This window comes from Tamandua tetradactyla, chromosome 17, assembly GCF_023851605.1.
Source record: "Tamandua tetradactyla isolate mTamTet1 chromosome 17, mTamTet1.pri, whole genome shotgun sequence".
In the NCBI taxonomy this organism is placed as follows: domain Eukaryota; kingdom Metazoa; phylum Chordata; class Mammalia; order Pilosa; family Myrmecophagidae; genus Tamandua; species Tamandua tetradactyla.
Window position 1 is genome coordinate 57682288 of NC_135343.1, and position 288358 is coordinate 57970645.

The window sequence follows — 288358 nt, forward strand, 5'->3', positions numbered from 1 at the left end:
CTTGAAAGTAGTGGTGAGGACATCTGGGTTGATATAACTGAGAACCTTGAGATTTATATGAATCCTTCACCCACTCCCTCCTGTTAAAAATGAGAGTTCCACCATTACTTGAAGTCAAGAAGCATACATATGGCTCAGCATAAAATCACAATTGTTGTCTCCTGCTCACCAGCTTGGTACTTAGACTTGGCAACCACACAACCAGCTGGGCCTGCTGAGGACTGTAGGAGATTCTACCCTGAAGGAACCACCAGTCCTGATCACCATAAATCTGATTGGGATGAGGTCCAGTGATGATGGGTCAGGAGGAGGTAGAACATGAAGTTGGTTAGTGAGAGATTTTTATATGAGAGTATTATCTCATATGTAAATACATCCAGAAAGTTGGTTCCCTTCCAAATAAATTTGATTATTGGTTTTTCCATTTCTACAAAGTAGATTGTTGGGATTTTAATTGATATAGCATTGAATTGATTAATCAATTTGGGTAGTGTTCTAGTTTGCTAGCTGCTGGAATGCAACATACCAGAAACCGAGTGGTTTTTAAAAAGGGGAATTTAATAAGTTGCTAGCTTACAGTTCTAAGGCCGAGAAAATGTCCCAATTACAACAAGTCTATGGAAAATGTCCAATCAAAGGCATCCAGGAAAAGATATTTTGGTTCAAGAAGACCAATGAAGTTCAGGGTTTCTCTCTCAAGTGAGAAGGCACATGACAAACACAATCAGAGTTTCTCTGTCATCTGGAAGGGCACATGGCAAACACAGCATCATCTACTAGCTTCCTCTCCTGGCTTCCTGTTTCATGAAGCTCCCCAGAAGAGATTTTCCTTCTTCATCTCCAAAGGTCAGTGGCTAGTCTACTGTGTTTCTCATAGCTATGTCATTCTGCTCTGCTCTCTCTGACTCTTTCATTCTCCAAAATGTTTCTTCTTTTATAGGACTTCAGAACTAATCAAGACCCACTTATATGGGACACGCCTATACCTAATCTAGTTTAACAACCACTCTTGATTAAATCGCACCTCCAGGGAGATGATCAAATTACAATTTCAAACATAAAATACTGAAAAGGGATTAGAAGAAATGGCTGCCTTTACAAAATGGGTCTACAATTAAAGCATGACTTTTCTAGGGTGCATATATCATTTCAAACCAGCACAGGTAGAATTGACATCCTAACTATATTTAGTCTTCAAATACATGGCACAGTTTGTCCATCCATTTGTTTAGCTATTCCTTGATTTCTTTTAGCAATGTTTTGTATTTTTCATTATATAGGACTTTAATATCCTTGGTTAGATTTATTCTTAAATAGTTGATTCTTTTTTTTTTTTTTTTTGCTATTGCAAATGGAATTTTTTCTTGATTTCCTCCTCAAATTGCTCATTATTAATGTATAAAAACACTACTGATTTGTGAGTGTTGATCTTGTATCCTGCCACTTTGCTTTATTCATTTATTAGCTCTAGTAGCTTTCCGGTAGATATTTCACATGTCTACATATAGCATCATAGTATCTGCAAACAATGAGAGTTTTACTTCTTCCTTTCTAATTTGAATGCCTTTTATTTATTTTTGTTCCCTAATTGCCCTAGCTAGAACTTCTAGTACAATGTTGAATAACAGTGGTAACAATAGGCATACTTCTCTTGTTCCTGATCTCAGAGGGAAGTCTTTCGGTATTTTCCCATTGAGTATGATGTTGGTGGGTTTTTTCCATATATTTTCTTTATCATGGTGAGGAACTTTCCTTCTACCCCTATCCTCTGAAGTGTCTTCACCAACAAAGGATGCTGAATGTTGTCAAATGCCTTTTCCACACCAAACAATGATCAAATGGTTTTTCAAAGGTGAAAAACCTTTGCCTTGCTTACCTGGAATAAAATCCACTTGGTTATGTTGTGCAATTTTTTTTTAATGTGCTGCTGGATTTGATTTGTAAGTATTTTGGGTGAGGATTTTTGCATCTATATTCATTAAAGTGATTTGACCGTAATTTTTTTTTCTTGTAATATGTTTGTCTGGCTTTGTTATTAACATAATGTTGGCTTCATACAATGAGTTAAGTAACTTTTCCTCTCCTTCAATTGAAGAGTTGAAGTAGGACTAGTACTATTTCTTTCTTGAATGCTTGGTAGAATTCACATGTGAAGTCATCTGGTCCTGGACTTTTCTTTTTAGGGGTATTTTGATGACTGATTCCGTCTTTTGACATGTGCTTGGTTTGTTAAGGTTTTCTATTTTTTCTCAAGTCAATATTGGTTACTCATACTTTTCTAAGTCGTCCATTTAGTCTAAGTTGTCTAGTTTGTTAGCATAAAGTTGCTTGTAGTATCCTCTCAATCGCTCCTTTATTTCTGTGGGCTCAGTAGTTATTTCCCCTTTCCCATTTCTGATTTTATTTATTTGAATCCTCTCTCATATTTTCTTTTTCAACCTAGCAAAGGATCCATCAATTTTATTGATTTTCTCAAAGAACCAACTTCTGGTTATGTTGATTCTCTCTATTGTTTTCGTGGTCTCACTTTTATTTATTTGGGGTCTTCCTTTTTTATGGAAATAAATTTCCCTCTTAACATCGCCTTTGTTGCATCTCATAAGATTGGATATTTTCTGTTCTCATTTTCATTAGCCTCGAATATTAATTGATTTCTCTTATAATCTCTTCCCTGACCCACTGGTTGTTTAGGAGTTTGTTGTTTAGCCTCCATATATATTTGTGAATTTTCCAGGCTTCTACCTGTTATTGATATTCAACTTCATCCCATAATGATCCAAGAAAGCATTTTGTATAATTTCAAACTATTTTAATTTACTGAGACTTGCTTTGTGACCCAGCATGTGGTCTATCCTGGAGAATGATCCATGAGGACTTAAGAAAAATATGTATCCTGCTGTTGGGGAGTGTAATGTTCTGTAAATGTCTAAGTCTAGTTCATTTATCATATTGTTTAAAATCTTTACTTCCAACTGTTACTGTAGAGGTGTCTACTTCCCCCTTCAATATTGTCAATGTTGTTTCATGTATTTGGGATACATTGTCTTGATGCACAGGTATTTATGACTGTTATAACTTCTTGATGGATTGTCCCTTTTATTAATACATGATGTCCTTCTTTGTATCTTTTAATTGTTTTACAATTTAAATATAATTTGTCTGATATTAATATAACTACCCCTACTCTTTTCTAGTTTTTGTTTGCACGAAATGTCTCTTTCCAACATTTAACCTTCAACCTATTTTTATCCTTGGGTTTAATGAGTCTCCTGTAGACAGCATATAGATGGATCCTGTTTTGTTTTGTTTTTAATTCCATTTGCTAATCTATGTATTTAGATTGGGGGATTTATTCCACTAACATTTAATGTCATTACTCTAAAGGCACTTTCCTCAACCACTTTGTCTTTGAATTTTGTATGTCATGTCTTAAATTTTCTCTCTTGTTTTACTCTTTTAGTTATCCTTACTGATAATCCTCATTTCTAAACTCTCTTCCATATCTTTCTCTTCTATTTTTTATATCTGCCTCTAGTGTTCCTTTTAGTATTTCTTGTAGACTAGGTCTCTTGCTTAAAAACTCTCTTAATGTCTGTTTATCTGTAAATATTTTGAATTCCCCCTCATTTCTGAAGGACACTTTTGCTGGATATAGAATTCTTGGTTGGCAGATTTCCTCTTTCAGTTTCTTAAACATATCATACCACTGTCTTCTTGCCTCCATAGTTTCTGCACAGAAATCCACATTTAGTCTTATTAAGCATTCTTTGTATGCAATGTAACACTTCTTATTTGCTGGTTTCAGAATTCTTTATTTGTCTTTGGCATTTGACAATCTGAGTAGTAAGTATCTAGGTCTACTTGGATCTATTCTGTTTGGGGTACACTGTGCTTCTTGGATCTGCAATTTTACATCTCTCATAAGACTTGGAAAATATTCAGTGATTATTACTTCCACTATTCTTTCTGATCCTTTTCCCTTCTCTTCTCTTTCTGAGATACTCATATTCATGTACTTCATGTTGTTATTCAATTCTCTCATATACTTCATGTTGTTATTCAATTCTCTGAGACTGTTCTCATATTTTTACATTCTTTTACATTTCTGTTGTTTAGTGTATAGACTTTTAGATGTTCTGTCCTCTAGTTCACTAATCCTTTATTCTGCCTCTTCAAACTTCTGTCTCCATTGTGTTTTTCATCTCTTCTATTGTGCCTTTCATTTCCATAATTTCTGCCTTTTGTTTTCACAAGCTTTCAATTTCTTCTATATAGTCATTCAGTGTCTTCTTTATATTCTTCAACTCCCACATTTTCCTTCAACTGGTTGAATTCACTTACAAAAATTTGAATAAACATCTTTAACTAGTTTCAACCCCTGTATCTTATTTAAAGTAGTAGTTTATTCTTTACTCTGGCCCATATTTTCATGCTTCCTAATAAGACTCATGATTTTTTGTAGGGCTCAAGTATCTGATTTTCTTGATTAATTTATTTCTGAGGTTGTCTTCTCTCTGTTGCCCAGTTTTACTGTTGTCTGGCTTTGTTCTCTATCTGTTCTTTGACATTCAGTTCAACTTATTCTAGACCTCTGGCATAACTTCTAGTTAACTGATCAGAATTTTTCAGCTCTTGTTGTTCTAGGTCTTGCACTGCCAATACGGAAGTTTTTTGAGATTGCCTTTTGTGCGTGTGTGTGTGTGTGTGTGTGTGTGTGTGTGTGTACAGTTGCTTTACCCCAGGGGTGAGCTCTCTGGTCTCTTTCCTCCTGAGGACTTTGCTTTGTTCTGTTTTGTTTTGCCTCTGTTTTTTTTTTTTAACTATAATTTCATTACCTCTAGTAACTTTTTGCTTGAAGGTATGGCTCTGGGAGGTGGATCTCCCAAGATAGGATTCACCCAAATCAGATTTTCCAGATAAGACAGGCCCAGTATTCACAAGCAATGGTGTAAGCAGTATAAGGATCCCAGAGGATGAGGGCCAGAAAGTTGTCAGGCTTTCCTGTGAAGCCTCTTAATTCTGTGTTTTTCCTGTCCTGCCCAGAAGATGGTACTTGTCAGCCCACTGGTCCCACTGGGGTAAATTTAATTCTCGGCAGCCCCTCTCCCTGCCAGGTGTGTGGTTGAGAAGGTGGGGCTGATGAAAGCAGAAAGGCAGAACCTTTTAGGGGTTGGCTGAGCTCAGAATACTAAAAAAAGGCTGTGACTCAAGTAAAGGGGCATATAGAGCCAGGTAACAATTCTGGCTCTTGATTGGTGAATCTGGAGGGCTGGGGACTGCAGTTGAAAATGATTTTTTTTTTTTAACTTTTTAACAGACCTTAAATAAAACAGCAAATATTATTAGTTTTCAGCCTTCCCCAAGGCAAGGCTGAAGGCTGAAGGCTGAAGGCAAAGCTGTTTCTGTTTTCCAGTCCCTGGGGTGTGAATTCTCTAAATAACTGTCATTCTGGAACTTCCCTCCATTGTTTTAGTTTGTTTGTTGTTTGTTTGTTCATTTGTTTGTTTTTATGGGGAGGGATGAAAGCCGCTCTTCACTTCACTGTTTCCTAAAATCTGGAAAAGTTACATGCCTCTTAAGCAGCCTGACTATCCCAGCTGCCAGAAAGTGTTTGAGACAGGTTGGGCTCTGTTTTTGTAGGTTGAAACTATTCCATGTTTGAGACAGGCTAGTGTCTGCTTTGGTTAGGTTGAAACTGCTGCTGATATCCCATCCTACTGGGTCTTAATTCTTAAAATGAGAACCACCACTTGCACTAGGCCATGCCCCCACCCTTTTCCTAGGGAAGATATGTCCTTCAGGTAATTATCTCCTACATTTGATTAGTTACTTTGTCTCCCAGCCATTCTTTAACTCCCTCTTGCCTTGGGGAAGGCTGAAAACTGATAATATTTGCTGTTTTATTTAAGGTCTGTTAAAAAGTTAAAAAAAAAATCATTTTCAACTGCAGTCCCCAGCCCTCCAGAGTCACCAATCAAGACCCGGAATTGTTACCTGGCTTTATATGCCCCTTTAATTGAGTCACAGCCTTTTTTTTAGTATTCTGAGCTCAGCCAACCTCCAAAAGGCTCTGCCTTTCTGCTTTCATCAGCCCCACTTCCTCATTGCTAGACGGTGGCCGCCTGGCTCTTCTCATATTTGGCATGTAGATTCCTCTGTGCTTGGAGCTTGTAATCAGCAGCCTGAATTTGTTAATCAAATCCACAATTGGAACTTGGTTGAATTCTCTTTTCCTTGATCATAGTAGAGAGTGTTCTTTTTCCCACCAGGATGAGACTCTAAAAGAACCTGCCATGAGAGTGGAGGAGAGTCACCAGCCTCCACAGCATGAATCAATTTACTTACAGTTCTGTGCTGTGATCTCGGCCATTCCACCCATTCCAGACTGGTTTACAGTGTGCATCTGATCAAGAACTCCCCCAAACCATTGTTCCAGACAATTCTAGGCTATTTGCTAGGTGCCTTAGAGGATGAACTAAATCCCACACCTGCCTGCACTACCATCTTGCTCCACTTCCTAGGTGGTTTTAATAATCCTTCTTTTTATTAAGTGCTTTTTGGTGGATGTACATTTTCTCATTGTGAAATATATCATATAATCAAAAAGGCAATAAATTTCAATAAGCACGCCACAATTGGCTATAGAACAACTTTTAGAGCTTGGTATGGGTAGAGTTCCACCATTTTAGGTTTTTCCTTCTAACTGCTCCAAAACACTGGAAACCAAAACAAATATCAGTGTAATGATTCAGGATTCATACTTATTCATTAAATCCTAACGTCTGCATTATATCTTCTGAAGTAATAATGCCACTTTTTCCTTTGATCTTTCTCCTAATTTTTAGATTTGGGCTATGCCCATTCTAATTCTTTCATGTTGGAAAAGGTTATCAATAATATGTGATTGGGTGATGGAATTAGTGTATATTCTGGAGAGGCTGGCCCCTCTTAAATTTGGGGTTTATCTGTCCTAGGAATCCATCTGAAGATTGTAAGCTTCTGGAAAATAATAATTGTGCATAGAACATTTGTAGAGTCTCAGGTTGAGCCCTCGGTATTCTTAGGGTTGGCACGAATGGTTTTGGTTGGGGGTTGGTAAACCATGGTAAATAATACCTAGCTGAAGCTTACATGATACCGTCCTCTAGAATAGCCTCTCAACTGTATTTGAACTCTCTCAGCCACTGACATCTTATTTTGTTACACTTCATTTCCCCGTTTTGGTCAGGAAGACATTGTCAATTCCACAGTGCCATGGCCAGGCTCATTCCTGGGAGTCATATTCCACATTGATAAGGAGACTTTCACCCCTGATGTCATATCCCATGTAAAGGGGTGGGTAATGATTTTACTTGCACAGTTTGGCTAAGAGAGATAGAGGCCACATCTGAGCAACAAAAGAGGTCCTCTGGAAGTAAGTCTTAAGCATCAATATATGTAGGCTAAGCTTCTCTGCTATATAAATCAGTTTCACAAGAGCAAGCCTCAAGATCAAGGGCTTGACCTATTGACTTAAGGAGTCCCTAATGTTTGAAACAGTATCAGGGTTCTCCCCAGTGATAAAGTGTAAAAGTCCCATATTTTTTCTACCATCCCTCAAGAGTCATTCCCAACATTTTTAATTATCAACTCAACATACTCTGGGATGTATCCAGGCATTAGATTAAGCTATGTAGAATTACAAGCTCTCATTCCCATTGTGGGCTCCATGTGTTTGGGTTGTTCCAATGATCTATCCAGACAGGTTCATTTAGATTACGTGCTACAGAAAATTTAGGTTTGGGACAAAATAAACCTCTCTTCCTTTGGTCTCATAGCATAGGTGAAGTTCTAAAATACAGGCAATGTCTTCCTTATTCCTTTACTCTGATTTAACTTACTCCCAACCTGATCAGCTTCATTCTTATCTCAAATTGAAGCTTATCACTTTTTCAATTTCATTAACAGTTGCTGTATGTGACAGTGCTGCCTTTGAGACCTGCAGACCTCCTACTCTGAGTCTTAGGTGTCACACAGGTCCCCTAAGTTCCATGAAATACCAAGTTATACATATATAGCACAGCTTCACAAAATCTAAAAGAAGCTTTTACAGCTCCAGACTAAATGTGACTTCTGTAAGAGTTTGCACTCTAGGCCCCAATTTCTTTTAAATTTTTCTAAGCACTACCATACAATATTTGCTCTTTTGTTTCTGGCTTATTTTGCATTACATAATGCCCATCCCACCCCCACCCCCAAGTTCATTCACATCCTTGCATGCCTCACGACTTCACTCCTTTCTGTAGCAGTGCAATACTTGATCATATGTATACTCCACAGTTTGTCATTCTTCACAATCAGTGCATCCTTCAGCCACCTCCATCCATTGGGCCTTATAATGTTCAAAGTCAACAATCTATATCATACATTATCCTCATTTAGTTGTGTAATCATAAACACTCTCAAGTTTAGATAGTTTTCATTGCTCCCAAAGGAAAAATAATTCAACACACCCTCATCAATGAGAAAATCTAAAACCTTCCCTGAACTATTGTCCTCCCTACCCAATTATTATTATTGCTATGGTACTATTGATGTCCTCTTGTTAAACATATCACATAACATGCAATAATAGTTTTCCCCCATGCCTCTCTATTATTGACTCGTTGTACAAGATTGATACTTTTGAAGTAGTTCTTGCAAGAACCTACTTATATTTGCAGTGCTAATAAGTGGGATATATGACTCTATTAGCTCCTTTCAGTCTCGTTCATCTTCAATATGGTATATTACTTATAAACCCACTAATGAACTGCCTTCACTTACATCCGTTCTCTTACATTTAAGTTCAACCTCATTAGCTAACTGCTCACTCATTTCTAGTTTCTGTGTATCTCTAGGTCTAACACATCTTGTATTATAAGCCTCTGGGTTTACCTTTACCAAGGTCATAAAAGTGAAATCATACCATATCTATCCTTTTGTGTCTGGCTTATTTCACTCAGCTTTATGTCCTCAAGTTTCATCCATGTTGTCATATGCTTCAGGAGGACATTCTGTCTTACTGCTGCATAGTATTCCTTTGTACATCTAGACCACATTTTGTTTATCCACTCATCTGTTGATGGGTACTTGGATTATGCCCATCTTTTGTCATTTGTGAATAATGCTGCTAGGAACATCAGTGTACATATGTATGTTTGTTTCACTGCTTTTAGCTCTTCATGGTATATACTGAGTAGTGGTATTGCTGGGTCATACAGCAACTTAATATGTAGTTTTCTAAGTAACTGCCAAACTCTTCTATAGAAGCTATACCTTTATACATTCCCACAAACAGTATCCCAATTTCTCCACATCCTCTCCAATATTTGTAGTTTCCTGTTTGTTTAATAACAGCCACTCTTACAGGTATAAAGTGGTATCTCATTGATGTCTGGATCTGCATTTCCCTTATAGCTAATGAAAATGAGCATCCGTTCATGTACTTTTTTAGCCATCTGTATTTGCTCTTCAGAATAACATCTATTCATATTTTTAGCCCATTTTATAATTTGTTTGTTCTTTTGTTATTGAGTTGTATGATTTCTTTATGTATATAGGATATCAAACCTTTATTCAGTACATGATTTCTAAATGTTTTCCCCCACTGAGTTGGCTGCCTTTTCACCTTTTTGACAGTCTTTTGAGGTGCAAAAGCATTTGATTTTGAGGAGTTCCCATTTATCTATTTTTTTTTCTTTTGTTGCTTGTGCTTTGAGGGTAACATTTAGGAAACTGCATCCTATTACAAGGTTTTGAAGCTATTTCCCTATATTTTCTTCTAGGATCTTTATGGTACTGGCTCTTAAGACTTTGGTCCACTTAAAGTTAAGTTTTGTATATGATGTAAGGTCAGGGTTCACTTTCATTTTCTGGGTATTGATATCCAATTTTCCCGTACTCATTTATTGAAAACTTTGTTTTTTCCCAGTTCACTGGATTTGGGGACCTTGTTGAAGATCAGTTGACCATAGATTTGGTGGTCTATCTCTGCACTTTCAATTCAATTTCATTGATCAATGCATCTATCTTTGCACCAGTACCAGGCTGTTTTGTCCACTGTGGCTTCATAATAAGCTTTAAAATCAGAAAGTGTTCATTCTCACACTTTGTTTAGGATATTTTTAGCTATTTGGGGTCTCTTTTCCTCCCAAATGAATTTGATAATCAGCATTTCCAAGTCTTCAAAGTAGGTTGTAGGAATTTTGATTGGTATTGCATTAAATCTGTAGATCAATTTAGGTAGAATTGACATCTTAACTACATTTAACCTTTGTAGTTAAAGACATTGAGCAGGCAATGTCTTTCCACTTATTTAGAGCTTTGAATTCTTTTAGAAATGTTATTTCATTTTCTGTGTATAGGTCATTTACATCCCTGGTAAAGTTTATTCCTGGATATTTGATTCTTTTAATGCTATTTTGAATGAAATTTTTTCCTTAGTTGTCTCCTCAGTTAGGTCACTGCTTGTGTATACAAACATTACTGATTTTTGCAAATTAATCTTATATCCTGCCACTTTGCTGAATATGCTTTTTTGGGGGGAGAGGGGTGCATGATCCAGGAATCAAACCCAGATCTCCCACATGGAAAGCAAGCATTCTACCTCTGAACCATGCATGCACACAAACAATCAGTTTTGTTTTGTTTTGTTTTTTGGTGAATTTGGTTTTTAGCTCAAGAAAGTTTGTCATAGATTTCTCAGGATTTTTCAAGTATTGTATATCATGTCATCTACAAATAATGAAAGTTTTACTTCTTCCTTTCCAATTTGGATACCTTTTATTTCTTTTTCTTGTGTGATTGCTCTAGCTAGAACTTCTATACAATTCTGAATAGTAGTGGTGACAGAGAAGATCCCTTGTTTCATTCCCAATCTTAGGGGGAGAGCTTTCTGTCTCTCATCATTGAGTAAGATGCTGGCTGTGAGTTTTTAATATGTGCTGTTCATCATATTGAGGAAGTTACCTTTGATCCCTACTGTTTTAAATGTTTTAATTGGGAAAAGATACTGAATTTTGGTGAATGGTTTTCCAGTATCAATCAAGATGATATGTGATTTTTCTCCTTTTAATTTGTTAACATTCCTCATTACAGTGATTGATTTCTTTTGTTGAACCACTCCTTGCATTCCTGGTATAAACCCAACTTGGTCATGGTATATAAATCTATTAATGAGACTTGATTTGATTTACTCCATATTCCTAGGGAAGTTGGCCTGTAGATTTTCTTTGTTATAGCATCTTTACCCACTTTTGGTATGAGAATGATTTTAGGTTCATAAAATAAGTTGGGTAATGTTCCTTTTTCCTTAATTTTTTGGAAGAGTTTAAGCAGGGTTAATGTTAGTTCTTTTTGGAATGTTTGATGAAATTCTCCCATGAAACCATTTGACCATGGGTTTTTCTTTGTAGGAAGGTTTTCAATGACTGAGTGAATGTCCTTACATGTGTTTGGTTTGTTGATGTCTTCTAATTTTTCTTCAGTAAATGTAGCTTGCTCATGTGTTTCTAGGAATTTTTCCATTTCATCTAAGTTGTCTGGCTTTTTAGTGTATAGTTGATAATTGTATCATCTTATGAGGTTCTTTTTTTCCTTCAGGTTCCATGGTAATGTGCCCCCTTTCATTTCTGATTGTATGTGCATCTTATATCTTTTTTTCTGTATCAGCTTAGGTAGAGGGTCCATCAATTTTATTGATTTTCTCAAAGACACAACTTTTGGTTTTATTGATTCTTTCCATTGCTCTTTTGTTCTCCAATTCATTTAATTTTGCTTTAATCTTTGTTATTTCTTTTCTTCTCTTGTTTTGGGGTTAGTTTGCTGTACTTTCTCTAGTTTCCCCAGTGAGCAGTTAAGTCCTCAATTTTGTCTTTCTCTTCTTTTTTAATATTGGCATGTAAGGCAATAAATTTACCTCACAGCACTGCCTTTTCCACATCCCATGTGTTCTGATGTGTTGTATTCTCTTTTTCATTCATCTCCAGATAGTTACCGATTTTACTAGCAATTTCTTCTTTGACCCGTTTGTTGTTTAAGAGTGAGTTATTTAATCTCCATATATTTGTGAAAGTTCTGATTCTTTGGTGGTCATTGATTTCCAGCTTCATTCCATTGTGATTAGAGAAAATGCTTTGAATAATTTCACTTTTTGAATTTATAAAGGCCTTTTTTGTGTACCCCAGCATATGAACTATCCTGGAGAATATTCTATGAACACTAGAGAAGAATGTATATCCTTGTGTTTTGGTATGAACAATCTGTATATGTCTGTTAAGTCTAATTCATTTATCAAACTCTTTATGTTCTCTTTTTCTTTGTTGATTCTTGTTGGATTGTACTATCTATAGTGGAGAGTGGTGTATTTAAGTCTTCCACTATTATTGCTGAAATGTTTATTGCTCTGTTCAGTTTTGCCAATGTTTGCCTTATGTACTTTCGCACTCCTTGATTGAGAGCATAAATATTTATGATTGTTATTTCTTCTTGGTGAATTGCCCTTTTTATTAATATGTACTGTCCTTCTTTGTTTCTTATGACTTCTTTACATTTAAAGTCCATTCTGTCTGATATTAGTATAGCTACTCCTGCTTCCTTTTAGTCACAGCTTGCAAGGAACATCTTTTTCTATCCTTCCACCTTCGTGTCTGTTTGTATCTATGTTAGTTTACTAACTGCAGGAATGTGATATACCAGAACTGGAATACTTTTAAAAAGGGAAATTCAATATGTTACACATTTACAGTTCTAAGGAAATGAAAGTGTCCAAACTAAGCACCAACAAGAGGTTATCTTCACTCAAAATAGGCTGATGGGTCAGGAACACCTCTGTCAGCTGGGTAGCCACATGGCTAGCATCTATAGGTCGCCTGCTCCTGAGTTTTGTTGTTTTAAGATCTCTCTCCTGTGGAAGTTCCTCACTTTAATACTCCAGGGCTGACTTTCATCTCGTGGCTTCTCTTGGCTTCTCTTGGCTGTCTCCAGGTTCTGACTTGCTTAACATCTCATGGCAATGTCTGCTGGGCTTGGAGGATCTCCAAACATCCATGTCTCTGTTCTTTACATAATCGCATCTGTGTCAGCTCTGCTGTGAAGGTTCTGTCAGCTCTGAGGTTTCTGCCATTTCTTTTAGCTGTGAAATTTCACTCCAAAATGTTTCCTCTTTTAAAGGATTCTAGTAAACCAATCAAAACCCACTTGGAATGGGTAGAGTCACATCTCCATGTAATCAAAAGATCACTACCCACAATTGGGTGTGCCACACTTCCACCAAGATTATCTAAACAAAAAATTCCAACCTACATAATTGAATCAAGATTAAAAGAAATGATTGCCCTCACAAGATTGGATCATGATTAAAATATGGCTTTTCTGGGTTACATAATATTTTCAAACTGGCGCAGTATCCTTGGGTCTAAGATGAGTCTCATGAGTCTCATGTAAGCAGCATAGATGGATCATATTTCTTAATCCAGTCTGCCTATCTGTATATTTTAATTTGTAAGTTTAATACATTAACATTCAAAGTTATTACCATAAAGGCTTTTCTTGAATCTGCCATCTTATCCTTTGGATTTTTTTTTTCACATGGGCAGGCACTGGGAATTGAACCCAGGTCTCCGGCATGGCAGGCATTGGTCACTGTAGACCAAATAAAAACTATACTAGAAACGCAACAGCAGATTTGGAGAGGTAGAAGAAAGAATAAATGAACTAGAGGACAGGATGACTGATTTCAAATGCACAAAAGAACAAATGGCAAAAAAGATGGAAAAATTCGAATTTTGGATCTCAAGAAAATAAACAACAGATGACATGAAGCACACAAATATAAGACTCATTAGTGTCCCAGAAGGTGAAAAGAAAAGTAAAGGGTTTTGGATTTCATTTGTCAGATCTATCTATTATTTTCCTTTCTCTCTCTATCTTTTAAGTTACCTTTACTGATATGCTTCAGTTCTGTGCCCTCCTCCAGGCTACCCGCTCCTGTTTTTTTTTTTAGCCAGCAAAACTCCCTTTAGTTTTTCTTCTAAGTCTAGTCTCTTGTTGACAAATTCTCTCAGTCTTTTTCTGCCTGTAAAAATTTTAATATCACCCTCATTTTTCAAGGACAATTTACTGGGTACAGAATTCTTGGTTGGAAGTCTTCTTTTAAGGATCTTAAATGTACCATACCACTCTCTTTTTGCCTCCATGATGCCTGTTGAGTAGCCAAACTCAGTCTTAGGTAGTGTTACTTGTATGTAGATTGCTTTCCTCTTGATAATTTCGGGATTTTTTTGCTTCTTTTCAACATTTGACAGACTGATTAGTATGTTTCTTGGAGTAGGTCTGTTTGGATTTCTTCTATATGGAGTTCATTTGGGCTTCTCTGATTTGCACATTTATGTCTTTTATAAGGGTTGGGAAGTTTTCTCCCATTATCTCCTCAACTAATCTTCCTAACCCTTTACTTTTCTCTTCACCTTCTGGGACACTAATGAGTCTTATATTTGTGTGCTTCATGTCATCTATTGTTTATTTTCTTGAGATCCAAAATTCAAATTTTTCCATCTTTTTTGCCATTTGTCCTTTTGTGCATTTGAAATCAGTCATCCTGTCCTCTAGTTCATTTATTCTTTCTTCTACCTCTCCAAATCTGCTGTTGTGTTTCTAGTATAGTTTTTATTTGGTCTACAGTGACCAATTATCATCTCTGTGATATCGATTTTTTATTTGTTCTTCCACCTTCTTCTTTCTGCTCTCCTAGTGTCTTCTTGATCTCATTTATGTCATTTGCCAATTCAGTGAATTTATTTAATAGAGTGGTATGAACATCTTTGATTAGTTTTTCCAAAGTCTATTTCTCTTCTTGTCTTTTAATTTGGTCACTAGGTTTGGCTATATCTGTCTGCATCTTCAAATGCCTTGTGACTTGGAAGCATTCAATTATTTTAGTAGGGTTACTTTGGAAGTTGATTTCCCTCAATTATCTAAGGTTTTGTATTGATGAGACAGGCATGTGGCAGGATGTTATTCATGAGGTGGAGTGCAGCGGCAGGGTGGTGAGGCATGACACAAGTCTAGGTCCAGGGTGGCGGTGCTATACTAGTGCTATACAAGAGAATAGGACAGTGGGGGTTATAGCATGGGGACGATGGTTTTGGGGTGCAGATCAGGCAAGCCTTTGAGTGTAGGAGCAGTTAATGAAAGAAGGCAGGTCACAGAGGCTATGCAGGACATAAGGTATGGATATGGGGGGTGGAATGTGGTGAGTGGGAAGGCAGAGGGTGAATGCACATGGGTGTATAAGTCACAGAGTTCATGGTATCACGGAATGGGGATGGGATGCAGGGTGGCTGTGCATGAGAAGGTAGGAGTGGGCACATACACGGGCAGGAGGTGGGGGTGCTGGAGTTGGGTGTTGAGGCGTGAGAATGGGAAGGGGACTGGTTGTAGGTTGCAATTAAACTATTCCTTCTCTTTCTAATATCATCTTTAATTGCTAATTTCCTATTGTCCTTTTTTTCTTATGGCACTGTTCCTTTAGATTCAACAAATACTTGAGTACCTGCCACATGCCAGTAAATGCACTCAATATTTTGTATGCATTATGATATTTATTATCCTGAATAATCCTATGACATAGAGAAAATTATCCTTATTTACAGATGAGAAAAATAAGGTTCCGAGAAGTTATGCAGATTGTATTTGCATTTGGTGCTGCAAATAGTAAGTCACATGGCCAGAATCCAAACCACAGGATATCTGAATCCAGATTTCATGCAACTCCATGTCAAACAATTCTACTGAAACATGTAACTTTTCTTTCTTTTCATGAGGGCTGAATACATAAAAGTCATGGGCACCTAATAAAATTTAAGACTAATACCTTCACATACATGAACCATGAAATTCGGATCAATTGAACTGTGATAGGTGAAATCAAAGATTCAGCCCTCATATTCAATCCAACTTCTTCTTAAATTTATTTTTTCTTTTCAGATATTCCACAGAAACTACCTTCAAGGTCATGTGGAATCATTATGGAATCAGGTCGATGATGAAACTTGCAAACCAAATTAGCTCACCCAAGTTGTCAAATATCCCTGAATAATGAAAGGTTGACATTTTAGGGGGCTGCGTAAAATCTGTCACTGTACAGAGTTTTCAATTATTTGCAAATTTCTTATTCTAGGAGGAAGTCTCTAGTTTATGGAACTCTTAAAAGCACTCACCCTTACAGCTTATGAATAAATATTAATCATAATTATAAATAGTTATTGAAACTATAGAAGTTAGAGTTCAGGGAAATCTTGAAAGTACATATCCTTAAGTCTTATGAATAGCTTTTTAATCCATGATTATAAATATCAATCATGTATGCTTTTATTCTTACAAATGCTTTTGAATCCATTTCTCTTATTAGTTTTCTTTTTAAAATACAGAAAACTGAAGCCTGGAGTGAGTGTCATATCAATGGTGTCAGAAATAATAACAGAATAGTTGAAGTACACTCAAATTTTCCAACTTTGTGGACATTCTCTACCTAACGTCATGGGATGGACATCATTTAAAGGGATGAAAAAGATGTGACTGGTTTGTGCTATCAGTTGAAGGTAATTAAATTGTATTCTTATCTTTCTCAATATCAATAAAATGTTATATGATTTCAGACTTCCTAATATTTGATTCATTCCAACATTACATCAACACTAAAAATTTAAAGCATATACAACAGGAACAGTGCTTGAGATTTGAGGGGAGAAAAAGGCAGAGGCACAGTGATTCTTCAGACAAGCCAGTGATGAGGAGCAAAGTATCCTAGACTCTTCTTTCAGCAGAGAAGGCTGTTTCCTTCCTTGTGAAACCATTCTTCTGTCCACACAGAATTGCTCAGGGCATAGCATTTGACCTATGAAATATGAGGTAACTTGAAGTGAAAGCTTAGCCCAATAGATAAGAGAGCTGTTAAATCAATCAAAATAGCTTCTTTATCTTCAAGTGTTTAAATGTAATTGCCATATGTTCTCGTTTTCTAGCTGCCGGAATGCAACACACCAGAGACGGATTGGCTTTTAATGAAAGAGGATTTATTTTGTTGGTTCTTCAGAGGAAAGGCAGCTAACTTTCCACTGAGGTTCTTTCTTATGTGGAAGGCACAAGATGGTCTCTGCTGGTCTTCTCTCCAGGCCCCTGGGTTCCAACAACTTTCCCCGGGGTGACTTCTTTCTGCATCTCCAAAGGCCTGGGCTGAGCTGCAAGAGCTGAGATGAGGAATGCCAAGCTGCTTAGGCTGTGCTACATTGCGTTCTCTCATTTAAGCACCAGCCAATTAAGTCAAATGTCACTCACTGCAGCAGACACGCCTCCTAGTTGACTGCAGATGTAATTAGCAACAGATGAGGTTCACGTACCTTTGGCTTATGTCCACAGCAACAAGACTAGGTATGCTCACCTGGCCCAGTTGACAACTGAATCTAAGTAACACACCATACAAAGAATCAATTGTCTCAATAGTATCTCTTAACAACCATCTCCCACATTTCAGCAGCTTAAAAATAACAAGCATTTGTTTCCTCTTCATGAGACAGTGGGTTGGCTGGAGCAGTTTGTTGATCTTGGCTGGGCTCTGCTAGGCCTGGCTCCACGCCACAGATTTACTACAGGTCTGCTCTGTGTGTCTCTCATTCTTTGAGGACCTGAAGTAAACCTGGAGCATATTCTTCTTATGGTTATTGCAGAAGTTCAAAAGCACAGAAGGCTAGGCCCAATGTATTTGAAATGTATTCGAAGATGCTGCTCACATCATGTCTGCTAGCATCTCATTGGCCAAAGAAAGTCACATGGCCAAATGCAAAGTCAGAGGGTAGGAAAGGGTAATTCTGGTGGGAAGAATTGCTAAGTCACATGAAGAAGGATGGGGACACAGGGACTGTAAGGAATCAATCTACCAAGGATAGCAAAGAAGGAAGGGAAAGGGAGAGAGATTGGAGACAGAGTCAGTGATTGGTAAAAGGATAAGGGCATGAGTATGAAGATGAAGAAATTATCAGGTGGTATTCATGCAGAACCACTTACCAAGGGATTTCAGAGTCTGATATGAGAAGACAAAGTAATGTCCTCCCCTAGACACTTTATAACCTGCACGAGTCTTCAAATCTGGTCTTTATGATACTTGTTGTTATATTTTCTGGGTAGTCTGAAGAGTGGTCTCTAGCACAAGGTTTCCATTTCTATATTTCCAAATGCATGCTCAGATTCTTCATTTGAACCAGAATTTCCAGTCCCTCTTTTGAGTGAAAAGGTTAATGGAATAGAAAAACTTCCATTTCTGCATCACTTCTTTCTGTCCTTTCTTTGCATTTACCCATCATTACTCTCTCTACTCTTGTTAATTAACTTTGCAAGTCTCCCTTACTTCTCCTTCCTATGACTTTCTTCCCTTTTTATTTCAACCCTTCCTTATGCTTCTTACAATTTCTTCCTCTCATTACTGCAGGTCATTCTTCCCCTTTTTCTCTATCTTGGCCTATGTCCTCATTCCTACACCTGTTCTGTTCGAGCTCACCTCCCACGTTTTCTTTTCAAGTCCCAATTATTCTACCTTACTTTTTTCCCTTTCCGCTGTCTCAGATTCCTCTCAAAAAGGGCTCCTAGAAAGATAGGTTAATGGGAGAAAATCATTCTAATTTCCTTTAGTTTTGCTCTTTTGGTCTTTATAAATGCTTAAAGGGGAGAGAAGGTCTTTTTGGTGGGGCCTGGTAGAAGTTCCCTGATCCTCACCAAACAATGGATGGAATATCAATTTTCTACCTAACTCTAACCACCCACTTATTGTCAAGAGAAATGAATGCCTGCAAGTGTTACCTGAACAGATTGCAGGTCTTTGGACTGTAATTACCAGAGGGAACCTTTAAATCACAACAAACTTTGAAATATTTGGCTGTGGAGAAAGGTTCAAAACAATCCTAATTTCCCAGGTGAGTTTTCGCACCATAGAAAAGGGATCGAACAAAAGTGATTATGACTTGAATCGGTCTTCAGGGCCAGGTTGGAGAATCAACATAGCTTCAGAAAAACTTTAACCCTTGCTGCCATCATGTATTTTCTAGAGAGAAAGTATCTTCCTGCTACTAGCTGCCCTAGCAGAAAGGACAAGGTTTTATTATTCTCTTGGACAAAAGACCTTTCATATTCAATCTCACAGACAAGTAACAGCTCTTTCAGCTAAAACAGAGCACTTAATTACTGTTATTAATCTTAAAATCATGGGCTCTAATTTCAAAGACTTTTGTAACTTGAACATCTTTCAAAACATAATGGGTCAAAAAATTAATAGCCCTTTCCAATTGGTGTCTTTGGTTGGTAAATGCCAGATGAAGAAGGATATAAACATTTTCCCCAAACAGGTACTATAAACTGGGAATGACACAGCATCAGACATAAACGTGTCTTTGCCATAGCCTTGCTTAAAAATGTCCTCACTCACAACCTTGAGAGAAGCAATTCAAATTGTTTTTCAAAAAGAAAATCAATAAACCTGCAGGAAATCCCTTGACCAGAAAAGTTTGAGCCACATCTGTTGTATTTACCAATGACATTCCGTTCCTTCCTTTATCTCTCCCACTTCTTTTCAGTCACTGCTCAATCACTGGGATGAGGCAAGCACTCCATCGTACCCATTAACATAAAGCAGTCCTCCTATGAAGACAAACAAACCGTTTTTCTTAAGTATTTTGCTCCAGTTTGCCAGCCTGTTCTGTTCTGTGTAAAGGTATTGAAGTCTTTTACATATACATATATGTATGCACGTGTGAGTGTGTATGTGTGTATAATGTACTCAAGAAGGGAAAAGGCAAATACATTCTAGAAACAGAAAGATGTTAGGCTACTAACATCATAATCTATCTTGGTAAATGTACTCATTTAATTAGTAATTTTACAGAACAGGATTGCTAAGGAAATAGAACAGATAGCAGATAAACATTTGGGGTGGGGGAGGCAAGGAAGATCTCTGGAACAAGGGAAATCCTGACATGGAAAGAAAGGTTAACACTGGAACACTTTAGGGAATGCTAGCTCAGCCATATGCCCCATATTCTTTTCTCTTTTCCTTGGCTCCCTGAGTTATTACCCTGTGTGCCTTGTCCTGTGATAACAGTAAGCTCCTTTCTGCTTTAACTGACTGACTTGGATGTGGTTACAGTCAATATAAGTTGAGCATATTGTATTTCAGAATCTTCTGCTTTCTGCATTCTGGGCAGGTCACTTCTACAGCTTTTATCCCACAACATTAGGCAGGCTTCTCCTGGCTGGCAGCTTTCACACTGGCCTGACTGTGTGCATGCCCACCTGGAATCAATAATGCATGGTGAAGAGGCATTAGGGAACAGTTTAATAGGAGTTTAACAAAGAAGTGGTCAATTAAATATATTTATGTGGCAGAGATTGAATGTAGATCCCAAAGAATTATTTATGCTTGCAACAAGAAAGTCCTGTCTCATCAATATTAAGGACTAACATAGTTGGAGAACACATGGGATACATTTCATTTGAGTCCCTTCATGACCCTCAAAGGTGGGAAAGGTGATGAGAGGGAATGTCTGATATCAGGGCTGGAATCCTTCAGGAACCTGTCTACCCACAGCATGTGGCCCTGCCAGACCCTAATTGTGACTGGGGCCTTGTCGTTGAGAACTCTTGAAACCCAGAGATACTGGCCAGGAAGGGAGAACAGGAATGATCTAAGGGACATACATTGCTGTTGTGTGAACCCGAATCAGTCTTGAAACACCATCAGTGTAAACATTGCTGCAAACATCTCCTGACTATTAAGATAGCTGGGTTCTGGGACCTTTATTTTATATATATATAAAAAATATATATATATATGTATTTTAACCCTAGTCCTTATTACTGTTCTGTATACTTACTAGAGCAATCTCTGACATTTGGGCCAAGATTGGGCCTGATTACTCCTACTTTTGTGTCTTTAAGTGACTAACGAACTCTGAATATATGCCTTGTCCATGGTCTTTACTCTTAAAGCAGATACATTTGGCTGTGTTTGGCTTAATTCCTGAAATGCGTTTGTGGAATGAATGATCATATCCTCTCCACTTACTTGCTTGAATCCATGCAAGGCACTGTCATCCTAGAAACTGGAAGTAGAAGTCCTACACAGCTAAGAAATCCCTTAGATGCATAGGACCTTGTGTGCCAAGTGCTTGTCAACCAACAAATGAACATGTACATGGTGTTTTGTGTAAATTCAAGTGTATATGCATATCTACTTATGTATACATTAGAAGTATGGATGACATCATTTTCTGCACCTGGATTCTGCTTACCCTAAGAAATTTGGACAAGGGATCTGGTAACCACAATTGGCATATAATAAGCATAATGCTAAAAATTCACCATGGAAATAAAACAATTAGGCAGCAGAGACATACCCCACCCTAAGGACACAAAAATTCTATCATTTTTGTCCTTGAACAAGAGTCTAGGGGTACAAGAGTTACTCTACTAAGAGCATGAGGAAGAGATATTTTTCACTGAATTATAGTTTTACATAGTTAAATCCACAAATCTTAATTGTGCAGCTTAACCAGTTCTGATCAATGCTCACACCTACATAACCAATACACTGATAAAAAGAAAAAGTAATTGTATTTTCCAAGAATGCCCTTTCCCAGTTTATCCTCTTCCCCCTAGAAGTAGCCAATATTCTAATTTCTATCCTCATAGAGTAGTTGTTTTTATTCTTACCCCCATATGAATAGGATCATATAGTACGTATTCTTGTCATTCAAGTCTTTGAAAAGAATATAAGGGTCTTGAGATTAGATTGTGCAGATGGTAAGACCCCAGCTGAGAGGAAGCCACAAAAGATCGTTTCAGTGGAAGGCAATCTATTTAGAAGATTATTTTGGTGGTGGGGAGGCATCTTTTAATCTAGAGGTAATAATGATCCAGAGAAGTAGAATTAGAGTTTGATGCTAAGAGATATAAGCTCTAAGAAAAAAGAGGCAATGCAGCTATTTAGTCAAGGGTATCCAATGATAACTCTCCAGATTGGAATAAGTAGAAAATCATGATAGAAAACCTTTGCAGCAACACACAATAGATTGGAATATTCCAATATCTTATATTTCTCTGTAATCTGAATGTGTGTGTGGGGGGCGGGTAATGGTAATAAGAGAAGAAGGGGATATTGTCCTCCTTCCACCACATGCTGCAACAGTTCTATTAGGCAACGTGGTAAGATCTCCATAGGAAACTGGACTCACTGATTCTGTTAGAAATGTCACTAAATGGACAGACAGGAAAAGTTCAATTCTGGCAGCCAGAACAAAGCAGATGATTAATTTAACTATCACAGTGTAACTGGAGAGAATAAGAGATAAAGCAGAAATACTGGCCAGCTTCAAGGGCAGAATAGCCAGGAATAAAAGGGTCCAGGCTTGGTCCGTAACCCACTTATGTTCACAGTCATTTGAAGCATGCCCATCCTGGACAATAGTGGGAGCAAGTTTAGGGACTGTAGAGGTGGCAAAGAACAAAGATTTGGATTTAGAGAGAGTAAAATGTTAAATGGATAACTAAGATACCAATTCAGGAGCAGGGGTAAAAGCACGTCTTCAAAACCGATCCAGAAATCTTTGACAGTGAAATGGAAAGATGAGGCATGATGCTGAGCCTCAGAGTGTCGGGCTGGAGTATCTTTGGTGCATGTCACCCTCAGGGTGGAAAAAGTCCTAGACATTGTGGCTGAGACAGCCTTAACACTCATGTCAAAGGATTTTTGTTTGTGGAGACCTTAATAGATTTTGGGAATTAGGGTATGTGTTAGTTAGATTCAGTTGTCAACTTGGCCAGGTGAGCATACCTAGTTTTGTTGCTGCAGACATAAGCCAATGGTACGTGAACCTCATCTGTTGCTAATTACATCTGCAGTCGGCTAGGAGGTGTGTCTGCTGCAATGAGTGACATTTGACTTAATTGGCTGGTGCTTAAATGAGAGATTGCAACGTAGCATTGCTAAGCAGCTCGGCATTCCTCATCTCAGCACTTGCAGCTCAGCCGAGGCCTTTGGAGATGCAGAAAGAAGTCACCCCAGGGAAAGTTGTTGGAACCAGGGGCCTGGAGAGAAGACCAGCAGAGACCATCCTGTGCCTTCCATGTAAGAAAGAACCCCAGTGGAAAGTTAGCTGCCTTTCCTCTGAAGAACCAACAAAATAAATCCCCTTTTATTAAAAGCCAATCCATCTCTGCTGTGTTGCATTCCGGCAGCTAGCAAACTAGAACAGGGTACAAATGAAGACCAAAATATAGACCAATTAAGGCTGCAAACAATGAAAATGAAAGAAGGAAAGAAGGGAACGAAAGGATGTAGGAAGGAAAAGGAAGGCAGACTTTTTGTTTTAACATTTTTAAACATTTTGATTTGAAGCACTTTCGAACATACAGGATAATTTCAAAAATAATATGACCTTATGGAGAGAACTCCAACATATCCCTTATGCCCAGATACTGAGACCACCAACTTTAATGTTTTTGCCACATTTGCCATTCTCTCCTTCTTTCCTTTCTCCTTCCCTCCTTCCCTTTCTCCCTCCCTTCCTTCATTCTGATCTATCTACCTACCTGCCATTATCTATTCATCTCTATCTATCTATCTATCTATCTATCTATCTATCTATCTATCTACCTATCTATCTATATTTATCTATCTTCTGAACTTTTTATTGTAGTTTGTATAAATCATGCTTCTTGAACACCTGATACAGTCATATACATTTCCTAAAATCAAGGATATTCACATAGGTACCCACCTTAAGTATAATAAACAAATTCAAGAAATTTAACTTTGATATAAAGTTTCCAATTTTTTAAGTGCCCCAATATAGCCCCTTTGAAGATTTTGTCCTCTCTTGCTAAATCCCTTCCAAGATCATGCACAGAAATACTGTATCCATTATGTATTAGATCTCTATGCTCCCTGAGTGCAGCCCCAGGCACCTATACTCTAATTTCTGTCTCTATGAGCTTGGATATTCTCCAATATTTTCTTTACACTTATGATAGGCTTAAATTTAACATCAGAAATCTGTAATTCTCGTTTGCTTTAATACCAACTTAACGTCAATAGTATACACAAACTATGTTTCTATACCCTTCTGTCCCAACATCCTTAGGTAATTGTTGTCACAAATTAAATGTTTATACATTGAGTCTTAAGCCATTGATTTACCATTATATTTTATGCATTTATCTTTTACATTCTGTAAGAAGTAAACAGTGGAGTCACAAACAAAAAACAGAAATATTCTGACATTTATGTTTACTGATGTCCTTACCTTCACCAGAAATCATTATTTCTTCATGTGACTTTGATTTCTTATCTATTTTCTTTTCCTTTCAATCTTCAGTCTCTTTAGCATCTCTTGTAGGACCAGTCTAGTGATCATGACTTCCTCAGTTTCATTAATCTGGAAATGCTTTTAATCATTTTTGCAAGACAGTTCCACCAGATATAGGTTATTATTTGGTAATATTTTACTGTCAACACATTAAGTATGCTATCTCACTGCCTTCTTGCCTCCATGATTTCTGGTGAGAAATTGGAACTTCATCTTATTGAGGCTCCCTTGTTTATGACACATGGCTTCTCTCTTGAAAAGTTAAGAATTATCTCTTTTACCTTTAGCATTTGACAGTTTATAATATACCTTGATGTGGATATATTTGGGTTTATTCAATTCAGAGTTTGTTGAGTGTCTTGGGTGTGTATATTCAAGTATGTCATTAAATTTGGGAAATTTCCAGCCATCATTTCTTTGAATATTATCTCTGCCCCTTTCTTCTCCTTTTTGATCTCCCACAGAGCATGTATTGGTATTCTTTATGGAAAGCCACAGGCTCCTCAGGCTATGTTTACTTCATACTTTCATTTCTCTTAGTTCTTCAGACTGAATGATTTCAATTGTTTTGTCTTCCAGCTTGCTGATTCTTCTTCCAACTCCAATCTTCTGTTGAATTCTCTAGGGAATTTTAAATATCTGTTACTATTGTCTTTAGCTCTGTTTGTTTCATTTTTATAATTTCCATCTCTATTGGTACTCTTTTTGTGTTCATCTATAATTTTCCTGATTTCTTTTAGCTCTTTGTCCTTGTTTTCCTTGAGTTCCTTAAGCATATTTAAGACCCAATTTTTAAAAGTCTCTGGTGTATCTCAGGTCTGGTCCTCCACACTGATCATTTCTAATGCTTCATCTTCAACTTTGCCTGGGCCACTACTTCCTGTTCCTTTGTATTTTTTTAACCTTTCATTGACACCTGCACATTTTGATATTTCACATGTTATTGCTAGGCTTTAGACTCTAAGGCTTCTGCTCGATTAGCTTGTGCCCAACTAGTGTATGACAGAGTTTTTCTTGAATGCTGGGAGCTAACAAATAAAGACAAAGGAAAACAAGAAAATACCTATCCCAACCTTTTTAGACTGACCTGCACAAGTGCTCTCCTTTATGGATTATATACACAGTGAGTTTGGAGAATAGCTTCAGTCCAAAGTGTAGGAGATTCCCTGATCCTTTGTGCACATGCATATTATCTTCGGCATATACGTGTGGCGCTAAAAGTTCCTTCACTTACACAGATGCAAATATCCCCTTTCTGAGGAAGCAGTTTCCTCGTGGTTCCAGGCACTTAATTGTATGCCGTAGAGCCAACAAATCTTTTGTGTCAGGAAGTGTGACTTGACTGCTTTCCCACAGCATTCTGTAGGAGAGCTCTATGAACTGATTTATACATGCAGGATAAGTTCTGAGAAGGCAAGTCCTTCAGGCCATCATCAGACACATTGGGCCAGACACACATGCTCCTAGTATGTGCATAAAGGTTACTCTGCTCCCTTTGGATCTGGGACCCAGGATCCATACTAGGAATGTGAACCAATTCTATTCTGAGTGGGTGAGGATTAAGGGAAGGAGCAGTCAGTGTATCACAAGATTCTGCTGTTTTTAGGTAATCTTTTTCTTGAGCCAGTGCTTGCTCTGTTACTGCAGTCCTTTAACTGTTTTCTGGAGCTTTGAGAAAGATGATTCTGTCAGATCTTGGTGGTTGTTCAAAGCTTCTGTGAAGGAAAGGCGCCTCGCATCTCATTCTGCCATCTTGATAGAAACAGGTAACCATTCTTTTTTTTAAATTTTTTTTAATAGAATAGTATAAACATATATACAAAGTAAAGGAATAAAAAAGCAATAGTTTTCAAAGCACTCTTCAACACGTGTTTACAGGACAGATCCCGGAGTTTGTCATGGGTTACCATTTGAGTCTCTCATATTTTTCCTTCAAGCTGCTCCAGAATATAGGAGGTTAGAGGGTTTAAATACTTTTTTTATCATCACAATCTACTTTTTTTCCTCCTTTTTTGTCATAAATAACATATGTACAAAAAAGCTATAAATTTCCAAGCACAGCACCATAAGGAGTTATAGAACATATTTCAGATTTTGACATGGGTTTCAATTTCACAATTTTAGGTTTTTACTTTTAGCTGCTCTAAAATACTGGAGACTAAAAGGGCATTTTAATGATTCAGCATTCATATTCACTTAAGTCCTATCTTCTATGTATAATTCCACCATCACCTTTGATCTTTCCAAACCTCTCAGTGGGGTTGTTTGCAATTCTAAATTTTTCATATTGGAAGGATCTGTCACTAATATGGGGTAGGGAGATGGAACCACCTGATGTTCTGGAGAGGCTGGGCTAGATTTCAGGACTTATCTGGAACAGGGACCCATCTGGAGGTTGTAAGTTTCTGGAAAGTTACTGTAGTGCCTGGAACCCTTGTGGAATCTTATATATTGCCCTAAGTGTTTTTTAGGATTGGCTGGAATGGTCCTGGTTGGGGGTTGGTAGGTTATGATAGGTTGCAGGGTCTACCTGAAGCTTGTGTAAGAGCAACCTCCAGAGTAGCCTCTAGACTCTATTTGAACTCTCTCTGCCACTAATACTTTATTAATTACACTTCTTCTACCCCATTTGGTCAGGATGTAATTATTGATCCCACAGTGCCAGGTCTGGATTCATCCCTGGGAATCCTCTCCCACGTCACCAGGGAGACTTTCACCACTGGATGTCATGTCCCAGGGGAGAAGGCAATGATTTCACTTGCAGAGTTGGGCTTAGAGAGACTGAGGCCACATCTGAGCAACAGAGGTCTGCCAGTAGTAATCTTAGGCATGCCTATAGGTAGTCTAAGCTTTTATGCTACCTAAATAAGCTTCACAAGAGTAAGCCTCATGATCAAGGGCATGGCCTATTGATTTGGGTGTCTCTAAAGTTTGACACAGTATCAGGGGATTCCCTGATGGTAAGGTTTAGTAGTTCCATAGTCTTTCTCCCCACCCTCAGGGGACTTTGCCAATACTTTTTGATTGTCTGCTTAATATACTCTAGGATGCTTCCAGGCATTACAATAATCTATACAGGATTAAAGGACCTCTTTCTCATTCTGTGCTCCCTGTGTTTCACTGTTAAATGAGCTATACAGATAGGTTGAATTAGATTATGCACTATAGAAAATTTCAGCTCCAGCTCAAATAAACCTTTCTTTCATTGGTTTCAAACAGTATGTGTGGTTCTAAAATATAGACACTGTCTTCCTTACCTTTATGTTCTGAATTACTTTAACCCCAACCTGTTCAGCCTCATTCTTATCTCTAAATATCAGGTTATATATATAAAACAGCCTCTCAAAATCCAGAATTAATAATCACCACTCTGAACTTTATGTGTCTGCTCTAAGAGCTTACAATCTAGGCCACTGTTTTCTTATAAGCATTTTCTAAAGGTGACCATACCATTGTTGTTTTTTTGTTTCTGGCTAATTTTGTCTCATCAAATGTCCTACGTATTCATTCACATCATTGCAAGCCTCACGACATTGTTCCTTTTCAAAGCAGCACAACCTTTGCTCATAAGTATACATTATCATTTCCCAATCTACTTCTCCATTAGTGCATCCTTCAGCCATTCATTTTTACTTAAGGTAAATTACCTCCACAGAGCTCTTACCAAAGTTTGTTCCCTGAACTCCAGATTCTTGAGACACTACTGGATAGTAAATGAAAAATGCTCCTATGGTCAAATGAATCTGGGAACTAATGTTAACATTTAATTTATCATAGAACTTCACAGAAACTTGACCACTATGAAAACCTAATAGGATGTGGAAAGGAGGAGCCAAACTCGTTTGACCCAGGAACTCTTTTCAAGGATCATCTCATCAGCAATCTTGAAGCTGGTGTGATAATGGAAGTATTTGAGCACATAGCCCTAGGCAATGCTTTCAAAACGTTTCACCTTGAACTTTTGTTGAGGAAATGAAAGAAAAACAATTCATCCAATGTTCAGTGTAGAGTAAGGTGACATTTAAAAAACTATATAACTATGCATGTTACATAACTATTTCATTTTCCCCATAACTATGCATATTACACAACTATTTCATTTTCTCCACAACAATAGGGAAAAAATGTATTATTGTCCCAAATGTACTGATTTTAAAAAATGGTATTTAGGGCATTTAGGCATGTTCTGAAGGCCACAGAAACTGCACTTGTTGACTTTACTGCCCTGGGGAATGATAAAATGCAGAAACACTCAGTCCACTGTATGTATGAGTGGTGGAGTTTGGAACAGAGGCAGGGGATTGGAAAATCAGATCAGCTTGTGGGGAATTATGTGGACACCTTGAGATTTTAAACTCTTCCAAAATCCCCAAGAACGAATATACATGAATTAATATTTGTAATGACTTAATACTGACAGACTTAAATCATTGCCTGGTTCTTAGCAAGAACCACATCAGGGCTTGTTTAACAATGTATCTCTTACTGGAACCAACGCAAACACTGGTACCAATATAGGTGCAAACATTTACAGTACCCACCATTGATAGGAAAAAGGAATGGATATATGTAAAACCCAAGAATGTGCCATGAACCAGCTAGGAGTTTATAATTTGATAAAGAATGGTAGCTAATTATTCAATTATAAGGGTAAATTTTGGTTTATATCAGTAAGTAATGGATTGACATATACTAAGAAATGGAATTATGTATGTTTTTGGGAAACATTTTCTCACAGAATACATAGGAACAAAATATGATGAACAGTTTTGTGAATGGAGAAAGTTTAATGATACTTTGGAGTCATTTTGTTTGTATTCTGGAAAATAGGTATTAGATTTAGTATGGATTTGTCTGATTTTATTTTCCATCTGCAACAAATCTTAGATAACTATTTATCTTTGCATTCATACTCTGGTTAATATTAGAATTCTCATGTATAAACTCAAACATTGAATTTGCCCACCTCATTTCCATTTCTTTTTCTTTCTTCTCATTCAATTTGGTTCAAGGATATTTTCTTTTCTCCTTTTAACCGTGTAGCTGATAGTAACATAGAATTTTTACTTCCCTTTTTATCTGTGGATCAATGCCATCTTTTTCTATCTCTATCAATTAAACATCTCACTTTTTCTCTTACAATTTAAGTAGCTTTCCTTTTTGCTATAAATTTCATCTGAATTTGTCAAGAGCTTAAACAACATTGTTTATTCAAATTTTTCTTCTTTTTATATCCCTAGAAGAAATGAGCATAGGAGAATAATAAGGTAGATAAAACACAGGTTTTGATTTCTGATTAACTCTGAGTCTGAGTTCTACTTTTACTGAGTGTGTGATCTTAGATATTTACACCTTTGTGTTTCTTTTTAATAGCATCTGTCAGTTTGAAAATATTTAATGCTTATACTCCCAAGATCACAGGATTTGTAACCAATAAGATAATGATGTGAAAATCCATTATGCTCACTCAGTGCAGTATCACTGACAAATACTCAATCAACTATCAGCTATAGATTTCTAATTTTCAAAGAATTTCAATGAACGTATATATATATATATATATAGCTAAAAGCAATTCAACTTTGTTAACTCAGAAGGCACTTAAGGATCTCATTTTTATTACCAATGTGATCACCAATTGTCAGCATGTTGAATATATTCAAAATCAAATTTGTTTTCCAACAAAATAATTTTCCATTCAAAGGGATCTGTGGTTAATACAGTCATGGAACATAACGTTTTTCAAGGATGTAAGATTACATAGAGTTTAAGCCTTAGTTTTGTAGGAAGTGATAAAACTAAAACCCACAGATGCCAAAGTTTGTGTCCCAATTTTATTTTTAAAAAGAGTCTCTAATGAAGGGAAAATTACTTAAATGACAAGTAAATAAGAAATCAATTATCAAATGCAATTAGAGAAGTACCCTAAAAGAATTATTATTTTAGGACAGCATCTAGTCAGATGCTGCAGTTTAGCCAATATAAGCAGCAAATAATACCTGTAAATGTTTACTGTTGATTCAGGTCATGAAACTTGCCGAGAAAATCCTGAAGGTGTTATTTGAATTCTGAAGTGTTAGGTCGGGGGAATGGGGAAAGGCACTGCAGCTGGAGCTGCAGAGGCTGTGTCACCCTTCCCAACCTGACTTCCGGAACTAATGAACCGCCCCTTCCGGATGTTACCTGACCCCCATCCTTAAAAGCTGCCCGCACTGAAGCCCACGTGCGTACTCACCTCCCACCATCTTGGGTTCGGTGAGTTCTGCCCGGGAGCGCAGAAATACCCCCCCACACACACTTTAAATTTCCTGGTGTACCTTTCCTCTTTCTCACCCTTTCGCCTCCTAAACCTTTCACGAAGTATTTGAGTAGACTTGAATCCTAACCATAGACTAATTCTTTTATAATTTAATGGTTATTAATATAAACATAAAAGAGAAAATTTCATTAAAAAAGCATAACAAACATAGTGTATGGATCGTGTATTAATTATCAGAAGTACTGAAATGCCCTTAGCCCATACAGACAAATGTGTTATTTGTAGTAACAAATTCATATACAAAACTTTCTTTTGCATTATCAGCATGAAATACGTTGTCATCCCCATTGTGACAGTGGCCTATGCATCACGCTGAACCACATCATACTGGTTTATTGAACACTTATTAAATATTTGTTAAATGAATGCACTAGAGAGTGAATGGATAAGAAAATGGGAGGGAGAGAGGGGACGGGAGGGAAGGGAAAGGAAAGTCCTGACTGTCAATACGGAGGAAATGAACATAAAAGAAAATAAGCCAAGATATTATTAGAAAGCCCATCATGACACATATGGGGTGGCCAATCCTAAGTAGGCAGATGAGGGTGGCAAGTTTTTTCATTCAGTGAGTTTCCTGTGAAATTGAGGTGGTAAAACCTGAGCCAAGTTGTACTCTGTTTTCATCAACTTACAGCTACTGTTCAACTCTATTCCTCAGCAGACAATCTTTCATTCATGGGCTGTCCATGACCTTTATGTTTTAAATTAAATCTCTGTGTAGCTTTTTCTGGCTTAAAGTACCATTCAGTTTTAGTAAGCTGAAAAAATTTAAAATAGTGACTTTCATTCTGCAAGCAACTATAAGCCCATCGTTGACTAACTCACCAATCTCATGGCATTCTCTTCTCATATAAGCAAGAATTTATTTTGATATATTAATGAGTATAAATCTTATACCTTACTAATGGCTATTAGAAAAAAAAATCTCATATACAGAAAAATGGGCTATTTTTCAGACCCTAGAGGAATCACCATATAAATGAAACAAATCACTGGTTTCATTTAAATCCATTGATTCAGTTTTAAAACACCGTTTGAGATCTTGCATAAGTTATCCCACTTATTCAGTCTTGATTCTTAAAAGTGCACTGCTGAGTTTGGTAAAATGCTGAAATTTACTTTTCATATTGATAAATATTGAGATTGCAATTCTCAGAGTTTGAAATAAAAATAACGTTACGATTCTGCTATGGTTGTTTGAGCTCCTCCTCCTCAAATTTTCTGTGTACACCATGCTGAGAATTCATACTCAGATTTTATGGGGGAATCAATATGTAAAGGAAGGTTTTTATTTCACACAGATGAACTAATTTCGTTTAAAATGAATGTATTAGAAAATTTGCTCAGAAAATATTGAAATCCATTGTATTATAAAAATAATGTGTTAAATCTTTCCACTGGGTGACACAGAAAATTTTTAACATTTGAATTCATGACCCTCTTTTAATAATAATACTATTTGAAAAATACTTTTATTACAAGTAAATTTTACAGTGTACTGGCAGTGAATCAGCGACTTTCCAGACCTCATGGGATTTTTCATTATAATGGCTGCTTTAGGTTCAAACAATCTACTAAAGCAATTATATTTTGGCATAGAAGGATTTTTTGTTGCTGCTTTGTCCTTTTTTTTTTTTTTTTGAAAAAAGCAAGTATCGTTAAAATGCATGCGGCAGTATAAAAACATATAAATATTTATAAAACCAAAACAACGTGGGGGATTTTAAAATTAACAGCCACTGAAATACAAATAAGCAAGCAGAGAAACCAAAGTAGTTGTTTATTTAAAATTTAGTGACTATAATTAAATCAGCAAATTTTATTGTAGGCATAAATACTATTTTCCTGCAAGCAAAACTACAATTGAAAAAAAAATCCTTCCCTAAGAGGAACACAAGATCTTCAGCTTTTCAATACTAGCTGAGTTGCTTTGGGTAACCATTGAGTATTCATGTTCTTTGAACTAGAGACTATAAACTGATTGAAGGTAGGGACATATATATATATTTTCTTGTAGACTCCATGGTAATTAGTAAAGATTTGAATACATAGAAGGATTGACTAGGCCAAGTGTAATGTTACAACTAGAAATGCTAACATCTGTGGAATCTTTCCCCAAAATTTTGGTTATAGTCTTCAGGTTACTTGGCATCCTTTTACCTTCCTGTATGATCACATAAAAACATAATAAACTAAAACTCTGGTTTCATATCAGTGAGTTGAGTTCAAACACTAGCTCTGCTCTTTTCTGCTTCTGTGATCTTAAGCAAGTCACTTAGCCCTGCAGTTGACAAATCACACAGGGGCTTCCTGGTGAACTCAGAGGGGTACTGTGAGATATTTTTAATTCCTGAGGGAAACTTGGTGACACTCCACATCCAGGCATTAGCTAGCTTAAGGAAGTTCACTGTTTTAACATTAGATCACACTGCATTTCTTTCTACGGCATACCTGTTCCAAAGCTGGGCTCTCTGTGTACATGGTGATTCAAGGAAAAAACAAAGAAACATACAACAAATAATCAAGTTCAAAGTGAAAATCAATGAAGAACATGAAGTGAACTTGGTGTGTCCAATCTGATTCCAAGTTTTGATATGTTGTGCCCAAAAGTGCATCCAACTCCTTAATAGTAGGTGTGATTATTTAGGACGAAATTAAGTTCAGAAAACTCTTCCTATCTATGGTAGCTTTATTCCATAAAAGTTTTGAACACTGAATTAGTAAATCCTGAGTCATTGCTTATGGGAAATACAGAACTGGCTTTCTGAGAACCTCGGGCCATATTATTTATGTCAACCAATTAATACATAACCTCAATTCATTGGTTTCTGCTTAAAAACGTCATATTTCGTATATATTGTTGATTCATTGCCACTGAACTCATGGCCAACTGTGCTGTTTGCTCATGCCAGAATGAACTTATCTAACCCAGGAATTTTCTCCATGAGTTACATTGTCACCTTCTTGTGCTTGGGAACACCAGACAGCATTTCAGCAGTGTTAGTTGGGGGCCACAAAAATAGCTAAATCACCATCAAAAAGCACAAAATGCAAAAAAGAAAAAACATGGCACTAATTATACTGTGAAAAGGATGCTTGTTTACTGTTAAAGAATTGAAAACAAGATGTAGTGCCTCCCCTGCTTCGGTCGCAGCTGCGATACATATGTTGGCTGATACACTTTTCACCACTTTGTGCATGTCAATGAGTGCCTGGGAAAGCACTGTCAAATTTCAATTTGGTGGTTACAAATACATTTTAGCAATTGGGCCAATTCATAAATATGGAATCTGCAAATAATGAGGGCAACTGTATATTAATTTTTCTTTCAATTTATATCTTTATTAATATATTTATACTCAAGTAGCTCATAAGACATTAGAACACAAAAACTTATTTGGACCTTTAATTACTTAGTAAATGAAGCTGTTAGGCTTTTTTTTTTTTTTTTTTAACCTAGCAGCCTTGAAAAAATAATGACACTAAAGACGCTGTGAAAACGCAAAGTTTGGAAACCTCTGACTTCAAACCTTAGTTTCCTTATCTCAAAGACAGACAGTATTGTTTTTTGTTTCTTTGTTTTTTTGTGTGTTCAATGGCAGGGTCACATACTCCATGTGAGTGCCCCGTTATTGCAGCACCATTTGTTGAATTTTTTGTTTGCTTGCTTGTTTGTTTGTTTTTTGAGGAAGTGCATGGACCAGGAGTCAAACCTGGGTCTCCCCCATGGCAGGTGAGAATTCTACCACTAAACTACCCTGAAAGGTAGTTGCACCCCCTGAAAGACAATGTTGATTTTAAAGATTATTGTGAGACTTAAATTAGTGAATTTTTCTACAAAGCATGGAATATACTAAGAAATCAGGAAATAAGGCATCTTCCATTTGTGTTATTATTTTAAACTCAAAGGACTGTGGAGGTAATTTTGTTCCTCTTTTATTAGACAGTTGTTACCCTATAAGTCCTCAGTGTTTTTTGACTTTTCAACCATTATATAGGAAATTAGCAATAGAACCAGAGCTAGCAATGAGATATGCCTACCTTAAACCTCAAGTACACAAACAAATCTAATTTAATTTTAATGAAAAATATTCTGTCATCAGAACTTGGATTTTAACAAATAGAAGCAAATCCCAGGAAACTAAAAAGAAAACCCTTTTTCATCGCAGATGTTTGGAATACAATCCACTTTAAACTCAGCTCTGATGTATATGCCACTGGCCATGAACCCAGGAAAAAAGAATGCAGAGAATAGGGACAAAAAGAGCTATTCATGGTTTCAACTGGGAAAAATTAGATTATGTTCAGCCGGTCACAATAGAAGAAATATGGAGTATGGGTTGTGGGAAACATTTTCTACAGTAGGGGTTGGAGTAAGGTGGGTTATCCTTAATTTTTATTTAACTAAGAATTCAATTCATTGAAGCCCACCTATTCACTAAGATTCCTAAAATAGTTTCATCCTAATGAGGTTTCTTCATCTCCATTTCTGTCCCTCATCCTCCTTCTATCTTTATTCAAATATGTGTTCAAGCCTGATGATATGGAAGTGAGTGAGAATATAGCACAACCTTTACCTTCAAGGACTCACCATGCTGTACCTAGTTTTAAGAAATGAATTGACCAATATGAACAGACCTAAGACTCCCAGGAAGATGAATTCTGAAAGCTATTTTCTCATCTCATTCAATCACTTTTATTGCACCACGTGCAAGAGCTTATGACATTCCTTGAATTATAAGTGGCTTCGATTGACTAGATCATATAGAAGAGGAAGTAAAAAAGGATGAAGAGAACAGATTTAAAAGGGATGTGTTTGGATTTTATCCTCTCAGTTATAAAAAGCCAGCAAAAGAATTTAATAAGGGAATTGATATGATCAAAATTTGGCTTTAGAAATATCATGCGGGCATGGTATGGGTACTGGTTGCGAAAGTGAGGTTTTGAAGCAAGGAGACCAGCACAGAGTTATTTCAATAGCTCAAACAAGAATAAAAGACTAGTAGTGAGAATAGTTGAGATGCAGGTGTTTTATGCTCCAGGCACAAAGTCTCAGCTCCCCATTGTCGAGTAGATGGTTCCCCTGGTGTGTGTGTTTTTGTGTCACAGCATTTTCCAGTTCATAGATCCCATGAGGGCCTGGCTGGGAAAGCCCTGTTCTAACTGCTGCTCAAAAGCCCCATGTAATGAGCTATTTCTAATTCCATCAGGTTAATATGGGACGTAATGGATGGGTAAGGGGAATGAACAAGGCTGTCTACAGCCATATTTGTGGTCATCTCCTATAATGACAATATTCCTGCCACTTTGAGTCACAGAGTTGTCATTTTACAATTTGAAAGCCCAGTCCTATGTAGTAATCCCACACCAAAATTCCATTTGTGCTAAATAATTTCCTTTTTCCCAGCTGTGGAAGGGCCAGAGATGGGTGAAAACTGTTTTCTTTCTGATTCATTTTTCCCACTACTCCTCCAGCACACTTAAGGAGGTGATTGACCCCTTCAGAGAAGACTCAAGAGAGAAAGATGTCTTCATGGTAGATTCCATCATCATCATCATGACTTTCCCTGAGTTGGGTGCTCTCATGGGTTTTTCATAGAACTCTCCACTAGAAAGCTTCTATCTTTCAGTCCATTGACTTGGGCAAATGCAACCTTGTCCAGGGGCCACTTAGCACCCCAGAACCCAGACAAGTCTGGGATCCACCAACATCCCCTCCCATGAAAGCCTAAAAGCATGTTCTAAGACAAGTTCATAACTGCTTTGTTTGCATGCAGCTCATTTCTAGTCCATGAGAAATATCATTCTTTGCCCCACTATAAATGGGAATCTAATTATATCTCAAATACTGTAACCCTCCATCCATCTTTCCTCCCACCTTGGCTACAGCTTGCTTTAACATGGAGTTTACCTGTCCACAATGTCTCTCACCTGTTGGGAACCGACATAGAAAATTTCTCTTGCCTTGGAATGAAAGAGAAAACATCAGCCATCTCAGCCCTCTCATTCAAGACAGAGGGAAAAAATCCTGCACAGATCTGCACATCCTCTCTTCTGTCTTTGCTCTGTTAGTGTCTTAAAGTGCATAAAGATTTTCAAGAGTTTGTAAAACAAATTTTCCGCTATCTCCCTTATAAATTTATCTCAGGCCCACATTCCAATTTTTAACCTTTTTGTGGAAAGTTTTAAATATAGACAAATGTGCACTGAATAATTTTCATGACCCATCAAGTCATCACCAGATATCAACCCATCGGGTCTTCACCAATTATCAACTCGTATATCATCTTTCATATATCCCCACCCTCATTCTCCCACCACCACTACTGGATTATTTGACATAAGTCAAGTAATCACATCATTTCATCCACAAATTATCAGTATGTTCTTACTAGTTTTCCATTGCTGCATAACAAATTACTACAAACTTAGTATCTTCAGCCAATGCTTATTTATTATTTCACAGCTTTGTAGGTCAGAATTCCAAGTGGACTGGACAATGTTTCTTGATCTGGGTTTTCCAAGACTGAAATCAACTTATCAGTCAGGTTGGGTTGTTATATGAAAGCTTGCGGGATAGAAATCACTTCCAAGATGATTCAGGTGGTTTGCACAACCCAGTTCCTTGAAGCAATAAATCTGAGAACCCCATTTTCTTGTTTACTCTCAGCCAAGATCTTTGCTCTTAGAGGCTGCAGGTCCTTTCTGATGTGGACCCCACCACTTTCAAGCCAGCAATAGTCCTTTAAATCTTTCTGACTTCCCCTATATTATCCCGTTCTGCATACCAGATGAGAAAGCCCTCTGGTTTTAAAAGCATATGTGATTACATTGAATCTATCCGGATAATACAGTTTAATCTCCTTAGTCCATGGTCAACTGATAAGTAACTTTAACCATATGACAAAGGCCCATGTTCCATGTAAGTTAACATATTCACGGTGATAGATCATCCTTATCACTGGTGCTGGAAATGAGGACAAGCTATCTTTGGGGGACCATTTTAGAAATTCCGACTGCCACAATTTTTCCATTTCTTTTTCACACACACCTTTCACATACACATAGCCACATCATGTGGATGACTCAGCTCAGGCAGGGAACGTCCACTTCAACATTTTGTTTCATTAAAAATGAGAAATTTAGCTAAATAAAAAGATATTTATAGCTCACAGAGTCATATTATGGTGCTTTTATCATTCTTTTAATCCTTTTTCATTCTCTTTATCTTCCTCACTACTTTTGTCTGCCATTTTCTAAAGTGGTCAAGCAAATGCTCAACTCCCACAAAAACTCAGAAGTAAATTCAGTTAATTCTGTGCTAAGGCAGAGAAAAGATTCAGTAGTACTGAAATATAGGGCAAGGTGAAGATAAATTTATTGGATCTCAGAAAGCCCAATGAAACTAAAAAACATGGTGCTAGTTCCAAAGATGCTCTCTTTCTCCCCAAATCTGGCACCCTCAAACCAAGCAAACAAAAAGCAATGTTGGCCATGAGTCAGCATCACTGAACAAGAAGTCAGCAAAACCTCTGTACTGCACTTTTCTCCTCCTCCCGAGATTCCAACAAGCTCACCCACACATTTGAAAAAATATATTCTGCAATTGATGAAAATATATAGAGATGAACACATTCATGGAATCATATACATTTTAAAAGAAAGAATGTTTTTGAGATAGTGTGAACTTTGATCCGGGGTGGGAGGGTTATTAGACTAAGAGAAAAAAGTGACACTCTGTTATCACCATCTCATGAAGAGAACAACTGTGCCCACAGACTTGCAACCCATACTTCTCCCACTCCAACACTGACTTTAGATACTTGATGCCTGTGGCCTTAGCTCTAGCTCCCAAGTAGATTTAAAATAATTGTGTTGAGTATCCAATGATGAAAGAAGCTTACCACCAGCCCTTGGAGAGAAAATATATTTTTCTGTGTCTCTGCATTGATGCTTCTTGAGGACCTTAGCATACTGGTTTTCCCATTTCTGTAATTCTTTCCCATAGCCCAGCAAAGTGATCTGTAATAGTGGGTTTTCAAATAATCAGTCACACCATTGAACTGAGCTATCTGTGATGAGTGCTCTTCACAACTGTGAACTGTGTGGTTTGGCCTTTTCCATCTCTCTCTTTTTTTCAACAACTACTTTCTTGCATTGGAATGATCATAAACCACTTTCTCTCAGGGGAAATAAGGAACAATGATTTCCTTGTGCCCTTTTCCTCATCATTCAACTAATTTTCTCTTGGTGCGTCTGATATTCTGATTCATGTACATTCCACATATAAACATCATCAGGAACACAGTGATGCCTTAATTCAGAGCTAAAATTAAGCAATAATGTTTAGTCTAGAATATTCAATAGTGGACATTCTAGAAGGTGTTGCTGGAAATGTATTGAGGCAGGGGCAGGGGCTTTACCTTCTCCATTCTTACATTAAGTCATGTCTATTTGAAAATGCCAAATGTTAATCTGAAAATATTATTGTTTACCATTGTATCTACCTGTATGTCTTCTTTCATTTTTTTAAAAATAAGTGCTTTATATGATCCAGACACTCTGTAGTTAACAGGCAATCAAAGAAAATTAAACTTAAGTCTGTAGACCAAGGAATTCAAAGTTTAGTAAAAAGAAAATGGATCATTCTAAGACAGGTTGGAAAAAAGATTTAGAAAATAAAAGCCTCATTCCTTGTTTGAACAAAACTTTCAGAAAAAAGGTTGTTAAATTCTCCAGTTTTCTGACCTGAAATGAATAAGGAACAAATAGTTTTCCTCAGTTCACAGTTCTAGTCATGTTGAAAGAAAAAAATTTATTCATTTATTCTCTTTTGACATATTGCCAAGTTTTGTACTATTGAATTGATTATGTCCAATGTTTGAGAACTCCAAAATATATTTTTTAAAGGGGGTGAAGTAAATTATAGGTGATTTAAATTCCAATGGATTTTGTTTCAGTTTGCTTAAAGTTGTCAGAATGCAATATACCAGAATGCAGTGGCTTTTTCAAAGGAAATTTATTAGGGTAAAAATTTAAAGTTTCAAGGCCATAAAAATGTCCAAACTAAGGCATCAGCAAGAGGATACTTCAACTGAGGAAAGACTGATGGTGTCTAGGATTCCTCTGTCACATGGAAGCTACATGATGACATCTGCTGAGTTTCTCTCCTGGATTTATTTCAAACTGGCCCTCTCACCTCCTGTGGGTCCTTCTGGCTTCTCCTGGGGACATTTTCTTAATCTTTTAGCTGCTCTCAGCTCTGAGCTCTCTACAAAATATCTCACCCTTAAAGGACTCCAATAAGTTGATTAAGACCTACATTGAATGGGCAGGGTCACATCTCCATGGAAACAGCCTAATCAAAAGGTCCCACCCAACAGTAGGTTTGCCCCTACAAGATTGGATTAAAAGAATTTAGGCTTTTCTGGGGTACATAACAGATTCAAACCAGCACAATTTCCCTTCACTTTCTGTCTTCCATTTTCATTTGAGGCTGAATTCGAACTTCTTTGATTACTGTGTTTAGAATTCTCAAATAATATCTCCTAGTGACTTTGATTTCCTTCTTAGTTTTTAGACTGACTTTGTTGGTACATTTTTCATGGATACATCCTGAGAGACATATCGACCCTGTTGTTTTCACAGACACGTTTTGAAATGTTCATGACAATCTCTGGACATGTAGTCCCTTAAGAAAATAATACATAAAGCTCTCTCTTTTATCATCTCCAGTTCATGTGCTATATGAAAAACCTTGTCTCCTAACTGCTTTCTACTCTTCAGTGTCTCCAAATCAATGTCAATAAGTTGTTATTCATCACTGAGAAGATGCCCAACAGGCATCAGCCTCTACCAGATAGAGGAAAGAAAAAGAGTTTCAGCCTTTTTTTAAAATACCCTAAGTCTTGCTGAAGTGAAGGAAAACACACATACAAACACACATACTCATAAGATATATTTATATATATATGAAAGAATGAATTTAATCAAATGTTGATTGTTTGACTCTAACAGCAAATGGGTGCGAGGAGGTGAGAAGAGAGAGAAGTGTTGATGCAAAGTCTTCAGATGGACCTGGAAGAAAGGAGGTGGGTATAATCTGTGCAAGAGCAGAAAGGTATCATCAGAGCAGGAGTTGGACAGGGTAACTGAAAGATAATTTTCTTACCTGGGACAGTGTGTAAATCAAGAAACCTGTAGGAACACTTACTATGTACCAGATGCTGTGCAAAGCACCAGGCCTCTAAGATATTAGATAGTAAATACATAAATTCTCACTTGAAAGTGTGTCATGTGTCATGAAAGACCCCAAGATTCAAAGGGACTGTGTTCAAGGGACTGGGTGAAGGCTGGTTTGCCTGAAAGGTGGAGTGGGATGGGGATATGTAACAGACATGCGATTACCAGGTAATTTGGAATTATTATAGGGCTAAGATCAATCTTTTTGGGAATTAAACTCAGCCAGAACCTTATTATATTTGTGTAATATGGGAGATGAAGGTAGAATGCTGTTCTTTTTTTTTTTTTTTTTAACATGGGCAGGCACTAGGAAATGAACCCAGGTCTCTAGCATGGCAGGTGAGAATTCTACCTGCTGAACTACCATTGCATTGCTGAAGTTAGACGAGTTTATTCCAGTTATACAAGCCTCCCTTGCTGTGCTGGTTTGAAATGATGTACGGACCCTAGAAAAGCCATGTTTTAATCAAAATTCCATTTCATAAAATGTCAGAATAATCTCTGTTCAATGCTGTGTGTTTGAATCTGTAATTAGATCATCTCTCTGGAGATGTCTCCCAATCGAGAGTGGCTGTTAAACTGGATTGGGGGGACATGTCTCCACCCATTTCGGAGGGTCCTGATTAGTTTCTGAAGTCCTATAAAAGAGGAAACATTTTGGAGAAGGAGAGATTCAGAGAGAGCAGAAAATGTTGCAGCACACCAAAGCAGAGAGTCCACCAGTCAGCAACCTTTGGAGATGAAGAAATAAAATGCCTCCCAGGGAGCTTCATGAAACAGAAATCCAGGAGAGAAAGCTAGCAGATGATGCTGTGTTCACCATGTGCCCTTCCAGCTGAAAGAGAAGCCCTGACTGTGTTCGCCATGTGCCTTCTCACTTGAGAGAGAAAACTTGAACTTCATGAGCCTTCTTGAACCAAGGTATCTTTCTCTGAATGTCTTTGTTTGGACATTTCGACAGACTTGCTTTAATTGGGACATTGTCTTGGCCTTGGAACTGTAAACTAGCAACTTATTAAATTCCCCTTTTTAAAAGCCATTCTGTTTCTGGCATATTGCATTCTGGCAGCTAGCAAACTAGAACACTTGCTATTCACTAACTGTGTTACTTAGTCTTGGTCTCATCATTTGTAAAATGGAGGAAATGTTTAGTTCAGATGAGATAATGCAAGTGAAAGTGAATTATAAAGTGACATTAGCTATGACACATGGGGGGCTATCGCTTGCCTATTCTTTCATCTAGCCGCATATTATCAGCTGCCAAGAACCTGACTGGATCATCACACATGACCCAATAAATGCTTTTGTATTTAATATATAGTGGCATGTATACACACAGACACACACACATACCCAAGAAACCCAAGCTTCAGAATCTCACTCTCCTCCAGTTGACTTAGGAGAGTAACGTTTTGTGTCTCATCCACTCCTGGCTCATTCTCTGCTGGACACAATACCACGTAGTCACTGTTGAAAAAATATCCAGAAAACATTCTCTTTCTTTTCCTACTGCTGCCATCAAATCCCAGTAGGCGGAGATTGCTACACTGGATACAGAAAACTCCCTTGCATGGGTCCTCAAAGCAACAATTTGCATAGTATAAGCTTTCTCCCTCAGCCATTATTTCAAAGCACTTCTGCCAATTCCAGCTGGCTGGTTCTATATAGAGCTTCCAGTCTCAGTTATGCTCTGTTCCAAAACCAGCCACTGCCCAAAAACCGCCTGGCTTTAATCTCAAAATTCTGTTACCGATCCCTTTTGCAGGTCTCCAAGGTCCTTTTCTGCAAGTTAACCTCAACCACCTTGCAAAAGTTCTAATAACATTGAAAATCAAAAGGGAAGAAGTTCAGAGTTCAATTAACCTCACTGAGTTTCCTTGGACTTGATGACAAGATATCCACCTTCATCCCAGATGCTAACTCTGCAAAGAAGGTGATATTGGGAGGCAGAATCTTGGTCAAATCACAAAAGGTCCTCCTATCCCTATCTGCCAGTAGAAATGTGTGTGTGTGTGTGTGTGTGTGTGTGTGTGTGTGTGTGTGTGTGGAGAGAGGGTAGGGCTGTATGTAACAGGGAGGGAAAGAAAAGGCATTGCTAGAGGCAGTCAAAAAAAAAAAGAAACACAATTACCTGCTGTTCAAGCGCAGTTTAATCAAGGCAAAGCTAACTGACATGTGAAATAAAAAGCACTTCCTGGGGTTTTATATCATGCATTTCTGACAACCATGGTGTGCTGTTTATCCACAGTCGGCCAAGAATTTCCACTTAGAAATGTAAGAAATAGATATTTCTCCCGAAATTGGGGGCTTAGCAGGAGGATTTAGGGAAATGAAGATATCCGGGAGATCGGTGGTTTCAGATTGCAACAGGAATATGTTAGGACGGTGGCACCTGCTCTCCCATCCCTTACCTGGAAGAACTCTCTCACTGGGAGGTTTGGATGTTACAGCAGAGTATTGGTTTCTTTCCCTGGTGTTACCATAAGTGGAATAAGAATGATTTACTTTCAGATCGAAAGAGATTATAAGAATAAAGCTGACCCAGGATTGCAAGAGAAGCAAGAATTGCTGTTAGGTAGGAGGTTAAGGTACTGCGCATTTAATTCTATCCATTTTATTACTATTCAGAATGCTGTTAACTGAAAATCAGGAAGGTGGAACAGATTATCACTGTTTTCAGCTAATTAAGTACCTTGAAATCAAATAGTTTCTGTATTTTTTCATCCGTCATCGTCACTATTCCAGACAACATTAGGTACTGGACAGCTAAAAATATGGTTCGACCATTTGTTTTTCAAGATAATTTTCATAACTAAATTGTGTTTGGGTTCTGGGAGCTGAAACCAATTTGCTTTCCTCTTCCGGTGCTAGCAATTCTGGAACAAAGCATGACTTTCTGTTTTTGTGCTGAACAATGCTGGATGGGGAAGAAAATAGCTACTTGTTTCAGAAACTACCTGTTCCTGGAAAGACCACAAATGTTATTTGCATCTTCTCTCTTTCTTCCCTTGGTCAGCTTAGATAAAGTTTTGTAAATTTTGCTGATCTTTTACAAAGAATCAACTTTTGGGTGTTTTGAGTTTTTTTATTGGCCTTCTTGTTTTTCCACTGTCTATTTTCTCTTTGTTTAAGCTTCTTTCTGCTATTATTGGGTTTAATTTACTCTTCATTTTTTTTTAGTTCCTGAAGGTGGAAGATTACGTTATTGGTTTGATTTTTTTCTTCTTTTTAAATATAGAGATTTGCAGCTCTAAATTCCCTTTGAACACTGTGTTTGTTACATCATATAAGTTTTGGTATTCTATGTTTTCATTTTTATTCATCATAAAGTATATTATAATTTCCTTTGTGATGTATTCTTTGATCCATTGGTTGTTTAAAATGTGATTTTTATTTTCTACATTCTTTGTGCATTTTCCAGATTTCCTTCCATAATTGATCTATCATTCCTGTGTGATTAATGAAGTTACTTTGTGTCATTGAAATCTTTTCAATTGTACTGAAACTAATTTTGTGGCGTAACATATTGTCTGTCCTTGAAAATGTTCCACATGTACTTGAGAAGAAATTGTACTCTGCTGCTGTTGGAGAGTGTACTCCGAGTGTGTCTGCGAGGTACGGTGGTTGGTAGTGTCGTACAAGTCTCACATTCGGGGGTGTGCTCCGAGTGTGTCTGCGAGGTGCGGTGGTTGGTAGTGTCGTACAAGTCTCACATTCGGGGGTGTGCTCCGAGTGTGTCTGCGAGGTGCGGTGGTTGGTAGTGTCGTACAAGTCTCACATTCGGGGGTGTGCTCCGAGTGTGTCTGCGAGGTGCGGTGGTTGGTAGTGTCGTACAAGTCTCACATTCGGGGGTGTGCTCCGAGTGTGTCTGCGAGGTGCGGTGGTTGGTAGTGTCGTACAAGTCTCACATTCGGGGGTGTGCTCCGAGTGTGTCTGCGAGGTGCGGTGGTTGGTAGTGTTGTACAAGTCTCACATTCCCTCGTTTATCTACTTTGGTTTTGTTCCACCCATCATTGAAAGTCAGGTGTTGATGTCTCCAACTGTTATTGTTGAACAGTCTATTCTTCCCTTCATTTCTCTTAGCTTTGGATTCATATATTTCGGGGCTCTCTTCTTAGCTGCGGGTATTTTTTATGTTTTCCTTTTTTAGGTATTCCTATTGAGCAGAGAATTCTCCCATGCCTGAACACCAGAATGGAGAGAAAGCGCTGGAGAGATACCAAGTATTAATATACATCTCTACATGAATCAGGAGTCAGGACCTTTGAGTGTTTTTTTGTTTTTGAAATCCTACCTTTAATTTTATACAATGGAATATTGTACAGTAAAGAAAAAGAACTGTAAGTCATACTATGGAGAAATATCACAAATGTAATGAATGAAAAATGTCAGACACAAAGAGTACCTACTATATGATTACATTTATAGAAATGTCAAAAAGAGAAAAAACTAATCCATGGTGTTAGCAGCCAAGATAGAGTTCGTTATGATGGAAGAGTAATGGACAGGCCCTCTGGGGACTGGCAATGTTCCTCGTTTTTAATTTGAATTAAGGTTACCTGTGAATAGTAACTTTTTTTATCAAGTTCCTTGAGATATAAACCTATGTGCCCTTTTCCTTTTATATTATACTTCCGAAAAAGAGCATAGTGAATGTCGCCCTTTAAGAAACTACATAAAATTAATTTACATGTGTATAAATTATTGAAAAAATTTGGAGCCTTCCAGAGGATGTAGCTTGGAGTTAATCAATTGGTTTCAAGGCACTGTATATAGACAGCAGTTGGGAGGTCAGTGATGAGTCCTTAAGGGAAGGATTTACAGTCTGATTTCCCTAGAATCATGCCAACATCTCCCTCACTTAAAACCTTGTCTAAATTAAAACTCACATCTGATTTTCACTGTTTTGATGTATCATTTTTACCATGTTTTCAGATATTTGGGAAAAATTAGATGTAAAATTATCCATTCCCATCATGTTTTAAAGGATGGGGTGCACATGGGGGGGGCTATACAAGAGAATCACCTTGAAAACCCCCAAGTCTGAGAAGGTCTGGAGTCTGGTTGCCCGTGGGCCTGAGGGGCTCCCATTGCACTTCTGAGGCTGGAACCTGGGCAGCTGCCTGGAGGAAATGTCTGCTGACAAGAGGCACAGCTATGTAGGAATACAATGGAAAATCACACACTAATGTCTTGTGTAGAAGGGACAGGCCTTCTTCTCTGGAATAACTTGAAGTACTTTGGATGTTCTTTTTTCCTTTTCTTTTAGAATTCAATCGCAGCTTGTGCTATTCCTCTCCTGTCAGAAGCACAGAAAACTGACTGCCTTATTCTCCTTTCCCTGGCTCCTGAAGCAAGAAACAGACCCTTTCTCAGAGGTCTGTGGAAAATCCCAGGGAGGAAAAGCCCTCACTTCAGGCCTGGCACACACAGGTGAACTGTTTCTGAATGAGGGACTTCAAGATATCCACACTATGATCTGACTTTTCTCTCATCATCCCCAACAATAGACCCATCTTACTCCCCTTTGTTCTGGTTTGCTAGCTGCCAGAATGCAACACATCAGAGATGGATTGGCTTTTAATAAAAGGGGATTTATTTCATTAGTTCTTCAGAGGAAAGGTAGCTAATTTTCAACTGAGGTTCTTTCTTATGTGGGAAGGCACAAGGTGATCTCTGCTGGCCTTCTCTCTGGGTTCCTATAACTTTCCCCAGGGTGATTTCTTTCTGCATCTCCAAAAGGGCACATAGGTTTATATCTAATTTATATTGGGCTGAGCTGCGAGTGCTGAGATGAGGTATGCTGAGCTGCTTGGGCTGTGCTAGGTTGAGCTCTCTCATTTAAGCACCAGCCAATTAAATCAAACATCACTCATTACAGCAGGCACGCCTCCTAGCCGACAGCAGATGTAATCGGCAACAATGAGGTTCACGTGCCATTGGCTCCTGTCCACAGCAATAGATCTAGGCACCTTCACCTGGCCAAGTTGACACCTGACTCTAACTACCACAGGAGGGGTGCCTGAGGAAAATATCCTCACAGTCTCACATACCACGCAATTTTTGTCAGGGTAAGTTAATACATTTTTACCATCAAGAAGCGTGGTCAGGTGTTGAGAGAAATGACTAATGACCTTTGGGAGGTAATTGGAGAAACCGCTGGGGAGTCACTTCAGCAGTTTCTGAATTATCATTCCCTCTCGCCACATAAAGTCATTCCCAATGACTCCCTGATGCCAAAAAATCCAGCATTAGAAATAAATCCCTTTGGACTATGGATGAGCCTTTGAAAATCAGAGTCCTTGGAAAGGGAGAACACCACATTCTTTATTATCCATCAGTCTTGAGGAAGACATTGCTCATCAGTTTATTTTCTCACAAAGAAGATTTGGCGTGAAAGTTGAGTGAAAACCTTTTTGAAAAATTTGCAGCATTTGGAGGAATGGTGAACACAAGGCCTTGGCCAAGATGAAAAGAAAACAACATGGAGAAGGGAAGCACTGATGTCACTAAAGAGAAATTTTAACCATTTTTATATTTTTGTCAAGAACAGTAGTTTGGCAGGGCTTAAAGAGATGGAAATATCATCATCACTCTTCATTTTCACATCTTCTCCTTTATCTGCAAAGTATTCTTAAGAAAGAGATATTATTTTTATCCTCACTGTCACTTACCAGATGTGAATACTAAGGCCCATGGAAAGGCTTGGCAATGGTGTGCTTTGCAAAGTCTTTGCCTGGCAGCTCTGGTCAGTATCAGCCTTAGACCTTCAGAAGGGGCCCTGACCCCAAACCTCACATATGACAGGTAATAAACAAAATTATACAGGTGTTATTAAATATCAATTAATTAATATGCACAAGTATAATCATTAGAGGATGCAAGGATGCCTCAGGATGGGCAAAGTATCATCTGTGATCCAAGACATCGGCTCATAACTAATGGCTAGGACCCTTGGGTCTAATTCTTGCATCCCTTGCTGTGGAGGGCTGAGGGTCTATGCTGCTTTCAGCTCTAGATATATCCATTGCTTATGAGTGAAACAAAGTTTTGAGAGGTGTATACCCTTGGTAAGACAGTAGACTACTTTCCCAATCATTTTTCTCACTATGAAAGCAATAGGATTTTGTATAAAGAAGAATTGCTTCCTAGCTCAGTATTCATTTTGTTTCATCTCTCCCTGTTTTTCATCCTGGCCCCGGCCCTGCCCCTGAGTCAGTAACGCCCCACCGGCTCCCGCTGGGGCCCCGCGCCCCTCCCCGGCCCCTGACCCTGCCCCTGCGGCCCTCCGGGGCCAGGCCCCACCCCGACCCCACCGCCTGCGTCTCGTCGGCTCCCCTGGGGCCCCTCCGGCCACACTGCCCGGCTGGGGGGGGGGCCGACCTCTCCCCCTCAGCCCTGCGCTCGCCGCCTCCCCCCGCAGGAGGCCCGGCTGCCGGGTCTAAGCAGGCCCAGGACCCGGCGGGCCCAAAGGGGACCAGATGCCGGGCGGGCCCCGGTCGTGGCCGGGCCAAAGCTCTCCTGGAGGCCCCGGGAGCCGCAAGCTGGGGGACTGGGGAGACGGATGGTGACCCCCTGCACTCAGTGCTGCAGAGCCACACAGAGCCCGCCTTACACCTCGCCCTCCGGCAACCAGCCTCTAGTTCAATTGTCCGGGATCTTGGACTCCATCCTAGGTCTGCCATTGTATCATTTGGCTAATTGAGCAGCAGTAGGCAAGTTATTCACGTGTTTGGGTTTTTTTTCTTACAGAGATGAGGGACAGAGCTCAGAGCCACAGAGACTTCAAACAAGAAGGTCACTAGGGACACTCTCTTGAGAAAAACGCTTCTTGAGATAGCTTCATGCGTGGTAGACTACGTCCAAAATATTCAATCACTTTCTCAAAAGATCATCACATCGTTGCATTTGCATCATAATGATCATTTTTAGAATCTTTGCATTACTCCACAAAAATAAAAAGACAAAGGGATAAACCCATACATACCATACCCCTTACCCTTCCCTCATTGATCATTAGTGTTGCCATCTACACAATTTTTGTTTACCCTAGTCCCCTATATCATTTATTTAGGTTTTTGAAATGTGCTTTTACTCATATGTTCATATCCTGCATAAAAGGAGCAACAGACACAGGTTTTCATAATCCCACAAGGATGCTCTGTTCTTGACCATCTCTACAAATGCGGATCCCAGGACCAGGAGACAACGTGAATCATCCAAACTCACACGGGCTGCATGCCAACTCCGCTCAAAGGCACCGGCCATTCTGACCCCTGCATTCCCAAGGCCCAGACTCCCACGGAGCATTTGCTCTTTAAACCAAAGACTAGTTCAAGGGCCCTCAGACCTCAGAAAAACACCAGGCAGGAGCCACTTAGTTTGCACTAAGAAAGCCAAGAAGTAAAAGCTGAGCAAAACCATGAATTCACAGTTGACCAGAAGCACTGAACAGAGCAGCATGACTAAGTATTTATCAAAGGTATCACAGTTATTGGTGCTTTTTCCAGAGCCTGGTCTGGGTGGGAGATTGAAGAATTTAAACACACATGAAGTTCTTTATTTGGTCAGTTATACTTGCACATGTCATGTTAAAGCAGAGTACAGGGGACAACACAGGCATATGCTAAGATGGTGTGGACTTGAGGTACTTTCAAGCTTCTAGTTGGAGGTAATGGAGCAGCGAATAGTGAAAATTGGGAAAGAATGGAAGCAACAAAGAGCAAAGGTAGGGCATGTGGTGGGTAGGGCAGGAACCAAATGATTCATTTAAATGCATGAAAAAGACATCATCCTGTAAAGATGAGACCCTGGGTTCTGCAGGACAGCCAGCAGCCAAGGAGTCTGAAGAAGTGGCAGCCCCAGCAAGGCAGGCAACAGAGAAAGATGATTCAGAGGAGCAGGAATGTTGCTTTCACATCTTGCCCCTCCCACTTGTAGTAGCAGGATATGCAGGTGGAGGCAGCAGAGGATTAGGTATGAAGAACTGGAACCTGGGAGAACATTCAAGGCTGGAGATATTTAGGAGTCACTGGCATAGGGGTTATCATTGCAGTTGTACAAGTAGGTGAGTCAAAGAGTATAGAAATAGCCTGAAGAAACCATCAGACACACGGAGAATAAAGAGCTTCTATGAAATAGCCGGCCTGGGCTTCTTAAAACAAGTGTCATGAGAAAAAAATTCTGAGGGGACTTTGCTAGATTCAAAGATGATTTCTAACCAAGAGTAGGAATCTTGGTTTAGTGCAGGTGAAGAGTATATATGGGTAGTTTATTGTACTAGCCTTCCAGCGTTTCCTGGGTGCTTTAACATTTTCAATATAAAAAAACTAGAGAAATGAAGCCTGAAGAGAGATTTTTGGTTATGAGTCTATATCAGGAAGAGGAATTGTTGAAGCAAAAGCAAATTCCTACTGCCCATGGAGGAATTTTAAGGTGGGAGAGATTGAGCAAAATGAAGACTGAAAAGAAAACATCATATTCAGTGATTGGAAGATGGTAGTGGCTCCTTAAGAGCCCACTGTAGAGAAGAAATCTGATCATAAAGGAAAGAAGTAAGTAGAGTGGGGAGAAAATGTAGATGACTCGAGTCTTATGTGATGTTCAGTTGGAAGCACCAGGCAGGGAGAAGTTTTTCAGTATATTGATATTTACTGAAGAAGAGTCTGGAAAAAGTGGAAGCGTCAGACAGAGGAAAGAAGGGAAAAGTAATGGAGTAAACACCCACTAAAGGAGGAAGAGGAGTGAGATGAAAACATGAGGGGAAGAGATGGGCTTGACTGAGAGGGACACTTTCTGCTCTGACCCAGAAGTGAAGATGTGAAGTCCCGTGGGGAAGGAACTGTTCTTCCAATGGACAAGGGGTTGACGTCTTGTGTTGTCAGTAAGGGGGCAGGAGGGGGGAAGCAACAAAAGGGGCAAATTTACAACAGCTGCCATAAGGTCTGAAAGGGGAAGAGGGTGGCTGAGGTGACATAGGGCGAACCTGCTATTGGGTGGGCAGTTTGGGGCTTGGAAGGTGTGGTCGCGAGTGAACTCAGGGGCTCTCCAGGACTTCACTGGGAGAGCAAGAACGGAAGCAGGCACTAGAGCTGATGAAAGTACAGGGCAGCAATAGAAGCTAATAGTCCTCTTTACAAAAGTTGACGATGGGCAAAGATTATGCAACAGAAAATGAGAAAAAAAAATTTTTTTTTTCAGTAAACTCCCAGTCTCAAGCTTTGTCCTCATTTCCATGCACCTTCCATCCATAGTTAACCTAGCTGGTGTACAGATGTGTGCTAGCAGTCTGATGTGTAAAGAAGTTTCTGCCCTTAAGTCATAAGGTAAAATACAAGGTCCCGGGCGCTGATGGCCATTGGCTCATCTGATGGGGTTCTTCAGGGCTGCTGGAGTTCTTACCTCCATGCAGCTGCACCCTTGACCTGTAAATGCAACACCCAAGGAGGCGGCTGGGGCGTGCCCCATACACACTGGTAAGCCCAGAGAGGAAATGATTTTTGAGCTCTGCCCTGGTTTCCCGGAGTGCTTCTCACACTTAAGCAAGCATCGGCAGGCCTGGAGGGCCCCACATTGGGAGACTCTGATCCAGTAGGGCTGCGGTGGGGCCGGAGAGGCCGCTCCAAACATGCCGATCCGGGAGCCACAGTTTGGGTGGCGCTGTCGCGGGTGGTGAAAGGAACCAAAACCCTACAGGAGGAGCTTGGTTATTACGCAGCCGTCCCTCTCCGCCTCTGTCCCTCTTTCAGTGGAGTCTTCGGCGTGGCTGCACCAGGCCCACGGCGCTTTCCCAGCGCTCACTTCCCGGAGCCGCGCCTGCAGCGCCCGCCGCGCCTGCCCGGGGGAAGGCGCGCTCCTCCTCCCGCCGCGCCCTCCGCCTCCGCTCCAGGGCGCGCTCTCCCTCCTCCACCCGCGCCTCGCCCCGCCCCAGCTCCGGCTCCCGCCGGCCTGCGCGGACGGCCAGCGCGCCCGTCTGCTCCAGCAGGAGCGCCCAGTCGCCCCCGGAGGCCGCCGCGGGGACGGAGGGCGGCGACGGGGAGCGGGCGGAGGGCGGCTTGCGGCGGGCGCTGCCCTTCTCCAGCTCCCGCCAGTGCGCGCCCTTCCAGGGCTTCCCTAGCGCAGGCCCCGCGTGGAAGCCAGGGCCGCGGCTCACCTGCTCCCGGCAAAGTGGCAGGAGCCCCAGGGGCCCAGGGGTGTCCCTGAAGCGCCGGGGCCAGGTGAAAGTACCCCCGGGCCTCGGAGTATGGCCCCTTTAGGCGGCCGGGAGCCGACGCCGCCAGGCCGGGACCCAGGCAGGCCGCCCTGCACCACAGCGTCCTCCAGCCCGCGGGTCTCCTCCCTGCTGACCATGGGCTCTTCAAACTTCCCGTCCTTCTACACGTCTTTCAGTTCGGTGGCAGGCCATATTCCCCGGACTGCACTGACTCAGGGATTCTGGCCGACCGAGCTCACTGCGTCGAAACGCTGCAGCAACACTCCTAAGCTCAGTGCTGTGAGCCTCTTGTGTTCATTCTTTCTGCGCCTAATTACAGGTGCCGCAGTCATCAAATAAAATTACTTGCCTTTATAGCTCATCCCAACTACATGGCTCCTTCCCTGTATAAGCATTCACTTCCTCCACTTTTTCATTCAAAGGCTGGTTGTGCATCTGCTCAGGGCCACGCAAGTACTGGTGCTGATTCCGATAAGAAGGGGACACCACAAAGTCCCAGCTGCAGGACGCTCAGGGACCCATCACTCCCAGGCTGGGCGCACTGGATGCAGGCTGGCGGGCTGGGATGGAGGGCCCGGCCACTATCCCCGCAGATATTTTGTCAATGCAATCCTTTATATATGAGTCAGGGGCCCAGTTTGTCCATGTGTCTTGATACAGGGGCAGTGTGAGCTACACTGCATTTGTATATCAAAAGCTCTCTTTGTGGCTTATTTTGTATTCCCTGGGATTTCCACCCATGAATTTATGGATTTCTGCACGTGGGCATATCACACAGTCTGTCACAGATCTGAAATATGTCTGTAAAGCCCAAGGCAGGAAGTATTCTAGACTTTGTGGACCGTGTGGCTTTAGTCATGAACTCTCCTTTCTACAGTTGTGGCAGAAATGCTACTCTAGATCACTTAAAGAAAGGAAAGGAGTGTCTGTTGTTCCAAATTAAACAGTATCTACAGAAACAAACAGCAGAGCAGGTTGGACCTCAGGGTAGAAGTTTGCCCATCTCTGCTTAATCCAGCACATCGAGAATGTAGTTTGTTATTCTCACCTTCCACTCCCCAATTTCACACATTTCATTGGCTCTGATGATGATGGCATCAGCATGTGAGAAATACCAATAAACCTGTACCATGATCACTTCCTATGGTATTGCAGAAAGCGTTAAGCTTTCATGCTCAAATGTGGAATCACAAAGGGTGACACAACCATGAACAAATCTAATGAACAATTGTGACAGCAAAGAAGAAGCAGATCTGTGGGTCAGTGGACTTACTGGCCCAAATAACAGAAAACCCCTATGAGAAAACCTCCATCTACAGGAAGATTTGGGATCTCCCTTCAAAAGGACTCTGGTTGCAATAGAGCTGTTCTCAGGTACATTGACTCACAACCTAAATAATTTCCTTCAGGTCTCAAGCACCTCCCCATTTTCACTTTCCCATTCAACCTGCATTCTTCCTCCTGGGGTTGGATTCAGGAACTTCTCTAGAGTCAGTCTTCTCAGAAGGGAGAAGCATCTTTCCGAGATCCCCAGAAGATCTTATTTTCCAAGCCTTGGAGAGGTCTTGGTTAAGAAACCTCATCATTCCGAGAAGGGCTCCAGCAGGCATCAAGGAGGTTAGTTTCTAGCTTTGGGGTAGGCAACAGAACTAGTCTCTGTGAATATTTGCACTCATTCTTTACACAAGTCTGTGTGAAATGAAGTAATTTTCAGACCACGTAATCTACTCTGCTGGCTGCAACCAATCTTCCATCAGTGGAAGTTGTCATCTGAGAAGAACAATTTGAGCCTTTGCCCAGAACCTTGAAGGACTGTGGGCGGTCATGTTTAGGATCTCTTCTTGGAGAAGCTGGTGGACCCGTGGTGACATGAACTAGAGTGCAAGGCCCACTCAGTCCTCTCCAAACCCGTCCAGCCACCAGGCTTCTACCCCAACGTCTTGCTTTCCCTGGTTTGCACTGAGCCTCTGGCATTTCGCCACAACAGGATGTCCTCAATCAGGCCCCAGCACTGCAACATCAGTAGTCGCCCTGTGTTCTTCCCAGAGTAGCTGTGTGTGTGTGTGTGTGTGTGTGTGTGTGTGTGTGTGTGTGTGAGAGAGAGAGAGAGAGAGAGAAATCGAGAGAGGAGAGAGAATAACTTTGGATGTGGGAATCAGTATCCTCAATTGGCTCTCTCTCCTAATAAGCTAATTAAGGAAGCATCTATAACTCATTGATAGCCCGGTTCCATTATTTTGGATATTCGCCATGTGTGTCCTCCTTACTGCACAATAGTATTGCCATTTGCAGAAAGGGACAATGAGTCACAGAAAAAAATAAATAAGGAACATGGACATTATCCTTCTTTAATTCTTCATTTCAAACCCATATCTCTTTTGCTGTTACTTGAGTGAGATTTTGAATCCCACAGAGCCAGTTTCCTCCAGGTCGCATGGGACCACATCTTCCATACAAGACCGAGAGAGCAAGAAGAAGGACACACATTCAGTGCCCAGCTCCGAGCTGGTCATCAGAAAAAATGTGCCATTTGGTCACTCATTTTATTATAGTGTCACTGAACGAAATAAGACATAGCAAGGGTGGATGTCCAATGGATCAGAAACATGGATAACTAGGCACCATGAATTGAGAACATGACATTGCAAGGCTCATTACAAGTGTAAAAATGATGGCTTTGCCAGCCTCTCCAGAAGATCAACTAGTTCCATCCCCCTATCCCCTATTACCGACAGCCCCTTCCAACATGAAAAAAGCCCAAAAACCCCCAAAAGACTCAGAGAAAGGTCAGAGTGGATGGTGGAGTTATCCAGAAAAGGTAGGGTTAACAAACAACTATGATTGCTGAATTGCTAAAATGATATTTCTTTTAGTCTCCAGTATCTTAGAGCAGGGAGAAGTAAAAGTGTAAAATTCTGTACTTTTAACCCATATCAAAGTCTGAAATTTGTTCTACAACTAATTGTTGTGATGTGGTTTAAATCATTGCTTTTTTGTATACATGTGATTTTTCACAAAAAGAAAACCAGTCGATTGTGATTATAAATAAAATAAAATTAAAAAAAGGAGATGGCCTTGAAAAGAAGAGATGTAAGCTCCATTTCTCAGTGGTGGTGCCGAGGGACAAGGGAATGGGGGTGGGTACTGGCTGCAAAGAGCCATGATGTTTCAACTCTCGATGGGGTTGGTGGTTCATGGGCAAGGAAGCCATTTCAAAGTGTACTGCTGTGAACTGGTGAAGGCTATGGCCTGAAAGCATGTCAAGTAAATGTCTTTAGAGTGGACATAAAAAAATAGAAGTCCAAAGAATAATCCTAGAAACAATAAATTTATTTTCACATATCAATCAAAGAACCCATGGTTTTAATTTTATCGCTCAAACAACTACTTCATCCCCCAGTCAATAGTGTTTAAATCCTGCGAATGAAAGGCTGGATTCAGTGTAGGTCTAAGGGTGCATCTAGACAAACTGCAGTCTCAATTCAAACCCTCAAACAGTCACCGTTCTATTAGTGAATGGCAGAACAATAATCCTTTGCAAGGTTTGTTTTAGGAGATAAAACATTTAGACACCCATGAGTGAGTGTTCCCATCAATGAAAGCGAAAAGAACCTTTGGGACCCTTTGTGTGACTGCAGCCCTAGGTCTGACCAGATTAGATTGGGTTATCCTTCTCCCCATGCTCCCTAGAACGGTTCTATACATAGTTAGGAACCATTTTCATGCATGCGGCTAAATACGAATGTAATGTGATCTGCTGCATGTGCAGTTCACATTGTGATATAATATGCTTCTGTGGGTGTTTCCAGGGCCTTCCTATCCACTTAAGAATTGCTGCCCTTCTGTGTGTACATCTGTACCTACTGTGTGCCAGGGATCACCAACATTTCTGTGATACCCACGATATAAATGGTATAGACACTGTGGGCCCTGTACCTTCTGTCAAACTTATTAGACCCTGCTTCTGTGGGAGATACGCAGCCATAGTCCACGAAAAACAAACGAGTGGCAGTTGCTGCAAAAGAAACATTATGTAAAGAAACAAGTAGCGGAGCACGTTCTGGACCTGACGGCTGTAGTTTGCTGACACCTTCTGAATCCAACAACTTTGGGGATCTAATGCACTTTTCTTTTTATCTCTGTCTCTGTCTGTGTGCACATGTCTGTGTGTGTGTGTGTGTGTGTGTACGTGTCTCTGTGTGTGTGTACGTGTCTCTGTGTGTGTGTGTCTACCCCCTTTCTCTCTCACTTACTTACATCCTCCTCAACTGCCTGCCCAGCATTGGCCTCTGGCAGATGACATCCAAGAAAAGACTCTCCTGGTAGGAAGGCACCCGTATCCTCATGATGGTCCTGCCTGACTCCTTATTTCTGATCCCTGGAACCTTGGTGTGGTGTGGATGCTGCCGCTCCCCACTGCACTGCTGAAATCTGATGACACCCACGGGCGAGCAAGGTGCAGAGTGGGCATAGTGGATGTGGCTAGAGAGCAGGCTTGGGACTCAGGGAAGAAAAAAAATGTGCATTGAGGAGCCCTGAGTGCCTGGTCATGTTGGCAAACCCTGCTCTGTGACCACATCGGGACACTTCCTCTTCTGCCCCTTGATTTCCACTGGTCATGCTGAAGGGATGATTTCTGCCCTGAATCTTGTATAGCGTTATGGAGGCAGAGAGAATATTAGATGAGAATGGGCTTTACAAATTCTTAAAGCACCATACGGTGCCAATCTTTCTATCGAAGAATTAATCACAGTTGTTAAATATTTGCATTTTCTAAACATTACAAGGAAATATTTATTTTTAAAGGCCACAAAGAAATATGTCCCACATGGATCCCTTGTTTGTTATCTCAGAGTTCGTGTTCATTATGGTTTTTGTATCCTTCCAGAAATTTTCTATGCACAGTGCGAATAAGTGTGTGTGTGTGTTCATGGTAGCACAGTCTACACCAGAGCTTCCAGAGAAATATGAGGAGAGCCACATATATATTTTATATTTTCTAAGTCTAGTAAAAAAATATTCAAAAATAGCAAAATTTCATCATGATGTATTTATTTCAATATATTTGAAAATATATTTAAAATGTATTATAAATATCAACAAATACTGACATATTTTATTATGTTTATTTCATACTAACACCTTGCAATCTGCCGATCGCAATTCCTGCAACTCTAAATTGACACACGTGGCTGGTGGCGAAACTTGGTCCCCAGTTGGGAGGTCCGCTTACGCAGGACGAAGTTAAAATTCCCCGAAGGGTCCATCCCATAGAATACATTAGCTTGCAGTGGAATGTTCAGTCCTGGTGGAGAGGGGCAAAGGGGCGGTCAGCTGTGCTCATGTGGGCCCCAAACGGCTCCACAGCCTGTGTACTACACAAGGTTTGCCTGTGCCAGAGATGTGAGTCTCCCAGTCCATGCCTAGTACCAGCAAAGACTCCTTGGAATGACCCCTGCCCAAAGGCAAAACTCAAAAAGCTCTGAACCCGACAAATCTTATTAGGAGTGGCACTGAATCCATCCCTGGCAACCTCATCTTAGAGGTATCACAGGGTCCTCCCATCTGCACATCCCGCTCCCCTGCCCCAGGTGCCTTCACTGATGGGGATCTCAGGGCTCAAGAAGTTTTCTAGAATGCAGACATCTCCTATGAATCAAGCACTGCTCAGGACAAGGCCTCTGACAACCAAGGAAAGACAGGCAAAGCCCAGGCCTCCTAACAGGACCCAGGGAAGTCTCTCCACTCTAGGGTCCCTCAACCTAGCACTGACTTCCTCTCTCATCCTACTTTCCACCTGACTGTCCTGGCCTAGAGCTTGCTGTTATGCAATGCTGGACCATGCTTCCTGCTTCTGCCTCAATTGTGTGGCTCCGTCTCTAGGTCCTCATTCTCACAAGGTCTCAGTCTTCCTTCTCTGAAAGACGGACTCACCCCTACCCTGCCCATCTCAGCCAGTGGTGCTGGAAGATAAGAGAGGATTTAGACAAAAACCTCCAGGGACCGAAAACTGTTTGCCTGGGCTATAAGTGTTAAGATGAGATCAGCTCACCCAAAACAAAAACAGTTGTCATAAATGGTGTACGGTCAGGGTATGTGCATTCACACGAAGTGGTTTCCTCTACCTTCTGGGATAAGAAGTGGCCATAGACGGCTTAAGTAACTGCTGCACGGACCCAGCCACTAGGCTGCTCGACTCTATGACAGTGCTCAGTGCTGTCTATATGGAATTGCCTCGCTAGAGGTTCCCAAGGGGATCAGCAAGAACTTGTTTTCTTTCTGCACCCTAGAACATGGATTTTAAGATTTCTTATGGGTGCCCCGAAACTCATGATCATTTAGCATGCTCAGCTCATCCCATCCTAGCTAGGGATGGCCTGTTACTGAGGACCATCAGCTAGCATTCATGTCCATCGGGCCAGAAAAAGAGACCTTTGACTAGGATCTCAATCATGTCAGCTGCGTACTATGACCCACTGCCTAGGCGACACCCAAGGAAGACATATGACCAGGAGATGGTCATGGCAGGGGATATTTCCTGTGGGCATGGAGGGCAATGAGATGCTGATCTCCATGATTTCTGGATGTTTCTGCAGCACACAGCCTCCGTCCTGGAGACTAGGAGCATGCTGCTGACATTGCCCCCTCACAGAGGCCTCTTTGATGAGCCCCTTACTTACTTCGATGTCTGGAAATCATCTGTACCAGCTCGTAGTCCTATGCTGCTTCCTCCTCCAGGTGGTACTTGGCCAGGGCTTTGCGGATCACTGCTGGGGCCCTGTCATCACAGGTCACCTGGATATGTCGGGGGACGGCTCATCAGGGCATGGGTCCTGCAGCTGGCTCCCACCAGGGCAGGGGCTGGGGCCCTTCAGGACTTGTCTCAGCTGGGTGCACAGAGCTCTCACATCCTAGTTCAGCCTGGGTCTACAGGGGCCCTGTGGTCATTTTGTGCTCCCCTGGGAGACCACCATGGAATGAGGGGGGGGGATCTTTCCAATCATTCCTTCCCCATTTCCTACCAGACCTACAAGCCTTCTTATTGCTCACTCCCCTAGGACAGGGCCGCTACTCTCTAGCTCATCAGCCGGCTCAGCACCTATGAGCTAGTACAGTCCCTGGGAAAGAAGTCTCCATGCAGGTGGGTACTGCAAATGGATGGGTCCAGTCTCTGCCAGCACTTCCCACCACAGCTCAGGCATCCCTAAGACCCCAGGATATCTGTCCTCCTGAACATTCTCCTCAGGTGAACGATAGGAGGATTCCCGAGGAGTCCAAACCTGGATGTCAGTGAGGAGAAGAAGACAGACACCCCTGGCTTACTCCATGCCAGGCCTGTGCTGAGTCATGGGAGACACCCCAGCTGTATCACCCCAAATGCCTGGGCATGGGCAAAGCTCACAGAAAGGTGATCCAAGTGACAGCTTAGGTTCAACCACACAACTCCTGGCATTAAGTCAAGTTCAGAAGAGGGCAGGGGGGTAACATGGCACCTCCAGCAGCCAGGGTGCAGGCGGGGACAGATCTGGCTCCACTGGCTGATCTATCCCGAATCTGGTCACTTCAGAGCCACTTCCCTGAGTGAGTGCCTACACACCTGCCTGGGTGGCAGCAGCAGACTCTAACTGGCTGCCCTGGGTCTACCCCAACAAGGATGAGATGTGACCCAGTCCCTGAGGCCCCTCTCACCTCACTCATGCCCCCTGCCCCTTTGCTTGTGATGTCCCGACTGCTCCTCAGGTGGGGCCAGGCACACATCAAGCTTGGGGCTTTCCATGTTGTCCCCTCTCTCCCTCCTCCCAGGGACTGCCTGAGGGAGGTCATTCCAGGCTGTGCAAACTCCAGAGGGCAGCCTTTAATCCATGCCCACTGTCCTAAACCGTGATTGCCGTCACACACCAGCCTGTGCTCCTCCCCAGTGTGCTTGAGTGTCTGACCTCTCCCACCACCAGCCTGAGGGCTCCAGGAGCCAGGGAGGGAACAGGCCAATCATTCCGCATTCGCTGTCTGACCTGAGAGGGCCCCGGGGACGGCTGCCCGCCCAGCTCACCAGGATGCTCTTGTACACGGTGCTGCTGTCTCCATCCAGGCTGACACGGATGATGCAGCGGTCGCCCACCTTCTGGTTGTACAGCGGCTGTGGGTCTGAGGCTCTTTGGGGCCTCACAGGGGCCACGTGTGCTGGGTGGGCCGAGGAGGAAGTAGCATCGCTGGAGGCTGCAGTGACAGCGGACGACTCCAGGCACAATGGCGAGGTCGGCTCTCCATACTGCTGGGAGAGAGCGAGATCAGGTTCCACCCCAGAGTCTGCGGGACGCCTCCGGCCGACCACGGGATTCAGAGGTTCGTGGAGCTCCACTTAAGAGTCTGGACCGCCACCCTGTTTTGTGGGTGTGGAGAGGGGAACACGGGCCTTTGAAGGGAGGCAGGGACAGACCTTCTGGGAGCAGGGATGGACAAGCACCTGCTTCTCCTGTCCACCAGGCCCTGCAGTGACCGGGTCCATGTGGATCTGCAGGTCAGGCTGGGAAGTGCAGGTCACATGTCCTGGGATCGAGGCAGTTGTGTCCCCAGTGCTCAGGCTGCGGTCACACTGTAGCTGGTCACTAGACAGGGAGGTGCCACTGATGCTGGGTTCAGCAATGGGTTCCTGGGGGCTGGATGGAAGGGGGAACTCACCTGGGGTGGGTGCCAAGGACACAGTCCACACCCTCATATGCCCCCTACCCAGAGGGGATATGCCTCCAAGCACCAAAGTGCTCACTGAGCATCTCCTATTTCTTTCGAGAGTCACCAGGTCCAGAACGATGGGGCAATTGACATCATCACAGGACTCGTCAGGAGTGGGAGGTGGGGAATCCCAACGCGAAATTGTGGACGCCCGGAGCCCATGCATAACCCAAAGAAAATGAGCCCTGGGCAGCCACACTGCCCTGTCCTGAATCGGGAACGTACTCGGTGCTCTGAGGCTGGAGAACATCTGGCAGTCTTGGGGCCTGGAGTGTGTTGCTGGCCGACAGGGATGGGGGCTCCCGCTCACAGGACAGGTGGTAGCTACAGGGCAGATGGCTGCAGTGAGGTTCCCTGAACCACAGCTCAGGGCTTCCTCCCAGAGTCTATTAAGAAGAAAGTGGCCGGGAGCCCCAGCAGTCAGACCTCAGGTGTGAGGGATCCCCAGAGCCATGGCCACAGGCTTTCAGGGCCTGGGCTGGAGGGAGGAGGGCCCCTGCTGCTTTCCACTTTCTGTCATGGTCTTACCGCTCTGACTCGGTGAGCTGCTCTACGGTACCAAACCAGGCCCCAAATTGCTCCAGGGGCCTCAACTGGATGGAGGTCCATCCCAACTGGAAGAGCTGGATCTTCAGAATGAGCTGGTAATCCTGGTGCAGAGAGAAGGGGAGGGTTGAGGGGGGCCCAGCTGGGCCTGCTGGATGGGACAGGGGCTGCTGTCGGGTTCGGGTCTTTACTCGCAAGGGTTTTCTTCCTCCCGGGCCCTCTCCTTCCAAATGTCCCTGTCCTCAGCAGAGGATACTCAGAGCCCCTCCCCCAGGAAAATGTCCTCGATGCCACCTCCTCCCTGCTCCCCACAGGGCAGGTCAACTTCATCTCTGAGAATCAAACTCCCCCCATAAAAAAATGAAAGTGGGTAAAAGCCCCCCTCACATCTGCACCCACCCTGCAGGGATGCCCCGAGCTCCTCACCTTCAGCGCTATCTCGTAATTGATCAGTCTCCCCTGTAAGACAGACAGCCCATGCCCATGAGATGAGGTCCTCCAGGTTCTGACAAAATCCCCTCACCCAGCTCCTGCTGCACTACTGTGAGCGTTCACCAGGGGCAGGCCATCACCCAAAGTGCTCAGACATGCTCAGGGACCTTGCCCCAAACAGGGAACCCGGGGCAGAGGCATCCAGAACTTTTGGCCTGACCGTCTGTGATGACACATGGAGAGACTGTGGGGACAGGCTGGAAAGAACTCACCAGACTTTCACGAACCTTCCCCTCACAGAGCAGCTGACTTCATGCTACCCACATGGTAATGCTTGAGGGAGAAGCCATGTCCAGTTCAGACTCCACCTCATGTAGCTGTGAGGTCAGGAACGGATGCACAAAGGAGATGTGGGATATGGCTTCTGCCCGCCCTCTGCATTCCTTGTCTGGAAGTGGATATGACGCCACAGCTCCCAGGGTTGTGAGATGCTCCTATGGATGAGCTGGTCCCAGGGCTGACAGCTTGGGGCTCAGGGAGGGAATCTCTCCCCCAAGCCTCATGGCCCCCACATCCCCCTTCCCTGGACCCCGGTACTACTCACTTCCTGAGTATCCTGGTGAGCTGGAGTGTCGCAGATTCTCTCTGACAGGAGCATCCACAGGTGGGGAACGGTGGCCTGGATGAGAAACACCGGCATCAGATGTAGCATGAGGATCCCTGACTCTCTGCGGCCCACCCTTGCCCCTGCACTGAAGTCTCAGTCTCAGACTCGGGACCACCCACTGCACACATCTGGGACACTCAGCAACTTTCCACTGAGCAACCCTCCAACCCCATGAACCACAATAGTCCTGCTAGTCACCTCCAAAGGATAGCTTTTGGCAAATTGCAAATCTTATTGGTCGCTGGACCCTCCGACCCAAAAATCCATCTTGAACTGGGGTCTCCCAAGGCCATCCTTTGACTGGCTACAACAGGGCCTCCTATGTATGAGCTGAGCAAACCACTGTCCTCAGGGTCCAAAAGAGGTCACAGCTCATAGAGGCCTTGCAGGCATAGTAGCACCAGGAGGCAGTCATACAAGGAGGAGGGACCCCTATGCAGTCCTGGATGCAAGTGCTGCCCTGCCTCTCCTTGGCCTCAGGAAAACTTACCCACTCACACAGTGGCCTCTTCTGTACTCTTTTTGGTTTCATTTCCCCAGTCAAATCCACCGAGGTCCCTTCCTACAAGGGTGGAGAGCCAAGTCACTGAGGTCATCCTCCTCTCACCGCATAGTCTCTTCTCATGACTGGGGCCTTCAATACCTTGCCCGCATCAGCTGGCAGAAATGCTGCTGCTACCAGATGTGAGCTGAGATTTAGGATGGGAATCACAGCTGCAACACACACTAGGGGGGACCTTGAACAAGTGTCCTGACCAATCTGAGCCTCTTATCTCATCTCCAAAGCGCAGATGAGAGCTGTGTCCCACAGACCTCAGTGTTACTTTCTCTATGGGGTGCTCTCTCTAGCACCTTCTCCTCCTTGGCACCACAGGAGAGAGTGCCCATAGTCTTGTCTTCCCTTGAATCTCCTACTACATCATGAGGAAGACAAGACAGTGTGTCCTCGTTTCATTACCAGTAGAGGAAACAGGGAACGCAGAGGGAAACAACTTATTCCTGGCTCTGCTGGGAGTTAGGAGTCACAAGCTCTGCCTAGCTCAGTCTGTTATGAAAGCACCTCAACCCTCAGCACATATGCCCAGAGTTATCCTGCCCTCATGCTGTGTGGTGAGTAATGCAGCCAGACATGTCACCAGGGAAGGGAACAGAGGGCTCTGGAGGCCTGATTGAGCAGCTTCTGCCTGCCCAAGCCCACTGGAGACTCTGTCCCACAGTCTCTGCCAAAGTTCATGCCAATGATCCCCCCTCCCCAACAAGCCTCTCAGGAAGTTCCCTCTGCCAAGAACTCTCTGTATATCTATCCAGGAAGGGGCCACTTGATGGGTCAGCTCCAATTGGCCAGGTAGAAAGAGCCTCCGCAAGTACTGGGCATTGACATTTTCCTTCCTCTTTTTTGTGGTTTCTAATTAAGGTCCAGAATGAACTGCCCCCATTTTTTAAAAAATTATTAATGAAAAAGAAATTTAACAACAAACGAACAAAAACATTAACATATGATCATTCCGTTCTACATATAGAATCAGTAATTCTCAATATCATCACATAGTTGCGTAGTCATCATTTCTTAGAACATCTGCATCAATTCACAAAAAGACAACAGAAAAAGAAATAAAACGAAAACAGAAAAAAAAAAGATTATACATACCATACCCCTTACCCCTCACTATCATTGATCACTAGCATTTCAAACTAAATTTATCTTAACATTTGTTCCCCCTATTATTTATTTTTATTCCATATGTTCCACTCGTCTGTTGACAAGGTAGATAAAAGGAGCATCAGACACAAGGTGTTCACAATCACACAGTCACATTGTGAGAGCTATATCATCACACAATCATCTTCAAGAAACAGGGCTACTGGAACACAGCTCTACATTTTCAGGCAAACTGCCCCAATTTTATAAGTCCTCCAAACAGTACTCATAAATACCTGGGACATATGAAACTGCTGACGCAGCCCCAGGAGTAGACTCGTACCACACGGAAGGAGACCTGCTAAACCTTCACACTCACTGTGTGTTCCTGAAACTGCTGCCTCACTACACCTGAGGACCAGGGCTTCCTCCCTCCATCTGCTCCCAGGCTGTGTCCAGCCAACCAAATCCCTCTTCATCTTAGATCACACAAAGACCATACTGGAATTTTGCATTGAAACTTGGAAAATTGTCTTCAATCCAAGAGAACAATAGCCCACCCTGTTGGTGCCACCTGCCCCAAATTTACCTGGATTGGGAGGTCCCAATTCAAGGTTTGCCTCATTTCTTCCAATAGGCAGGAGCTACCCCTTTAGGCAGGAGAAAGAACAGAAAATTGGGGTGATGGTGTGAATGCAAATCCATAGGATTTTATACTCAAGGGAACCCAAAGGACTGCATGAATGCTTTTGAAACTGAGTGACTATAAACTTTCCATGGCCAGATGGGATCCCCACGCCACATCAACAGTGCCACTTGCTTTTCCTAGTTGATTTCAATTGGACAGAGAGCTGTGCTGCCTTGCCGGAATCCCTGGGAGGTCTCCCCTCTGGCTCAGCTCTGCACCTGACAGGTCAGGCACCCTCTCCTCACCGGAATAACTGCCCTCAGGGAACATGGAGACTCTGATCCCCACCCATACCACCCTCGGCAACAGGATGCACTGCCTTTCAGCAGGGTCAGCCACTGAGGGGACAATGCCCAGACTCGGGTGAGGCCCCAGGTCCCCCCTGGAGTTTCTCTGGAGATAGGGAGACCCACCTGGAGACTTCCTCCCACGTCTGCTTCATGCGTTCAATGGTGTTACTCTGCAGGGCAGACAGGATCGCATTCAGGGAGGAAAAATTCTTCAGGTCTTGGCACTCCTGCAGAAGGAAAAAGGAATGAGTCAAGAAAGGGCAACTAAGCTGGCATCTCTCCTTCTAGAAGAGGCAGACACCCAACAGAGATCCTGAGCATGCCCCTTGTGCCCAGAGTGTGAAACTATTCAGGGAGGAGGGCTTTAGCCCAAGTCAGGAAGGAGACCAGGTAAGAAGTGAGTGCTCTGCTCCAGGGACAGGCAAGGTAAGTGCAGAGGCACCAAACATTGAAGGCCAAGGGTCTGTGGAGGGACCTAGACGATGCATCAAAACCTGAGTGTGACCAAAGTAAAGAGTAAAATCCAGGAACCAGGAGGATAGAGGATGCAGCTTGCCACAGCATACCTTAGCCACCTGAATCCAATGCTCCACCACCCTGGCCCTGTCCGAGGCCTTCATCCTCTGGTTCCCGAGGCACGTTGTGATGACACTGCTGCTAACACATTGGAACTGGCTGATGGTGGCTTGGATGGTGGATGCCAGATGTTCTTCACCCAGCTTCGCCCGCTGCGACCAGATGGCATGCAAACAGTGGAAAGCCTGGACTTTCCTGAACAGCTCCTGGGGAGGTTGGGAGTGTCACCCTGCCATTGTCCACCTCAACACTGACTCCACCATCCCCAGACAACGGTCCAGTGTTCCAAGCTGCAGCTTTGCAAATGGAGGGTGTGGCTTCAGCCTTGAGGGGGTCTCTGGTTTGGGGTCTCGGCCCCTGAGATTGCCCAGCACTTGCAAGACCCAGGACCCAATGTTGCCAGGCAGAAGAAAACTGCATTTTCCTTAAGTCCTTCCTCAGCAGCAACAATCACAGGATAGCATCTCCTGCAACCCATGCCTAGAAGCAGCTTCTGTACCTCCCCATAGCTATTCGCCTCCCTCGAATGTTGTGCAGATACACATTCCCTGTCAGTGCTATGTTCTGGATACACTGGTGTCTCATCCATGTAGAAGCTGTGGAGGCCTCCTGGAGAGAACGGCTTGAGCCCTGGAACAGGCTGTGCATATATATGCGTGATCATCTTGGCTGCTCAGCTGGCCAGGACGAGAAAGATCTCATTGGTTCTAACACACTGAAACTCTGGAGTCCCTTGCTATCGCACATGTGGTCAGTGTCCTGTGACCTCCCCTCCAGCTGGGAAAGTGAGACACTAGGAATTAGAAAATTGCCTAGGCCCCCAGGCTAGAAAATGGTGGAGCTGGGATTTGGACCAAGATGCTTGGACTCCAGATGAGGGAATGGCAAGTCACAGGCAGCACATGCCAGAAAAGTTCCCCTCAATTCCACCCTACCAAGCCCAGCTGCTCACCACTTCTATCCTTGTTAGCTGCTCTGCCATCTGCCTGGGATGGAATGCCAGGAGTGGAGACTTCACCTCCCTTAGCCCATAATCTGGACTCTCAGCTGACAAGGAAGGCTCTTCTGATGGCATGAGAGGTGGTGCTGATTGCACCTCCACAGGTGTCACTGGAGGTGGCACCAGTACAGCCTCCTGCTCTGCAGCTGGTGCTATAGCTGGTGACGTAGCACGCACTCGATCCAGAGATGGCACTGCTGCTGGTTCTGAAAGTGACAGTAGTGGTGACTGGTGAGCCACCTCCTACTGTGGAACTGATGCTAGTGCTGCTGAAATAACTGCCTCCAGCTCCAGCGTTGGCAAGGACACCACCTCTGGATGTGGCAGTGTAGCTGCTGCCAGCTCTGGAGATGGTACTTCGAATGGTGAAGTGGATGACTCCAGATCAGAAGTAGTAAATGACTGAACCTCTGGAGGTGGCAGGACCAACAGTATGGGAGTCACCACCAACTGTAGCTGATGCTACAACAGGTGAGTCATCCAGCTCTGGTTCTAAAGAGTAATAACCTTGGAGCTTGCACCAGAATTGCCTTCAGCTCTGGAACTGCAGTAAAAGATGTAGGAGGTGGCTGGAGCTCTACAAACTACAGTGGCTCCATCTCTGCTCATGGAACTGGAAGTTGTGCTTGAGGTGCCTCCAGATCTAGGGCTGAAACAATGTCTGGAGCCAGTGATGGAACTGGCTCTGGAGGGGCACTTCAGTGGTTTACAACTCTAGTTCTGACATGATGGCTGGAAAGGAGGACAACACAACAACACAGCTGGCTTTCCAGACCCTTTTCCAGATGCCGAAATGACTGCACTGCCAGGATGTGCAGCTCCCTCAAGCAGGCAAACCACAGAAAGTCTTCCCAGACTGCAATCCCCCTCCTTACTTCTGGCCCACAGGCAAACTCAGGAGTTTCCTCCTTGTGAGGCCTGGCCTCCTCCTCCCCCCACCCTGTCCCTGATGCTCCTCACCCTCTGTCTTGGTCTCAGAGAATTCTGAGCTTCTCTGCTGCAGCTCAGAGAAGAGGGCATGAGCTCGTCTCTCCAGGACAGACCCAGGCAGGACAACCTGCGCAAGGTCCACCAGCTGCCTGAGGCAAGGAAAGTCTGGAGGCTGATCAAAATCATCTGGATAGTCAACAAGCCAGGTGAGCAGGAGGCAGAAGATGATGCTGCGATGGACAGGTAGGCAGCAGAGTGAGAGGAATGGCCATTCCTTCCACACTGACCTTTGATGACCACCCACCCAGGGGCAGGGCTCCTGGGTCAAGCAAGCCAGACAGACCTATCCATCTGTCTCTCCTTGGCCCCCTCCCACTGGGACAGACTCTTCAGGAAAACATGGAGGGGTTGTGCTGGCTCAAACATTGCCATGGAACTGGCAAACAGGAGGAGGTCATAACTCTTTGTATGATGAGGGAACAGAGTCTGTCCTCCAGCCTCAGCCTGCCCTGTTCCCTTGGGCCATAGGTCTGGAGGTCAGGCCCTGAGAAGTGCCTTCTTCGGCTCGCTGTCACTCCTGTCCTCCTTCAGGTGATGCAGCCCTAGCCTCTGCTGTCCAGTGGCAAGCATGAGAGGGATTCAGGGCTCTGAGTAGCCTCTTCTGCCACCAGCTCCCACACCCCATTCTGAACTTTGAGGAAGGTGTCCCTCTCTCCTCACACAGAGCTCACTCACTTTTTGAAGCATTCCTGGCCGACTTCTCCATTCCCGTCACCAAAGCTGCAGATATCTCCATAACTAGAAGGGACATGAGACTGTCATATGTAACCCCCTGGGTGCACCTCCTAGTAATAATGCCTGATGCTTCCATCTGACCCCTACCAGCAAGCAAGCCCAGGAGCACAGGGACTTTGGCAGCTTTCTTCAATGACGTAGGCTAAGTGCATTAAAAAGTGCCTGCACGTGTTCGACTCTTCATGTTTGTCTGATGAATGAATAATCACTGAGCCGAACTTTCTCAGATAAGGGTTAGGGCCTGGGGCTCCTCTGCCAGTCCCCACCTTACTCAGCTCAGGCTACAGTAAGACCAGCGTCCACAGAAATGGAAACTCAAACCTCCCTGGAATGAGTAGACAGGTTTCCAGAGTTCATGGCAGGGTCTCTTCAGGTACAGAGGCAATTTCTAAGTGCTGACAATCCTCCCCACTGATCCCTCTTTTGTGGAGCCTGGCAAAGGGAAGCGCTCTCCATGTTCTGCTCATTCAGTGCTGACTGACCTCAGGCAGTAGACCCTGTTCCTACCCTACTTGTGAGAGGAGGAAACTGAGGCTCGAGGCTGCAATGGCCTTCCCCAGTCATAGAGCGTGGGCTTGGCAGAGCCATCATGGGAAGGAGGAGGGGCAGGCACTCACCTACGGGACACCTGGTCCAGGACGTCTCTGATGGAATGCGAGTACCGGTAAATGCACAGGAGGATGTGTATGCTCACGTCGTCACCCTCTTGAACAGCCTGCTCCAGTTGTTTGAAGAGCTGCTCCCAAGCACGCCTGTACTTGATGCACGTCGGGTCATTTTGTGTCCCTTTCAAAGCCGATGCTCTTCCATGCTACGATGGGGCAAAGCAGGAGAAGGAGATTTACCACTGCAGTGGGAACCCAGTAGCAAAGGCAGGGTGTATAGACTTGCCTTTCCCAGACCTTCCGTGACTTCAGCCAAGAAGTGGGACAAGAGTGCATCTACCAGAAAGAGGTCTCAGATTCCAAAGCAGAACTAAGGTGAGGGAATAATGAAGTGCTGAGATCCTTGCCATCATCTGAGAGCTGAGTAACAGTTGAACCTCCCCGCATTATTGCCTGGGAAGTGCATTAATCCCATGAGAACTCACAAGCTACTCCCAATCATGAGATGAGGGAATCTTAAAGGTCAATTCAGGATTGTGGGGGTCAGAAGCCACAACCACTGATGCATGGGCTTTGTGATATTGCTTTCATAGTGTGGGAAGCAGGGACTGCTCAAGACATGGAGGGAGAGGTTGCTCCTATATTTCCTTCCTCACTTACGAGGCAGTTTCTACAACTTAGGGACATAGGAACTTTAGGAACTTAGGCCACAGTTCCTGGCATTCTGTGATGTGGACATTTGACACCAGAATTGATGGCATAGAGTGAGCTTCTTTTCTTTACAGCCCAAACCACCTTCATGAGTGTGTCTATAACCTTGGAGAAAGTGTGGAAGGACAATCCAGCCACCTACTCCAGGGGACAGCAGTGTTCAGCAAGTAAAAAGAAAAAGTGCAGCACAATGTAAAGGAGCTCACGGCTTGACCTGAACTGAAAACAATACCGTCATCCCTTCTCAGATGCTACAAGTGTAAATAACGACTTTCTACATGGCCGAGAACAAGTCTGCACAGACTGGTAGAGTGGGTACAAGTTCGCGTTGCCACTGACAATTTTGGCAAAACAGAGGGCAAAGTTGTGGGGTGGGCACTGGCAGAAGTCACCTTTGTAGGATCTGCAACATCTGGCCCACCCCAGAAGCTCAGGGCACTGGGTTGGAGAAACGGCAGGGTCTGCTCTTATCTGCACAAAAGGCTGGCGCAGGTCTAGAGCCTGCCTGAACCTGGTCTCAGAGGAGACCCTACGCTATTTACGCAACCTTGATGAGGCACAAAAGGGGGATTCTGCACACAACCCCATTCCACTTCCAAAGAGATGACAACTTCTGTGACCAGGATTAATAGAGGGAATCGTGGCTCCTTACCATTACCACCTGGTTTCCCACCAGCCACCCTGATCTGATGTGACAACACAGAGTCCATCAGGTCTCCCAACCCTGCCACAGTGATCAAATTCCTCATGCCTCCTGCACACTGAAATGAGGAGGGATATGGGGCCGCACAGGCTGGGTGACAAAGCTGTCCTTTCCTGAAGTGTCTGAACTTGGGCCACCTTGACTCACATTTCGGTAACCCCTGCCCAAGCTACGTCGTGTGGCAGGGTTCAGCCAATGTCTACGTCTAGACGAAAATGTCTCTTTCCCCTCTCGCTTAGAGCCAGATGCTCGAAATCGAGGAAAACACCACGAGAACATACTCATCCTTCAAGCGTCTCTGGCAAAGTGAGCCAGGTCGGAGGCTGCTTTCAAATCTAGGTGCCTGGTTACCAGGGTTCCAAGTTCTGTGGACTCTATGTCCAAGGAAGTGAGGTCATCTTAACTGAAATTTCTTAACTGACAGGACCTCCACGAAGGTCCCTCCAGATGCCTGACATCTCATCCCCCTCAACCAATTCATCCCATTAACTGGTCCCAACTCCCATAACACATCCCTCCCCACTGTTTCTTGGGAAGGCCAGGTACAGAGAGGGCCCCAGGCATGAGCAAAGAGAACTCAGTTCACACACAACTAATCCCTCTTTTGAATTTTGTCACCCTGATGTGTGCACTGTTACCCTTATTGTGGTGTCTCCTAATTTCTCCACAACTACACAATGGGCTATTTCCACCATCTACTTCCTGGGTCATCAAGTGGTTATGAGATAATAAGTACGCAAGCCACGGCTGATTGCAGGGGAGCTCATACACTCACAGAGATGAAAGTATTGTAAGAAGTGGTACTCCATCACATGGAATACCACTCAAAAGAATGCCGAGTTCTGCCTATCAGATCCTGGGAAAGTCAGATTCACCCCTGGCCTCATCTCTGGATGGACAACATGATGAGTTTAAACTTAAATGTACTGCAGATATGATTGCTCTTTGGCGTGAAATCTTCTAATGGCTTCCCATTCTAATCAGAATCAGAACCAAGTGGCTCAAACAGGCCAATGCTGTGGATAGTCTAGGTCAAGCTGAACCCAAATTAACTTCCTAAAAGTCTCCAAAAGGGTGTTCTATGGGCACAGTCTCAAACACAAGTCAATAAGGAGTGTGGGCTAAGGGAATAGACATGACAGCCATGGAGGAAGTGGCTTGTACATGGAGAAATGCTTGGCCTGTACCCAGAGTGAAGAGAGCTCCTACTACAGGGTTGAGGGAACATGAACAGGAGTGTCTTATGATAAGAACTATAAGAATATCCTGCAGCTGATTAAGCACTAAGCACACTGGGAGTGAAAAAGGTGATCACTGGGACACAGGCAAGGCTGTCTCATCACACGGGTAGCAATTCAGAGCAGGAGGAAGCCAAGTTGACACATGTCCACCCCACCCAAGCCCAGACCCTTAAGCTTCACCCATGGAAAAGGAGGTTTGCCTAAATGTCTTCATTTGTACAATGCCGGTATAATGGTGGCCATCTGCCTTCTTAATGTGTGAGAATGGTGGCTCAAAGTTGCAGAGTTGACTACTTGTCAAAGTAGTTCTTCAGGAAATGTCATACCTGATATGTCTGATTAATCTAATGTCACTTAATCCTCACCACTGGGTTAAAATGGATAGAGTGAACTGCTCAATGTCCAAAATCTCAGAGATCAGTTTGGAAACACCTAAGGCTCTTTCACCTGTCTCACATTCATGCAGTTATTCAACTAAAATCCTGAAAGCACCATCTCTGTGTCCAGCAAATGGCAAAGACTGGGGCATCGTCCATGACTTCTTGAAACTTACAGCTGGGAGGGTGAAGAGGTGGCATGTCCACATGAGGAATAATGACTTAGAGTTGATAGGAGCTCTTCAGAGGATGCACATAAACCTCCTCTCCAGACAGTGTAAAAATCCAAGCAGGCTTCCTGGAGGTGATTATAGAAAGGAGTCACTGGGAATTGTCCAGGTTATGTGACATACATGGTGGAAAGAGCATTCCTGATGGGTGGGGAGCATCAGCAAACATGTTCTGCATCAGAGCTTAGAGGTTGGGTGACGATGTTAGACTACAAAGAGGGAAGGGAGACAACTGAGCCTAAAGAAATGACATGAAGCTTAGATGCAGGGATGCAACTACAGGACAAAGGTGCAGGATGACTACAGGGATAATCTTCTATTATATTCATTAAAGTGGTATTTCCCAAAAGATGAAGGCTTCAGAGAGCAGAAAACATTGACCTGCCCAGGTAAGACTGACAATTGTGTTTTATGAACTTCTAACCTGATCTAACCTGCAGCAAGGTTTGGGTCTCCCAGCTTGCATTCTGCTCCATTCACTCCCAACCAACTGCAAGCATCTTCTTTTTGGCCCCTAAGCCCAAGGCAAGTTCCTTAATATGTTTGCAGTGACCAGTATGTCAAACTGGTGAGAACTGAGCCAAGTTGTCAAAATATGTGATTAAGTCATCAGCTTAAAATGAAAATAAGAGTCAAGTCTTGAAGTGTATTCTGCAAGCCAGAGCTTAAACAGAAAAAGCCCTGATTCCACTCCTGCTTCCTTTTCCCCAGTGGACAGGGTTTGGTGGGGTCAAATAGACCAATGCAGGGGAAGGGATTCTCACAGCAGATGTGTGTCTAAACAAAAGGCTTCTGTCAATTAATGGACTAGGGAGGGAAAGGGGGAAAGAAAGGCACGTACAAGGAATGGGTACTGATTTCCTCAACTGAGTGCAGTTTAGAAGATGTGCTTCCACATGTCTCCTCTGCCCCACCTCCTCTATATTAGCTTTCAAATCCACCTGGAGGGGTTGACCAGCAAGTGGCCTCACAGGGCTGAGTTAACCCCCACGTACATTCAGTATGCACTCAGGGAGAAAGAGACCAAAGCCCACAGGGCTCTTCAGCTAGTGTTTTCTGTTCCCTTTCACTTAGGAAAGGGAAGGATAGTCCTTCCACTTCACCCAGTCCCCCTGGAAGACAGCCACCAATACTCTAGGTTACTGTTGATCTCAGGACAGTGGAATAATCATATCCTCAGTCTGCTGAAGGATGGTGTGTGTGCTGGGTTGAAGCTGATGTACCCCAGAAAAGGCCATGTTCTTTTAATCCATTCTTTTGTGTATAGATGTATTCTAAGTGGGACCTTTGATTAGGTTGTTTCAACTGAGATGGGACCAAGACCACTCAAGGTACATCTTAATCCTTTACTAGAGTACATTATGGGAGCATAAAAAGCAATAACACCCACAGAGTTGGGAGACAAATTCCCCAGTGATACTAAGAGAGATCTCAAAAGCATGCAAAGAGTAAGCCACTGGAATCGCAAGCTGAAAGCATTGGAACCCAGAAGATAAGAACCAGCAGACACCGGACATATGACAGAGGAACCTCAGATGTAAGTGGCCATTCCACTGAGAATGTATCTTCCTAATGATGCTTTCATTGGAACATTTTCATAACCTTAAAGCTGTAAATTTGTAAACTAATAAATCCTTACTGCAAAAGCCAATGCATTTCGGGCGGGCCATGGTGGCTCAGCAGGTAAGAATGCTAGCCTGCCATTCCTGGTGCCTGCCCCTGTAAAAAAAAATAATAATAAAAAAAATAAAAAAGAAAAAGAAAAAGCCACTGCATTTCTAGTATAGTGCGTTCAGACACATTTAGCAAAATAAACATTGTGTTTGAAAGCTAGAATGTCCTAGCACTGATCAAAGAAGATGCTTCAATGGGAGGTGGATAAAACCTTGGTTAGGATCCTAGCACATGAACCCTTACGGAAACGTGCCTGAGATGCCCATTCAAAGGCAGTGGCTAGTGCAAGGGGTATGGCTTCACATGGGCAAATGGGCAAGGCTTAGACCCTGGGTAAGTCCAATCATACCTTTTTTTTTTTTTCACATGGGCAGGCACCGGGAATCGAACCCAGGTCCTCTGGCATGGCAGGCAAGCATTCTTGCCTGCTGAGCCACCATGGCCCACCCCCAACCATACCACTTTCAATGGTGATTCTTGGACCCTTGGGAAAAAGTTGGGCACTTGTTGCCTGGGGCCTCACTGTTCTCTGAAACTCTCTAATCAGAGAAAGTTAACTAGACACCTTTCATATTTGCATATTAGAGTTCCCCTCTGCTGTGAGGGCCATATGCAACAAGAGGGGGTACTGAAGTGGAATTTCAAGCACTTTGAGGACTAGTGGAGACTGCCCCAAAGCTCCCAGCTTCAAGTGAAGGCCCCTCTGCCCTGGGAAGACTGTTCTGGCCTACGAGCTTTAATCTCTTAGCTTTATCCTCTTCTTACCTGACATTTTTTTTGGCCTCATCACTGTGGGGCCCTTATTCTCCTCCTGTGTGCACAGCCTTTTAGAGTTTATAAAGACCTCATCCATCCTGGGTTGGACTCTCCTGACACATTCAGTGGTTGGCAGGCCAGGGCCATACCCCACCCCACCTGAGGCTTGGAGAACTGACTCCCTGGATCACTGGGGTATCCTGCCTGCAGGTCTCTGGTTCCAGGTACAGGTAGCCCATGATCTGCCATCGGCTGCTTAGGAAGTAGGCATTCCAGACCTCTGCACAAAAGTCCATCAGATTCAGGTAGGGTGACCCTGGCCTTGTTCCCCACAGGGGTCCTTGCAGACAGTACTATGGAGGCTTGTGGGTGATGAAGTAGAGGTTCAGGTGGCTCTCTTTCTATCAGGGAATCATCAACTGATGGCTTCTCCTGCCCATATGGCCAGGTGACAGACCCTGCTTAACTTGTACATTCTGCCCACCAGCAACCAAGATCACCGCACCATAATAACAGTTCTGCTTTCCCAACTGTCTGATGCAAAGGTGATGGAAACACATGCGAGCTCATGGGGGAACTGCTGACAGGACACAGCAGAGCAGCCTAGAAGAAAGGCTGCTACCTGGTTTTCCGAGGTCTCCACTTCCATGTAGTTCCAGAAGACCCCATCCACATCAAAGTAGAAGAGACAGTCTCCTTCCTGGAGATATAAGTATGCAAATACAAGATGACCAATAAACTTCAAAGCCATATAAATCCTATTAAACACACCTCAAGACACATACTAATCAGACTGCTAAATGTCAAAGATAAGGAGAAAATTGTGAATGAATTTAGAGAAAAGCAACTCACCACATACAACAGAAGCCAAAGAACACTAAGTCCTGATTTCTTCTCTGACATGATGGAGGTGAGGAGACAGTGGCACGCTATCCATAAGATAATGAAAGAGAGCATCTGCCAGCCAAGATTTCTCTATCCAGCTAAGGTGTTCTTCAAAAATGAGGGGGAGATTTAAAATATTCACAGGAAAATAGAAGCTGAGAGACTTCGTTAATTACAGAACATCCCTACAAGAACAACTAAAGGGAGCTCTACTGGCTGAAAGGAAAAGACAGGAGAGAGAAGCCTGGAGGGAGTACAGAAGTAAAAAGAGTTAGGAAGGGTAGCTAAAGGATAAAAAAGAGAGATGAAAAGACATCTGTCAAATAACAGTCAAAGGATAAAATGGTTGAGATAATTACTGTCTTCACAGTATAATATTGAATGTTTAGACCCAAAGATAGAAATAGGTTGAAAGTGAAAGAATAGAAAAAGATATTCCATGGCAGCAATAACAAAAACAAACAAAAAAATAAGGTAGCAATACCAATATCAGACAGATAGACTTTAATTACACAATGTTATAAGTGAAAGAAGGAAATCATATATTAATAAAATCAGACAAAGCATTTTCTCTGATAATGGAATGAAGTTGGAAATGAATAAATTATAAATATATGGAGGTTAAACAACACATGCTTAAATAATCAGTGAGTTGAAGAGGTAAATGCAAGAGAAATCAGAAAATCTTTTGAGATGAAGGAAAATGAGAACACAGCAGTTCATAATTATGGGGTGCAGTGAAGACAGTGATGAGGGGAAAGTTTATAGCCCTAAATGCCTACATCAAATATGAAGAAGTAAAGCCAATGTCCAAATGGAACAACTGTTTCTTCCCTGGAGAACCTAGAGAAAGAGCAGCAAATTAACCCCAAAGGAAGAAGATTAAAAAAATAACAAAGATTAGAGTAGACAATAATAAAATAGAGAGTAAAAACTAGAATCAATAGCAGTAAAACTTTTTTCTTGAGAAGATCCAAAAACCAAAAAGCATTTAGCTAGACTGGCAAAGACTAAAAGAGAGAAGATGCAGATATATAAAATCAGAACTAGGAAGGAGATCATTACTGCAGACTCCAAAGGCGTAAAAAAGTCCATAGGAGGTTACTATGAACAAATGTACACCAACAAACTAGACAATTAAGATGAAATGCGCAATGTCCAAGAAACACGCAAACAACATGTACTCACTCAAAAAACAAACAGATGAGTTCAACAAACCAATCGCAAGTAAAGGTTTGAATCAGACATCAGAAAACTCCAAGCAAAGACAAGACAAGATGGAGTCACAGGCAAATTTAATCAAATACTCCAAGAAGAATTAATACCAATCATGCTCAAACTCTTCCAAAAATGGAAGAAGAGGAAACACTCACTCATTCAATGAAGGTGGCACCAGCATGCACCAAAGCCTCATAAAGATATATAAGAAAAGAAAACTATACACCAATCTCTCTAATGAATACAGATGTAAAAATGCCTAATCAAATATTTGAAAATTGAATTTAGGAACACATTAAAAAGAATTATATCCCATGAACATGAGGTTTATTTCCAGGTATCCAAGCGTTGTTCGATGCAAGAAAATCCGTTCATGTAATACCCCACATGTATTAGTTTATAAGCTGCTGGAATGTGATATACTACTAATGAAACGGCTTCTAAAAAGGGAATTTAATACGTTACAATTTTTCAATTCTAAGCCTATGAAAATGTTCAAATTAAGGCAAGCCTATTAAAATGTCCAAACTAAGGCATCCATATTAGATAACCTGGCTCAAGAGGCTGATGACATTCAGGTGTTCTCTTTCAGCTGGAAAGGCACATGGGGACATCTCCTAGTTTATTCTCCACTCATATTTAACAGCTTGCCTGAGGCATTTTCTTATCTATCTCCAAAAACCTATGACTGTGTCACCTCAGTTGCTTCTGAGTTTTCTCCAAAACGCTTCCCCCTTTAAAAACTTTAGTGAACGAAACAAAACTTGGGTACATAATACTTTCAAACTGGCACATCACATTAACACATCAAAAGGAAAAAACAAGATTGTCATCTCAATTGATGCAGGATAGGTTTTCACAAAATTCAACATCATATCTTGATAAAAACATTTTGAATGGCAGGGATCAAAGGAAAGTTCTTCCACATCTTAAAGTGCATACATAAAAGTACACTGCTAACATCATACTCAATGGTGAGAGACTCACATCTTTCTCCCTAAGATGGCCAGCAAGACAAGCATGCCCATAGTCACCATTGTAATTCATTGATTATGCTAATAATTCTAGCTAGAACAATAAGGCAAGAGAAAGGAATAAAAGGCATCCAAATTGGAAAGGAAGAACTAAATGTTCCACTATTTGCAGACTACACAATCCTAAATTTGGTCAATACCCACCTCACCTCCAAAAGTAATGACAAAGCTACTTAAGCTAATAAACAAGTGCAGAAAAATGGCAGGATACAAGATAAACACACGAAAACCAGTGGGGCCTCTATACACTAGCAATGAGCTATCCAAGGAGGTAATCAAGAACAAATATTTCACTTACAATACTAAGTAAAAGAATCAAATATCTAGGACTAAACTTAACCACAGAAAACTGCAAAACATTGCTAAAAGAAATCCAAGAAAATCGAAGAAATGAGGAGACATTCTGGGTTCATGGATGGGAAAGCTAACTGTCATTCAGATGTCAATTCTACCCAAATTGACCAACAGAGTCAATGCAATACCAATCAGATTGCAACAGTCTACTTTGCAGAAATGGAAAAGATAATTATTAAATTTATTTCACATTTAAGAGGCCTAAAATAGCCAAAAACATCATGAAGAATGATCAAAAGTGACGTTGCATGCTTCCTGAATGGAAAGCATATTAAAAACAAACAATGATCAAAACAGCAAAAAGATAGATATATCAATCAATCAATGGAATTTAATTGACAATTCAGAAATAGACCCTCAAATCTATGCTAAACTGGTTTCTGAGAAGGCTCCCAAGTCCACTCAACTGGGACAGAAGAGTATTTTCACTAAATGGTTCTTGGAGGACTGGATATCCATACCCCCCCCCCCCCAAAAAAATGAAAGAGAACTGCTATCTCAAACCCTAGACAAAAATTAACTCAAATGATCAATAATCTAAGTATAAGAACCAGTACCAGAAGACTTCCAGAAAATGTGAGGAAATCTTAAAACTCTTGTGATAGGAGGTAGTTTCTTAAACTTTATATCCAAAACAGAAGCAATGAAAGAAAATTAGGTAAGTGGGACTTCCTCAGAACTGATTACTTCTGTGTTTCAGAGGACCTTGTCATAAGGGTGAAAAGGCAGCTGACACAATGAGAGAAATTATTTGGAGATCACATAGCTGAAAAGGGTTTGATATCCAGAATATATAAAGAGATTGTATAACTCAAAAATATACAAACAGACCAATTAAAAAAATGGGAAAATATATGAAGAGACATTTTTCCAAAGAAGAAATACAAATGTCCAAAGAGCATATGAAAAGATGCCCAGCTTCTCTGAGTATTACAGAAATGCAAGTGAAAAGCACAAGGAGATGTCACTTCATACCTACTAGAATGGCCACTTTTAAACAAACAGGGCACTACAAGTGTTGGAAAGGATGCGAAGATACAGGAACACTTATACACAGTTGCTGGGAATGTCAAATGCTACAGCTGCTATCGAGGACAGTTTGGCAGTTCTGAAAGAACTGAAGTATAGAATTGCCCTATGACCTGACAACGCTGCTACTCAGTACATACCCAGAAGATATGAAAGTACGCAAAGGAACTGACATTTGTACAATAATGCTCATAGCCACATTATTCATAATTGCCAAAAGGTGAGAACAATCCAAATGTCCATCAGTTGAAGAATGGATCAACAAAACATGGTATATACATGTGATGGAATACTATTCAGCAGTAAGCACAAATGGATTTCTGAAACATGTGAAGCATAGATGAAACTTGAGGACATTCTCTTCAGTGAAACATCAGGCACAAAAAGATAAATCTTCTCTGATTACATTAATAGGAACTAATTATAATTAACGTAAACTCATAGATAGAAAAACTAGGATCTACGTTGGCAGGAGACAGAATGAGGCTAGAGAATGTGGAATCATTGCTGAGCATGGCCAGAGTGTTTAAGTGGGTTGAACGTAAACATTTCAATATGTATAGAGATGGTGGCAGCATGTTATTGTAAAAAGGGAAGTTTATTATTTTCTTCCTCATCCAGAAACGTTTTTTAATTTGTACATGTAGTCACTATCATTGTACACTCCAGGCATTCCTAGACTACCCCATCTCACTCTTTACCACCTATCTTGCCTTCTGATTTCATTTGTGCCCCCAGCCCTCCTCACTGTATCATTCTCACATTCGGCTTCATTCCATGTACTACCACTCTTGCATTACAGTTAGGTAGTTTTGTGCTATCCATTTCTGAATATTTCTCATCAGTCATGTTGCACAATCGGTATCCCTTCAGCTCCAATTAGCCAAGATCTACCCTATTTCTAGACCCTGATGGTCTCTGTTCTTAGCTGAAATTCTCCAAGTTCATTCACTAATGTTAGTTCATATCAGTGAGACCATACAGCAGTTGTCAAAAGGGAAGTTTAGAGTCATGTATGTCTACAGAAGGAAAGCTGGAGGTTAAAATATAGGAATGCATTAAACAGTGAATATTGTGGTGTTGATGATTGTTGCTAACTGTACAAATATATTTTTAAAAAAGGTTCTTTTATGAAGCAGAGCAAATAAATGACACTATTATAAGGAGTTCAATATAGAGTTACACATAGGAAAAATCATAACTAATGCAAACTGTTAATTAAGGCACCAACCACAGGTCACCTTCATTCAACAAAGGCCAATGAAATTCAGGGTTTCTCTCTTAACTGGAAAGGCACATGGTGAATATGGCAATGTTTCCTCTCTTTCTCTCCAGGCTTCCTGCTTCATGAAGCTCCCCTGGGGGTATATTCCTTCTTAATCTCCAAAAGCATTTGGATGCATGGGTTCTCTGCTTCATGGCTCTCTCATGATTCTTGTGTCTCTAAAATAAGGGCTAACTCTCCAAAATGTTTCCTCTTTTAAAGGATTCCAGCAAACTAATCTAGATCCACATGGAATGGGTAGAGTCACATCTAACTCTAATCAAAAGCTAATACCCACAATCAGGTGAGTCACATCTCCATGGGAACAATCAAAAATCTCTCAGTCAGCAAGACTGAATGAGGATTAAAGACCATGGCTTTTCTTGGGTCCACCACACATTCAAACTAGCACACCTGTATTCTAGGAAAACTCTTCTGTACCTCCATTATGCAGTTGAGTCCATTTCTCCTTGATGGTCAGGATCAATCACCCCGGACAGAATAGTAATCCCCTTCCATGCCTGTTGATTCTGTGGCAGGAGAAATGCAAAGTGGCCAGGTGGCAGTCTTAATTTCCAGTTCAATGGAATCATTCTTGTGTCTCCTAGAAGGATAATCCTCCTTTTAGACTAAGACCTGTACAGCAGCAGAGCTTAACTTTTCAGGGACAGGAAGCAGAAGTTTTCCTAGTGGATCACAAGGGGTGGTAGGGAGTAGAAACACTCCCATTTCCACCCCTTGATTACTGGACACATGAATCCTGGCTATGGGAGAAACAGTGCCATAGAACAGATGCTAATTCACAGCACATACCACCTCCTGGAGAACAGTACCCCAGCCCCACAAGATATTACTACCTAGATGGCATCATAATTGGGTCTTCAAAAGGCCATTCCACTGTTCTGTCAACCCAGCTGTATCTGGATGATGGGGAACATGCTAAGACCAGAGGATTCCATGAGCATGTGTCCATTCCCACACTTCATTTGCAGTGAAGTGGGTTACAGGACCAGAAGCAATGTTGTGTGCAATATCATGATAATAGATAACACATTCTGTAACTCCATGTATGGTACTGTTTGTAGAAGCACAGCATACAGGGAATGCAAACCCCTATCTGTAGTGTATATCTATTACAGTTAGAACAAATCGCTGCCCTTCCCGTGATAGAAGTGATCCAATGTAATCAACCTGGAACCAGGTAGCAGGCTGATCACCTTGGGGAATGGTGCCATATCGGGGACTGAGAGTGGGTCTCTGCTGCTGGCAGATTGGGTGCTTAGCAGTGGTCAGAGCCAGGTCAGCCTTGGTGAGTAGAAGTCCATGTTGCTGAACCTGTGCATAACCTCCATCCCTTTCACCAAGCTCACATTTTTCATGAGCCCATTGAGCAATGTCAGTTGTGGATGAGGAAAGATGACCTGTATCCACAGGATAGGTCATCTTCTCCACTTGATTATTAAAACTTTCCTCTGCTGAAGTCAGCCTCTGGTGAGCATTCACATGGGACCCAAATATCTTCAAGTTCTTTGCCCACTCAGATATGTCTATCCACATACCTCTCCCCAGACCTCTCTGTTACCAAGTTTCCAATCATGCTTTTTCCAAGGCCCTGACCATCCAGCCAAACCATTAGCAACAGCCCGTGAGTCAGTGTTCAAACACACCTCTGGCCAGTTCTCCTTGCATGCAAAATGAGCAACCAGATGCACTATTCGAAGCTCTGCCCAATCAGAGTATTACTCCTCACAACTGTCCTTTAAGGACATCCCAGAATGGGGTTGCAGTGCTGCAGCTGTCCACTACTGGCAGGGCCATGCATTTTGTATAAAACCATCTGTAAACCAGACCCAAGTTTTCTCTTCCTTAGTCAACTGACTATAAGGAATTCCCCAAGAGGCCATAGCTCTGGTCTGGTAAAGAGAATGTAATGTGGCAGAACTGGGAGCCATTGGTATTTGGCCCACTTCATCATGAAACTTACTTGTGCCTTCAGAACCTGCCTGAGCCTTATCTCTTATATACGATTTTCATTTTATGATGGAGTCGTGCTCTTCACTCCCAACTTTCCAGCTTGGTGGGTCAGACAACACCCAGTTCGTGATAGGCAACTCAGGTCTCACGGACACTTGGTGGGCCATGGTTAAGTGTTCAGTCTCTACTAAGGCCCAGTAGTAGGCTAAAAACTGTTTCTCCAAAGGAGAGAAGTCATCTGCAGAGGATGGTAAGGCATCACTCCAAAATCGTTAGGGTCTGCATTGTGATTCTCCTATAGAGGCCTGCCAAAAGCTTCAGACGGTATTCCTATTTGCCGCTGACATTTCCAGCAACATTGGATCTGATGGATCATATGGGCCAAGTGGCAGAGAAGCTTGCACAGTAGCTTGGACCTATCACAGAACCTTCTCTTGTTCCGGTCCCAACTCAAAACTATCAGCTTTTCTGGTCACTCAGTAAATGCACTGGAGTAGCACATCTGAATGAGAAATATGTTGCCTCTAAAACCTAAAGAGGCTAACTAGGCATTGTGCCTCTTTTTTTGGTTGTAGGAGGGGCCAGATGCAACAACTTATGCTTCATCTTAGAATGGATAACTTGACATGTACCACACCACCAGACACCTAGAAATTCCACTGAGGTGGAAGACCCCTGCATTTTTGTTGGATTTATCTCCCATCCCCTGACATGCAACGCCTTACCAATAAGTCTAGAATAGTTGCCACTTCTTGCTAACTAGGTTCAATCAGTGTTTTAGTTTGCTAGCTGCTGGAATGCAATATACCTGAAACAGAATGGTTTTTAAAAGGGGGAATTAAATAAGTTGCTAATTTACAATTCCAAGGCTGAGAAAATGTCTCAATTAAAGCAAGTCTATAGAAATGTCCAATCTAAGGTATCCAGGTAAAGATACCTTGATTCAAGAAGGCCGATGAAGTCCAGGGTCTCTCACTCTTAAGTGAGAAGGCACATGGAGAACACAGTCAGGGTTTCTATCTCATCTGGAAGGGCACATGGCGAACATGGCATTATCTGCTAGCTTTCTCTCCTGGCTTCCTGTTTCATGAAGCTCCCTGACCTTCTTCATCTCCAAAGGACACTGGCTGGTGGACTCTGCTTCGTGGTGCTACAGCAATCCCTGCTCTCTCCAAATCTCTCATTCTCCATTATGTTTTCTCTTTTATAGGACTTCAGAAACTAATCAAGACCCACCCAAATGGGTGGAGACACATCTCCCCTAATCCAGGTTAACAACCACTCTTGACTAGGCTACATCTCCAGGGATATGATCTAATTACAAACAGTATCAAATAGGGATTATTCTGTCTCTATGAAATGGGATTTTGATTGATACATGCCTTTTCTAGGGTACATACATCCTTTCAAACCAGCACAATCAGCATGATATCAACAATATAATAGACCAGTGTGCTGTCTTGTGGGAGGGAAAAATGATCACGCTCCTACAGATAGGATTGTGACACAGGGCTGGAGAGTTTATATACCCCTGAGGCAGGACAGTGAAGGTATATGTCCTTGCCAGCTGAGTCAAACTGTTTCTGGTGGTCCTTACCAGCTGAGTCAAACTGTTTCTGGTGGTCCATACTGACAGCTATTGAGGAAAAGGCATTTGCCAGAACAATTCAGAGAACCAATGTGAGGATTCTGCCAGTTGCTGTGTATGTCAATCCCAATGATGCATTCTGGAACTGGGAAAATTACCACAGAAGGGGTCTGGGGACCCACTGGACCCACTGTGAGACAGACCTAAGTTCAAACTCCATCAATCACCTGATCTCCATAGAGTCACGTTTTGGGTCCCCTGGAATTAGTGACACTACTGAGTCAGTGTTTAATAATAATTATCAGCCAGTGTCTAATAATTATCTGATAGTAATATCTGATCTTTTCCTTTTCCCCAGTGCACAGTCACCCTGGTAAAATGCCATAGGTTTCCTTGGGGAAGACTGGGAGGAAGGTTAACAGGCTAAATTTTGGACAGTATAAAAGCATCCTTCCCCATATTATGGACCTACAGTGGTCAAAGCAGCATGGTTCTGGTTTAAAGATAGATGTATTGACCAATGGAATCAAGTAGAATGTTCAGATATAGACCCTCTCATCTATGGACAATCAATCTTTGAAAAGGCAGTCAAGTCAACTCACTTGGGATAGAACAGTCTCTTCAATAATTGGTGATTGGAGAAATGGATATCCATGTGCAAAAGAATGAAAGAGGATCCATACCTCACACCTTATAAAAAATTAACTCAAAATGGATCAAAGACCTAAACAGTAGACCTAAGACCATAAACTGTTAGAGGAAAATGTAGGGAAATATCTTATAAAACTTGTAATAGGTGGTGGTTTCCTAGATCTCACAAGCAAAGCATGAGGATTGAAGAAAGAAATAGATAAATGGGAACTCCTCAAAATTAAACACTGTTTTGAATCAAAGAACCTTGTCAAGAAATTAAAAAGGCAGCCTACACAATGCAAGACAATATTTGGAAATGACATATCAGATAAGGGTCTAGTATCCAAAATATAGAAAGAGATTGTTCAACTTGATTAAAAAAAAAAAAAGATAAACATCCAATTACAAGATGGGCAAAAAACATGAACAGACACTTCTCACAAGAGGAAATACAAACGGATAAAAGGCACATGAAAAGACGCGTAACTTCCCTGGGTATTAGGGAAATGCAAATCAAAACCACAATGAGATATCATCTCACACCCACCATAATGGCTATTATCAGAAAAAAATAATCAGAAAACAAGTGCTTGAAAGGATGTGGAGAAAGAGGCATTGTTGGTGGGAATGTAAAATGGCACAACCTCTGTGGACGGCAGTTTAGCAGTTCCTCTCGGAGCTAAGTATAGAATTGCCATATGATCCAGCAATACCATTACTAGGTATCTATTCAGAGGACATGAGGGCAAGGACACAAATTGACATTTGCATATCAATGTTTATAGCCGCATTGTTTACAATTGCCAAGAGATGGAAACAGACCAAATGTCCATCAACAGATGAGTGCCTAAAAAGCTGTGGTATATACATATGATGGAATATTGTGCAGTTGTAAGTCAGAATAAACTGATGATGCATGTAACAACGTGGATGGTTCTGGCTGAGTGAGACTGCCAGAAACAAAAAGACAAATACTGTATGTTCTCACTGATATGAACTAACATTAATAAGTAAACTTGGAGAATTTAGGTTAAGAACAGGGATTATTAGGAGATAGAAATCAGGTAGAGATTGGGTAATTGGAGCTGATGCAATACAGATTGTGCAACAGGACTGACTATAAAAATTCAGAAATGGATAGCACAACAGTACATGATTCTGAAAGTATACTGAATGAAGTTGAATGTGAGAATGACAGAAGGAGGAGGGCTGGGGGCACATATGAAACCAGAAGGAAAGAGAAGTGATAAAGACTGAGATGGCATAATCTAGGAATTCCTAGAGTGTACAGTGATAGTGACTAAATGTAAAAGTTGAAAAGTGTTTTTGTTTGAGGAGGAACAAAGGAAAGTCAAGATTGCAGGATGTCGAAAATAGATGGCCATTTATATTTTAGAACTTCAAATTCTGTGTGAGACTAAAGCAAGAAATGTTTATTTGGTACAAAATTTATATTTTGACTAGTGCATTTCCTAATTTAACTTATATGGACGGTTTAATTGAACATCACAAGTACTCGGAACCTTGAATAAGGCATGAGATTTTGTAGGTTTGTCCAGGTTAGAGTGGTGCCCTGATAAATCTCAGAGTGTTTTGAACAATGAATAAAGTAGTATTTGCAAAGTCCCCTTGGGGGAATGGGGAGAAAGGGGAAAAATTCAACTTCCCCATTTGGAGAATTCCTGAAATTCTTGCTAGCAGTGGGGACAACCAAATCAATAGGGTGAGCCCTCAATCTTGGGGTTTCTTCCTTTGAAACTTAACCCCACAAAGGAGAGGTTAAACCTACTTAAAATGAGGCCTAAGAGTCACCCACAGAGAACCTCTTTTGTGCTCTGATGCAGCCTCTCTCTTTCTCTCTGGCAACATGGAAAGCAAACTCACTGGCCTCACCCTCTCTATGTGGGACATGACTCCCAGAGGTGTAAACCTCCTTGGCAACACTGGACAGAAATCCTAGAATGAGCTAGGACTCAGCAACAAGGGCTTGAGAAAACCTTCTCAAACGAAAGCTGGAAGAGAGAAATGAGACAAAATAAAGTGTCAGTGGCTGAGAGATTTCAAACAGAGTCGAGAGGTTATCCTAGAGGTTACTCTTGTATATTATACAGAAATCTCCTTTTTAGCTTATGGTATATGAGAGAGGCTAGAGGGAAGTGTCTGAAACTGTTGAGCTGTGTTCCAGTAGCCATGTTTCTTTAAGATGATTGTATAATGATATAGCTTTCACGATGTGACTGTATGATTGTGAAATCCTAGTTTCCGATGCTCCTTTCATCTACAGTATGGCAGATGAGTAAGAAATATGGATGAAAATATAAATAAATATTAAGGGGAAGAAAGGTTAAAATAAATTGAGTAGATTGAAATACTAGTGTTCAATGAAAGGGAATGGTAAGGGGTATGGCATGAATGAGCTTCTTCTTTTCCCATTTGTTTTGTGGGAGAGATGCAAATGTGCAAAAAAAAAAGATCATGGTGATGAATACACAACTATGGGGTGATATTGTGAATCCTTGCTTGTAACCATGTCAAGAATGTTTGTATGGCAAGAATGTCTGTATGTCTGTTTCTTGTTTGTAATAAAAATATTTTTTTAAAAAAGGGTTTTTCCCCAAGAGTACCCATCACTCCCCTCATTTGAGGGGCTCTAAGTCTGTAAACTGTCTCTAATCTGGGACTTGAGTAAGGGGCCATGACTCTCTGGCTTTGTTAAGAGAGGTAGGTAGACTGATGTTCACTTGACCTAGAATTCTACTGCTTATCTGGCTCAAAGAAGAATTTAGTAGACTGCCCATCTATTTTACTTATAGGTACCCCATGAACTACTAGACAATACCACAAATCTCTGTGAGCCAGATTATTTGACTGCTGCTATGAGTCCATTATGGTGGCTGTACCCGCCCTATCCATAGTGAGGAACGGTTGCCACATATCTTCTGCCAACTCAGGATCCCATGATATCTATTGTGTTTAAGAATTCCTGCTCAGTGTCAGCACTTCTTAGAGCAATATCTGACCTACAAGAACAGCAACTCCACAGCTCTACAGGGATGATGGAGCTAGACTCATGAATTCATTTCTCACGATTCTGGTGAAGGATTTGTTATCTGGACATTGCTGGCGTGTGTGAACAGGTCTTCCATGAAAAACCCCCTCTAACATTTTCACATGTCCAAGCCACTGGATCCCCTCATATACATTATACCAGGAAAATTCTGGCATTTTGACCTCAGTAATGTTGGCCACCTTTTGATCTATGTTTCAGCCAACCATCCAAGCACAAAGTTAATGCCCTTTCTAACTCCTCAAGCTACAACATTGAATGCAGTATCTCTGCTTAGTGGAGCACATCAATAAATTCACCTTGATTCAACTTTATATTCCTTCCACCATTACCCCACACCAGTAATATCCATCCTCACACATATTACCCTGATTTCTATCTTTATAGATTGGAAAACTCATGCAATTCTTTTGGAGTATAGCATACCTCCTATGGGCCACACGTTGTTCCTAACCTTTCAGGGCCTGTTGAGACTTTAGTTGAGCTACAGGTCATGAAGAAAAGAGGGGAGATGTGGGTGCATCATGAAAAGAAACAGAGATGTCTTTCAAGCCAATTACTCCCGGGCATTCATTGAAGTTTCATCTGGTGAAACAGGATTAGTCACTCCAGAAGAGTGAGAACTGTTCCCCCAGGAGTTAGCAGACAATGAAGGGTTAATCTCATTAAATGGAATTGGGTGGTAGACTTATTTGAGGAGACTGGAGGCCAGGGAGCTATTTTCTCAAGGCAGCCCATTACAGATGTGTCTAGCAAGGATCCTTATGAGGGAAAGAGAGGGGCAGCAGGTGCAGAGACATGGTGACTGAAGCAGAGAGCAGAATGATGTGATTGCTCCCTGGGACTACAGACCAAGAAATGTGGATATTCTAGAAGTCTTAAGAAGCTGGGAAAGGCAAGGAAACAGGCTCCAGAAGGAACAGAGCTCTGCTGACACCTTGGTCTTAGCCCTGTGACACCCACTTTGGACTCTGATCTCTAGAACTCTAAGATAATGAATTTGTGTTAAGACACGAAGTTTGTCTTGTTGCAGCAACAATAGGGAACAGATGCACTTCCTCATGACATCCATGAAACTGCAGCCCTTTGCCTGGACCAAACTGTTCTCAGAGCTAAAGGCTAGAGCTGATAAATCAGGACCAAGTCCATGACAGGGTTTTTTTATATGAAAATTAACCCCACAAAGGATAGGCTAAGTCTACTTCAAATTAGGCCCAAAAGTCACCCCCAGAGAACCTCTTTTATTGCTCACTTGTGGCCTCTCTCAATCAACACGACAAGCAAATTCACTGCCCTCCCCCATCTACGTGCGACATGACTCCCAGGGGTGCAGACCTTCCTGGCAACGTGGGACAGAAATCCTAGAGTGAGCTGGGACTCAGCATCAAGGGATTGAGAAAACCTTCTTGACCAAAAGGGGGAAGAGCAAAAGGAGACAAAACAAAGTGTCAATGGCTGAGAGATTCCAAACAGAGTAGAGAGGTTATCCTGCAGGTTATTCTTACACATTACACAGTTATCACCTTTTTAGTTAAGGCGTAATGGAGAGGCTGGAAATGTAGAGCTGTGTTCCAGTAGCCACGTTTCTTGAAGATGACTGCATAATGATATAGCTTTCACAATGTGTCTATATGATTGTGACAACTTTGTGTCTGATGCTCCTTTTATCTACCTTTAACAGATGAATAAAACACATGTATTAAAAATAAATAAATGATAGGGGGAACAAATGTTAAAATAAATTTAGTAGATCAAAATACAGTGATCCATGAGGGGGAGGGGGAGGGGGATTGGTATGTATGAGTTTATTTCTTTTTATTTCTTTTTCTAGGGATTGATACACATGTTCTGAGAGGTGACTGTGGTGATGAATATACAACTATGGGATGATATTGCGAGTTACTGTATATATACCAAGAATGGAATGATCATATGGTAAGAATCTTCACGTTTGTAGGTTGTTGACGGATGTTTAAAAAAAAAAATGATGCCGGTGATGGATACACAACTATGTGATGACATTGTGAGCCACTGATTATACACTATGTATGAAATGTTTGTAGAATGAGCTGGGACTCAGCATCAAGGGATTGAGAAAACCTTCTTGACCAAAAGGGGGAAGAGCAAAAATGAGACAAAACAAAGTGTCAATGGCTGAGAGATTCCAAACAGAGCAGAGAGATTATCCTGGAGGTTATTCTTACATGGGAGGTTATTCAACGTGGGATTTCTGTCTCATGTTGCCAGGAAGGTCCGACCCCTGGGAGTCATGTCACACGAAGATGGGGGAGGGCAGTGAGTTTGCTTGTCATATTGGTTGAGAGAATGTTTGTGTTTCTATGTTGTTGTTTTTTAACTTTTTGAATGTATAATATATATTCTATGTTGTTATAGCAATAAAATATTTTTTAAAAAGTGGGGAATTTATTAAGTGGCAAATTGACAGGTCGAACGCTGTGAAAATGTTCAAATTAAGGCATCAAGAAGAAGTTATATTCACTCCAGAAAAACTGAGGAAGTTTGGAGTTTTTCTATCTCAGCTGGGAGGGCACATGGCAATATCTGCTAGCTTTCTCTCCTGGCTTCCTATTTCATGAAGTTCTCCCAGGGGCATTTTCTTCCATCTCCAGAGTTCTCTTAACTATATGGACTCTGTTGATTCTGGTTGCTTTGTCAGTTCTTGTGGCTCTCATAGCTCTAAAACTTGTTCCAAAGTGGTCACCTCTTATAGGCTACAGTAATCAATCCCACCTTGAATGGGTGAGAGACATCTCCATGGAAAATACCTTATCAAAATTTACCACCCACAAGTGGGTAGGTAACATCTCCATGGAAACAACCAAAAAGGTCCCACTCAACAATACTGAATGAGGATTAAAGGACATGGCTTTTCTTGGGTACACAATAGTTTCAAACTGGCACAGAGAGGCCTACAGTAAGTCGACCAAATAGGCCAGGTGAGCTTGGACAAAGAGCTGCATGGTTCCCCCATGCATGGAAGTCTCGACCAGGAAAGACCAGAGGAGCTTCCCAGAAGGAAGCCACAACCATCATACAATGGGGGGGGGGGGGGCAGGGGGAGATCTTTGGCAACTGTGCTCCTGTGGTTCAGAAACTCACCTGACTCCTTCAACAAGTGCTGCTGCTTGCTCCAACAGGTGCCCCAACTGCATTCATTCCCTTCTGGAGGAATCAGCTCTGAGTGAGTCAACAAGGCAATAGCTATGTCTGGCCTTTAATGTGTATATTCATCAACATGGTGGTGGTGGAGCAGGGCAGCTTGCTTAGACTGATGGGTAGAAATCAGAGACATTAGGTTTGGGTGATAGTTGATGGGAGAGGTTACAGGATGCAGAGTTCACCCCAGCTTGGGTGACGACGTGTTTAGTGGCCTATCTAACTATCCTTTCTGCTGCTTCCATGTAGCAAAACATCATTATAGGTTGAAGACAACAAATTAAATGCCTTCTACAATTAAGTCAGTGTCTGTGCTCTAAATATTCCCTTTGTGACCTACTTCAAGCTGTTGGCTCTAGTGAGCTGAAAAGAACTGGCTCCAGCACATCACTGCTTGCCACTACCTTTAAACTTCACCTTCTAGCTGGGAGAAGGGACATCCCAACAAAAGCATAATTGGAATGCTGAAAAATTAATAAAAGCTAGCACTCAGGGAGCCCTTGCAATGGACTACTCACTATTCTAAGGGCTTTCCATTTAAGAAATTTAATCTTCTCAGCAACCTACATGGTAGGTAGAAACTTACATGGTAGAAGGAGAATGTGGCATGGGTAAAATAACAAGCCCAAGGCTACACAGCTAATATAAGGACAGCTGAGGTATAGTGACAATTACTTTAAAGTAATTGAAGTTAAATAAAAAATTCTACCTCTCAGTCGTAGTACCCACATTTCAAGGGCTCAATATTCTTTGCTAGTGGACAACATGGATGAAAAGCACTTTTCCTCAATCACAAAAGTTATGTCAACAGCACTGCTCTCAAAAGGTGGTCAGAAACAAAGCCTATTTGTTTTGAAGCATAGGGAGTTTAAAGGTCTCTGCTGACTTCTGTAACATAAATCCTCAAAACTACATTTTCTTAGCTTTTTTTAATTATTTATCCATTCATTTACTCAACTTACATTTACTGCATGCCTAGTATGTGTCAGGACCTGTGCCAGACTCTGGGAATAGAAAGTCAGGTAAAGCACTTACAGTTCCTGCCCTAGAGGACCCCAGATGTCAGTGGAGCAAGCAGACCAATACAAAGGCAATAACAATACTATGGCAAGCATTTCCTGATAGGAGAATTAAGGTGCCATGAGAGACTCAGGCAGGGCAGCCACTGAGCCTGCATATTCAGGGAAGTTTGCACAGACAAGGTGATTCTCAAATTGGGTTTTGAAAGAAGAATAGGAAATGTCCAGTTTTCAGATACTTTAGATGGAACATTTGAAACTTCAAAGTGAGGCACTGGGAATTGGGGCTCCTTCAGGAACCCAGGGTTCATCTGAAGTCAAGGGTGCAAAAGGGGATTGGGAATTGAGTACAACAGAGGAGTCAGGTCTCAATCATGGTGTTAGGGGTGATGTATGAAGGAGAAATAGACAGGAGCAGATAGCAGAGGGGAGAAAAGAAAGAGACAGCTTCATTTTGGACACCCTGATGTGAATGCGGAAGGTCTGAGAGGGTGTGTGGGTTTGAAATCAAGAGCAAGCTCAGGGAATACAGTTTTGAGAATCACAAGCATGAAGGTAATCATTAAACAAAGGGCCTGGCCATGCTCATCCAAGGAATGTGTGTGTTGCATAAGATGAGAGTGCACTCGAGGACATAATAAAGTCCAGGAGACTGATTGACCACATCAGAGGATGATCACCAGACTGTGGTGTCACCAAGACAAGGTCTGGGACTGTCAGTTGAAGCAGGCTGGGGTCAACATCCATCAGAAACACCCTCTTGGTGGAGCAAGAAACAGAGGGGCAAGGGGCTCTGATTCTACTGGTCCTGGATGGAAGGGAGGAAGGATGAATACATATGCAGGCTTACGTGAATGTGGGAATGTGGGAAAAGGAAATTGATGGAATCTTGTCCTCTGGACCCCATCTTCTCCTTGAAGTTTGAGATGAGGTTCTGCAGAAAACAGAGGACTCAACAGCAGTAGAGAAGGATTGAAATAGATATTAGGAGAAATAATAGGGATGAGGGAGTTACTCTGGGGCACATACAAGTTTCCTCACCTGTACCAATGGTCGAGGTAAAATTTGAGGAGTTTGTAGAGGCACCTGTGCTCAGAGGTGCTGTTTTCCCTTCCTGTACTCATCTCCACATGCAGCAGAGGAAAAATCAGGCACTTGAATAAATCCAGGATTTGGCCTCTACCAAGCAGAAGGGGACGATGTGTATGGAAGAAAGAGGATTGAGGGTAAAAGAGGGGTTAAAGTGAAGAATTGGCTTCTCTGGAAGAACTGAAGATACTAGAGGGACACTTGAGTTCATAGAGGAATTTCGGTGAAGAAAAGAGAGAGAGAGAGGTGAAAAGATGGGAGGCAATGACCAGAGAGTGGTACACATTTAAGATGTCACAAATGCAGAAATTAAGGTGATGACTGTGGCCAGGTTGTGGTAAGGAGTGGGTGTGGCAAGGAGCAAAGGGAAATACACCTGGAATTGAGGTAGTCAAGAATCAGTGATTGGTAAGATGAACATTTAAGTCAACAAATTTAAGAGGAAAAAAGACCATGAATACAAGGAACAACCACATGGTTAGCAGATGTCAGTGACCAAGAAGGGAAGAGGGCTCCTCACTGGTAGGGAGTTCCTGCATAAATTTGCAATCTGGGGAGAGACACAGAGTCCACAATGAGTGCTGCCCCTGGGAACATGCTCAATTTGCATCATGAGACTATCAAACACCCATTCCTTTATGACTGCAGAAATTGCTGCCAGAGTTGAGAACACACAAGATGTGATCAGAATAACAGAATGGCCCTAAGATGAAGGGATGTGAGTCGCAAAAGTGGGGAAGACATGGTTGGTGTGGCAGAGGGATGAGGTAGCAGGGAGCAGAGAAAATCATACACAGTCACTCATGATTATTGGTACGTTCCATGTCTGGAAATTTTCCCGCATCGTATAATTTAACTGTACCTGCAAAAACCAATACTCCCACTGCCTTCATGGTCATTTTTAAGCATTCATGAATATAAACCAAGAAGCAATCAATTTGACTTGCCCAATGGGCTCGTCTCAGCCAAAATCAAATGTGGCAGTACTCTGACTCCTTGTTTCAGATCTCACATGGTAAACAAGTATCCTTTCTGAGGTATTTTCAGACCACATCTTTTGTTGGTGAATTCACTCTTCAAAATGGCCCTCAGCATAGTGCTGAAGGGCTGTCTCATGTTCCCAAGCACAAGAGGTGGCAATCTGCTTTCAGAGAAAATACCTATGTTAGAGAAGGTTCCTTTAGGTGTCAGTTTCAGCACTCTTGGCCATGCCTTCAATGTGAATAATCAACAAGATGTACTAAATCAGGTGTCCTTAAAAAAAAAAGGTATTGATCAGCTGACAAAACCTTGGCATGAAAGGCTTGTAGGAACCATGCCCTGTAGAGACTGACTTGGGATTTACTAACTCAGTGTTAACAGAGACGTCGTAAAACATAACTACTGCAAAGGAGAAGAATAGGTGGCTTATACTCTTATTCTCACCACAGGGCAATGAGATGGGCACTACTAATGACTCCATTTTACCAGATGAGAAAACCAAAACACATGCAGTGAGCAACGGGACGAGGATCTAAACCCAGCAGCCAGGCTCCACTGTCTGTGTTCTTAACCACCACATGAGTGATTCACTCCCCGGGCAGCTCTTTGAAATCTTCCGGTGAGCTTTTTCAAAACACTGATGTCTGGACCCTACCCCACACCAATGCAAAACAAATACTCAACAGAGGGATCCTGGACTCTGAGGTTTGTGCAAGTCCCGGGTGCTCCGCATGCATAGTGAAGTGTCACACTCATGTCCTGCTAGAAGTGTAGAAGGCACATCAGCAGAGAGGGAGGCTCCCAGGAAGCACTGGCCCTGCTGAGATACAAGATGGGCCTGACCCAACCAGCTCAGAGGAAGGCTTTCTTCTGATTCACAGGCTAAGTAGCAACCAACAAAACGGTCTCTAGATTTTCCTCTCCTTTTCCAGCAATTCTAATGACCGACATGCCACACAATTACTTCCAATTCACAGGACTCAAAACTAGTTGTGCTCTTGAGACTTTCCCTGAGGCACTTGAGAAAATCTATGCCAGGGAGTCTGGCCCTACACAGCCCCTGACGAGGTTGGTTTGAATGGAAACAAGGAAGAAATGAAAACAAGAAGAAAGCTGGTATGTGCAGCCAGTGGAGCCCTCCCACTTCCTACCGCTCCTAATTTGTGCTTCTGATCTCGACTTGCCATATTATCCAATAACACTCAAATCCTGGGACTGCTTCTCCCACTGGATTTCCCCCTGTTTTCCTCTGACCCAGATCCAGGGGCTTAAACAGTCACTAGAACATACCGTCAAGTGGGGTTAAGGGGTAAAGGCAAGAAATGTCAGGGTCTCATCCAACAGCCACCTTCCAGATAAAATGTCTGCTCAGTTTCTTCTTATCATCACCCTCAGTCCCCTCCCTTGCTGGAGACCTTTCCACCCTCTGCAAACCTATGCCCTTTAAAAAGTGAATTCTTACCTCATGTTCCAGACCCTCTGAGTGAGCCATCTCAATCTTTTCCAGGGGAGCCTTGCAGAACTCTATCAGCTCATTCGCCACTTCCTGGGAGGCCTGAGGGAAGGAGGGAAGAGAGAGTGAGCTGAGGGGCTCTCACGAGGAAGCCCACTTCAACTCTGAAGAGCTGCATCTTAGAATTTCACTGTGGGGCCAGATGAACACCTTCCTCAAGGTGGACACCTCATATCTGCAATTGTGTCACAAAGTTCCCATGGCTTTTCCAGCTCCCTCATCAGCCATCTACTCGTGATGCATTTCCGACTGACCAAATCTCAGAGCCTTGCTCAAGACCATCAGCTCCCACCTGCGCTCAGTGGGTACTATCTGAAGGTCTGGCCTGCATGGGTGCACATGGCATGTTTCTATATGCCAATATGTTCAAGTATTTTTGTTTAACTGGAATAATAATTTTATCTCAACATTCTGTTTTTTTAATCAGTATATTTTGGACAATTCCCCCTACCAACATGAAAGCATCAATATCACTGCTACTAATAAATGACTACTTTTCTACTGTATGAAGGAAGAATAATTGATATACTAATATGGAATGATGGAATGATGGAATGATAGAAGGATAGAAGGATAGAAGGATAGATAGATAGATAGATAGATAGATGATAGATAGATAGATAGATAGATAGATAGATAGATAGATAGATGATAGATAGATAGATAGATAGATAGATAGATAGATAGATAGATAGATAGAGATATTGGGCTTTCCAATTATTTTCCCAGTAAAGAATTACTCTCAACAGTTCCCTTTAAGTTTGCTGCACACATTGTTTTGTGAGGCTGCCCTATAAAAATACACCCACCTTTAAAGATGGAGATTGGTGATCCCCCTAGACTTCCCTCGGTCAGCTCTGCGGTGGGTGCCCATCCTGTGTACCTGGAGGCCCCTGGGCAGGATAGCTTGCTTCGGGGTCAGGAGGGCCCTAGAAGGGCTTTCCATGTGTTCTCCTGACCCCCTAATCCACTTTAGCTTCTGCACGTTCTTGATATACCCAGAAGTTTGGCCATGCTGGTTTTTATATAATTCTCTAACTGGGTCTCCCTGGACTCCCTCTGCATGTCCACACGTACTTGTCCTGTGGACTCACCCTAAGAAGTGATGTATCCCTCAGGGCCCTGACTCCTGCTCTGCTTATTCCTGACTTAACCTTTGCTGACCCTTGAGGAGGTGTGCTGTCTGGCTGCTGGCTGTCTCCCAGTGTGGGCCGGAACTACTAGCCCCAGAGTGTTGTTAAGCTTCCTGTCAACTAGGGTGCTTTCATTGTGTCAGCCACGTGATTTCAGTGAATGTCTGCTTTCCTAAGTCCATCTGAATCACACTCATTGGACAGACAGTCATTCTCATACCAGGTTGAGTACTGTTCTGTCTTTGGTGGTCCAGAGGGACACCACCAAGCCATCAATCCTACATTGCAGGCTTCTTCCAAAGCTTCTTGCCCAAGCAGTGGCTCATAAAATCACAGCTAGTTCATGATTACAATTCTCTAATCTACTGTAAGTCTCTTGACATTCAAACTCAAAATTCTTAATGATTTCCTAGAATAATCAGTAGTATGCCTGGTAGATTCAGAGAATGCCAGGTGGTTAGGTGTTCACAAAAATCTAGCTCAAGTTGATGTTGGAGGGAAGAATGTCACTTTCACCTAAAAAAAAGTGAACACAAAATTTTTTAAGAGAGGCAACAGTGAAGATTCCCAGTACAACGTGGCTGAAGGTTGTAACTATCAAGTACAACATGGAGAGAAGTTAAACAGGCTGCTTCTGTGACAAAGAAAATGGGCTGTTCCACTTGGCTCCACTTTTCAGAGTAAATGCAGGAAAATTTTCTGGGGAATCCATAGGCAGGAGGTTTCTCTTCAACAGGAGCATCAGAATAAATAAAAGGAAAAGAGCAAGGAAAGGCCTAGAGAAGAGTCAGAGGAGAAGGCCAGGGAGGAATGGATGGAAAAGGTGCAAGAGGAGGGGAAGGGGAAGCCAGGGGGGGAGGGAGAAGAAGGGGCTATCGGCCCATAACACTGATACACTGGCACATTTTGACTGTGAGAACTATGCATAAATGTTGGAGAGAAAGAAAAAGAAAAACCTAAACAGCCAAAACAAGGAGATTCCCAAAGCTACCATTTAGAGAAATGTTTCCTAGTTTTGGTATTATTTTTCATGCTTCAAATATTTATTTCTCCTTTTGATGCAGATTTATATTTACATATATCAAGGAATTAGGAAAGATTTTGATACCACTCAAAGGCTTCGAGCTGAATGACAAAGGATGGCACACTAAAGAGCACTATGGCTGGGATAAAGTACTATCAGGAAAAGAAAGGAGAACAACTGTGATGACACCATAGGCAGTCAGTCCACCTTAGAAGAACAATTTACAAGTTACTCTGACTCCCTCTTTCACAAATAAGGAAACCAAGACCTAACAGGAAGAGACTTGAAAACACAGACACTTCAGGTCATAAGCAAAATTACAACAAGGGTCTCCTAATTCTTTTCCGTTTTCTATCTACCACATCCTAACAGCCTGTTTGGTATTTTCAGATGCACTTCCTTTTAAAAAGCTATGGTCAGTTGCTTAGATTGAGTTTTGTTGTTGCTTTTTCTTTCAAGATAGTTACTTGAGTGATTTTAATAGAGAAACCCAGCTGGAGGTTAAAAGGACACAAATGTACCTCTTTGGATCCAGGCAGGTGCCTCCAGAGATCACATCTTTCACATCAGGAGATGAGCCTGCTCTGTACCTTGGGCTGGAAGACCTGGGCATGTTGTCACCAGGTGGGAACAGCATACCTAAGTGAAGTGTCAGGAACTAACAGCCACAGGTCACCTACACAAACATCAAAACAACCAAGTGAACATGGGAACATCTATGTTTCACCTATCCGTGGTGGTTAGGAATAATGTTTTCATCACCAGGTACCAGTTTTCATCAATGGAGAATTTAAAAGGTACTCATAAATCAGCACTATATTTTCTCCAGTTGAATGTAACAGCTAACAAACACTTTTTGTTGCTCTACAATTAATATTAGTCTTAAATTTGTCTATAAACATAACAAATATCAGAATCATTTATCATTTCATTTTTATAATATATTTAATATGAGTCAATTATATTTTCACAAAAGCACATTAAAATATCAGCTTTATTTCAAACATTTTATTTTACAGTGTTGATGTTTGCAAAACAGAATTTGTGTGCAGCCTTTTGACCTTTAATCATTTTTAATATTTTACAATAAAAGAACATTTGAAATATACATTAAAATAATTCAACTTCTTACCTTTATTTTAATTTAGTTTTTATGAAAACATATTCAGATTTTTTATATTTTCAATATAATTGTGCTTTACTTTTCCCCTTACTATTTGTTTACTTCTTATCCATAATTTTTACTCATCTGTCCATACTGTAGATAAAAGGAGCATCAGACACAAGGTTTTCAGAATCACACAGTCACACTGCAAAAGCTATTATCATTATACAATCATCTTCAAGAAGCAAGGCTACTAGAACACAGCTCTACAATTTCAGGTTCTTCCCTCTACCCACTCATAAACTAAGAAGGGGATAGGGGATATTTGTACAATGCATAAGAATAACCTTCAGGATAACCTCTTGACTCAGTGTGAAATCTCTCAGGCACTGACACTATTTTGTCTCATTTCTCTCTTCCCCCTTTCGGTTGAGAAGGTTTTCTCAATCCCTTGATGCTGAGTCCAAGCTCATTCTAGGATTTCTGTCCCACATTGCCAGAGAAGGAGTCATATACCACGTAGAGGGGGGAGGGCAGTGAGTGTGCTTGCCATGTCAGCTGAGAGAGAGAGAGGCCACATCTGAGAAACAGAAGAGGTTCTCTGGGGGTGACTCTTAGGCCTAATTTTAAGTAGGCTTAGTCTGTTCTTTGCTGGGATAAGTTTCATAGGGGCAAACCCCAAGAATGAGGGCTCGGCCTATTGATTTGGTTGTCCCCACTGCTTGCAAGAATATCAGGAATTTTCCAAATGGGGAAATTGAATTTTTCCTCCTTTCTCCCCATTACCCCAAGGGTACCCTGCAAATACCTCTTTATTCACTGTTCAAATCACTCTGGGATTTATTGGGGCATCACACTAACCTGGATAAACCAACAAAATTTCATGTCCTATTCAAGATTCTATGTACTTATGGTATTCAATTAAACTGTCCATATAAGTTAAATTAGGAAATGCACTAGTCAATATATAAATTTTGTACCAAATAAAACATTTCTTGCTTTAGTCTTACACAGAAGTTGCAGTTTTAAAATATGAATGACCATCTATTTTCAACACCCCGAAATACTGGCATTCTTTTGTTCTTCCTCATGCAAAAAACATTTTTAATGTGTACATTTTGTCACTATTATTGTACATTCTAGGCACTTCTAGATTATACCATCTCAGTCTTTGTCTGTCATTCCTTCTAGTTTCATATATGGCCCCAGCCCTTCTCCTTCTATCATTTTTCACATTCAGCTTCATTCAGTGTACTTATGTTATTGTGCTACAAACAGATAGTATTGTGTTATCCATTTCTGAATTTTTACAATTAGTCTTGTTTCACAATCTGCATCACTTCAGTTCCAATTACCCAATCTCTACCCTATTTCTATCTCCTGATAACTGTGTTCTTAACTGAAATTTTCCAAGTTCACTCATTAATGTTAGTTTATATGTGAGACTATACAGTATTTGTCCTTTTGCTTTTGGCTAATTTCACTCAGCATAACGTCCTCAAGGTCCATCCACGTTATTACATGCTTCATGACTTTATTCTGTCTTACAGCTGTGTAATATTCCATTGTATGCAATTACCACAGCTTGTTTAGCCACTCATCTCTTGATGGACATTTGGGCTGTTTCCATCATTTGGCTATTGTTAATAATGCTGCTACAAACATTGGTGTGCAAATGTCCATTTGTGTCCTTGCCTACATGTCCTCTGAAGAAATACCTAGCATAGGTATTGCTGGATCATATGGCAATTCTATACTTAGCTTCCCAAGGACCCACCAAACTGCCTTCCACAGCAGTTGTACCATTTTACATTCATACCAACAGTGATAAGTGTTCCTCTTTCTCCACATCCTCTCCAGCAACTGTTGTTTTCTATATTTTTGATAATGGCCATTTTAGTGGGTGTCAAATGATATGTCATTGTGGCTTTGATTCGCATTTCCCTAATAGCCAGGGAAGTTGAGCATCATTTCATGTGCCTTTCAGCCATTTGTATTTCCTCTTCTGAGAAGTGTCTGTTCGTGTCTTTTGCCCATATTGTAATTGGGTTGTTTGTCTCTTTGTTGTTGACTTGAACAATCTCTTTATATATCCTGGATACTAGACCCTTACCTGATATGTGGTTTCCAAATATTGTCTCCCATTGTGTAGACTGCTTTTTTAATTTCTTGACAAAGTTCTTTGATGCAAAAAAGTGCTTAATTTTGAGGACTTCCCTTGTATTTATTTTTTTCTTCAATGCTTATCCTTTGGGGTTAAGATCTAGGAAACAGCCTCTTATTACAAGTTTTATAAGATTTTTCGTACATTTTCTTCTAAAAATTTTATGGTATTAGCTGTAATGTTTAAGTTTTTTATCCATTTTGAAATAATTTTTGTATAAGGTGTTAAGTATGGATCTTCTTTCATTCTTTTGCATATGGATATCCAGTTCTCCAAGCACCATTTATTGAAGAGATTGCTCTGTCCCAGCTGAGTTGGCTTGTATCCCTTATCAAAGATCAATTGTCCACAGATGAGAGGGTCTATATCTGAGCACTGTATTTAATTCCATTGGTCAATATATCTGTCTTTATGCCAGTACCATGCTGTTTTGACCACTGTAGCTTTGTAATATGCCTTAAAGTCAGGTAATATGAGACCTCCGACTTCATTTTTCTTTCTCAAGAGGTTTTTAGCCATTCAAGGAACCCTGCCTATTGGTTTTTCTATTTCTGCAAAGTAAGTTATTGGGATTTTAATTGATATTGCATTGAATCTATAAATCAATTTAGGTAGAATTGGCATCTTAACTATATTTAGTCTTCCAATCCATGAATACGGTATGCTCTTCCATTTATTTAGGTCTTCTGTGATTTCTTTTAATAATTTCTTGTAGTTTTCTTTGTATAGGTCTTTTGTATCCTTAGTTAAATTTATTCCTAAATATTTTATTCTTTTGAAATAAAGGATAAATTGTAAATAAAGGTTGCAATTGTAAATGGAATTTTTTCTTGATTTCCTCCTCAGATTGCTCATTGCTAGTGTATAGAAACACTATGGATTTTTGAATGTTGAACTTGCAACCTGCGACTTGACTGTACTCATTTATCAGCTCTAGTAGTTTTGCTGTGGATTTTTCAGGGTTTTTGACATATAGTATGATACCATCTGCAGACAGTGAGAGTTTTACTTCTTCCTTTCCAATTTTGATGCCTTGTATTTCTTTTTCTTGTCTAATTTCTCGGCCAGAACTTCCAAAACAATGTTGAATAACAATGGTGATAGTGGACATCCTTGTCTTGTTCTTGATCTTAGGGAAAATTTTAAGTCTTTCGTCATTGAGGATGATGTTAGCTGTGGGCTATTCATATATTCCCTTTATCATGTTGAGGAAGTTCCCTTCTATTCCTATCCTTTGAAGTGTTTTTATCAAGAAAAGATGATGAATTTTGTCAAATGTCTTTTTTGCATCAATCAAGATGACCATGTGGTTTTCTGCTTTGATTTGTTGATACGGTATATTACATTAATTGATTTTCTTATCTTGAAACATTCTTGCATACCTGAAATAAATCCCACCTGTCATGGTGTTTAATTCTTTTAGTATGCTGTTGGATTCTATTTGCAAGTATTTTGTTGAGGAATTCTGTGTCTATATTCATTAGAGAGATTGGTCTGTAATTTTCTTTACTTGTAGTATCTTTGTCTGACTTTGGTATGAGGATGATGTTGCCTTCACAGAATGAGTTAAGTAGCCTTCCCTCCTCTTCAATATTTTTGAAGAATTTAAGCAGGATTGGTACTAATTCTTTCTTGAATGTTTTGTAGAATTCACATGTGAACCCATCCGGTCCTGGACTTTTCTTTTTGGGGAGCTTCTTAATGACTGATTCAATTTCTTTACTTGTCACTGAATTGTTGAGGTTGTCTATTTCTTCTTGAGTCAATATTGGTTGCTCATGCCTTTCTAGAAAGCTGTCCATTTCATTTATGTCATCTAGTTTATTAGCATAAAGTTGCTCATAGTATCCTCTCCTTACCTCCTTTATTTCTGCGGTGTCAGTGGTTATGTCTCCTCTTCCATTTCTGATTTTATTTATTTGCATCTTCTCTCTTTTTTTCTCTCTCTCTAGTTCCTCCAGTTGAATAATTAATTCTCTGAATTTTGGTCTTTCTATTTTTTTTTAATAAAGCCATTTAGTACAACAAAGTTCCTCCTTAGCCCTACCTTTGCTGCATTCTATTAGATTTGATACGCTATGTTTTCATTTTCATTTGCCTTAATAAAGGCAAATGATTTCTCTTTTAATTTCTTCCTTGACTCTCTGGTTGTTTAAGAGAGTGTTGTTTAGCCTCCATATATTTGTGAATTTTATGGCCCTCTACCTGTTATTGATTTCCAATTTCATTCCTTTCTGATCTGAGAAAGTGTTTTGTATGATTTCAATCTTTTTAAATTTATTGAGACTTGCTTTGTGCTTCAGCATATGGTCCATTCTTGAAAATGGCCCATGAGCACTTGAGAAAAATGTATATCTTGTTATTGTAGGGTGTAATGTTCTATAAATGTCTGTTAAGTCTAATTCATTTATTGTATTATTCGAATTCTCTGTTTCTTTATTGACCCTCTGTCTAGATGTTCAAGCCACCAATGAGAATAAGGAATTGAGGTCTCCAACTTTTATGTAGAAATGTCTATTTCCCTTTTCAGTGTTTTCAGTGTTTGTCTCATGTATTTTGGAGCAATCTGGCTCACTGCATAAATATTTATGATTGCTATGTCTTCTTGTTGAATTGTGTCTTTTATTAATATATAGTGTCCTTCTTTGTCTCTTTTGCTTTACATTTAAAGTCCAATTTGTCAGATATTAGTATAGCTGCTCCTGTTTTTTTCTGGTTGTTGCTTGCATGAAGTATCTTTTCCCAACCCTTTCAAATTCATCCTAGGTTTGTACTTGGGTCTAAAATATGTCTCTTGTGGATGGCATGTGGATGGATCCTGTTTTTTTATTCCATTCTGCCAGTCTATGTCTTTTGATTGGGGAGCTTAATCCATTAACATTTAATGTTATCACTTTAAGGGCAGTACTTTCTTCTACCATTTTGCCTTTTGTATTTTATATGTCATATCTAATTATTTACTCTTTTTACCTTTATATTGATAGTCTTCATTTCTACACTCTTCTCCACACCTCCCTCTCCTGTCTTTTCCTCTCTGCCTCTATTGCTTCCTTTAGTATTTCTTGCTGAGCTGGTCTCTTGGTCCCAAATTCTCTCAGTGATTTTATGCCTGAAATGTTTTAATTTCCCCCTCATTTTTGAAGAACAGTTTTGCTGGATGTAGAATTCTTGGTTGCCAGTTTTCCTGTTTTAGAATCATAAATATATCATACCACCATCTTCTCACCTCCATGGTTTCTGCTGAGAAATCTACACATAGTTCTATTGGGCTTCCCTTGTATGTTATGGATTGTTTTTCTCTTGCTGCTCTCAAAATTCTCTTTTTCTCTTTGACATCTGACAGTCTGAATAGTAAATGTCTTAAGAGTATGTCTATTTGGATTTATTGTGTTTGGGGCGCACTGCACTTGGATCTGTAATTTTATGTTCTTCGTAATAGATGAGAAATTTTCATTGATAATTTCCTCCATTAGTGTGTCTCCACCTTTTCCCTTTTCTCCTCCTTCTGGGAAACCCACAACACTTATATTCATGTGCTTCATGTTGTCATTCAATTCCCTGAGTCCCTGCTCATATTTTTCCATTCTTTTCCCTATATTTTCTTTTGCATGTTGGATTTCAAATGTCTCATCCTTCAGTTCACTAATCTTTTCTTTTGCTTCTTCAAATCTAATGTTGTAGGTTTCCATTGTTTTTTTCATCTCTTTTACTGTGACTTTCATTCCCATAAGTTCTGTGATTTGTTTTTTAAGACTTTCAATTTCTTCTCTTCATTCACCTATTGCCTTCTTTATATCCTCCCTCAACTCACTGATTTGATTTTTTATGAGGTTTACCATATCTGTTCAAACATCCTGAATTAGTTGTTTTAACTCCGATATTTTATGTGAATTGTTGGTTTGTTCCTTTGAATGGGCTATATCCTCAATTTTCCTACTATAACTAATTACTTTTGCTGGTATATAGGCATTTGATTTCCTTAATTAGTTTATTCTGGAGATAGTTTTCACTCTCTTACCTAGGATTTTCTTTCTGAATGGATTTGTTCTCTATCTGTTTTTTTTTTCACATTCAATTCAACTTATTCTAGACTTCTAGCATAGAGTTTGTTTAACAGATCAGAATTTTTCCATTCTTATTTTTCTGTTTCTTACACTGTATATATGGAGCCTTTTTTTAAAAGAAGGGTCTATTATAGACCCCGTCAGATTTTCCTAGACCAGACTGTCCTCCTCTCAGAAAGAAAGAGTCACCTGCATCAGTTTTCCCTGAGGGTGAGACCCAGCAGGTTGACAGAGTTTCCTATGAAGCCTCTAGACTCTGTTTTTCCTATCCTGCCCAATAGGTGATGTTTGTCTGCCTGAAGTTTCCCATCAGCATAAAGTGATGAGGTGCCTTTAACTTCAGCAGACTCTCCCTGCTGGGGGCGTGGTTGAGACAGAGAAGAGGTTGTAGGCTGGCTTTCATTGCTTCAGTTTTCCAGTCCCTGTGTTCTGAATTCCTTGAGGGAACTCACTTTTATCACAGAGAATGGGCACATGTTGAAATTATGGTAAAACTGTAAAATAGTAAAGCAGAGTTCAGACTGGAAAGATAAAAAAAAATAAATTCAAAAGCTTTGAACATATGGTCTATGAAGATAGACCCTTGTGGTCCCTCATTTCTGCCACTTGTGCAGCCCCTCACCTTGACTTTGATTGAGACCTGAAATTTGCTTTTAGTCAATACAGTGCAGCACAAGAGAGGGTCCGTTACTTCCATGAAACATGTGACCTTAGACATAAACCCATATTGCTGGGGACTGACACCTTTGCTGGCTGGGCTGAAGCAAGAAACCATTTTAAAGAAACGAGGAAGTGCAGGTGGCCTACAGCCCACAGCCCACAGCCATAGGGAAGCTGAGTTCCTTCCTCCTGTGGCCACAGAAATCTGAATTCTTCCAACAACCACATGAGCTGGGAAGCAGACCCTCCCCAAGTCAAGCTCTGAGACAAGATTGACATCTCAGCCTTGTGAGAAATGAGCAAAAGACTCATCTTGAGCCATCAGCTCCACACAAACTGGGAGGTAATAAATTTATGCAGTTTGAACTGCTTATCTTGTGGTGATCTGTTAAGTGGAGATAGAAAACTAGTGAATAGTCCTCTGAAATTTTGGACACTGTAAACCACAAAAGTGACCAGCCTTCTCTTGAACATAGCTGACTGAAAATTCTCAAATGGGACATTACAGACTCCTCATTTAGCAAGTCTTAATTACTGATCAAATGAAAATGAATACAAATAAATATAATCAAATATACACCCCTAAGCAATCAGATGAAGTTTGTGAAATTTCATAATCTTTGCTAAAAGAATCATTTTATCAAAACAATAAGAAGTTTAAAGAGAATTATGCATATAAAATTCACAATGAAGAACAAAAAATATTACCTCTGCTCTCCCCATTGAGAGATGAATAAAATTACATTCAGGAAATTGGCATTTAACTAAGAATTTGAAAAAACTGATGCTTGACTATGCTGGATCATTTTAAAATGTAAAATGTTTCTGGTTAAATTCAATACTATCCAGAGCAATTGCAATATTTCACTTTACCCAAAAGTTTTTCAAATGGAAAAAGAAATTGTGGTACCAAGCTGTAATATTCAGAGGCATTTTATACTGTTATCTGTTTCATATTGGATACTGAAGATAAATTTTGTCCAAAGAAGGTATTTGTGGAAAAAAGTTGTTGATCAAAAGAATTCAAACCACCACTTTCACAACGAAAGGTATACTTATAATTATTAGAATTAAATATTCTTGAATAAAAAGTAAACAATTGATAATATGCAACAATGGCAAGTAAACAGAAAAATCAAATACTTCCAGTAAATTCATAAGGGAATGATTTTATGAATCCAATATTTAGCCAAAATAATAATGTTTATCATAAAATTTACAGCATAGTTTCTACAGGAAAGAAAAGGAAAATGTCTAGTTGTACAGAGGAGTTTGAAAATTGATGTAAGAATGGTTAAACATGTAAAATTGATAAAATATAACAAAAAAAATTACTGTTTAGAAAAAAGCTCAAGATATTATCATTAATTTAATTCTAAATAAAGTGGGCAAGCAAATTGTATTAGTTATGGTTCTCTAGAGAAACAGAATCAACAGGGAACACTTGCAAATATAAAATTTATAAAAGTGTCTCACGTGACTGCAGGAATGCAGTGTCCAAAATTCACAGGGCAGGCTGTGAAGCCGACGACTCCAATGGAGGGTCTGGATGAACTCCACAGGAGAGGCTCGCCAGCCAAAGCAGGAATAGAATCTCTTCTGAATCTTCCTTATAAGACTTCCCATGATTAGGTTAAACATACCTCATTGCAGAAGACACTCCCCTTTGGCTGATTGCAAATGGAATCAGCTGTGGATGCAGCTGACATAATCATGATCTAATTCTTTGAAGTGTCCTCATTGCAACAGACAGGCCAGCACTTGCCCAAAGAGACAAGCAGGTAGCACAACTTGACCAAGTTGACACATGAACCTGACTATGACAGTCCACCCCTTGTCAACTTGGCAGCTATATATATCACCTTAAACCATACCCAATTTCCAAATAAAAACAATAAAACACACATTTTTTCTTTTACCTAACAATACTCAACCATCCTGCATATAACTGGAAACACATTAAATCTCTCCAGAATAGGGTGCAAATCTTTGGGCAATATTCATTCTTAAACTTCATATCTTGCAACTTAAATAGTATAACGTGAACAAAACAGCATTACAGTCCACGTTTCTGTAACTGATCACATGGTTGAAGTTCATATTTATCACTACCTTCTTCCATTACCCATTCCATGTTCCCTTTACCCTCAGCAAGCACTTCAGCTGGCCGTGGTTCTTTGCCTGGTGGGGTGACACAAACCTTCATTCCTGAAGTTTCAGAGCCATTGGTAGTCCTTCCTGGATTGGGTTGTTGCAGTTTTCCATTGATTTTAATTACAGGGCATGGTAGTACTAAAAGATGCCCTAGGGGATCTCCTATATTCCAAGAAAACTCTTCTTTTCCTCCATTATGTAGTTGCAGTCCTACTTCCTCCTGATAGTCAGGGTCAATCACCCCAGACAGTAATGTAATACCCTTCTTGGTTTGTTGATCCAGTGGCATACGTGGTCCAAAGTGACCAGGTGGCAGTCTTAACTTCCAGTTCAGTGGAATCATTGTTCTTTCTCCTGGAGGAAGCACTCCCTGTTTTGGAACTAAAACCTATAGACCAGTAGAGTTCAGGGTTGCAGGGATAGGAAGCAAAAATTTTCCTAGTGGATCACTAGGGGTAATAGTGAGTGGCACCACACCCATTTCCACCCCTTGGTTCCTGGACCCATGGATCCTGGCTATGGGAAAAACAGCATTGTACAGTAGATGCTGATTCAGAGCATATACAGCTAACTGGAGAACATTACCCCAGCCTTTCAAGGTATTGCCATCTACTTGGCACCATAATTGAGTTTTCGAAAGGCCATTCCACTGTTCTATCAATCCAGCTGCTTCTGGATGATGGGAAACATGGTAAGACCAGAGAATTCCATGAGCATGTACCCATTCTTGCACTTCGTTTGCTGTGAAGTGTGTTCCTTGATCAGAGGCAATGCTATGTGGAATACCATGATGATGGATAAGGCATTCTGTAAGCCCATGGATGGTAGTTTTGGCAGAAGCATTGCATGCAGGGAAAGCAAACCCATATCCAGAGTATGTGTCTATTCCAAGTAGAACAAATCGCTGCTCCTTCCATGAAGGGAGTGGTCCAATGTAATCAACCTGCCACCATGTAGCTGGCTGGTCACCTCGGGGAATGGTGCCATATCAGGGGCTGAGTGTGGGTCTCTGCTGCTGGCAGATTGGGCACTCAGCAGTGGCTGTAGCCAAGTCAGCTTTGGTGATTGGAAGTCCATGTTGCTCAGCACATGCATGCATGACCTCCATCCCTACCACCATGACCACTTTGTTCATGAGCCCATTGGGCAATGACAGAAGTTGCTGGGGAAAGAGGCTGACTGGTATCCACACAATGGGTCATCTTATCCACTTGATTATTAAAAACTTCCTCTGCTGAAGTCAGCCTCTGGTGTGCATTCACATGGGACACAAATATCTATATGTTTTTAGCCCATTCAGAAAGGTCTATCCACATACTTCTTCCCCAGACCTCTTTGTCACCAATTTTCCAATTACGGTCTTTCCAAATGCCTGACCGTCCAGCCAAACAGGTACCACAACTTTGCCAAGTTGACACATGAACCTGACCATGACACAAATCATACATAAAATATTTCTTTTTCAGTTCACTAGATTGTAAAGGAGAACTGTTATATTGATCAAGGAACATTTATTGTACATATTATTAAACTAATGAAAAAATAAAGCAACCCAAAGTGAACAATAGTTACCTTGGCTTAAAAAAATGCAGATTTTGATTTAAGCAGATGTGCTTAAAATGAAATTTCTTGATGAAACACATATCAAACTTGAGCTTATAACCACCTGTGTACAGACAATGGGAATGCTGTCTAAGTGCTGTTAAAGTAATTCGATTTAATTTAGACAAAGCAGAAAATGCCCTAAGAAGATATAAAATATATCGTATTTCAAGATAATGAATCACAGACTTCGGCAGGAAATGAAATTGATTTACAAATGTGGTATCAACAGTTATTTATATGAACCATTACTTGTTGTTAATGCTATTTTAAAAGCTTACCAAAAAGGAAAAAAAACTAAAATATTTGTTAGCTCATTTCACTTCTTCCACTTAAACTTGTTACTTTGTGAAAATTGTAGATTCACATGCAGTTAGCAGGAAATAATACAGAGGAGGAGGTGCATAAGGGGGTGTGGAATTGTCTAGAGCAGCTAGTAAATAGCCAGGACCTGTTCGGAAAACATGTTTGGGTGACATCTCTGATCAGACACACATCATGCACCAATCTGGAATGGGTGGCAGAACCACAATCATGCCAGAGAACTGTGAGTAAATCTCCCCAAATCTGGAGGCTAACACACTTCCCAATTGGCACAACTGGCTCAGAAAGTGATACTTCCTTCTGGAAAAGAGAAAACATCTCTGCTGGGAGCAATGGAAGGCATCCCAGCCAAGTTCACTGTGTTTTTTTAAGTAACAAATTTGGACAGTTGAATATAAACTCCGAGACAGATAAATTGAGAGCAAGTGGGAAAGGAATTGAGGTTGCTTCTGGCAGACAGGAAATGAGGCTGACTGAGAAAAAAAAAGGAGGCCTTTAGAGTGGGCCCAGCTCAGAATACTGGAAAACGTGCCTCAAGACATATAGAGCCAGTTACCAACTCTGCCTTTTGACAGGTGAAACCTGGGAAGCAAGGACTGGCCCTGAAAAGGGATTTATAAAAACTATTTTGAGTAGGTCATTAGAGAAAGCCTCAAGCATTTTCAACTTCGGCCCTGATGCAGGGCTGAGTTCAGATAGGTCTGAAAGTCAAATTAACAGATCAAGTTTAGAAGATAACTACCTAAAAGGCTTATAATCCCCAGGAAAAGGGGGGTGGGGTGGGCAGGGCCCAGCTCAAGTGGCCCCCCCCTCAATTAGAATTAAAGGTACCACAACACTTTACGCAGGTGGAGAGCTACATGCTGACTAGTACCACTTGCTGGGAATGAAAAGCACAGAGTCTATAGGCATCATGGATTCTCTAACACTTGCTGGGTCTCATCCCCAGGGAAACTTGATACTGTTTAGACCCTACTCTTGAGACCTGGGCCCATCTTGTTCTGGTAAAATCTGACAGATTATTGGGGAGAAAAGTTCCCATTTAGGAAAACAGGCTGAATTTTTTTTTAATAATTGACTAGAAGTTTTGCTAGAAGCTAACCTAACTCTCTAATTGAGGTCTAGAACAGGTTGAACTAAATGCAAAAAAGACAAAGAAAAGAAAAAAAAAAAGGAACAAAGCCAACCACAAGAAAACCTTGCATAAAAGAATAAAGACGACCTCCAAAATACACCAATCAAGAAAATCAGACGCCAAGACACCAATAAAAACTCACAAGTCATACTAGAAAAAACAAAGCTATGGCCCAGTCAAAGGAACAAACTAACACCTCAAATGAGATACAGGATTTGAAATCATTAATTAATGTTCAATCAAACGTGGTAAACCAATTCAAAAATCAAGTCAATGAGTTGAAGGAAGATATGGTAAAAGAGAGAAAGGTTGTAAAGAATATATTGGGCAAACACAAAGAACAGCCTGAAAGCTTGAAGAAAAAAAAAACAGAACGTTTAGGAATGATAGGCACAATAGAGGAGATGAAAAAAATAATGGAGACTTGACACTAGCAGATTTGAAGAGGCAGAAGAAAGGATTAGTGAACTAGAGGACAGGAAATCTGAAATCTTGCACAAAAAGAAGAGAAAGGGGGAAAAAATGGAAAAATATGAGTAGAGTCTCTGCAAATTAAATGATAACATGAAGTGCATGAGTATCTATGTTATGGGTATCCCAGAAGTAGAAAAGAAGGGAAAAGGGGCAGAAAGAACAATGGGAAAAACTATCTCTGAAAATTTCCATCTCTTATGAAAGACATAAAATTACAGATCCAAGAGGTTTAGTATACCCAAAAAGAATAAGACACTTACTAATCAGATTGGCAAATGTCTAAGGCAAAGACAGAATTCTGAAAGCAGCAAGAGAAAAGTGATCTGTCACATGCAGGGAGAGCTTGATAAGACTATGTGTGAATTTCTCAGCAGAAACAATGGAGGAGAGAAGGCAATGGTATGATATATTTAAGATACTGATAGAGAAAACCTGCCAACCAAGAATTCCATATCCAGCAAAACTGTCCTTCAAAAATGAGGAAGAGTTCAATATATTCTTAGACAAACAGACACTGAGAGAATTTGTGACTAAGATATCAGTTTTGCAAGAAATACTAAAGGGAACACTAGAGGCAGATAGGTAAAGATAGGAGAGAGAGGTCTGAAGAAGAGTGTAGAAAGGAAGACCATCAATATGGGTAGAAAAAGAAAAAAATTATATCTGACGTATAAAATCCAAAAGACAAGATGGTAGAAGACAGTAATGCCTTTACAGTAATAAGATTAAAATTTAATGGACTAAGCTCCCCAATGAAAAGACACAGAATGGCAGAACTGATTAAAAAACCAGGACCCATCTGTATATTATATATGAGAGACTCACTTTAGAACCAAACACAAAAACAGATTGACAGTGAAGGTCTGGGAAAAGATATTTCATGCAAACAGCAACCAGAAAAGAGTGAGGGTAACTATACCAACATCCAAAAATTAAACTTCAAATGTAAAAATAAATGAGACAAAAAAGGACACTATGTATTTAAAAAGGGAGCAATTCATCAAGAAGACATAACAATCATAAATATGTATGCACCAAGCCAGATACCCAAAAATACATGAGGCATACACTGACAACACTGAAGGGTGAAGGAGAAACCTTTACAATAATAGTTGCAGATTTCAACACACCCCTCTAGTCCACGGATAGATCATCTAGACAGAGGATCAATAAGGAAACAGAGATTTTAAATAATATAGTAAACAAACTAGACTTCACAGATATTTATAGAACATTTCAACCCACAACAGCAGGATACACCTTTTTCTCAAGTGCTTATGGATCATTCTCCTGGATAAACCTCATGTTGGGTCAAAAATCAAGTCTCAATTAATTTAAAAAGTTTGAAATTATACAAAACATTTCCTCAGATCATAATGGAATGAAGTTGAAAATCAATAATAGGCAGAAGGCTGGAAAATTCACAAATATGGGAAGGCTAAACAACACACTCTTAAACAACCAGAAAGTCAGGTAAGAAATTAAAAGAGAAATCATTTGCCTTATTAAAAAGGCAAAGGAAAACACAACGTATCAAATCTTATAGAATGCAGCAAAGACACTGATGAGGAATTTTGTTGCACTAAATGCCTTTATTTAAAAAATAGAAAGACCAAAATTCAAAAAATTGATTATTCACCTGGAAGAACTAGAGAGAGAACAGCAAACTAACCCCAAAGCAAGCAGAATGAAAGATAAAACAAATATTAGAGGCCAAATAAATGAAATTGAGAACATGGAAATAATAGAGAGAATCAAGAAAATGAGAAGCTGGTTCTTTGAGATAATCAAGAAAAGCTATGGACCTATAAATAGGCTGACGGGGGGGGGGAGAGAGAGAGAGAGAGAGAGAGAGATGATGCACATGAACAAAATCAGAAATGGGAGATGGGAAATAAATTAAATAATGAGAGGATATTATGAGCAACTATATGCTAATGAAGTAAACATAAACAAAATGGACAGCTTCTTAGAAAAACATGAATAACCAACATTGACGCAATGAGAAATAGATAACCTTAACAAACCAATTAAAAGTTAAAAGACTGAATGAATCATCAAGAAGCTCCCAAAGAAGAAATGTTCAGCACCAAATGGCTTGACATGTGAATTCTACCAGTCCTGCTCAAACTCTTCAAAAAGTTGAAGACAAGGGAAAGTTACCTAACTCATTTTATGATGCCAATATCACCCGAATACTACAGCCAGACAAAGATACTACAAAAAAAAAAAAAAGAAAGAAAGAAAGAAATTACAGACCAATCTCTTTAATGAATACAGACGCAAAAATCCCCACCAAAATACTTGCAAATCAAATCCAGCAGCACATTAGAAGAATTATACACCATGATCAAGTGAGATTCATTCCAGGTGTCCAAGGCTGGTTCAACACAAGAACATCAATTAGTATATTATACCACATTCACAAATCAAAGTGGAAAAATCACATGATCATTTCAGCTGATACAGAAAAGGCATTTGACAAAATTCAGTATCATTTCTTGATGAAACCATTTCAAAAGGTAGGAATAGAAGGATATTTCCTCAACAACATGATAAAGGGAATATCTGAAAAGCCCACAGCTAACATTATACTCAACTGGGAAAGACAAAGTTTTCTTTCTAAGATTAGGAACAAGACATGGATGCCCACTGTCACTACTGTTATTTAACATTGTACTGGAAGTTCTAGCTGGAGCAATTGGACAAAAAAAGAAATAAAAGACATTCAAATTGGAAAGGATTATGTGAAATTTCCACTATCTGAAGATGATATGATCCTATATATAGAAAATCCCCAAAAATCTATATCAAAGCTATTAGAGCTAATGAGTGAGTATAGCAAAGTGGCAGGGTGCAAGATTAACACCAAAAAATCAGTAGTTGTTTCTATATACCAGTAATGAGGAATCAGAAGAAGAAATCAAGAAAAAATTCCATTTACAATAGCAACCAAAAAATTATATATTTAGGAATAAATTTACCCAAGGCCACAAAATAACTATACACAGAAAACAACAAGAAATTGCTAAAAGAAAATTAAGAAGACCTAAATAAATGGAAGAATCCATATTCATGGATTGGAAGAATAAATATAGTTAAGATGTCAATTCTACCCAAACTAATTCATAGATTCAATGCAATACCAATTTAAATCCCAACAACATACATTTCAGAAATAGAAAAACTATAACCAAATTTATTTGGAAGGACAGGATTTTCAGAATAACTAAAAATAACTTAAGTGGAATGAAGTGGGAATCTCACAGTACCTGACTTTAAAGCACATTGCAAAGCTATAGTGGTCAAAATAGCATGGTAGTGGCATAAAGATAGATGTACAGACCAATGGAATTGAATTGAGTGTTCAGAGGTGAACTCTCACTTCTGTGGGTCATTGATTTTTGCTAAGGTGCTTAAGTCAATTCAACTGGGACAGAGCAGCTTCTTCAATAAATAATGCTTGGAGAATTGTATATCCATATCCAGAAGAATGAAATAGGACCCATGTTTCATATGTTACACAAAAATTAACTCAAAATAGATCAAAGACTTAAACATTAGGGCTAGAAAGATAAAACTTTTAGAAAAAAATGCAGGAAAAATATCTTAATGATCTTGTGATAGGTGGTGGTTTACTATACCTTACACCTAAAGTGTGAGCAATGAAAAAAGAAATAGATAATTGGAGTCTCCTTAAAATTAAACACTTTTGTGCATCAAAGGATTTTGTTGGGAAAGTAAAAAGACAGGCTTTTACTCTCCATTGTCTATGCAATGGGACACAATATTTGGAAACCAGATATCAGATAATGGTTAATATCCAGAATATATAAAGAGACTATACAACTCAACAACAAAAAGACAAACAATCCAATTATAAATGGGCAATAGAGATGGACAGATAGTTTTCAGAAGAAATACAAATGGCTCAAAAACATATGTGAAGATGCTCGATGTCATGGGCTATTAGGAAAATACAAATTAAAATCACAATGAAATATCATCTCATACCTTCTTGAATGGTCACTATCAAAAAAACAGAAACCACAAGCGCTGGTGAGGATGTGAAGAAAGAAGCACACCAATTCACTGTTGGTGGGAATGTAGAATGGTTCAACTTCTCTGGATGGCAGTTTGGTGGTTCCTCAGAAAGTTAAGTATAGAATTGCCATATGATCCAGCAATCCCATTACTAGGTATATATTCAGAGGAACTGAAGGCATGGACACAAACAGACATTTGTACACCAGTATTATTCACAATCGCTAAGGAAAGGAAACAGTCCAAAGGTCCATCAACAGACGAGTGGCTAAACAAACTGTGGTACATACATATGATGGAACATTGCACAGCTGTAAGACATATTTATGAAGCATGTTAAAATGTGGAAGAAACTTGAGGACATTATGCTGAGTGTTATTAGCCAGAAACAAAAGGACAAATACTTCACAGTATCACTAATATGAACTAACATTAATGAGTGTGCTTTGAAGACCAAAATTATGAATTATCAGGAGATAGAAAGAGGGTAGATATTGGGCATTTGATGCTGGAAGAGTACAGAATGTTCAACAGGATGGATGGTCAACATCTAGAATTGGATAGCACAATACTATCTGTTGGTAGGCCAATATTGTAAGTTCATGAACAAAGTTGAGTGTGAGTATGCTTGAAGGAGAAAGGCTGGGGCATGTATGACACCAGAAGGAAAAACAGATATAAAGACTGGGGTGTTATAACTTAGCAATGCCTAAAGTGGACAATGATGATCATTAAATATACAAATATAAGAATGTTTTTGCATGAGGGAGAACAAATGAGTGTTAACATTGCAAAGTGTTGAATTTGGGATGGTATATGGAGGAAAAATACAATCTTCACATATATAGTTACCAGTAATTTTATAATATGCTTCACTGAATGTAACAAAGGCAATATGACAAAGCTAAATGTCAATAATCATGGGATGTGGGGAGAGGCATGGAATTCTTTGTGGAAGAAATGGAAATGTATTCATATAGATTGCAGGGGTGAAGGCATGGCTTTGTGATTATGCCAGCAATCATTGATTTTTTCATTTAGGCTGGATTGTATACTGTCTGTTTAAAAATGAACAGAGAGATGTAAGTGCTGGAGAAAATGTAGACAGATGTGCCTATTCACTGCGGGTGGGAAGCAGAGTGGTGCATCCCCTTTGAAGGGCAGCGCAGGGACTCTACATGAGGCTAGGGGTCGGTTTGCCTTTTGATCCTGCAATTCCATAGTTAGGTGTATAGTTGGAGGAACTGAGAGTAGGAACATAAATGGACATTTGCACACTGGTGCTTATGGTGGTAGTGTTTCTTTTTTACAATGGGTGGAGGCGGCCTAAGGGTAAATTGACTGAGCAATGGAAAGGGGAACAGTGGTGTATATGTATATTGGACTATTGAGTGGCTTCAAGAAAGAATGAAGCTGTGAGGCATGAAACCAGGATAATGAAACTTGAGGGCAATATGTTCAATGAAGTAAGTCAGAAACAAAAAAAAATGTTACAATACCTCACTACTACAGTCTAACCATAATGTGCAAACTATGAGAATTGAATCTGAGTGCATAGTTTATCAGGTGAAGGCTTAGTATAAAGGTTCCCAGACTGTAAGCTCTTACAGCAGTCAATCTTTTCCTGAGTTGTAGCTGTTATTTCTAAATTCTGAGATGCTGAGCTCTTTGTGTATAATCTGCTTGTTCCCTGGAACTTTACGTATTTGTGTGACAGCTGCAACTCAGAGCTGAAATTCTGAAACTATGAAAATCAGCATTTCCCCACACAGCAACTGTTAAAAAAAATACTGAAAATATGATCAGACTTAAATTATAGATATGAGTGAAGCTGATCTGGGTAGAAATAAGATAAATCAGACTAAAAGGTAAAGGATGATATTGATTGTATTTTAGAAATTCAACTTCTCTGTGTGAGAAGAAAGGAAGAGATATTTATTTGGTGCAAAATTTATACTTTTGGTAACACACTATCTAGTTTAACTTCTGTGATCAACTTATATGAACACCAAAGCTACATGGAACCTTGAATAAGTAGTGAGATCTTGGTGGTATGTGCCATATGTACAAATATGTACCATATTTCATGTATGAGACATGAAATAATAAATTTGGTTGATACATATGTACACTGATATTATTAACTTTCAGCCATAAAAATTAATACTTTGCACACTTTTTTAAAAAATTGATGTTACAAGGTAAAATTAGTATGGATTTAAGGGTGAAGATAGAACTCATTTTATTTAACCTGTGATTAAGTTGAACATAACTAAAATATTTAGCCATATATTAATAGGTCTCCAATTGTGCTCTAGACCCAGGAACCACAATTTTTAAGGATGGGACTGGTTCCACACTCAGCCATGGTACTGCCTTGTGACTTTCATAGATTTCCATCACTGAAAGCAAGGCCAGCCTTCAGGGTACCAGTATGAATCAACACATACAATCTGAACAACCAGATTACATTTGGATAAATGAGAATTCTGATGTTCTTTTCCTGTGCCATCTAAAGCTGTTTGACTGAACTTTGGCTCAGTCTTGCCACTCAAATGTCTATACTCCTTGGAAGACTATAGTCCTAACACAAACTATGGATTAAATGTAGAGCTTTATTATGTTTTTCCCCATAAGCCTCTACTTTGTCCCATCACATGTGGCACCAAAACACAATCCACCCAGCTCACCCAAATTTCCTGTTGCCTAGTTATCTAGCAGAGCTGGGGATCCTGATCTCAAGCCCTAAGATGCACCTCTGAGCTGGCCATGGAAACTGCGACTTGAAATCAGAAATCAAGCAAATTATCTGCAGCACTGTCTGATATCCAGGCACAGTCATTATCAGGAACAACTTTTTTTCTTCCTTCCATTGCTCTGATGTGGACAAGATTGAAGCATCCTTGGCATCGAGTTAGTTCAATAATTGACCCTTGAGGCTACATTGGGGTCCACTAGTCCCAACACCATTGATTAAGTGGCATCTCTGAATGGATCAGAGGGAATATCAGGAACAGAGGGAAATATTGCTTCCTCAGGACTAGCAAGCCATTTTACTGAGGGCTTCAGAAGCCAGGAATGGCTTGCCATTATAGTGACTAATAGTAGGTATTTGATCAAGACTTGACAGAGAAATTGGCATTTCAGAAAAATATAACTCATACTTCCTGATGTGCCTAATTACCTCTGAGGATGAACTTTGGAACTGAAGTGATTCAAGCTCAGAATTAATTTTGCATTGGAATTGCATCTTTCTCCTGACATGACCAACAGATATTTTACAAACCTGAAATTTCCCAGTGGGCAGTAATTTCTACAAAATCTCTTCTCCACAGGTTGGGAGTAAGAATTGTACAGCCAAGAATAATCTCCTCCTTCCAATCACACACACACACACACATGAGATATAAAAACACGAGAAATCCAATTTGCTCCAACTTCCTGAGTTATGGCATTTGCTTGTAGGAAATAGAAGTCATCTACTCAATAAATTATGCATTTAACATCTTCCAGCCGTGTCACACTTCAGCTGTCTTATCTAATGTTTTTATTTATTTATTTTTAATCTGCATCTATTTGGTCAGAATTCTAACTGGCCAACCCATTTATTTACAAAATGAGCCCCAACCATAAATTAATCAGCATTTGTCCGAGACCATTGACCTCTCTAGTGGTTTTTAGCATTCAGTGTCTCCATCCCAAATACTTCTTTTTCCTTTTAATTTCTCTCACTCATAAGATTTTCTATATGATATTTGCTCCTGTTTTCATGTTCAAACGCACAATCCCCTCTCTAGGCATTTTTTTTTCCCTTCCCTAGAAACTATAGTAGAAAAAGAGGCATCATAAAATGTATCCTAAATTCAAACGAAAAAAAAGTTAAATGAGTATATATTTATATTTAAACAAAAAGTTGTATAAATATATGTAGATTTCCACACAGAGCATTGAATAAGTGAGAAGAGAAAAATAGTATTTGTACTTTCTGGGTACCAACCAGGGATAAGATCTCTTTTAGCAATTTTATTTACATTATCTCATTTATTCCTAAGAACAAACCAGTTTAAAGATGAGCAATCTGAGGCTCAAACTCTTTATTCATTCTTCCCCAAAGAATGACATAACATACATATGTCAGTAAAATGTTTATGGGGATAATGACAAATTGAATAAAAATAATTAAGTTTGTAATCCCAAGACCCTGATAAACCATAGAATATTTATTAAACACTGCTTCTTTCTTAGGGCCTTTTTATTGCAGCTATTAATTCAGAATGGATGTAATGAAATTATTTCTTTCTCAGAAGTGTTTTCAGTATAATAAGGCTTTTACCTTGTCTCAGATTTAGCCAGTCTTTAAAAAATAAAGATCAGAAAAACAATGAGGCAAATATTCCCATATTCCAAAAATACAGGCTAGTCTTAATATTTAAGATTTGGCAACATAAATCATCAAAATCTATTATTTTTTGTAACCTTTAGATTTACATTCATGTAATATTTATGGAATTGTTAACATTGAAGAGGCTTATGGTTTCTCTGGAAAATTTGTACTATAGTGGCATATTGCCATGTCCTATGGAGAATGGAAGTGAGTATTTTCCTCTTACATAAAGGCCAAGATGAAAGAGATTATGACTGATCGCCTACAGTAATGGCAGCACAAAGACAAGGCTACATTGGGAATTGATTGCATTCCCAGGGTTTATTGGAAAAAAGATGGAAAGGATATGATCCAAATGCAACAAGGGGCTTTCCTGAAGCTAAACTTAAGGGTGCTGCCCAACTAGAGGGCTGGGAAGGAACTCAACAGAAAGTTGGTGTGGAATAGATGGAGTGCTGTTTTGAAAGCATTGTGTACCCCAGAAACGCCATGTTCTTTAATCCTGATTTGATATTGCTGGGTGGGATCTTTTTGAAGTTGTTGCCATGGAGATGTGTCACCCAATTGTGGGTAAGTCCTTTTGACTAGGTGGTTTCCATGGAGATCTGTCTCCACCCATTTGAGGTTGGGCCACTTACTGAAGCCCTTAAGAGAGAACCATTTTGGAAAAAGCTTTAGAGCCTCTGGAAAACAGCCAATGCAAGACCCAGTCATTTAGACATGCTGAAAGAAAATATCCCTGGGGAAGCTGTTTGAAACAAAAAGCCAAAGACCCTAGCAGACCCCAGCAGATGTGAGTCGCATGCCTTCCCAACTGACAGAGGTGTTCTGGACCTATCGGCTTTTCTTGAGTCAAGGTATCTTTCTCTGGATCCTTTAGTTTGGACATTTTAATGCCTTAGAACTGTGAACTTTTTGCCAGTTGGTAAATTCCCTTTTTAAAAGCTATTCCATTTCTGGTATATGGCAATCCAAAGATTTAGCAAACCAATACAGATGGCCAGAAACTGGAGACTGAAGAGAGAACATGCACTCAAACATACACTCGCAGATATGAAAATAAAGGCAGTCACTCACATGCACTCACACACACATACTTACCCATCCACATCCACTATTACATACAAAATGACACCCACTCACACACTGATACCCACTTACAGACTTGAAACTGCCACAACTAGCCTGGTGTCCTGGAACTCCTCCCTTACTTGCTTGCAAAAGTTTCTACTTCCATTTTTCTTAGAAAACCTATGAGGGACTTGCTTCACATTATGTTTATTGATAAGAGAATTGCTTCACTTAGAAATAAGTCCCTGTTTTTCCTTTCCCCTACAGAATCAGACATGGAGCATGTGCAGACAAGAAATTCTGACCTAAAGTTATCTATACATAATTATAATACTATAAACTACACCCACTCACCATGGTAAGCTGCCATTTTTATCAGTCGATTTATGACCAGGCATGACTTTCTACTGCACATGTTGAACTAAATCAAACCCCATTTTGAGCTCACATCACACCACTTTGTGTCATCTCATCCCATTTCCCCAAGCCAAACCTCTCCAAACCATTCTCAAGCTCCTTTAGCTCAGGGAGACAGATTTGAGCACTCCTCCTGTCTCCTTGCTGGGCTGCCTACCAATAAATTCTTTCTTTTCTCAAAATACTGGTGTCACAGCGTTGACTTCTGTATACATCAGACAGTGAGTCTCTTTGCTTGATAACAGATTCACTCACACATCTATAAGCAGTCACACATACTCTCATGCATTATCACTCACACTTAAAAATGCACACATATACAGAACACACCTCTGGGTGGTTATGCAAAAAGACAAACAAGAGTAAGATTTCATGTACCAGAATTAGGAAGCATGTGGTCAGACCCATAGCTTTTACAAAACAACTTTAACTTATATGCTGAAATTTGCTAAGAGCTCTAGATCCAAAATTGTCTTCATTCTTCCTAGACAGTAATATAAGCTCTAGGGGAGTGAGAGGTAACCGAAAAAGTAGTGGGAAAATTGTAGGAATTAGGAGATTCTTTCAAGGAGAAAGTCAAGCTTTGCTGCTTTTGCCTACCCTTTCCTATAGAAACCCTGCTCCTTGGTGAGTGTCTTCTGTACATTTCTAATGAATGGAACTTTGTAAGAGCCACTGCATTCACAACTCAATAAATTAGTTTGTGAAGAGGAATCAAAGACTGCACTATTCATCAGTAATGGTTGATTTTTTATGTCTGTTCCATTTGTTTGTTTGTGTGTTTAACTTTATATGTTTTCCCCTTTTATATGTATGTCAAGGACAAGCCCAAAGGTTAGAATCCCAAGGACTTTATTTTCTTATAGTAGGAAGGGCCTTTCTGATTAACCAATTGAGAACCATAATCAGTAAAAATGAGTCGTTTCCAGTTGATAGCAGTCCAGGTACCCAAATCCAATTCTCCTTATTCATAAGACTGTCATCTTGGTTTTGCCAACAATGAAAACTGCATAGAAGAAGGTGTTTGCAGAACCTTAGTACCTTGGTAAATGTTTTATATACAATGTACTAGTTAATTATCCAACACCATAAGTCAGTTTCATTTTAATTTTTTAAAAAGCTGAAGTTCAGAAAACTGAGATTCAGAGAGGGGTGCCTACTTGCCTAGGATCACCAAAATAGTTCTAACTACATTCAGAGCTGGAGTCCATAGAGGGAGACATCCAGAGCCCAGCTCTCCTCACTGATTGTCCTCTTCCATAAAGCCAAAGACTTCATCTGTCACTTCAGATGCTTGAACCAGGAATGATGACTCTCTACAGTTACAGATCTGTTCATTCAATCCATATACAAAACAGAGGCTATCAGTCAAAAGTGAACAGAATGTGTAGGTACATTAACACATATAGTTTGTGCCAAGTGCTCTGTGCAGGATGTATGAGTGTACATTGGGAGTGTGGTGGCACACGTGTGATGCTTTCAGGTAATTGGGTCCAGCGTACACCTGTGGCATCTGTCTATGGCAGGGAGGGTGTCTGTGCAGCCCCATTCCCAAAGGGCAACAAGTGTGTGCTACCTCAGAGACAATCAGATTTCATGGATTCTGAAAATCCAAAGCCTTTCCCAAGACTCCTGCTGCATATATTTCACATTGGCTTCCAACCAGTCACCACTTCTGCTTCAATTACAACAATAACCAGTTGGATCATTAGTGTCATATTAAAAATTCCATGCTAAATAAGTGTGAAATGCAGTACAGTCCACTTGGACAATGTGGCTGCATTCTGACAATGCTAAATGACCCACTGAACAGTGAAAAATCTAAATGCCATTTGTTTATCCTAAAATTTGGTTTGCATTTTGTTTTCCTCTTATATCATCAAAGTTTTGGCTACTGTCCTAAGCAATGATGTTTAGTTTGTTAGCTACCAGAATGCAATATACCAGAAACAGAATGGCTTTTAAAAAGGGAGATTTAATAAGTTGCTAGTTTACAGTTCTAAGGCCGAGAAAATGTCCCAATTAAAAGAAGTCTATGGAAATGTCCAATCTAAGGCATCCAGGAAAAGATACCTTGATTCAAGAAGGCCGATGAAGTTCAAGGTTTCTTTCTCAAGTAGAAGGGCACATAGTGAACACAATCAGAGTTTCTCTCTCATCTAGAAAGGTACATGGTGAACACAGGGTTTCTCTCTTGGCTGGAAGGGCACATGGTGAACACGGCATCATCTGTTGGCTTACTCTCCAGCTGCCTGGGAGGCATTTTCATCTCCAAAAGTCACTGGCAGGTGGACTTTCTGCTTCATTGTGCTGTGGCATTCTCTGCTCTCTCAGATTCTCAAGCATTCTCCAAAATGTTTCCTCTTTTATAGGGTTCCAGTAAAGTAATAATGACCCACCTAGAATGGGTGGAGACATGTCTCCACCTAATCCTGTTTAGCAATCACTCTTGATTGAGTCACATCTCCAAGGAGATAACCTAATTAAAGTTTCAACCATACAGTACTGAATAGGGATTAGAAGAAACGGCTGCCTTTACAAATGGGATTAAGATCAAAACATGTTTTTTCTAAGGTACATACATTCTTTCAAACCAGCACAAATGACTTAATCAAAATTGGGATCTAGTATCACAAATACAGCCAATCAACATAACAGTTCAGGTTTTTTCTCTGGGTGTCCAATTCAAGATAACCTAAAACTATAAAGAAATTCTAGCAAACAAAGTAGCTAACAACAACAAATTAAAGGAAGTGGCTATCCCATATGCCTTCTTCTACCCTTACTTGGGTTTCTCTCCATCTCAGAAGAGGATCCAAAATAAAGGGTCTGTCTTTGCCTTTTATCTCAGGGTCTTGGTGATAAACTCAGAGATGTAATAGCTACTGACTGTTAAAGGATTATATAAACCACCTTTAAGATCTGCAAGGCATTAAATCAGGTTTCAAAAACACTTCTGGTATAGCCTGTCAGCATACCCTACACCTACACCCACAATTTCATGTCTTATACCCCTAAGATCCATATAACACACAGTCAATATTTGTAGATTCAAACCTGTGAGCTGACAACCATGCACTGTTATGGAAAAGGTATAGATTTTGGAAACTTAGACTGGAAAATAGGACCCATCTCATATAGATGAGGAAAGGATCATATATGATAATATTTGTAAGATATCTGGCATATTGACCAATAAGTCGCATATTATTGTTGTTTTGTTATGGTTGCTGTTGTTAGATCTTCAAATAAAACAGGATGCCCTGGCTAATAATAGAGCAATTGAAGGTAAATCAAACCAACAGACACAGCTTAATAAAGATTCTTTAAAATGCCAGTGTGAAATTCTCAGCACCACCTGTCCATCACAGGGAAAACTGCATAATTTCTCCCCTTACCTATTCACAATAGGAGGTCACAATGGCAGCTGCCTTTGTTTAAAAATAAAGCAATAATAATATGAATATGATAGTAATACTTGCTTTGAAAATATAAAGCAGCCATTGCTATTTTTTAATTAAAATATTGTCATCTGGTAATTTTCTAAGGTTCAACCTAATACAAGTCCTTGATGACCAAAGTGTGGTACCAAAAGTGCATGGGATAGCCATCCAGTCTTTCAGTGGAGAAGAATAAAGACAGTGCATTTTGAAGGGATGCCAAAAAGGGTCCCTAAAGAATGTTTTAAAATGAGAAGAAGTTAGCTAGGGGTGAAAAGAAGTGGGGTCTCCCAAGCAGGGAACAGCATACTTAAACTCTAAGCAAAGAAAGAACTAAAGAGGAGTTGGGAATCAGAATTCAATGCCCACAGTCACATTCTGAGCTAAGAGTTGGAGAGACGTTCAGACAAGATTAGGTCATGCTACTGATTTTATCCTGAAAATGATTGAACACAGAACAGACCAAATCAAATAGGCAGTTTAGAAATAATGTTCTGGAAACAGAGAAGAGAGTCCAGGCAGGAACAAAGCAGGAGGTGGGACAAGAAGAAGGAGGTGGCTATAGTAACTCCGATTTCTTGTACATGTGAAAACTAAAGCAAAAGAACCCTCTTTCACTTCTATAACCTACTCACCAGTCAAAAATTCTTAGCACCCTTGTACCAAAATATTTTGTTTCATTCAGTGGATTCCTTCCAGTCTCCATGACCTGCCCCACAGCAAAACACGTACACACACACACACACACACACACATTAAGGATTAATGCTCATCTATTTCTTTGTCAAAAATATCCACATCAGGTTTTGCACATAGTAGATGTTCTGCAAGTGTAAATTGCTGTCTATGGGGTTGAAAGAGAAAGTCAGTCATGAAAAAGGAGAAAGAATAAAGAGTAACAAAGGTCAGATAAAAGAATTGAAACAAACCTTCTATTTTAGTTGGTTGAATGTAAAGGTCAATTTCAGCTGCACTCTTCCAGGGAAGTGGGTGAAGCCGAGGCCAATAACACACAGTCCTGCCATCATCTCAAAATTACCTTGCCTGGACTTAGTAGAACCATCAATACTGAAAGCGAATTTGAAGGTCACAGGGTCTCGTAAGGTGGATTCGATTCTTTTGAATAGGGAACGCTCAACTGCCTACTTCACACTTTATGTTGGTAAGTGCAAACCCATAGAAATATTTACTGGTGTAACAGCCTTTGAGAGTACAGTGTATATTGTTTCATTTCATTCACTTCCCCCTCCCCATCCAGGCAACTAGATTAAGCCATGGAATCTGGGTTGTTGAACCAAATCGGGAGTGGCATTTTTAACACTGCATGTAAAAGGACTGTCTGGGCAGATCTTCCAATTGTGTAGCCTGCTCTCTCCTTTAATTCAGCATCCAGAAAAGAAAGCTGTAAGGACATGACCTAATCTAGGTAAGACCTCCTCATACACACACATACCTCTTTCCTTTAACCACTTTTTATGACAAGCTGCAAAGGCACAGGAAAAAAAGGGAAATTTTCAAACTTCGAGATTAAAATTTCTGAGGGAAGAAGACACATAAGCCAATAACGGATCACAGGTAACAACAGACACCTGAGCTGCTAAGATCCAGGCATTTCTGGAGAGCCGCAGGAGCAGCTGCCAGCGTTGGCTGTCTTGTGAAAAGTGCACTTCTCATGTTTGAACTGAAACATTGGATCAGCCTCTGCAGAGAGAAGAGTAATTTTTAAAAATAGGGTTGTGTCTGTCAGTGTAACCAATCCCTCCGACCCATCAGAGTCCATGAGAAATATGATTTAATTCATACATGCAAACAGCTTGAACCCATCCCTGACCATGTGCCAGGCCCTGTGCTGGGTCTCCAACCCACATGCCCTGTTGATGATTCTGATAATAAAAGCAATAGGAAACCATTGCAGGTTTCAAACAGGTCCTCAAGGAATGAAGATGTAAAAGGAGTGTGTTTTTCAATAAATTCAATGAAGACCCAAAAGCACAAGACATCGACTGCCGTATCATGACGATGATGACATCTTAGCAGTATTAACGTGGCTGAGCCTAAAAGCACTAGCCCACCACGCTCACCCCCCATACTGGATAGTAGTCTCTTGGCATACAATTCCCTCAAACTTGAGTATTAGGAGTGTGAACATGGAAAAGAGAAACATCAGCAGCATACGCAGGAGCACAAGGCAACTTTCAGGACCTTGGGTGCACAAATTGCTTTTCTTTCTTCCTCTATTAGAGATGTTGTGAGTCTACAGAAAAGTCATGCATAAAAACATAGGATTTCCATTTTCTACCCCACCATCAACACCTTGCATTGATGTGGAATATTTGTTGCAATTGATGAAAACACATTTTTATAACTGTACTATTAACTAAAGACCATGATTTAACTTAGGGTTCATTGTTTGTGCAGTTTAGTTCCATGGATTAAAAAAAAAAATTGTCATTCTGTTACCATATATACTATCTGACAGTTTCCTTTTAAATCGAACTTTAAGCAAAAGTGTAGGGAATCTTCTTATGTGGTGCCGTAGAAATAATAACAGTTTCCCCAGTTCAGTTATGAGGACTGATTCTTAGTGTGCAAAGAAGTTCTCCCCTATGATGTCCCAGCACTGCTTTGGAGGAACTTGAGCCCACTTGGCCAGGCATAGCAGGGGAGATGAATGGGTATGGTCAGAGAATGACATTTCTACTGTGGTCATGGAAACAACAGTTCATACTACTGTTCATGTTTTCTTTGGCCAAGACTTTTTCTAGTGTGATCACACTGACTTTCACCCTGTTGAAGGGAGAGGAGAGAACAAGCTCATCTAAGCTAGGGTGTTTTCAAGACTGGAAATGGTGCTAATGTCTTAGAGAGAATTTGTGAAATCTCCTGATGTATTATAAGGGAAAAGAAATAGGTGGGTTGAGGAAACCTGCATAAGTTGCCTCAAATGCAATGGTAGCAGCCTTCCCATTAGCAAAATCCAGCTAAGGCATCTCTCTAACCATAAGTGAATAAGACCATATTGCCATCTCAGAGGTAATGGGTGGGATTCACAGCCCTGCACACACACCACCCTCACACAGATGATTTTACTGGGACCAATGATTTGACAAATTAGCTGGTAGGTAGTGCAATATCTAAGGCTCCAAAGCTGGAAAGGGGGGTAGTTTAAAGAAAGTTGAGGTGCAAGCAGCCAGAGGGACAATTATAATATGAGATAAAAAAGCAAAGAGTTCATAAGGCCAATTAGAAAAGGGTTAAAGGCTCTTTCTCAGAGAGAGACAAAAATCAATACAATTTCAAATGTATAAGGTGATTGATCCAGTAATCAACAATAAGAAACAAGCCCAAACTCCATAATTAGAGGTCTAAGCCCAAATCTTGGCTTTTGTGTAAAGTTGCTAGAGTGGACTTCTACGCGATATCCACTAGATCCCATTAGGTGCCTGGGACAGTGACCCTTTTAAAATGCAGGGAGAGTAAATGCATTCTTCCCTTCACCTGATTCCACTACTCCATTGAAGCGATCTCTTGCTTTCAAACTGACGTTTTATTCACAACCAGCAACATGATTGGATTTTCAATTCTACATACTCTGGGTCACGGTCTTTCCCAGAGGCAGCCTTTTGGATGTGGATTTAAAGAATGAGTCCCCTAACCCAACTCTGGAAGCTTTGAAAGTCTACCCTAGCTTCAAAACTCTCCATAGGGGGCCAGGCAAGGCCTTTTCTTTTCTTTAAAAGAGAAAATGCACAACCTGAATCCTACCGCGAAAGATCATCAGGCATTCCAAATTGATGGAGATGCTACAAAATAACAGGCCTGTATTCTTGAGAGATATTAATATCATGAGAAACAAAGGAAAACTAAAGAAACATTCCAGGTTAAAGGAGAGGAAAGGAATAAGACAACCAAATGCACGAACTCATCAGGGATTTTTTTTGCTCTAAGGACATCACTGGACAATTGGTGACAGATAAGCCTTGCATGGTGCTTACTACAGAGTAGATACTGTCCTACATGCTTTATATTATTATCATATTATTTATTATATGTTATATAATTATCTATATTAACACATTAGTCTTTACAGGAGCCTTCTGAGTTAGGTGTGGTTATTATCGTCATGTCACATATGAGAAAACATGGAACCTGCCCAGGCATCACAGTTTGTAAGAGGCAAAACTGGCCCTAGAATAGACACACGCTGCCTATGGGATCAAAGTTCCTAACCACAGGCTCTACTGCTCACCACACTCTTGAGTTTGACAAAAGCTAAAGAGCTCTAACCCAACGTTGGTGAAATTATGACAAAATGAGAAGTCCTATGTTTTGCTGGTCAAGGTGATACTGGTACAGAAACAATTCAGAAAGCAATTTGGCAATGGTTAAGTTGTGGATGAAAGTACTCTAAAAGAGCAGATCAAGTGCTTAGCATAAACACAAGGGGATCTGGACAAGAATTTTAATAGCAGCTTTCAAAATATCCAAATGTTCCATCAGTAAAAGAGTAAACAAATGTGCTTCATCATATAATGAAATACAGTAAAGCACTTATGTAATGTGATCAGTAGGATCCAAAGTTTCAATCATGAAAAATGCAGGTCACATTATTATAAACTTGTTGAAAAGCAGTATTTTCTAGTCTATAATGCTCAACAAAGCATGGATTAAAGATAGTGAAACTTATCTTTAAATTTATTATACACTTAATTAAAAAAAAATACCAGTAATTATTGTTTTTAAAAATTACATAAATTATGTATTTCCTCTTACATCCAAGTGTTGCTTGAAAGTTTTGTTTTATTTTTTAATTTCTAGTTGGAAAGGCTCTTTGGTCTTATATTTTGCTACTGATTTCTAGTTTCATTACATTGCAATGAAAGTAATTTATAATGCTTCATCAATTTTTGTGAATGTTCCATTCATGGCTTTTTTTGGGGGGTCCACGGGCCATGAATCGAACCCAAGTCCACTGCATGGCAAGCGAGCCTATGCACCCTGCTGAATGTGTTTTTGAGAAGAAGTTGTGTTCTTTATTATTTCATTTAAAAAATTAATATACAGCCCCAAGATCTGCCTTATTCATTATGTATTTTTAGGTTTTCTATGTCCTTACTTCAAATGTCTTGTCCACATGATCTGTTTTCTACTAAGAGTGTTATATTAGTTTCTTTCACGATTTCTCACATTGCCTGCAGTTTTTGCTTTGTAAAAGGATCACTATGTTATTTGATGCATAGATACTCATAGCATTGTCAATTGTGGTGTTTAGCATTGAAAAAATAGCCTGTGTTGTGCAAACAAGTTTCCATTATTTTATGCTCTAAAAGTTTGCCTCTGGACCCAAAACCCAGCAGGATTGCAGTTTCTGTTCCTCATCCTGCCAACCAATTAACATTTTTTTTTTTGTACAAAAAGATGCACACTTTAATTCTGAGCTTAGCTATGTTTTATTAACTTTCTCCTTTATATTATATCCTTCCTGTAATGTAGCTAGAACAAATGAGCATATCTCAAAGTATGAAGTAGCCATTTTGACAGCTGATTTTAATCAACTTTTTTTCTTAGTTTTGCTCAATACAATGTAAAATCTCTAGGTCACAGAAACTCCATTTAAGTTCTACTAATCAATATTTTTTTTCCCAACAATTCCACCCAACTGTTTACTCTTCTCAATTCCTGTAGCCTTTCCTGCCTGCTACTTTATTATGTCCTTGTTTGTATGTTTGGTGTAATATTTCATGTAAATTAATTTTATCTTCCCAACGGGTATACGAGCCATTCAATAGCAGAGCCCTTTGCTAGTGGACAAACCTAGAGACTCCTAGGGGCCAAAAGTTAAGTTTAATGCACACTGTAATACATGGATGAATAAATTACTGTGGACACACAGAGGGGAGAGTGAATGGGGAAAAGTCATAGGACCCTTTGGAACTATCTTAAAGTTATAAAAATAAATTCATTAGGCAGATGAGCGGGCAAAGATATTCTAATAAGTAACTAATTCAAATGCTCACCTGTGGAAACACAGGACATATTTAGAACGTGGTAATAAGTTGAGTGAGACTGCAGCACAGTGAGTGAATGTGTCAAAAGATGTGTTTGAACAGTAGGGTAGTGCTGTGTGTTCTTTGATGAGAGTTTCAAGCACTATTCTGCAAGGATTAAAAGTGATCACTAGGGGTATTTTGTCAGAAAAAGCAATAGCATCATATCTGGCTTGGGAAAAAGAACGACATCAAAAGTACAAAAGAACTATATATATATATATATATATATATATATATATATTTATTTACTGGGCAGTATCTCAAAGAAAGAACATTGGTATAGAAGCTACCCAGTATGAGAAACGCTGAACAAATGAACTACAGAAGTGGTGGTGGGAATGGGTAAGAGATTTGATAGCCATCTTGCAGGTGGAGATGCTAGAACATGATGTTTCATTTCCTCTCACAGATAAGCCAAATATAGAGGATGATTTCATTATTTCTAGCTACACAGGGTTTGAAAAAGACCTAAAAACAAAAGAGTCAGAGAAGGTACATAGGTAGATATATGAGGACATGAGGGAAAAAGTAGTCTTTTCTCTACCATCTCCACTTTCCTTCAGCCTTAGTGTGAACAAATGGAGAAAACTGGGGTGTGGGAGGGAGTTAAATATGAAGCAAGTCCACTCGGTTATAAGCAAAATTACTATAAGTTTATTCAACTCAAGGATAAACAGGGAAAAAATAAAGCTGCTTTAAGGTTGAAAAGAAGTAGATTAAACTTCCAAAGGGAATCCTCTCTTTCACCATCACTGTCATGATTTTTCCACAAAAGCAGTTAATTCTTTAAGCCATAAAGTCTAAAGAAATGAAATAATTCAGTAATAGAAAACCAGAGGGATTGTGGTGATAGGACAGAACTAAGTAATTAATAGTTTAAGTAAATACATGGCCAGTATCCAGAGGCAGATTTCACATAGAGTTTATCTCCCATGATGAAAACTCTGGGAAAAAAAATATGGTTAAGCTACTCTTAAGCCATTAAATTACACTGTCATTGGAAACCTGATGCCCTGGGCACTCCCAGAACATATGGCAGAAAAATATCTTGTTGAGAATTTCATTGCCAGCATCAATCCACAGCTTTGAGAGTCACAGCTGCCATGCTGGATGAGCTCCAAGGAAGTCTCAGGACTACCTGTCACTGTCCAAGATAGATAGAATGATTGGGGGCTGGTCCATTATTTTATTTTCCTTATTGTACTAGGAGAATGGCTCACAAGCCACAGCCTGGTGCCCTGTTTTCCCAGACCTTCTGCTCTATTTTCCTAGTAGAAACAACAGACAGTGTGACCTGGCACCCTACAAACATAAGTGATGTGATGCACATAGCTTGCAACAGAATGCCATGTTTCTTGGTTCTGGCCTTATTTACAATGAAGTAGTTAAAAAGAAGCCAGAAAAAAAAATAGATTGAGTGTTGGCTTTTAAAATTTGTTTTAGTAACAGTTGGTACTGGATAGAATAGGGTAGCCCTTTTCAATGAAAGTCATTGAGATTCTGGAATAGAAGCTGCTAAATGTAACATGAGGGAGTCTTAACGAGAGATGAAATAAGCATTTGCCTAAACTCATGTAGTTTACCTTGCACTGAAAACTGCTGCTTCTGATAATCTGTATTCGACCAGCATATTGCCTGAAATCCCAGCCATTAGATTTACTCTTGGTCTACATTAAGCAATCCCTTCAGTAAGCCTACTCTTAAGAAGAAGAGCTTACCCTTGTCAAGGATATTGTTTTGAATGACTCGTTTTTCTTTGTTATGCTGTTTGTGTTTGGTCATATTCTCAAAGAGAAAATTGTACTTACCTTGCCCTTGTCTTTGACTGTAGGTTCCTATTCACTGACCATACGATGTAGCATACTAGGAATAAATGTTAACGAGTTCGGATATTGATCAGTTTAGTACAACAATAAAATAAGACTGAAATAATGATATATGCATCTGTGATTGTTAAGTTCGTATGTAACTTGGCCAGGTAATAATGTCCAGTTTTTTCGGACAGTCAAGCACTGTCTGATTGTTACTATGAGGAAATTTCATGAAATAAAATGATTAGTAAATTGATTACATCTATGGCTGATTAACCCTGTAATCAGCTGAGGAGTTCCCTTCAACAATAAGGGAAGTCTCGTCAAATCACCTGAAGGCTTTAAAAGTGACCCCATTGCAGTCATGGACAGATCAGGAATACCATGAAAAGTATGGAGACAGAAGGAGAACATTTTGTCTTTATCTTCCCATAATATCTAGCATAGAGTAGATGCTCAGTTAGAGTCAATTACATTTAACACACAAAAGACAAAAGTCGATTGTTGTCTTCCAAATAAAGTCAACCCTATGTGTTGCACTATTGATAACTAACCAACATCAAAACATCCCATCTCCTTATGGAAAGACATATTTCTTTCTATATTTGCTTGTTCCATATGATTTTATGAATTGCTTTCTTCCTCTTAGCGCTTCCCACACATTTAAATTTTAGATAATTTGAAAACCTATATTTATCACTTGTTTATTCTTCTTTTAGGAATTTATATTTGTAGCCAAGAGGGATTATAACTTGTGAAGATTAGGCTAAAATTCTACCCTTAGTAACAAGGTATTTCATAATAATAGGTAGAATCTTTTTGGATTAGTTCTGTGTGTGCTGAGCTTAGCTGATATATTATTTTATTATCATACGTTTTCGGGTTTCAGAGCATACATCCAGAAATTTAAGAACAATGAATGTGTGTTTGATAGGTTGGCTGAATAATTAGAAGTATTTTAAGCTGGCTAGGCAAAAACAAGGAATTAAAGAAAGCTCACCCTTGTACAAATGCATACCATTGTAATGAAATGAGGGAGAAATGTTATTTAAATGAAAAACACTTAATCTTCTTCACAAATTCTTGGTGGCTATTTCTAAGAAAAAAATTACATTGGGTTCAAATGTATATGAGAAATTCAATCATGCTCCTGTGTCTTTAAATGTTTTTGTTTGACAAATTCAAAAAAGTCCCTCAGTAACTGACCTGTAGATATCACAGGCACAACAAAACTACAAATAAAGATGGCATTTTTGTAATCCTTGTCCAGAGAAGCCAAAATTAAGATTCAAAATGCTTTAGACTTGGGTTTTGCCATTAGTGCTAAATGTCATGTCATAGGTTTTATTTTCTGATTTATGAAATGAAGATTCACAGCTCAAGCCATCTGTGATCACAAATCACATTCCCCAAATAGTACCTGCTTATTATATTTTTTCTTGAGACAAGTGAATTTTTTATTTTGTTCCTTAAACTCATGACTTCATGGAAGATGTTCTCTCAGAGATGAATTGTGACCTTGGGAAGCATTTTCCAAGACTTTGATCTTAAACTATCTTAAAAGAATCAGAATTGAGAAAAAAAAATCTCAAAGCAAACTCCAAAATAACGTTCCTCTTGGAAACCTAACCATTCCTCAGTGGTAAATTTCCTGAAGTTTACTTTGACATAGTGATTTGTTTGTGTCTTTTCCTTTATGTTCACTGTGTATTTATGGTATGTTGAAATTTTTCTATGGAAGAAAGTCTGTGCCTGAATTTTCAATGAAATGATGACATCTGTCATGTCACTTTTAATTGCTGACATCATCATGAGTCAGACTGAATGATCAAATTACATTTTGCTCTCATGGACTACAAATTTTACTTTAATATATACAAGTAAAATATAACTCTTTTATTTTTCTCTTATTCATTTAACCTTCCCTGTGAGACCTCCAGCCTGCATTGAGTAGTCATAGGAGATAAAAAAACTGTCTTGTTTCTTTGAAACTCAGCCTCTACTTGGATGATTCAGGTAATGTCTACCCTTTAGTGATCTCAAAAATCTCTTCACTCCTATTCATGGAGGCATCTGGGAGTCCAGTCTGAAAAAGTTCAAGTGAAGGACCCTGCTTGACCTACCTTGAGTCATATGCCTGTCCTTACACCAATCAAATGTGGAAAAGAGTTGGAATTACCGAGGTATATGAATTGGCTGACTAAAATCTCATAAGTAGAATAAGGGAAGAAGAATTTCTCAGAAGATAAAAGGGGAGTATGCAGCCAAAAACAAGCAAATATAGAAAGAAATATGTATTTCAAATCAATATGTGCTCTATATGGGTGGGAGTGTGGGGAAAGGATCTGGAGTGGAAATCAGTAGAAAACAGGTAGACAGAGGTGCTTAAACATTATTTGAACTTGCATGAGAGAACTGGTGGGTAACACTGTCCTGTATCTCTTGCCCTCAGGAAAATATTGGGCAGATAGTACTTAACTAAATTTACCAAAGAGAGGAAAGGGTGAGAAGGATGGAAGGGAAAGGCCTTCTCTTCCCCAGAATGTTAACCCCAACATTGTTCCATCCTCTCTCTTAAAGAAACTAAAGTCCAGACTACAACACCTTTTTCCCTTATATCTCCCTTCTGAATCAGTTTTCTTTTCCTGATGCATTTGCCAAAACACCTTTCTAGGAACCAGAATTAACTAGTTCACAATAAAGGTAAATCATTAATAGTTTTTAAACCCTTTTAGGATACCTGTCTTTCAACAGAAGGTAGGGAGTAATGGCTAGGGCAGAGACATCTGATGTCACCCACTCCTATCCTTTAAATAAAATAGGGTTCCAAAAGTTATTTCTCTTATTAATGGGTTCTTCCCGTTATATAACAATTTATAAGCATATGCAAATATTTCCTGTGACAAATCAATACAAATAAATCAATGAAGACCCAACCCTTCCTCAACACAGCACCTTTCCCAGATAGCAACCTATCTCCCTCTCTCTTCTGCATCCATGACCTTCAGAAAGATAAAATTTCCTTTACCATCTCTATATTTTCCCCTCTACCATGACCCCTTTTTGGTCACTCAGGTTAAATCAAACCCTTGATACATTCTACCCTACTCTTGCCAATATATAATGTTGTCAGGCCAGCTATAACAGCTTTCTTGCACTTACTTGTTTACTCTGCCCTTACAAGTCTCTGAGATGTATATCTAGAGCTTAGTAGAGTGTCTAGTATACTTCAGGAACTTAGCATGTGCATTGAATCAAATCCTCACAATATATACAAGACAGAATTTATAGAAATATTTCTTATACATACCTCAATATTAATTGTTTGTATAATTCCATCCACAGTATAATATATTTTAAATGGTTTTATGAGAGTACATAATGCAGACCAGAAGCTTAGCTCTTTTATTACCTGACTTCATTTGATATGCTTTAAACACCTATAAGAATGAATGGAGAGTGTTCTGTTAGAATACAGTTCCATAATAGAATGGAAACTTCTATTAATACAAAGCTTTGAATAAAGGGTGGAAGGTAGAGATTTGAGTTTATGTTATTTGGATGAAACCCGAAATGTGATGTAGTATGGTATCAGTGAGTTAATGACAAATTAACACAACATAACCTTACTGTGTAGTAGGTAGGGTTATAAAATCACATTCTGCCCAGGCTATATACCTGAACCAAGGCCACCTCATCTCAGCAAAAGCTGGCTAAGAAAGTGCTTATCGACGGGGCCAAAAATGTCCCTCAGAAGAGAATGTGGGTTCTGTGTTGGTTTTGGAACTATATGTACCCTAGAAAATCATGTTCTTAAATTTAACTAATTCCTGTGAATATAAACCTCTTGTAAGAAAGACTTTTTGATGAGATTACTTCAGTTAAGGTGTTAATCCTCTTACTGGGGCCTTTATAAATGGGATGAATACAAAGAAGAAGAAACAGAAAGCCATGAAGCAAGAACCTGAAATCAACAAAACCCAGAAGAGAAGGGAGAGAGCAGCAGATGTCACTATGTACCTTGCCATGTGGCAGAGCAGCAGAGGATCACAGGCAGCCAGGCTTTGGGAAGAAAGCATCGCCTTGATGATGCCTTGATTTGGACATTTTCACAGCCTCAAAATTATAAGCTTGTCCATTAACAAAGTCCCATTGTTAAGCCAACCAATTTTATGGTATCTTCTCTCAGCAGCTTAGCAAACTAAAACAGGAACCAAACTATCACAAGGACAAATTACAACCAATTTCCTCAAATTCTCCAACATTTAACATGAAATGCTTTCATCCTGGGAAACGTTCAAGACAGATATTACCAGTCGACTATAAAATCAAAATAATAATAATCAGGTAAATAAGAATCTTGGGAAGCAGAGAGGGTAGTGGTCAGGAACATGAGCACTGGCCTGATCTTCTGATCAGATGCATCAATTTCTAGTTTAATGATCATGAGTAAATGGTCTAACTCTGTATATCTAAGCCTTCCTATCATTGAAATAATTATCACAATATTGCTCTTTGAGCCAGGCACTGATTTAAGTGTTTCAAATATATTAACTTCTTTAATCCTCACATCAATCCTGTGAGGCAGGTGCTGTTTTACAAATGAGCACTGAGTTAAGTGCCTTGGCATGGTTACAAGTTGGTGGTAGAGCCAGGATTCAACCCAGATTGTGCAACTGCAAAGCCTGTGCTGTGGATCACTGCACTCTCTGTCTCTAAATAATAGCAATCCCATAACAACATCCATCTCTTAGGATTACGGCGAGGATTAAATAAATAATGAAGATATAATAAAGGCAGTGCCTGGCACTGACTAATGGTTCAGATCTTAAAAGCTCTTATAGTTATTTAATTATAAGAAATGTAATGTCCCAAGGAACCCTCCAGGCTGTATTGATTTCCCACTATACATACAAATAACTAAATGATTTTAATCTTTCTCTTGGACCAAATATTGACAAATACCTTTTTCTATAAAGGATGAGATATTAAATAATTTGGGTTTGGCAAGCCATATGGTCTCTACCACAACTATTCAACTCTGTTCTTGTAGCATAAAATCAGCCATAGACTATGTGTGATCAAATAAATATGGCTGTGTTCCAAAAAAAAGTTTATTTATGGACAATGAAATTTAAATTTCATGACTCATAAAACCTTTTTATTTTTAAAACAATTAAAAATGTAAACTCCAGTCTTTGCTTGCAGATTATGCAGAAATAGGTGACAGATGTATTGCGGCTATGAGCCATAGTTTGCTGTCCCTTGTATTAGACTGTTGAATATAAACACTAGATGGAAATCTGTTGATCTTAAACTCTATCCTTCTAAAAACTAGTGAAGCAAGACAATCTTTTGGAGATCCTTCTGAAATATGGCAGGGAGTAGACCTTTTCATTTTGGGGAGCAAGGATTCTGAATTCAGCACATCCCAACACGATACTTAACTTTAAGGTGTAAGTCAAATAGAAGGGGATGAATCATATATGTCTGCTTGACCCTGTTCTAAACCATACCCTAATGTGGCTGGATACCATCCTTTATAACCCAAGTTCTCATTTTGACACAAAGACACCATTCTTTATAAGCCTCAGTAACCTGGTATTATAGTGTTCATTTGGGTTAGCCCAGAACCTAAGAAGAGTCAGTTTGCAGAATGACCAATAAAAGCTGTACATCACCTGAAGTTGATTTCATCACAAGATGCTAGAGTGAGAAGCAGGAATCATCATTGGAATTGTTGTGCTTCCTAGTAATTGTAGTCATAGAGTAAGAAAAACAATTGGGTTTTACACAAGGGGAATAACCTCTCTAGATGTTCTTTAAAAGAAAGGAAAATATTTATTCAAGGTTTTTAAAGAAAAAAATAGGTTCATTAAAGTGGTACATCTCAAAATTATTTTAATTAAGGAATGTATTTATGCATATTTCACAAATTTTAAAGAGCTAGTAAGTTTCAGATGATTTTCCTATGATTACAAAAGCTGAGAAAAAAGCACTTTTCTAACTTCTTATTACCAGGGGGAGTTTTTTTTTTTTTTTTTTTTTTTTTTTTTTTTTTTTTTAAAGGAAAGACAGAGAGAAGGAAGGAAGGATAGAAGGAAGGAAGGAAGGAAGAAAGGGAAACATTTTTAAACATTTTCTTGTTTTTATTGTATTCTGTTTCTCCGTTTTTGTTACATGGGCTGGGGCCGGGAATCGAACCGAGGTCCTCCGGCATAGCAGGCAAGCACTTTGCCCGCTGAGCCACCGCGGCCCGCCACCAGGGGGAGTTTTATCATAGTTTGATAAGGACCTCCACAGCAAAACTGGTGAAAATGATGAAAACAAACAAAACAAGTAAAGTGTCCAGAAATGGTCCTAAGGACATACAACAAGTGAGGATGCAATTATTTATAGTAATGATTCAGAAGTAACAGAGAAGTTTTGTGGCATTTGAATCATGACCCGCTCCCTCTCTTCCCTCTTCCAACTCAGCAAAATGGAAATTCAACTCTGGACTGCTGCAGTCAAGAACACAACATGCCACCTCTTCCTAGTTCCCAGTCAGAAGGCTATCTTGCCAAGGGGAGGGAAAGCAGGATTATGCATCTTTTCCCCCAAATAACTGTTGCTGAGACTAGGTTCTTGGTGAGTGTGGCTGAGAGAAGAAGGACACCTTCTGCCACCTAGTCTTGCCTTGGGCATACCATTGAGACAACAAAACCCACAAAAGCCCTTGTCCTGCCCAAAAGGTGATGATTCAAACAGCAAAGGGAGAAAAAAAAAAGGAAAAATGTGAGCAGTGTCTCAGGGAAATGACTGACAATAAAAGAGCACAAACATATGCATCATGAGTGTCCCAGAAGGAAAACAGAGGGGGAAAAGGCCAACAATATTTAAAGAAATAATGGCTGAAAATTTCCCAACCCTAGTAAAATACATAAATATGCAAATCCAAGAGGCCCAACATACTCCAAATAGACCCCCTCCCAGACACATAGTATGAGGCAGGGCAAGATGGCATTATAGTGAGGTGTGGAATTTAGTTCCACTTTCAGAGCAGCTACTAAATAGCCAAGAAATGTGTTGAACAACTGCTGGGAGACATCAGTGACTGGACGCACATTGTACACCAACTGGAATAGGTGGAATAGATGAGATCCCATATAGAACGGTAAGTCTCCCAAGCTGCAGGGGCCAGCGTCCCTTCCCCATGAGCATGGCAAATTGGTTCCCAAAGGGAAAAGGAAACAGACTTGACTAGTAGCTAAGGAGTTAACTTAACCAAGTTCCAATTATTCCAATTGTGGAATTAATTAATAAATTATAACTACTGAAGCAGGTCCCAAACAGATAAACCTGGAGTAAGCACTAAAGAAATCAGGAGTTTTTGCCCTGGCAGAGAGGAGGGTAGGGATGACCAAAAAAACTAGGATTTCGAGTGGGACAGCACAAAATAATGGAAAAGAGCTGGACTCCAAAAAAGGAGCACATAGAGCCAGGGAAACACAGATGCACATACCAATCTCAGGTCTTGATCGGCAAACTTGGAAGAGGAGGTCCAGCTTTGAAAAATGTTTTTTGTTTTTGTTTTTTAACTTCTAAACAGATCATCAGATAGATCCACAAGCCCTAATAGGCTCTAGCAATGCCCCAGGCAAGGGTGGAATTAACACAAGTCTGAGAAAAAAAGTAAATAGTAAGATTGATGGGAACAATTCCCTAAAGGGTAGAATTTCCATAAGAAATGGGGGACAGGACCCAGCTCAAGCAGAGGCCCTCCTACAGGCCCCTGGAGCTGGAAAACAGTACCAACAAAAGCCTACCTGCAACCTCAGCCTCCAGTTCAACCAAGCCCCTGGCAGGAGAAGGCTGCTGAAATTAAAGGCACAATCACTTTACACTGGTAGGAAGATGCAGGAAGACAAGCACCAAAACCTAAGCAGGATAGAGAAAAGCAGAATCTAAAGGCTTCAAAGAAAGTCTGGAAATCTTTGGGTCTTACCTTCAAGGAAACTTGTTACTGGCTACTCTCTCCTCCTGAGACATGGGCCTCTCTTCTCCGGGAAAATCTGACTGTGGTCGATAATATATGAAGAGACCCTCCTCAAAAAAAAAAAAAGTATCCATAATGACAGGGCAAAAAAACAGGAATACAAAAACTAAAAAATTCTGATCAGTTAAAGAGAACCTATACTAGAGGCCTAGAATAAATTGAACTGAATGCCAAAGAACAAGTAGAAAACAAAGTCATCCAACAAAAAATAGAGTTCTATGTAAAAGAGTAAAGACAACCTCAAGAATAAGCTAATTAAGGAAATCAAATGCTGAGAAGCCAGCAAAAAATAAATTATACTAGGAAAATCAAAGATATGATCCAGTTAAAGGAACAAAGAACATTTCAAATGAGATACAGGAATTGAAACAACTAATTCAAGATGCTCAAACAGACATGAAAAATCATCTCAAAAATCAAATCAATGAGTTGAGGGAAAATAAAAAAAAAAAGACATTGGGTGAATATAAAGAAAAACTTGAGAGTTTGAAAAAACAAATTACAGAACTTATGGGATGGCTAAAAAGCCTTCGGATGATTAGATTGTCACTCATTACAAAAGACACTCCCCATAGCTGACTGCAGGTGTAATAAGCCATCGTTGTAGCCACTGTGCTCATGATTTAAGTCCATAAAATGTTCTCACAGCAGCAGATAGGCCATTGCTTGTTTGACCAAACAACTGGGCACTATCACCTGACCAAGTTGACACATGAACCTGATCAACTCAAATCCCATTACTAAATATGTATTCAATGGAACTGAAGCCAAGGACACAAACAGACGTTTGCACACCAATGTTTATAGCAGCTTTATTTATGATTGCCAAGAGATATAAGTAGCCCAAATGTCCATCAACAGATGAGTAGCTAAATAAACTGTGGTATATACATAAGGTGGAATATTAACACAGCTGTAAGACAGAATAAAGTCATGAAGCATGTAACAACATGGATGAACCTTGAGGACATTATGCTGAGTGAAATTAGCCAGAAACAAAAAGACAAATACTGTATGGTCTCATTAATATGAGCTAAGATTAATGAGTTAATTTTTGAGAGTTAAAGTTAAAAGACAGTATCAGAAGATAGGAAGAGGGTAAAGATTGGGCATTTGATGCTATAGGAATACAGAATGTGCAACAAAATTGAGGTAAAAATTCAGAAATGGATAGCCCAATACTATCTAATGGTAACACAATAATATAAGTACATTGAATGAAGTTGAATGTGAGTAAGGTTGAGGGAGAAGGGGCATATATGACACCAGAAGGAAAGAAAGAGGAGAAGATTGAGACAGTATAACTTAAGAATGCCTAGAGTGGATAAAGATGGCAATTACATGTACAAATATAAAAATGTTTTTGTATGAGAGAGAAAAATGAATGTTGACATTGCATGATGTTGAAAATGGGGTGGTATACAGGGAAAAAAAATCAATGCAAAAAAAAAATCAATGCAAGTTAGAGTCTATATTCAATAATAACATTGCAATATGCTTCCACTGATGTAACCAAGGCATTATTTCTAAACTAAACATCAACAATTGGGGGATATGGGGTTGGGGTATGGATTCTTTGCTGAAGAAAGTGAAATATCTACATATAGATTATGGTGGTGAAAGCATGGTTATTTACTTAGGTTGGATTGTATGATGCATGAATAAAACTGTTTAAAGATGAACAGAGAGAAACAAGTGCTAGAGAAAATGCAGAGAAAGAGAGATACAAATTCACTGTTAATAGGGATGCTGAGAGATGCAGTCCCTCTGGAGGAAAGTGTGGTGGTTCCACAGGAGGCTACAGATGGGGTTGCCATATGATCCTACAACCCCATTGTTAGGTACATATCTGGAGGAACTGAGAGGGGGGACATGAATGGACTTTTGCACACTGGAGTTTATGGTGGCAGAGTTTGATTTTTGCAATGTACGGAGGTAGCCTAAGGGTATAATGACTTAAGAATGGAAGGGGGAATTGTTGTGCACCCATGCAATGGACTACTGAGCAGCTGCAAGAAGGAGTGAAGTTGTGAGGCATGCAACTAGATGAATGAACCTTGAGGAGAGTATTTGAATGAAATGTTAGAAACAAAAAGACAAATATTATCATGCCACACTCATATGAACTAACTATAACATACCTACAAACTCTGAGACTTGAAGTTGAGAGCATGAGTTATCAGTTTGGGGCCTATCGTAAAGGGTCTTACATTGTAAGAACTTATAGCAGTCATATATATTCAGGGCTTGTAACTGCTATTTCTAAATTCTGAGATACTGAGTTATTTGTGTATAATCAGGTTGTTCTCTGAAACTTCAGGTATTTATGTGACACCTGACAATCACGCTTAGAGCTCTGAAGCTATGGAAGTCAGCATTACCCCATACAGCAACTGTTTAAAAAGTTAAAAAAGAGATCAGACTTCGACTAGGGATATGAATGAAGCTGCTTTGGAAAAGACTAAGGTAACTCAGAATACAAGGTAAAGGATGATATGGCCCATATTTTAAACTTCAACTTCTGTATGAGGCCAAAGGAAGAGATGTTTATTTAATGCACAGTTTATATTTTTGGTAGTGCATTATCTAATTTAATTTGTATGGTCAGTTTCTTCAAATATCATAATTACCTGGACTCTCGAATAAGGTGTGAAATTTTGTTGGTTTGTCCAGGTTATTGTGATGCCTGATATATCCCAGAGTAATTTGAACAGAGAATGAAAAAGTATTTCCATGTCCCCCTGCAGGGCTGGGGAGAAAGAAGGAAATATTAAACTTCCCATCTGGGGAATTCCCGATATTCTGGCAAGAAGTGGGGACAACCAATGCAATAGGCTGAGCCCTCGATCTTGGGGTTCACCTCTATCAAGCTTATTTTTGCAAAGGAGAAGGTAATCTTATTGGTAATTATACCTAAGAGTCACCCCCCCCCAGAGAACCTCTTTTTTGGGGGGTGGGGTGGGGAGGGTGCATAATCCAGGAATCAAATTCAGGTCTCCCACATGGAAGGTGAGCATTCTACCACTGAACCACCCGTGCACCCCAGAGAACCTCTTTTATTGCTCAGATGTGGCCTTTCTCTCTGAGTCAACTCAGCAGGTGAACTCGCTACCCTCCCTACTACATGGGACATGACTTCTAGGGATGTATATTTCCCTATGCGAGAATGTGGGAAAGGATTCCCAGGATGAGACGAGACCCAGCATCATGGGATTGAGAAAGCCTTTTTAATCAAAAAGGCAATGAGAGAAACGAGACAAAATAAAGTAATAGTGGCTGAGAGATTTCAAACAGAATCAAGAGATTATCCTGGAGGTTATTATTGTGTATTATATAGATATCCTTTTTTAATTTCTGGTACATTGGAGTGGCTGGCGGGAAGTACCTGAAGCTGTTGAACTGTGTGCCAGTAGCCTTGATTCTTGAAGATGATTGTATAGCTATACAGCTTTTACAGTGTGACTGTGTGATTGTAAAAACTTTGTGCCTGATACTCCTTTTATTCAGAGTATGGAGAGATGAGTAAAAAAATTAAAGATAAAAAATAAAATAACAGGGAGAAATAAGGGGTAGAAAAATTGATAGATTGAAATACTAGCTATCAATGAGACAGAGGGACAAGGGGCATGGAACGTATGAGTTTTATTTTTATTTTTATTTTTTTTTCTGGAGTGATGCAAATGTCCCAAAAATGATCACGGTGATGAGCATACAACCATGTGATGATATTGTGAGTCATCGATTGTAAACTATGGATGGACTATATGTGTGTGAAGATTTCTCAATAAAAATATATATTTTTAAAAGACACATAGTAATCAGACTGTCAAATGCCAAAGAGAAGGAGACAATTCTAAAATCAGCAAAAGAAAGGAGATTCACTACATACAAGAGAAGTTTGATTTTTCATCAGATGCCGTGGAGGTGAGAAGATAGTGGTGCAATATATTTAAGGTATTGAAAGAGAAAAATTAACACCCAAGAATTCTCTATCCAGCAAAGTTGTCCTTCAAAAATAAGAGAGTGTTAAAAAAAATAAACAAGGGAGTGTTTAAAATATTCGCATTTTATTTTAATAAGCAGAAGCTGAGAGAGTTGATTAATAACAGACTGGCTTTACAGGAACTACTAGAGGGAGTGCTGCTGGCTAAAAAGAAAGGACAGGAGAGAGAGGTCTGGAGGAAGGTACAGAATTGAAGAGTATTAGTAAGGGTAACTTAAAGGATACAAAGAAAGAAAAAAATATATCTAACAAATAAAAGCCAGATGTATCCTGTAAAACTTCCTTTGCCTCTCTAGGTTCAGAGAATGCATTCATGCTCAGAAGGAAAGCAAAGTGTTCGTTAGTGTAGCTCCCTGTCTGAGATGGTTCCAACTCTATACACATGGAAAGAAGGATGGGATGGAAATAGCCCCTTCCATTCAGTTTGAGTAGCTTGCGGTAGAAGTTTTCAGGTTTGTGTTTTTTTGAACCACAGTATTTAGTAAAATAAATATAATGAATTTTGAAAAAAAAAAAAAGAAATAGATAAACTGAATGGATCAGTAACAAAGAATTGAAGAAACTAAATAAGTAGTAAAAATACTATTCGCAAAGTGATGTCCAGGCCCAGATGGCTTCCCCACTGAATAATACCAATAATTTAAAGAAGAGTTAAACAAACTACTCAAAAACTCTTCCAAAAACTTGAATAAGAGGGAATACTTCCCACCTTATTTATGAGATACCAAAGGCAAAGACAATGCAAGAAAAAAATAACCTCAGACCATTGTTCCTTATAGATTTAGATGCAAAAATCATCAATAAAATATTAGAAATCTGAGTCCAACAGCAGGTTGAAAAGCTCATACATGATTACTAAGTAAGATCTATCGTAGGAAAGAAAAGTTGTTTGACATAAGAAGATTGATCAATGGACTACATCACATTAATTGAATGAAGAAAAATCACGATCATCTCAATTGCTGCAGAAAACAGCATTTGACAAAGTCCAATATGCCTTTCAAAGAAAAACATCCTGGAAACTAAGAACAAAAGGGAACTTCGTCAACATGATGCAAAGCTTTTATGAAAAATCGCACAGCTAATATGAATACTCAATGGTGAAAGGTTGAAATGTTTCCTTAAAAGACCAGGGACAAGACAATGATGTCACTTTCAGCCCTGTTATTTGACATTGTACCAGAAGTATACCCACAGCAGTAAGTCAAGAAAAAGAAATATAAGACATAAAAAATGGAACACTAGAAGCACACGATCTCTTTTCGCAGATCAGATGATCCTGATATAAAAACCCCCAAAGAATGCACACTCACAAAATCACAACTAATAGAGCTAATAAATTAATTCAGTTAAGTTGCAGGGTACAAGATCAATATACAAATTAGTTGCTGTTCTGTACCACTAGCAATGGGCAATCCATAAAAGGAAATAAATAAAACTGTCCCATTTAGATATCCAAAGGAATAAAATTTATAAGAATAAGTTTAACCAGAGAGATGAGAGATTTGTACACTGAAAACTACAAAATTTTGATATGAAGAAATTAAAGAAGACCTAAATAAATGGAAAGACATTTCTTGTTCATTAATTGGAAGACTTAATACTCTTAAGATGGAAATGCTTCCCAAATTGGCAAAGCAATCTTTATAAAAACTCCAAGTCTTTGTTTCTCAAAAATGAAAAAGTCAGTTATCAAGTTCATATGGAATTACAGACTAAATAATCTTAAAACAGAAAAACAAAACTAGAGGACTCACGTTCCCTGATTTCAAAACTTATTAATAAGGTACAGTAATTAAAACAGTGTGGTGGTGGCACAAGTATAGAAATACAGACCAATGGAAGACAATTACATGTCCAGAAGTAATCCCACATATCTATGGCCAAATGAGCTTTGAGAGGGTGGCAATACCATTTCATAGAGACAGAATAATCTCCTCAACAAGTGGTACTAAGACAACTGGACATCCACATACAAAAGAATGAATTTGTCCCCTACTACACACAATATACTAAAAGTTACACAAAATAGATCAGGAACCTTAGGAGTTAAAACTACAAAAATCTTAAAAGAAATAATTAAGGTAAATCTTCATTACCTTGGATGTGACCATAGTTTCTTAGAAATGACAGCAAAAGCATAAACATAAAAGAAAAATAAATTGGACTTAAAAGTTTTTTTTTCTATTTTTTACATTAAAGGACATCATGAAGAAAGTGAACCTACAGAATGGGATAAAATATTTGCAAACTTTGTATTTGATAAGAGTGTTTATCCAACATATATAAAGAACTTTTACTATCAACAGCAACAACAACAAAACCCAATTAAGAAACGGGCAAACTATTTAAATAGACGTTTCTCCAAAGAAGATACAAATGACTAACAAAAATGAAAAGATAATCAACATCACTAAACATTAAGGAAATGCAAATCAAAAACACAATGAGATATCACTTCATACCCACAGGTATGGCTGTAATAAAAAAAAAGCAAAAAAGAATAAGTGGAGAAAATGGAAACTTTGCACATTATTGCTAAAAATCTAAAATGTTCCATTTGGGTGGTTGTTTAAAAGTTAAATGTAGAATTGCCATATGACCCAGCAAATCTATTTGTAGGTAAATACTCCAAAGAATTAAAAATGGGTATTCGAAATAATCCTTGAGCACAGATGTCTACTGAAGCACTATCCACAATAGTCAAAATGTGGAAACAACTGAAATGTCCATTAACAGATGAATGGACAAAGAAATTGTTGTATATGCACAAATGGAATACTATTTGGCCATGAAAAGTAATGAATACTGGTACACACTACAACATGGATGAATCTAGAAAACATTGCACTAAATGAAAGAAGAAGGACATAAATGGTCAATATCTTTTGATTTCATTTACATGCAATATTCAGAATAGGTAATTTCATAGAAAGAGAAAGCAGATTGGGGGTTGCCAGCAGCTGAGGGAGGGAGTGGAATGGAGAGCGAGTGCTTAATTAGTTTGAAGTTTTATTTTGGAGGGATGGAATTGTTTTGGAACTAGATAGAGATGGTGGTTGCAGAGCCTTGTGAATTTACTAAATATCTCTGATTTGTTCATTTTAAAATGGTTGTTTATGTTATGAGAGTTTCACCTGAATAAATTAAGGAGATAGAAAAACAAAGAATGAAGTTCTGATATGTGTGGGAACATGGATGAATCTTTAAAAAATTATGCTTGGTTATAGATGCCAGTCAGAAAAGACAGCAGACTCACATGAAACATTCAGAATAAAGACAGAAATCAGATTAGTGATTTTTTTTAGAGCTGGAGGGGTAGGAAGGCGATACCGAAGGCACACAGTTTCTTTTAGAGGTAATGAGAATGCTCTAAAATTGACTGTAATGATGGGTGCAGATATCTTTGAATTTACTGAAAACCATTGGACTGTGTGCTTTAAATGGCTAAAATCTACAGTATGTGAATCATATTTTATATTATTTTTCTATTGCTGTCACAACACATTTCTGTAAACATAGTGGCTTAAGTCAACATGTATTTATTATGTTACAGTTCTGTAGGCCAGAAGCTTACCATGGGATGTCACTGGAATAAAATCAAGGCTTTGGAGAGGGTTGCATTCCTTTCTGGAAGCTCCCCCATTTTCTCCCTTTTTTTTGTTAGTAAAATTCAGTTGCTAAATGTAGCCCGTTATATCTGAACCAGCTGTAGGACAATGAATCCTTCCCATGCAGTCGTCTATCTCTCTGACCATAGATAACTGCTTTTAAGAATTCATGATTAGTTTCAGCTCAGCTGGATAATCCTAGATAAAACCCAACCTCAAGGTCCACAAACTTAATTGCATCTGCAAAGCCCCTTTGCCATGTAAAATAACATACAGCAGATGCCAGAACATTAGGGCATGAATATCTTTGGGGAACATTATTGTGCCTACCACATGAATCAAAAACAAAATTTGAATACTTTTAATAGAAAACATAAGCAATTAACTTTTAGAACTTGGAGAATGAAAAGAATTCTTAAATAAAACTCAAAAAAGTGGTCACTTTAAAAGATAAGATTGGTACATTTGACTATATTAAAATTAAAAACATTGTTCATTAGAGACACTGTAGAGAAAGTAAAATAGTTACAAACTATAAAAATATACTAAATTCATATAAATGATTAAAATTGTGAGATGGTTTTAAAAAATGCATGAAAAGCAATAGGGAAAGCATAAAGAATTCCAGTGAACAAATTGATTAAATACATGGATGGGTATCTCATGGAATCACAAGTCCATAAGACTGATATATTTATGAAGAATTGTTAAATATTATTACTGATCTGATAAATTCAAATTAAGACCACAATAAGATTCAATGTTAAACTCATTTAAGGAAGAAATTTTAAAAGATGCACTACTGTGCTGGTTTGAAAATATCATGCACCCCAGAAAAGCCATGTTTAATTTCAAATCCAACCCTGTGGGAACAGCCATTTCTTTTAATCCGATTCAATACTGTAGGTTGGAAATTTTGATTAGATCATCTCCATGGAGATGTGACATACACAATCATGGATGTGATCTTTTGATTAGATGGAGATGTGACTCCACCCATTCCAAGTGAGTCTTGATTAGTTTACTGGAATTCTTTTAAAAAGGAAACATTTTGAAGAGAGACAGAAATGACAGAGGCAATAGATACTTCAGAGCAGAGCTGACACTTGGAGAACAGAGACACAGATGTTTGGAGATGGCTGGAACCCAGCAGAGGCTGTCACAAGATGTTAAGCAAGCCAGAACCTGGAGAGAGCCAAAGGAAGCCAAGAGAAGGAAGTCAGCTCTAGAGAAGCAAAGTGAGCAGCCCCCACAGGAACAGAGGCTGGAAGCAACAGAGCCCAGGAGCAAGGGACCAGCAGATGCCAACCATATGACTTCCCAGCTGACAACTATTTCAGACCCATCAGCCTTTCTTGAATTAAGATACATTTCCCTGTATGTCTTAACATGGACACTTTCAAAGAACTGTAAATATATAACTTATTAAATTCCCCTTATTAAAAGCCATCCCAGTTCTGGTATATCGCACTCTGGTAGCTTGCAGATTAACACAACCACCAAGTATTGGAGAGAATGTGAATGCCCAGAATCTTTTATAGATCACCAGAGGAGAATAAACTGGACCAAGCACTATGGAAAACTGTTTGACATTATCTCCTAAAGCTGAAAGTTCACGTACCCTTTAGTCCATTGATTCCACTCCCATTCTTTCATGTGTTCACCAAAAAAAAAGCATTCAGGAATATTCTTGAAGTATTGTTTACAACAACAAAAGTCTGGAAACAACCCACAAACCTATATTATACAGTTGTCAAACTCTCTCCAGCAGTTACACATCACAATGTAGACGCATCTTAAATAATCAACACATGGTGAAAAAAGTCCCCAAAGACAGCGTACATATGTGAGTTTATTTATGATTTTGGGAATATGCCTAGTGCAATAAAACTAAATACTAAAAAGGATGAAGAATGATAAAGACAATATTTAGAATAATAATTCTTCAGATGGAGAGGGGTTAGATACAGTTAATCACCAAGGTCCTAGGTTAATTATAGAATGGTGGGTATCTGAGTTGCATTATTGAAGTACATCAGTGTGATAGTAAAAGCAGGTGTGTCATCTTCGATAAGTTAATGTATCCAGTTATTGGTCAAGCCAGCACCGGTCTGTTACTCTGAGGTACGTCACAGGTGGATTAGCATGCAGAGACGGTCTATTGCATCTACAATGGACAAAGAATGCACTCAGCAATGAGGAGAATTTCTCCATCCAAGCAGTTGGAGGTCTACAAGCAAGAGCTGAGGATTTCAGGGATGAGAAAAAATATCTGTCTCTTCTTCAGCTGGCTAGATTCTCCTGTAGAATACAATTTTACCTTCATAAAAGTTTATGGTTTGTCCTAAAGGGTTCTGATGTACCAGATTACTGAATTGCCCTTTTTTTAAAGTTTCTGGCTTTCAGGATACTCTACAGAATTTGGATTTGCCAGTCCCCATGGTCATATGCACCAGTTCAAGTAATCTCTCTCTGTCTCTATATACATATATGCAATACAGATACATTTGCATATATATACATATACATTTACATTTACATATACAATTCCTTTTCTCTAGAGAGCCCTGATTACTATAATTACATTAAATTATGAAAAATAAAAACGTAAAGTGAGATGAGAAGACAAGAGGAGAGTGCAATGAAACTGTTACCCTTTTGCTTCTTACCTTGTTGCTTCTTCCTGCTTAAAAATCATCACCAGGTGCCTTTCTATATTTACCTTTTACATGTGACTATGTATGTAGTTGCTTAATTGCCTAGAATTCAAATAACAAATCCCTTCACCTATGCTGACTTCAGCCAATGCGGATTCTTTTTTGAAGAGAATGAGAAATATAGTTTTTCATCAGCCACTGTGTACTTTCAAAGAAAGAAATGGGAAAGGAGGCCAAGGACAGAAGAAAACAGGCTTTTTATAGTGTGGTCACATGTTGGAACTTTAAGTTTCAAATGACTAAAAATATATTTGGTTTTCCCCTCAGTCTGAAAAATTACAGTAAGCTTAACTGAGAGGTTCAGAATTGGTAAAGAGAAAATTCAGTAATTGAAATTGAGGAACAAGATTTTGTGAGAAGGATACTTTTCCCTACTTCAGGAGAAATTACAGCTACTGTCCCATATTTTAATATCCTTGGAGTGAGGCAGGAAGGGCCGTAAATTGAAGAGTTGGTAACTTATATACGATTGCCTTCTTCTGGCTCTTCAGGAAAGAAGAGGAATTAATTTTAGTTAAGTGTAAGCTTAGGAATGTCAACAGGTACAAATTACTAAGGTTTGGATATTACTGGTGAGCAGACCTTTGCTAGATTTCTGTTTGGCGGTTCTCATCCTTAGTGAGCATTAGAAGTCACAGCCACGGCGACAGACTCCAAGGGGTACTCTGTTAGATAAAGCTGAAGGCTGCCAATCTGGTGGACGCGGAGCTTAGCTCTCACTGATGGGTGTGGTTGGCAGAGCCTCAGCCCTGTAGGAAGGGTGGGTGGTGACAGTAACATGGACATGGCACCACCTGTATGTAGACTGGTAAGAGATGGGGACATACAGGGGGCACAAGTCATAAAAATACTTTCTATAACTGCCAAGACTGAGCGGAGTAGGACATTTTCTCATGAACTCTGAAGCTGTTTAAGTATAAGGAGAATTAAAATGTAGCAATGACTTCAGCAAGACAGATTGCAACAGTGGCCTACACCCTTGTGGTTTATTACTCCTGGTACCCTTAGAATTCAGCATTGTTTCTACCACAGATGTTTCAAAAATATTCACTGGCGAAACACCATGTTTATCACTAAGACCTGAGTTTCCCCACCTTTGATGATTTAAATGCTTGGGGACAGAACGAGAAACTCCAGTTCTTACCCTGTTCTTTGCCTGGCATACAGGCCTCACTATCGTCTCTCACCAACTCATCTTTTCAAGGTCATCTCCTCTACAGACCTGCCTTCCACCCACAAGTTTCCATCTGGTCTCTCAGCAACTCCACCATTTCTTCCTTTACCACACATCTTAATATTATATGACATTGTAATTTGTAATCTACTTTGGTAAATTCTTGTCCGCCAAGTATGTTAAAAGAACGTCTCAATGCCTGGAACATAATTCCTCTCCTATTGCATCTGGCAAAGCTACACAGTGGTTGACCAATAAATACAGATTGACTTGATTGCTCAAAGAATATCTTTGTGCTCCTTTATGCATCAAAATTCTATTAGCAATTGTAGTTTTAGCTGAATAGTGCAATCCACACAGGAAAATCCATACTTTAAGAATAGTCACTATCTAATTAGAATGCTTCTTCACACAACCAGTGGCATAAATATCATATTTTTATATTTAAAAGCCATACTTATTTGCTATGTGTGCACATACATAATCTTTTCTAATAAATTTGATATATCTCAGAGTGCAAAGTGTAACTATTTCTAATTAGTTTGATCAAAGATACCATTGTCAGCGCTGAGTAATGGAAATTATGCTAATAAAAATTCTATTGCTTCTGACAGGGGAAAAAAATGGCCATACATTGACTCAGCCCTCCCAGCCTTCCAGAAAAACATTTACATGTGATGTATTTATAAGGGCACATAAAAATATATATAGTCACAGTTTTTAATAATCTGAAAGGCCCTGCAGCAGAAGCAGCAGGGTAGCAAGCTATTTCTGCTGACTCTTTTATTATCTGAGCCATTTTCTGTGCTAGCCTATTGTGACACTCTCTGTGAGAGCAGATGGGGCAAACTTGGAAATGACTGACCTTAGAGAGGTCCAAGATTGCTCTCCTATGTCTTCCCTGTATTCAGAGACTTTGATATCATATGAAAATAGGGCATGCTTACAAAAATAATGAATCACACAAGAAGTATTTGTGGAGGGAAAAGTAAGCTAAAACTTACCGCATATATAAAATGTGTGGAGAAGTCAGTGGAATATGAGCAGAAGTCAAGTATCTGGGGACAGGTCTGGAAGTGAATAATATCTAAGGATACCAAGGCTTAGGAACTAAAAAAAAATTTGAAAGGAACATGGTACCCAGGGAGCAGTAATATAGCATCTTCATTGCGAAAAGATACTAGTTGGAACCCATAATAGGAAGCAGCCCAAAGAAAAATGGTTCTGGGAGGAAACAAAGATTCCATCAGCCCTGGAGTTTACATTTGCAGCAAGAACTAAGTTCAAATTCTTCATCTTCTACTAGGTATTGTGAAATCTTAATCAAGTGTATTAGGGTTGCTGAATCTTAGTTTCCTCACTTAAAAAATATGTCAGCCAAAGTGCTGGACACATGGCAAGTGCCCCATAAATGCAAGATTCTTTCTCTTTTTCTCCCTGTATTTATTCACTCATTTAATGGCTAATTAATGAGGAAAAACAGATTCTAAGGACATAGGGATAGAGGAGTAAACACTTCCAACTGATCCCTTCTTCGATGGTGTGTGTTAGATTGAGTTGTCAACTTGGCCAGGTGAGTATACCTAATCTTGTTGCTGCGGACATAAGCCGATGGTATGCGAACCTCATCTGTTGCTAATTACATCTGCAGTCAGCTAGGAGGCATGTCTGCTGCAATACGTGGCGTTTGACTTAATTGGCTGGTGTTTAAATGAGAGAGCACAACGTAGCACAGCCTAAACAGCTCTGGCATTCCTCATCTCAGCACTTGCAGCTCAGCCCAGGCCTTTGGAGATGCAGAAAGAAGTCACCCCGGGGAAAGTTGTTGGGACCCAGGGGCCTGGAGAGAAGACCAGCAGAGACCATCCTGTGCCTTCCACACAAGAAAGAACCTCAGTGGAAAGTTAGCTGCCCTTCCTCTGAAGAACTAACAAAATAAATCCCCTTTTATTAAAAGCCAATCCGTCTCTGGTGTGTTACATTCCGGCAGCTAGCAAACTAGAACATGGTGCTTATAGTCTGATGAACAAGTAAGAATTTGATACTATAATTATCAAGTAGAAATGAAGTTACAATCACTGCATGTTAAGTTAAAGGCAAATGCTGCTATACAAGAGACCTAACCTCGGGTGTTCAGGGTATATTTCTTGCAGAAATGGCATTTTAAAACAAACTAAGTAGTGTGATAGACATAGCAAGGAAAATACTTCCTAATGCAAAAAGAAAAGTCTGTGTAAAGAATCTGAGTATCTTAGGAATGTGGAAGAACTTAGAAACAAACAGAAAGCCAGGGTGGGTGTATCAGACAGTGAAGGTGCAAGCAGATGAGATGAGGCCAGAAGGGTGCACAGGTGATGGGCACTTAGCCCTGTATAACTACTAGATTTTGTTCTTAGTATAGTATGAAGACTCTGAGAAGAGCTAAATGAGAGAGTGACATGATCAGACTTTTAATTAAAAACAGAGGAGGGATTCCTGGTGCCTGCCCATGCCAAAAAAAAAAAAAAAAGATGAATCTAGCTATCCTGTAGATATAAAAGTGCAAATATGGATGTGAGGAAAATTTACAGAAAGTTTTCAAGAAGAGATGGAAGCTGGGAATAAATGGTATTAGAGGAAACAGAAAGACATGAGTAGCTTGGATAAATATTCAAGAGAAATCTGATAGGATTTCTGCTTGATTGAATATTGGGACTCCCATAGTTTAGAGGCCATAGACAAACTTTAAAAAGTTTTTACTGTGAAGGGGAGTGTTCTAGTTTGCTAGCTGCCGGAATGCAACACACCAGAGATGGATTGGCTTTTAATAAAAGGGGATTTATTTTGTTGGTTCTTCAGAGGAAAGGCAGCTAACTTTCCACTGAGGTTCTTTCTTACGTGGAAGGCACAAGATGGTCTCTGCTGGTCTTCTCTCCAGGCCCCTGGGTTCCAACAACTTTCCCCGGGGTGACTTCTGCATCTCCAAAGGCCTGGGCTGAGCTGCAAGTGCTGAGATGAGGAATGCTGAGCGGCTTAGCAGTGCTACATTGCAATCTCTCATTTAAGCACCAGCCAATTAAGTCAAACATCACTCATTGCAGCAGACATGCCTCCTAGCTGACTGCAGATGTAATTGGCAACAGATGAGGTTCACGTACCATTGGCTTATGTCCGCAGCAACAAGACTAGGTATGCTCACCTGGCCAAGTTGACAACTGAATCTAACTAACACATGTCCACCCCTTGTCAACTTGGCCACTTCAAGCATCACCTTACACAGATGTAAAAAATTCTCTTGTTGTGGACCTGTGAAACTCAAAACAAGTTGTCTGGTGCCAAGATGCAAAGGAGGATATTCACAGGATACAGATTGTCATTTCCATAGGGAGAAACTGGAACACAGATGTAAAACCTGCAGGGCAAGTGCTGTGGGATCTCAAAGTCTGAAAGTCATTTATCCTTCGGCTTTAGAAAGTGGCAGTCCCACCCCTTCCAAGGGCCTATGCAGTGGCCCGCCTCTTTCCAAATCAACCTCGGGGAACATCGAGGAGACCACCTCTGGGCTCCACTCTCTCCAGGCATCAGGGCCACCCCTGGGCTCTCTGCCATTTCTGGGGCACACGCTCAACCCCTCCACATGGTGGCAGCCAGGCTCTCCCAGTCCCCCAAGGAGCGTGCTACACCTTTTCCACGGCCTGAGGCTGTACAACTCTTCCACTGCAATGAGAGGGGAGACTCATCCTCACCCTTCAGGGTAAACTCACCCTCTCCACACATACAGGTGGGTCCACTCTCCTGGCCAAGGTTTCTTGGCTTCAGACCCGAACTTCCATGGTTCTTACTCTGCAAACTCCAATTTTTCCCTTTTGTGTCCTCCTTTGCCAAGATTGGCAGTGGTTCCATTTACACCAACAGTCTCTTCAAGCCCTCCAGGACTTCTCCATCATTCTCTTCACGGTTCCTCCAAAACCTTCCCCTTAGCCATCCAAAACACCGTTCAAACATATCTGGCATTTGCAAACCACAGCAGCACCCCACTCTCTGGTACCAACTCTGTTCTAGTTTGCTAACTGCCGGAATGCAACACACCAGAGATGGATTGGCTTTTAATAAAAGGGGATTTATTTTGTTGGTTCTTCAGAGGAAAGGCAGCTAACTTTCCACTGAGGTTCTTTCTTACGTGGAAGGCACAAGATGGTCTCTGCTGGTCTTCTCTCCAGGCCCCTGGGTTCCAACAACTTTCCCCGGGGTGACTTCTTTCTGCATCTCCAAAGGTCTGGGCTGAGTTGCTAGTGCTGAGATGAGAAATGCTGAGCTGCTTAGCAGTGCTACGTTGCAATCTCTCATTTAAGCACCAGCCAATTAAGTCAAACATCACTCATTGCAGCAGACACGCCTCCTAGCTGACTGCAGATGTAATTGGCAACAGATGAGGTTCACGTACCGTTGGCTTATTTCCGCAGCAACAAGACTAGGTATGCTCACTTGGCCAAGCTGACAACTGAATCTAACTAACACAGGGAGTCAGGAGGATGGTCATAGCTAAGAGGAAATGTTGAATTGAAGAGTCATTTTTTTACTGTTTTAATTGTCACTTGTAAGGTAGAAGACTTGAGGTGCGTCTGCAGATTGATGGATACAGAAGGATATATTCAAGATGAAGAAGAGAAAAGGTACAATATCAGAAAAGTGTGCTTGAAAAAAATCAAAAGGAATGGTTATCACTAACACAAGAGGATGGTTTGACTTTTAATGGTAGCAGGAGCAGTTTATTCACTGGAAAATAAGGGGTGGTAGATAAAAGAATAAGATGAAGATCATGCAGGATATTTAGTGAGGAGAAGATAAGACAACTCAAGCCACTGCTGACATTGGCTCCCAAAAGGAGACAACTTCAGTAGTTGGAGAAGTGAAGAGAAAAATGTGAACAAAGAGTTTTGGAATACAGAGAAACATACTTGAGAAGTGAAATGATATCCCCAAGGTATGTTGAGTAATCATATTAAATTTAGGTGATTAATTTACCATGAGGCCAGTTTTTATGGATTTAACCAAGAGATTTGCTAGGAGATTTTTTTTTAGAGACTTAAGTGCATTTCTTGCAAAGAGGTGATAGTTTTGGTGGAGCATGGAATATAACCTGGGTAAAGAGGGTAGTGAAGACATAAGGGGAAGGATAGAAATATATTTTAAGTAGTAAAGTCTATGGGGCTCAAAGAGGTCAAGAAATTATAAGAGTGGGAGAGATAAAGAAATACGCTGTGATGATGGGAGATAAAGATGAGATTCCAGGAAGTGTACTTTTTGTGATCACATAGTTAAGAGCATGACGATAAGACTTGGGTAGAGGAAATAGCATCTCAACACACAAAAGCCCAAAGGACTTTCACAGTGGGTAAGGAATGGAAGAAACCAATTTGAGATGTAGCTATTGATAAGGACATAGGATACAGGCTTTAACTTGGCTTGGAAAAAACAGTTGATATATAACCTAGGGTTATTTATATAGCCCTCTACCTCACTTGCCTTGAGTTGATAAATCTGAGAAAACTCACAAATTACTCATGAGCTAATTGCTGCTTGGAAGCCATCCCTCTTAATCTACTTCATGTTACAATGGAGAGATTGATTTCCAGAAAAATAAAGTGTTTTCCAAGATCACATCTTTAATTTATGGGGAGATCAGACCTACAACTCTGTCCAGCTTTCTTTACATGCCACCAAATCAAAGGCAGTAATTCCCAAATAATCTTATAGTGCAAATGTTAAGGATTTTAAAGAGAACCAACAAATAGCACTTTTCTTTCTCACTCAAGTTCTGAATATTCTGGTGAAAGGACAAACAGCAATTCAGATAAGAAATAAAAACTACTTCATTCCTGATAAAATCTAAATTAGAGCATACATTTCAGTAATAGCAAAATGCACCAACTAAATCAAACTTACAATTTTGGTGAATTACTTATCTAAAGGGACGAGAGGTGTTTGGGGATCCTGTCTAGATATGAAAAAGCACATAAAAAGCAGGTTCTCTGTAAGTCAGCTCACTCCCAAGAGTTGAACATGCTCAGTGTAACTCAACAGATTTCACATGGATGAGTCACTCACCTGTAATGGAATGGGTGAGGAAACAAAGAGAGGCCGTGAACTAATTAACATCCCTTGACCTGGAAAGAACTATTAGGAGAAGAAACTTCTCCAAAATAATGAAGAGCCATCATTACTAATAGGAGACACAAAAAGGAGACAGCACAAATTTGTAAATAAAATAAATACTGACATGATAGAGCAAAAATACAAGCAGCATACATGAAATACGTACATGAAGTACCAAAAACATAAATAATAAAGAGGTACTTTTAAAAAGCATAAATGACTTCCAGAGGATAACCAAATCTGAAGGTACCGATATGAAGGTGAGTGGAGCTTTTGTAGTCTAGAGGGATAAAAGACAATAGAATCAATGAGACAAAAAAAGACAAGGTTCATTTATTTACTGTTCACGATGTGGAATATGTTAGTTAATTTTTTTTTTTAGTATTCCAGTCACAAATTTGCTAATATCCTCTTTGATAAGATGGATGCCACCACTCATTCTAACTATTGCATCAATAATCCATCCCTTTGTTTTAATTTTGTGTTCATCAGATACAATTTTACACCCCATAACTATGAGCACAGGAATAGATTTTACTAGATATGTTGGTTCAAGAATATTCCAGCCTCTACAGTTCTTTTATTTCCCATATGAAATCAATAAATGAGCACTTTAGTAAATACAGTCATTTATAGGCTTGGTTAATGTGAGTCAACTGCGTTAAGGAGTAGACCTTTCACTAAATTCTCAAATCTTATGTTCCTGTCAGAAAGCTAAAGCTATATGTAGCTTTTCTGGTCTTACCCAAATGCCACTCATGATCAATGATGCAGTTTTATTTTGAATGTCAAAGAATCATGCAGAATGTTCTCTGAAAAACTCCATCATCACCATTGTCATAAATATTACCCTCTATGTGTTGGTTTGGTAAAAGCCCAATGTAACTGCTCAAAAGGAATGAATATTCAGGGGCTCCAGGATCTTGATGTTACTTTCGTAGTTTTAACAAAATCTCTGTACTTCATAATAGTAATGTTCCACATTGAAACTCCTTTGCCCATTCTCATATGCCCCATTCTCTATCATTCCTCCTTTTCTCAATATTTCTTCTATTCTTTCATTCCTAACACCTAAATATAACATGGAACTTGTGCCGGTTTGAATCTGTTGTGCACCCCAGAAAAGTCATATCCTTTAATCCTCATTCAATATTGCTGTGTGGGGAGCTTTTTGATTGTTTCCATGGAGATGTGACCCACCTAACTGTGGGTGGGTCCGTTAAATAGGTGGTTTCCATGAGGAGGTGTCTCTAACCATTCAAGGTGGGATTGCTTAATAGAGCCCTTTAAGAGGGAACCATTTTTTAAAAAACACTTTAGAGCCATGAGAGCCCACACAGCCAGAGACCTTTGGATATGAAGAAGGAAAACACTCCTGGGGGAGCTTCAAGAAACAAGAAGCCTGGACAGAAAGCTAGCTAGAAAGCTAGCACAAATGTGCACATAGCACCATGTTTGCCATGTGCCTTTCCAGTTCAGAGAGACACCATGAATGTCACTGGCCTTCTTGAACCAAGGTATCTTTTCCTGGATGACTTAGATTTGACATTTCTATAGACTTGCTTTAATTTGGATATTTTCACAGCCTGAGAACTGTAAACTTGCAACTAATTAAATTCTCCTTTTTAAAAACTGTTCCACTTCTGGTATATCACATTCTGGCAGCTTGCAAACTAGAATAGGACTTGAATGAGAAAGGTATTTTCAGAGATTGTGGGGAGTGCTATTATTTTTATACATCCCATAATGAAAGAAATCAGTACCAAAATTCTATGGAATTTCTGGGGCTAGTACTGATATAAAACTTGCATTTTTGGGTGGTGTTCTAGTTTGCTATGTTATTGAAAAGAAGTTACCATACAATGTGACAGCTTCAACTATGGGAATTTATTAGCTCATGAGCTTATAGTCTCGAGGCTGAGTAGAATGTCCAAGTCAAGGCATCATCAGGTGATTCTTTCTACCTGAAGACCAGCTGCAGTGATCCTGGACTCCTCTGTTACATGGCCAGGCACATGACATTATCTGCTGAGCTCTTCCTTTTTTTCACAGGTTTCATTGCTTTCAGGTTTTTGCTTCCATGGTTTTCTCTTTCTTTCAATTGCATTCTCTTATGAGGATTCCCAGAAGAGAATAAAACCCACTTGAATGAGGTATGTCACATCTTAAGATCCTACCCACCAAATTATCCTACTTACAATGGATCCACACACACAGGAATGTATTACTTTCAAGAGCATACTTTTCTGGGATACATACAGCTGCAATCCATTTTTTGCATTTATGGGCAAAGTCAAGTTTAAATTAAGACATATTTTCATTATGGATAAAATTCAATCCTAAACAGTCTGCTTTAAAGGTGGTAAGGTGTGCTGGTTTGGAAGGATGTATGTCCCCTAGAAAAGCCATGTTTTAATCTAAATCTCATTTCATAAAGCCAGAATAATCCCTATTCAATGCTGTGTGTTTGAAATTGTAATCAGATCATCTCCCTAGAGAAGTGATTTAATCAAGGGTGTTTGTTAAGCTGGATCAGGTGATGAAATAGCTCCATCCATTCGGGTGGGTCTTGATAAGTTTCTGGAGTCCTATAAAAGAGGAAACATTTTAGAGAATGAAGGAGATTCAGAGAGAGCAGAGCACAATGACACAGCCACGAGAAGCAGAGTCCACCAACCTGTGACCTTTGGAGATGAAGAAGGAAAACGCCTCCCGGGGAGCTTCATGAAGCAGAAAGCCAGGAGAAACTAGCAGATAATTCTGTGTTTGCCATGTCCCCTTCCAGATGAGAGAGGAACCCTGGCCGTGTTCACCTTGTGCCTTTCCAGACGAGAGAGAAACTCTGACTGTGTTCGCCATGTGCCTTCTCACTTGGGAGAGAAACCCTGAACTTCATCAGCCTTCTTGAAGCAAGGCATCTTTCCCTGGATGCCTTAGATTGGACATTTCTATAGACTTTTTTAATTGGGACATTTTCTCAGCCTTAGAACTGTAAACTAGCAACTTATTAAATCCCCCTTTTAAAAGCCATTCCATTTCTGGTATATTGCATTCTGGCAGCTAGAAAACTAGAACATGAGGTAAGCAAAAAAGGAGACAATATTTGTATTTCTTTGCTTAATGGTAAATACTTATGAATGGGTTAAACCTTCCCAAGCTCCTGATCATTTTCCTCTCTTCTTTCTTACTGACTTCTCCAGAAATGTAAAGGAAGTACTGGAAAAAAATGATCAGAAAATCCAGTCCCACCTGTAGTGGAAAACCAAAGCTTTACATAGCCTTTTGAAAACTATTAATGACTTGGGGAGGTATCTAGAGCTCATGTAAGGCTGGTATAACAGAGTCAGGGGTAACATGAAAACACTAAAGGTTCACATGTGATGAGTATAAGGGAAATAAGGACACCCATCTCCCTTGTGATATAATAGATTGTGTTCTGCAGAAACACACCCTGTCTAGTTCCAGTGCCATGTAGCTGAGTGCAAAGCAGAAGCAAAGATTTCTTGTTTAAGTAAATTACTTCCAGAAGTCATGTGCCCAAGCTATAAGTATGGAACAAATAGACTGAAAAACTTATTTCTGTAAGCAGGTCAGAGGAATGAGTAACAGTAGAGCACCTTCCTATTTTAAAATCATTGCTATGCCTCTGTTCTACCATACTGATCTGAAGATATTTTGCAATTAACAGTTCAATTAATAATAACATGCCAGAGAAAAAGGCAGTGCCCCATTACATCATTTTGCTTGTTTGTTTTCTTATCAGAAAAGACACTTATTTAGAGGTAAAGCTTCGTCAATTATAGCAAGGAGCAATAAAAGTCATCCTTAGTTTGTTTTTGTTTTTGTGTTTGTGTTTGTGTTTTCCTATGTCAAGTAAACTGTCTCAGAGTCCCCATTAGGTAAATAAAAAAGCCTGACCTGTGTCACCATGGAGAAATGTGATGCTTTGTAGTGTTGGTCAGGACAGGCTAGGTAGCAACTCCAATCACTTACGAAAAACTAAGGTAAAAAATCCAAACCGTTGGTTTGCTGTAGATAACAAAGGTTCATTTCTCCCTACACTACATGTTAACTGAGGCAGATCACAATATTCTATTCATTCTAGTCATTCAGGGACCCAAGATAACAGATTTTCAACCAAACGATGATGCCATGATCTTAACATCTGTTTCCTTGATCACAGTCTCTGTGGCAGGTGAAGGAATAGCATTGGGCTGTTGAATGTTATAGTTTGAGAATGGCATGCACAACTTCTACTGACATTACTTTGGAAAGAACTAGACACTAGGCCAGGCCTAACTTCAAGTGGGCAAGGAAGTATAATTCTTCTTCCACCCAGAATTAATACACAGTCAGATATTAGTGAATATTTGTAATGCCCACCACAATTCAATCTTCTGGTCACTGTATATTTGGTTGACATCCATATCCTTTCCAAGGGAGACCACCCAAAAATCTAGCATATCTGTGTGATTCAAGATGGTGTTTACAACTACTTCAGATATGACTCTTCTTGCGCAGATAATTAGGAAGTTAAAAACAAGTTATCTGAGGGGGTGCAAAGGTAGTTCAGTGGTAGAATTTTTGCCTGTCATGTGGGAGACCCGGGTTCCATTCCTGGTCCATGCACTTCCCCCAAAAACCAAACAAGCCAAAACAAACAAAAACCAACAAAACAAACAAAAAATTCAACAAATGGTGCTGCAATAATGGGATATTCACATGGAAAAATAATGAAATGTGACCCAGTCATACAGCATACAAAAAAAAAAGTTATCTGCTTCCAATAACTCACTATACAATGTCACACAGTAACAAGATAAAAACAGTATATGTTCCCTTTCAGAAAGAAGAATGGAAAACAAACAACAGCCATTGGATCACAGAAATTCTTAAGTTCTATTGGGTATATAATGTCAATGTTACGTTATGGAAAAAACTCACGTGCCTTCACATATTTTCTCAATTTGCTTCTTTTATCTGTATCTGGTCAATGAACTTCCTGCACTTGAGTAAATGTGCACACTTGAGTAAATCCTACTGCATACAAGGCCCGGGACATGGCTTTCTGAGGGGCTTCCAAGAGGTGAATGAGGTTATTAAAAATTGGAAGTATGGTTGGGTTGGCCCCTCATGGGATGAATTTTGACCAAAGTACGCTTTGCCTTTGCTACTCTTTACAAGAATTACTGTTTGGGTGTCATGCAAGAAAGAGAGGAAAGAGGGATAATTTACATTCGGCCCCCTCCCTTTCTCCATGATGATGGACAAATCCACCTGACAGTCTGACCAAGATGAGAGTGAAATCCTGGACATTAAATGCTTCAGATGGAAGTGACACTTATCACTCTTGCTCACTTGTCATTGGCCAGAACAAGCCACATGGACATACATAACTTCAAAGGTTGAATAAATCCTCCATGTACCTGGAAGAAGAGGAGAACAAGCTTGTCAGGGAGTATGAGCCATGCCCATCACAGATGCCCTCAGTGTCCAGGCTTACCGTTCAGCTCTCTCCCTTCATTGTGCTCTGTGTGCAAAGGTGACCAAGGTCTCCACCATCCAGGAATTCCCTTAACTCACTTTCTCAACACCCAGGAGGCCAAGCCTATCCCATCCTCAGGGTTGTGCTGCTCCCATCTCCCCAATATTTGGATTAGGTACTCTTGGGACTCCAAGGTTCATTCTTAAAAATAAATTAATGGGCTTCACCAAAAAAGGCCCTTAGGCAAAGGTCCGGAGAAATCATAGTCTTCCTGAGGCTAAGGTTAGTTACCTTTTTGGAGAGTTGGGGGCAAGTATGGCAGGAGAGAAAATTTTATTTGAGCATACTGGAACAAAACATAAATTACTCATCTAGTCAATGAGTCACACTTCTAATTGTGGGAATTTTTTTAAGTTATAGCAGACCTGAATTCTAATATTGGCTCTTACATAATTTTAAAAGTGTCTGAATTTTAATCTGCTTGTCTATAAAGTAAAAAATATATTACAATAAATATTTCAAAATTGTTGTTCTAGTTAACTGAAAATACAATGTAATAAAGTAGAAATCTCATAATAAATGATTTACAATTTTAGTTTTCTTTACTTAACTTCCCTCTAAAAGTAAGAAATGTCCTAAACAATAATTTTAGTTTAGGCTATTAATTTGATTTTGTTTAGATTATGTAACTTAATTATAGAAAAGTTACTACAAATTGGATAAATTATATTGGTTTTGGAATTGGTATTATTATCCCCTTCTACCTGTTTTTCTTCTTTATTTCTAATAAAAGATGCCATTTGAACCCAGAATATTCCCTAACATTTTTATTTTCTGGTCATTACTACACAACTTCATTGCTGGGCCATCAGGCAGGGAACTGAATTTTGCTAGTTTCATCTGCAATTTTCAGCTTTTCCAAAGAGGAAGCTGCTAGTCTCCTGCCTGGAACAGCTTCACCTGCCCACCAGTCACAGGAACTGGATGGAGAAGGTAGATGGAGTTCTCAACACTTAGCATGCAGATTTTGATTTGACCCCTTCCCCCAATTTTCAGTCCCACAACTCACCTCCTAATTGCACTGTTTGAACACTTTTGCATCTGACTTCCCCACAGAACTGGTCTTCCCATGAGTCAGGGGTGGAAAGTCATCCGAGTGCATGGTGAGACCATGAAGCAACTCCCCCGTTCGAGCCACCTGTCTCAGGTTCGCCTTTTGTAACACTTGAAGCATGCACTTGCTGAGCCTTTGTTAAGTCTTAGGATGCAACTATGCTTTTCATTGCTTTCCTCAGCTGTTGGTTTCCTCTCCTCTCTTTTCCTAAACTCCCATGAAGTTTCCACCTTCCCAAACTGCTGGCATCTCTTCATAATTGTTTTGCTCCTCCATTCCTCTTAATCTTGTATCTTTATACATTTTAAATTAATGCGGTGACATTTTCTGTGTTTAGTGTCCAGATTAATGATTTAATCTTTTTTTCCAACCCAATATACCAGGGAAAGTAATCCTACCAGCCTCAATATTACACTTGTAAAGAGATTTTCAAAACGGAATGGAGAGGAGGACATATCAGAACTGCTGAGGAGTGGGGAGAAAGTACACACCATTAACCTTCTCTCTAGATGAAGTTTGCATGCACCTCCTTTCTTACATTATCTAGGTTTAAATCCTGATCCAATTACAACGCATATGACCCCAAAGTGCAAAGCTCTGTGTCTTTATGAAAATTATTTAACTTCTTTGAGCCCCAGATTTCTTATCTGAAAATGAGCTTTCACCTCATTTGGCTTTAGGAAGGATTCAATGAGATGGGGCAAGGAAGGATCTCAGGAGAGGTTCAGCTATGTAGTGTATACCAAGTGTCTTAGTTGGCTAGGGCTACTGTAACAAAGTACCAGAGACTAGTTAGCTTAAACAAGAGGTACCTATTGTCTCAGAGTTCTGAAAACCAGAATCTCAAATAAAGAAGTCAGCAGGGCCAGTTCTTCTCTGAAGTCTGGAGGGTTCTGGCTGGGACTTTCTGGTAATCAATGATATTCCTTGGCTTATGACATAACGCAACATCTGCCTCCATCACAGGGCTGTCTCTTCCTCTTTCTGTGTGTGTCCAAATTTCCTCTTCTTATAAGAGCACCACAATACTGGATTAACCCCCACCTTAATTCAGTTTGGCCTCATTTTAACTAATAACATCTTCAGAGATCCTATTTTCAAGTAGGGTCACATTTGGAGACCAAGGTTAAAAATTGAACATCTCTTATTGGGGAACACAGTTCAGTCCATAACCCTGAATGATGATGTTGAAGTTGTTGATGATTGTTCTAGTTTGCTAGCTGCCGGAATGCAACACACCAGAGATGGATTGGCTTTTAATAAAAGGGGATTTATTTTGTTGGTTCTTCAGAGGAAAGGCAGCTAACTTTCCACTGAGGTTCTTTCTTATGTGGAAGGCACAGGATGGTCTCTGCTGGTCTTCTCTCCAGGCCCCTGGGTTCCAACAACTTTCCCCGGGGTGACTTCTTTCTGCATCTCCAAAGGCCTGGGCTGAGATGCGAGTGCTGACACGAGGAATGCCAAGCTGCTTAGCTGTGCTACGTTGCAATCTCTCATTTAAGCACCAGCCAATTAACTCAAACGTCACTCATTGCAGCAGACACGCCTCCTAGCCAACTGCAGATGTAATTAGCAATAATTACATAATAATTAATAAGGTTCACGTACCATTGGCTTACGTCCGCAGCAACAAGACTAGGTATGCTCACCTGGCCAAGTTGACAACTGAATCTAACTAACACAATGCTCATGATGAAAATGAACTACAGGTTTAGCTTGTTCAGCTCAGATCCTCTTAAAAAGCTATACATTTTTCTCTCTGCAGGAGTTGGAATAAAGCAGCTAATTCATTTTGTCTCACTGAAAAATTAAACACAAATGTTTAAATAATGATGAGCAGGGAGTTCTAGAAGAGTAAATAGTTTGAGGCTTAGGTCCTCAATTGAAATTTTATTTGAATTTTGCCCAAACACTGCACTGGCTCAGATTAATCCCAAGTCTCTAACCTGAAGGCAGTTCCTTGGGATTCACCTCAGGCATGCATTACAGCCTTAGTGTTCTATTTATTTTTGTTCTGTGAATTATTTTCATGTTTTCTTGTATGCATGATGGACTTTGGTTAAGTCCCAAACTGTCCTAAAAGATGTCTTCCTAAAAGACCTCCCCTCTGCCCATAACTATCTTTTATAATTCCAAGTCCACACTTCCGTATCAGTAGAATAAATTGAAACATTTAAGAGTAGAGGTAATAACAGATCCTGACATCTGGAAATCATTCTCTCTTCTGGCTCTCACATGTTATCAGCCTTCCAGGAACATATTGGCCCAACTGCAAGTATTTTTCAAAATGGATTCCACCCAATATATTATCCTGAATACATGAAAACATTTCCAAAATGCATCTGGGTGTGCTGGCATTGCAACTAATTCAGCTAACAGAGAAAAGATGTATGCTTTTCACAATTCTGCAGAGAAGCAGAGAATACATTTCCAGGAAGGCTATCATGCAATAGCACTTCTTGGCTTAAAGGAAGTAAAAGGTTCTTACTATTCATTCATTCATTCACTCATTCATTCATTTATGCAATTTTCAAGTCTGTTTCTGAATGTAAGGTGGCTCCAAGCTAGATAAATCTCCAGCTGAGCTTCTTGGATCTTTCCTTTATTTGGATTGATCACCCTTGCCTTTCCACATGCAATCCACTCAGACAAAGAGGTTCACATTTTGCTTTGCTCATCAAATTGATCACCTGAGGCAAACTCATAGTTATTTTGACCATTGTAAACACATAACATCAATCAAATAAATTACTTAAATTTATGTGGGAATGGAAAGTTACAAGTTCTTTTTTGAGATAAGACGAGACAATCATTTGCCAGATACTTAATACCTCCTACTTAAGGCTCCTTGGGGATAGTCTAGTCTATTAAATCATCAAAGCGCTTAATCTGCTTATGAACTACAATGAGAACACCCATTATGGTTAAGTCACAATGCTTTGCTGCAGGGATGATGCCATAGATATGGTATACATTGAATCATATACCCCAGAAAGACGTGGTCAAGCATTAGTTCCAAGTCCTGTGGATGTAAACCCCTGTAAACAGAATCCTTGAAGATGTTATTAGTTAGGGTGAGGCCAAACAGAATCAGTATGGGTCTTATTCCAATATGACTTGAGTCCTTGGCAGCAGAGAAAATTTGGACACAATGAGCAGGAGACAGAAGGAAATGTGTGGCCATGTGGTGGGAATGATATCAATTTAGGGATTGTCACAAAGCCACCACCAGAATGTAACAGTCTTCAGAGAAGATGTGATCCTGCTGACATCTTGATTTTGAATTTATAGCCTCCAAAGCAGTGAGACAATAATTCCTGCTGTTTAAGCCAACCAGTCTGTGATGCTCTGTTATAGAAGCCCAGGCAAACTAGGTCAGTATATGACAGTCACAGCATCAAGGAGTTTTTAAAACTGATTCAATGGACAACACAATTATTTGGCAGTGTATCCAAAGGAAGACTAGGATTTGGGCTCAAGATTCCTATAGACTAATTCACTTATTGATACAGTCAATTTTCATTATTTGAGGATTCAGTATTTACAAATTCTCCTATTCACTCAAAATGCTTGCAACGTTTTCGTGGTCTTTCTCAGACATGTACAGAGAGAAAGAATGGAAATGGTTATGGAGCAGATTCCCCATTGGGGAACTGCCTAGTGTTCTATGAAAAATATCACACACTGGTTGGCTTACATAACAGAAATTTATTGCCTTACACTTTTGGAGGCTTAAAGTCTAAAATCAAGGTTTTAGCAAAGCCATGCTTTCTCCAATGTTGTAGCATTCTGGTGATGGCAATCCCCCATCACATGGTGATTTTTTTTTTCTTTCATCTGCTCTTCTGGTTTCTCTTGACTTCTGGATTCCACTGGCTTCTGGCTTCTGGCTTCTATTTTGGTGTCCCATTTCATTTGCTTATAAGAACTTCAGTCATATAGGATTAAGGCCCACCCTCATTTAGTTTATCCACACCTCAACTAATAACAATATATTAATGGTATTATTTACAAATGCATTCACACCTACCAGTCCAGGGGTTAGGACTTGAGCATTTCTCTTGTGGGATATAGGATTCAATCTCCATTATCCAATATTAAAATGGTGTTCTTAGAGAGGTTTGGAGCAAGAAATGTTATTGTATCTTAGGTTAATTATACCACATTCCTGAAAAGGTGAATCCTTATGTTGCCAAAACCACTCCTGCTTTTGAAACTTCACAAGGTAAAATGAAAGCATGCAGAACTGAGTGGCATTACTCTGGGAGACATCTTGGTCATACAATATAATGATGAACTGGACCAACTGGTATTAGCTGAGTTGGACTCTAGTAATATACCAGTACTTTCTGTCTCTTATTTTTCAGTTTACATTGTTTCTATACAATAATAGGTTGCAACAATGGCATTATTGCTAAGATTATAATATTTATATTAATAACCAAATATGATGAGAGATTAAATTAAAGCTTTCTTGGTATGTAATATTGATAGAAGATGTTGGCCTGAGGAACAACTATATTTAAATAGCTTTCAGCTGATTTCAATGCTAAATAGTTCTGCACAAGTTTATAATAAGGTACAAAAATTGCTAAAGCAAGGGGATAAATGAGTAACCAAATTAGTTCCAAATTTGAGTTTGTACGTAATGGCTTTATAAGATGGATTAGTCATTTCTTCAAATCTGTTCTTACTCCAACTTCACTCCTCCAAATATAAGATGTATTTATATAATACTATTGCTATATCTGTCATATACATGGCATACTAAATATCAATGCTCAGACGAATATGACTATTTTGCTATGAGAGCCTTGGCCATAGGCAAACGGGTGGCTTGTGTAATAATGAATTAACCTTACCCAAACACAAGTCTGGCCTTTGCCCTTAGCTTCCAGGAGGCAATCTCTAAGCCCAGGGAATTCCCTGTCTAATTGCCTGATAAGACTGTCTTTGCTTACCTAGGAGCTCTGGACCCCAGATAGTCTAAGTGGCTTTGGAACACTCAGTATCAGCTCAACCCCTGGATGGGGCTGGAGACTAAATGACCACATTGACAGTCAACCATGTCTATGAGATCAGCCTCAAGAAAATATATGGGTATCAAGTCTTGAACAAGCTTCCCTGGTTGGAAATACTCTGTACATACTGTCACATAAAATTGCCAAGAAAAGTTAATGCTGTCCACAACTCATTGGGAGAGAACAACTGGAAATTCTGAGTGTGCAACTCTCCTGTATTCTGTCCCATGTACCTCTTCTCTTGATTGATTTTAATCAGCTTTCTTTCAGTCAAACTGTAACTGTGAGTCTAAAATCTTCAGTGAGTGCTGGGAGTCATTATAATGAATTGTCAAGACTGAGAGTGGTCTTAGGGACATCTGAACTTGTAACTGGTGTCAGAAGTGAAGTGGCCTGAAGTCTAATGACAGAAATGAAGGTGGTTTGGGGCTGCCAAACTTTGCAGTTGGTGTTACAATTAAGTCTTCGTCTGGGACATTTTGTTTGAACTTCTATGCACTTTAGTCTTTCCCACTCCACCCTCTTTTTCTAAATGAATTTCTACAACATTGCAGAGTTTAATTTCCTTAGCACATAGGTAGTTTTGGTAAACTGAGAAATTTAATAAGGAGGTTGCATGTAGCTACACTGGGGGCACAAAAGCCAGATTTAAGAGTGTTGAGTTGATAAGGCACACTTCTTCCAAAGGTCTAACTGTGAAGATCTTTTAATTTGCCATATATACCTCAGGTTGTTCCAATATAGATATTTACTTCGCCCATAAAGTTATACCCTTCTAAATTTCCTTAACCTTCATTTGGGTGTTGTTTTAGTTTGCTAGCTGCCAGAATGTATATACCAGAAATGGAATGGCTTTTGTAAAGGAGAATTTATTAAGTTGCAAGTTTATAGTTCTAAAGCTGTGAAAATGTCCAAATTAAGGTTACCTTCATTCAGGAAAGGCTGATGAAATTTGGGGTTTCTCTCTCAGCTGCAAGGGCACATTGTGAAGTCTGCTAGCTTTCTCTCCTGGCTTCTTGCTCCATGAAGCTCCCTTGGGGACATTTTCCTTCTTCATCTCCAAAGGTCTCTGCCTGTGTGGACTCTGTTGGTTCTGATTGTTCTCAAGCTTTGTTCAAAATGATTCCCTCTTAAAGGGCTCCGTAAGCAACCTCAACTTGAATGGGTGGAGTCACATTTCCATGGAAACCATCTAATAAAAAATTACCACCCACAATTGGGTGGGTCTTATCTTTACAGAAATAATAAAAAAGATTCCACCCAGTAATACTGAATGAGGATTAAAAGACATAGCTTTTCTGGGGTACATAATAGTTTCAAACCAGTACAGGTATGCTACACCTATACAGGCCAATAATAAAATGTGATGACAAAGAACAGTCCTCTTCCACCCCAGTCTGCCTTAGGCTGCATCAGAAAAGGAGAGGAGGAAATTGTTATTGCCCTTCAGGCGGATAAAAATCAATGAAACAGTAAAGATATTTGTCAATCCATGAATTGTGAGAAAATCAATGGTATTTTGTGGGGCTGAGTCTCCTAAATTGAGCATTAATCTTGGGACCATGAAAAAGGGCTAAAGGGGTCCCAAGTCAGTAACATCTTTGGATCCTGAAAGAAATAAATGTACATACTAATTTAGTCATCAGAAACCATTCATATTTTCAGTGACTCTAGATATCAAAATTAGCAGGTGCAGATTGTATGTATGGAGATTTAGAGTGAGAAAGATAAAAATACAAAAATGAACAAGTACATATAAATATATATATTATATATTATAAATATATTATATATTATAAATATTATATATTTAATTTATATATATATTTATACAATGAAAATTTAAAAATGAGTCAGACAAACAAGTTGAACTTTAAGAAATAAAAGACAATGTGTCGACCTTAAAAAAAAATTAAACTTTCAACCAAGAGGTTAAGCAACAGATAAAACACAGGTAAACATAGAATCAGGGGGAAACAAAAGATAAAACAGTAAAAACACCAAGAATGCTTGAAACTAGAAGATGAGCAATATGAATGAAATATAGAAAATAGACTAAACAGGTCTACCATCCTTCTGATTTAAAATCGATTTAAAAAGGAATATAGAGAAAGGAGGTTAGTCAACACGTATAAGAGTTAATAAGTGAGATTTTTCAGAACTGATGAGAACTGTGAATCCACAGATAGACTGAACCAAATAAATACAAAGAAATCTACATTTAGATGTATTGGAATTGCCAAAACAAAGAGAACACATTAAAAGCAGCCAAAGAGAGGAGCCAGATAATCTCTGGGAAAGGGATAGACAGAAGAGATTAGGGATAGATAAAAAAGATTTTTAACAACAATGGAGGGAGATAAGGTGGAATTATACCTTAAAAAAAACCACCGAGTAGATATTGTCATCAACCTAGAATTCACTTCAAAGAATGATGACAAATTAAAGGCATACTTAGATGAATAAAAACAAAAATGGAAAATATATTTTGTTTTAAAGCAGAGAATATCACAGTAGTTTTGTGAAAGTGGAGAGCATTTTTATTCAGCTCTTTTTTGTAAATTTTCATATGAATGTAACTATTTCTCCCCATTCCTCATTATTGCCATCACACAGAGGAACTGGTCAGAACCACACCCCTAGGGGATGGCTGATGCACGTAGATGCATCTGGTGCATGTCACTCACACATTGTAAAATGTAAGGAAGCAAGTTACTGAGAAATCCTTCCCTAAAAATCTTCAAATAAGAAACCCAAATATTTAAATAATGAAATTAAGGCATGGGTTGGAGTAAAGGCATAAAGATAGTGGGAGAAGAAAGTACTGAGTTGTGATAGTTGATTGTTTTGTTTTTGCAGCGGAAATTTATCGTCACAAGAAGGACGCCACAAACAATTTGAATATCCCATAACAAAGGTAATAAGTGTACTTACAAATAGGTATCAGATCACAGAATAAAAGGGTAATGATTCTTCTAATATAATTAGGGAAGTTTTCTCACATGAGACAAAACGAGGAAAGATCATCACAGGAATTAAAATAGCATATGAGAAACATGGATGTATAAAAGCATAGCATATCAGAGAATCAAACATCATATGCCATTGCTAGGACTGAGGACCACATTGCAGAATTTCAGGAAATGGCCTAGAGGAGAAGACAGGCTCTTGTGTCATGTTAAAGGAACTTTGAAGGTCAGGATGTCAAACCATAACATCCTAAATCCCATTCAAGCCTCCGCATTCTTGCCAGTTCTCTTCCTGAGGGATAAGAAAATGTGTATTCCAGGACAAATGCAGTTTTCACACTCCTCTTGCCTTCAAATTTAGTAAAATATGCTAGAAATGAAAGAAACTTTAAGAATTTATTTCACTCCATTTCATTCCTTCTGCCATAAAAGATTCAGGGCAAGACACCCACCCCTACCACCAAATAGACACGTATCTTTCATGGCACAACTTTTCCCTTGTCCGGTCTCCTAAGGGATGTACACTACCCACCAGAAAAAAACACTTACATGTCACATTACAATACCAGCCTCACTGAAAAATTTAATGGCCCACAAGAAATTGGAAAACCTTGACCTTGCTTTCTCTAAGCACTGTAAATTCTAATCTATGAGATGTGAACCTGAGGAGATTCACCATATATTTATTTCTCCCTTAAATCATATTATGATCCATACTTCATGAGAGTAATAAGTGTTGTATAGTATAGACCTTGTGTATATTTTATGAGTTCTTTATTACTGTTCAAGAGAAAAGAAAGAAGAAAACAAGACAAAAAAAGAAAGAAAAGAAAGGCTGAAGGGACCAGAGGCAGAAAAATTTTAATCATATGGTAGATCTGCTGTTTTAAATGTTTTAATTAATTTTCATAATTCTAAGACAAGTTACCTGTAATTTGGTCACTGGTTTTTAACTGTCCATAAAAATTTCCATGAAGATACATTCTCTGGCTTTCACATGGGCGCAAAACTATATTGCTAGAAAATTAAGGCAAAATACGTTCAATACATCTTAAGAAATGAGTTTCTACTTTAATGGTGGTGGGTCTTGCTAAGAAATGTCACTAGCAAGCTATGCTCTATGCTCTTCTACCCAAACCAGGAATACATGTCTACTTGATGCTTAGTATTATTTTTACTTTCATCTTTTCTTGGTGCTTTCACCCTGACTATAATATTAACTGATTATATTTACCTAAGTGGAATGGTGGGTATGTCTGGTCTCAGGAGCATTTCACTTCGTAATATGCTATATAACATCAGCCCATATTCATCACACCCTTTGAAAAATGCATTCATATTTTTCATTTATCCATTTAGCTTACAAGGAGCTAGAGACAGTGTCAGTGATGGGCATGCAGATATACAACACTGAACCACCAGTCACAACATTCCTGAACAAGTAAATGATTGCAGTACAACCTGGTACCCACTAGGACAGCAGAGGGAAATCATGAGAGCTGTAACCAACCTAGCATGGTCTGTAGAGCAGGACTAGTGGAGGTTTCTAGGAATAGGAAGCATCTAAACTAACTCTTGAAAGATGAGTGAAAATTAGGCAAATATTGAAGAAAGTGAATTAAATGAATTCTTGAGTGCAAAGACATGAATGTATGAGAGATCAAGACATAGATGACAAATTACTATAATCAGTAATATTGACTAGAAGTGGGGAAGCAGAGAGTGTAATGAGATTGAGCTATTAATATGGACTTATGGCAACTTGAACATTGGTGGGTTGGGATTTTTTTTCTCTGCCTTTGAAATTCATCTCATAAATTCTGTCCATAGCTTGAGTAGAAGATTGGTTTAGAAAATTTTCAGAATTCACAGTGATCTGAAAATGAACCAACATAAAGATGTACCAACATGTAATAATCAAGATTCAAAATCAACTTGATTATCCAGGATAGAATCAACTAAAAATGTTCTTAAACATGAATGGATGTAAACTTTTCCAAGCCAGTCAAAACTTAACTTTATCAAGAATACCTACGAATCCATTCATTTGCTCATTTACTCCTCCTTTCAAAAATTATGTACTGAAGTTATATTATGTGCCAGATATCACCCTTTAAGGACTGAAGATGCAGAAGTGAACTGGTCAGTGAACTGACATTCCAGTAGAGATAACAGACAAGACAAGCACCAGAAAATGCAGGGATTTCAAATAGGGTAACGTAATAGAGAATCACTGGGGAACGTCTTTTGATTGGATGTTAAAAGAAAGCCTCTCTGACAAGGCTGACATTTATGTTGAGATCTCAGAATTAAAAAGGGACTAGCTATGATAGGATCAGAAGTCACATCATGCTGAGGAAATAATCAGTGCCAACACTCTAAGGTCAGAGATGCCTTGGTTAACTTAGAAGAATAGAAAGGGAGCTAGGGTGAAAACAGTGGAATGGATGATGGGATGGTGGTAGGATAAAGGCTGGAGGGGCAGAGGCTCAACAATATCAAACATTATTAGACACAATAAGGACTTGATTTTATTCTAAACATAGTGAGAAATCACCAGGGAGTTTTAACCCAGAGGAATGAGCATGATCTGATCTGCATTTTTAATATCTGTTGTGTAGAAAACAAATTTTAAGGGGAAGAAATGAAAATCAGATCGTCTATTTTGGAAATACTAGCAAGAGATGAAGTTGGCTTGTGCAAGAATATTGGTAGTTCATAAAGACAAAAGTTGGTAGATTATGTGAACGGTAAATGAAAAATGAGATTTTGGAGATATTAATAAATCAAATGAATTTAAATTTCTTAGATTGTCTTGTACAGCTAAGTAAATGTTAATTCAGTTTGCTGAAATGCATAAGGCTAAGTCGAAGTTTTAGCAGAAAAGAATTCAAAGTGTTCTTTTGGACATGCTAATTGTACAAATATCAAGAGATAGTAGAATGTATTAGTCTTTTATTCCAGGATGACATTAGGGCTAGAGGTATAAATTGGAAAGTTGTGGTAGGTAATATTTAAAGGAATATATTAGCTAAGATACTCCTGTGAGAATGAATGTGTAGCTGTAAAGGAACCAAGATACCAGGACTGAGCATAGAACTTTTGACTACTTAGTGGCTGGAAGAGGGGAAAGGTCTAGCACAAAAACTCAAAAGAGCATCTGGTGAGGAAAGAGGAGTTTCAGGAGAAGCAGAACAGGTTTTGAGAGAGAGGAGTTGTGCTGAATGCTGCTGAGATGTAAACATTAACATAAATGACCTTTGGTTTGGCAACATGACTATCATGGTGATCCAGAAGGATGGACACAGAGCTTGTCAAGGAGGAGACGCGAGATGTAGAAGTGAACATAAGAGACAGACAGCTCTTTCAAAGAGATTTTTGCCAAACAGTGGAAGTTGATGGAAGTTGTTTTCTGTTCAAGTCAGTGTGGTTTTAATATAAGCAATACCAGAATATGTTTGTAGCAAAAGAAAATGTCTGAGAGAGAGTAAAAGGGACAACTCAAGGTCAATAATTTTAGCATGAACACCCGTAAGAAGGTGATGAGAGGTGGGATGCAGTGTATGAGAAAGAGTTTTGTCCATTGATTGATTCAGGGAAATAAGATAAGTATATGTTAAGTTAAAAATAATAATAACCTAAAATTAATTTATTTCGTGTTCCATGAGATATAACTGCTGAAGATGGAAACAGTTGTCTTGGAATTTATGTGAATATTGGTCTCAATAATCTCAAGTCATGTAGTGACAAATGACTAGAATAAGGAGACTCTAGAATTCATCTCCAACAAAACAATTCCCCAAACCAACAGAAGGCAGTAAACGTATTGAGTACTTTCCAATCATAGACAAAATTATATTATGATGTGTGATTTCTGAAGCATTTCTTGAAATCTGAGATATGAAAGATGGAGCTAAAAACAGAAGCTAAAATTTCATTTAGTTTACTAACGGGAGCAATAGGAAAATTAAAAAAAAAAAGCCTAGGGAAGAAGACAGAGGAGATGCTATATTTAGATTTCACAAGATGTAAAAAATCCCTGGGTTTTTTTCACATTGCTTACCTCCAAAAGCAAACCATACAATTCAATTCTGTGTATATTAGAGTATGCCATAAAATTACAATAGATGCAAATCCTGTGCCTAGAATTGGTGGATCAATTGGAAACTGCGGAGATCATCACAACTCTTGTTTTATATAACAGGGTTTGGCAAATGGCCTTGGATGGGAAACTGAAACCCACAGCACCATTTGTAGCACCAGATGGGCTATATGAGTTAAATGGCTTACCCTTTGGACTGAAGAACTCACCCGCCTCTTTTTAAAGATCACTTCATGGTTTATTAATGGGTTAAGGTCATTTAGTGCTGATAGCATACAGTTATTCACCCATATTGCTTCAAATGAACACCTGGAATTTCTTAGCTTGGTACTAACTTGAGCCATAAAGTTGGCCTTATGCTCAAGCTTGCTACATGATTATGTGGACATTCATGGGTGCATTATTTGTGATGCAAAGTGGGGAGTAAGAATATAAAACATTTGTGGAATCAAATTAATAGAGACTTGTAAATTATCTATATTAAGGAGCAATTCAGGAAATTTATTCAACAATATTTATTAAGCTCCTGATTTGTGTCAGGAACAATGTAAGTGGCATAGTAGAGAAAATTCGCTTCCCACCCTTAAGAACAAGAGCTGCTCCACTATATGATTTCTAACCAAATGGGAAACCTGTAAAGTAAATCTGTACCTATTATACTGGGTAGGTTTAGACGCAAGATGTATCACTTTCCCGAGGTTTTCTGCTGATATCTATGGTTACTGGACCATTTTCTTCTGTCCATTAAATCGGCATTCTCAAATCCTGTCTAACCACCAAAAACAAATTGCTGCTTGCTTTGCCCCTGCAGTGTCTGTGTACCCTGGAAAAAGTGCCTCTTATCTGCTAAGTACCTCTAAACTCCTGACACTTTCCCTTGGTTCAAAAGTAGTACTTGTCATCCAGGAAATACTCTTTATCATTGCATGAAAGTCCAGTTTAGTGGGAGCTATCAGCAGCTGCATACTGCCTCTAGGAGAAGCCGTGATAGAAGTTCTTGTATCCACAGATAAGCCAATGAAAGCAAATCCAACAAAACTTCTCACCAAGCAAAACCCCTCCCAGATTACCTGTGCCTCTTCCATCCTTACCTTCATTATAATATACACTTTTGTTTCCTTAATGTTAGTCTTATCCCATCCAAAATCATGAGTGATCCTGGATTTCTCTACACTTAACATCCCCTAATACAAAAATCTCCAAATTCTATAGGTTTTAATATCTGCCCCCCTTTTAATTTCCATTGCAATTGATTTTATTTATAACCCCTTATTATTTATGGTAAAATTTATATCTGATTATATCAAGCCCATGCTTATAACAGCACTTTCCTAGGTCAAAATTCACTTGCATGAGTTCTGCCAGTGCTCAATAACTAATAACTGAGTAACAGTAATGTTTTGATTTTTCCCATTAAATTTGGGTCAATTTCTTCACTCGAATTTTCCCCTGCCTTTCTCATCATTGATTCAGCCATTGCCATCAGCCTCAGCTCTTCTTGGCTTCTTTGTGTCACATTTTGTCATAGAAGAGCTAAATCATCTTATATGTCATGAAGATGAGATCAGAGGTGATCATTTTCTACTGAGGTGATGGTGAATGCAAAGCCATTTCCAAATAATATTCGCTCAAAAGAATGAAAAGAAAACATACAGTAAAACAATTAAATGTTCAGTCCACTAGCAATAACTATGGAGCAAAGTTGAAAATTTTGCATCTGATGCTTGGTGTCTCAAATATTCTTTTCATTTTTATACATTTCTATACTTTCAGCATGAGGGCAGGGAGTTGGTCTCTTTCTTTTTGCTGGTTCCTTAGCACCTGCCCAGATGTGCTGATGCCATGCATGCTAAAGGAAGGCTTATTGACTCAGTTATCAGTAGTTTTAAACTGTTGCCCCTGCCTCATCATTAGGCAATTTCCACGTCTGTGTTCTTGAAGAAAATAGCATGCAATAATTCTATAGACAACTTGAAAGGTGAATGGCACTGCTTTAGGAAATATTCACCCCTACAGGTCCCACATGTTCACACACATGTTGCTAGCTTCTCTGCTTGGATGAACCTCATCTTTAATTTATGTTTCAGTTCAAGAATTTAAGCAGAATTCTTTATTCAAGGAACCACTTCCCCTAAAAACATTATTTCAAAAGTACATCCTTCACTTTCTGGAAACCCTCTTAGGAAAGCAACTCCCATCCCCCATTCCCTTGTTTTCAAAATTACTTGAGACACTGCTTTAATCACAGAAGAAGACCTGTGCCCTGAACAGGCCTGTTCAATTAGATATTTCTTGGCATTAAAGATGGAATCTTAGCATCAAATAAGACAAATAGTGGATAGAGTCTACATATTTTAAAAATGATAGGAAAGACCTTGAGAAATGAAACCTCACAAAGAAAGAGGCCACTACAGATTGAGGTGGATCAGAACTTTCAGGGCTCACAATGAAACACAGGAATTTCCAAGTGGCCCTCATGGCAATATATGGGGACCTGGTGTGAAGGAAGTGAAGGGCAAAGGAAAACAATGAACCCATGAGTTTAGGAACACAAGCACTGAGAGCAGGAACACAGCTTTGTGCCTGTCAGCCAGAGAAGTGAAGTAGGTTTTTAATGTTCATCATGAGTAAATGCAACCCCCGGAGCCAGAAGAAACCTCAGCAGAGAAATGGGCAAAGGTCACGAACAGGCAATTTGCCTCCCAAGGTGGAGGAAAAAACCAAGTAAACAACAAACAAATGAAAATGTATTTCAAAGTTACTAAACACTAAAAAATTGAAACTAATGCAAGATACTATATTCTCTCATAACATCATTTTGCAAAAAGAGAACATTTTAGCACACTTGCTACTCTTCTCTCATATTAGCAGACTCTTTTCTTTCATATCTCAATGTTAGTTGTTTTTGAAAAACAAAATCTGGTCACAATGAAAGATAATCCCTTTATATGTTATTGAATGAACTCATACCAATGGCTCTGAAAGTAATTCTAGATGACATTACCCATTTTTCAGGTGCTAGTACCTTTAGACATGTTATATAATCTCACCCTGTTATCCCCAAATTTCGGTCTTTTGTCTCCCTTGTCCTTTGGTTTGCTCTTTTGTTGGTAATATGCAGGGAAAGGGATGCTGGATCCCCTTCTTAGTTTTCTTAACTTAATTCTGCCTCCATCACCTCATTTCTAACTCTTCCCTCTACAAGAGAATTTCTAATCCATTATACCAGGACACAGAACTCACTGTGCAGTTCAAGTACCTATGTCTTAAAGACAGGAACTCATGCTCAATCTCTTTGGTTCTTTTGCTCTTAAAATGAACATGCTAAAATGATAGATGACACAATCTACTCCAGACACTATTCCAAGTGATGTACATGTAAACACACACTTAATCAGCATGAAGACTTTGTAAGAAGATACCATTATCATCCCATTTTAGAGAACGGAAATATGAGTCATAGACAGGGTAAATTTCTTAGCTAATGGCATCTAAATCCTATGTGTTGGAGCCAGGATTGAACCAGGTATTCTAGCTTAAAGCCCCATGCTCTTAAGCCAACTGGCCATGTGCTCCACTTTGATAAACACGGTTCAGATCAAGTAGGACCTTGTAATGAATTTACACGTTTGAATAAATATATTTGTCTTTCTTTGAGAACTCACTCTTGGTTTAGGGTGAAAGCTGTTCTCACCATTAAATTGAATTGAGAATACAATTTTGGCATAGTGAATATTTCGGTCTTAAATTTATTTTAATCAATGCCATAGCCTGGTCAGTTTCAGAGACAACTGTCCCAGTGGTTCTAGGAAGATTAAAAGGGAACAAAGGAAGTCTTGGAAGAATAGCCTCAGGGAGGTCAGCCAGAACAGCCAGACGTGTGCTGGATCCTATGCTGGTTTCTCAAATTGCTGGGTTAAGGGAAAACATAAACAAAGGAATCCCAGAGAAGAAAATGTCCAGCTCTATTTCCATTCTAGAACTAAATCTGCTAATTCCCCTTCCCACCACTAGCCCTAAAAAGAAGGAGAAACTAATTTGATTAATTAGATTTCAGGACATTCCTTTTATAAACAGAGTCCATGCTACATTTGTTAATTGATGTTTTGCCAGACAGCATTATATTACAGGCTATTAGAGCCTTATCAATATATTTATAAATTTTAATTTTAATTCTCATTGTATGGTTCTCCTTTATGTACTGAAATTTCTCCAAGCTTGTTGAGAGCAGCATCTAGGCATTCCAGATTTCCTATTCATAATTCCAACACAATGCCAAAAAATTACAACCCTGCCCAACTAACTGAATATTCCCAAAGGTGTCCTAAGGTATAGGACCCAGAGCTAAGCCCTTGCCTCCCCCTATATCTTGACCCATGGCCCATGAGTTAGGACGAAGTGCACAAGCTGGTTATAATTGGAGACAGAGGAGATGGGAAAGGCCGGGATGTGTGGTAGGGAGGCTGTGCTCATTTGAGGACCAAGATGGGGAGAGAGGGACAGATCCAGAATACCAGGTGTGGAGAGCCGCCTCCCGGGTCTGGCCTAGTGGACACGCTGCGGCCTGCTCTAGAGTTCCCCCCGCCCATCGAGTGAGTCAAGATGGCGCCCGCATCCTGTTTCCGCGTATGACGCACGCGCCCACCAACCCTATCTTCCAATCACCTCTGTATACGTGGCACTAACCTATTGGGTTTGGGCACAGTATATAAGAGGTTACCCGGACAGGGTGGGTGGAGACGATCCACAGGGAGCCGTACCTGACGGCCGCACAGAGGTTGTCTCCCCGCGGGGTGCTTAGGCCTGCGCGGAACCTGTAACAGAGAATATAAGCTTAGCTCCAGTAAAGGTTTGCTCTCACAACGGCCGTGTGTGTCGGATCCGTGTCTGTCACCCGAGTCGGTTTGTCTGCGTCTGTCTCTCTCTCTCTCCCCTTTCTGTCCTCTCCGCCGGCCGAGGACCTGACCCTGAGCGAGACGGTAGCGGACAAGTGGTGGCCCGTACGGGGACCCCTCGTAACGAGGAGCACCGTCCTGACCTTTCTCAAGCCGATGAGGACGCGCATCCTGAGCTCGCGACGGACCTTCCGCGCCTGATCACCGCGAGAAGGTGAGTGCTTCCTATTACGTGAGAGTTAAGGGCCGCGGGCTTTCAGGTAGCCCCGGTGAGTCGGGAGAGCTCCCCGATTGGTTAAGGTCCAGTGCCGACTGCAAGCATGGGGCAGTCAGGAAGTTCACCTTTATTACCCCCTTTAAAAACCCTTTTGAAGCAGCGGGGCATCTCTGCAGGCCTAGCTGCCATGCTAGCCAGCTCCCTACAAGTAACTACTAAGAAACCAAAAGCCTTAGAGACAAGACCTAAGGGATGCTATCTCTGCGGCCAGCCGGGACACCTTAAGAGAGACTGTCCCAATAAAAACCAACCACCCACTACTCAGCATTTTGGTAGACCGTATGCGGCGACTCAATTATGTGGCCGTTGCCGTAAGGGACCCCATCGCGCAGAGGACTGCAGGTCAGCCTTCGATGCGCAGGGCAAGCGCATTTCTGGCCGCCCTGAGCAGGTTCCAAAAAACGGGCAGAGGGGGTCCGCCCTCTCGACGGACCCCCTTGCATGCCATTCGACAGCACAGCATCCGACCAAATTCGCGCGTCCCCTGGCTCAGCAGGATTGGACCTCCGTGCCACCTCCAGACTCATACTAACCCCCTCCATGGGTGTCCAGTTGGTGAGGACCTCCTTCAAGGGGCCCTTACCGGCTGGTACTGTGGGGCTCATATTGGGAAGAGCATCCACAGCCCTGAAAGGATTAACAGTTATACCAGGACTTGTAGATTCGGATTTCACAGGCCATGCCCAAGTTATGGTTCAATCTCAGCAAGGCACCCTAGTTATTGCAGAAGGCGATAAGCTGGCACAGCTCCTGATCTTGCCCAGCTTACATGCATTCTTTCCGAGTAAAACCAGACAGAGAGGAACTAAGGGGTTTGGATCCAGTGGAGAGGTTTTTGAGGGCCTCCATATGTCCCTGGAGTCTCGACCCATGCTAACTATTAAGGTGCAAGGCAGACCCTTCCTGGGCCTGCTTGATACCGGGGCCGATCGGTCAATCATAAGACAACAAGAATGGCCCCCCGCCTGGCCAACGTGCAAGGCGGAGGAAACCATTAGAGGAATAGGCCAGATCTCAGCACCCATGCTGAGTGCAACTGCCCTTCATTGGGCAGATGAAGAAGGACATCAAGGTAGCTTTCAGCCCTATGTATTAGCCCTGCCCTTCAACACACCACTCCGAGTCCTCCACATAGAGGTCTAGTCCGTTGGAAGGATGTCCTGTCAGGACAATGGCAAGGCCCTGACCCAGTGCTCAGCTGGGCCAGAGGCTCTGTTTGTGTTTTTCCCCAGGAGCCAGGACGTCAACCAGTGTGGGTTCCAGAAAGACTGGTGAGAACCGTGACACCGCCCGGGGGCGCCGAGGAACTGCTGCCCAACAAATCAGCAAACCTTCAACCTGAACCGTCCGACCCGGCCTCCAACTCTGCTGATGATGGCGGCGACCGACAAGATGACAACAAAAGTGCAAGTCACCCTCCGACCGTTCAGAGAGGGGACCAGTTCTAATACCCCCCACTCTCCCGTTATGAACTTCTTCCTAACTTGCCTTTGCTTTTTTAGTACAGTCACAGTGAGCAAAGGAGAAGAAACCCTCCTTTGGGGCCTATGGCATCACCCCCCGACACTGGCCCCCTTCTCCGCTGGGTCTCCCGCCTCTCCTCAGTTCTACACTCGTAGTCAGTCTCTAAGCCTTCATCATCTGCCTTTAACTACCAACATTTCGCATATGCCTTTTAATAAGTCCTCCCCCTCACCGTATAACCCATCCCAGCCACTCAAGGTGGGACGCTCGAAGGCAAGGTCTGCCGCAAAGCCCATGGCCACGTCCCGGGTATAAAAGGCGGCGCCAGGAGTCATAATTTTAGTCTCAGGATAATCTCTACGGCGGAGTAACGGTCCTGGCCAGACTAGGCTCCAGCCAGTGCACAGAGATGCCTAGTGACACTTTCGACCCTGGTTGCCGCTCTCCTGCCCCCCTCCTAACCCAGCTGCGAGGCGAAGCACTGCAGGGAAAGTCACGTGGTTTCCAGTTCACGGGCTCTCCGGTCTCTATATGAGGAGGCATTCTGGTTGGTGCCTAGCAAGCCTAGTCCAGACTCCCCAAAGCACCAAAACATGTAGTGGGCCACTCAGGCCCACGGGAGCACACTCATCAATGGAGACACTGGGTCAAAATAAATAAAAAAAGGGGAGATGTGGAGAGCCGCCTCCCGGGTCTGGCCTAGTGGACACGCTGCGGCCTGCTCTAGAGTTCCCCCCGCCCATCGAGTGAGTCAAGATGGCGCCCGCATCCTGTTTCCGCGTATGACGCACGCGCCCACCAACCCTATCTTCCAATCACCTCTGTATACGTGGCACTAACCTATTGGGTCTGGGCACAGTATATAAGAGGTTACCCGGACAGGGTGGGTGGAGACGACCCATAGGGAGCCGTACCTGACGGCCGCATAGAGGTTGTTCCCCCGCGGGGTATTCTGTCCCGCGCGGAATTTGTAACAGAGCTTGCAAGCTTAGCTCCAGTAAAGGTCTGTGCTCACAACTGCAGCGTGTCTCGAACCCGTGTCTGTCACTTGAGTCGGTTTGTCTGCGTCTGTCTCTCTCTCCCTCCTGTTCCCTCCGCCGGCCGGGGACCAGAAGCTGAGCGAGACGGCGCCGGACAACCAGGGACTGATGCAACTCTTCCTCATTTTCCTGAGAGCCAGTTCAGGTAAAGGCATATCATACTTGACCACTGAAAGCAAGTCCAACATTTTAAAATATTTAAAACCCCTTAAGTGACTTATGACATCATGTCTGAGACACAGTATTGCATCTGGCCAGGCTGCCACTCAAGTCATCTGAGTGTGACGATGTCTTTATAGTTTTAAATGTTTTTCAAACAAGACAGTCAATTAGGGCTTATTACGATGGAAGAGTTATCTTAGCAGCTTATGCTCACTCCCTTTGCTTCCTCAAAGCAGTCACAGAGACTTCTGGAAATCTTCCCTCCACAAAGTCACGCAAGACATGTGTTTGCTACAGAGCCATGAACAGTCAGGCTGGATAAATCTAGGAGAAGGACATATTCTGTTCCTAAAAACACAAGTTGCAGATGGTCCTGTCACATGGTGGTGACAAACATGTCTTTTAGGACATGGGAGGAGAGAAAGAATCATGGAAAAATGATTGCTAACAGCCTAAAAGAGGTAATTCCCTTTCCTAGCATTTCACTTTCTGTTAGTAAAGGGTTTTGGAGGAAAACAACCACAAGCTACCATGTACTTAGGATATACCATGTCTCAAGCACTGCACTGTGTGCTTAACATGTAGTGCCTCATGAGACCGGCAGTACAATTACTACAATCCTTGTCCAGGGAAAAATAAAGACAGAAACTAGACTGAACACGATGCAGCCAAATCTGAAGCTGACATGAGACACTTTTCATGGGCTGTTATTTAAAATGAAGAATTTGGGGAAAAATAAAATTAAAACATTTTTAAGAAATTGATTGATGTCTTCCTATTATAAAATTGTTTTGTAGAGACATTGAGTCAACAAAATGCACCTGTAGAGTTTCCTCCAAAGCAAATGGATATTTCCATTATCATCATTCAAGGGTAGGAAATGAAGACTGCAGAGGGGATTCTCTAAGTTTCTTCACCTGGATCTACCTGGCTCATTTTTACCATTTTTTTTACCCCTACACCCCCACGTGTTTTTATTTCAACCTATCCACATCTGCTACTCTTTTTCATATGATTATCCCTGGCTTCCAAACCTGGAAGTGCCTGAAGAGTGATATGCAATTGGAACATCCATTAGTCAATGACTAATTAATCCTAGAGAATTTATGCCAACTTTTTCTCAAGTTGGTAGAAATTCTGAAGTATAATTTATGTTGAAAATCTCCCTGGAGTATGGACAGGCTGATGCAGAAATCTTACCTGCCATTGCACCTTTGGTTGAATCATCCCTTGCTTCCCTTTACTGCCTTACAAATTTCTCCTAGGAGCAATTCTTTAATAAATCACTTGGACACAAACCCTCATCTTAAAGTCTGGTTTTAGGCAACATAGCCTAAAAAAGTGGTGTGAGAGATAAATTTTCCCCAGTTTTATTTAAAGTCATGGATTTAATTTGTTCATATCCTCAGATAAGGAGTATATACAGTGCCTCCAGAATGTGTTCAGAGGTCATTGCTAAAGGGAAGCTCTGTGGGAAATGCTAAGAGCTATCCTTGAATCCAGAAAAAGGACTGACCAGAAGGGGTAATCGATCCAGGAAGGACAATGTCAATCTATCTCGGCCTGCCCAGAAGATTTAAGTTCCTCTATTGCTTTTACTTTTCATTTTTAACGATCTCTCAAACTTTTGTGATAATTCGTGCTAAGTATGCGTAAAACCTCTTAGAGGTTTCAGCGCTCTTCAGCCAAAGACCACCTAGAATATATCGAGAGTCAAACAAGTTGATTTGTTAATCCTTGCAACAAAGGAGAACACACATTTTGGGGAACTGTGGAGTCTCAGTAAGAATGTGTTAGAAAGGGCCTATTATAAGATTTGTGCTTTTACTTGAGTGATTTGCAGGAGGTTAAGGACAGGTTCATTCTAGATTGGATGCCGTCAAAAAGCAGGGTGTAATGCTAAGATTGGATTTCTCAGTATACCTTATCTAGTGCAAGGATAAAGGTCTAATCGGTAAAGAAGGATCAGTCACTCGCTTTACCCTGAAATAGGGGGTATCTGGTATTTTGTGGGTAGCATTAGGGGGTATTTGGTATTTTGTGGGTAGCAGAGTGACCTTGTTTTTGACTGTGCTTATACACAATTATGAAGCAGCCATCCATTGTTTAATTTTATCATGGTCTCAGAATAATTTTGTCTGAGGTTGGTATTCCATGAGATTTTTTTTCAATAGACTACCATGGATTTGCTGTGAATCTCAAGAGAGCTTCCAAATGCCAGTATTTGCTATTTTTTTCTTTCTCAGTGACTTCTTATTACTCTTAGAATGGTCTAAAATTCTTTCTGGGCAACCTCCTATGTTACTGTTCCAGTGATATCTGGTACCACACTCACCTGTACTTTTCTCTACCTGCATGGGAAACTTTTTCCATCCTCTGTATGCACCACATTTCTTTCCACTGCAGGATCTTCTCATGTGTTTTTGCAACTTGGCCTTCACATATTAGCTCAACCATCACTTTTTGAGAGTAGCATTCCTTGCTCTCTCTGACTAGGTCAAATCTCACTATGAAACACTTAATAGCACTTACAACTCTCCTTTGTTGCATGTTACATTATTATAATTCACATGTATCTTTATGCTCTTTTGAATAATTTTTGTTTACTCCACTATAAAGTAAGTTCCTGGAGGGTAGGAAGGATCATATGTCCAGGGTTTAGCATAATGCCTTGTACATAGTAAATGCACAACAAATATCTGTTGAATGAATGAACTGATGAATAAACAAATAAATGAATGAATTCAGGTCTGTGTGACCCTGAAGACTACTCTGAAGCACATGGTTCTGTCACTTATAATCTGGTTAAGCCCCATTAAAGGTGGGTGGGAAGCTGCCCCCTTCTTCATCTTCCTACAGTTTGGCTGGAACTCGGGAGGGAAATAGCTCAAGCCAGTTCCCAAGCCAGCCATTCACAAGGGCAGCAAAACCTTCCTGGAAAGGTGAGAAAATAAAGATAATGAAAAAATTTCCATTCATTATTATAAAAATTATTAGGTTAGGCGAAGCATCCTTAAAAGCAAAAGGAAGTCTTAATGTTGACTACAGAGAGATCATTTTTAATCCTGACCTAACAGTGAAGAGAATATAAATTCATAGAAGAGCCATAAGCATTTAAATTTATTCTTCCATCTGCAGCTACAAAATTGTTTCTTTTTTCAAGTGGATTATGTGGGAATTTCTTTGCATGAATTCATAAGTAACATTTAATGGTTTCTGTCTGGTTTCTAATTATGAAAATAATATATGTCCGTTAAGGAACATTTGGGAATAAAACAGAAAAGTATAGAAAAATTAAAGCAAGTGATTATCGTATTATGCATAATGCTACTGATAAAATTTGGGTATATTTTCTTTCAAGATAGATAAAGTTGAATTTAATTTGGAACCATATTATTCATAAAATTCTATATCTTTGACATGATCTCATATGCAGATTGTTGTGCCATTAAGTATTCTTTAAAAACATGAGTTGCACGACTGCATAGCATTGCGTCTTGAACATAGTATTTTAGTTATCTAATGCTGCATAACAAATTACCCAAGAACTTAAAACATCAGGCATTCAGTATGTCATTCAGTTTCTGAAGGTCAAGAGCTCAGGGGGGTTTAGCTGGGACATTGGTTCAAGGTCTCATGAGGTTCTGTCAAGCTGTCCATTGGGGCTGCAGCCTCTGCAGGCTTGAGCCTGGGCTGGAGGACCCACCTCCAGCTATTGACAGGAGGCTTTGTTTTCTCATTACATCCATAGGGCTGTTCCCAGCCGGGCTTCTCCCCGAGTGCGTGATGGGAGGGAGGAGGTGGAGGAGCGAGAGTGAAGAAGAGAGAGAGAGAAAGACTGTAATAACTTTTATAACCTAATCGTTAAGTCATGTTATCAATTCTGCCATATTTTATTCGTTAGGAAAAGTCACTAAATCCAACAGGCACGCAAAGGGAGGACATTACACCAAGGCGTGACTGCCAGGAGGTCACTGAGGTCCTCAGGGCAGTCTGGCAACCATGCTGACCTTACCGCACATAACTTTTTCCCTCCTGGATATTTAGGCCTATATCCACTTTTGTTATTTAAAAAATGACCACTCATTTTTTATGAAAAATAATGTAAATATTAAGTGCATGGAAAGTGCAAATATCAAATTTGATAATGTGATATTGAACATGATGGAATGAAACATCCTGCCGTTAAAATCATAGCACAGAAATCTTTATTCCCAGAATTTATGATTCTTTCAGTGACACAGAGCCCTAGAAGGGGGAATATTGGAAAACCATATATGAATAATCAGGTTTGTTAATATAGATTGCTAATGGTTTTTGAGAAAATGAGGCAGAAGCAGCAACATCTCACTGTAAAATTCACCATATTCCAGACTGGTATTTAAAACGTGACCATTTTTAAGGTGATAAATGAAAAATCGTATGCTGTTGTTTCTTTAACCTGTGTACCATATTGGATTAGTAGAAAAGTTTAACACATTCCTGTTTTTGGTTTTGATTTTTTAATTCATACTTTTTCATTGCTAATTTTAGATTTCTTAATAGGTGAGGGATGTTAATTTTGTATGAGACAGGTTTGACAGAAACATTAATCAGTCTGTTTATAGTAAATCTTTCAGTGTGTAGTAAATCTTTACATTGTTATAAAATGCTTAACATACAGACATTTTACATTTTTGTGCAAATAGGTTGATGTCTATGGCTTTCTGTCTTCTCAAGTCTGCCACACACAGTGAATTTACTGAGTCATATATCTTCTTTTGTATCACTAATGTCAATGAAATTTTTAAAAATATATCTGATATACATTTAAGTTATATATACAATTATATATATTTAGGTTAACCATATACAATGAGGACCAATGCTTTTATGGGAAAATAATTTGTTAAATAAAATCTTTCACTTCCAATTAACTTGTGAGTTTTCTGAAAGTATTAGATTTTTATGCAAGCTGTATTTTCTCCTTAGCCCAGCCCAAACCCCATCCTACCAAAACATGCTGACATTACTCTTAAATGTATTTTAAAAAGAATTTAAACTATTCTTATTTAAACCAAAGGGCTTCTCTCATATTTTTTAAAATAATCTTTTTTCCTTTATATAGGCTTTACACTTCCCCCGGTTAGGGTCCTCCCATTTACTTTATGATTTGTTTGCTTATTATTTATTAACAGATTGTTTTCTTTTATATTCTGACATCCAAGATAAAGTTATTGCTTCATCTTGTAATACTTTCACTGATAACTTTTGATAAGTTTAGTGTGTTTTAGTAGATTTTCGTGGAATTTCTAGGTATATAATACCACCTGATATTAATGATAATTTTTTTGCCTTCAACTTCCTAATTTTTCTAATTTCCTCATTTTTGTTGGCTCATATTGCGTTGACTAGAATGATGAGATCAAGTTTTAAAATATGAAAAATAATGGGAAATTAATTTTATCTGTAAATGTCACATAATTACCTCAGCATTTCACTATTTAAAGGGAGGTTTTGAAAGCATGATGTGAAAAACAGAGGAGTAAACCTTGAAGGAAAGCAGAAAAAGTTTAACATTATCTAAATCACCCACCCCAGGCACTGTTAGATGTTTGATTATTTTCTAAAAGGAGGACAAGTTTGATACCCAGACAATCTGCATGTCGGTTTTCCTTCTGTTCTGCTAATCTGGTTCAGCAGTTACCACGCTTTAGTGTGTCAAAGAATTACTATTCTTGCCTATATAGCCAAAACCTAGTTTACTGAATTTTATGGGCAATTTAAGAGCTATTCAGTGTTGATTTTGACAGTAGTGATTTGAGCTTCCTCTATTGACTTTAGAACATAAGTTTTTTTTACAAATACATAAATTCCTCAAAGCGTAGATTCCTTCAAAGCACTTCACACAGTTCCCGCTTTACATTCACATCTATTATTACTCAATGACTATTTACTCTTCCTTCAGACTCTAAGATCTACTACTACAGGATTCATGTCTCTTTTCATCCACTGTCATACCTGTATTAGTTTGATATTGTTGCTGTAACAAATTACCACAAACAGTTGCCTAAAACAAAAGAAAGCAATTATCTTATAATTCTGTAGGTCAGATGTCTGACATGGGGTTAAATCAAAGTGTTGGCAGGGCCACGTTCCTTTCTGGCAGTTCCAGGGGACAATCTATTTCTTTTCCAGCTTCTACAGACTATCCACATTCCTGGACTCCAAGCCGCCTTCCTACATCTTCAAAGCCAGAAATGCTGGATCAGTTCTCACTCATCTTCTGTCTCCCTCTTCCGCTTTGAGGACCCTTTTGATTACATTGATCCCACTCAGATAAATCAGGATAATCTTCTTATTTTTAAAGTCAGCTAATTAGCAGCCTTAATGCCATCTGTAACCTTTATTTCCCTTTATCATATAAAATCATATAAACATAAAATTGAGAGATTAGAATGTGGATTTTTGGGAGCCATTGTTTTGATGACGACACTAACCCTGATGCCTGTCATCATTAGTACTCGATAATGCAGGTTTTCTGAGTCAGTGAATGAACAACACCGTTTTAGTGTCTTAGGCTGCTCAAAGCAGATATTGTGAAATGGGTTGGCTTTAAGCAATGGAAATTCATTTGCTTAAGTTTGAGGCTGTGAGAATGCACAAATGAAGGCACCATCAAGGCAATGCTTTCTTCCTGAAGAAAGAATCTTTGGCTATTCTGCCATGTGGCAAGGCATTTGGTGGTGTCTGCTGGTCTCTCCTTTCATCCTAGTTTTGTTGCTTTCAGCTTCTTGCTCCTGGCTTTCTTTTTGTTTGAATTCCTTGTCTTATAAGGACTCCAGTGAAAGGATTAAGACCCATGCAGAAGAGGTGGGACACACCTTAACCAAAGCAGACTCATCAATAGATCCTAATTACAATGTGTCCACACTCAAAGGAAGGGATTACTTTAAGAGCATACTTTTCTCTGGTGCATACAGTTTCAATGCACCACAAAGAGAAAACATTAGATAAATTTCTTAAAATATAGGGAAACTTCCCAGTGTTTCTTGTTTCCAAAAGCTTTTAATAAAAATGTCTGTTGAATTTTCCTTTTTATACATTTTAGGTATCACATTTGTTTTATTTTATGGAGTCTAGCAATAAATTAATAGATTGAGTACTAAACCATCACTGAATTTGTACTTAATCATTACTAGTAAATATGGTGTCAGGTCTCAGAACAATAACTTTAAATATAAAAGGAACTTTTTGACTCAAGGTTCTCCCTCAGCTTCTCTTGCAGAAACAGATATGACAATGAGATCCCCAGACAAGCTGGCGCCACACCCACTTGAAGGAGGTGCACCCATCAGAGGGCACCTCGTCCATCAAAAGAAATAGACATGCAGTCACGGACTGCTCCTGCCCAATAACCCTCACCCACTTGGCACTTTTTTTTACTTTAAAACCACAAGCTCTCAGAAAGAGAGCTGGAGTTACTTTCTTTCCTTTTGCTAGTGGCTCTCACTTGCTTTCTCTCTGCTCAATAAGTCTGTTAGGCTTTGACTCGCTGTCTTGCATGGATTCCTTAACAACTCCATGCCTAACATATGGTTAGCCACATCTTAAAGATTTTTGCACAAGGATGAGACACACGCTATGTTGGATTTTGGCAATAGAATCTATTTGCATAAACCTACTATTAGTTCATATGTAATAAATGTTTAGCATCTGTCCTTAAACATATAAAAGAGTTTTTATATAATAAATATCTACCATTTGTCCTATACTGGGCTAAATTGTAAATATTGTAAACATATGCTAATTGTTCTCTATCCGTCCTGTACTGATCAGTTTATACAATATTTTAAGTTCACAACAATCTGATGCAGTTTGCTTAATTATCACGTTCATTTTATAGGTGATTCAAATGAATTTTAGGGAGATTAAGTATTATTCCTATTGCTGTACACCTAATAATGGCAGATGTGAGACAGCAACTCCGGTCCTTTTGGAATCATAATCTATGCCACAAAACACAATGGCACATTGAATGTCATGTTCTTTGTTCTGGAATAGGCTATCCTGCATCATTTCTTAGAAAATTTAACCAAATTCCCCTTGAAAGCATAGATTTAATGGTCTTTCTTAGAGAGAAGTGTGTATTATGTTTTCTCATGAGTCAGTCATCTTCACTCATGAGCTCATGTTTGTTAATTAGATCATTAATTCACTAACAGATTGTATCAAACGCTCCTTTGCCAAGAAACCTGCTGGATGCTAGATATATAATCACCATCTTTGTAGAATTATGTCCTCTTTCATGAGCCAAAGAATAAAAATAAAATAGCAACTAGGTACATATTAAAAAATTCCAAGGAGTGCTGTTAAGGAGATGAATAAATAGAAAACAGAAACAATAAAAAGTTCACAATTTTATATAGAGGTCAGGAAAACATCTGCTCCTGAAAAAATGACTTTTAAGCTCATATTTTTTAAAAATGACAAGAAGTCATCCAAATGAGAGGCAGCAGGCAATATTTTCCAGTCCTTTGAGACTTTTGGTTGAAGGCGTATATTAGGCTTCATCAGCAGGTCCTCCCTATGAGTCATCTGTGATGACCAATTCTTTAGCCATCCAGTTTTCACAGCTTCCATGTTGCTATTTCTTTCTGTTTGTTCACTCTCAAATAAGTATAACTCCATCTAGATTCCATTTGTACCAATAAATGGAATGCATGAATTTTCCTTGGTTTTGCTTATTTGCAAGCCCAGGGTCAGGTTATTTTAATCCCTCACTTGTGTATGAATACATAGCCAATTCAAGTAAAACTCTTTTCCTGCTTGTTTAGATATTAGAATTCTTTTAATAGAACGTTGCTTCATCATGGCCACAGCTCCAAATACACAATGGATTGCAATCTGTCCTCTAAGATCAGGCACAGGGTTATATTTGCCTTTTTGTAGCGAGTATAAAGAGTGATACTACTTAAATATCATCCTGTCAGAGTTTGGAGAATGACTCCATGCTTTTTTTTTCTCTTGTCAGTTTTCTTTTCTTTTTTTTTAATACTCACGGAGTGACTAATACATTCAGACATAGTGAGGTTCTTGGCACTTAGTCTGAGTTGGTAGGCAAATACAGACAGTTGGATCAGTCCAGGACTTGTATTGGAAAGGTAAACATTATTATACACAGGTCCTGTGAGACGTGGTCAGTTTTTAAATACCAATATTGAAATAGTATAAGAGGCCTGCAAATCAATAAATGGAGTAATGAAGCAACACTTAACTGGATTGAAAATTGGCCGCTAGAATTTCCATAAAGGAAGAAAACCAGGTGCAAGTGTTATTGCCATAGTTTTCTTTGCCCTCTGGGGAGGGACAAAGTGAAGTGGTTCTGGGCAAAGTTCAGTTAAAAGAATGTTTTTAAAGCAAATGCTCGTCATTCAGAGTGGAAAAAAAGACCAGCATTCAGCACAAATTTAACTGAAAATTTAAAATAGTGTCAGAAAAGTATTCAGACCAATAAAGATGAAGGTTAACTAATGTTGAATTTAGCCCAAATAAGAAAAATGTAAACTAAGCCTACATCCCTTTAAATTGGTTGGTATAAAACAGCATTTAAAACTGGAAGATGTAAATGTGAAAGTATCTAAACCTCTACTTCTCATCTGCTTAATTTCTTTAAAATGTTTATTAGAGTAAGTTCTGAGTTGTCAAAAAAGCACTTCATTAAATGTCTCATTGAGCATATAGGTTAGAAAGGGAATTGCTTCACTCTTAGCTAGGGCACTTAAGAACTTTGATTCTTTACTATGTGATTCATCAAGTAAGCGATAATCTCTATCTGAGAATGCATAACTCACCCCAACACACTCTCCTTTCAGTCAAACACACACTTTTCTGGTTTGCTAGTTGCCAGAATGTAATATATCAGAAATGGAATGACTTTTAAAAAGGGGAATTTAATAAGTTGCTAGTTTACAGTTATAAGGCTGAGAAAATGTCCCAATTAAAGCAAGTCTATAGAAATGTCCAATCAAAGGCATCCAGGGAAAGATACCTTGGTTCAAGAAGGCCAATGAAGTTCAGGGTTTCTCTTTCAAGTGAGAAGTCACATGGCGAACACAGTCAGGGCTTCTCTCTCAGCTGGAAGGGCACATGGTGAACACGGCATCATCTGCTAGCTTTCTCTCCTGGCTTCTGGTTTCATGAAGCTCCCCGGGAGGAATTTTCCTTCTTCATCTCCAAAGGTCACTGGCTGGTAGACTCGGCTTCTCGTGGTTATGTTGCTCTGCTCTGCTCTCTCTGAATCTCTTATTCTCCCAAATGTTTCCTCTTTTATAGGACTCCAGTAAACCAATCAAGACCCAGCCAGATGGGTGGAGACATGTTGTCACCTAATCCAGTTTAACAACCACTCTTGACTAAATCACATCATCTAGGGTGATGACCTGATTACAGTTTCAAACATACAGTATTGAATAGGGATTATTCTACCTTTATGAGATGAGATTTTGATTAAAACATGGCTTTTCTAGGGGGCATACTTCCTTTCAAACCAGTACACACACACACACACACACACACACACACACACGCACGCATTATATAAGTTTATGTCATCGTTACTGATATCTAGAAATTTGAACTTTGGTGGTAGGTACAGGATGGACCTAGAACAAGATACAATAAAATGTTAAAAGAAGATCATACACACATCTCACATCTCAATTATATTTCTGTATGCAAACAAAAAATAGAAAATTAAATTAAAAAATTTTAATGAACCAAAAATCAAATTCAATTTATTACCAGAAATAAATTAAAGATATATATCTCTATCAAAACTGCAAATCTTTTTCAATAAAATTAAAGACTAAGAAAATGGAAGTTATGCTGAAGCTCATGTACTCAGTCAAGGACTTAATATTGTTTAACTGCCAAATATACCCAAATTAATCCATAGATTTAATGTGATCCTAATCAAAATCTCAGCAAACTTATGTATGTAAGTATATTGGCAAACTGACTTAAAAATTTACCAGAAAAGGTAAAAGAAAAAAAAAAAGTAAAGAACCACCAGGACAATTCTGAAGAAGACAAAACAAATAGATTTTTCACTACCAGATAGCAAGAGTCATTATAAATAAATCTATATACATTAACCAATGTAGTATTGGCAAAAATAAGCATATGCATAATTTTCCTATTACGAAATAAAATAAAAAATCCATAAACACTGGGAAAGAATATTTTCAACACATAGTGCTCAGTCATTTGGCTATCTATGCAGGAAAAATAAATACTAACCTTTCATAATAAACTCAAAAATTAATTACAGATGGATCAAAGATCTAACTACAAAATGTAAAACAATGATGTTGCAGAAGAAAACAGGGAAATGTCATTAACGTGGAATATTTTCCAAGATAACATATACACTTACTAATTAATATATTTAAAAATTGATAAACTGCAATTTAAATAAAAGTAACTATAGGCAATGCTCGTGCTTTATATCTTAATAGAAACTCTCTCTGTAATCGAACTTAGTTGAACTTCAAATATTCCAGTATAGTAGATATGTTCTTTTTCCTACAATTAACTGTGTGGTCCATTTCACATTGTACCATCTTACCACATCATTCTATCACATTTTTTTTATTGCTGAATATTGCATTGTATTCATCAGTTGATGGACATCTAGGTTGCTTCAACTTTTTGGCTCTTACAAATAATGCTGCTATGAGCATTCATGTATAAGGTTTTGTGTAGACATGGTGTTCATTTCGCTTGGGTACACACCTAAGGAGTCAGGGTGTCAGAGCATATGGTAAGTCAATATTTAGCATTTTGAGGCACTACCAAATGGTTTTCCAGAGTGGCTGTACCATTTCACAATCCAGCCAGTAAAGTGCAAGGATTCAAATTTCTCTGCATCCTCACCAATACATTACTGTTTCTTTTTGCTTCTACCATCAGAGTGTGAAGTCATATCTTTTTGTGGTTTTAATTTGCATCTTCTTAATGAACAAAGATATCAACCATGTTTTCTTATATTTATTGGCCATCTATATATCTTTTGTAGGGAAATATCTATTTAAGTCATTTCCCCAGTTTTTATTTTGGTTGTCTTTTTTTTTTTTTTTTTTACTGCTAATCTAAAAGATTTCTTTATATATTCCAGATATAAATTCTGCAAATATTTTCTCCTATTCTGTGGATTTTCTTTTTACTTTCTTATTGGTGTCCTTTGATGTACAGGTTTTTCAATTTGATAAGTCCAATTTAGCTATTTTTATTTTATCACTTTTGCTTTTAGTGTTATAAGAAACCATTGCCTAATACAAGGTCATGAAAATTTGCTCCATGTATCCTTAATGGAGATTTATAGTTTTAGCTCTTACATTAAGTTCTATGATCCATTTTGAGTTAATTTTTACGTATGGTTTTATTAGGGGTCCAAGGTTAATCTTCTCACATGTATATCCAGTATCTCCCATTGAAATGTCTTGACACCTTTGTTGAAAATCAACTGGCGACAAATGTATCAGTTTATTCTGAGCTTTCACTTCTTTTCCTTTATTGTATTTCTCTACCCCAATGTCAGTACCAAAGTATCCTGAATACTGTAACTCATAGGGGGCTTGGAAATTGTAAATGTGAATCTTCCAACTTCATTCTTCTTTTTCAAGACTATTTTCACTATTCTAGATCTCTGGTAATTCTGTATATATTTCAAGATCAGTTGGTTGATTTATGGTAACAAAAAACAGTTTGAATTTTGAAATTAAATTGAATCTGTAGATCAATTTTGGAATTATTTCTATTTTTGACAATGTTAAGACATCTTATTCATAAACATAGACAATATTTTCACTTATTTAGATATTTTTATTCACAATATTTTGCAGTTTTCAGTGCACAAAGCATAATTAAATTTAATCCAAGGTATTTTAATCTTTTTGCTGCTATTAGAAGTGGGATTTTTCCTTATTTTTTTTAAGCTTGTTCAGTGCTAGAATGTAAATATACACTAGATTTTTAAATATTGGTCTTGTATCCTGCCACATTGCTGAATGCCTTAATAACTTCAAACAGGTTTTTTTTTTTTTAGATTCAGTGAATTTCTTATGATTTTCTATATACAAGATCATGCCATCTGCAAATAGAGATAATTTTATGTCTTCCTTTGTAAGCTGGTTACTATTTGTTTCTGTTTATTGCCTAATTGCCCCGGCTAGAACCTTCAGTAAAATATTAGATAGAATTGCTAAGAGCAGATATCCTTCTCCTATTCCCAAACTGTGGGGAAAGGATTCATTATGTATGTGATAAGCATGAGATTAGGTGCAGGGTTTTCATAGACACCCTTTATCAGGTTGAGGAACTGTCCTCCTATTCCTAGTATGTTGAGTTAGTTTATCATGAAACATTTCTGGATTTAAAAAAATGCTTTTGTTGTGTCTTTTGAGGTTTATTATGTGGCTTTTATCAATTATTACAGCAATATGATGCATTAGTTTCCTAGTGTTGCTGAGCAAATGACTGAAAATGTGAAGTAGCATTGGAATTGGGTAATGAGAGGCACTGGAAGAATTCTGAGGAGCACAAGAGAGAAAATCCACATTGCCTTGGGCAGACTACTAGAAATAGGAATGTTAAAGACTCTACCCAGAGGCTCAGAAGCAAGTGAGGAGCATGATAGAAGCAGCATACAGCATTTTAGAGAACAGTTTAATTGCCATAAACACAGTTGGTAAAAATATGAACTTTCAAAGTGCACTAGTAAGGACTCTGAATGAGTGAAGAACATACGATTGGAAATGCAAAGAAATGGGATCCTTGCTATCGAGTGACAGAATATTTAGCTGACTTACATCTTAAATCTATGTAGAAAGCAGACCTTATAAATTATGAACTTGGATAAAGCTGAGGAGATTTCCAAGCAAACTGATGCTTTTCAGAGTAAAGTGCATGAGGAAAGAGATAAATTGAGGGAAACGAGCAAAATGAAAGCAGGACTTGATTTTGGAAATTCTTAGCACATCCATATTGCAAAAGATGATAAAATTATAAGATTCACTGCCAGGCAAATATGCCCAGGAGAGAAAAGGTATTCCCAGAAAAACTTTCATTAGTGCCTCATAAAGAACAAAAAGTCAGGGTATTCAGTCACACAGAAGACTTATTGAAGAGGTTAGGCATTTGAATTAAGGGACTCCTAAATCATATGTTTCACTTTGGTAGTGCTGCCAGAATGCAATATACCAGAAATGGGTTGACTTTTACAAAGGGGATTTATTAGCTTACAAATTTACAGTTCTAAGTCCATGAAAATGTCCAACGCAAAGCATCAATAGGATGATACGCAGACTCTGAAGAAACGATGCTGGCATCTGGGACCCTCCGTCACATGGAAGGCACATGACCAGTGTCTGTTGGTCCTTCTCTCCCAGGTTTTGCGTTTTCACCTTCAAATTCTGGCTTCAATGGCTTCCTCTCCGTTTTCTGCATGTCCTTTCTTAGTTTCTCTGTGGCTTTTCTTTTTGAGTTTCTCTGAAATTCATCTCAGCTTCTGTCTGTGCTTTATCCTCTTATTATTGGGTACTTGAGAAAGTGCATTTTATTATTGGGTGAACCCTTCTGTAGGTATCTGCTAGATATGGTTAGTTTTAGTGTTGATTAAGTTTTCTACTTCCTTGTTGATCTTCTACCAAATTGTTCTATCCATTATTGAAAATTGAATAGTGAAGCTCCCAACTATTATTGTTGAATTGCCCATTTCTCCCTTTTTCTGTCCATTTCATCTTCATGTGTTTTGGGACTCTGTTGGTAGGTACATATGTTTTTACTTTGGCTGTACCTTCCTAATTATTGATGCTTTTATCAGTTTAAATTGTCCTCCTTTTCCTCTAGTATAATGGCTTGGAGTTATACCACAAAAAGCATATTCTTTATCTTAATTCATTCCTATGAGTTTGTACCCATTGTAAGTAGACCTTTGGATGAGGTTTACTTCAGTTAAGCTGTGGCCCAGCTGATTCAGGATGGGTTGTAATCCTACTACTGTAGGACTTATAAAGAAGGCCACAAAGAGAAAAGCCACTGGAGCTGCCAGAATCTAGAAGTCAATAGAACTCAAAGAGAAAGAAGTTGTGACATATTCATTGCCACATGATAGAAAAGCCAAGGACCAAGTATTGCCAGCAGGCAGTCCCAGAGTGCCACAGTATTCAGGGAGAAAGTGTAGCTTTGCTGATGTCTCAATTTTTTACTTCTAGCCTCAAAACTGTGAGCCAACAAATTTCCATTCTTTAAGCCTATCCATTTTGTAGTACTTGTTTTAACAGCTAGGAATATAAAACATCTAGTATCAATTGTTTTCTAGATGTCTATTTTGTCCTATAATAGTAAGTCTACTTAACTGTCCCTTGGTTATAGCTTAAATAGTATGTATTATTTTCCATCCTTTCACTTTCAACCTATTTCTGTCTTTGAATCTAAAGTGTGTGTTTTATAGATTGACATCCCCTCTTTCAATCTCCATCTTTTGATCAAGGTATTTAACCCATTTACATTTAATGAAATTACTAGTAAAGTAGGATTTGTGTATCCCACTTTGCTATCTGTTTGCTCTACATCTTGTGTCTTTGCCCTTCATTTCTTGAGTCCTTCTTCTTTTGTGGTAAGTGTATTTTTTCTGTCATATCTTCTTAACTCCCTTATTGTTTTACTACATTTCTTTAATTTGTTTTAGAAGTGCTTGCTCTGGGGATTACAATTAGCCTATTAATTTATACAATCTAATTGGATTAGCACTAGCAATTTCAATTCTATACAAAAAGTTTCCTCTAATATGTCCCCATCTGAGCCTGTGTACAAATGATGTCTGTATACCTTATAAGCTCCTTAAGGTAGTTTTATGATTATTGTTATGCAGTTTTCTTTTAAAACATAATAGAGAAGAAAAGACTTACAAACAAAAATATATTTATACTCTTTTTTAATACCTATGCAGCTGCCTTTTCAGGTATCATTTTCGGTACCTTCCTTTAAATATTTAGACATAGGTTCCCATACTTCTTTGAGTGTTCATAATAACTGATCTAAAGTCTTTGTCTACTAATTCTAAAATCTGGCTGCTTTTTCTCTGTGCATATGAACTCACCTTCCTGTTTCTTTGCATGTCCTGTATTTTTTCTTTGTCACAGACAGAGTTGTTTGTCTGTACTCTCTATCCCCCACTGAGCTGAGCTATGAGTCATTCAAAAAGTCACCTGAGAATAGAAGTTACTGTGCACTGAGGATGACGCTTTTGATGCAGTTCCGAGCTCCATCTAACCTCATTGTGAATTTTACTGTTTGCAATGCTGCAGGCTTCTGTTTACCACACTACTCAGCTGAAGAAAGAGGGTATATGAAAACCGCCCTAAGTTCAATGTCACAGATTTTGGTTCATTAGTTTCTCCTCAATACAAGACTTTTAATTCATTCTGTGTTTTTGGTTAAATGCCAGAGATCTAAGAAGGTTAGCGTTCATTGTTTTGCTCCTGTTTTTGTTGTTTTTGAGGGACAGCAAGTTCACTGAGGTTCTGACCCTGATATTCAAGGAGGTGATCCTCCCCCATTTCACAACACCTTAAGATGTGTTTCATCTTACTGTATTATCGGTCACAGTGCAGCGTCTATAAACTAGAGACCAATATGGTGAAATCGTATGCAGAAAGCATTGTTCATTTAGAAGAGAGAAAGAAAATTTGCACAGCTACATAATGTAGTTAGCAAGGAAGAAGCATAGACACATGGATAGAAGTTCTTTTTCTTTATTGGTATTAAGCTAAACTCTATTTTAAAATGAAAGAATTAAAGAGGTCTTAAAAGGGATATTACACACTAATTCCAAATAAGATTTATCAGATGGATGAGCCGGCAGCCACTTCTTTAACTTAACTTACTTTCTTATTTTCCAATTCATAAAATACTCACCAAGGCATGACACAAGTTTGGAGTTCAAGCACAGTACACTTTACTTTGCAAGATCCATTGAAAGCAATTATTCCTAAGATGCTCAATGGGAAAGCATGCATTTTTCAAGAGAAACTTTAAAGAGAGAAGCAGGACACCTTAATCTGACTTTATGTAAGAAGTCATCTGCCATTCTCATTTGAGGCCATTTCTCTCCTGGGATTGTGGTTGAAGCTGGAGAACTAAAGCCAGAATGAGCAGCATGGCCTCGAGTCAGTAGTTGTTCCCAAGGCTGTAATAGCGATCTGGCTTTCCCCTGGGGAGGCAGCAATAAATCGCACAGTCTCAGCAGGAAGGGAAGAGACTGTGACTGCTCAGTTCATTCTGCTCCAAGTCACTTTTATCTGCATATTTCTTTTTCCTTAACTGCTTCGAGTTCACAGTATGAATATAGTTATTAGATGAGACTTATTTTACATCATTACCCTACTGACTTTCCCTTCCCCTTGAAAAGTGGAACTCTGGTGTAAAGAGGAAATGCCAGTGTGAGGGATTTGGACATTGGCTAAGCCAGGAGGCGAGACGAGTTTTTGTCCCTGCTGTGCATCTTGCCAGGTCTGTGAACTTGGGCTCATTCTCCTAAAGCCTCACTGTCCTTATCTGTAAACTGGAGGTAATTTGTTTCCCTCACCTGCTTTTTATGAAGTCTTTCAATGTATAATGTATATTTAAAAGCATTGTTAAACACAGAACTCAAATGTATGATGTTGTGACTCCCGATCAGATTTTTACTGAACGAAGTTTTACTGGACAAATCTTGAAAAAAAAGCTCAGTCTTTACAGTAATATTCAATGCATTGCATAGCCTCTGTTCCAGACAATAAGGCTTTCTATAAGCCATGGTTAATCTTTATCCTCTTATTTGTCATTTTTGTTTCATTTCTTCACTATTTTTTTAAGCCTTTACAACAAAATTGCACTAACATAACAGCTTTGTAGCAATTCAAATACAAGACCCAGATATGAGTTTGATGAAGTGTAAAAGGATGACAAGGGCAGTATGGAACTGTGACGCCTACACTGTCTCCTGTCTTCCCACATTATCTTACGGGAGAAGAGGCATTTGGCAAAGGTAGACTTATCATTAATTTCTTTAAGGGAAAAGAAAAAGGTTTTCCCAGTGCTGTACTTTAGAAATCAATGAAAAGGAGACAAAGAACTGAGTAGCTGAAAACAAATAATTGAAAGAAAAATAACATATCCTTTACATACCCCTTTTCCTATGAGTTCTCAAGTGTTCATCCAAGATATGCAGAGGTGGTAACAGCACATCTCTTTTGTCATATCCATTCTGAAGAAAGGTGCCTAATTCATTGGACTCTTTTATCTTGGGATTATTCATTAATTCCTCAAATACAAATTAAGCTTCAACAAAATGCCACAACTCTGAAAGGTAGTGGTGATACAGTGTTGAGCAAATTAGATGCGGCAGGGCCAGAAATAAAGGGATGGATCCCCAGGCCATATTTACCTTTCCTGTTCTGTTGTTCCTAAACAGAAAATTCCTGGATTTCGTGTGTTTAATTCTTTTAATATCCAGGATGCTTAAAAGAAACCTGCAAAGTTGTCAATATAGTGCAGACTCCATTCAGCTGCCCCTCCCCCAAGGAGTCTCTGTGCTTCTTTCCTCTCCCTATCCCACCGCACCCCAGATCCCAAATCCGAAATAATATCTCACCTAACCTGTCTTTCCTTAGTGTTGTGTTTTGTTTTGTTTTATCATATAGCACTCATGGCCTTTATAAAGGCGTTTACCTTCTGATAAAGATATTTGGATGTATATTGTATCCTCCTCAGTTTCTTGTAATCTCCTAAATTGGATCCAAGCAGGACCCACACCTGATTCGATTCCTTTGGCATCTGATACATGCCTGATGCGTCTACACCTGCTTAGTTTTTCCTTCTATAACACTTGGAACATTGCCTAGAACATAATAGGTGCTCAATAAATATTAAATCCAATGAATGATTGTATGATGTCAGGCTAAATTGAAGTAAGAGTCATACATAAATGTAAGATGTACTTTTTAGTGCCCTTGGTGGATTTGAAGACTGGAATAATACCTTGGACTTTTCAAACTGTTTATTTTGTTCCAGATAGGAGATCTGAGAGAAATTTATAAGGCTTCTTTTGGGCTCAAGATGCAAAGTAAATATGCAGAACATCCAAGAAAACCATAAATGGTGTGATAAGACATCTCACTAATTTATTTGTAAAATTTCAATCTCTGAATGAGATCCAAAGTTCAGCAGCTCTTTTATACATCTTGATTTAGGTCAAGTTGGATAAATGAAGATATGGCAATGACATCCAAGAGGACAGCCTAACAGAGCTCTGTGATCTGTTTCATGGTTGCTTTCGGAGAGAATGAAAGACTCTCAGTGTACTGCACACTCACACTTGATTTCCCAAACACAGCTTGGTCTGTTTTCGAATGACTGTGAAGTTCTGTGAAATGGAGTTACTTTGCTCTTACTGAGCTCAGTGCCAACTCCAGGAAGCTATACACAGGAGAAAAATCACAGGTCCCGAGGGAGCCTAGGCCACTTACATTTGTTTTCTCCTACTCCTAACTTAAATTAGCATTTGTCCGCTTGTTCATTATTCCTTTACTACATCTCTTAAGACATTGGGTGTTATTCTTTTCTTTTTAATTTTGCTTCACAGAAGTCTTAGAGTCTATGTCTTTTGCAAATCAAATGTCTACTGTGCATAGCTACCAAAAACCCAAATGACGAGCATCAAACCCCCAGGGAGCCCCAGATCATTCATTTTTAAACCTCAGTCTGCTGAAGTTCTTGGTGGGTACAGGATATGTAGAAATTAATTTGTGCCAACTATGGCTCTGTTTTCATCTTTCTTAATAACATTTCATCTTGTTAATAGGAAATAAAGTATACCTGAAAGTACTATTAGGCAAGAGCAGGGCATAAGAAATTTACAGAGCTAAGAGCTACATAACTGAGTCTAATTTGGATGGAATATGAAAATATAGTAATGTACAAATACAGGTACTAGGGAGCAAGCTCCAAAAACTAATATGCCTTGGCAAGCAAAAAAAAAAAAAAAAATATATATATATATATGAAGTGGGCCAGGTGCAATTTGTGGAAAACAGGAGCTAGCCTGTTTCATCTAAAGGGACAACTGTTCTACAGTTCCAAGTGGGGATTTTTATGTGAATCTGCCAGTTGTAAAAGACTGAAATACATAAGCATTGGTAAGCTTAACAAAACGTTTTAAATGGTAGATTCATTCCAAGGAATGTGTTTTTAATCTCTGTTCTTAAAAGACAAAAAACTCAAAGTCCATAGTTTTGAATTAAAATCCCATACACACACACACACACAAACAATACATCCACACATTACCAATCATCATTAACTCCTTCCCCAGTTTTCTGTTTTCCATAACACTTTGCATCTCTTGAAATGCAACACAATGTATTCATTTATTATAACTATTGTTTATTGTTTGGTCTTCCTGGCAGGAGATACCCTTTATGAAAGGAAGGACCTGTGTTACACTTGTCCCACACCTTAAGTTTTTAAATGAATAAAATGTTTTGAATGAACAAATAAAATTACTACTGTCAGAATTTAAATAGATGACATACTTGAACCTTCAGTTTGTAGGGGTCAGAGCCCAAGGCTGAGAGGGCACCCATGGAGGAAGGTGGCCTGGCATGCCATGTCAGCATCTAGACAGGGGAGGGAGGATTTTCACATATGAAATGAGGTGTCAGAGCCCAAGTAGAGTAAAGAAGAAATCCATCCATGGAATTAGCGTGGCGAGAGTGTCAGTGCCCCCCAAATAGAAAAAGGACATCCATGCTAGGGAGTCCTTTTGTATGGGGTAACAGAGTCCAAGCCAAAAGGGGAGGGCTTCTAATAGGGGAGCGGCTTGTTGCAGCATGTCTGAGTCCAAACTAATGAGGAGAGGGCACCAGCGTAAAGGGAAGGGCATCCTATGCCAAGGAGCAGGTGTCAGGAGGATACTACACTAAAGAATTTGGAGATATAAAGGCATTGCATTGGCAAACTTACTCTCAAATGGTTCAGACAAAAAAAAATTCTTTACACCATACTTGCAACTTTTCTCTAAGTGTGGGATTTCTCCAAAACAACAACAGCAAAAATAAAATAAAATAAAAATTGAATGTGTGTATCCTTTGAAGAATCCCACTTCTAGAAATCTATGGAGCTACTCAAGAAATAGTATCAGGGTATTTGTTTAAATATATTCATGGTAGAATTGTTCATAATGAGGAATAATTGGAGGTAGTCTACTTGCTCAACAATTGAGTAATTGTTAAATTGGATAGGCTTGTGCCATACAATTTCAGAGCACTGTCAAAAAAAATGGTAGCTCTGCATGTACAAGCACAGAAGCTGCTCAAGATACAGTGCTGCAGGAAAAATGCAAGATTCAGAATAAAAATAGAGAGTATCATCTGATTTTCACTAAAAACAATTCCAAAACTGCCCAAACTGGATGTTCCCTGTTCAAAAGTGCATGTGCAAATTAAGCTGCAAGATATATAAGGTAAATATCCAGGTATGCTTTAGTGCTCCTGGGTCATGTTTCTGTTTTATTTATGTCCCAGTTTGCTCACAAAATAATTAAAATGGACGTGTCTTAGAAAACATCTCAGAACTTGACTGACCAGTTTTATCCAGAATTGCAGATCAAATCACTTCTAATATCAGCTCAATCAACAAGTACCATCTTGACTTCAATCCCCAATTGAAGGCATTATCCCTTTTTCTACACTTTTAGGAGAAAAAATATCCTTAGGAGAAAAACATCTACCTAGATTAAGTCTAATTATTTTTGCAGTGTTAGAGAAAGGATGACTTCTCTGACCATGGAGTATTCATTTTCTTTTACCTTTAATTTTCATTTTGTCTTCAGATGCAACATATGCCTTATTTGTGAGAAGATGTACAGAAAAAAAAATTAGCATAGCCAATCTTTTCTTTTCGGTCAGAAGCACGGCCTGAACACAAGCAAGCTGTACTATTAATTCCACAGCTCAGTACCTTAGCTAAGAATCTATAACATTTTATGAAAACTAAAATGGTCCTTTTAGAATTGTACACAGAGATATTTGCTAAGCCTATTCAAGCTCAGAAAAGAATCCCCAAACTCAGCTGTTCTAAAGTCACATCTTAGGGCAATTTCAGATGGGGTGTCACATCAGCTATTCCGTCCTTGAGGATAAATTTGCATGATGTTTAGTAAAGTATTCAGCTGTACTGTTGGCCTTCTCCAGGTCTCCAACCTGGCTTACCTACCCTAGTGAGAGATGCCTCCAGCCACGCCATGGGATTGCATAACTCACATCCAACAATCCCTGTATCAAGACAGACTGGCTCCTCATCCTGCTCAATTTATTTTACTCTCATTATTTAAAGTTCCCTCCTTCAGAACAAGTACTGACAGAATGCTAAATGCCTTCAGTGTGTGATTTAATCCCCATAGCACCCCCATAAGGGGAAATGCTTCCATTGGCCTTTCCCTGATGAGAAAACAGAGGTGTTAAAAACATTATGGAAAAAACAAACCAAAAAACATTATGGGATGGGACAAAAATTTCATTCTAAAACCTCCACATTTTTTTAATTTGTTGGCACGGTTCACAGTGTTTTGTCATCTTCACAGCATTTATTCATTCATTTACTCCACAAATAGATATTGAACATGTACATATTCTAGTCATGGGGATACAGCAGTGATTTAGAAGTGATAGTGAAATATATGTGCATTAGTTAGGGTTCTCTAGAGAAACAGAATCAACAGGAAATATTCATAAATATAAAATTTATAAAAGTGTCTCACGTAACCACAGGAACGTAGAGTCCAAAATCTGCAGGGCAGGCTGTGAAGCCGAGGACTCTGATGGAGGGTCTGGACAAACTCCACAGGAGAGGCTTGCAGGCGGAAGCAGAAAGAGAGCCTGTCTCTTCTGAATTCTCCTTAAAAGGCTTCCAGTGATTAGATTAGGCATCACTCGTTAAAGAAGACACTCCCTTGGCTGATTACAAATGGAATCAGCTGTGGATGTAGCTGACGTGATCATGATCTAATTCTATGAAATGTCCCATTGCAACAGACAGGCCAGCACTTGCCCATCCAGACAATCAGGTACCACAATTGGCCAAGTTGACACATGAACCTGATCATGACAGTATGTGCTAATGAATCATTTCCGGTAAGGCCCATCTTCATATTATTCTCTTCAAAAATGATTTTAATTGAATTGTAACTCTGCATTTAAATATCTGTCACCACCACTGATTTCTCAGTCCCATAAGGGCAGGGACACTGAGACCATCATTTGTTACTGAATCCTTATTCTCTGGCTTATTCGCTGTCAGCCTAGTAGTCTTTCAAAATAATTTAATTTTTTTTATTAGAGAAGTTGTGGTTTTATAGAATTATCATGCATAAACAAAGGATTCCAGTACAACACCCCATCAGCAACACTTATTATATTTTGAATAAATGATTAGCATGCTCATTCCAATAAGAAAGTTCTCGTCACAATGCAGCTTTGCTTTTTACTGATCACAAGTCAACATCACAAGTCTTCTTTGATTTTGCCTGATATATATCTTTTGCCTTTCATGTCTGGCTAGGCCAGAAAACAGAACTTGATGTAGCATTCAAGGAAAGAGCTGGAGGAGAGAGAAAAGCCTCATGCTCAAGGTCCCCTTTTTAGGGAAAATTTAATTCACCTCTAGTGGAGGAGAGACTATTACAGGCCCTTTGCAGGCTGTGGTTTAGGCCACCACTTGGTTTGAGTGCTGCAGGACCTAGAAAGGGGTACCACATGGTATGGGGAAACACTAAGCAGACACTGCCTTGTCCCTAGAAGAAAGGGGATTCTTCTGAGTTCCCAGAATTGGGCAGGTTGTTTTTATAAGGAGGCAAGGGCAAAGAATGAAACAAAATTAATTATGTGTGCTAAAATGACTTCATTTGTATCCACGAACTGGAAACACATTGTGACCTTGGGCACTAAGAGTCTGGAGAAGCTGGGAGGTAGCATGTCATCTTTAGCACTGCACAGGAATAGAGAAGAGGCTCAAAGCCAGATCTACCACTGAAAATCCATAATCCTTACGCTGCCCCAGTTCAACCCTTTCATCGTCTCACAGTTTCCTACCAGAAGGAACTTCATTATCTTCACCAATGTAAATTCTTCATTATCTTCATTATCTTCACCAATGTAAATTCTATCCTACCTTCATTACCTTCATCAATGTAAATTCTATCTTGCCTTCAAAGTTCTAACAAACACACTTGCCATCACATTTCATCCCGAATCTGAGAGATGATATTAATTTACCTGCAAGGTGCCTTGAATCCATGCACCGATATTGGTTTTAAATTATCCCTTTGTCAACAATTCTAAAGGACAGAAGAAAATCCCAACAATATTGCTCACACATGGGAGTTATTATATAATCAGGCACTGAGCACCTGCTCCTATATGCTAGGAATGAATCTAGCACATTACTTATATACAGGATCAAGGTAAAGCATAAATTGGCAGCCTAATATAAACCAGGCCCAATTCTAGTATATTACTCACACATGGGGAGAAAGAAACACCCATGCATTGAGCACCTAGTATATGTCAGGAAATATTTTAATGCAATATTTCTCACAGGGGGAAAGAATGAGCAGGCATTGAGGTTCCATAAATGCCAGGCACAATTATTCTTTCATTACTTGTTAAGAAATGAGCATGCTTAGTATAAGTCAGGTGTAACTGTAGAACAACATCATTCACACGTAGGAAGGAAACAAACACGCTGTAGTTACCTAGTATATGCGTGGCAGTATTCTAGTGCAACACTACTCACACAGAGTTTAAAGAAAGTATGAGTTATGCACTGTCTGGTCCATCCTTTGTGGGGGGAAAGAAAGCACCATTTATTAAGTACCTACAACACACATTGTAAAACACTTAACTCACATATTGTGTATCTGTATTTACCAGGCACATTTTCTGTACAATCTTAGTCACACGTACAGGAGTAGAAATGAGAAACATTGAATGCCTAGTTGACACTAACCTTGTACAACAACCATCACAGGGAAGCAAACAAGCATCATGCATGTAGTAAATGCCAGGCTCTATTCAAGTACATTATCATTTATTAATTGGGAGACACAAGCATTCCTGAGAGTCTAGCATCTTCCAGGTACTATTGTAGTACACCCTATTCACACATGAGAAGCATGCATTGAAAATGCCCTATTTTCCAGGTTCTATCCCTGTACACACAGAGAAAGAAAACAACACTGCATTGAACACCTAATATTTCCATGCACTATTTTAAACCAAAATTACTCACAAAGAAAGAAAGAGACAAGCATGCATTCATGGATTATTTGGCAATAGTATTTCAGTGAAATCTTATTCATACAATGGAAGAAAATGACCATACAAGAAACATCTAGTATATGCCGCATATAGGAGAACACATTTTGTAAAATGATATGCCCTACGTAGGAGAAAAGAAACAAGCATGTATTAATATCTAGTATATCTCAGATACTGCTCTAGTATGAGTTATTCACATAATTTGTGGGAGAAAGCAAGCATTCCTGAGCTGCTACTACAGGGAAATCAAGTTTCCAGTCCAACCTACAAAGGGGAAGTAAAAGCATGTGCCGAGCGCCTAATATATAAGAATGCATTGAGTGCCTTGTCTACATGAGGTAATTTTCTAGTATATTATTCACATTGGGGGAGTAAAGTAAGCATTTACTGAGCACCTAGTATATATCAGGTACTACTCTATCACAACATAACTTACAAATAGAGGAAGTAAGGAAAATTTCCGTGCCAGTTTGAAAATATTATATATGAAAAGTCATGTTTTAATCCTGACCCAATTTTGTGGAGGCAGCCATTTCTTTCAATCCTGATTCAATGCTGTAGTGCAGAAATTTTTATTAGATTACCTCCACAGAGTTGTGATGCACCCAATTGTGGGTGTGACCTTTTGCTTAGATGGAGATGTGACGCCTGTTCAAGGTGTGTCTTGATTAGTTTATTGGAATTCTTTAAAAGAGGAAACATTTGTTCAGAAACAACAGAGACAAGACCCAATGCAGGCACTTGGAGAACAGTTATTTCAGAGACATGGATGTTTGGAGATGTTTGGAGTGCCCACAGAGACAGAAGATGCCTAGACATGGGCAGAGCCCAGCACATGTCATCATATGCCTTCTCTTGACATGCTAACCAACACAGAACCCAGATCGCTGTCCCAGAGGACCTGAGTGAAGGCCCACAGATGTTTAGAGAGGAAACTACTGGCAACAGAAGCTGGAAGCAATGGTAGCAATGGAACCAGGAACCAGGGCTAGCAGATGCCAGTCACGTGCCTTCCCAGTTCATGCTTCCTTGAGCAAAGGTATCTTTCTCTGGATGCCTTAGTTAGGACGTATTTATGACCTTAGAACTGTAGTCTTGTAAATTTACTAAATTCCCTTTTTTAAAGCCATTCCTGTTTCTGGTATATTGCTTTCTGGCGGCTTAGCAAACTAAAACAATTGCATTAAGCAGAGACTGTATGTCAGGTGTGCTTCTATTACAACATTGCCAACACATGACATGAAGGACCAAGCATACTTTGAGTACCTAGTTTATGTCAGGAATTATTCTACTATAGATTTGCATATAATCTCAAGAAATGAGCGTGCATAGCACGCTGCTCATAGTACCACACTGCTAAGATATAGGGGGGAGGAGAGAAGCATGCATTGAGCAATTAACATAGGAAAAGTACATATTACATGATTATACCAAGCACATCCTATATGCCAGGCACTAGTCAATTACAATATTATTCACACATAGGGGAAGGAAGCAAGCATGCAATGAGCGTATAGTACGTGCCAATATAATCTCGTAGGATGTTGTTCAAACATAGGGACAAAAAGGAGAATATATTGAGCTCCTAGTATTTCCTGGACAATATTCTGATACGATTTCTCTCTTACATAAGGGGAAAGGAATAACCTTACATTGAGTGATGAGTATATGCCAGATTTTTTTTCCAATGCACAATCACTCACACAATGAAACAAGCAAACATTTAACATTTACTATACGCCCAGGCACAATTCTAGTACGTAATTGCTCACATGTCAGGATTAAAAAAAATGAGCATGCATTGAGCATCACTTTTTTGCCAGGTACTTAATGAGGACCACATTACTCACACATAGGGGACTATAAACAAGCATGCATACAGAACATAGCATAGACTAGTGATTTATTTTCCTCATTGCTAAAGCAAATACTTATGCAGTGGGTTGGCTTAAACCATGGACATTTATTGGCTCACAGTTTTGAGGTTCGTAGAAGTGCAAATCAAGACTTCAGCAAGGTGATATTTTCTTCCCAAAGACTGGTCCTTGGGTCCTCTATCACATGGCAACACACTCTCTTCTTTTTTTTGGCTCTATTGACTTTCAGCTTCTGGCTGCTCCCTCTGTGACTTTTCTCTCTTTCTCTGACCTTCACTTGGTTTATAAAACAACTCCAGTAATCCATGTTTAAGCCCAACCTGACTCATTTGGGCCACAACTTCACTGGAGTAGCCTCTTGAAGAGATCTTATTTATAATGGGTCTGCATCCACAGAAACAGATTAAGTTTAAGAACATGCTTTTCTAGAGTACATAACTCCAAGCTACTAGATTATTCTAGTTACACATGACTCAAACATAGAGGAGGGGGGGGGGAGTTTGTATTTATCCTCTATATGCCCAGCAACGTGCTAGTACAACATTTTAACACAAGCATGCATCGAGCTCCTACTATATGCAAGAGACTATTCCACCAAAGTATTATTCACACATAAGGGAAGGAAATGAACCTGTGGAGTGATTAGTATATGACAGGCAATGTTTTATTACAACATTTCTCAAAAATAGGAGGAAAGAAGTGAGCATTCATTAAACAACAATATATGCCAGATATTATTCTAATACAAACCTACTCATAAATGGGGGAAGGAATTGAGCATGCATGAAGTATCTATTATTTTGCTACTCTCTGCCCCAGAATAAATTTACAAATAAGGAGGACAGAAATAAGCAGCCATCACACACCTAGAATATATTCCAGATACTATTGTCATTCAGCCACAATCACACATAGAATGAAGAAGCAAGCCTTTTTATGGGTAATATATAGCAGAGATTGTCCTACAAATTTGCATATCAGTACATAGGAACAGGAAATGAGCTTACATGGAACACATGGTATACAGGACAATATTACTCATACATGGTATTTGGGAGACAAGCAGGCATTGGCCTCCCCATATACACCAGGCTTTAATGTACTACAGCTCTACACAAACATAAGCAGAATGAAATAAATATTGATTGAGTACTCGGTATATACCAAGTAATCTTCTAGTCCAAATTTACTCACCCACAGGGGAATAAATAAACAGGCATTGAGCACCTTGCTTATGCCAAGCATTATTCTTATATGAATTTACTCATACCCGAGGGAAACATCATTGAACACATAGTATAGGCTGGCGAAAATCTAGAACTTTACTCACATTTAGGAGAAGAAAATGACCTTGCATTCAGAGCCTAGTAAACGACAGGAATTACTCTCGTACAACCTTATTCACACATAGGCTAAAAGAAACAGAATTCCCTTGAGCATGTAGGAAGTGCTGGAAACTATTTTAATAAAATTTTGCACAAATTTACAAGAAGGAAATGAGTGTGCATGAAGCAGAACACCACGTATATGCCAGCTGCTATTCAAGTATATTATTCACATATGAGAGAAAGAACACAAGCAGGCATTAATTTTCTGGTACATGCTAGGGATCATTCTCAAACATTACTCATGTATGGAAGAAGGAAACAAGCATGCACTGATCACCTAGTACATGCCAAGGATTACTCTAACACAGTCCTCATTTGACATAAGGAGGATAAAAGGTGATGCATGGACCACCTGGTACTGGATGAAGAAGAGGATAAACGAATCAAGCAGAGGCCATGTCCAGCACAAATTTACACATAGGGGATGAAACAAGGACACACTGAGAAAATACTATATGCAAGACACTATGCCAGTACAAATTTACTAAGCCATAAAAACAGGACGTTAGCATGTGTTGACTATCCAGTATATGCTAGTTACTATATTAGTGTAGCTTTACTCATACATTGGGTAAGGAAACATGAATGTGTAACAGCTCCAAGGGTTTGCCAGGTTCTACTGAAACATTACTCACACATAGTGGAAGGAAGGAAGCATGCACTGAACAACAAATATATGCAAGCTACTATTGTTGTACAACAATACTCACACATTGGTGGAAGAAAAGAAACATACAGAGTGAATAATATTTGGTATTAATATTACATAGCAGCAACACTCACACATAGGAGGAAAGAAACTAAGATTTGAGCACCTAGTAGATGCTAGATGCAATTCAAGTCCAAAATTACTCACCCAGGGGAAGGAAATGAGAATGCATTCAGAGTTTTTATATGTCAGTTACTCTTCCAATGCAATCTTAGTCACACAGAGGGGAAGGAACGTGAGATACATGGAGAAGCTGGTATATGTCAAGCCCTGTTCTAGGACAATATAAATCAAAATATGGGAAGGAAATGAGGGTATGTTGAGCACTTAGTATATAACAGGCAGTATTCTAGTACCTTCCTCTCACATACCAGAAAGGAAGCAAGCATGCATTGTGTCTAGTGTATACTAGGAACTATTCTGTAACATTATTCACAGTAGAAAGAAGGAAGATGCATGCATTGAGTACCTAGCATATCTCAAACATTTTAACAGTACAAGTTTATCCAGGTATATGAAGAAGTGCAGATTCATAGATTATCTGCTATAACCAAGGAAATTTTATAAAAATCAGACAATTTTATACTAGTCTTTACTCACATATAAGCAAAAGGAATCAAGAATGCATTAAATATCTAGTATATGCCTGTTACAACCATATTCAAATATGAAGGATATGAATGTACATCAAGTGCCTATTATATACCAGGCAGTGGTAAAATATAAATTTTCTCTTGCATAGGTAGAAAGAAATGAATGTGCATTGAGTGACTAATATAAGCCAGGTACCAATCTAGTACAAGGTGACTCATGTGCAGGAGAAGGCTGTAATAATACATTCAGCCCGTAAGATAACACCATCCATTTTGCACTACAATATTACTGACATGTACAGAAGTCTTAGTTTCTTAGGGCTGCTATAGCAAAGTGCCACAAACTGGGTGCTCAATAAACAGAAATGTATCGTCTCACAGTTATGGAGGCTTGGTGGCATTGTTTGGGCTTGAACCCCTGCCTCACTCATCACATGACCTTCTTGGGTCTTTCTGGGTCCCCTCCCTCCTTGTTATAAGGAGACTGGTCATACTGCATTGAGTCCACCCTGCTGAGTGTGACCTCACTTTAACTTGCATAAATTCCATATAGAAGGATCTTGTTTTCAAATAAGTTCAAATTCTTAGGTACTGAACATTAGGACTTGAGCACAATTTGGGGAGCACAATTCAACCCATAACAAGGAATAAAAAAATAAGCATACATTGAAAATGCAGCTTATACCAGAGACTATTCTAGCACAACATTATTCACACATTGGAGGAAAGAAACAGGAGTGTTTTGAAAACATAGCATATGCCAGGTACTATTATACTAAAACCCTACTCACATTTAGGTGGGAAAAAATCCATACATTGATTGATTACATAGAAAACATCAGGTTCTATTCTAGTACATTATTACTCTAATGTAGAGAGAAGGAAACAAGCATTCATTAAGTACCAACTATATACTAGACACTGTTCTACTACAACCTCACTAACACAAAGAAGAATAAAATGAGTGTGGATGGAGTACTATTCTATTATAGCATTACTCACACATGAAGGAAGAAAAAAGATGCATTGAATACATGCCAAACTCTAACGTAACTCAACATTACTCAAAAATTGGAGGAAGGAAGAAATCATGCATTGAGCACTTAGTATATGACTGCTGCTATTCTAGTACAAACTTACTCACACATAGGTTAAAAATGGATATGCAATTGGAACTAGTATATGCTAGGTACCATTACAGCACATAACATAAACATGGGAAGGAAACAAGCATGCACTAAGAGGCGACTATATACCAGATACTATTCTAGTTCATTGCTCACACGTAGGCACAAGGAAACAAGGTTACATGGATTACCTACTACATGCCTTGATTCTGCTACAAGCTCACTCACACACAAGTGAAAGGATTCAAATATGCACTGAATGACTAGTAAATTCCAGATAACACAGTGGTGCAACTTTGCTCACATGTAGGAATCACCCAGTAAATGCCAGGTTCTATCATAGTACAATCTCATTCACAAAATAAAAAATTACCAGGCATTAAGTACATAGTGTATTGTAAGGTATTATTTTATTAAAACCTTATCGTAGATAGAAAAACAAATGACTTTCAGTCAGTTACAATGACTGAAAACTATATTCCAGGAATCATGCTTGTGCAATCTCGCGCACATTTAGGGGAAGTAAAAGTACACGCATATTGAACTACTCTGTTGCAAAATTGATAAGTGGGAGAAGAAAACAAGCATCCATAGAGCACTTAGAATATGCCCATGACTATTCTAATACCACATAACAACATAAACATTTCTCATACTCAGGGAGAAGGAAATGAACATTCACTGGGCTCGCAGAATATGTTAAATGTAATTTCTGCTACAACATTCTCAAACTTGGCATACACAGGCACTTAAAGCATGCTTGATTCCTTTCTTCAATGGATGAGTAATGTTTGAGAAAGAAACAAGGATGCATGGAATTCTAGGATAGGCCTGCAGTCTTCTAGCACAAAATAATTCATACATTATGAAAGGAAGCAAGCATGTGCTAGGTATATCATGACTCAAACATGACTGAAGGAAATGAGCAACTCTGAGCACCTAGCATATACCAGGCACTAAGCCTAATACAATGCTACTCACACATAGGGAAAAGAAAAGACATTCATCTATCGCCTCCTGAAGGTGGGATTCTATTTTAGTACAATATTACAAACATAAATGGAAAGAAACAAGTTTGCAGTGAAAACTCAGTAAATGGCAGGTTTAATTCTAATATAAAGTTACTTCCACATGACATAAAAGATAAGGTTGAGCCCTAACTATATCCTTGGTATGATTCTAGTACATTACTCACATATTGGGAGATAGAAACAATCATGTATTGAGCACCTAGTATATGCCAGGTCTTATTCTAGCAGAACATTTACTAACAAATGGAAGGGAAGGACAGAGGCATGTGGTGAGCATCACTGCATACCACAGACTGTTCTAGTAAAACATTACTTACACATAGTGGAGGGAATGAGCCTGTTTGGATCCAGGCATGCATATACCAGGAAATATTCTGGTATGATGTTATTCAAACATAGGGAGAAATAAACAAGCCTGAATTAATTCCCCGGAATATTGTAGGTGCTATACTATTACAAACTTAAACCAGTGGAAATAAATGGGCATGCATTGAGCACCTACTTTATGGTAGGGACTATCCTGGTGCTAAACTATTCACAGAGGACAGGAAACATGGTTATATTGAGTCCCTAGCAAATTCCAGGCCACAATATAATACAATGTCACTCAACACTTTGGAGAAAAAAGTTAGCATGCACTGAGTACCAAGAATATGTCTAGTGAAATTTGAATACGAACTCACGGACTCATAAAGAAAGGCAATGCACATGCATTCAGCACTAGAGGTGTGCCAGGTAATTTTATGTGACAATCTTGCTCACACAGAAGGGAAGGAAATGAACATGAATGCCGAGCTTAGCATATGCCAAGTACTCTTCTAGTATAACACTACTGTAACACAGGTGCAAGAAAACAAAATTGCACCGACCACCCACTGTGATGGGAATACTGTGCTACAAGCTTACTCACTCATATGGCAAATGATGCAAGCATGCCTTGGCTGTTTAGTATATGCCGGGCACTTTTCTAACATATAGGAGAGGAAATAAACACGCATGGAGCACATGGTACAATATTGTTCACAGATTGGAGAAAGAAAACCAGTATTAATTACATATATATAACAGGTACTAATCTAGGAAAATACATTACTCTTGCATAGTGGGAAGGAAATAAGCAAGGAGGTATGAAGAACTTAGAATATACAGGCGTCATTCTAATGAAACATAAAATATTACTCACATATGGATGGAAGGTAGAAAACAAGCATGACATATCTAGTGCATGTCAGACACTGTTCTAGTGCAAGAATACTAACACATATGTGGAAGGAAGCAAGGATGCATTGAACACACATTAAAAGTCAAGCACTACTGTAGTGCACACTTCCCCATGTGCATGCATCAAGCATCTAGTATATACTTAACACTGTTCTAGTGTAACATTACTTACATATAGGAACAGAAAATAGAAATATTGAAGGGACACATAAATTTATCAAGCATCATTCAGTGCCTTACTCAAGCATTGGAGAAAGGAAACAAACATGCATTAATTGTTCGATATATGCCAGCTACTAGGCTAGTAAAATAAAACTCTCCTCTAAGGGTAAGGAAGAGAGCATGCATTGAGAAACTAGTATATGCCAGCTACTATTCTACTACACATTACTCAAGTATAAGGTGAATGAAATAAGCATTCTGTAAGTGCCTACTGTACATGAGGCACTATTCGAGTACTAACTTGCTCAGACATAGGGGAAGAAAGTGGGCATGCATGAAATATCTCATATATCCAAGGACTCCTCTAGTACATCATTACTCAATAATGTACACATGCATTCATTTCCCATATATTCCAGATAATAGTCTAGTACAACCTTATTTCCACAATTGTGGGAATGAAACTATCATGCATTGAACGCCTTGTATATGTCACTCCCTATGTCACATGGAGAAAAGAAGCAAGTATATGGTAAGGGCCTAGTGTAGCCAAGCAGTATTTTAGTACAACCTTCTCTTCTATATGGCAAAGGACACACATGTGCATTGAGCATCTGAGATAGGCCAAGCATAACCTAGTACAACATTACTCATACAAAAGGGGGTGTGGTTTACATTGAGCACCTAGTATATGCCAGGTGTACCCTAGGGAAGAGGAAACACTCATCTATCAAGTGCTTTTTATATGCCAGGTACTATTCTAGTACAATCTTACTCCCATGTCAGGAATGAAATGCAGATGCATGGAATATGTAATATATGCCAGGCAATTCCCTAGTATATTCTAACTGACACCAAGGAAGGGAAATGAGCATGTTTGAAGTGCACAGCATTGGCAGACACTCCTATTATAACTTACATATTGGAGAAAGGGAGGATCTAGACATTAAATTCCTAATAAGTACCAGGTACTATTTTAGTAAAACTGTATTTTCCGTGAGGAAAGAAATGAGCTTACATAATGTGTGTTTAGTAGATGGCAGGCAATTTTCTATTACAACCTTACTAACATATAGGAAAGAAAACAGGCCTGCGTGGAAAACCTAAAAATGCCAGGTACTATTCTAATACAATGTTATTCAAACATAGGCAAAAGGAAACCTGCATGAAATGATTGTCTAGTAGATGTCATGAGAAGGATATCAGCATGCACTAATTGCCAAATATATTGCACATATGGGGAAGGAAGTTAGTGTACTAGTGGCTAGAATATGCCAGGTACAATCCTAGTTTAGCTTTACACAATTAACTTGGAAGGAAATGAGCATGCTTGGAACACCAAGTATATGCCAGACTCTTCTGGTCAAGTATTCACACACAGGAGAAAGGAATCAAGCATTTAATTATCACTCTGTGCATGTCAAGTGCTGTTTTAGGACATTCTTATTCAAATCAAGAAACAATATAAGCATACATTACAGACTTCCTCATACACAAGGGAAGAAACTAAGAGTGCATAGAGAACATGGTATTGCCAGGTATTGTCTTACCACCACTACTTAAGAAAGGAATCAAGCATGCATTAAATTCCCCATGTAGGCCAGAATTCTATTACACAAGCATACATCAAGACCCTGAAATCATTGTCAAGTATTATTCTAGCACATTACTTACACATATGGGAAAAGAAACAATGTCACAAGAATGGTTATTGTATGCCAGAAATGCCATTACATGCATAGGGAAAATGAAACAAGCATCTATTTGTACCTTGTATAACCCAGAACAATTCTAGTACAAACGCAGTCACCTGTAGAGGAAGAAATGAGCATGCATAGTATATCTAGCACTATCATAATGCCAGGTACCATTCTAATACAATATTAGTCACGTACAATTGCAAAGAAACAGGCATGCTTTGAGCCTCTAGTATATGCCAGATAATTAGGCTAACACAAGCCTACTAACATATACGGGGAAAGAAAAGAGCCTATTATATGCCCAGATACTATTCTTAAACAATGTTACTCATACTTGCCCTAGGGGAAATGAGCATGCATTGACTTCCTCGACTATTGTAGTATGGGCTTGCTCATACACTGGGGGGAAGATACAAACTTGCATTGAATACCTAGTAGTGCATGACAGGTACCATTCCAGAACAAAATTAATTGCCCATAGAAGAGGAAATGACACACTGAGCACCTTTTCAGTGCCAGGCATCATTTTACCATAGCATAATTACATGTAGCAGAAGGAAACAAGCATGAATTTAGAGCTCAGATTAGCCAGGTGTTATTCCAGTACAAAGTTATTCACATATAGGGGAAGGAAATGAGGAGGAATTGAGAACCTGTTATATATCAGGAAGTTTTCTACTACATTACTCACGTGAATGGGGAAGGAAATGAGCACCAATTAGAGCTTAGTATATGCCAGGTACAACTCAAGCTACACGACTCACCCATAAAGGGAAGTAAGGAAGCATATATTGAATGTCTGATATACGTAAGAGAGTAATGTAGTAAAACTCACACGAGAGAGAGAAGGAAATAACAAATGTTTGAGCATCTGGTATATGCAGTTACTTTTTTACTACCACCTTGCTCACACATAGGGATAGGAAAAGGCACGTTTGAGGACAGCAAGTCTATAGCAGACACTATTCTAATACAATATTACTTAGACCAATGGAGAAGGAAACGATCATTCATGATGCTCCTTGTGCATGTCAAGTCAAATTTCTAGTCTAATATAACTCAAATAAGAGAGAGAAGCAAATATGTAGTGAGTGACTACCAGAAGCTCAGTTTTCCGGGTCGCTAAAGCTGCAGGAATGCATTATAGCAGCAATGAATTTGAATTTATTAAGTTATAAGTTTACAGTTCTTAGGCCATAAAAATGCCCAAACTAAGACATCCAGAAAAAGATGCCTTGCCTCTGAAGAAAGGCCATCAGCATTTTGGATACCTCTGTTAGCCGGGAATGCATGTGGCCGGCATCTACTTGTCCTTGCTCCCAGTTCCACTGCCTTCAGCTTCTGATTCCAGTGGCTTTCTCTCTAAGCATCTGTGGGTCCTCACTTAATTTCTTCTGGGGCAAGCTCTGGTTTTCATCTCTTAGCTTAGCTTCTCCAAACATCTGTGTTGGTTTCATCTCTGCTGTCTGTGTCAGCTCTGAGTTCTCTCTCACAAAGGACTCCATGAAAGGATTAAGGTCCATCTTGAATGGGAGGGGTGGGGGGTGAACCATCTCCATGAAAACAACCTAAACAAGAGGTCCCACTCAACAATAGGTCTGCCCCCACAAGATTAGATTAAAAGAATATGGCTTGGGCCACGGTGACTCAGCAGACAGAGTTCTCACCTGCCATACCAGAGACCCAGGTTCATTTCCCAGTGCCTGCCCATGCAAAAAAAAGATTATGGCTTTTTTGGGTACATAACAGCTTCAAACCAGCACACCAGGTACTATTCTTTTGAGACTTTGCTTTCACATAAAGGACAGATGCAAGTAAACCTTGAGCACATAGTATATTCAAGTCACTATTTTAAGACAACATTACTTGTGTGAGGAACAAAACATGTACTTTACAAACAGACCAGATACTACTGTAGTACAGAAGGAAAGAACATGCAACACATACCTAGTACCTGGCAAGTACCACTCATGTTACTAGACGCGTGCCTGTGTGTGTTTGCTCTCTCAGCTCCTGGCACACCCTTAGGCATTTGTATTTCCAAATGTCTGTGTCTGGGTTGACTCTGAACTCTTTCCCTCTCCACAAGCTCTCTTAAAAACTCAAGTAAGATAATCAAGTCCCACTCTGAATGGACAGAGCCACATCTCCATCCAATGTCACTCTCAATTGGGTGGATCACATCCCCATAGAAATAATCAAAAGATCATGCCCACGATGGGGACTATCTAATCAAAGCTTCCACTTGAAACAATAGGTCTGCCCCCACAAAACTGGATTAGGAAAAGAGCATGGCTGCTCTGGGATACATAACAGTTTTAAACTAGCACAAAGGCTGTGATGAAGTACAAGTGTCTGCAATGGATTTATTTAGAGTTGTAAAATAATATTTCATTATCAGTTATACAATAGACAGGTTATCTTGTTGACAATTCATGCTAAAACCAGAGGTATAGCCCAAGGACCTGCTTTGTCCTTTTGATATGCTGAAAAAGTAATAGTTATGTGCTGATTTTCAGAACAAGCTTTCAATTGCCATATTACAAATATTTTCTAAAATCACAAGGTGAACAAGTGTCTTAAATCATATATAATGTGTCCTCAGAAGGCTGAGTAGATGAAATATTTCACTGAAGAAATAAAAGTCCTCTTCTCCTTCAAAGAACCTATTGGAGAGGAGAGGAGCACTTAGAACTAGAAAATATGGAGTTCCAGTAAACCAAAGCCAGTGGCTTATCATATTTGTTGTAAGACTAGTAGATGATGAAGAGAATTTAATTACCTAAAACTGGAAAATGATGTCTCTAATAGTGGTTAAACTGAGGGTCAAAGAGTCATCCCTAAGAAGTGGCAGAATGTCCAGTGATCCAGCAACAGTGCCTGGACAATTTTCCAAACTGGTGTTCTATTTAACATTACTTCACATGATTTAATTTAATAATGCAATTTTACAAATATTATAGATTCAAATAAGTCTGAGAATTATGACTTATACAAAACTAAACAAGAATGATTTTTTAAATTTTTCTCCCAGGTAGGTATCTCAGAGTCTTTAATGTGCTAATACACAATGCATTTCTCCAGGAGAGGTAAATGAAGTATTTACCAAACATCATGACCAAAGGACATCTAATAGTATCTCCCAGAACTCATATTTTGTCCAAATCAACATTTGGGAGATACGGATTTAGATGACTCTTGAGAGTTGTGCTAGTTGGACATTGTCATGTACTCCTGAAAGGACATGTTCCTTCAATCCTGATCCAATCTTGTGGGGTTAGACCTATTGTTTAAGGTGGAGCCTTTGACTAGACAGCTTCCATGGAGATGTGACAAACCTGATGGTGGGTGTGAACCTTTGATTAGATGGAGATGTGACTCTGTCCATTCAAGATGGGCCTTGATTAGTTTTACTGCAATCCTTTTAAAAAGGAGACATTTTGGAAAAGCAGTTATTTCAGAAGTGACACAGATGGAGAAGTAGAAGGATCTAAGAGCTCTAGGAGAGAAGAACTCTCCAGCCCTTGGAGATGCTAAGCTAAGACATGAAACCCAGAGTGTTGCCCCTGAGCCATTAAGTGAAGGTCCACAGAGTTTAGAGAGGAAGCCACCAGAGTTAGAAGCTGTAAGCAATGGAACCAGGAACAAAGGCCAGCAGGTATCAGCCATTTGCCTTCCCATGTGACAGACATTGGCCTTTCTTCTTGAATCAAGGTATTTTTCTCTGGATGTCTTATTTTGGACATTTTTATGGCCTTAGACTATAAACTAGTAACTTAATAAATCCCCTTTATAAAAGCCACCCTATTTCTGGCATACGGCATTCCAACAGCATTAGCAAACTAAGACAATAATTGTACTCCAAAACTGGCAAACAAGTGGTGGTAAGGGCAAGAAATTCATATAATTGGAGGATTTAGCACAGCGTAACATTATGAAGATGTCTATTCACAGCATGGCTTCAGGGAATGTAAAGAGAACATGTAGGAGAATGTCTGAGACGCTGGTAGCAATGCTCAGATTCTAGGCATGGTTCTAGTCAAATGGGGATTCCCAGTCTTTGAAGGACACCATAATCTAAACAGAGAATCCAAAAGAGAAGGCAAGTAGTATACAATGGTCATTAGACAGGGATGGGGAAAGTAAAGCAACTGAAAATCTTCAACATCCTGTCCAGCATACTTCCCTGCCTTCATACTCAGTCATCAACAGAAGATGACATTTTCTCCACTAGATGGTGGACAACAGGTAAATGACACATCCTACACTTGTTTTGTAGTTCAGAAAATGGGGAACTTTTCCTGTGCATGTTATATCCATTCGTAAATACATCCATGGAAGGATAGACAAGAGCACTAGAAAAAAAAAAATAGGAAAGAGCTAACAATGAAAATTCTTGGTGTGACCTGGATTGAGTAGGTTCCATTATTTTAAAATGGCCACACTATGAATTAGGAGACTCACGAACTCCTCTCTATTTGATCACATAGTTATTCTAAAGGCATATGGAGCCATCACTGTGTTTACAGTGATGAAAAAAAAGATTAATATGTGTCCAATTCCAAGCAGATGAGGTACCTATCACCTGGAATTAATCAACCATAAAGAGTCTCCTTCCAAGCAAAATAAGGCAAAAAGGCCAAAAGGAAGAAATCTGCAGAATAATTAAATAAACTGATGATGTGGTGCATCACTTGCCACTTGACACTGTTTTAATGCCAACTGTCTTAAAATAATAAATTTACAAGTTTCTCTCCCAAAGCAAAGGTCTTCATACTTACAAGCATCCAAAAAAGAAAATAAACCTTGCTTATTTTAAAAAATTACTCATGATTATTTACTAGATATAATGACCAAAATTCTGTAGATTCCAGATTATGTAATGTGGAAAATCATGCAACTCACAGTCAGTGATTTTGAAGCACTTTTCAATCACACACTGAGTTCTGAGCATTAGACTTGAAGCACTTTTCAATCACACACTGAGTTCTGAGCATTGGACATGTGAGATGTTCTTGTCCTCATGAGGTTATGGTTTAATACATTATAAAAGACATAGTTCTGAAAAAAGAGCCGTGTACCTGCAAAAGAATGGACAGTCTTTCTATCAGTGTTACATAGTTCTGCCTTGTGAACTGAACCTGAACAGCTTCAGCTGTTCTTTAGCACTTAAGTAATTAGACTGCTTTTTAGAATTACACTAGATTTCTTAACTGATAAATTGATTAATTAATAATAGATTATTTATAAATCAGTTACAATGTCTCAGATGCTGTGCAAAGTGCTTTACTTATTTTATGTCATTTAACTTTAAAAACAACATTGTATCTCAGTTACTATATTATTTCCATTTGATATATGGGCACACAACATCTTAGAGAGCTCAAGCACTTTGCCCAAATTCATACAATTAAGAAATAGAAAAGCTGGTATTTGAACTTAGGCACTATAAAACCAGATTCCAAACTCTTAACCACTAAACGGAATCACCCAGTGCTCACCAGTGCACTTCAGTTATCTAACTGGTTATGTCATAATCTCTTAATTTGTGACATTAGGATTGCTACTAGACAAAATAAAATAAAATTATCTTTTTCTGAAAAAAAAGCTGTCAGTATTCTAATACCTTAAGAAAATACACTGTTTAATTCCCTGGTAGTCATAGAATGCATTAATTACACTTACCAGTAGGCGGAAGATGACACCAATTATCAAATATACTGATAGCGGCGCCCGCGGGCGTGGGGCCTCGTGGAGGGGTGTGTGGCGCGGAGGGGGCAGGGCGCCGCCTCGTGACTCAGGGCCTTCGGGCTTAAAGGCGCCGCGGCCGCGGGGGTGGGCGGCCCGCGGGTTGGTGGCTGGGGCCTCGGAGCTGCGCCGCGCCCTCCCCGCGGCCTCGAGTGCGGGCGGGGGTCCCGGGCTCGGAACCCTTCCCTCTCCCTGGGCCGTCGCACGTGAAGTCCGAGGCCGCGGGCGTTGGCAGCTTAGGCGAGGGGCGGGGCGGGCGGCCGGGGCGGGGCTGCTGGTGGCGAAGACTCGGCGCGGCCCAACGGTCACCGGCGGGCTCCGCGACGGCACGGCCCCTTTAAGGCGGAGGGATCGGGGGTCCGCGTGCCGTCGCGCGCCCGCCGCCTGGGTGAGGCGGCCACATGGCTTCACACATTCGATTGGCGCCGCCGCCGGAGTGCCGGGGTCCCCAGTTCTGGCTGTGTCCCCTGAACCGTCTGTACTCCTGATTCTTCCTGTTCCTTTCCTCCTGAGGCGATTATTTTGAGCTGTAGTCTTGGAATCATTTTAAAGTTCAAAAGGTGTTGGAGACCTGTCTTCCAGGAAGCCCAGCCCCACATAGATAAGTAGTTGGAAAAGAGGAATAATTAGCCTTTTCAGAATGGTCTCTGATCAGAATTTAAAACCCCAAATTCTGAAATGACTGAGTGGCTGAGAGCTTTGACAGAGGATTTTCACAATGGTAAAATTGGAAGACGAAACGGGAAGGACCAAAGATTGCTGGGACAACCAAGAAGCACCTGCACTCTCCACATGTAGCAATGTGAATATCTTTCGAAGGATAAATGCCATATTGGATAATTCTCTGGATTTCAGTAGAGTCTGCACTACACCTGTAAATCGAGGAATTCATGATCATTTGCCAGACTTCCAGGACTCTGAAGAAACAGTTACAAACAGGATGCTTTTCCCCACCTCTGCGCAAGAATCTTCCCGTGGCCTCCCAGATGCAAACGACTTGTGCCTTGGCCTGCAGTCCCTCAGTCTGACAGGCTGGGACCGACCCTGTAGCAGTCAGGATTCCGATTCCTCAGCCCAGAGCAGCACACACTCAGTATTAAGCATGCTCCATAATCCACTGGGAAATGTCTTGGGAAAACCGCCCTTGAGCTTCCTGCCTCTGGAACCCCTTGGGTCTGACTTGGTGGAAAAGTTTCCGGCACCCTCAGTTAGAGGATCCCGCCTGGATACCCGGCCCATCCTGGACTCCCGTTCTAGCAGCCCCTCTGACTCAGACACAAGTGGCTTCAGCTCTGGATCGGATCATCTCTCGGATTTGATTTCAAGCCTTCGCATTTCCCCTCCTCTGCCCTTCCTGTCTCTGACAGGGGGTGGTCCCAGAGACCCTTTAAAGATGGGGGTTGGGTCCCGAATGGACCAAGAGCAAGCTGCTCTTGCTGCAGTCACTCCTTCCCCAACCAGTGCATCAAAGAGATGGCCAGGAGCTTCTGTGTGGCCATCTTGGGACCTTCTTGAAGCTCCCAAAGATCCCTTCAGCATAGAGAGAGAGGCCAGGCTGCACCGGCAAGCTGCAGCTGTGAATGAAGCCACATGTACCTGGAGTGGCCAGCTTCCTCCCTGCAACTACAAGAATCCCATCTACTCTTGCAAGGTGTTCCTAGGAGGTGTTCCCTGGGATATTATGGAAGCTGGATTGGTTAACACGTTCCGTGTCTTTGGCTCTTTGAATGTGGAGTGGCCTGGTAAGGATGGCAAGCACCCCCGGTGTCCTCCCAAAGGGTATGTGTATCTGGTCTTTGAACTAGAGAAGTCTGTCCGGGCCTTGCTTCAGGCTTGCTCTCATGATCCGCTGAGCCCAGATGGCCTAAGCGAGTATTATTTCAAGATGTCCAGCCGAAGAATGCGCTGCAAGGAGGTACAGGTGATTCCCTGGGTATTGGCTGACAGCAACTTTGTTCGGAGCCCGTCTCAGAGGCTCGACCCCAGCAGAACCGTGTTTGTTGGTGCTCTGCACGGCATGCTCAATGCGGAGGCCCTAGCTGCCATCTTGAACAACCTATTTGGTGGAGTGGTGTATGCTGGGATTGACACAGATAAGCACAAGTATCCCATTGGGTCTGGTCGCGTGACTTTCAATAACCAACGTAGTTACCTGAAAGCAGTCAGTGCCGCTTTTGTGGAGATCAAAACTACCAAGTTCACCAAGAAGGTTCAGATTGACCCCTACCTGGAAGATTCTCTGTGTCATATCTGCAGTTCTCAGCCTGGTCCTTTCTTCTGTCGCGATCAGGTCTGCTTCAAGTACTTCTGCCAGAGCTGCTGGCACTGGCGACACAACATGGAGGGCCTGCGCCACCACAGCCCACTGATGCGGAACCAGAAGAATCGGGACTCCAGCTAGAGGAGCTGGCCCTGCCCAGTGGCCTGGGATGCCCAAGGCTGGCAGATCAGGTGGCAGCCTGCACTATGCTGCCCCTGGCGGCCAGGAAGCTGGCTTCCCGAGGACAAGGGAGAATCATAGTCACCTTTGCACTTGCTGAATCTGTCTTTGTTTCTGCACTAATTAATGCACAATGAGTTTTGTCGGGTTTTGTTTTCAGGGGCTGAGCCAGAGCCAGGACCCTCTGGCTCACCCTTCAAGCGACTCTGCAGTTTTCCCAGATTTTAGTTCCTCATTTTGCCAATGAAAAGCAAAAAAAAGAACTACATGTCCAGAAGGTGTTGACACGGATGCCTAAATCTAGGTTTATTTATTAAAAGCGCTTTTTTACATTCCTTGCAATACTGATGGTGGTGATGCGCAGGTCTCATCTCTCATTCTTGCAGTTGCCATACAGTGCCTTTCCATTTGTTTAACCCCCACCTGAACGGCATAAACTGAGTGTTCAGCTGGTGTTTTTTACTGTAAACAACAAGGAGACTTTGCTCTTCAGCTAAACCAAAATCATATTTCATATTTTACGCTCGAGGGTTTTTACCGGTTCCTTTTTACACTCCTTAAAACAGTTTTTAAGTCATTTGGAACAAGAGAATTTTTTCTTTCCTGGCAGCTTTAACATAGCAAATTTGTGTCTGGGGGACTGCTAGTCACTGTTTCTCGCAGTTGCAAATCAAGGCATTTGCAACCAAGGAAAAAAAAAGATTTTCTTTTGGATTAGAAACTGGACCGGATAAACGGTGTTTGAGCGGCTGCTGTATATAGTTTTAAATGGTTTATTGCACCTTCTTAAGTTGCACTTATGTGGGGGGGAGGGTTGATAGAAGTTTTTAATCACAAAGTCACAGGACTTTTTTCTTTTTTGTAACTGAGCTAAAAGGGCTGCTTTTTGGTGGGGACAGATGAAGGCTCACAGGAGCCCTTTCTCTTAGAGGGGGCAAGTACCCTTCCCTTACTTCTTTCATTTGAGAAATGTATGAAACAACATTTGCAGTCGACTGAAAATGTTACTGGAATTTGAAAACTTGACTTGTTCTTCCTTCCCTCCTTTTTTTTTTAATTAAAAACAAACAAAAAACAAAAAACCTACTTGCCCCTCTTGGGAAGCTGTGTGCCAAAGAACCAGTGTCATAAACCCCCTCCCCCCCTCCTGCTGAGCTGACTTTGCATTGTTGCATATCCCAGCTACTCTGTGGGTTTTGTGAAGCTGTGTGTGAAGTCTCTACCTCATTGTAGTATATGCAGGCAAGACTGCACTCTCCTACAGATGTGTGGAGTAAGCTGTGGTGTAGTTTTTTTGGCACATAATAAACACGTTGCAGCAGAAAAAAAATATATATATATATACTGATAGCTATGGTTTATAAGATTTGTACAAGTATCTTTAAAAGTGCCTAGCTCTGCCCAAATTCCATAACATGGCCAACTGAAGAAGTTCCTTAAATTTACCTCACACTTCAGTTTATATTCTGTTGTCTGCTTCCTATGTTAGGTCTCTTGATAGGTGAGTTAATCTTAGCTTGAATATGTGCAGCCCTGGAATGCACCCTGCCTTTCGTTCCACTCCCTGTGTTTTGACAGGGCTTTTATTCACATCCTCAGTATGTTAGATGTTCCCTACTAATGTCCCTGATAGAAAACAGCTTTTCAATCACACATACTCAAAAATTGGACAATGCACTTTGATGTATACCTCTACACCTTCCTGAAATTCCATAAAGAACTGAAAGTTTCAAATTTTAGGATTTTAGATATGACAATATGCAACAGCAGCATAAATTGTGGGTATCAATGATTAGAAATTGATAGAAGAGATGACAGATAGATAGATGATAGATAGATAGACAGACAATGGATAGATTTTTTATGATCTTTCAAAAACCAATCTGGTACCTGTTCTAGTCTACCAAAGCTGCCAGAATACAACACACCAGAGCTGGATTGGTTTTTAATAAAAGGGGATTTATTTAGTTAAAAAGGTATAGTTCTTCAGAGGAAAGGCAGCTAACTTTCAACTGAGGATTTTTTCTTACATGGGAAGGCTCCGGGTAATCTCTGCTGGCCTTCTCACCAGGCCTCTCGGTTCCAAAAACTTTCCCCGGGGTGATTCCTTTCTGCATCTCCAAAGGCCTGGACTGAGCTGCGAGTGTTGAGATGAGGTATGCTGAGCTGCTTGGGCTGTGCTGCTTTGAACTCTCTCATTTAAGTATCAGCCAATTAAATCAAACATCATTCATTGCAGCAGGCATGCCTCCTTGCCAACTGCAGATGTAATCAGTGACAGATGAACGTCACATGCCGTTGATTCAAGTCCACAGCAACAGGCACCATCACCTGGCCAAGTTGACACCTGAACCTAACAACCACAGTACCAAAACTCAACAATGGTTGCTGCTTTGTGGTAGGTGGGAGTAGTGAGTTCACTGCTTCATAAAATTGTAATGAGGATACATATCAAACTTGATTTTCTCAAAACAAGTTCTCAGGAGGATAAAGTGGGCTCAGTAGAAGGATGGGGAAGTGAAGTGTATTTGCTTAGATTCTCCATGAACAGATGTATGCAAGACTTCAGCCAAACAATAGAAACATTGCAGGGCTCTACTCAATTTGATGGATTACTAGAGTTTTCAGACTATGTATTCCAGGAAAATATTCACTATAAGCATGTCAACTTCTCTCAGATTAGCAACATACATGTGAAGCTGGATTTCAAAGTAATAGAGTATTTCCTTTAGCAGAACACGACTTCAGGATCTTTCATGGTCATTTTTGGTATTTCATGTGAATTTAGAGTAAGGATCCTGTACAGTGTAATTTGCTTTTCCTTTAAAGGAAATGAACAGCTCTGATAGAGAACAGTCTGAGCTTTATCAAAAGATGGAGTTAAGAGCTTCAAGGAGGATATTTTGCCAGGTAACAAATCTTGTATTTGAAAATCTTCATCCACTTTGGTATCCCATCTACTCACCAACAGAATCTCAGTCTGGCCCTCTACATTCTACCTAGCAAGCTCTATGTCCTGCCTTTTGAGGACTTTATTACCTGTTCTTACTTATACTTCCACTTATTCAGCTTTGGGACCAGCACAGGATCAATAAGTGATTCCTTTACATCAGAAAGAATTCAATAATTATTTGTTCAAAAGTTGTTGCATCAGACAATTTGCTTCTTGCTAGCTAAGTGTCTATGCTGGGCACACAAGTTGCTTACTTTAATTTCACCCTGCCTGGGATTTACCACATCTCTCCTAAATTCCAGCATTCTGTTTCTGTTCTCCTGGTCCTGGGCCATGGACCAAGGCTTCTGAAGATTCCATCACAGCAAAACAACACCAGGCTTGGAGTACAACCTAAGCATTCACTGTATGGCCAACACCGACCCAAAGTGTGGCTCACAGCAGGGTCTGATGCACCTTCCCAGGCTTGAAAATGCCCATGAATCTTTGAGCCTGCTGGTCCTCCTCAGGGAACCTCTGACCCCCTCTGTGTTGACCTTCTAATGCATTCTTCATGGTGAGGACTTCTGAAATCTTGGAAGAGAGCTACAAATGCTTAGCAAATTTTCAGTTATGCTAAGAATTACATTGTGCACACCCCCAAAAGATAGGTTCAAGTTCTACCCTCCATCCCCTGAATAGGATCCAATTTGGAAGTAGGATCTTTGATGACCAGTTAGTTAAAATGATGCCAAACTCAGTTAAGGTGGATCTGAATCCAATATGATTGGTGTCCTTATAAGGAGAGAAAATCCAGACACAGTCCTTATGAGACAGAGAAAATAAGACCAAGAGAACATGACAGGGGCAGAGCTTCAATTATGCCATGGATTGCCAGCAAGCCACAGACTTTAGAGGGACCCTGCCGAATTTTAATTTCAGACTTCTAGCCCACAAAGTTGCGAGATAATAAAAAATTTCGGCTGCATAAACCACCCAGTTTGTGGTACTTTGTTATAGCAGATCCAGCAAATGAAGATAAATTAGCAAAATAAGTGAACTGGAAAGATTCCTGTTTGCTTGAAGTACATCATAGTATTTTTTGAGTTACCTTAAAACAACAATGACACTTTTTTTCCCAAAACAGGGCCCCTACAATGGAGTAAACGAGAGAAGGATACCTGGAAAGTACATTTTAATCATCAGATAGATCACATCGTCAGCCTATTTTGAAGAACTAAAGCAACAAAACTGCTGTTAATTCTAATGGCATTACACATTTTTTCAATCACTGATAAGAATAAATATTTTCTACATTAGAAAGAGCCACTTTTTAACTCTGTAAAAGTCAGACTGTCTTAAGTTTATAAACCATATCAATGATAACTTGATTTCTTTTATTTCTCCTCCTTTTGACTGGGTGACATGTATACACAATATCAGTGTGAGAAGGAAAAGTAATAGACACATTGACTTTTATTCCCTTGTGTAATAAGTGAACCAATGAATTGTCTAATTTTTCTGGAAATGTCTTGAAATAACAGTGCAGGCAAATTTCTCTTCTCGCCATAGCCTCTCACCACTTCTCATTTTATCTTGGGTTATTTCACTTTTCTTTTCCAATATCAGCATGTGGTGTAGTTATGTTAATGAATAATTCACATTGCAAATAGGTTCATGATTTGGCTGTAAATGATGACAAGCTTAAGGTGAGAAAAACCAATGAGTCTGGTTTACCTTAGAGCCCTGAAGTTGGAAGATCCTCAAAAATAATATCTTAATAGGAACTGGCATTTACATTAGAAGAATAACCAAGACACAAGTGCTGAAACTAGGAATTTATTCAAAACACAGCAGTTTCCCCCCCAAAGACCTCCAAAATCTTTCCTAACCCTCACTACTTCACACATCATTAAATTCTATGCTACTTAACTAGCCTGGAACACTGTACTGACTGCATTCTCCACTTCAAGGCTACTTTGTTTTGTGTGTGTGTGTGTGTGTGTGTGTGTGTACATGTATGTACGTGTGTGTGGCTATGTGTGTCTGCATGCTATTAACTTCCATAACAGAACTTTAATCACTTTGAGAGAATGAACTAAATGTTACACTAAAAGTCTATTTAATAAGTAAAGAAGTGCTGAAATACATATTCTAATCAATTACTAAATATTTTCCCACACCGTCCCTTTGCCACCACCTCTAACCCTATTCTACTTGAATTTGTGGGTAAATGAGGACATTACAGTCTGATTTATTATTAGCATGCATTATTTTATTTGACCCCTCCTGTGGTAAAGTTACTCAAAAATGAAGCATGAACAATATAGATTGTCGTACAGTCATAAAAAGATTGGATTTTACATAATTTTTTCTGACTCTTTTTAAACCCGTTCCAAGCATGCTGAAGTTGCTCAATAAACACTTGGTCCAACTGAGCTTTCACTGAGTCTACTGATTCACATATAACAATACAAACAGCTCACAGTGCCCATCCTTTCTCTGAACTCAGAATTATGCCAGAGGACACAGATTTTCAGAGCTCGAGTGTTATTTATGAGCCCTCTTATCTTGAAGACGCAGACATATGGGGACTTTCCCCTGTCTTTCTCTTCCTATCCCTGTCCTCTGTCTCACCACCATGCCCCCTCACACACACACACCCTACCTCTTCCTGACCCCCTTGGCCCACATGTGATTTGAAACAGAACACCATCTAGATTTCCAGGCAGCTTAGTGGCAAACCGCTGACCTTCATGCTTTCTCAGAATTCTTTCTCAGCACCTGTCCTGGTGTTTAAAAAAGCAATTTGGTCACCTGGACCTGCCTCCTTACCTCCGTGAAGATTAGCAGCTCCCCAGTGATACAGTAAATGGGCAGGTGAAAAAGCCCTGTGAAATGCATGCCCTGCTAAATAAAGGTTCTCTCCTCTCTAAAGGAGGTTGGATCTCCATCTGACAGAATATGGAAAAATGAAAGACCTGGAAATCTACACAATCACTCTAGTTTTGACTTTTTTATGTATTATGTATGTGGCCTTAGGCAAGTCTTTTAACTTCTGTAAATCTCTATTTTATTTGTCCAAAACGAATAATAATGCATGTTTTGCCTTTTGTCGTTATTATATTAAATAGCACGCTCTCTAAAAGAAACACACTTTAAAAACCTGAATGTGCTATGCAACTAAAGGGCATTACTTTAGTAGAGGTGGTAGGGGAGGAGAAAATTGGAAGAACGAACAACTTTTAGATTATCCTGATACAGTAATTGTGGTTTAAGTAGTTCTATAAAAATCAAAGTGATATTACACAGGATCTTCTTTCAATTAATTATACAGCTGATATTTAGTCATGTTTTTATCTCACATGATATTTAATTAGATTTTAAGCTTCTCTGTAGAGGACTGTTTAGAGAAGCATGGCAATGCTGTAAAAGAAAATACTGCGTGGACTTTAAGTGCATAGTATGCAATTAAATTCAGCCATATTTAAACAAAAGTGCTTGAATGAGTGTTTTGCATTTAATAAGACAAATTGAAAGCCAAGAAGTATTTTTTTTTTTTTAATATTTTGCCTTGCTTGGTCTTGGGTGAGAAACCTAGAATATTCAGTCCTGCCAAAATTATTTACCCAAGCAATAGATATGTGAAGAAGGAAGATATGGAGGCCATTGGACTCCAGCTTTAAATATCATGCCTAAGAAAGCCATTTTCAAATTGTGATCAACAGTGGACCCTCAGGTTCACTTCTGGAAGCAAGAGAGGTAGGGTGGTGGGATTCAAATACCCCTGCTTATCTTGGCTTCATATAAAGTATCTCTGCTATTTTATGTTTCTGTACAGGACTTCTGTGTAAAAGTGCATTAGAAATAAGAAATCATCAGCTTCTTAGAGGAAAGAGCCCTGGATAAGGAGTTAGGGACTCTTTACCTCATCTCTTTGTAATCCTGGGCAAGCCATTTATCTTCCCCGAGGGTCACAGTTTTGTACTGATGTAAGTGTGGATATTATATTAAATATCTTTAATTGTAAATTAATTTAAAGTTTTTTTGGAAATATTAGGATGAACTCACAGGAAACTAAACATTTCAAACTCCAATTGGAGCTGGCCATTCTATGAACCGTGGAGAGATCTTTGCCCTCCCTGAAACCGACCTTTCACTGAGAGTTCTTTGGCTCACTTCCCTTGCTGGCTGAGAAATACCGTGTTCTCAGTGCTTCATATTCATCTGTTCTGGAGTTGGCAGCCCAGTCATGCCTGTCCTACCTCAACCATGTATCAGACTCTAGGAAATGCCATTTCCACTGCCCAGGGTTATAGCTAATGCTGACCGTTTCATAGAATTACCACAAATAGTGTGATAATTAAAAAATATATAAATCTTCAGCATAAAGCCATGAAATATATTTAATTTGCCCCACAAATGCAAACAAAGTAGAGTGGCTCTAGTGAAGTGGTGGGAACAGGAAGCCCTGGAACTCAGCTCCCTCCCTCCGTTCTGTCACCCCACCCAAGGAACCGGTGGGAACCCTGCTTGAGAAACAGCCTAATACAATCCCTTCAATTTATTAACACATGCACTCAACCATTATTTTACTTTTCATAATGTCTGCTTGGTTGTTACTGTAATAAGCATGGAATTCAGATTTGGTTCTTTGGGGAGACATTCAGAAAAATCTTCATGTTAAACAGACTTGTTGAGAGCTTGATCTAGGAAGGTGGATATGCTTATTCTTTGATTCCTCACCACTTCCATGCTATAAGATATTAAAAGTCTAGAGTTTTGGCAAGAAAGGTAGTTGAATTTGATGATCACAAGTCAAGTCTCTTCAGCTTAGCCACCAGCCACCTATTTAGATTTATCCGAGTCTTGTCAGGGAAAAGAGGAATGGAATGTTAACTCTGCCAAGCACACAGCTTATTTGCTGAAGAATCTGCTAGAAAAGCCTGAAGAGTCAAGTGAAGTCATTGACAGATTAAAAGGATTAGACAGAATTGATGCCCAAGAAATGATGGGATAAGAGGCTGTGGAGAATTCCATGTATACAGGGAAACCAAAATGACATAGGAGAGATGTGAAATACCTGGAGACCCATTCTGGGTCCTGATGGAGATGGGGAGAAGGATTCTGAATGTGACACTGAATGTTGCAACTTAGAAATCCTTGTGCTTTGCAGGGAATTGTCCCACATTCCTTAAAAGAAGGTAGGGTCAAAAACTGACAGAGTGGGTTACCTTTCAAAGACATCAATAGAAGTGCTGTAATTCTGGATGAGGGGAAACCCTCTATTATTTCACTGAGTAATGTGGTGTTGTGCCCAGAGAGATGCCAGGTAAGCACCTGGGAGTGGGTATCTGCTGGCCATGACCACCCTTGGACAGGTCCATGAGGCCACAGGATTCCAAATCACCAGCTTTCCCGTCCTGCACAAAGTCTTTCCTAGTCATCATAAGGCTCAAAACTCAACCCTGATCTCAAAGCTCAAGTTCTGCATGGTCAAAAATGCCCAGTTCTGACTTCAGGGTGCTCTTCACTGTTCCCCATCATGATGCCCTCGATCCTCCTCCTCTCACTGAAGTCCCTGGGACTGTCCCTGGGCCCCACTGCTGTATAGCTCAGGATATTCAGCCTACCTCGCAATTCTGTATCTGACCTAGCTCACCCAAGCAATGCTGGAAGAGATAGGGGGAAAGAAAGCAAGGCATTTCTAGAACTCTTTTGAAAAATGAAAGATGTCAATCTTTTACTACATTAATGACAATGGACCTCATCATTAAACAGTCAGGACTGTAATTTAGAGTCAGCCCTCCAAGTCTCCCAATAAGGAATCAGGAGAAAGAAGGTAGAATCCCAAGGCTACATTAACCATAAAAATCTAGAAATGCCTTGGAAAACATATGTATTGCCTTTTAAAATGTCCTGCCGCACATTCATCTGATCATACAAAGGTTATTGTTGATTTTGGCTTCAGGCAGTCACAAATTCTCCAGGTTTCTTACCTGGAAACTACTTCTCAAGTCCCTCCTGACCCTCTGGGCCTGTGGGTCTTTATAATATATTGTTAGTCTGAGGTAAGGAGGGCCAGATATATGCCAGTGGCATCAACACCCAAAGCTCTTTCTGTTTATGGTCAGAGACACTGAGTATAAAATCCTCAACTTCCCTCCTTGTCTCTCCAGACATTTGGATCTCTGTTGCTGCTTTTGGATGATGCTGCAACCTTGGCTGTATATTGAAATCACCTGAGAAGCCTTAAAAACTACTGAGATTCTGGTTTAATTGGTTTGGATTGTAACCAGGAAATCCAGATGTTTTTAAAAAATAATTTCCCAGGAGATTCTAATGTGCAGCTAACCTTGAAAACCATTCTGAAACAGTGGTTCTCAATGTAGGGACCAATTAAACCAGAAACTCTGGGAATTGTGCCCAGCGATGTGTCCTAAAAAGCTCTCTAGGGATTTCATTACTTGCCTAAGTTTAAGAACCACCATTCTAGAATGTAGAAGTATCTACTATGATATTATTCTCAAAATGTGGTCCCCAAACAAGCAGCATTAGCATCAGCTGGGGACTTGTTCAATTTGCAATTTCTTGGGTTCCATCCCAGACCTACTGAATCAGAAACTCTGGAGGCTGGCCCAGTTGTGTGTGTATCAACAAGCCCTTAGGTGGCTGAGGGTTCTGAACCAATAAAAATCAAGCTTTTGATATTCAGAAAGGGATGTGCAGATACAGAAGGAAAGAAAAAAAAGGAAGAGAAATGGGAAGATATTAGAAGAATGGGACAGTGGGAAAACAGAATGCAGATTTTCATTTTAGAGCCTTGCAATAGATGGTTTTGATTCTTATATCCCTGAGTGATGATATCATTCTATAAAAAAGAAAGCTAAAGCTCAGAGAGAAGTTTCTCCATAGTCAACAGACAACAGAAAAAGAATGTACACCTAAATCTATAATCCCATGCCAGAGCATTTCCTTTAGAAGTCTAGAAGGAAATTAAGCAGCTATAGGTTTTTGGGTGACAACTGCCTGATACTGTTTTTTTATGGCTCCTTTGTATTAAAAAAAATTTGTAAAATGTAGATGTAGAATATACTAATAATATAAATAGTCACATTTATTGAGCATTTATTATGCACCAGCTACAAGAACTTTTCACATATGAACTCATCTGATTCACAACAAGACTATGTGGTAGGTTCTATTAGCCCATTCTACATACATGGAAACTGAGAATTTAAGTGAGCAGACCTAGGTGAAGGAACCCAGGTTTAAGCCTAAGTAGTCTAAACCCAAAGTCAGACTCGTAACCTTTTCTTCATTGGTTCTTGGCTGGGGTAGGAGGGGGGGGATTTTTCCCCCGGGAGACATTTGCTAATGTCTGTCTGGAGGCATCTGTGGTTTTCACACTGTGTGTGGTGTGGTCTGCTGTCAACTAATGGGCTGAGGCCAGAAATGCTGCTAAGCATCTTAGACTACCCTGCCTCTCTCACGTATAGAAGTGGTTCCAAAAGGAAGCAATTCAATCACAAAATGGCGAGTATTTAAATAAAATTTAACCAGAGATGTCCGTAGTGAATCTGGAGTTCAGAAAGCTGAGAGCACCAAAGACTGCAACAACCCCCCAAAATTAAACATGTAGGCTACTAACTTGCTTTTTGTGTCCGATTTTGTATCTGGCCTTATCATTATAATTAAGGAAACTAAATTGAACCACAAACTTCTGCTCTTGGGGGTAAGGGGTAGGCTTAGTTAATTAAAATGCCATCAGATTTTTGTGTTGTAAAATTTCACTTAGAGGCCTGAGTCCATGATGGGGAGAAGGGTTCTCAAAGCAAATGAAATGAAGGTCTCCATGTGAAAGACTTGCTACTACTTGATAAATTTCAGAATGAGGATGGCCAATCAGGATAATATGGGGAGGAAGTGCATATGAGAATCTGGTTTTACCAAGAAGGACAGTGAGGCATTGCAGACGGGCTAGGAAGATCTTTAGACACAAAAACAGTCGCACTGAAACTAAACAACCACTGCCTCTATCCATTCACAACTTTTAAAGTATAACTCATTCTTCAGAAATATCACAGAGAATTATGTTCCTTCTACGTACTTAGGGGAAAACTGACTATCTTTCCTCCTCTGTGTGTCTTCCACCTTTCACTGCTGAGCTGTCTGAGCATTTTTTCTGCAGCATACCTGGATCCCTTATCATTTCTATCTTGTACTCAATTATTGTCCTATATGTGTTGTCCCTCTCCTCTAGCCTTAAAGAGCATGGACAGGGTCTTGCAATATATTTACATCCTCCATCCCACCATCTAAAAGGAGCTTAATATTTTTGGCAAATGTTTGCACAGATAAGTAGGACAAAATCTTTCTCATTCCCATATTTCTATATCCACCGCTTTTTCCTTTATACTCACTTCCTTTAGCAGGTCATTCTTTAAAAAAGATGAGAGAGAGAGAGAGAGAGAGAGAGAGAGAGAGAGAGAGAGAGAGAGAGAGAGAGAGAGAGAGAGAGAGAGAGAGAGAGAGAGAGAGAGAGAGAGAGAGAGAGAGAGAGAGTAGGGAGAGACACCCAGAGCCCATGCAATGGCAAAGGAAAGGTAAATAGGATGAAGAAAGGAGAGACTCGTTAACATCTAACTTCTATAAAAGATTAGGATGCTTTCAATCTCCCATCTTAGGTGTAAGCCCTTTGCTTGTGTTTTAAAAGTTCAGGGGAACTTATAAGGGAACCTCAGAGAACTCTGGGGATGGTAAAAGGGAAGCTAACCTCATCTTGCCATATTTTTCTGTTTTATATGCTGACTACCTAGAATATATTATGTTTGAAAACTGGACTATACTATTAAAAAAAAGGCTTATGTAACTATTGATTCAGTGTAATCCTCTTATTTTACTTGTGAGGAATCTGCAACCCAGGGAGGAAATGACATCCCACATCCACAAGGCTGACGCACGGCTGAGCTAGGTCCAGTATTCTGAGACCAGTTTCCACTCACCTGTGAGCCATTCTTCAATGGTTGGGGCAGGTGGAGAGCAGGAGCAAAGAAGCTGAGAGCACCCTCGTCTAGGAATGTTCTCTTGGTGCTAGAGCCCAGGAAAGGTTCCCAATGTGGTCCGTCTTTTGCATAATCAGATTGTTTGTTCTCCTCTGGTACCTGCAGTGCTCAGCACACCAGGTTAAGCATGTGTGGCTATGAGTCAATTCGTATTGCAGAAGAAAGGCATACACTGTTATGGGCAATGCACTAAGGTAGATCAGCCATGTGTCCAGCCCCTCGCTCTCCTACACGTGCTGAACATGTGGCAAGTAAGTCGATACAGAAAGGTCTGAGTGGTGGTGAGAGAGGTCTGGACACTGAGGAGAAGAGGAAGAAAGGAAGATGTCTCAAGTAGTCTTAGCACCATATCAGCGGGGGATTGGAGAGAACGACCTGCTGGAATCCCCGTTTGGTGGAAAGCTGTCCCTTTGCAGAGGATCTTGCAGAAGATGCAGAAGCTTTAGGGAGAAAAGCACTCAAACTCAGAATAGGGTCCTTGGCTTTGAGATCCAGCTCAACCACTAACTTTGTGAGTTGAGACAAGTCACTTTGCTTCTCTGGGTCACAGTGTATTTTTCATATGAACATAAAGAGCATAACCCTTCCCTTTTTACCTCATAGGACAGATGTGAAAATCAAGCAACCTATCACGTGTAAAAGGGTTTCATAAACTGTAACAGGCTTTGAAATCGATGCATATCACACACTATAATTATCATCATAGAATTTAGCAGAGGGAGACATAATATACTTAGCATCTTTTGTGGCTAGGGTTTGGGTTTTAGCCTTAGCGTCTGACTTTTTAGAGAAAGGGTGTCTGAAGAAGCTGCTAATGGGTGCAGCTGTCCTCATTTTCTTTGTCATTCACACTTAAATGCACAGCAAGAACAGAAATTCCTTTAAAATGAACCTAAGTAAATCAGGAAAACAGCCAATGCTGCATTGCAGACTGTGGCTCCATTTCCCTGTATAGAAAGAACATCACGCCTGCTGTACGAATTTAGGAGATATTTAATGCTTGGTTTGAAATTTGGGCTCTGTTCCTTTCTTTGTCTTTCTTTCTTTTTCATTCCTTTTATTTTAAGTGGAATCAGCTAGGTGCTGCTGATATTTGTGATGAGACAAAATAATGATTCACTGCAAAGAATTGGGGTGTCCTGACAGTAATTTGCAGGGGAAATAAACATGAGAGCAATCACAAGTATCTTTCCAGCCAGCATGGTGTAATATAAAACAAATAATTTCACTGCAGGGAGGAAGTGTTCCTCTGGAGTGGGGAAAAGTGTGATCTTCGGTGCTTTCCAGATAGATACTGTGTAGACAGGCTTCCCAAGTTCAGATGTGCCGCTCTCTGAGAACAACCTCTGACCTCTCTACTTTCAAAGGGCAAGAGCGTGATTAGAACCTGGCAGTGCTTTTTTTTTTTCTGAAACTCTTTTTTAAATATAAGAGAGAAGGTCTCATATCTAGATAAATGCCAAATGCATCCCCTGGCGCTTTTCCTGCTTTTTGAACAATATTACTATGTCTTTGTCTTGAAAAATGAGTCAGCAGAAATCAGACTGTTAATATTTTTGAGTGATTATGTGGCAAGGCCACTATCAGGAAGAAAAATGCAAGGTGGCATTTCCTTACTTGATGGCACAGAGAAAGGTCTGAAAACAAATGCATGGAGTAATTGCCCTTTGTGTACCAAATAAATATTTAAAGATATTATGTTATATAATCTTCACATCAACCTTAGAAAATAGATACCGAATTTTTGCCTTTAGAACTAGTGACAATCTTAGGAAGCAAATGTCTTCTTCCCTACTCCATCATCACTTGACATTGAGAATGTGGGCCACCATATTTAATTTGCAATAGACAGCATAACCATCATCACTCTTTCCCCATTTCCTGGGATATTTCCACTTATCAGACTTGATCTGAGAAAATTATTTCTATCAGTTATTTTAGTCTCCAAAGTGTTTAATTAACAATTTAACTCACTTGCCCAAAACTCTTGCAATTCCAGACCCACCTTTTCCCAATGAGAGTTATCTATTGTGGGTGCCTGCTATATAAATAAACTAAAGACAATCACTGTACAGTGACCCTGTTTGTTGTTTACAGCAACCTGGAGCTTTCAGTAACACCCACCAGAGCCAACTTCAAATTCTTACACATCCAGTTGTTTTAAGTACAGCCCAAATAGGCATAGTTTCACCATTTGAAGATAACCTTCTTCACATAACCCATGGAAATGGTCCAACACTTGCTGTCAATTGATAAGACAAGACCCAGAACTTATAAGACCCCAAGCCACTTTGGCACTTAAGAGGTCTCTGGCACAGAGGCTCCCCACTTTGCTGATTGGGACATCACCTAGATATATGAGCACCACCCCAATTCCTTTCTCCTCTCCCTCAGGGTTTGGGAGTTTGGAAGTTTGGGTCTGTTTCCTTTTGGTGGCGTTCCCAAGCCACTGGCTTTGGCAGATTTCCTCCTGTGAGAGACTCTCTTACCTATACAAACTTGTAAAAATGGAGCTCCCATTCCCACCATATTCCCCAATAAATAGCTCAAGCGTTACTTCCATGCAGTGGTCAAATCCTGTTCTTGGTGTTAAGTTTTGCTAGAGCTGCTGGAATGCAATATGCCAGAAATGGGTTGGCTTTTATACAGGGGGTTTATTCAGTTACAAGTTGCAAATTCAAGGCCATGAAAATGTCCAAATTAAGGCATCCTCCAAGAAGAGGATACTTTCATTCAAGAAAGGCCAATTTTGTACAGAGTTTCTCTGTCACATAGGTAGGCACATGGCAATGTCTGCTGTCCTTCTCTCCAGGCTTCTGGTTTCAAATGGCTCTTTCAGCTTCTGTGGGTCTTTTTGGATTCCCATGGGGTGCCTCCATCTGCATTTAGGCATCTGCTCTCTCTATCAGCTCTCAACAATCTGTTTCAGCTTTTTGAAGGACTCCAGTATACTAATTAAGACCCACCTCGAATGGGCATGGCCACACCTCCATGGAAATAATCTAATCAAAAGGCAAGACCAAAAATGGCTTTTCTGGGGTATATAACTGTCTCAAACCAGCACACTTGGCCAAGTCTGAAATCCTTGAATTCAAACTCACTATAAGCAGCAATGAGAAGTTTGGGGAGGATTTTCAATGATGTCCAAGAAATTAAAGTGTGGTCCATTGACACAGAAGGGCAATCAATTGGCAAAATGATCATGGATATTCTTGGGTGATTCAGACTCAAAATTTGGACTGTCTCTATCAGGTTAGTCAAATATTACCATCTGCTATGCAGTAATGTATGTTTCTTGCAGTCACCCCTCATGCCTCATGAGCCAAGTGACAGCACTAGTACAAGAAGAGATCCCACACTGTGTGGCTGACTCTTGGGGCCAGGGAGGAAGGTGAGGCTGTCCATCTGTGGCCCCAACTAGCCAGGCCCTGAACGTTTTAAGATTCATTGACCTGAATCAGAAAAGGAGTATATACCTCTGGACTGAGGGTGGGCTGCTTCTGACACCATAACAGGCTAGAGTGGGAGGAGCTCCCCACAGCTGGGCTGGTGACTCGGAGTTCTCCAAGGTGAAGGACATCCTTCTCCCTGGTGACTGCTATGGCAGGTATTTTACTTTGCTAAAGCTGCCAGAATGTAACACACAACAGATGGATCAGCTTTTATAAGGGACGTATTTTGTTAAAAATGTATAGTTCTTCAAAGGAAAGGCAGCTAGCTTTCATCTGAGTTTCTCCCTCACATGGGAAGGCATAACACAATGTGGCCTTCTCTCTTGGTTTCTGGGTTCCAACAGTTTTCCTGGGGAGATTCCTTTCTGCATCTCCAAATGTCTGGGCTGAGCTGCAAGTGCTGAGATCAGATATGCTGAGCTGCTTGGGCTGTGTTGTGCTGAGCTCTCTTCTGACCTCTCTCTTTTAAGCCTCCAGCTAATAAAATAAAATGTCACTCATTTTGTAAGGCACTCCCCTTAGCCAACTGCAGATGTAATCAGCCATAGATGAATTTCACAGGATAATAACTCAAGTCCACAGCAACAGACCTAGGTAACATTACCTGGCCAAAGTTGACACCTGAACCTAACTATCACAGCAGGTAAAAGATTCAATGTGGTAAAAAAGACAGAGTCAGCCCGTTGCAGGAAGTTTTGGGGTGCCTTCTTAAGTAGTTGGCTTGCTTTTGCTACTCCTGTACTCACAGATACCATCATCTCAGCCCCTCCCCCAAGGGATGTGGAGGCCCCAACCCTGAAGAAGCCAAAGAGCTATTTTAAGTAACTATAGGCAAGGACCTTTTGTTCCTGCCATTCCTAGGATTCCAAAGGCATTCTAGAACTCCAAAGGGGGTCATTACCCTGCTGAGGGGACACCCCAAACCACTCTTGCTGGATGTGATTTGCAGCTGTTACCAATTAGGATGCTATCCAGAGAGAAGGTCAGAGCCCAAACTCCTAGGGGCAGACAGAGGGGAGGATCTGGGATACCCCAAAAGGAAAGTCAGCCTGATGTCACCCTCACAATAATGAGTGGGACAATTTACCCTCTGCTTTGTCAGTAATCACCCAGAAAATAATGAAGCAGACAAAGGAAAAAGGGAAAGATCAAGAAGGAGAAACCCCTCTCACATCCTGAATCCCAATCTCCCTTAAGGATCTTGCCCAGGAACCAAATGATAAAGGGGCTTCCTTGCTATATAGAGTGTATTTGGTATAGAGAGTGTCACCTAATAAGGATGAAATGAAGAAATTGTCTGTGATAGCACAGGATGGGAAAATGGTGATCCTACTGAAAGATTCTGCACTATTGGTGTAAAAAGTGGAATGACCCACAAAGGACTATGAAAATCAATCCGCATCTACCTTATTAGTTAATGTGGGATCCAGGTTAATACATGACACTTGACTCTGAGTTTGTCTTTCATGAGTTTCTATATTAAATCTGATCTTAATGTGGATTTTTATGGCTTAGAAGGCTGCTTCCTTATGTTAGAGCTCATAATGGCACAGGAAGACGCTCAGTGAAAAAAAATAGGTAAAACCAAAGGTCTCCTCCATCAGCTGGGGATGTTGGAGTGTGCATCTCAGGAACAGACAGCACCAGATGGGTGAATTAGCAAGTCCTGAGGAGGATGGATTAAACTGTGAGTCCACCCAACTGTTCCTTAGAAGGGCTCCCGATAATTACAACACCCTCATTGGCAATGATGGCTAATGCTTAAACAATTAAAAAGGCCATAGTTTCCCTGGATTGAATAGAAACTCCTGAAAGACAAACTCAGGGTCAAGGGTTGCCAATTAACTCCACAAGTAATGCCCCAACTAGCCTAATCTAATTACCATCAACAGTGGGGCTGCCCTATTCCTAGGACAAACCAATTACCCTCTGTCAGTTTCCTAGTTAAGCTTGAGCTCCAAGATGAACAAGATGGGTTATATTGGACCCTAAGAGACAAAGGGTCCCAAGTTGGATGACTGCTGGTAAATCAGTGGAGCACTTATGCTACTAACTAGGGTTCAATTACAACCAAATGTAGGCTTCTCCTTGAAGATAACCCCACTCTCCATGCCTGCACTTCTATTTCTGCGGTCTCTGAAGTGGGCCCATTCTGGCAGGCAATAGCCCTTTTAACATATTAACTATAATATGGGCTCCCAAGAATAAGCAATTCTTGGGAACAGTGTCGAACACCAGTATCCAGAACTCTCCAATGACAAGTAGCACTCATTCCCTAAAGGTACATACTCAGGAGGTTTCTGGCTTGGGAGTAGGATTAATTCAAGTGTTGAAGATTTACTTAACTATTAAAATTGACCCAATTTTGCTAAAAGATACTTCTGTCCTGGGTGGTCCCCTAAAACTAGACCTTCCCATTATTGGAATGGACCTCCTCAATCAGCAAGTAAATTCATGGAGCAAACCTAAGACTTTTAAATAGCTGGTGGGTACCACCTGGTGGGAGTCAATTAATCTCCTACCCATATGAGTGGTAAATACTGAGACAAGGTACTGAAGCCTGTCATAGCTGACCTAAAGAAGGGGCACTGATTCCTACTATCTCACTGTTCAACTCCTCTGGATGGCTTGTGCCCAAACCTGCTACACAAAGAGTGCAGGCTAACCATAGACTTTAGAGAGCATCTTTCTTAAGCACCTCTGCCAGATATCATCAGCATAATGGATAACATTAAAGTGCCCGATGGTGCACCCTCTGTGCAATATTCCTAGCAATAGAGTGTGCCCTCCAAAAACATTTTCCAAAGATTCATGTTTTTATTGATTCATGATTGGTGGCTAATGGGCTGATAACTTGGTCAGGACTTTGAAAAATCAGGACTGAAAAGTACAAGGTTGAAACATTTGGGGTAAGGAGACCTGGGGGGGGACATCTCCACATTGACTCCTGCTCTGCCTAGCCTGTTTTACCATACATTTGCTCAAACTAAACAAGACACAGAGGAGGCAAAATCCAATGCCAAGGCTGATGAGCTACCAAACCATCATAGCAAATGAGTCTCCTGGAAAAGGAGACTCCCCAGAACTTTGGGATGAGCCACCCTATCCCTTTCATTGATGGGCATACAAGAAGTCAGGGCATTTGAGCATCATGGGGTAACAAAAATAGATTGTTAATAAAGAAGTCAATCCAACAGAGAGACATCTACACAAAGCCATTAAGGACTGCATTAGATGCCAGAAATCTATGTATTGGACCTACCACATGTAAGGAGAAATTCATAGGGAAGAAGGGTCACGTTCAAGTTGGAAGATGAACTTTATTTGGTCTCTCCCTGAAGTAATAGGGGCCATTAAATATGACTGAACTATGGTAGATACCTACACAGACCTTCTGTTGGCTTACGCATGCTAGTACCAACCTCTGCTAATGTTGTTGAGGTAATTAACAAAACAGCGCTCAGGTCCTTTGTAAGTCAGACGAAGAGTGCCACTTCATGGCACACAAAACAATGGGCACTGTAAAACATTATGGTTGGGTTTTCTTTCTTTAAAATAAAAAAAGCCTGCCTTATTGTAACCCAATAGCGAGTATCATAGAAAAGTATAATGGGCTTTTAAGACAAAGACTATTGAGAGAAGTTGGAAGGCAGTGGTCCCCCAAATTGATAAAAGCACATCCAAGGGCTTAATCAGATTAAATCTATACCCTTAGGGCATCACTACACCAAATTCAAACTCACTACCAATGAGGAGAACTTCAAAAGAGATACAGCATCCTCTACTAGTGCCCACACGCACACCGGACACAATACAATTACCAGGCTTCACAGAAGAGGGAGTCACAGCATCACTACCCACAGCAAAGGAATGCCCACCTGGGGACTCCACACTTCCCTTCCCCTCATAAGAAATCCAGAGCTTCCCCACTTCCCCTTCTGTCCTAATGAGGTGTGACGTGGACCACTGACTCCAGGACCACCCTCAGCCTGCATCTGTTCATCCTCTAGCGTAAGGCTGATTTGCCACACAGGACTATCTAGAGAGAGCAGCACCCTCAGTTGCCACTCACATACTTTGCTCAACTGTGAATCAAACCTTGACTTACTCCTGACACCCAGGAGGTGGAACCCTGGTCCCTGGATCAGGCATTGCCATTTGGGTGATACCCAGAAGAAAATTAGTTCCCTTAAGGCTGGCTATAAATGACCTCCAATTTTGACCTCTCTTCTGGTGCTTTGCCCCTTCCTTACCTGAGAAGTTCTGACTCTCACAAGTGTTGTTCACACATCCACTGATGGATCATACTAGCCCTGCTAATTTATGCCCTATATAACAAGCCACATGCATATCACAGGGAGATACACAAAACAGGGCAGGCTGGGGATGATGGAAGCCATGCTGTTGGTTATTCAAGTTGGTCTGTCCTTGTAATAGGGCACAAACATCAACATGAAGCAAGCATTCCTGCTATCTTTACTCCTGCTAGCAACACCCATTCCTGTTAAATCAGGCTTGCTAGCACTGACGATTCATAAAAATGTTCTAAGCTCTTTGAGCCAACGTTTATTTCAAATCAGATGAGACCCACTATTCTTAAATAATGTCATCAAACAAATAGAGCAATGATCTGTTCTCTATTGAGTCACAATTAAGGAGTTCCTAGAGATAATATGCACCCAATATTATAACCAGGAGGCTCGTGATCAGGGCAGTCAAATTAAAAATACCACAATCCAGAGCTAATACCAGCAAACCCTCTGAGGTTACAGAAATAAAATTATAGCTCTTACTAATCCTTGGGATGATGATAAATATAAACCCTATCATCTAGTTATGCCCTTGATACTATTGCCCTTTTTTCCTGTCAGATGATGATCTCTCTCTCCCTCCAGTGCAAGCTCCGTTTATTGAAGCAGAGTGAAATTGTACCAAACAAGTGTCTAATAGCACTGTACCATGCAGCTCCTCTCTGGCCCCTGATCCATCTTGATAAGGAAGACAGTGCATAATGGCATAATATCACCGGGGCTAAGGCTTGCCTAAAATATCAGAGACTACAACAACTGTGTTAGGAATTCTTGCCAAACTGCGAGTTCTTTATTACACCCAATAGAAGTGAGTGCTACAGCAATTGCAAAGCTGATGGTCGGCAATAAATATTCATAGTGTTTGGGTGCTATAACAAAGGCAATTCTTCTGAAAATCATATCTAATCCATGGAGAAACCTAACTTCACTTGACATGGTAGTATCTCCTACTAATCTGATACCTGAATGCTTATAATTACTACAAAACCTGCCAGGCTTACCCAAACCAAGCCCAGTTAGAATTTGAGAAATATTTGAGAGACTTTGCCACCCAGTGTTACTCTGTTGGGGGCTCCTTCAAAGAGAATCATACTCCTTTTTAAATTGGATAGAATGAATAAGAAGCCTGGTAGCAAAGCTAACCTGGGAGGAAATTTATTGGTATAAAATAACTACCACCTCCCAATGGGCCACCACTGAGACTATTAAAGCTATCCAAATGGCTGTCTTGCGAAAATTTCTCCATGACTAGAAGTGATGGGCTAAATGATCCACTTATGAGACCCAATGGTGCCACAATAAACTGGGGCAAAAATGGGCCAAATAAAATTGATGCTTTTTTTTGAGGATCTCATAGGGAGTGCACCAAAGTTCAAGATTTAGTTTGGTGCATGCTAAACTAACAATGTTTTTTCAAAACACTGAGAATTCTACAATTCCTATCCTACACCCTTCAAAACACACCTATGTCTTTTACTACTGGTGATTGGTCAATAAGCGAATGAGGAAACTCAATCACTAATGCACCACAATCCAAACAAGGAAGAATAAATGATCACCCACCAAACCAAATCTGCATGTAGTCATAGCAATGCATAGGATGCAGATTTACCCACAGCCTGGGCTTATTTCTGCCAAACTTATTTCAGCACACATATCCTGATACCTTTTCCCTGGCCAACTATCTCACACATCTCACTTATACAGATGAGCCCATTCCCCTAACCATTGAAATCCAACAAAAACATCCCAAGGTTAATTCTCATGCAAGTAAGTTAGCAAGGGCAGGCTGAATCATAACCAATTTAGTTGACTCAGATGCTGAATACAAGGCAAGTAACATGCACGCTTGTTTGCTTTTAACATTATATGTTCTAATTAACACTGCCTAGAATTTCACTAAACCCAACCAAACTAACCTTCATTGGAACACAGAGAATAGAGGCCGCAGAAGAGCCTGATAGACCCGTCACATAATTAAAAGGCTCTCACTTTGCCAAACTTCTTGTCTGAGTCTAGAAACATTTCTTAGACTTGAGATCAGCTCAAGAGTCCAGCAGATTTTTGCTTAACTGCAGAACCTCCCAAGCACTCACCTCCATAAACCATGCAAACCACAACTCTCTGGCATCTCAAAGGAAATTTTCCAGTATTCTCCCTGGTGTTTAGAACCATAAGGGACTAAATTGGGGGTCAGTAGGAACAGTATATGTGAGGGACATCAATGGACAATTCGAGGACTAGAAATCTTCGGTGAATGTCATCATACTTTAGGGGGCTTGAGGTTAGATGACTGCATTCCCCTAGATTATTTACTAGTTGTTGAATGAGGATCTGTGCATTTACTAACAGAGTTGACTGAATGTGGGTAGATAGCAATCACTGAGCTAACAGATAACCAGGGACATGTACCATAGACGCCAAAAGGTCACTATATTGACGAAACAGATTGGGGAAATCCAAGTTCACTCTGTCTCTGATCTATTCTCTGCCTTTCCTCACTAAATGCGCAGACTGGTTTGTGATGTTCTAATGCTCTGCATCAATAAGATAATTTACTGTTGGCTTTAACTCAGACATTCAGAAATAACATGCAACTTAGATTATAAACAGCATGAGGCCAGGGTGATGGATTGTTATATAAATAAGTTATATTTTTTGTTTACTTCTTCACTGCAGCCTGGTCCATGAGAAAACCCTGCCAATGCCAAACTCAAATTCTTATGCATCCAATCATGTGAAAAACAGTCTAAACAAGCAATTTTCAGCTGTTTAGATGTAATTTGCTTTGCATACTCTGTGAAACTGGCTCAACATCTGCTCTCAATTGATAAAACCTTGCGTTTATAAGGCCCTAAGCCACTTTGGCACCTAAGAGCTCTCTGGCCTGGAGAGTCCCCTACGCTGACTCTGCACCATCACCTAGACACATAAGCATGCCGTTTCACCCCTCCTCCCCTTCCTTTCCCCAAGAAATTAAAAGTTTCCCCTTGCCTTGCTTCCCCACTGGTGGATTCTGCATGCCACTGGCTTCTGGAATGTTTCCTGCTGTGAGGGGCCATTTAGAGGTCAAATCTTTTTCTTGGACAACTCCACAGTCCTTGAATTTGAACTCACTACCATGTCCAATAAATAAATCAGATTATAGCTTAGCTGTTGTGTTTGGAACAGGGATGGGGATTATGGTGATCACTGAGAAATCTGAAAGGAATTTTGAAGACTCTGTAGAGAAGAATTAAAATCAAATGACACAGTCACCCCCTCATTGTACCCCTATAAAAGCCAAGAACCACCATGTACAGGTGAAGCAATGAGTTGCAAAAGGACTAAGAATAGGTTCAGTTGTCCTCCCAAACTGGTGTCCTTGCCAGTGGATCACAGCATTGGGTGAGGAGCTGATGAAAGAGGCAGAGAAGCTAATTTCAAGGAAACTAAAAGGGGAACACATTTCCAACAGGGAATTTTCAAAATAGCTTGAAATGATGCACATAACCCAGGGAGGACAAGGACTGAAAATACTAAATTTGATTTGATTATTAAGTCAGTGGAAACTGTTGAGAGGGGAACTTCAGAAAAATTGTGAGACATACTCCAAACCAAGAGTACAAGAAATATAAGTAATAGAAGACTGTCAGTCATTAAAGAAAGAAGAGAGGGAAAATGCTAGCTGATGCCCTAGAATATTATTTCAGGATGGGGGTGGCCTAAGTACGTTTAGGGGTGAAAAGGGGTAGAGTGATGACAAATGATATCATTGAAGAGCAGCTTCTGTGAAAAAAAGTTAAAAGGGCAGGATCAAGTCAAAGCAAAGATACAGGAAGACTCTGAAGTGTGTGGGGAGGGGGCGCGGGGGGGGGAGGGTCCTGGGGTAGAATATAGGGAAAATTGCTTGGGTTTGAACATTTTCTCAGTAAATTGGAGCTAAGAACACACACTGACTAGGAGCAGGTTGGAGTGAGGAGGAGACCAGAAAATTTGGGATATTTGCTGTAGGGAATGTAAGAAGGTGAAAATTTCTAAAGGGATTTCTCTAACAATTTAAGGAGATGAAGATGAAAAAGGTATAGAGCATTCTGAATTCAATTTGAACTATTAATACAGAATTTTGACTAAAGGAACTAGATAATTGCCATCTCTTTATGAAGATTTTGGGACAAAATAATCAGATCTGGCAAGAATCCAAGCTTCTTAGTGCACTACATAAAATGCGATGAGGCCGGCTCTAAAATGATTCCACAATACCAGACACTGGCCTGGACCCTCCAACAGTTCCTGGCACAGAGTATGGTACTTGTATGCACACACACACACACACACACACACACACACACACACACACACACACACACACACACACACAGGCAAACAGTTTCTGGAAGGAACAATTTCTGTTTCTGATAAGCATAGAGTCTTCTCGCGCAGGCAGTTAGCTCTTCCAAGAAATGACTTAAGAATCCCAGATAAGCCATATGTCATTCATGGAGCTCAAGAATATGATATGAATCAGATCTGAGAGCTGAGTATTTGCCCATAATGCAGATATCAAGAGCTGGCAGTGATCACAGAAGCTTCCTGGACTTTGGATATGAGCAAAGAAGAATTTAGTTTCCACAATTAAGTATTCATGTACTTTTCACCTAAGACAAATAATTTACATAAGCTTTCAATTCACTGAAGAAATATAGAGAGGGAAAGCTTCAATATGACACCTGAAGAGTCATTTGAGGTTATTGTATTATGGATAACATTTGCATTTTTTAAGTAAAAACGTACTTTTTGTTTGTTTGTTCCATTTACTTCTTCATAAATCAGGCATTGGTTTATTTCTCAGAATTATGGATCCTTTTACTATGCATTGTTAACTTTCTGTATCTCAGTAATTACTGCAGATTTCCTTTCTCTATTTAATTAGATGATTTGATTTGTAATTTATGTAATTACAGAATTTGTCTCCTCCTTTGTTGGAGGCAAAATTGTCATCATTAGTACTACTACCTGAGGCTGCTAAGTGAATATTTGCTAAAATAAAACAGAAAAGGGTATAATTGTATCTGAACCAGAAAATGTCCATTTCATAGGCATCATCTTAACTTCAGTGGGGCAGCTGAACTCAAAATGAATAGGTACAAAAGCCCAGGGGAAGACAGAATGTAATGTTGTTGCTTTTTTATGGAAAATAAGTGCTAAAAGCTCAGTTCACACAGCACTCCCTTCCTCCCCACATAGTCTATACCTCCCAGCTCCCTCGCAGTCAAGATCAGAAAGTAGAAGAGAATGACATTGACAAAAAAAAAAAAGAGAGAGAGAGAGAATAGAAACAAGGAAAGAACAGGCTGGTTTAAGGAGGAACATCACACTCAAAGCAAAATGTAACCAAAACAAAATTCTCATTGTTAATTGAATTTTGGCAAACATCATTAGTAAGTTGCACCTTATTATTGCTGTCACCATTGTCATCGTTACTGAGTTCATTTTCATGTGAAAATGTTTCCATTTGAACTGCTTTGGATGCACCGGCCAAGCATGGTATATCTTCAGGGACCTGAAATCTGAAAACCTGGTTACAGCGCATATTATAAGGAGCAGAGTGAGTCCCTTTGTGTCCCTTCTGAAACCTGCATTTCCTCTTCTCTAAGATGGTAGGTAAGGTTAGGGGAGGGACTGAAGTTCCTTGCCAACGTGGTACCGAATATGTGATACTTCTGTTTGTCAGTAATTCCCTATTCCAATTGGGTTTTACTGTCATGCCGTTTTCCTTCTAAATGAGCCACAGTAATTACTTCCCAATTGGTCTGAAACACAATATAAGCTCTGCTACCATTCATCACAGCCTGTGAAGGAAAATGGATACTTCCCAGAACTTACCTTTGCTGGGTCTCATAGAAGCATAAGAAACAGTGGTCAACCTCATGGGTCTTTCCTCAGCCAGAAAAGAAGGTGAATTCATAGGGTGTATTCTGGGATAGGCCTCAGATAGAGCGAAACTGTAGTTGTCAGTGTAGATTTCCTGGCGAGCTATGCAGGTAGGTTTGACGCACCACGCTACGTGGCTGTTCTGTCAAATTGCAAAGCGATTCCTTCTTCTACCATTGTTTTTCTAATCTTGTGTTTATTCCTTCAACACACTTAGCTTCCATTTCATCATCAGTGAAAGGCAGATATTATCGATAAATTATCTCTCACGTAAGAAAATAACTAGAATTAAATTATGTAAATTACGTCATAGCACCTGGCTCACTGTCAACACGGTTAACTTTCTGCTGGGAAATTTTGCCTGATGAAAGAAAGCATATGCTCCAGGGTATTCCATTAACTAATTAATACATAGTGGGATTAATGCTCATTGTGGAAATCTAATGACTTCTTAGTGTATTCCAGTGTGTTCCGTTTCTGCTAATGAGCTATATAGCACTGTTCACTGCCTCCTAGAATTGTTGAGGAGAACTGAATGGGGTCATGCATTTAATGGGCTTAGCAGAGTTCTTGGCACCTAGTTAAGAATCAATAAAATGTTAGCCTTTAAAAATAAAGAGCATATTCTTAAACGATAATTTTAGTAAATGAAAAGTTCATTGCTCAAGCAGGTGACCGACCAACCTCTACGGATAGCTTACTCTGAGCCAGAAATTGTGCTGTGTGCTCCAGGGCTCACAGCTTATAAGGTCAAGAGCCCGCAGAGCAGAAACAAGTGCTACGGGCTCGAGGCAACTAGTCCTGTTTGGCCTCGTAGAAATTTTTTTCTCAAAATATCTACTGCTTCAGTTTGCCCCCCACTCTTGCTCTAAAGGAGCCATAATATCTTTCTAAGGGGCTAGAAATAAAGAGCTTGGCAGAATAATGATGGCAGATTTGAGAATTTAAGAAAGAATAAATGTGACTTGGATAATTTGATAGTGATTTCTTTCCAAATTTGGGAGAAAAGAGTAACTAAAAACAGCGGAGTTCTCTCATTTGTATTTCACTTAGCGTGCCACTGTGTGTTTCCTGAAATGTTAATGACAAAATTATCTCCATGTGGTGTGAAAAAGAAACCACTCAAACTTGAACAGGAAGGCACCCCAAGTGAAGTAGTTCTCAGTGTGCATTCCAGATTGGAGCAGAGATGCAGGTGATCTGGAAGTGAGAGCAAAATGCAAGGGGTTGCAACTGTAAACAGCAGTGTTTGGGAAACATTACCAACCATGTGGTGTAATGGAAAAGCTCAACGGGAAGATTTAAGAAGTGGGAATAAATCAAAGCATGCTGCTACTGTTAACCCTATCTTAACACTCAAGTTTTAGAGCTTCAGTATTTTATTTTCCTTGTGTGTATGTGTATGCAAAGAGGAAGAGAGAAAGAGGGAGAGAGAGAGGGAGAGCACTCTTTAGGAAGGGAAGATTACGAATTGATAATTAGGACAAAAGAAAAGAAACTGGACGAGGCTATATCAATGCTTACAGTTGCCAAAGAATTTTTACAAACGTTACCACCCTGATCCTCACCACAGCTATGTATATCAGAAAGGATGGGCACTTACACTTCCATGTAAATCAGGAAACAAGACCAAGGTAGGGCAGAAAGCAGAGTGGAGATGCAGAACACTTCTTTGTTTTATAGCAAATGCCAGTATGGCATATTGAAACTTTTAAAAAAAGAAATAGCCACATTGTTGCAGAGTTATTCAATTAAATGAATATTTCAATTTTTGCACTATTTCTTCAAACTACTTTATTGAAACAGAATTCACATACCATAAAATTGACCAATGTAAAGTGTATAAGTCAATGGTTTTTGGCATACCCAAAGATATGTCCAGTTTTCACAACAGTCACTTCTAAAACATTTTTATCACCTCAAAAAAAAGACCCCGTGCCTTTAAGCTATTGTGCTGGTTTGAAAGGATGTAAGTCCCCTAAAAAAGCCATGTTGTAATCAAAATCCCATTTCATAAAGGCAGAATTAGTCCCTATTCAATACTGTATGTTTGAAACTGTAATCAGATCATCTCCCTAGAGATGTGATTCAAACAAGAGTTAAGCTGGATTAGGTGACGACATTTCTCCACCCATTTGGGTGGGTCTTGATAAGTTTCTGGAGCCCTATAAAAGAGGAAACATTTTGGAGAATGAAAGAGATTCGAAGAGAGCAGAGAATTCTGCAGCACCACGAAGCAGAGAGTCCACCAGCCAGCGACCTTTGGAGATGAAGAAGGAAAACACCTCCTGCGGAGCTTCATGAAACCGGAAGCCAGGAGAGAAATCTAACAGATGATGCTGTGTTCGCCATGTGCCCTTCCAGCTGAGAGAGAAGCCCTGACTGTGTTTGCCATGTTCCTTCTCACTTGAGAGAGAAACTGTGAACTTCATCGGCCTTCTTGAACCAAGGTATCTTTCCGTGGATACCTTTGATTGGACATTTCTATAGACTTGTTTTACTGGGACATTTTCTCAGCCTTAAAAACTGTAAACTAGCAATGTATTAAATTCCCCTTTTTAAAAGCCTTTCCATTTCTGGTATATTGCATTCTGGCAGCTAGAAAACTAGAACAGCTATCATCCCTTTACCCCTTGCCCCATTCCTTCCCCAGCCTTAAGTTACTACTAATATATTTTTTGTCTCTATGGACTTCCCTATTCTATGTTTTAATATGGATGGAATAATGTAATATGTGGTCTTTTGTCAAAAGAAGTTTCAGACAACTGAAAGATGTCTTCTTTCAGTTAACATCATGTTTTCCAGGTCCATCCAAGTCATAGCATGTATCAGTCCTCCTTTCCTTGTTATGGCAGAATAATATTCCATGGTATAGATATGCTATATTTGTTTTTAGATGTTGCTGGATTCAGTTTCTTAGGGTTTTGTGGAGGGATTCTACATCCATAGTCATAAGAGATTTTGGTTTGTACTTTTTTTGTGCTGTGTTTGCTGGTTTCTGTATCTGAATGATACTGGCCTCATGAAATGAGTTAAGAAGTTGCTCATCTTCAATGTTTTGGAAGAGTTTTGAAGAACTGGCATTAATTCTTCTTTAAATGTTTGTTAGAATTCAGTGATGAATCCGTGGGGGCCTGGGCCTTTTTTTAATGGGTTGTTTTATGATTGCTACTTTATCCCTACTTATTTGTTCAGGCTGTTTATTTCCTCTTGAGACAGTTTTAATAGTTTGTGTCTTTCTAGAAATTTGTACATTTCATCTAAATCTAATCTGTTGACATACAATTACTCATTCCTTTATAATATACTTTTTTTATTTTGTAAGGTCAGTAGTATCGAGCCATCTTTCATTTCTGATTCCGGTAATTTGAGTCCTTCCTCTATTTTTTTTTAGTCAGTCTAGCTGAACGTTTGTTAATCTCGTTGATACTCTCAAAGAACCAGATTTTTATTTCGTTGATTTTCTCTATTATTTTCCTAATCTCTATTTCATTAATATCTACTCTAATATGTACTTTTTCCTTTCTTCTGCTTGCTTTAGCAGAAGTTTGCTTTCTTTTCCCAGTGTCTTAATGTGGAAGTTTAGGTTACTGATTGGAGATTTTCTTTCTTAATATAGGCATTTACATCTATAAATTTCCCTCTAAGCTCTGTTTTAGCTGTAGCCCCTGAACTTTGGTATACTGTGTCTCCATTTTCATTCTTCTTAAAGTATTTTCAGATTTCAATTTTGATTTCATCTTTGTCCTACTGGTTACTTAAGAATGCGTTGTTTACTATCCACCTATTTGTGAGTAGCCCACATTTTTACCTGCTCAACTTCTAATTTCCTTCCATTGTGGTTAGAGAACAAGTTTAGTATTATTGCCATCCTTTCAGATTTATTTCAATTTATCTTATGGCCTAGCAAATGGTCTATCCTGGAGAATATACATATTCATTTGAGGAGAGTGTATATTCCAGTGTGGTTGGACATTTCATAAGAATATTCTATAACATTATATAAATTATCCTATATTATTTCCACCATATTGCCAATGAGAAGCCAGAAGCTTAGTGAAGAAAGTAAATCACATAGCTTGTGAGTGGCAGAGCCAAGACAGGAACTCAGATCTTCTGAATCAAAATCTATGTAGACTTTTACCACACCTACTGGTTAATCTGCTTCCCCTTTGGAAAGACAAGAACTGCGCAATACATCACATGCAGATCCTAGAGTACAAATAGGGAAAACAGGAAATGTTTTCAGCGTCTTTTTTTTACTACCTACTATGCTGACTGAAACTCAACTTTAATATAGCACTTACCAAAATATATATTAATTTTTTTATGAGTCTCCCTTACAAGCAGTATACCAGATTTTACACCTGCCAAAGAAAGCCTATTATGGAGTTGGTAATTATTCTTGTCACTTACCATACTCATGTGGTTGATAAATATTTCTTGGGTACTTACTATGTGCTGGATCTGCCCAAATAAAACAACCAGACTTGTCAAGAACACTCACAACTAAGAGTTCTTTACAATATATTTGGATTTGTTCTATATTAGATAGATATGCAAAGTGATGTGAGGAAACAGCAATGATAGGCTTGCACTCCCATTATTAAAGCACCTTCTTGTGTAGGCATTTCGCCTCTCATATCAGTCACCCACATCTATACTCCACCCAGCAGGACATGTGCAACCATGAATCCCAGGTTCATAAATGAAGACACTTAGGCAGCAAAAGTCTATTGTATTTCTCCAGGTCAAATTATTAATCCTGCCTGATCCCCAAAACCCAGTTCATTTTCCACACCAGCCAAGGACTCATTCTGGGCGTTTCCTCAATTGCATGTAGCCTGTCACTCTGGTGCATTCTAGAACATGCAGCTCCAGGTTAGGATAGGAGGAACAGAAAATATTCCTAGACCTGTGCTGACATCTCTATCAATGTCATTTCCTCTGCCCCGACCATGGTGTGTACACTTAATTCTTCCTTAGTTGTCAGGTATCTAAAAGTTTCCCATCTCCAAAGCTGAAAACCCAATAGTTCCCACCACACTTACTAATGATAGCGATGACTTATAAAAGGTGTTCTCCAGGCATACCTGAGCTCACAAAATCCAGTCATTTACTCAATGTATTCCAGCTCTTTACACCTAGAGATTTATGTGAATGTTTAATCTTTAGAGACTATGAGCCCAGAAGCCTAATTCTTGTATCCAAATGGACATTTCTACCACCCATTAATCCTCCCATCTGCTTCTAAATCTGCCTGAGATGGACGTTTACATGGAGATGTAGGACAGAGGTTCTGAAAAGTCTTGGACCAGGAATCTGGAATCTATACATAAGGGATTAAGACTATGCTACCGAAATTAAGGAAATACATGCTTAATTTATGAGAAGCCATCTTAGGCAGGTGCGATTCCTCCTAGGCAGGCACACAGCAGAGTCCTGGAAGCCTCAACTATAATCTAAGATCCACTATTTCTTTATTCTAATTCTGAGGCTTAAATTTAGAATCTGAAATTTAGATTTAAACTTAATTATGGTGTGTCTACTCCACCAGACCGGTCTAGAGGCCCCTCAGATTTGTCTTATCAGTCCCATCTTCGACATAATTTCTTCTGGTTACCTGAATCTCAAGATAAGTAGCCTCTCTCTGAGATCCTCATCCAATACATTGTATTCACAATGTATTTTTAGTTGTCTAATTTCTGACACTCCCTCCAAACTGCATGTTCCTTAAAACAGTAGAAATTGTCTTGCAATATCTAGTGCCCTCTCTTCTCAATCATTCCCAATTCCATGGCCATAATTTACGTTAATATTTGATAGACCCAAATATCAAAACCATCTGATTATCTCCTTGTCTTTATTTCTCTCCTTATGGTCTGTGTTAATCTATTAGAGTAAAACCCAGTCCTGCTGTTTTCCCACCTGGAATCCTTCTCAGACTCCCTGGACCTGATGGCATTCAAGGCCCCTAAGTCTGTTCTGCCAGTCTGTCCATCCTTACCTTCTAATGCTCCCCTGCATGTATCTTTACCCTTCAATCAAATAAAACTGTACATTTCTCTGAAACTTCCAATCTCTAGAAGCCATTTCTTCCTGAGAACAGGGTTCTTACACTTTGTTTTCATATATCCAAATGTTTGTCTTCGATTGTCGCATCAGGGGCAACTTCTTGGCAAAGTCATCCCTTCAATGAATGTTGATGGAATTTGTACATGAATGAAGGGACTAATAATTAAATGAATCAACCAGTGAGTCCAGGCTTGGAGCCTGGGTAAAAGGAAATCAAACATTAACACAGAGTCTCTGTGTCAAGAGGTCAGAATCTGGGCCATTGGCTTGTTCGTGACAGAGAGGCCAGAGCTCCAGTGACACCATGAAGCTTTATTCTGAATCAGCAACTCTGAGGAACAGGACTCCCTGTATACCCTAGCCCAGTTCCAAATATAACAAGATACAACACACATATTAGATAGTCTCAGTGCCAGAAAAATAAAACTGTATTATTTTTATGGAATAAACCATTATTCACTAAGCTTTTGTTGAACTCTATGCATCACCTGCTAGAGTTTCAGTCCTGCTGATCGAAGCCCATAGATGGAGCTCCTGCCTCCAAAGTCCAGCTGTTGTTGGTCCTTGATAATGTTCAATCAAGTATTCACTCTTGCATTTAAATCTATATCCACTCATTCTCTTCCTACTTTCCCTGCTCTCAAAAAAATAAAAGCAGACCCAGTCACAAAAGGCACACATGATAGTGGTAAATTTTAATGAAGTAGCTCTCTGTTAGTATCTGAAATTCAGTGTCATGCTTTTTTTTTTTTTTGCATGGGCAGGCACTGGAAATCGAACCCAAGTCTCTGGCATGTCAGGCGAGAACTCTGCCTGCTGAGTCACCATGGCCTGCCCTAATGTCATGCTTTTAAAGCTAAATGCATATATTTTAATTGTGGAATTTCTGATCTCAGCAACCAGGGAGCCCAAACTGAGGGGGAAGGAGGATTAGGGCCAATTATCATTAATAGATTATAAAGGTTTGACTAGAAACTCCAGTCTATGGTATAAGAGTGAGGACTTTTTAAGCAGAGAAATAAAATAAAAATAAGGATGGGCATACATAAGGAGACAAATTTCTTCTCTTTGAGTATTTTGCCAGAAAAAAAAATCCTGTACAACCATGTTTCGAGATGGCCTTTACCTTACATTATTAATCTTCATGAAATCCTTATGGAAGTGACAGTTGCAACCAAGCATTTAAAAATCCTGAAAATGCCAGCCAAAGTTATGCATGACATCCCATCTCTGCCATTAAGATTGTTTTGCCAGCTGCTTATTTCAATCTTCCTTGACTTCTAAATGAACAGCTAAGTTTCATGATCAGATAACAGTTGGGAATAATTCAAATACAGCCCATGTTTTCTCAGGGGGTTGCACAATGGAGTTCTTATCATAGATTCATAGGTAAACTCAGAAAACACAAACATACAAGCTATTTTTTTATGAAACAAGCACTTAGCATGAAGCAGTGAAGCTTTGCAAACCTCAGCTTGGAGGAAACTTTTATCCTGAATTTTAAGATGGCTCAGAAGGAGGCACTCATTTGGATTAAGCACCCCAAGCACTTTCTGCCTAGGACCCACAGAACCCTTCAGGATTTAAAGAGTATGTGTTGATTTTCAAGTGCTGGTTTCCTGGGTAAGGAGCTGGAGCAGGGGAAACTGGGAATGGCAGCTTAGTAGAGGTTGAGGAGTAAGCTTGGAGACAGGGAATGGACAGAAAAGAGGAGATGACTAGTCACAGGCTGAAATCAGATAGAAGGAACAATCACTCCTAGAATTATAGAGCTGAAGATACAGTGGGAAAGAAGTATGAAGGAGGGAGAAGTCAGCCCCAATCAAAGAGAGGGCTGTGGCTACACAACCAAGCCAAAGGGTGAGCAGAAGAGGTGCAAGCCTTGGGAGCAAAAACTAGCAGAGCCAGATTTTCCAAGGCTTGGAGTTAGCCCTATGATATTGGGGACCACATTCTGAACTAAAGAAAGGTGTGCTATATCCCAGCTTTGGCTTATATATTCATCCACTGACCCAAGGAATAATTTTTGAGCACTATCTAGGTGTCAAAACTCTGGAAAACATTTCAGACAAAAAGAACAACCGAATTAGGAGGCCCTTTCCTTTCATTTCATGTTGGGCTCAGGAAAAGCAGAGGAGAAAGATGCAAACAAAGAAAAATGTGTATGGATGGTATTAAGTGAATTTTAGAGAAAAAATAAAGGAATGTAGAATTGCATAAAGGGATTTGTAATCAGAAAGGTGACATGATCTGAATTGCATGTTTAAACTACTATGCATAGAGTGGACTAACCCACTCTCTACAAAGAGGCCAAAGGATTACAGGAAACCAGAAGCCATGGGGTAGCTATATTGTATGGTGCTGGGATAGCACAAAGACATAGGTGGTACTGGGTAGATGTTGGGGGTAGTTTGCAGCTGTAGGAATACTGTGTAGGTGTAGGAGACTCTGTATATCTGTAGAGGATAGTGTGTAGCAGTAATGTGTGTGTGTAAGGGGTAGCATACAAGCTGTAGAGGTTAGTGAGTAGGAGCAGCAGGTAGTGTGTAGGTATAAGGATATTGTGTAACTCTAGGAGTAGTGTATAGCTGTAGAGGGTACAGTACAGCTGAAAGGAGTAGTACGTAAGTGTAGTGGGTGATGTGTAGCTGTAGATTTTAGTGTGTAGCTCTGGTAGTGGAGAGCAGTGGTCAGATTTCAGTATGTTCTGGAGATAGAAGTGGCAGCTTTCACGTTTGATTGGGTTTGGAGGGAGAGGAATGGGCTGCATCAATGAAAGGTCCTGAGATCTTTAACTCACAAGTGGAGAACATGGTGGTGCCGCTAACTGTTATGGGAATGGCATCATCGATTTATTTCTGGGTCAGTCATTTCCGGTTAAAACGGTAGTATTCCTCAAGTGATAGTATAAATTACAGAAGGGCATTTATGTCATCTTGATCAAGTCCTTTTTAAAAATGTTTATCCCTAATGAATTGGGAAATAATGTGAATGGAGAACATTGTATATGGAAATGTGTATGTCTTAGCCTGGGTTCTCAAGGAAGCAGAGCCCCTGGTCAAATCTCCCCAGAAGACCCAGGCGCCCGCTGCACTGTTTTACTTTAGCTGGTCAGCCTCCAAGGCTAAGAGATCTTTCTGTGGAATGTGCAGTTTCACACCACTATCAACCTTGCCATATTCAGATGGTCATAATAACCTTGTTATATTATCCTCTCCATTTCCCTTCCCTAACTTATATGATTGCAAATGAAGTCACATTTTCATAGAATTGCTTTGGATTTCTTTTTGGGCAAATAAGGCAAATCTTGGCAGCTTAAGTTCATTTAACTTCCCTTAGCAACTTGGATGAGCATTTAATGAAAAAAAAATATGGTGATTTCTTTCCAATTACAGGAACATCCTTAATGACCCAGAGATTAGCTATAGATCAGAAACATAACCCAAGGAGGTAAAAATGAGACTGCATTGGAATTCTTTCAAAAGTAACCTGAGATTACTTTTTTTTTTTCAAATGCAAGCTCAGGGTAAACCACTTAAGATAATAAATTCAGCTTCAATTATTAGATAAGAACATATTAGGCACTTACGGGTAAATGACCTGTGGAGCACAAGAGAGCACTCCAAACTAAATATGAGTTAGCATTACATGAGTGTCAAATAGAAGCTCAGTGCTTGCAGAATGAACTAAAAGAGGAACTATTGGAACCCAGGAAGTTAAGAAGATTAGAACATCCAATGTAAACCCCAGTAACCTGGAATAAAGAGCTATTCAAAATGAAATCCAGGCAGGTCATATGTAAGGAACATTGAATTCAGGGGACCTGTTTTGATGACAACATTCTAGGAAAGCTTGATGATTCAGTTAATTTCTTTAAGCCCCATTTGCTCATTAACATGGATATGCCCATAATATTGAAACTATTTTCCCTACTCTACATAAAAACTCTTGTTTTCTTCTGAGAGTTTCTGAAACTATTTTTTAAAATTGCTGCAACATATTTGTAACACAACATTTCCCATTTTAAACATTTGAAAATCTGCACTTCAGTGGTATCAATCAGGTTCATAATGCTGTGCTGCATTCACCATCATCTATAATCAAGACATTCTCATGACTTCAAATAGAAACACTGTGCCTGCTGAGATAAAATTCCCCATTTCATTCTCCCACGGGCTTCAGGTAACCTCTTGTCTACTTTATGTCTCTCCAAATTGGCTTATTGAAGAAAAAGCTTTTTTGGAATAAGTGAAAAGGACCATAAAAATAGAGTGGTGCTATAGGATACATTATTAAAGAATTTAGGACATTAAAAATACAGTATAGCCAGAGAGGCAGAACTGGCTATATAATTCGCAGAACCCAGCGCAAAATGAAAATGCATGTGCTCAAAAATTATTAAGAATTTTAAGATGGCAACAGCAGAGCATTAAGCCAAGCAGAGGGGCCTCTGAGTCTGCATATATTGCATGCCCAGAAAAGCAATCCTTGGTAGGAAGAGAGATATATGCTTTGTGTGCATATCTCAGTGGGGCAGAACTTATACATTTTTGCTGTACAGCTGTGTTGCAGCATGGAGTGCAATTTCTTCCCTGGTAGGTTACTGTGACTCTTAATTGCATAGTGCCCTTCAGAGTTGAGCCTTTGAAAGGCATAGCAAGAGCAGGTAAAGTGCTGTAAATTCTGACTCCAACAACTAGAGAAGAAAACTCTTACCGTGCATGTGGCAGATGTCTCAGATGTTTGAAAGGCAGCCATAGGAAGAGAGTCCAGATATCCTTTGTGATTCTAGAGGGCATGACGATGATCAAATGCAGCAAAGAAACTTTCCAGAAGCTCAACATATAAAAGCACTTTCTAGCCAGGAGAAAGGCCTAGTAATGTGGTATAATCAGATCTCAGTCCTTGGAAGTTTTCAGACAGAAATAAAAGACCATTTGCTAGGGATGTTGTAAAAGGGATTGCTACAAGTGAAGAAGGATGAAATGCCTAAACTGTAATGTTAGTGTGCTCTGTTTCCAGCCTGGCATGGACAGGAACTACCAGAGAGCTGAAGAATATGAAGGAATGTGACAGTTTGGGAAGGCAAAGAAACAAAGGAGAGGAAGGTCGTCTGTGTGTCTCCTGTGGGAGGAGGAAATATAATCCTCAAATAATATCTTAATGCGAACTTATTCAAATTACTTTAACTTTTCCTTGAGAATTAGAAACTTAAAGACAGAAAAAAACAGAGGTAAAAGGAACTCCAAAAGTCATCCAAGCTAGTTTATTAAAAAGAGAAGTAAGAGAATTGAGTGTCTCTGGAAAGAGCATAGACAGAAAGTTACACAGAAAACTTGTGGGTTGCTGGAAGTGATTTATATTTTAGACCAGGATGGGGTTCATACAAAAGAATATCTGTGTAAAAAATCAAAATGCACATATAAGATCAGTGCACTTTATGCATTTATATGAATTTAAATTTTTAAATTTACATCAGTTTAGAATTTTATGAATGATTAGACTGTCTGGAGTAAGGGCTAGAGCCTCCATATGTTGCAACTTCTCCAGATGATTCTTACGCACATAAAAGTTTAAGAGCTCTGTCAATTTACAGATGAAGAAGATAAAGCCAAGAGATGTTTCAGCGATTTTCACAAGGCCATTCTGCTATCCAGTGGAGCACCAAGAGCCAAGACTTCACAGTAAACCTCGCGAGTCACAGTAAACCTACTGCCCAGTCTAGTGGCTGACCCAATACCATGCAAAGAACAAAGACCAACGAAGACCAAGAAAAGTGAAAAGGGACATTAACCAAACATTTAAAAGCCTAGAAATCCAGATTAAGACATTTCAACTTTATATTCTGGGCAATTGGAATAACTGAAGGTTTTTTAAGGTACCAAGATAAGAGCCAGGCCTCAGGAGTAAAACTGGTGAAAAGAGCAGTTTGGATTAGATCTACAAGAGTATAAATTGGCAAGAAGATCAATCCTAATCTATGACAGCAGCAGAGGAGCAAGCAGAAATGTACAAATATGAAAGCAAATTTAGAGGTACAACCCATGGTACTTAGCAAAATAATAGCAATAATCACTAATATTTACCATTTGCTAGATGCATCATTTAACCCTTTGGCTTTTCCCAAAACACCATGATATAGGTAATTTTGTCCTCCATTTTTTAAAAATTATAATCTAATTTTATTGACATATATTATATATTCACATACCATATAATCATCCAAAGTGTGCAATCAATGGCTCACAATATCATCATATAACCATGCATTTGTCATCACAATCAATTTTATTCTTCTTTTTCTTTTGTGAAGAATAACATATACACAAAAAAGCAAAAAATTTCAAGTCACACAGCAACGATTAGTTGTAGAACAGATTTCAGAGTTTGGTAGGGTTTCAATTTCACAATTTTAAGTTTCTACTTCTAGCTGCTTCAAGACACTGGAGACTAAAAGAAATATCATTATAATGATTCAGCAATAATATTCATTTGTTAAGCCCTACATTCTCTGTATAACTCCACCATCTCCTTTAATCTTTATCCCACTCCTTAGGGATCTTTGGGCTATGCCCATTCTAATTTTTCACATTGAAAGGGCTGTGGATAGGGGAATGGAACTAGTTGATGTTCGGGAGAGGCTGACCCTCTGCATTTCAGGATTTATCTGATCTAGGAGCCCATCCAGAGGTTGTAGGTTTCTGGAAAATAATCCAAGTGTATAGAAGCTTTGTAGAATCTCATATAAAGCCCTAGGTTGACAGGAATGGTTTTGGTTGGAGTTTGGCAAACTATGATAGGTAGCAATATCTAACTGAATCTTGCATAAGAATAGCCTCCAGAGTAGGCTCTTGACTCTATTTGAACTCTCTCAGCCATGGATATCTTATTTGCTACTTCTGTCTCCCATTTTGGTCTGGATGGCATTGTTGATCTTATGTTGCTAGTGCCAGGTTCATCCCTGGGAGTCATTTTCCATGTTGCGAGGGAGACTTTCACCCCTGGATGTCATGTCCCACGTTAAAGGGGAAAGCAATGATTTTACTTGCAGAGTTTGTACCCCATATTTTGCATGTGGAAAACTAAAGTAAAGTGAGAGGATAAAAAGCATGTCAAGGGCACAGCAAGTATATAGCAAACCTAGATTGTGAGTCCAAGTCTATTTGACTCCAACTACTACATTATAATAATGAGAAGGGAAGGAAGAAAGAGATGACACTGTTTGGAACAATGCGTTACAGCTAACTGAAATTACCATTAAAAGACCTAGGACATACTGAAAAAAGAACAGATTTGATGGTGAATAGGATGCGTTCAAATCTATTTGCTTTGACGATGAGGGTCATTAATTTCTAATATTCTCCTACATTAGTATGTGTTCCAATATTGCTGAGCCAAGGAGACAGGGGCAAAGCAGTGCTTTAATAACACTGATATTTTAAAACCCACTTTCACAGCACTTTGGCAAATAATTAGGTTCATTAAAACGTATTAGCTATAACTTTCTTACAAAGAAGTTATAGATATTGTCACATGCTTCCATTTCTTTTTCATGTTTCACAACCATGCTCAATTCAGAAAGAGCCATCCAACTATGTCCATTTGACCACGGACTTCAGAACGTGATGATGGAATATATATGTTGGTTTCATATACAAAGTCGATGCATCTGACTAAGTTTATGAAGCTATGTACTATATATTCATACTGCTATCTGGGACCCATGGTTGCCACTGACCAAAATTTTAAAAGATGTCTACGGCAAAATTGAAAAGTGGCTGGTACGTACCAATAGAATCTGGCAACTTGACTAAATTAACCTCAAATATTTACAAATTGAATAGAACAGCTACCACTCTCATTAGCACTGATTCTCCATTGTTTTCATGGAAATAGCACAGCCAGCTGACCATGTGGGCATCACCTCTGACACAGCCTTCGAATGCTTGGGACTAGAGCTCTGCTGGGCATACACAGCAGCAGGGGTAATCTATATTTCTCCATTGGGTTCCCTTTGGTAGCTTTCCTAGACATTGTCAGGGAAGAAGAGAGCCTGAGTAGTTGATGGATCCTCATCCTAAAAGAAAAACAGGATTAAGTAACATAACATGTGAAATTGGGAAAATCGATGTGATCATTGAAACTTACTTGATTTCACGTCTTGGCCAAGAAAATATCAGAATGGATCTGGACTTACCATGTGATAGCCAGAAATGGAAATTCTTTCCAAAATATCAGGGGAAATATTGAAAATATAAAGTATAATAAATTTAGTATTAAGAAAAGTACAAATAGAAAGATTTCTTATCCAAATACTTGTATCCTACAGGGAGAAAATTAAAATACACCAATGAATGAAAAGTGATTTATAAGACAATGACTTGTGAAACAAAGGGTCATTTTCCCACTATGATGCCCAGAAAATTATAAAAGGATGAAACAATGAAGAACCAACCAGGATAATAACATAGTATTAGCAGATCAGAGCTTTGCCCTAGTTTAAATCAGCATCTCCCATAAAAATTTTATTGCTGAGATTAGAAATACTGTATCACAATGGCCTCCGTTGGAAAGTAGCTGCGGCCAAAAACATTTATGTTATTTGACTTGTGGCTTAATATATGCTTTACATATTTTTCTAACTATTTTCCATTAAAAAGAAATTTAATTATTTTAGTTAAAAGAGCAGGAAGCAGTTATAATAGAACCAAAAGCCAATCATTCAAATGGCCACTTTTTATTTTTATATAATTGCATATTTTTTTAACTTTTTAATTCCTCTGGTGTATTGTTTTTGTCTCCCCTTTTATCTATGGGTTTCTCAGAGACTCCTTCTTAAATAGAGAGCTTTGCTGTTCCTTCACCTTTAATATTCTGTTCAGGAGTGCTATTGAAATGGTGGTAAGATGTGAGGGAGAAGCAACATTCTATTGTCCTAATAAAGACTCAGTTTTGTTAGTGGGTCTGTGCCTCTGGGCTGGGATCTTTCACAGGGCTTCTTGGCCTTATTATTTGTCCCCTTAGGAAGACTAGAGGGACATTTCCTTTTCCCACCATGGTTAGGCTCTGGTAAAATGGTGTCTTCTGTGGGAAGTACACACAACTTTGGACATATTGCAAAATGAGGTTGTAAATTCAAGCTAGACCAACTTGGCACCCAGCAATTCATGAATTACAATTGTGGTTTAAGTTTTCCTATCAGTTCCTGACTCCAGAGGCTTCTGCTCCTAGCTAGCTGTGACCCTCTTTATTCTGCTCCTAGCTAGCTGTGACCCTCTTTATTCTGTCTCTTCAGTTTGGGGTGCATCAGTTTGCTGTGTAACTTCAATTTTCTAATGAACTAAGAAGAGTTATATAGATTTTCAGTTTGTTCAGATTTTTCTTATTTTAAGAATAAGAGAGATTACTTCCCAGGTCTTTACATGTCAGAAAGAGTGGAAACCAGAAGGCTCTCTAATGTGATTTCGAACTTTATATAATCATAAAGTATGCACTCATGTGTATGTGTCATCTTTTACTTGACAACTCTTTATGGAGTTCATTCATTCTGCTGCATGAAGCTGCGGTTTGTTCCTTTTCACCACTGTATAATATTTTATTATTGACAATGTTGCACATCAACTTACTGCCATGGCACACATGTTCACATTTCTGTTGACTGTATACTTGGGAATGAAACTGCTGTCTCATATAGTATGAACATGTTCATGTAGCAAATAAAAGCAAATAATTTTCCAAAGTGGATGTAAAATATTCATTCTTATCAGCAGTGTATGAACTTTCTAGTAGGTCCAACATCCACATCTTCCTTTGTGTTCCTGGGATAAACCTCAATGGATCATAAGTGTCATTTTAAAAAACATATCACAGGATTCAATCAGCTAATTTTGTTTAAATATTTTTATATCTATTACATGGAGGATATTAGTCAGTGATGTTACTTCCTTATAATATTCCTTCTCTGATTTTGGTGTCAGAGTTATGCTGATCTTAAAAAATGAATTGGATAGTGAGCCCTCTTCTTCTATTTCTGAAAGAAGTTCAGTAAGATTATTGTTGTTGTTTGGATTTAAATATGTAATTATTGTTGGTATTTAAATATTTCTGAAATTTAATCAGTGAAGCCATTTTGGCCTGAAATTTTCTTTGAGGAAAGATTTAATTAATTGTGAATTAAAATTCTTTATTAGGACTTGAGATTTTCTACATGTTTTGTATTTGTTTTGATAGCTGATATTTTTCAAGGAATTCTTCATTTCCTCTAAATTCTTGAATTTATTGACATAAAGTTTTATTCATAGCATTTCATTATTTTAAAACTTTTTATGGTATCATAGTGTTTAGCTTCCTTCATTCTTGGTATCGATATTTGGGATTTTATCTCTTTTATACTAGACCAATGTAGCTGATTTCACAAACCAAATTTTATTTTTGTTGATTTTCTTTCTTTTCCCATATTCTGTTTCTTTGGTTCCTGCTCTTATCTTTTCCATTTTCTTTCTTCAGCATTATTTCATGTTCTTTTCCTAGCTTTTTAAGATATAAACTGACACTATTGATTTTAAAACCTTTCTTAGTTCTAATGTCACCATTTAAAACCGTTCATTCCTTTCTAAACAGTGCTTTTATTGCATCCCCTAAATTTTTATATATTGTGTTTTCATTATCATCCAATTAAAACTATTTTCTAATTTCCTTTGTGATTTCTTCTTTGACCTATGAACTATTTAAAACTGTGCTACTTAATTTCCAGATGATTGAGTGTTTTCCCAAATGTATTTTTATTATTGGCTTCTAATAAAATTTCTCTGTGGTCAGAAAGAATATTTTGAATGATTTCTATCTCCTGAAATTTATTGACGCCTTCTGAGAGGCCCTTCATGTGGCGAATCTTGGCTAATATTCCCAGGTATTTGAAAAAAGGTCCTACCGTCTTGGCATAGTGTTCTACAAATGTCAATTTGGCCAAGTTGATGGTGCAATTTAGTTCTTAATGTCTATACTTTTTCATTTACTAACTCTATCCTTAATTGCGAGTTGAATGTTGAAATCTCCAAACGTGCAATTGTGGATTTGTTTAATTCCTCCTTTAATTCTATCAGTTTTTGCTTCATATTTTTTTTTTCAAAATCTCTGTTATTATGTCCTACACTTTAGTATTGGCTTGGTTTCTTGATGAATTAACCCATTCTGTCCACTGTGAGATCTCCCTTGTTATCTAGCTCAGTACCTACTTGTCTTGAAATCAATGCTCTCTAATATTAAAAGGTCCAACCCTGATTTCTTATGAACCTTGTATATATATCTTTTTCCTTAATTTTACTTTTACATTATTTCTATTTTTACAGCTTAACATTTTGTTTGCAATATAAGATTGGTTCTTACTTTTTAAAATATAGTCTAATTTCTGCTTTTTTTTTTTGTATTCTGTATGACTGGGTTGCATTGGATTATTTTTCCATGTGAGTATCCTGTTATCAGAGCATCATTTGTTGAATTTTTGTTTGCTTATTTTTTTTGATTGCTTGTTTTTCTTGTTCGTTTTTTTGGAAGTGCATGGATCAGGAATTGAACCCAGGACTCCCACATAGTAGGCAATAATTTCTGTCTTTTAACTCATGTGTTTAGTTATGTATGTAGAATGCAATTGTTTAAATTATGTAATTATTAATGGGCTTAACAATCATGTTGTTTGTTTTCTTTTTTCCATTCTGTACTTTGTTCCTCTTTGAATTCCTCTCTAGCCTTTTTTGGATTAATTGATTTTCTTTAGCATCCTGGTCTTTTCTATTGATTTTAGCTATGCCTTAGTGTTTTTAGTGTTTATTCTAGAGATTACATAAGATCCTTACCTTATGATCTACCTTGAAATACCATGATATCATCTCACATATACTGTTAGAACCTTGCAGCAGTATACTCTATTTACAATTTCTATACTTTGTGCTATTGTTGTTTACTTGGGCATATGTGATACTTTTTTGGATGCTTGCTTTTTAAACTTCAAGTTTTCCTTTAACATTTCTTATGGTTTAGGACTACTGGCTACAAGTTCTCTCAGCTTTTGTTTGCTTGAAATGCCTTTCTTTTGTCCTCATTTTTGAAGGATATTTTTTTTATGGACATAATCTAAGTTGACAGTTTCATTTTTCTTTCAGAACTTTAAAGATCCCATTCTGCTGTTGTTTGGCTTACATCTTTTCTGAGACGTTAACTTACATTCTTAACATTTTGCCTTGTATGTAATGTCTTTTTTTTTCTTTTGGCTGACTATTTTTAAGATTTCTTCTTTAGGTTTTTTTAACTTCAGCTGTTTAAAGATGATACGGTAGATATTATTTTCTCTGGAATTATCCCACTCGAGTTTTGTTGAGTTTCTTTGATCTGTGCATTTATATTTTTCATCAAATTTGGGAAAAAAATTGGCTTGTATTTCTGGAAATATTTTTCCGTCCTAATATCTGTCCTCTCCTTATACACACGTTACCCTGGTTTTGTATTGTCATTTGTGTAAACTGAGGCACTGTTCATTAATTTCAGTTTGGTTATTTCTCTGTACTTTAGTTACGATAGTTTTTATTCACCTACATTTAAGTTTTCTGAAATGTTATTTTGTAGTAGCCATTCTGCTGTTAGTTCCTCAAGTGAATTATTTTTTTAAATATTATCCTTTACAATTCTAGAATTTCCATTTGGTAGTTTTTTCATAATTAACATTTCTCTGAGTTTACCCAATTCTTCAGTCATCATATCTATCTTTTCCTTTAAATTCTGGAACAGAGTTTTTGGGGTCCTGTGGAAACTTACTGAACACAGATGCCTACTTCGTAGCTAGCAGGTAAGAGAGAACTTTTAATTCTATTTTCCCAGCTCTTCAGTATGGAGTACAGAGTATGTACCACTTTCACCTAACATCTAATTCTGTTTTAAAGAAACCATGCATGCATCTTATTCAAGCCTCCCAGAGGCTCAGGGCTAACATCTGGTTCCTCTCTCCTACTATGTTAGCAGACGTTGTCCATCACCCAGCTAAAATATGACTTTATGAGGTTTCATGTTTTTCTATTGAAGATCCCACACCACTTTCCATATGCATGTGTCCCCAATGATGTCTTCTGAACTGTGTTCTGTAACTACAATCTTCCTGTGCTCAGGTTCTTGTTCCTTTCCCCAGAACACAACTTAAGAATTTTGTACATCTCATTTTCAATGAAACATATTCATGATTTTTCTTTCATCCTGGAATCCCAGCCCATTTCTGCACATCTTTACAGAGGGAACAGTGCTTATTTTCAAGACTAATGAATAAGAACATATCCTCAAGTAAAACAGCATCTCTGAATCTATGCAGTTCTTCCTTGGAAGCATTTCTTTTTATTGTAATTTGGAGAAATATATCCACAGACCAAGGTAGATTCAGCAGCACTCTCATCTTGTATCCTAGCCTCCCTTTGTGTTTTTCTACTCTGGCACCTTTCCAAATATCACACTGAGATCTTTTACTTGGTTTATGATGTGTTCATGATTTTATTTTTTAATGAGCTTAGCCGTGGGGACCTCCCAGTGAATGAAAATCTCACTTAAGGGATAAATTGCTCTCTGCTTTAAGGACTCAAGGAAAACTTCTTTTTGCCAGTCCTCTCTTCACTGCTCCTCACCTGATTTGTTCAGCAAAAGTTTGTGTGCAAATACTATACTGAATCTCTGTGGGATAGAGAGTATACAAGCTGAGAAATAATAGGGAATTAATCTAATGGTTGAAGTATCAAAGTGGCCATAACCAAGTAAGACGAGAGAATTGGTTTTAGGGACTAATGTGACCAGAAAGCAAGGGTACCAGTAACTCAACCTTTTGAAAGAGAAAAAGGCAGCATCAGAGCAACAGAAAGAAACACCACAAAGTGGGATAAGTGCCCCCTTTACACTGTGGGAGGCTGGTCCACAGCCCAGAGGAGAGTGTATGCCAGCCTGACAACCCTAAAAGAAGAAAGTTTGAGGGTGGGAGGCTCCATATTTTTTCTGGTGAAAACCAGGTTTGAAGCTTAAATCATTACAAGTTTTCCCTCCTACTCATCTCCCTTTGATTGTACCTGAGCAGGCAGATGTGACCTAGGAGATGGGTTAGATAAAAAGCGGAAGCAGCCTTATTACAAATTCCACCCATTGGTTTCTGTTTCAGTTTGCTGAAACTGCTGAGATGCAATATACCGGAAATGGACTGGCTTTTAACAATGGGGATTTATTAGCTTATAAGTTTACAGTTCTGAGGCAGAGAAAATGTCCAAATCAAGGCACCAACAGGCGATGCTTTCTCCCCAAAGACTGGCTGCTGGCAAGTTAGGCCTCCTCTGTCACATGGCAAGACAGATGGTGGTGTCTACTGGTCCTTCTTTCTGGGTTTCATTGCTCTCAGCTTCTGGTTGCTCCATCTGTGGCTTTCTTTCCAAATTTATGCATGTTTTTCTCTAAGCTTCTCTGTTTCTCTCTTTCTCTCATCCTCTTCTAAAGGGCTCCAGTAAGAGGATTAAGAGCCACCTGGAGCGTGACTCAACTGAAATCACCTAATCAAAAGTCCTGCCCACAATAGTTCTGTGCCCACGGGAATAGATTAACTTTAAGATCATGATCTTTTGCGGTACATACAGCTTCAAACCATCACAATTTCAATTCCAATTGGAAAATATAATCCCTCTACTAAATGTCAGCCTGTTAAATGTTTGAAGTTACCTGGCATGTCCCAGATTCCTCTAATTTTCCTTTCTCACAAATAAAGGAAAGCCGGGATCTCTGGAGGGAAATGTTCTGGATAAGTGGAGGACGGAGGGAGTCTGAAATTCTGCACGGCACCTACATCAAATATGCAGATGTGAAGTGCTAGTATGCGCAAATTGTGACCACTGAAATAGGCTTCAGAGGTTGCCCCCAGAAGCGTGGATTGCTGCAAAATCATGCCCACCCCTAATTTTTAGGAATGAGTATAGGAGGCAGAGGGAAACAACCTGCTTTCTAATTTCAACCAGTAACCTGAACTTCTTCCTTTTGTCATGCCTTTTCTTTGCCTTGGTGACTCTGTAATGGATGTGTTTTACAATAGGCATAATGCCTTAGGTAGTAGTTATTTTGATTAAACCATAAATCAGCCCACTTGTGAGAAGAAAACAGTACAGGCTTTCAAATCCTGGAGAGAGAACAGACCACCGGGCAAGCCGATTTAGTTTGAATAACTCAGAGATATCCAGTGAGAAGATTACCCCCAAAATATTTAAGATCCTTAAGTCTTTCCCAGTTGCCCAATGTTTTCTCTCCAAGAGAATTGCCATCAGGGTACGGCTGACTCATCTATGGTAATTTTTTAAACTGTTATGTCTCGGTATTTAGAGTCTGGGTTCAACCACAGGTTGGAAAGCAAAATAGCCAAGATTTTCTTTGTCTCTTGTCTCTACAGAGGATCTCCTGAATCCAGATGACATCCTGAAACAGATAGTATTCTAGTGTGTAAGCTGTGTAGTTATCTATCAGACCCTATAAATGAGAGCCTGACAACTGTCTTAAGCAGTAAAAATGCTTAGCAGATTAATTAAAATATGTCCAAATAGGTCTGCTATGCCAATTCTTACAAGATACAACTAATTACAAAATACTGTCACAACTTTAAAAGGCATGCTATCAGGCCAGAGAATCAAAAACAATGAGTAACTTGAAATACAGGCTAATAAATGTGATGTGTAGATGAGACAAATGAATGGGGATTTAAGCTGAGATTTGAGTGTGGGTAAGAGTTTGAATGAATAAGATGAAGAGAGAAGATTTTCATGATGGGAAGTGTTTGGGCCAAGAATTGCCATGTACCCCTTCTCCACTCCGGGGTCCCAACACATGGAGTATATCCACAGATCATCAGCCTGATAGGAAAAAAAATTAATACATTTGAGCAAGTGTTCTGCTCCCCCAAATGCAGTTTTGAGTTAAATATGCTCAATAAGGAGACCAGAGTGTATTAACCTTCAAATAATAGGCAACCAGGTCCTTGGCACGGTCTTGGCTTCACTTCCTATTCAGTCCAAACAGAATAAAAGATTCTTCTGGCAACCACTGAGCAGGACTGTTTCTTGAGAATAAGAACACGCAGCATCCCTGGCTGCATGAATTAAAAGGGAAAGCACGAAGCTGGGTTCCTGGCTGCAGGCTGAGCAGCTACAGCCATTAATAAAATGTCACTTCTCTCCATGGAGAGAAAACAGCAAGCAATAATCAGAGTTCAGTAAGCACTGTGAACTAATAAAGTATTCAAAAATATTAAAGTGGTAGAATTTTCTGTTTCACTTTATTCCTTTTTCTCCTCTTCCACTATTAAGGTTTAGCCATGAGGCTCCATGCACTGAAGAAAGAGAAGGTAATTGCAAAAGTCCAGGAGCCAGACTTGAGTCTCATAGCTGACATGCTTGCAGCTATAAGATTAAAAACCCAAAATTTTAAAAGTCTGTTTCTTAAGGAATCTAATATTCTGATAGTTCATCCTCACAAAGGGAGACGGACAGAATTGGTGCCGCTGAATCCCCACGGAATAGGACGAGCACCCCTTGAGCGAGGAAACCTGGTCCCCTAGGATGAGGATGTGGCAGCCTGATAACCTTAATGAAAGAAATCTTAAAGCAGGGTTCTATCATTTTTCTAGTGACTCCAGGAGTCAAAGCTTAATGTCACTACAAGTTTTATTTGCTGCTCTTACCCTTTGCTTATACCTGTGGGGAGAATAGTCGGTATGTCTGTGCCTGTATTCCTCCCATAGTCATTTGTAAAGAGAAGTCAGACTATCAGAAAAGTGCCCTCCCAGCAGGAAATGAAAACAGGATTCCTTTGAAGAGGAAAATGAAAGTCAGGAAAGAATGAAAAGGAAAGGACAGAAAGGGAATAGTTGTATCCTGTTAACCCTCTGAATAGAAATTCTAGAAAAAGGAAAGCTGATGACAGATATAGAAACAAGCAAACAGATCAGGGGACCCCAGAGCCCTGGATTTACTCTTCCCTTTGTCAAGTGGAGACCAGGGAGCTTTCTAGTTCCCTTGGAGAATCTCTAACTCACTCTCTCTGTGAAGTGAAAAAGAAATGAGCAAGAAAAGAGACCAGGCAAAAAGAAGGTCATAGATATTGCTCCCATTGTCTCCCTCAGCTCCCTACATTGGGGTCCAGGTAATCCCCACTTGAATTCAGTGGGTTGTTGGAAGATTAGAAGATGGCCACGTTGGGATCCACAAGCTTGCTTTCAGGCAGCCAATGTGGGGGCAAAGCTTGAGTAAGAGCCAGACGGAGCACATGGCTGAGACAGAGAGAGATCTAGTATCAGCAAGGGTGGAGGTGTAGCAAGTTTGCTGAGGGGAAGGGGGCACAAGGCCTTGAAAGGACCTACAGAGCAGGCTGCATAGGATTCCGCCACTGCTTGCAGGACACAGCGCTGCACAAGAAAATGGCCATCTGGCCAGAACTTAGCAGGGTTCTGGAACAGATAAAAATTCTCTGCAGTGACCAGTCACTGCTGGACCCATTGTGAAGAAGATGTGCACAGGTCCCCTACAGTCAGTAATGGCTATGTTATGTGAAGAGAGGGGAGTAACCCCTAGTCCCAAAGATTTGCCCCAGCCTGTTTGTACAGGCTCAGGGAGCCCAATATGGACTCATCTACCGGCAGTGACGTCACATCATTAGTTTGAAATCAGCTATAATGAAGGTATTGTGTATCATGGAAATTGGTCAATGCTACAAATTTGTCTCTCCCACCCCACCCCAAAGAGAATCAGTTGTTAACCTTAATCAACATGCCATCACCTGGTCCTTGCACCTTTACTCCAAGATAGAAATATGAAGAAATAGGAGGGATTTCCTCCCTCCTACCTGGAGGATTGGCTGGGATATGGAGGAATGGCTGCTCTGAGTATATCTGGTAAGAATGGGAAACAAATGTATTCTGCATAAGATGTAAGGAGGCTATCCTGGGAAAATAAGGGGACATGGGTTTTAGAGAATTTTAAATGTCAAGTCAAGAGATCAGCCTTTATCCCTTAATCACTAAGGAAAATTTAAAGGTTCTTGTGGAGGATAAAGATATCTTGAAATGGGAATTTGAAAGTTAACTGATGAGGGGTGGGGGTGGATGAAAAAATAATATTTCAAAGAACCCCAGTGTGGTTGTTTGGACCTATGCATAACCCAGAAAAAAACATCTTCTTAAACTTAATCCATTCCCATGGATGTGGACCCACTGTAAGTAAAAGTAGGACCTTTTAATGAGGTTACTTTAATTAAGGTGTGATCCACCTCTATCAAGATGGGTCTTATTCTATTACTGGAGTCCTCTCTAAGCAGAATAAAATTTAGGCAGAGAGAACAACAGAGGGAGCATCCAGAAGCTGAAAGTCAATAGAACCCAGAAAAGAAGAGAAGAGAGAAGCCAGGGAAGGCTGCCATGTGCACTGCCATGTAACGGAGGAGCCCAGGGCCAAGGATGGCCAGTTTTCAGGAAGAAAGCATCATCTTGATTATACCTTGATTTGAACTTCTAGCCTTAAAACAGTGAGCAAAATTAACTCTCACTATGTTAAGCCAACTCATTGCATTTGCTTTAGCAACAAGGAAACTAAAACACCTAGCAGTAGATGCTGTTGAATAGTCCTAGAGTGAAGTAATAAAGGGTGAGCAAGGGTGTGGAGGCTAAGCAAGGAGAGAGAGAAATGGATGAAAATAATCGCATTTATAATAATCAAAACTTAACTAACTTTACACATCTACCATATATTCCTATTTTCCCACTGAGATCACTTTTTCTAGGTCAGATTTGAGGTGAGGGCTCTTCAAAGCAGATGAACAACCTATATCAGACTCTCCTGGGGATGTCATTTTAACAAAGATCCTTGGGTTCCACTTCAGCCCTACTGAATCCAAACCTCTAGAGATGGGACCTGGGCATTTTGTTTTTTATTGTACTCCTGGATGGCTTTCATGCACAGTAAATTTGAGGCCAGTTGCCCTGATTTAGTCATTTTGTGGTCCAGGGTTTTGCATATATTCTGAAGACCAACTGAGATTTGCTGAAGTAAGAGGGAGCTACATAACATATGTAATACATATAGCTAATGTAAATTTAAAATATTGAGTCTCATCTTATTAACTTCACTGGTCACAGATTGCCAGCTAAAAACTTTCTCTTTCAGAAAGTCCCTAAACTTTTCTCCTTTCCAGTTCATAAATCCCCTCCTTCAAGCCCCAGATGCAGGATCACTGCTTTTTTTTTTTAATTGTCTGAATTATCACCACTCTTTAAGCCTATGATGGCTGCTTTCTGTTGACCCTCTTGTTCATAACAAAATGGTAATGGGATGCGCTCTGAACTCCAGGAGAATGCTTGGTATAACTGGCTCCAAATTCAGAGCATGCTGAGTTTGAGCAGTCTCTGATACTTACTAATTTAGTGGCCTTCATAAATTTCAAAACTTGGTTCCTTCATGTATAAAAGAGAGATTTTTAAAAAAGCTAATTTCTTTTAGAGGATTAAAGTAAGACTGCTAGGTTTAAATACCTGATATAGTATCTGCTTAAGAAATTATAGCTCCTACTTGTCTGCTTTTCTTTGGATTCAGGTCAAAACTACTGTCCTGGCTGCTTTCTTTACTGTTAAGGCAAAGAGGCCACTCATCGTTTCTCAGGGGCCATGTCTAGTCCCCTGAGCTCAGGCAGCCATATCATCAGCATGTTGTCAGGTGCCCCTTTCCTTATGCTTATGTCTTTGGGAGAAGGCTATTCTCACAGCCCTTCTTCTCTTGTTAGTTTCATTTCATTTCTTCAGAACTCCTTCCACTCTTTTGTCAGTTCTTCTCTTTCTTCCAAATCCTGGTACCATCAGCCAAGCTAGCCTGGTCCAGGTGTCTCTTCTCACTAGGAATTTCAGTATGTGCTAAAGTTGACATAGCAAACAAATTATAAACACGTCTTAGACCTTGCATTCCCACATTCCCACATCGAGAACTTTCCACTGAAGGAGTTTGGTTTTCTTTTATTTTCTTTCTCCATAACCTTTGTCTTAATCACATCCCCACTTTCTCCAAAACCCCTATCAGCCTAAGCTACTAGGATACTCCATTATGTGGTTCACAAGTATTTCCTCTGAGACAGTGGTCCATAATGATGTCTCCCTGATGAGAAGAGCTTAGTGTTTATTCATTCCTCTTAGGTCTAGCGATCACAGTGATTCCACAGCACCCTTAGGAATACTGAATGAAGCCAGAGGAAAAGCATGGCACATTTTCTGGAACACTGGTTGTATGTGAAGATTTAAGAAATGAGGGGAGGTATGAAGAAACAAGTAAGCAGTGCAATGAGTAAATAATTTAAATGATGTCTTAATTTAAATATACTCAGTGATATTTTGACTTATGTACAGTCAGGATCCAGTCAGGAAACAAAAGGCATAATCAGATGGTGACACAGAGAAGTATTTAATAGAGGACTACTGACTACTAGGTGGCAGAATTGATGAAAAGCGGCAAGGGACAATTAATCACTAAGATCAGGATTCCTTCCTAGTCCTGGACCTAGAGTGGCCTGAGATGATTCTCAGGAGCTATAAGAAAGAGCAGTCAAGCTGGAGCTGTGTCTTGGGTAGAGAGATGTTCTGAATTAGTAGCTAGCAGGGAGAGATGCAAGAGTATAGGTAACCTGACGTCTCCATCCCTCATCACTCTAAACTCCCACTGTCCATTGGCTCAATCCAACAGGAAGCTAGAGGCTATTGGAGGTCTTCTGATGCCCTCCATAGAGGCTGGTCATGAAGACCCAGAGCAAGCAGGATAAGGGTAGCAGGTGAATCTGGAGGAACAGATATTCAGCCCAAGACTAAAAGCCAAAGTCTTGCTGAAACTATGTATGGGCCAAAACCCACTTGTGGGGCTATGTCCTTTGTTCCTGTAACCTTTTCTTTTGGGCTTAACTTTGTGGCATATAAGCTGAGCATGCACAGAAAACACTGACTCTTCTCCTTTAGACTACCTCTGAGACACCAGAAACAGAGGTCACCTCTCTTAGAACAAAGAATATGAGGACAGGGAGACGTCAGAAACAAAATGTGAGAGGATCCAATAAGGGAGATCCTGCCTAAAATCTATTCTACCACATGACAGCACTATAATTAACCAATTGGACTATGCCAAGTCAAACTTTCCCACTTCTGTCCCCACCTCTCACCTCCTATTCCCTTAAAATCTCCCTTAACTTTCAGACTAGGGAGACAAATTTGAGCTTTTTCTCCTACCTGTCTCCGTGCTGGTTGACCTTGCATTAAATCTCTTTCTTTTTTCAAAATCCAAATGTCATAATATTGGCTTCTGGTGTGTTGGGCAGCAATCCTTCACTTAGTCACAATAACCATTTTTTTAATTCAAAAAGTGAGACTTCAGATTTGAGCTTGAAAGTGGGCTTACCAACTAAGTTCAGAAACAGACGTCAGGGGCTTCTGATCATTAGATTTCTCACAAAGAGTTGAACATCAATGGTGAAACAAAATAAAATGTTTTCAGTGCTTTAACAAACTGAATAATTTGAATCATAAGGGTCCCATACCCCTTCACAGACCTCCAGAAGACTTTGGACATCTCAGTGCCCTGAAGTTACATAAAAAGTGCCCACTTGTCTGTCCCACCAAGGTGCCTATACCCCTCACCGTCTGTGAAGCTAGGAAAAAAGGAGACGTTCCCGGATGTCCACAAAGCCTATTCTCAGGAGTAGCTTCACATCCCCAAAAGGGGTTCAATTTTCTCTCCAACAGAAGACAGGGCATCTTTAGAGCCAAATTTCTCAAATCAATGGCCACCTGGTGAATCATGTTAAAGGCATATGCTGACTCAGTCTTTCTGATGCAGAGCCCACATTTCTGCATTTTTGACAATTTCCCAAGCGGCACAGTTACTATTGGGCCCTGGACCCTGCTTCTTGATGTAGGTAAGAGCTGAGCTATGCTTGATGTACTTGGGATTAGAGAAATGGAGACTATTTTACTCCTGTTGTTCCTGCAAAATTGAATCTTTGTTTGAGCAGCATTTGATGTACAGATCAACCCAAGGGAATAACCCATTCTGAGCAAACAAACTGTTTGATGTAATTGGAAACCAGGAGGTAGGAGTGTGTTACAAAAAGGAGGAAAAGTTGTACTGTAAAGATAAATTTTTTTCCAATTTACCATTTTGCCCAGGCAGGCCTTCAATTAAAGAATGGACACTGTGCATTCCCCATCACAGCACACAGACCCCACACACTATCCTACTCTATGTGAGATTTCTTAGTATCTTTCTTTTAACAACATTCATCTGACAAAAGTTTAAAAAGTAGTAGAAGTCACCTATACTCTGCATGATGCTGATAATCACACTAGAGAAGTAGTGTGGTTTCACAGAAACTGAGCTCATTCACTTAAATATTCAGAAGACAGAGCATATTAGTATTTTTCAAACCTCATATGATTATACCTTTTTCCTATAAGCAAATGGAAAAGTTTGATCTCCATGTACATATGTGTCTACATGGAGAGTAGACCTTCACTGGCATTACAACTAACCCAGAACTTTTAATAAGGATAGGAAAAAGGAAACAGATGGCAAGTTATTTTTTCTGCCCAACCTACAAAGCAAAGGAAAGAGAATTATTTTAGAATCAAGCACCCAAGCTGAAGTACAGCTTGCTCTTCTAAACCAGGAGTCAGTGACATTTCCGAGGTGCTTCAGTAGCTACCAGCAGTGAACCCATTCCTCTGCTCCAAATGTGACAATTTGTCAAACATCTGTGCTTTCAGAACCTTCTCAGGCTTTTACTTTGTTATTTCCAGAAGCCTACTGAATGCCCTTCAAACATGCACTTGGACAAACAACCTACTTTTTTCACTCTCTTGAAAACCTGGAGAGGCTGCAATGATTAGGAATGAAGTCTCTGGGTCAGATAGAACATTGTCTGAGTGTTCAGTCCCTAGTTGTACCAATTTGGACATGTTACTTTCACTCAGCAAGCCTCAATTTCATCATCTATAAAATGTCAATAATGTTCCAGTTTTCATTTTGTGGTCTTCCGAGTATAACAAGTTTGCTAGTGTAACAGTGTTCACTGCCTGGGAATAAAACTAGCCATTCATCAAGCCAAAAATGTATTGACTGAAGCGCCACTGTGATTAGATGATAGTGGAGGGAGGAGGCTCCCTCTGTGGATATATTCACTTTTATATAGTTCTTGACCATTGTTGCACCATCTAATTTAGGCTTTATATTAACATGTTTTTGTCTTATCTAAGTCACCGTTGTCCTAAAGAAAAAGAACTGTAACCTTATAACTTTTGTAATCTGCATCCATCATGTCAAAATAGATTGCATAGGTAATAAATACTTTCAAACTTCAAACCCAGTCAAAAAGAATAGAGGGAGGGTGGGCCATGGTGGCTCAGCAGGTAAGAGTGCTTGCCTGCCATGCCCAAGGACCCGGGTTCGATTCCCGGTGCCTGCCCATGTAAAAAAAATAAATTAAAAAAAAAATAGAGGGAGCAAAAGAGCAAGCAAAATGTTTACTAAGTGCCTGCTCTAACGGCTTCCTAAATGATCTTATCCTGATTTATTCTTACAACCTTTTGATGAAAAAGATATTAACCTCCCTACTTTCTTCCATTCCTTCTTCCCTCCCTCCCTTTCTATTCTTATTTCATCAGAGAAAATTCTAATCATTGATTATAAAACTAATAAAACTTGAAGTTGGGAGGCATATGCAAGTATGTAAAAATTCAAAGTGCCTGCTCTGTTTACCACTTCCCATTGTGCAGTGAGTATAGCCCCAATTATATATTTCATGTAAATGGACCAATGGGACGTAAGGGGAAGTCATTTCTGTTTGATTTATAAATGTACTTAACTGCCAAGGCTCTGGGCATCAGCTTCCTCTAGTAGGAAATATCTGGGACCCTTAAAACTTTCTTTGGATTGCCTTCTATTCTTTATGGAGAAAAAGTGTAATCACTAATCACAAACAGAAAACAAAATTCTGCATAAGGACCAAGGGACTGGGAATAGCAAACAAAATGGCAGAGCTAAATAGGAAACTCTTTCAAAAGGAAATAAATGTCGTTCAAGGTCTATATTGACTGTCTCTTGGCTTCTGACTGAACGACAGTTGCATTTGACTTTGAAACTCCTGAGATCTTCACCATTCAACCCAACAGGAGCCTTAACTTAGGACTTCTTGATACAGTGACACAGCCAATTAACTTTCCACTCTGCTCCAACAGATTGTACAACTTAAAAGGAAGGAAAGAAGTTAACCTTTAATTGTCTGCTCCAAGTCACGTAGTATATGACACTTACATCTTTTTGGTCAACCCTCACGACCACCTTATACAAATAAGGTCTGCTATTTTTATTTCACAAATGAGACACAGACTTTGAGATATTGTGACATGCCAAAAGTTTTATTTTATAGGCAATATTCTAATCCAAATTCTTTGAGCTCAAAAAGTCTTTTTTCTCTTCATTCTATCATAGAATCCAACATTTTCAAATAAAAGTGAGCCACTATTCATTTACCATTTTAAGCCATGTACTTCCCAGTTTAAGAACAGGTGACATTGAGCCATTTACCTAAACACATCATTCTCCCTTTTTTGTACTCCCCAAAAGCCATGCTCTTTTTAATCCAATCATGTGGAGGCAGACTTACAGTAGGGGGGATCTTATGATTAGGTTAATTACATGGAAATATGATCCCACCCGTTCAAGGTGGGTCTTAATCCACGACTGGAGTCCTTTAAGTGAGCAAATACAGAGAGAATAGAGATGAAAGTAAATAAAGGACGCAGATGGAGAGAAATGCTTGGAGACAGAAAATGCCCCAGGAGATGCTAAGCTAAAAGATAAAATCCAGAGTTTGCCCAAGAGAAGCTGAGAGATGACCCACAGAGGCTTAGAGAAAGAAAACAATCCAGGAAAGAAGGAGCCACAGAAGCTAAGAGAGCCCTTTTTGAAACCAACCCAGGAGAGAAGTGCCAGCAGACATTGCCATAAGCCTTCCCATGTGACAGAGAAGCCCTGCACAATATCTGCCTATTTTGAAGACGGCATCCTCTTGTTGATGTCTCTTGGATATTTTCATGGCTTTGGAACTGTATATTTGTAATCTAATAAACTCCCTTTGTAAAAGCCTATCCACTTCTGGTATATTGCGTTCTGGCAGCATTAGCAAACTGAAACAGTAACCAAAAGCTCATATTGCCCATGAAGTAAGGGGAATAATCTGAGACCTGTGAGAAGTTTCCTATAGACTAAAGTTGCCCAAAAGTCAGTTGTTCATGGATGAACTTCATGATTTTTGCCATATCCTCATACCAACAGCACTATGGTTTATATGATTTTGTTTCTTAATATTACTATATTTTTAACTCAACATATTTCAAGATAAAGCTTCATATCATCACCACAAATAGAATACCAATATCAATTCATTTATTTTATTCTAATATCTACATATCCCTTAGTATCACCATGTGTGCCATCAAGAGAATGTGTACCATACTTTGGAAAATACTGCCCCAGGTAAATCTAATGGAGCCACATCAGGAATAAATCACAACCCTTAATACATTTTTTATCACTTTAAATGAGCTATTCAGCTGACATATTTTAGGATGGTAGAATTAAGTCCCATTTGGGATCTGTGCTACTCTTAAATCCCATCCTGGCCTCTTAGATCATGTTGGAGAGCATTTATTTATGTATTTATTTATTGATAGCTTTACTGAGATGCAATTCACATACCATAAAATTGATTCATTTGAAGTATAACTTTGTACATTTTGGTCTATTCACAAGGTTGTACAACATTAATACAGTGAATTTTAGAACATTTTCATCACCTTTCTCCAAAAACCCTTCCTTTAGCAATCTCCTCCCTTACCCTTTCCCCACAATCCTAAGCAACTACTTTCTGTCTTTATGAATTTGCCTATTATAAATACTTCATATAAATGGACTCATACAGTATGTGGTCATTTTATGTCTGGCTTCTTACATTTAGCATAATACTTCAAAATTCATTCACATTATAGTATATATGAGTACTTCATTCTTTTTTTATTGAAGAATAGCATACCATTTATGTATATACCATATTTTGCTTATACATTCATCTGTTGATGGATATTTGGATTGTTTCTCCTTTTCAGCTGTTATGAATATTCATGTATAAGTTTTTGTGTGGACGTATGTGTTCTAAACTACCTCTTGAAGAGCTCAGGTCAGTGCAGCCCCAAGACCAAAGAACACACTAGGCAGAGAGTTGGCAATGGATTTTATTGGGACTTACAAACAGGAGACAATCATTCCTGCTGTCTGCTATCTGGAAAATAGAATTCAGTGCTCTGCAAAATCCTGGGGAGTGCAGCTTGCAAGGGTTTAGGACCAAGACATTCCAAAGGGTGTGAGAACCGTTTCAGCAGGGTCTCCGGACACAAGGTTCTGGAGGTTTGTTATCAATAGCGATCAAAGGAGGGGAGTTTCAATGCTTTGTTTATGATGTCATCTGTTCATCCTTTCACCCCCTTAGGAGGTCTGACGACCTTTCTGTTCGTAATGTGGAGGGGGTGTCCTGGGTCTTGGGTCTCCACAGTATGTTTATTTTCTCTTATGCATAGGACTTGGAATGGAATTGCAGGAATGCTGCTTCATCATGCTTGGGGTTCTGTTTTAAGTTACCTATTTGACCATAAATAAATCACTCAATAACTATTGCTACTCTACCATAGCTGACTAATTTTTAAAACTAAACAAACAGGACATGCTGTATTTACCACACAGGGGACTTCCAAGGCAGAAATGCTATAACGATAATTAAATAGAGAATGAAGAATATGGGTTGTTCCTCCCTTCCTCTTCTCTTTATGTCAAAGAGAATTCTAAGATCATTCCATGAGTTAGTATTCCAAGAAACTCTGGCTATAGCTAAAAGGCCTCTTAAGAGCCATCCTCAGCTGTCCTAGAATGTCACTTTCCACCAATTCTATTGATCAGGTAAGTTACTAACACCAATCCAGGCTCAAATGGTGAGTTTTAGTCTCCATCTCTGGATAAAATTAATTATAATGAATTTTTGGTTATCAGTAATCTATAACTTGGGAAGTGATGTTACTATGCCTTCCACAATGAGGTCTTGTCAAGTTGGAGGAAATTCCAATTGTCTTATTCCTCCTAATAGAACCCTGAAATTCAAGCAAAATTTTCTTCCATGGTAGCAAAAATTGACCATTAATGACCATTTATTTAAAAACAAATAACTGTTTTTTTTAACCGTCATTCTGGTTTTTTTATCTTTATAATCAGGCCAGAGAAGAACTAGAAAAAATAGTGCATTCCATAGGAGATATAATTCAACTACTATTGTTACCCACAACATGTAAATCTCAATACATTTTTATTCATTTTCAACTCAATTTTGGTGTGAATCTAGGGTTTATTGTTTCATGCATTTATTAATTTCTGTTTCCTCTTTTTTTAGGATTCCTTCTTAACTTATTTAGATCTTGGCTTTGAAAGAAGCAACAGAAATATAATTTTCAAATTTGTATTCAATATAGTCATCTCATAAACATATCTTGAGAGATGGTCACCTGGTTTCTGATTTAATATTTAATTCTAGAATAATTTCTGAGATTCATTTAGCACTCAGAAATTCACAAATTGCTGTACATTGACAATCTCACATGATTTATTTTCAGGACAGCCCTGTTAGGTAGGCAGATTCAGGAAAAGAACACAAAGATTCCAACATATTAATGGTTACCCAAAACAATATGGCTATGACTGGTTGAGAAAGCCCCAGGAATTTTCTGATCTCAGATCTAGTATTTTCTTCATTATACCATGTATGTCTCTAATTCTAAAGGAACATGGTTCACTACTGAAAAATCTTGGTAAAAATATTTTCAATTTTTGTACTAAAACTTTCTCTCTCATAATGTGCAACAATTGGTCTTTATACAACCCTCTAAAATGTAGGTTTATCAAATCTATCTTCTACCTGGAAGCTCTTCAAATATTTGAAGACTCAGTTGTTTTTCAACATATAACTCTCTCCCTACTATTCTCAGTCAGCTATTTGGACTCTTCTTCCTCTACTTGTCCTGTAGGTATTGACCAATATACTTTAAATATCTGCATTTATTTATTTTATTCTGAAATCAAGCATGATGTTTTGGGGATCACAAGTGTGCTAATTATCCATGTCCTATTCTACCCCTTTCAGGGGAGAGCCAGATGAGACTTAAATGTCATCTTAC

The 288358-nt window shown here is 39.7% G+C and overlaps 1 protein-coding gene, 2 long non-coding RNA genes and 1 pseudogene across 6 annotated transcripts; 1 reads left to right on the top strand and 3 right to left on the bottom strand.

The window, feature by feature from the left end:
* Positions 1-18605: 18605 nt before the first annotated feature.
* On the bottom strand, positions 18606-20351 carry LOC143661632 (uncharacterized). The gene is made up of 3 exons (XR_013164762.1): positions 20138-20351; positions 19596-19704; positions 18606-18656 (listed from the first exon to the last, which is right to left on the bottom strand). It is a non-coding gene; the product is annotated as an uncharacterized LOC143661632 (long non-coding RNA).
* A 36962-nt stretch (positions 20352-57313) lies between these two features.
* LOC143661117 (ral guanine nucleotide dissociation stimulator-like) lies at positions 57314-225866 on the bottom strand. 4 transcript variants are annotated; one of them, XM_077134729.1, is made up of 19 exons: positions 225770-225866; positions 224990-225165; positions 95566-95658; positions 69112-69305; positions 68435-68497; positions 67730-67929; positions 66722-66975; positions 65760-65975; positions 65317-65420; positions 64805-64865; positions 63067-63138; positions 62514-62588; positions 61904-61936; positions 61460-61581; positions 61157-61255; positions 60666-60858; positions 60252-60470; positions 58882-58996; positions 57314-57506 (listed from the first exon to the last, which is right to left on the bottom strand). In XM_077134729.1, the coding sequence occupies exons 3-18, from the start codon at positions 95593-95595 to the stop codon at positions 58919-58921; spliced, it is 2013 nt and encodes a 670-aa protein (XP_076990844.1). In that variant the 5' UTR covers positions 95596-95658; positions 224990-225165; positions 225770-225866; the 3' UTR covers positions 57314-57506; positions 58882-58918. The 4 variants fall into 4 exon arrangements, with proteins under 4 accessions (XP_076990844.1, XP_076990845.1, XP_076990843.1 ...); XM_077134730.1 differs by lacking the exons at positions 224990-225165; positions 225770-225866 and adding an exon at positions 96426-96828; XM_077134728.1 differs by lacking the exons at positions 95566-95658; positions 224990-225165; positions 225770-225866 and adding an exon at positions 70661-70890.
* Positions 75092-92971, bottom strand: LOC143661118 (uncharacterized). The gene is made up of 4 exons (XR_013164413.1): positions 92884-92971; positions 90958-91126; positions 81017-81179; positions 75092-75491 (listed from the first exon to the last, which is right to left on the bottom strand). It is a non-coding gene; the product is annotated as an uncharacterized LOC143661118 (long non-coding RNA).
* Positions 225867-226283: 417 nt separating the features above from the next.
* On the top strand, positions 226284-228787 carry LOC143661636 (cytoplasmic polyadenylation element-binding protein 1 pseudogene; annotated as a pseudogene).
* Positions 228788-288358: the final 59571 nt, after the last annotated feature.

Coding starts and splice junctions, on each gene's coding strand:
- LOC143661117 (XM_077134728.1), bottom strand. CDS start 70,798: ATGAGTATGTTCTCGTGGTGTTTTCCTCGATTTCGAGCATCTGGCTCT. Junction 69,306..70,660: donor TGGGCAGGGGTTACCGAAAT/GTGAGTCAAGGT, acceptor GCCCCATCGTAG/CATGGAAGAGCATCGGCTTT. Junction 66,976..67,729: donor CTCTGAGACCAAGACAGAGG/GTGAGGAGCATC, acceptor TGTCACTTTCAG/AACCAGCAGCAGTGCCATCT.